Source organism: Scomber japonicus, chromosome 17, assembly GCF_027409825.1.
Source record: "Scomber japonicus isolate fScoJap1 chromosome 17, fScoJap1.pri, whole genome shotgun sequence".
Taxonomy (NCBI): Eukaryota; Metazoa; Chordata; class Actinopteri; order Scombriformes; family Scombridae; genus Scomber; species Scomber japonicus.
The window spans coordinates 21,005,585-21,289,632 of NC_070594.1; the positions used below are offsets into that span (position 1 = coordinate 21,005,585).

Consider the following 284,048-nt stretch of genomic DNA (forward strand, 5'->3'; position numbering starts at 1 on the left):
GATTCAGGCGCTGAGTGATGAATGAATACAAGGCAAAGCGATACCAAATACTGTCTGTAAATACCATCCACGTGCGTTTGATGTCTTTCTCCTAACATGATTCCAATGTGCAGTTACAGTAGCTAAGGAAGCAGAGGAAAACGATACATCAATCTTATTGGCTGCTGAAGCCGGAAGAGGCGGGACAAATCTTTCTTCTTCGTGAGCTGTTATTTATGCCTCCTGTTTGTGTTATTGTATTACAGGAATGTCACACATCTAAGTAACGCTGTCTATAAATAAACTGAGTTTTATCTCCAGTAGCAAAGTTCATGGGTGATTTGCAGTTGTATTAAAATATTGCATTGATAAAAGGTGAAAGTATCCTTCAAGATTTTACATCAAATTTACCCAATGTGTGAAGCATTGGAAATATTTAGGCTAAATATAGACTATATCTGTTTCTTTGCAGGTCAGATAGGGAAACAATATGTCATTTTTTTCATTTTGCTCATTAAACTTTATTTTGGTTAGATGATAAAATGAGTGATGATATAGAGCTTGGTGTGTTTAATGTGATGCTTTGTGTGTTTAATGTGATGTTTAGATGTGAAGTTGTGTTCAGTGGGTTGGATAGAAATATGACCTACATAATTCAGCTGATGCTCATTCTTGGTCAACATCCACATATCCAGATAGACCGGCTCCAAAGCTGCTTTGTTGACCTCAAGCAGTACAGAGCTTTAATCAAAGATGTGAAAAACAACAAAGCTTAGAAGAATTTCAGTATTTTAAAAGGACTCATAACGACTTTGGAGTTCTCTGACTTCTACAAAGTTTTTGTTTGTTTCTTTGTTTGTTTGATGTCTTGATGCATTATTCCAGAGGAGACCATACAAGATGATGTGGAATATTTCTTGTGCAGTTTCTGTCTTGCCACTGCAGCAACATCAGTTTGCAATGCCAGAATGAGGAGGGGAGACCAGGAACTGTTGCAACACTTTTTGCATTTCTCTCAGTTTTATAAATAAAGGTTAGTTTATAGTTTTGCACAGTTAATAATGAGAAGACATTTGCAAACATTTAATTTGAAGGGGTGATAAAAGTAAAGCAGCCTATGAATCAAAATAAAATGGAGAGAATGAATGAATAATAAATAACATTTAAATAATATTTATTTACCTATTTATTTATTTTTTTGCCATGGTAAGCATTTTAAATTGACCTGTCATGAGCCCTGTAAAGTATGCCTATAATCATCTTTGGATAATATTTGGAGATCACAAACAACTGTGCACATTTGGAAAAGTCAGTCAGTATTCTCTGAAGTGTGGTCTTTAATTTGGTAGAGGTATTTCATCATCAAAGGTCAGACGACATACATATGTTGGGTTTTAGTATGCTTCTCCATGCATCTCCCATAGGCTTTCATAGAACTGGCAGCAAAGTCTGGCTTCAAGCAGAGCCTTGACCCTTCCTTCTTACTGTTTCTTGGCTGAGGGAATATCTAAGTAAACATGTGTAGTATAAGTGTCATCCCCAGCCTAGCATGTTTCCGATTGGAGGAATAAGACTTGTTGCAACCATCCCCAACCTCCCCCACTCAGATCCTCTACTTAAGCTTCTCCTGCTTGAAAATCCTACATAAATGCAGTATTAGCAGCAAAATGTACGTAAAGTGTTGCAATAAAAGTGGTGGTTTGGTCCCTCTGACTGATATATCATTATATGTGACATCATTAGATTACTAATACTGAAGCATCAGTGTGTAAGCAGCATGTTACTATTGTAGCTGCTGGGGGTGGGGCTAGTGTCAACTACTTACTGCTAAGCCATGTAATTCCCAACCTTGGAGTCGGGGGTAAGACGTCAAAAGCCAAAAAGGTTGGAAATCACTGTTTCACCTTTAACAATGTGTTGCATTATAAATAATTGTTATATTATCCATTGTGTCAAGTCTTCATCTGGAAAGTAACAAGCGTTCTGATAAATGTAGTGGACTAGAAAGTACAATATTTCCCTCTGAGGTGTAGAGGAGTGGATGTATAAAGTAGCGCCAAATGGAAATACTCGAATAAAGTACAAGTACCTCCAAATTGCAATTGTGTACAGTGCTTGAATAAATAGTTACTTTTCCACCTCTGTCAGTGTGTTTGCTACAGACGGTCACCTGAAGCAGCCATATCCTGACTGTACTCTGTGAAAAGCGATCCAAGCCTCCACCCAGCCGGATCTGATGTGCTGACGTGTCGGCTCCTTCAACCCAGTGCTTATGCTCCGGCTGCGAAATCAAGCCAGGCAACAAAACTGCCAGCATGGCAGCAAAACACTTTTACCGAAAAGGCTTTTTATTACTTTTATTTAATTTTATTTCAACTGCAGCCTTGGAAAAGCGGTTCTCCGACTTTAAAAGATGCGCCGATGAGGAGTGCAGCAGTAAGTTTGTAGGCTTGTAAATATACGAGGTCATTAGGACTGCAAGGATGCTTCTTCCCTACATCCCACACAGCTAGCCATAAACTGCGCCTTATCTCCTGACCTGTTGGCAGTCGATATTTGCAACCCAGATAACCATTTGCCGTTGTTTCCGACGGGGTTTAGGTGTGTAATGACACCGGTCATTAGCTCGGGAGGGTTATACGTTCAGACGCAGCTTGTGTCGGCCGGTTGCCTGGCAGCTCCGGGCCTCTCCGGACGAGTCACGGAAGCTAATGTTAGCAGCTAATTAGCCACCGGCCGGTCAGTTTGGGGGAAAAGGCTCTGTTTGTACCTGAACAAACAATAGGTAACATGAGCTAGCAGATGCCTCGGTTGCTCTATTGTTGAGCCATATTAGCACTAACTCTGGCCGTTAAGTACATTTTTCTTACAGCTAGCGTTACTCGATTAACATTAGCTAAACATATGAGATGACTAGTTTAGAAAAGTATTTGAACTGATAATGAGAATTTAAAGGAGTTTTAAATTAAGGTTGTCTTCTCAGTTTGCATTGCTGGATTTGAACAAACTCATGTCAAGCCTGGGGAGCTGTTGTAGTTTAAGTTATAAACAAACTGTGTCACCAAAGTCAACCCAACAGGCTGATGCAGGTGATAAGAAATAATTAAAACTACGACATAACATCTCTTAAAAACAGTCAGTCAGAGAATAAAATTGTAAACAAAAGTAGAATGGTTTATTTGATCTTACTGTTCTAGCTTATTGGGGAAAATGAGTCAAATATTTTAAGCAAGACGAAAAAACATTTTTGGTTTTACAGTGGCATGCCTTGCAAGACAGATACAAGTGCAGATACAGTTTTTCTTTTTTGTCATCTTCATTAGTTGCATCAGTTTTGCATGTTTTGTAACCCTAGAAAAATGACATTTTGTTACTGTCTGCGTGCTTTAAAAACATCCTTGTCATCAGCAAACAAGAAGGCAGTTTGCCTGTGTCATTCATGAAATGAGCATTTCATGCAAACTACAAACTGAACACAGTTTACCTTCTTAAAAACAATTCTTCACATTTGCTTTCACAGTGCTCTTATGTCGGGGAAAAGCAGTGACAGATTTCAAAGGACCAGACTGTCGGTTCTTGTCATTCAAGACTTCAGAAACTGTCTATGTATACTACAAACTTTCAGGCAGAAGGGCTGACATGTGGGCTGGAAGTGTAAGTATACTTGGGTTAATGTTTAACCAGTACCGGATCTACTATGGCCTGTGTGAGCTATAATTATCTTTTTTTTTTCTTTTTTCTTGTATTTGTCAATAGGTTGGAAATCAATTTGGCTATTTCCCAAAGGACCTTCTTGCAGTCAACCATGTTTATACAGACAAAGAACATGAAATTCCAGCAGAGGTATGAAAATTAGTCACAGATCATTGATCTGCAATGCAATTTCTTAATCACTCAGTTTCTATGCACCAAATAGGGCATGTATATTTTTGTGATTTTTTTTTTCTTTTTCTCACTTTATTTCAGGAAACGGATTTTGTTTGTTTTGACACTGGATTTGATAGGTTTGACAACTATGATGTAGATTCACTGTTGGGCTCCATGGCAGAGGAGAGTGACAGTGAAAATGAGGGAACATCTGAACAAATCCAAGAAGCAGAAGGCACTCAAAATGAAACAAAGCCATCAGATGAAGAGGCAACAGACAGTGAAAAATTAATTGAGCCTTATGATAACTCTGAGGATCTTGACAAAGTCCCAGACAAGCAAAGTGCCTCTTTGCCTCAACCTGATGTGGCAAATGAATCACCTTCTACAAAAGAAGTAGAGCCTGATGTGGCAGCTACACCTGACAGTACTGAGAGGGCTGCAGAAGACAAAGGGAATGAGCAAAAACCAACAGCCGACTCTGTTCTTGAAACTGTCGCTATAAAGAAGAGTGAAACCAAAGATACACTCACAAAACATGAGGCAGAATCTCTGCCCAAAGATGAGTTTGTTTCAAAAAATGAGCCAGTGTCAATTTCTGAAGGAATGCAAATCCCTAAGTTAAAAACGACCTTCGGAACAACTTTTGATGCTGTCACCACTGATGAGGAAACCACCAGGAACGTCACCCCATATGAGGAAGAGGAGGAAAGCGAAAATGTAAAAGATCATCCTGAAGATGACACTGATGTTATAAGAGAAACTCCACTGCTGCCTTTCTTTGAACAAGGAGCCGAAAATCCAGCATCCGATTCCCTCAAAGATCAGAAAGTTCGTCCTACGACACAAGACGATAAACCAAAAACTGCAGAGGAAAAGAACATGTGGACGTCACTTGGAGATGCAGTTTTTTCCGTTGTGACTGGTGGGGAGAGGACAGCTGAAGATTTGAGTTCAGAGGAAGACGAAGATGATGATGAAGATGAGGAGGAAGCTGCTTCAAAATCCCCTCTAAGTCTTGACGTAAAACCACTAACACCAGGGTTACCAAAAGAGCCAGAAAAAATAGATCCAGTTCTTGAAGACCCTCCTAATTCAATGTCTACAGATAGTAAGAAAACACTCGATTCGAAGAAACTCTTGTTTGATCGTGACAATGATAGTGACATAGTAGAGCCAGAAAAAATAGATCCAGTTCTTGAAGATCCTCCGAATTCAATGTCTACAGATAGTAAGAAAACACTCGATTCTAAGAAACTCTTGTTTGATCGTGACAATGATAGTGACATAGTAGCATTCAAACACAAGGAACCTCAGGATGAAACACTGAAACCCACTGATAAGCCGATACACCATCAAACAGAAGCAAGTGATCCAATATCACAGGACGACTCTTACGCTCAAAAATCAGATATCAAAACAACAGATGAACCCGTTGAGGATCAAGATGAGGGAGAGGTCACAGAAGATTCAGAGGTCAGCGATGAAAATGAAAACATCCAGGACAGTAGCATTGCAATTGAGCATACAGTGGACTTAGACGAAAACAAAACAGTGATAGATCAAGAATTAGCCATTAACAAGACCGAAACACATCAGGATCCGTCTACTGATTTAGATATTAGAGATGACGATGACGAGAAGAAAGCAAATGACAGCCTTGAACATCAATATCGTGACCGTTCTATCACAGATTTAGAAAGTAATGACAGTCAACCAGAACTATCTGTTGAGGAACCAAAGATTCACAAGGAACTACCTACAGAGGAGATGGAAGACGAGAAATACGCCGAGGTAGATGAGGAGATGGAAGACGAGAAATACGCCGAGGTAGATGAGGAGATGGAAGACGAGAAATACGCCGAGGTAGATGAGGAGATGCACGAAGAAAAAGAATTACTTGAAGATGAAAATGCACTTTCTTTTTCGCAATCAGATGATGATGCAGATGCAGATGCTGATGAACCCTCACCAGAAGCAGTTGTGCACACCGAGCCAGAGCCAGAGCCAGAGCCAGAATACAGTGATAGCATAATGAGACTGACTCTGCTGCGTGACCACTTCACAGAGGAGAACATGGTGCGCTTCCACAAGATTCTGGGTCTCAAGAATCTCTACAAAGTGGAGGCCATGTTCACCATCCTGGACACAGAGTTACAGGCTACTCGTCTTTCACAACCGGGCACTACACAAGACATCGAGAATGCACTCGAGAGTATCCTGGAATCCTCAGAGAACGCTATCCTGGATGAGATTGAGAAGATGCTGGATAACCGTGATACAAGACACGATGATGAAAACCAAACGGGCACAAGCAGTTTGGACGAGGAAACTGAAATATTGGACGACTTTCAGGAGCTGTCATTCAGCCTACGACAGAAGTATTCAACAGCCAGTGATAGCACACCTATGGCAGTAGAGAAAGTACCAGTCCAAGGTAGGTTTTTATTCCTGTGTTGGGGGCCATCTCACACAAATTTGATTCTCACACAAATGTTTGATGTTTTCTGTAGAGGCAGACTGTGAGTCAATGCCAACATTTTTTAACCACTGATGTGAGTCTTTCACAGACGGAAACTGTATATTGCATCAGCTTATGACTGACTGATGAAAAATATACAGAATTTGATACTGCAGCAAGGCAGATATGCAGCTGTTAGCTGTGCTCTCAGGCCCTGTTCAGACCAGTATCTTGTTACCAGGGTACATCGAGAGTGTTTTCATCCAGCTAAAAGGGATTGCAGTTCACACATGGGCCTGACAACAGAACATTTCTCCAGTGATCAAATTTGATACTTAAATTTCTCCTGCAAACAGTGAATTGCAGTCACTGTTAAAAATGAAAAAGTCCATATTTATTACTAGGCTGTGCTGCCAGAGGATAGAAATAAATATACATAAATATTGTCCTAGTAGGTTGATGTAATCGATGCAGCTGTAGTCAACATTTTTTCAGGCTTTGTGCACACTGCGAACTTAATAAGTGGACTCTGAGTTTGGTAATTAGCATGCTGCTTGAGGTATTTCATCCTGCTGTGTCCTTAGTGAACTTAAGATGACATCTCATCTGCACACAAAATTTAAATGGTCTAATTAACACATTTAATGACCCCCGTTTTTTTCTTCCAAGTCTGCAATTACCAAATAGAAAATCTTTATTTGAAGATATCTTAAGAGATGCATAGATAAAATCTGCCAGATCCATACTGGGCTATACCAGCCGTTAATGTTGTCATAAAATGCTGTGTTTCTGTTATTTACATGAATTGAGAAGTGAGTTGGGCTGCTAACTCACTTTTCAGCGCCACAACAACCACTGAGCTCATTTTACCCAAAATAAATATAATTCTGATTAATTAAACACAGTGAGTTTAAGATTTTAAATTTAGGAAAAAGAAAGCTTGGGTGTCCGATCGAGAATCAGTATCAGCATAGTGCTTCAGTATTGGAACCAGTAAATGGCATGCAGTGTACAGCCCAATCACAGATAACACGTTTAAAGTAAAGAGAGTCACCTCCTACTTAGCAAATACTAGTCTGATGACGAAATGATAGACCACACCTGCCATCATGAGATCAATTATGTTTGATTGTATACCAGCACACCCCTCACACACAGATAAATGGAAGTTTACCAGGAACAAATTCCTCTTTGCCTAGAAATGTGTAAACATACCTGAGAAATCCCTTCCCAGAGTAACGTCTTATTGCTTTTTTCAATCATTTCATTGCAGATGAACATGAATTAAATGTCAAAGAAGACGTGCCCAACACAGTTGAAGAGGAAAAAGTTGTCATCCCTGAGACGGAAACTGATGACAACCTCACAGTCACAGATCTTGAGGAAAAGCAAGCAAAGGTTGAAGAGGAGCCAGTCCTTTTGGAGGAAGTGCACACCGGATCGGATGTTAGTGTGGAGGAGGATGGTGGACACTTCAATAAAAACAAAGACAATCAGCCAAGCTTCACTGCCTCAGAAGAACTGCAAAAGGTTCCTCAAGCCGTTCTGGAAAAACCCTTAGACATGGGCCTTGGTGTCGTGATGGAGCAGTCTCCCTCAGGTTGGTAATCTAGATGACATGAATGATTAATCAGTTTTCTTTTTATGTCCAGGCAATCATTTGTGTCTATAAAATGATATTTCCTTTGCATTTTAACAATGCTCTTTAACTTAGAAGTGAGCTACTCTATTAGCTTCCATTGTGTAGGTATTTATCTCAGTTTTAAACAGTTTTTATGCAGAAATCCTTGCTATTTGTGGAATGACCAGAAAATGTTTTGAGGACACTGCACTTGTACTATGAAAAAATATAGTATATTTTGATCTTGTTTTTCTGGTTTAAGGTTTGTTTTTCATATATACAGGTTAATTCAGTGGTTTCTGGTGCATGAACAAACTGGATTTCAGTGTAAAACTTTGTGTAATCGGCTAAACTTTGTTCCTCCAGAATCTTTGGACTCCAAGGAACCGGTGTCTGAACTTCATGAAGAGGAAGTGGGATTATTCTCAGTTGGAATTGTGTACATGGGCTGCACCGTTTCAATGATCAAGACCAGAGTCGTAGAGTGGACTGTTGTGGTAAGTCTACGAATTGTAATCTATAGTAAACACTAGTTTAGTCTGCAACACGTTTTAGTCCATAAAATCAAAAACCTTGAAAAACAATACATTTTTGTGAACACTGACTCTCTTAATATGTGACTTTAAACATCAGTGGTTCCCAACCACGAGGCTGTGGACACTTACTGAGCTACAGAACATATGCTGCTGCCAGGCCATGAGGAAACAATATGACTTGGCAAAAAGAAAAAAAGCTGAATAATTATACATCTTCACACGCTATGTATGCACTAATGGTAGAGTCTCTCTACACTGCATCTTTCCTCATTGCTCCCTGTCATTCCCACAATAATAGGATACTAATCTTAAGTAGATGAGCATTATTACACATCATGAGTCTGTCACCACCCACTCAGCCTGTGTGCGCTGTGTTCCTATTGTTGCAGCAACCAGCTGACAAAAGAACAAACAAAAACAAAAAGTTTATTTGAAGGAGGCAAGGAAAATAAGGGGCCTAATTGTGTGTTTTATAATATCTTACTCTTTATCTGGGTCATGATAACCCAGCATACAAACCAGCCAACTGTGTGTGTGTGTGTGTGTGTGTGCGCGTGTGTGTGTGTGTGTTTTTGTTACTTCTTTGGGACCTTATGGGGAATAAAGCCCAGTCCTAATGATACAAAATGTAATTTCTGAGTTCCAGGTTAGGAATAGGCAAGTAGTGGTGATAGTCAGGGTAAATCTCCAGGAAATGAATTCCCAGTGCAAAAACTCTGATATATGCTCTGTTTTGGTCTTATGTTTACAATATTATTTTCTTAGTGAAACAGATGATGAACTGCAGGCCTCAGATATGCTTATATTAACAGCGGAAGTCTCACAGGCCTCTAGTTTTGGTCTCATTACATCGTTTTGAACACTTGGCATCGTCCTGCACTCGCATAGTGTCGTTAGCACGCAGATCCAGGTTTCGTATTGGGTGCTCAATATCTGGGAAAACTCGAATAACCGATTTCCCCTGAACGTCGCACGGCCCTCCCCCGTTGTTGTTGATTGTGGATCTGCGGGCTGAAGTTCAACACAGCCGGTGCTGAGCTGGCTGCTAGCACGACCGCCGGGCGCTATTTTGGCATGGAAAAACAGATAAAAGCCGTATGATAACGATACTGTAAATGCCGCCAAAGTCTTACTTATCTTTATTTTTTGTACTAAAAGCCGGTATCCGCGGTGAACCTCCAGCTCTGCCTTTTGACAGCGAATGAGGTCTGACGACTCATCCGTACTGTTAAATAATCGTTAGCTATCCTACAACGTCGCTGCCAAATCCAATTTACAACCTTTTTTCCTGACTGTCTAACGTTGTCCGCGTTTGTATCGACGTGTTTATTTTTCAGATGCGTATGCTTTTAAAACTAGCTGCTAGTATAACCGCGCAGTTTACATTGAGGGAAGCTAACGTAGCAAGCTAACATCTGTCAAACTAGCACTGTGGCTAGTTCCGCTCTTGTTTTTAATCCAGCGTTAAAGACAGGCATGGAGGGGGACACATTAACCCGACCTGTAACGGAACCGGAGCATGTTTACCTGTTTTTTCTAAAGGAGCTGCAACATGTAAGTGAAAACCTGAGTCAGTGTGTGACCGTTGTGTCAAGGGTTCATTAAACTGTCATTACCTGCTGACGTGTTAATAAGCATATGGCTGATAAACCTCCACTACCCCTGAATTTTACTCATCAAACTTGTATCTGGTATCACATGGAGATGATCTGTGTATTTTGTTAGTTGTCTTTGCTGTGTACAATACAGATTGAATGTCCCAAATATAGTATGTCAGGTAAAAGTAGACTTTTAATATGCAACTGACTGGAGAAGAAGAAGAGAACATACTGGATTATTAGCCTTAAGCCTTTGGCGATGTGATTTATTGTTGATTTGAATATAATCCCTGCTTTTCATTAGAGCCACAGAGTGTGTGGTTGTTCTCTCTGGACTGCCACATACTCAGTTCAAAGGTTTCTTTGCGATTGGGTGATATGCAGAGCTCCACTTTGTGTGACCGCATGCATTTTCCCTATTGATAAAATTCACTACTACTTCTGCCCAGTTTGTAGCAACCAACCATTATTTTATCAATGTTTGAACATAAATAAAGCCAGCCTGATTTGCACTTTGTTAGTGTGTGTTGTAGTGTGTTGAAATATGGCAGTGCAACTTCTGCCCGTTTGTGCCCTGAGCTGCTCTTGTGTTTGTTGGAGGTTAACTGAGGTTTCAACACATGTAGTTAAGACTCTGCTTTGTTCTTCAGTAGTTGATTGTATTATTGTATTCTAATGCTTTGATATCTTGATTACTTTTGTTCTAATCACTCATGGGTATGATTTCTTTAGTGTACCTCAGATTTTGAGTATATCAATCAAAGAGTGTAAACAAGAAAAGTTTTGCAGGCTTACTCTAGGTTTGCCGCAGTCTGTCACTATATGCAACACATTTGTTCTTGCTTCCTGTCTCTGATCGTTTCACAATATTATTCACATTCAAAATGCAATCATGGTAGCAAGAGTATTTTCCCTTGCATTTATTACATGGCTTATCATAGGACTCGTATTTTCAAGAAGCATATTCAACTAACCAGTTTCTTCCTATTCCTCCTGATCATATCACTAAACAGCATGGTTGTTTTTATGTGTCTTCAGATGATTTCACTACTGCCAGAAGAGTGGAGGCCAGGGGAAACCTTGTTTGGCTGTCCTTGGCAAGCTGTTGTCATCACTGCTTTTGTGGGAGTAGTGACCTTCACCCTCTTCTTCTGGAGGACCGTGTTGGCTGTAAGTCTTATGATATTGCTGCTTTCATCTCAGCTCAAATGATGTGGCAACACTTGAGGATGTGATTTGATAATATAAAGAAACATTATGCTGATATGATTTGTGTTAGGTTAGATTGTTTAGGTTGCTAGAATTAGTTTTTAACTCTGAATATATACACTGCATTAAAATGTCTTTGTACCTAATTTTTCTCCCTGGATTTAACATATGTTAGATAAACATAATTAATTATGATCTTTCCCTTACTGGATCACTGTTAGAAAAATGTTTATGTACTCCTGACATGAGAGAGCTACATTATTATATGAACTTGCTGATTGTGCTGCATCAGTTAACCTGTGTTGATTAGACATGAAACTGATGTTTCCTCTTTTTTTTTAACCTTTTCAGGTAAAGAAGAGGGAGTACCTTGGTAAGTTTTCACTTATTTTGTCATATTACATATAAAAACTAACAATCTTTTAAACCTCTCTAATTGTTTGTTGTACTTTTCTATTAAGTGGATGAAAAAAGGCTCATAGAGCAAATGGAAGCGCTCAAAAAAGAGAAGAGTGATGCTCTCACCAAAATGGCTGAACTCCAGAAACAGGTAAAGAATGAATGATATTCCACAAACATCAATTGGAGTATATAAAGTATATGTTTTTTTAATTTCTGCAACTTTCTCTATTGTTTTTTCCCCTTCCCTTTTTAAGACTGAAAAACTGAAAGAAAATCAAAAACAATCCGAGGTAACCGTTAGTTCTACAAAGAAAAGGTTACAAGACCTGGAGGTAAGATCTAGGATTTTTTCCTTATGATTAAAACTTTATTTACTGCATACTACATTTATTTTATATTTAGTTATGTATTTTATATACTGTAAGTGTTTTATTTGAAAATGGCTTTTAACAATGGGAAAAGTCAGTTATTTGAATGTTTATTCTACATTTAAATGGACAATTAATTTAGTGTAAAAATAATTCTTATTTAAGACTGTCAGTCAAGTTTCTCCACTTCTTTTTGCAGAGTAAAGTTTTGAAAGCTGAAACACGGAATGAACAAATGACTGAAGAAAAGGACACATATGCAAAACTGCTCAAAGAAGAGCGGGAAAACGCTCTACAAAATGAAACTCGGGTAATTTTAAAAACTGTTTATTCCTTCATGCCAGTCGACTTCGACGATCTTCTCAAATTCATGACGATGTTACACAATTTCTTTAACAGATTGAGAAATTGGAGAAGTCAAACGAGAAGCTGCAGCTCAGCAGGAAAAAGATTCAGGAAGCGCTCTCCAAGGTATAAACACTTTCACATTGGCACAATATTTTGAATGTGGAAAGACTCTGAGAGAATATATGAAGCTTTTGGTTTCAGTGTATCTAATAAACTGTATGTTTTTGCCACAGACTACTGTTCTCTTGGATGAGTCCAAGATTCGTGAAGATGCACGAAATGTTCAGCACAAAAGTCTTGAGAAAGACTACGCAACACTGAAAGAAGAAAACAAAACAGTAAGACAATATGTAGACTTATTTGATAGTTTGGTTACTGAAGTTTGTTAACAGAGGTCTGATATCTGTGCATGTTGTATTTTATAACAATTTATCAGAAGTTTTTTAGGCACTTTTCTGACCTTTCCTATTATTACAGCTTAAGAGTACTATTAAGACCTGGGAGGACAAACACAAGGAGCTGAGTGAACAGATTAAAGTCTATCAAAAGTCTCAGAAAGAGCTGGAGGACTCAGTGGTGCTCAAAGATCACAACGTGGAGGTCAGTCTTTTGTTGTATTTGTGTCATGATTTTTATTATTTATCAGCAGATGATAAAAAAAAAAAAAGTCTTGTATCATATGATTGACTGACTGATGGCACACGACAATGTCTTCTGGCAGGTGCTGTCGGAACTTCTGTCAGACCTCGACGCTTGTGATTTACAAAAAGGCGACAGCAAGGTCAATGGTGAAGTAGCAGCTGGTAAGTCTTACTCTGCTGGGCGCGCAGGTGGACTATAAGCCGCTACTTTGTTCCCATGCTTTGAACCTCGCGGCTTAAACAATGACGCGGCTAATTTATGGATTTTTATGGACTGCTAAAATTGTAAACATTGTCGAAATATCATCGACCACACAGTATTTCAGTGATCACACGATATTTCAACGATGTGTACAACTTTAGCAGTAGCAGCAGAGTAAAAGCCATCAGGTGTTTATTTTAATAAACTCCTGGTGTACTTACAAACTTTTCAATGTATCGATTTACGAGTAAAGACCTTATTTGTACTACTGTAGAAGTTTGCTAACAATCCAGGCATTATTAGTGGGGTCATTTACGAGATACACTGGTGGTCCCATTAGCGCCTGTACTAAGCCATTCGGCTGATGGCTCTAACTCCGCTAGGTCGAAATTACGCCGAACCATCGCTTTAAAGCCTGTGTAAAGTTCCTTTGTTTCAATGTAGGCACCTGCGGGGCTTATAGACATGTGCAGCGCATTTATGTTCAAAATAAATATATTTTTTAAAAATTCAGTGAGTGTGGCTTATATTTAGGTGCGCTTAATAGTCTGGAAATTACGGTATGGGACATTTGGCTAATTATGTAATTAATCATATCTTCTGAAAGAAGAAATTAAATTCAAACTAATCAACCATGCACCACAGTTATTATGTTGTGGTGCATCGACATTGAGTTATGACCTCAGTTCCCTCACACGTGCAGCAATGCCAGAAATAAGTCAGTTTAAAGTTATGTTGTGTTGAATCTTAATTCAACATGTTTAATGGTCTTTTACAGATAAGAAGACTGCCATAAAGAACAGGATCAAACAGATGATGGACGTTTCACGGGTAAGACGACAAAATAACGATTTAAAACGCACTATAATGATGCCTGGAAGACAGATTTGTGCCTCCAGGAATTTATAGTTCTAAAAAGATTTGTAATTTACATTTCCTCTCAGGTCCAGACCACACTCACCGTAGTTGAAGAAGAGCGTGATCGCTTCATGACCAAACTGCTGAATGAAGAAAAGAGTAGAAAGGCACTTGAAGGTATGTTGATCATAAAAAAAAGGTAACTTTTGTTGCCAAATTGCACAATCCAGTGTCAGTTAATTATATCAAATATCTTGTTTTGCAACAGAGCAACACCAGGAGCTTGAACATGCGATTGCAACCATGAAAAGCGAGAAGAGCCACCTTGAAAACCAGTTCCAGATCCTCCAGCAGAAAAATGAAATCATGATTGAAATGTACCAACAAAAGGAGAATGCTTTGCAGCAGTAAGTGACGTTTCCAGCAAATACTCATCCCTTTATTTTTAGTCACTCAAAAAAATTTTGCCACAGTTTCTCAGCATGTCTGAACTTGTATATAGTTCAAAATGATTTTTTTTATCAAAGTTGGAGCAGTATTGGAAGTATTTTGTATAAGTATGTGTTTTCTTGATGTAATGATGCTGTGTGGAATAAAGCTTTATTGTTAAATCCAGTCCAATGTTAAATAGAGACTATGGGTGTGAACCCTGTTCTGCTGTTACTGAAAGGAGTGTGTCTCTGTGGTTTCACAGGAGATTAACCAAGGAGGAGCTGGAGCGTCGCAGCAAAGAGAGCATGTTGTCAGAGGTGGGAGGAAAAGCCGTGGAGGCCGAAGAGCAGGTTAAACTCTTAAGGCATCGCATCAATGAAATGGAGGAGCAAATGAAGAAGACTGAGGAAGTCTATAAAGAACAGGTAGACTCTAGTTAAGCTTTACGTTTTTATTGAGCGAACAGAGAGAAATCTTAACTGGCCCCTGACTTCATTTCTTTTTTTTTTTCTCTTAGATAAAAGAACAGGAAAACAAAACTCACTCAAACTGGGTATGTTGCACAAAGTGTCCGGATTTATTCATAAATGTATGTAGTTAGTATTATATGTGGCGGCATTAAGATACTATTTCTATATGTTTGTCTCCAGGTGAATGCTCGTAATGCAGAGCGAGCTCTGAGTCAAGAGAAACTTGAATCATCCAAGCTCCGTGAGAAGTAAGTGATGGCAAGATGATTGAAAATAGTTGGAACAGTACATCACAAACTGAATCTCTTTTGGGTTTTGCTGTTGGAGCTATTGAATATCACCTTGTGGTAGAAAATTGTTCGGGGCATATTTCACTAATTTCTAACATGTCAAAATGATAAATTGAGAAAATCTTCGGCAGATTAATCACTGAAAATAATCATTCTTTCCGTCTGTCCCTACAGACTGGCTGTACTCACCTCCCAGCTAAACGAGCGCCGCGCTCCTCTCTTCAGACCGAACTCTGGACAGCCTGCAGGTCCTCGCCAAGGTTAGTAGACCACACACCTTCTCTGTTGCTAACTTATTATTTGGATGGTTCTCATTGCTCAGAGCTTTGAGCAGACGAGGCTGTTTTCCAATAAAAATCCTGCATTTATTTTTTCTTTCTTTCTGTTACATGTCAGTGAGCAGATAAATGTTGTGGTTTTTCTTTTCGATGTACTTCACCTTCTCAGAGGAGAGCATTGGATGAGGACCTCTTCATTATACCGACTATTGTGTTTCTTTTCCTTTTTCTTAAAAAATGACTGGTTTGATCCTGACAGGTGATTCGTATGGGCCCTCTCCTGTGAGTGGAGGAGCCCCCTCCCCTCCATTAATGATAGAGGGTCCCAGGCGCCCACCCTCTGCCCCAGTAGGGCGAAGAATTGACCCGTATGGTGAGTCCCAGTGGATTACTTCACCTACTTTGATTCTCGCCTCATCGTCCCTCCACTACAACCTGGTGCTGCTCCTCCCAAACTCCTGACTTTTCTTATTCTTTCCAGCTGTTTCATCTTCAGTTCTTCCTCTTATTTTTTTCCCAGTGTGTCCTACATCTCCTTGGTCCCTCTGCCTTCAACTCCCTCTTTCTTGCTCTTGTTTTGCTGCGTTGAATCATTTAGGAATTTTCTGGAAGGTTTTATTGTGTTATTGTTGAAACATGCTTCACCTCTTGTGTCTTTTAAAGGCCCTGAAAACATGGTGTCGCTCATCAGCTTCTTACGATGAGCGACACATTTTCTATCTGGAACATTCTTATTAAGCAGATTAACTCGATCTTTAAGCAGAAATAATTAATCTTAATTAATAATATTGAAGGATGTTTTTTTCTAACTTTATCTTTGCTTGTTGGTTATTAAATCATACATTGTAACAGTATTTCATTTGAAAGAGTTTTCAGGGGCTTTAAAGTAACCCAGAATTCTTCCTTCATCTGATTGCTGTCCTCATGGATTAGTGATCCCTTGTCTTTGTCATTGTGATATTTGGTTTGCTCTTCCCTTTTTCTTACACCTGTTATCTTTCCAGGAAAGTGTTACAGTGTTTTTGAGTGACTTTTATTATTCATTTATTCAGCATCTTGTTTTCTTCTCCCTTCAGGTCCACGACCTCCATCAGACCCACATGGCCGTTACCCTGACAACAAACACATCCCTGGGATGGGTAAGATGCTACACTCTGTTGTCTCAGGGTTCAGATGCTCTGATCTGATGCTCTCAGATCTGTTTCTAAAGTTGTGCTGTTTGTGGTTTTTTTTTAGACATGATGGGCCCCCGGAGCTCATCACCAGCCAACATGGACGGATCTGTAAGTCTTTTTCTTATCAGACTCTAATACTCAGTCATTTTTATGAGATACCTTCCACATTTCTTTTGTGTCCATGTCCTTACGCCTTACTCCTCACCCTAAAACAGACACAGGCAGTAGATCCACAGATTAAAGCAGAGAGTCAGGCTGAGGCCTCCACTGAGAGTCCAGAGGCAGTGAGTACAGAGTCTGTCCAGGCGAGGTGTGAAGGTGTATGCAAGCACTCCACCCTCACCCTCTCTTAAACAAAGCTGGATTTGGGACAAGATAATATGATTTTGCTTCACTGGGCTGACTAAAGGTTTTGGGCTGTGTGTGTGGTTTCACTTGTTCTCACAGCACTGAAGGAAGCTCTCTTTTCATCATGACTGAATTGCAGCAAATGTGTCTTGGAAAATGTTTGTGTCTTGTTGCAAAGTATGTGTGTCAAAGGTCACAGATGTGTGTGAGCAGTTTGATTTTTCTTCATCCAGAGAATGATGGTGTGTGGTTACTGGTCATGTGATTAAGCCCTGGCTAAATGCACTTTTTGCTGGGAGTAAATTGTGTGGTTTGTGGATCTCTAAACTGCATGACTAAAACTTGAATACGTCTCGAGTCACTTACAGGACCAACCAAAATCCTAGTGACTGCACTTGAGAAAACGGCGCTTAATCATTATCTGTCTTTTTTTCAGGGTCCTGGATCCTTCCTAGCATCTCCCATCAGGGACTCACCTGGCCCCGGACCCCATGAGCCAATGCTCCCTCCTGGACCCCATGGTCGCCTCCCACCACCCGGACCTTACAGACCTCCACGACCCGGCATGTACCATCTGCCACCTGGACCACATGGTCCAAATGTACCACCTCCTCATCACGGGCCTCCACTACCCGCCAATGGTCACCCAGGTATGCCCCTGCCTGGACCAATGGGAGGAGAGTTCGGTCCTCGCCCTGCCAACGGACATGCATTCCACCCCAGGCCAGGCCCTGGACATGTCATTGATCCTCGGGGTCCACCGCCTCCACACTTCCGTCCCCCTCCGCCTCATCAGTTCGGGCCAATGCCGCTGCCACACAGTATGTTTTATCTTTCTGCACATCAGCAGTTTAATGTGTCGCATTTATTAGCAAAGTACACAAGTGTACAAAGAATGTGTCTCTTTGTATGAAGAGACCATCTTTGTATGTCATTTCTAATATATTTCCCTTTTTTTAAATGTCCTCTTTCCTGCAGGTGTTCGTGGGCCCATGGGACCACGTCCACTCATCCCTCCTGACATGCGCTTCCCGGGACCGCGTGACCACCCTAGCGCACCAATGGACCTGCCTCCAGGTGTCCCACCCCATCCTGGACATGGTGTTGCTTATGGTCAGGCTCCACCTGATGCCCTCCACAACTCAGCAGGAGCTCACACTGGCCCCGGGCAGGACCGGCCCCTGAAGCAGGAAGCCTCTCAGGACTCAGCAAGGGCAGGAACGGTCAAGCCTTAAAAACGCCACCAGCTACAGTGGAGGACTTGAACACCCCCATATCCCAAACCCATCACATTAACAAACCAGATCCAGTCCAAACATACATCATGATTATTTTCATATTTCAGTTATAAAATAAAAACTATAATGATGTTTATTAAAAAAAACATGGTCCTTAAATTTAAAGCATCATCAATACTTCTGTCTGAAATTGATATGGTCAAGAGTTGAGAGGGTTGCCACTTTTTAAACAGCTTATCGTGCAATAACAATTCATTATATGCCAGAGGATTTTCATTTGTGTTGATCTTTTAAAAAAAAATATATATAGCAATGATTTTTAAGGAGCGAAATGTTTTTAATGTCATTTCCTGTGGAAATTATTTTAAAAGAAGAGAAAACAAAGGAGGTTTAGCTTTTAGCATTTCAGGATTACCATCTTTTCCTCAAAGCTGTTGCTTTAGAACCAACTGTAAAGCAAATGTGTCATTTGATGGCCAGATGTATAACTTATTTTACTATGTTGGTAGAACTTTTAATAATAAAGAATGTAAAAGCTGTCGGTGTTATGCTATCAAGCGGTTACAGTTCACTTACAGAGGATCTACTTTACACACGTCTTATCTATATAGTTTACAACATGTGGCTTTAGAAAAAAGTAATGCATACATCTGAGCTGTTTCTGAGTCAGAGGCCTTCATTTTAGGACAGTTAAATGAAAACCTTTTCATAATATCTAGTGGTGTATAGGCATTAAGATACCTTTGGTTTTACTTGGCCTGCTTTGTTGTATCTGTCTCTGCCCAAATACAGTGAGGTGAAATTTTGTTTGTGGTGCTTACTGCTTGAAAAATTGCATTAAAAATGCTGAATGGGTGCCCATGTCACTGGATAATCCAAAGACCTCACTATGAGCACTTCTTGGAATTACATTTTCTAATGGAAAAAAAATCCAGTGAAGGCCTGCCACTAAGTGTTTTTATTAATAATGACAGCAACTCTGTTGAAGCAGTACTTCAACACAGTGGTGCTTTGATCTAAATGCTAACAAATGAACTAAAGTACAAAGTGCAGCAGTGGTTAATGGGAATGTCGTTTGTTTTGCAGATATCTATTCTTCTCGTCTTTAATCAAGTAATATAACAAGTTAATGAAAGGTTGATATTAGCAGAAAGCACACATGCTGTTCAGTGATACATTAGATGAAGTCAACAAAATAGCCTCATTTGCAGTTTATTAGAAATGAAAAGCACTGTAAATGTTTGATACAATTCCCCTCAATCTGTCAACACAACTAAAACACTCAACAGTTCTCAGTCTGACCACATCATAGCGCTTCATACATACACACAGTTACTGTATATTCATCAGTTAGTGTATCTTACAGTTAATTTACAGTCCTGAATATTGTGACATTACAAAAATAAAATCTAAAATCAAATATTATAATGTAGATGTTTTAGTGAAGAAGAACATCTGCAGAGTCGAACCGGAAACATATAAAGTTACATGCAGCTTCATTTTAAAAAAGCCCTTTATAACAGGGTGACATGACATTTCAGAATGAGAGCAGTGGGCTTTTCTGAGTAACAACCGAAGACAAAAACAATCCTTGGCTGGTCAGTCCAAGAGCAAAATCCAAAACTAAATGCATCCTTTAGATACTGTCCCATTTAAGTGCTGGTCAAATATAACTGTAGATAAAAAGCATTAAAAATCACTTCCTGGCAGGTGATAAATATCTGTGTAAATCAACAGGAACATTACATTTAAGACAAAAAAAAAACTGATGTAAAATATTTGGGCCATAACCAAAGGCTCACACTGAATACACAATACAGAATACACATCCACAGCATGCAAACCATGCTGCATCCAATTTACTTCCTATGCATTCATCAAACTTGATTTACTTCATTCAGTACATTGTGAAGTTACCACTGACATGTGGGGACTGTCAGAATTATGGGGACCGACACTTGGTCATGAGCTGATTAATTCAAGTCTGAGTATGAGTATCTGCCATTTAAATCAAACATTGCAAAGGCCAACACAACTAACGAAATGACTAAAAATGACCACTCAGGCCTCTTATCAGACACAAACTGTATATGTAACACATAATTGCACCATGTATCATTATGAATGCCACTGCTGAATCCAATACTGAAAACTTTATTATAGAGTCTGGAGTGTGTCACCAGAATAATTAAGACTTTTATTTGGACTCGCTCTTAAAAACACTGTTTCTTACTTGCATTACTAATTCCAATAGTTTGCTACATAGAAAACAACATTAAGAACAGAGGTATTCCTGACTACATTGTGCCCAATTATTATTAGTAGTAGTATTATTATTATTATAAACTGTGATCTAATAGATAGTGAAACAATTCCTGTGGATTTCTTTGTTATTCATTCCCTTTTTTGAGAATGGGAACTATTTATGGACATTGAGAAGATGCTGAAATCCAAGGACTGCCCACTAAGACATTTATGCCTGTGAACAGGTGACTGTACTGTGTGATTGCACTTGATAAAGGGAAATAAAAAGAAGCTGGTCAACACCACCACAGGGAACCTTTAAGTTCAATCAGTCACAAAAAGGAAACTAATGTTAGGCGAACAGTAAACCGTCTGAGACATGGAACATGATAGGCAGACTGATAAGTAGATGGAAAAACAGAAAGTATCACTTAAAAGCCTTTCTAAAATAAATTTGCCTTTCAATTTCGTAATAAGCTGTTAATTATTTAAGCAAGAATAACACAAAATTAATAATTAACTGGCAAATGCATTTATCTAATTACTTTTATTACATTTACATTTTATAATGCATAGTTTAAATGCTAATTTGAATCAGTTTATAATAGCTTTGGTATTCAAACTATTATAACCAAACACTGTAAAAAAGTCTATAATAATAGCACACTCCAGACTCGCTGGATGATAATAGAATTTAGAAATGGATTTTTGGTGGGTTGTTGAGGTGAACTGTATGCCATGACTTCCTCAACAATACCACATTTTTGGCAGTCCATTCACAGAAGTGCAGATATCCATTGACCAAAGTCCAGAGAGTCAAGAATTGAGAGCCGACTCATTTTGTGTCACCTGTGTCTCCCCAAATAAGTGAATTAAGGAAGACTGACAATGAGGTGGTTTCAACATACCACTGGTATGTTCATATGAAAACCCTGTATCTCCAAATGGTTAAAACATAATTTTTGGGGGGAGGGGGTAGGGTCTAAGGGGGGTTCCTGCAACAGAGGAGAATGTGCCTAAAAAGAAACCTAAAGATTTTTTTTTTTTTTTTTAAAGGAAAACTAATTGTGGCAGACTAAGTAGATGTGATAATGTCTGGCTCAGTTCACTTAACTTTCTTGCTCATGGGGGGAAAAAAAACAACTTTACAACTTTGATTTAGTATTGCTGGATGTAATGAGGTGGAACACCACATTTTGTTGGATGTGGATGTATGACATAGATAAAAAGGGGGTGGATTAAGGTTCAAGGCGTGCTCCAACTTAGCTGTCCTTGTGCAATGTTTGATGAAGATGGAGATAAAGTGGTTTCTTTGTTAGAAGCTGCAGTTTCTTCCTCTTGAAGTCTGTGGGCTTCTTGTACCTGAAATTCAAGAAGATACATTATGTGTTTTGTGATCCAGGCACAAAGGAATCCCACAAAATATAGGTACTGTAATGGTCGACTCACAGTTCAATTACGATGGGTCCGGGTTTGATCTCATCCATTTCCATGAAGGCAAAACATTTTGTGCTGGTAAACCTCTTTTTGGGTTTGTAGTGCTTGAATTCAAAGAAGATAGCTGCTCCTGGAAGATTTAAAGAATAGGTTTAACAATATGAATATCATAGGAAAATATAAGAGGGTTATAAGACCCAAGAATTACTTAACCAGGTATTGAATTTCTTTGAAACTAAATTTCCAGCCGGTTCTCTAATTTAAACACTACTACGTCATCACGTTTTCTTTTTCCACATAGAAGAAGAGCTGCTACATATTTTACTAACTGTAGATGACGAAGAGACGACTGTTCTACACCCACATACAAAGAATTACAATACTGAGAGGTGATAAATCTCTCGAAATTACTCCCGAATAACTCTCTTGAAATCTTTAGGAGAGAAATAGGCCTTTATCTTGGCTAAGAGTCTTAACTGAAAATAGGCCTTTATCTTGGCTAAGAGTCTTAACTGAACAAAGCTAGGATTGACAACTGAATTAATCCATTTAGAAAATTTAAGAGCTTTCAAAAATCACACCAAGATTCTTAACAAAAGATCAACTGTAAGAAGTTAAAGGGCCAAGAGTACTATCAGCCATCCAATAGGTCGGGATGTCCAAAAAAAGTAACAATCTTATTTTTTATTAAGATTGAGTGTTAATCCATCCAAGTTTTGATGCGTTTTAAGGAGATCAGCATCAACAGAATGAAAAAGAATATTATGTTTCTGAAGAATGGACCCCAAGGGCAGCATATACAATGACAAGAGGATGGGGCCCAAAATGGTGCCTTGAAGGACCCCACAAGTGGGAACAGAGTCCAAGGTGAACTGAGAAACTCTTGTCGGGTGTGACTGAAATCATTTGAGTGCAGTATGTTTGATGCCTATGCACTGTTATAAATAAAATAAAAAGGAACTATGATCCACAGTGTCAAAGGCAGCAGTCCAGTCTAAAACCACCATAATAGTTCCCTGAATATATATGAGAGAGAGAGAGAGAGAGAGAGAGAGAGAGAGAGAGAGAGAGAGAGAGAGAGAGAGCAGAGAGAGAGAGAGAGAGAGAGAGAGAGAGAGAGAGAGAGAGAGAGAGAGAGAGAGAGAGAGAGAGAGAGAAGAGAGAGGAGAGAGAGAGAGAGAGAGAGAGAGAGAGAGAGAGAGAGAGAGAGAGAGAGAGAGAGAGAGAGAGAGAGAGAGAGAGAGAGAAGATCTTTCCTAAAAGGCTGTTTCAGTACAATGGCATGGTTTAAAACCAGACTGAAACTTTTCACAAATACCAAGGTTATCAAATGTTTGAAGTTTTGGAGAGTGTATTTTTTATTCAGTTACAGACAGACATGTAGCCTAAGAATTGGCCTGAAGTTAGAGAGAACAGAAAGGTCCAGATTATTCCTTTTGAAAATAGTCTGCTCTGCAATAAAAGGATCCAGCTTCTTAAAAGCAGCTGGAACACACCCTGAAATAAAAAGAGGTATTTATCAAACAAGAATACTTGACCCAATAGAATTAAAAATGTATTTAAGTAGACAAGAGGGAAAAAAAGTCTAGGGGGAAATTAATAAACTACAGATGATGAACTAACTGATGATGAGAAGAATTATACAGTCTATAACTGATGGAGGACAGCTGGGCACATAGGAGGACCAGAAGGGGCAAGGGAAGTCGGTGAAGACCTAAGAACAGAAATCTTGCTGATAAAAAGTTTTCACACACTGTTTCACAAGTGTTGGCACAATATGATCCCTATCACAAGGATTTATAAGAGAGTTGAAAGCGGTTTTCTCCAAGTTCCCATTAAGTATAGTGCACACAGCAGACTAAACTTGGCAGCTATATTGTGTGGGCCCAGGTTTTCTGTATGTCACTTTGCAGGAATGTGATTAAACACAACTTCATTCAGGAATACGTACCTTGAGAACACAATACAAACTAGATTTTAAGACACACAGAGTCCACAGGAATTAGGCTAATTGTAACCCTACCTTTGGGTAATTTCTCCACATGCCTTTGGATCTCTATGTCAGTACTGAAGTGAATGTAGGTGTCTTCCTTCCTGGTTGCTACGGGGGTATCCTGCATTGGGTTCACATCTACACCGTTCAAATCTGTAAGAAAAAATAAAAATATCGCCTTATAAGTCATTTGTACAGCTGTAACAAACTCAATGAGGAGGCTGATTGTAAGATTTCATGAACTTCAAAGAGACAGACAATCTAAAGCTCTTAAATAGCTTTTCATTTAAAGAGATTGAGAGAATAAGAGGAACCAAAGTACACAAAATGGTGTGTGTGTGTGTGTGTAATCTGAAACCAGCAGCAGTGAAGATCTTCACCACTTCACTAAACTTGTTTCACTTCAGTCCTGGCAGCAGACATTTCAGACGTGCAGGATGGGATGGCGATCAATACCTTTAACACTAATGGTCATGTAAGGGTCGATGCATTGCCCGGCATCCTTCAACCCAATTTTTTCAATCTTTATTGTAAGCAGTGACATCCCAGGCTCTGAAGGTAACCGTGGCAACAAGGTACCTGTAGAGGACAAAGGTTGCGGTTAGTAGGCTGCCTATCGCAACAAAAAGTAGTGACATCATCAATGGAAAACATTTCAGTAGCATGCCTTTTCTTAGCAGATGAATAAATACATTTCCATTTAAATATTAAAAATGTAACAATTACCATACAAGTTTCTGTTTCACTAGCTAGCAGTTCTTAATATATTCTTTCACAAGAGTTTTTTTCCCCACTAGTCTTATTGAAAAACTCAATCATGGTATTGATATATGGATATTAGTCCAATATTCATTCTCTGATTTGGTCTCCACCAACTCCTGAGGGAAAGATCTGGCTTTTTAGTTACTAAATGCTCCACTATGATCACCAGCTAATCGCTAACTTTGTTTGTCTGTAGTTTGGTGCTTTGGTGGGTTTGTCAGAGCTGAAAAACTAAATAAACACCAAAACAATGAGCTGAAAGAGGCTAAAACAGTCTGTAAAGAAGAGGGAACTGCTGAGTCATCACTACAAGCCACAACTTCCACATAGTCTAATAGCCATTTGATTCATTGTTAATATTAAAAGAGTCAGCAGTACAACTTGGTATCTATCCATCTCCATATATGTAAATCATTTTTGTGATAATTTAGCAAATGTTCTAGAAAGCTGAATCTGTTTATGCATCATAAACAGGAGATCTTCTTGCTCTCTTAGTTTGAGTAAATAAAGGATATACATCTACTATTGTACTGGTCTGTAAAAAACCTCACTGGAGAGGTAGCTGTTCCATGAAAAGAGAATCACAGCTTTACTGACTGCTGTTATGTTTCTGCTTTTCAGGAGGACACATCAAAGAAATTGTCTATGAGAAGATATATTTGGTCTCAATGGAGCTTAAAAGAAAGGGGCTCAATTTTGACAGAAGAGGTAATCAAAAAAAAGGTCTCATGACTATAATCCACAATCTTAAAACAAAAAAGCACCTGATTATACAAATTAAATCTTTTGTGGATTTTTTTTCTATTGTTATACACGTCCTGTATTTCCATTCCAAAAGCTTTTACAAAATAATACACATCTGTCATGCACTGCAGTAGAAGATACTGTTTGCTGATAAAGCCATACCTTGCGAAGCTGCAAATGAAGCAGGCAGGTAGGAATGAGCGATGAAGCCATGCACAGCACCGACAGGAAGAACAAAAAGACACACAGTCAAACAGCTCTCCAAAAACTTGACAACGTGACATAACACCAGGCAAACATCCCAAACAGCTGCTGTGTTTGGTTAACAGTTATCAGCGGGAGTACTGTACCAGGAGCACGTGGGGGGAAAGCTTCTGTTGATCCTACTCCTGCTGCAGCATCCTCCTCCTCCTCCAGCTCCAGGTTCTCCTCTTCACCCGGAGCAAGGATTTTCCTGACAAAAAGAGGGATGGGAGAAAACAGTCATTTAAGGATTTTAAAGGAAGCAATTATATCTTTTTTTTTTTAATGGAAATATTATCTGACACACATTGTTATTCCAAGCAGAGTATTTTTAAAAAGGTCTTCAAACATAACTGGAGGGGATCATTAACATTTATTTTGGAACTGTTGTGGTGCTCGAGGGTGCTAAGAAGGTAACAACGGAGCAAACATGGCATGAAAAGTAATCAAAGGAATTACAACTTGGAATATATAGAAAATGACAGAACATCCAGATGTGCAAAATGACACTAATTAATCAGTTTCTCACAGTATGTTAAAACATGTAGCTGTCTGCTGCCACAAACCCACAGATTTTTTTTTTAACTTCTAGTTGAGATTTCAAAGCCTCTAATGATACCAAATATGTCAAGTTGTAGGAAAATGATGCACAAGAATCTACAGTATAATATTTTCTTTTGATGAATACTGAATATTTGACACATATAAATAAGGCCTATATAATCATCAAGCTTCAGAGAGGAGCTGCAGCAGACTAATGCAGAGTATGATACAGTCAGACATGATATGAGACAGTCAGAGTGAAGGGAGGGTAGCAATATTGTTCAATTCAGACTCAACATAGTAATAACATCAAACACTGAATGTATTTACCTTAACGGCACTGGCTGGACATCATAGGGAAACTCTTTGTTGTAGGTCAGTATATTCTTAATAACTGGTGACAAAAAAGGAGAAAAAAAGAAGTGAATGTAGGAGATTAGGATACCCAGTGATGAGAGGAGTATTAATAAGCAGAGACTTCCTTCCCAGCAGGTAAACTTACTGGTTTCCAGTTTCTTCAGGTCTTCTAACTTGAACTCCTCCTTTGACTGTGTGCACTAAAGCCAATCAGACAAATTCAAATACACACATGTACAGCAGAATTGATATGGACATAGACAATTGTAGTGAAAAAGACAGAAACGAACAAGACAAAAAAATGTGTCAATACTTCCTGGAAGATTTAATGTCTAATGTACCATTATCTTTAGTCTCTATATTGTTTCTGGAAAATTAGAGGCTTTAATGAACAAAGGAAGAATGTATGTGCTACATATTAATTAGAATGTTTTAAAGTGTACATATTCAATGTGGCTAAAACAAAAACATGCTTCTCATATTCATACAAACCTGCAAACTGGCACTTCTCATCTCCAGGCATGTTGCAATCTTCCCAATAGTTTTCTAAAAAATAAAAAAAATAAAAAAAAAACATGTCAGTTTATTAAAGTACTTGTCTTTTCTGTGCAGAGGTTCAAGAGGTGTAAAAAATTACCTTTTGCTCCTCTGTGAAGTCTGATGAATTTGTTGACTGGACTTCTTTTTGCAGTTGTCGTGCTAGACTAAATCAACCAAGAACAACACAGTTAAAAGCTCATGCATCAAACGTATAATACAAGGACGCTGTAGTTAGTATCCCTGCGCCACCTAGTGGTCAAAGAACACAAGATGTCAACTACACATTTTGTATTATTCGTACAAATTGAAAGAAAACATTAATTAGTTGACAAAGCAGATGACATTTAGATTTTGCTTCCTGGAGAATGTGATATTAAAAAAAGGAAGCAGTGTTCACTAAACAGATGAAACCCACCCATAACAATAAGAGGGTGTGGCTGACTATTTCTCAATACTCTAAGGAATATTGGCCCGTTTCTGCACTGCATGACACATAATGGAGCACATTGCAAACAGCTCTGGATGATTTCCCATTTAAGGACTCTCCCTCAACTCAAACTGGTGGTGAATGAAGCTGGGATGCATGCACACATACACACACACCAATACACACCAACACACACACATAGAGCGACTCTGGTCCCTCTGCAACAACTGCCACATCACGTCATGGATGGGTTAGGGTTTATTTACTGCTCTGAGAATAGACTGACAGCTCGGAAGCTAACTTCTTGTAAAGCATCGTGCATGCAAGCCACTGTCTCCTCCTCCGTGGGTTATCTCCCTGCAAATTTAAGGACCGATGGATGGATGAAAAAAGGAGAGGAAAAAGAAGAAGCATGCCGCCCGCCGCGCTGTGCTCAGGATAAAACCAGCTGTGTGGAGAGCCAGGATACACATGTTGAACGCCACTTACATTTGGTACTCATCTATAGCCTCCACTAATTGTCCCCACGAGTCAAAGTCTGTGCCTTTTCTGAAACTGGCGTGCCATTTCTGAACAGTCTTGTTGACATCAGACATGTTGGCAGGGCGGTGACTCGCGGCGGCGCTCTCAGGGCAGCATAGCCGAGGAGGAGACTCATCTACGGGGCTTGAGCAGCAGCAGCGTCGTCAGCCAGGTTGTGTGCTGTCCAGAGGCGCACAGATAGACCGGTGACACCCCGACCAAGCCCTTTCTGCCTGCTCACCCTAAAATCGCATCCGCAATAGAAAGGAAGTCCCGCCCGGAGCTCGGGGTGCGCGTGTTTCAAGATGCAGGGTCGCCCGAGTGAGCGGCAACAAGATATCTGATTATCAGTAAATTAAAACAGTAAAACATGTTCAACTGGTATTTTATCCAAAGGCACAGTTTGCTTTTTCATCATATAGTTTGCAGGTGTAATCACATATGTAACAGAATAGTTTGGTTTATAGGTTTGTGTGGTTTATAATGTGGCCTAAACAATTACAAAACAAGTTTATCAACAGAAAAGTACAGAAATTAAGTCATTTTTTAAGCAGAAATGCCAAATGTTTGTCGGTTATAGCTTCTCATATGTGAGAATTGCTTGCTTTTCACTTTATGTGATAGTAAATTTGGGTTTTGGATTTTTTGCCCAACAAAAGTCAATCTGAAGTCTTTACCATGAAGTTTTGGGAAATAATTCAGATGGGCATGTTTCACTGTTTTGTTTTACATATAGGCCTACCAAAAGATTAATAAACTAATTTAAAATAATTGCCAGATGAATCAATAATGAAAATAATTGGGTGCAGTCTAAATTGTAAATGCAGATTTTTCAACAATCCTTTAACAGTAGGACATATCAGGGAACACTGTGAAAGTAAGATGTAGCCTAAATGTATTTTATTTCATATCATTTTTAAGCACAGACAGTAGTGTAGAACATTTGGTCCCAATTTCTCCCCCAATAATGAATTAATCGTTTTGCCAAATTGAATCAATTTCCAACATCAGCCATCAGACTGCCTAACACTAGCTCCCAGTACCTCCTAGTCCCACTAAAAAAAACTAATGCTGTCCTTACATGTTAACCCCCCCCCCCCCACACACACACACACACACACACACACACACACACACACACACACACACTGTACTGCTGTGTCAATTTGAATTTCTCCAAAGGAGAACCAATAAAGATATATTATCTTATCTTGTCTCATCTCTTCTTAAATGATATTTTTTATACCTATATGTGAAATTTTCATTTTACACCCCGTTTCTCAGATTTTGCTTTCCCTGAAAATGAATAACCTGTAGGCCTAATTTAAATGTTTCCCACTCAGTTTAAGCAGGTTATTTGTTGTGTTTTGAATAGATATCATTAGTATATATTTAAATTTGAACACCACAGAATAAACAAAGAGGTTCAAAAGCCGACTAAGTAAAATATATATGTAGGCTATGTTTATGAGTCATTGTGGTAAGTTTAGGGGCAGTTTATTCCTAATTTTCACAGCACAGGTCCAATAATCCAGTAGCTATAGTATTATTAGTTGGTCATTTTTAAAGGCAACATTGAATGACGACACGTGTGTAACTGTGTGTACGTATAAAACAAACTAAACGGGCTATGGTGTTATGTCGAAGTCTGTTCCCCTGTCAATATGTGTTCCCGTTTCCACACAACCCCAACTACTCGTCTTCTTCTGAGGCACTTTATTTCAACCTAAGCTTCCCTTAACTCCAACCAGCTAAATGTTACCATAACATAACTCCAAAAGCGGATGCGTTGCTACGAGAAACACAATTTGAACATGAGGAGAACCTTATTCGAAGGGGGAACGGACTTCGACACAACACCGGTGTCGTCGTTGCTGTCGGTGTCGCGCTTGACGCTGCTGTACGTTAGCTATGGGACAGAGGCAGCCGCTGTGTTTGAGGTCGTGTTAGCCGCAGACATCATGAAATAAGATGGCTAATGTAACGACGGACTCGCCTGCGGCTGAGGAGGATGAATGTTCTGACTCGGAGGTCTTATGTTTGATGAGAGTCGGAAAAAACTCAGACTGGCTTCTCCTGCCCGAAAACACAGAGGTGCAGTTTGCTAATGTTAGCTAGCCTAGCAGACATAAAGCAGACCTTCTTTTAACCCCCAAAACTTTTTTCACGGTGTATTCAGCTGTCCCACTTCAAATGTGTTCTCCTTTAAAGTTTTACAGTTTGTATCTTAAGGCTCTACGTGTTTTAAACCCCTGATAAAAACGTGTTGTTGTGAACGTTAAACGAGCTAACAGGTTGTTTATGTGTCATGTTGTTTTTGACGGTTCAGATCACCATTGGACGTGGTGTGGATGTAACCTACCAGCTGTTTTCTCCAACTTGTCCCTTGATGATCTCCAGACTGCACTGCACTTTTAAGCAAAGGGAAGATGGCCAGTGGACAGTGACAGACAAGAAGGTAGACAGAGATCTGATTGGGTCCACTATGAATATGCTATCTGCTAATTTGCTATGCTGTATAAACTCATCCAAAACTTATTTATCAGACAAGTAAATCATACCCTGTGCCACATGCCCTGTTCCTGCACATACATACTTACATACACACATATGTCCGTTTCCAACTTTATATGTTACTATATGCTCTCATTTCATTGAAAGGATATAGACAGGGAACAAAGTAAAGGAAAAACTAACTTGAAGTATCTTATTGTTGTGTTGGGCCTCCATTTGCATCCAGAACAGCTTCAGTGTGCCTTAGTATTAAATCTTCAAGTCTCTGAACTCTACTAGAGGGATGAACACCATTCTTCCAAAAGATTCCCTCATTTAGTGTTTTGATGACGAGACACATCAGTCCAAAATCTCTGAGGTGTTTAAAGAGGTTGAGATCTGGTGACTGTAAAGGTCATAGCATATGATTCACATAATTTTCATATTCATGGAAGGGAACAAGTGGACCCTAACCATGTCAACAAAATGGCCCCTACAGCATTACACAGCCACCAGATCCCCTCACTGTAGGGCTCAAGCATTCAGACCTGTACTGTTTTTTTCCTTTAATTTGTACCCTATCTGTACGTTCACAGGTTTTGAAAGTGAATCCAAAAATAATAAATACCTTTTATAGCCACCATTTAAGTGTGAACTAAATGGCATCCCCAAAGCAATAAATCTGCATAAGTGTATTTTCACATTCTTGACATTTCCATCATTGTATTTGAGGTCAGATAAAAACAGATTAGTATCTTAAACTGAGTCAAACACATTTTTTTTTCTAGAGACATGACTTGATATTCTTGGTGTAGGAGTACTACATTCAACTTCAGCTGATAAAGACAGTGTTTCTTTCTTCCTCAGAGTCTCAACGGTGTGTGGGTGAATGGAAACCGCATACCAGCTGAAGAAGCCCACCGGCTAAAGCTTGGAGACTCCATACAACTTGGTGTACCTGTGATTGAAACCAAAGTAGAGTTTGACTACTTGCTGGTAAAACGGCTGCTCAGAGACATTAAACATTGCCTAGCAAAGGGGCACAAAGAGGGTGCCAAAGCATCACAAACACCCAAGAAGTCCAAGAGGAAGTTGTCTGTGGAAGAAGTAGAGCCATCTACCTCAAAGCCGAAGCTGTACCGCTGCTCATCTGCAGACAAGTCCTCCGCGCAGTCCTGCCCCCTATCTCCAGTAAAGCACTACCAGCGGCTCCGTCATACGGCAGAGGAAACTGGTTCCAGCAGACAAATCCAAGAAGTAGACCGATCCTCCGATGGCTCCGGCGTTCTCTGTGACCTGGACAACTTACAGATGTATGTGTGCTATCATTATATCTGAGTCATAGAGTTGAATATCAGTTCTTCTGAATGACTGCAACGAACAATAATCTTCATTTTTGATTAGTTTGCCAAGTACTTTGCTGGTTAATTGATGAAACCCCAAATATTTTTAGTTTGTTATAATAGTTTGTCTTTTATCATATATAAGACAAAAAAGCAGGAAATCTCTTTACATTTTTCATTTGACTAGTAAGCTGAAGCACAGGGATGCGCGCCACGAAGATGGGTTTAATGTCATGATGCAGGCCCATGCCATCTACATGGTAACATCCACATGTGTATAATGCAATATAGACATGGGCTTCAAGTGTTAGCTACAGTATTTCCAGAAAAAAAAAAAGATTAAACCCATTTTTAAAGTTGCAACTCTATTTCTCTAGTCCAAAAAAGATGGAAGCTGGAGGTAATAATTGATTTATACAATACAAGCAAAACATCAACATGATAATATAAAACAACAACAATGGAAACTAATCTTTATCTTTCTGTTTGAGATGTACACACAGTGGGTATGTCACCCTGTAATTTTATTTTGAGTTAACTAAAGTTAGATGTACGGCTATAGATAGATAGATAGATAGATAGATAGATCCTTTATTGTCATTGTCACAAGTACAATGAAATTGTAAAGTGCTCACCAGTCAGTGCATCATTCATAATAAAAAAAGAATGGATAGATAGATGGTTAAAGATACTCTTTTTTTGTTGTTGTTGTAATTAAAATTTATCTGGTGTCCTTTCATTCATGAACCTCTGCAGGTTCAGCCAGAATATTCTGATGCTGAGGGAGCAAGTGGACGACACCCAGAGGCAGGTAGCCTGTTTGGAGGGGGAGCCCCGAAGGACTGACCCACTCAGAGAGGAGCAGGTCAAGGAGCTGCAGGGGCAGCTAGAGACGCTCAGAGCCAAGATGCACAGCATGGAGACGTTAGAGAAATCCTTCAATGAAGCTAAGAGGCATCTGGAGGTGAGAGGCTTTTCAGTAGCTCCTTTCTCACACACACACACACACACACACACACACACACACACACACACACACACACACTCACTCACTCAGTCCTTTCACAAAATACACAGACATTTTGGATGATTCTGTAAGTCAGACTCCGTTCACAGAAAGGTTGTGTAACATTCTCAGATAAGGCTGCATGTGTGAATGATATCAGTAAGTTTCTCTATTCTTTGTTTTGTGGCCAAAAGTCTTTCCAGAGATGATAAAAAGTGCTGCATAACAAGCCATGGAAGTATACATGATCCACACATAAAACATTTTCCTACCTTTTTTGTACTTAAAGGAACAGAAAACACAGCACCAAGAGGAGCTTTTGAAAAAGCAGTTGGAGGAGGCTTTGCAAGAGGTAAGTAGCATAAAATTAGAGTTTATATGTATTGTTAAAGAAACAATAATTAAGGTAACAAGACACTGAATTTATAGTGTAATAAATGTGGTGTGTAAACATTGTGACATTGAGTGTTTGTGTATGCATAAAATTGACTTAAATTTGTGAATCTGTTTTCAACATCCTTAGCAAAAGAAAGTAATCGGCGAACTTGCTCTATCTCGACAAGGCTTCGAAGAGATTCTCTTGGCCAAAAACAAAGAGCTGGAAGTGACAAAGGTGTGAAGTTATATCCACGGACATTTAAGTGTTATCTTTTGCTGAGTTTTGTATGGAACCAGCAGAACTTTCTTCTTTTCTTCTTTTTTTTCATAGGAGGAGAAAGAGAAGGCGAGAGCTCAAAAAGAGGAAGTTGTAACACAAGTAACTGAAGTTCTGGAGAATGAGCTTCAGTGCATCATCTGCTCAGAGCTCTTCATCGAGGTAGGAGGTCTTCCCTTGTTGTCTCATTTTAGGCCTTTTATTACATCATGCATATCTGTCTCTGATGCGCATAAAAAATCAACACCTCTGTATCTGCCATCTTCCCCAGGCGGTCATCCTGAACTGCGCTCACAGCTTCTGCAGTCACTGCATCAAGCAGTGGCGCAAAAAGAAAGACGAGTGTCCGATCTGCCGACAGGCCATCCAGTCTCAGACTCGCTGCCTGGCGCTGGACAACTGCATCGACAGCATGGTGGAGAACTTGAGCCTGGATATGAAGGCGAGGCGTCAGACACTTATCTCTGAGAGGAAAGGTGAGAGGTGCGTTATCAAGAGCGTCATTAGTATCCTTAAGTTAAGACCGTTAGAAAAGTGAGGTTATACAGAAGCTTGATGATATACAGTATATACACACTGTTTGGGTGGTGGGTGATGTAGTTTGAACAACAGGTCAAGCAACCGGCTTTCATCAGAGACTGAAAATGACCTTGTTTGAAGATGCTCTGGTGTCATATGCCCATATTTGGTTGGGCATACTTCAAATACTGTTGTTTGTATGTCTCTTCACATAGAAAGCCAAAGCATGTGCTACAGTATTATGAACTAAAACCTCTGTGATTTTAATATAACTAAAGTAAGGCAGCTCCAATGAAAACATACCCACGTCATCATATCGGTTTGTTCCGCTTTTGTGGAGCCGTGACGCTTAACCTGCGATGGTCAGTGTTTTATGGGAAATGGTGCTCGTCAAAGCTATAAAAAACAGAAATCATATTTGATTTAGTTGCAGTTTCACTTTGACTTTCTATGGTTAAGCTGTGACCAAATTCTCATATTATCATGCTAAAACTTGTTGGACAGTTCTTGTGAAAGAACAAATCAAATTGGGACCATGATGTGTTGAGTTCAGCCTGAGTGCTTAAATACTCAACAACAATATGCTTTTTGAAAATCTTTTCTACTACAGCATTTGAAAAGATGCGTCATACGCGGTCAATATCACACTTGTGTACAAGTTACCACATGGGTGAGTCATATAGCATTAATATCTGACTGACAGTCACATTTATCATATCAAATGTCAGGACAGCCTTGACATGTCTGGGTGAGCTGAGTGACTAATGCTCGTCTCGCCCTTAGCAACAACCACAAGGTGCTCGAGCGGGTTCAGTGAAGCTGCTCAGCGACTCAAGCAGTTTTTAAAATAATTACGTTTTCTAGGATATTAAAGAAGAATTACTTTCAGTGCTTTAAACCATCTTGGCCTTCTCCAAGATTTCGAAAAAGGAGGCGTGCAGGTGGGTTGTTCAGAGTGTGGAGCAGAGTGAAAGTTTTCAACACAAGATGGCAGCACAAAGAGGCTGTTATATTTGTCTTCTCTCTTTGATGCATGATGTTCATTAATGCTGAAATTAAAGCAAAATTTGATTCTATGTCATGAACTATGAATGTTTCATGTGTGGAAGAGATAATTAAAACAAAATCAAATGCAAACACATATCAGATCAAATGCCAGTAAATACAGGTAGGCTTTCAAAGCTTTTATTAAATGTGGCTCTGATTTAGCTGATCTGAAAGTGAGGGAGTTCCCATGTATGATTTCATCTTTCTAACACCTGTGTAGCCAAAGCCTGATTTATCTTCATCCTCTGTGCCAAAGAGCTCAAGTGTTGTCCAACAACGTTTAAAACACATAAATGAACCTCACTGTTGCACTGAGTGACAGTTCTTCTATTTGGGTTTGGATTATTTTTGCACACTTACACCATCCTGCTGCCATAAATACTGACTGGAGCACCAAATGTGTGTTCAGTCACAGTTTAAAGTAGCAATGAAAACAATTTCCTTCTATTTAAGAAATGAGAACTAGACCGCCCAGCCGTTTTAGGAAATTATTTAACCTTTTTTTAGTAGCGAAACTAAAAATATGTGACCTGTATTTTTAAAATCCGACTCATCCTTAAAAGTCAGGTGAACCACTTGGAAGTGGTTCTGTGGGATGATGCGTTTCTGTTTATTTGCCAGCAGCAGCTGACTCTGCAGAGGTGATGGTGATCCACGACGACGACAGCAGCGGGAGCAGCGACAGTGACGGCAGCATGGTGTCCATAGATAGCAGCCTCAGCTACAGCAGCCTCAGCTCTGTGGTGTCCGTGGACACAGACAGTAGCATCCACTTGGACTCCAGTTCTTCCTACAGTGGTTATGGTTACTCTGATGACAGTGTTGATGAGTCTGAAGATTAGTCTTTTTCTACTTCAGGCTGCAATGTGAATCGGACTTATTGGTGTTTGCATTTCCCTGGAATGTTCCGGGGACCTTTAAGATAAGTAAGCAAAGTTTGGTCTCATCATGAGTCCAGGAACAAGAGTGAACTAAGATTTATGTTTTTCTTTTTGTAAAGCTATCAGTTGTCTTATTGTCTTTTATTTTCAATTAAAGGAATAAAGGTTCTTCCTATGCATTATCACAGTTACTCCCTGACTGGGTTTTGAAGCACATGCTGACTTTATGCAATGAGTGATGCATTGCTGTTGCGGTACTTATAAACTACTGAATCTCTTTGAGTATACATAGAAAAATGCCTTGGTTTCACAAAATGAGGTGCAAATTAATCACCTTTTACCGGAGAGACAGAGCAGTGTTTGTTGCTTTAACACCATCACCTCTCTTTACAGTGAGCTGTTTTCCAAGCTGTCAGTCAGCTACAGGTTTCATTTCTACATACAAACAAAACAAAACAATGCAGACTGTTGGGATGGCCAAACTGTGACGAGCCAAGTTTGAGTCCGACGGGCACTTTTGTTTTGTGCCATTACTGTATCTTGCTTGCGTGCAATTGCAACTTCATCACCACACATCAGTAATGGAGCTTTGACCTTCTTTTAGCTCTTACGAAGCTGAGTCATGTGGTGGAAAAAGTGTTTTAAAAAAAAAGATTTACAGTAGAAGGAAACTGAACTGAAACCGCGGTTCTGAGCTACTGTAATTCCTGAAACATCGCTAAACCAAATGAATCACCAATGATGTTGAATGTTGTGTAACCAACACATCATGCCACTGTAGCTCAACGCCATGCCAAACTGATTTTACTTTATTTTTATTTTTGCATGTACACCAAACTAAGCCTGAACTGCTCCTTAAACAAATCAAACACCAGTTGAAAAGTATTCCTACCTCCATGAGTCCCTTCCTCCACCACCCAGCCAATCCTTACAGCCCTTCTTTACATCCATCAAAATGCCCACCTGGGTTACAGACTAGGTTGTTGCTGTCAACCAGTGAGCAGCTCCAGAGAAGCTATAGTGCTTTGCTGAATGGCTGCTGGGTTGAAAAGAGGAAAGAGCATTAATCACTTTTCAGCACTTACTGTTCCTTTCTTACATAAACAATAATGCTTTTACTTCTTCTTCAGTGTGATTAGTAATAATTACACTTTCAGCTAAAGCTAACCTAGCCTATATTGTAATTTTATGTGATGCTCCTGTCTTAGGCCTTTTAAAGGTACCAATAAGTATATAATAAGTGTTGTCCCAAACAAAATTAAGTTTAGTTTTGAAAAGATTTACACGCAAATAGTATCCTTAGCCTTCATACTGTAGTATCTTTTTGAAAAGTAAAGGTTATGAGATAATCAGTCATCTCAACAATATCACAACTTTAAATCTGTGTGGCAACAGTCACTGCTAGAGTGGGTGTAGCATTCAAAAATAGAGATTCATCTTGGAAGGACGACCTTTTTTTTTTTGCTGAATCCTTAAACACAAGCTGCGTTGCCTAGCTACTAATGCAACATCTCCCTGGGCTCTGAAAGCAAATGGAAGTGTGATGTGATGGCACCAACCCCTTTGGTAAGGCAGGAGGTAATGCAGACAGTCTACTGTACATACTGCACATAAACAGTGTTGCTGCTTTGTGTAAAAACCTGCTGCTTAGTTTTCTGTAGGGGGCTCCACCGCATTGTACAATGAGTAATCACCTCTTACAGTCACTTATCCATATGAAATAGCCTCCACTCAGTGATATATCCCAGCCAATATCCTGTTGTACCATCAGTTCATTTGCTGGCAATTCAGGAAGCATTGTGCTGAAATTCTAAGCAGGCTACAGTCTGGATGTTTTTTGGATGTAATTTGGGGATCTATTTTGTTTGAAAAGAGACAAAATTCTGAGACAGTGAAAGTTTAGTTGTTATTTTTACTTTTTTAAGCAGTAATTGATTTCCAGAGGATTTCAATTGACAGTCACAGAGCTAAGCGTCAGTTTTCTAAAAAAAAAAAAAAAAAAAAACCCAATGGAAAAAAATATTGTATTTCTTAATAATTTCTTGGATAAATGTATCATTTCATTTCAAGGAAACTACAGGAGACACTGGGGTCAATTTGAAAAGTGTTACCCAATCTCACTATTACTACAGTTCCTTGTGAGACAGAAGAAGTTTATTTTTTCATATTCTTCTGTCCTGAATGGTGTTTGACAGCTGAATCATGCTGAAACAATGGACATGCCAGCCTGATCAGTTCACCTGTACAGTTGTTGTTTGGTGCAGACGCAGGAATACCCAACACTGTGATTCATGCCTCTGCCCAGAAAGAGTGCACTGCAAAAGCAGCTTCCAGAGCGAGCTCGCCTCCTGTGCTGTGGATGGCTGATGTCACGCCAGTCCATTAAAGCGGGACTACGAGGGAAGCGTGTGTCTGTCAGGCCGCATTACATGAGGACGACAGTGATGGACTGCCCTGGGGGCTACAGTTGGAGCCTCATTCCTCCGTCCAAACCTCCATGCGACTCTTGGAGCAACCTCACGATGTCAGTAACAGCCATCTCTCTCAATTTTCTACTAATTCAGTTGAACTCAATTCAATTTAATGGGCTTTAATGGCATGATAGTTTTGAGAACAATGTTGCCAAAGCATCAAAATATATACAGTACAAAATAATAATATGAGCATTAACATATATATTAGTTATATGTATACAGTATATCTTGTGCATGTATTTGTGTGTGTGCGGTTAGGTAATTCACTGCCCCTCAGGTTGGGACATATTGGGCAGCAATGCTAATGTCTCCTTTATTTTCTGTATTTTTTCATTTTGAAAGGTTATGAAACTGAAATTTAAGAGTTGAACTTGTTAAAATAAATGCTCCTTATTCCATTGAATGTTTTACGTTGTAGGAGGAAGAACGTCTCTGTCTAAACCTCACCAGTCACTAGATATTCTATTTTCTCTTGGTTGCTTTCAGTTCCTGGTCACTGAGCTTGTACTTGGTTAGGATCTGTCTCTGCTTTCTATCTCTGACAATTCATGCTCTCTTTTTAGGCCCAGATAACATTTTAATCTACTTTGGCTTTTAGTTTCTTGTTTCCAATGTTCCAGACAGGTTTCTTTACATGATTTGATTTTCTCTGTTTTGTGTTGATGTGAGACTGGTCACAGTGTCTCTGAGAGGGGGCAGTTAGTTTCACCACCAGCTGACATAGAGGACTCTTTTATGGGCTCAGCTCTTGGGTTTGGAGGACTTTGTAAAAGCGAGTGTTTAGGGGGGCTGGATTTAATGGTTTCTTTGTCATATATGAGAAAAACTAAATATTATTGTATTTTGGACTGTTGGTCAGACTATTTAAGTAATGAATGTATCACCTTGCACTCTCCTGGGTTTTATTGAGCATCCATTTATATCAAATGACCAATTATTTCTTGGATCCATCAGTTATAAAAATGTTTTAGTTGTAGCGTTGGCAAAATATTACATCATTACAGTCAAAAGATAATCTTCCAACTCCATCCTCCCACATCTGATAATGTCTTGTTAGAAAGCTTTTGCACAGGATCTAGACTCTCTGCTGTAGAATGGTGCACAGTGTTTTCCAAATATAAGTGATTTTTTTGTTTATTCTATTAACTGATGTACAGTATGATTTGATTTGAGTGTTATTTAACCATGACACAGATGTCAGATTCAAACGTCATATCCTCTGGGTCAGATAATCATCTCTTATCAACTCAATCTGAAATTGTCCATTTTGTGCTTCATATCTGCAAACTGTTTCACTCTGTGGGCCATCACAGAGAAAAAGCTAAAGCCCAACTCAGAGGTGTATGGAGTCACAAGACAAGGCAAGAGCTGTACAAACTGTAGCATGCACACATTCTCCATATATTCTCTCCTGCTGTAGGTGATGATAAGACGCCCAAATTCTGGACTCCATTCATCATTTTAGTTTGGGGGATTTTCAAGTAAAGCGCAAATGATGATACTGACCAAAGTGTTTTTCCATTCTTCACACTGCATGTGTGGTAAATTATCAAAATGTTGAGGCTATAAGTGATATTTTATTAAGACTATTTTTATCTTATGTAATTCTACTTATCTGTCATCACAAACAAAACACTCTCTCTATTTATCTCATTGTTTCTTTACAGCAGATTTGTTTGGTTGAATGGAATAGTCTTATTTACTGGACTTTTCACCTCTACTTGTGTTATTTAATAACAGTTAGGATTCTCCTAAGCTGGTATTTACATAGATTTGTATCCTCCTACGCTGTAGCTGTGCACCTGGTTTGTGTTGTGTTGTAAGATGGGTGGATTCACTCCAACATGCTCTTATCCAAAAGGCCTGTGATCCGTATCTGTGGTCCATCTGCCAGCTTTATAGAATCCAAATGTTCTTCACAGCGTGATCAAGTGGCAAGCAGCTCCAGCTCAAAGCCTCCTGCAACATTGATGTCACATATACCTAAAAACACAGCTCGTTTTATGTCTAATGGTTATTATTTTCCTTGTGTGAATACTTATTATGCAGTCTAATGTTCATTTTATGGTATCTGTCGTCCCTGCATGAACTAATTAATAGAAACACATTTTAAAGTCAATCACAGTTATTGATAAAGAGAAAAGAACATAATTGTTTATTCCTGTCTTTGCAGTCCCTGGGTGGCAGTTGAGTACAAAAGACTCTGAGTAAAACATACTCAACTAAAACAATATACTGCACTGTAACCCAGCCCTCTAAATTCTATTTTTATTTTTTACATCATAAAAAATTCTTAATATTTTCCACATACACACATATACCATTATACATTATATCATATATATATATATATTATTGGAGCTTCTTTCTCAAAGCCTGTAGGACTATGTGAAAATGGCTCCATATTTCGAAAAACACTGGTGGTGTATGAACGCTCCAGCACTCATGTTGCGTTCCCTTACTGTCGGAAATTTTGTATTCATACTAGTAAAATGTATCAAAAGATGCCACTGACAAGGGAATTCACTTTTTATAAACCCCTTCTGTCCTCCAAAAATCTCTGTCCTCATAGCCTAATATACTGTGGTTATTAAAACATTTATTTTGTTACAACCTTATCCTCGATATACCTTGCTACTGCTGCTGCTGTGAGACTACGGTCAAGACATAAAAGCACCAATTTCCCCTGCCACCAAAAGTAACCTCAGAGCGTTCTGTTACCATAGAGACAGCTGAAGGACAAACCAGCTACTGCAGGTATCACATTATGGCGGATATCGACTTTGCTAAGTTATAGCTAAACGGTACAAAACGAATATTTAAAGTCATTTGGTTTACTATGTCAAACATGAGAACGTTATACAAGTTCAGTATAGTAGGGTCAGGGTAGTTTCAGTTTTAATAACATTACGTCTGTTTGCTGTAACTTAAGAACAGAAAGGGTGTGGTACCATTCCGGGAGTTAACTGGTTTTCACTGTTTATGTCATTCAACTATTATCACGTAAACACACCTTACAATAAGCAAAAATCTAGTTACAAATTATTTTACAAGATTCAGCAGAAGTTGCAGCTGTTAAATTGCCATATTTCTGACTATACAATTATGAGACATTGCTAACATTTATAACTGTCCTGAAATGTTACTCACTTATGTCATTAAACAAACTTCTATCACATAAACCAGTAATAAGCAAAAACCTAGCTACACATACTGAAATGTAACACTTAATGTGTACTTTTAATGTTTCTTCTGTCTTCTGAAGCTGCAGAAGTAGTTTACAAACCCCCCAGCAACAATGTCCAAGTCCCCATACCCTCCAGGAGTACAGCTCAACCCCCCTGAGGACTGCAGGAGAATGAGGAGGGTCATCGCTGACGATCCAGACTGGTGCCTGGCCATAGTGCCTTTTTTATCGAACCTCTGCCTGCAAAGCATTGTGAGAAACTTTGAAGGTATGCTTATGTTTTAAGCAGTTCATTATATATGCTTTGACTCACTCAGAGCACAACGGAGATTTAACAATAAAACATAAATTCTCTTACAGAAAAGCCCTTATTTGAGGAACTCATACCCAGCCAGAAGGACTTTGTGCAGGACAGACTGTCTCCTTCTCTGCCCCTGCGTGTCACAGCCAACCTGATCAGCGACGGCATCTATTGGAAGCGGTGCTGCAAGCAGCGGTGGGACCTTTGTGACGTCTCTCGTTACGGCCACAGCTGGAAGCGAATGTTCTTTGAGAGGCACCTGGAGAACATTATCGAGCTTTTTATTCCTGATGTAACAGATCCAAAGACTGTTGTAGCGATGGTGCCTCTGTGTAAGAACTATGTGAAGAGGCTGCACATCTCCCAACTCTTGCCACCTATCAAGGAGCCCCAGAAAGAAGATGATGAATACGGCTCAGATTTGGCAAGTGACAATGAGTATGACGGACCTTCTGTTGACCACTTTGACTTTAGCATCCTGCTCGACAAGCTGACCAGCCTGGAGGAGCTGCATGTGGTGTACCAGGTCAAACAGTGTGGTATGAACTTTGAATGGAAGATGTTTGAGATGACTGACCGAGATTGTGAGTCCTTCGCCAAGGCCCTTAAGTCCTGTAAGACTTTGAAGGTAAACAGTGAATCCTCCTCAACAGCTCATGGCACGCTGCCCTTTGCAATGCCAGTTACAAAGCAGCATTTACAGAAATGTCGTAGATGTTATGAAACAGGGAAATCATTGTTGGCACAACCAAAGCATTAAAAACATGCTCTATTTACATCAAAGAAAAGACAACTGAGCCTCTGGGTGCAACCTAAATAAGTCACTATTTGACACAACAGTTTTGTGACAGTTTTGAGTTTATTAGCGCATGAGAACATGGCATGTATCTGCTACTGGTTTCTGTACATGATATGACATGAAACTGACATGAAATTATTGGAGTTGATATTTTTCTCTCTTTTATACAACTAATGATGAATTAATCAGTTGATTATTTTTTGATTAATCGTTTATAAAATGTCAGAAAATAATCAAAAAATGCTCACTTTTCAAAAGTTCACGCTTTTGAAAAATTAAAAACAGTTATTTTCAAGGCAAATGTTATTTGACAACTTACATTTGTTTATAATAGTTCGGTTTGTTTGTTTTTCTTGGAAAAAAATAACCACAGAATCTTGCTTATCCTCATAATATGCTGTTTCTCCAGGTACTGAGGCTCCATGAAAGTCAGATTGAGGACAAAAAGTGCCGGCTGCTGGTGAAACACCTCTTGGACCACCCCTCCCTTAGGGAGCTCGACTTTTCTCACAACTTGATAGGTGACAGGGGAGCCAGAGCTGTCGGCAAGCTGCTCACAAGGAGTAAACTGGAGATACTAAACATGTGTGACAACGATATCAGAGACCATGGAGCCAAAGCTATAGCTCACGCCTTGTCCAAGAACTCCACCCTTTTGTCCCTCAACCTGCGTCTTAACCAACTGAGAGACGAGGGGGGTCAGGCTATTGGCAAGGCCTTGCTGAACAACAGCACCCTACTCGACCTGCACCTGGGAGGCAATCAGGTGATGGAGCCCACTGCCTTCGCCCTGTCTAAAACGCTGGTTCAGAACAACACCCTGAAGAGCATCAACCTATCCTGTAACAGTTTGGGTGTGGTGAGTAAGGAGTCTGTGTATATAGTGGGAGAAGGTGTCTCTTTGCTGCTGCAGTGCTCGTTACTCAGCAGAAAACAAACTGCTGGATAGATGAGAAACAGAAAGACAGCGCTGCTATTCTTAGATCCTCACTGCTAGAGGGGCAATAAATACAAAGTTTAACCTGAGGTGTCAGAGGAGAGGCCATGCTGTTACCTACATCAAAAGGGTTTATCCTCTGTACGGTGGCAACGTTAGGACATTTCAGACTCAGCTTGTCAGGCTCAATTTGGTTCAGATTTCATTAGTGTGAGCTCTGCTTTGTTTAACCTCGGTTGCACTTGGGCTCAGTTGGGTAGGATGTTAAAATGCATTTATCTTATCATACCATACATTTACTGTGGAGATCCGGAGAGTCTGGAAGAGTTAGGGATCAAAATAATGAGGTTTCAAATCATTTATATCTGTAACTAATGTCATGCATCCAATTAGAGCTGATTTTCCATCAAACATTTATTGGTTTCAGTTTCTAAAATGTGAATATTTTCTGTTCTTTTTCTGAGTCTTTGATAACAGTAAACTGAATATCTGGGGGATTTGGACTGTTTGGGGAACAAAAGCAGCTAATCAAATATGTCAACTTTGGCTGTGGGAAATTTCAGTGGACATTTTTCCACTTCTTTCTGACATTTTATCGATCAAATTATTAATCAAGAAGATAATGGTTTATTTAAATCTGCAGAAAATTATTCTTAGTTGCAACACCACATCCAGTATGTCAAGATGTATTTCACTTTGAAACAAGTTGTTGGACCAAACCGGTGGACGCTGTTGTCCCTAGAGCCCCTAGACTCCTAGAGTGCCTGGCATGGATAAAAATAGTCCAAACTGAGGAGAAAAAGGAACATTTGAAGCAAATTGGTTTCAAGTTGTCCTCAAAAATAAGTTTGCACATGAAGAGGTTGAACAGTAAATAATACTTGGTTTATATTTAATCAGCACTTTGGAGTTGGATGTTCTTCATTGCCAAAGCGTGCTAGTACCTGTACAGACATAGTACAGTGAAACAAACAGACCAAATAGCTTAAAAGTACAAGGACTTTCAATTATTCATATATATACATGGAAAAAACAGGGAATAATGGAAAGCTGAGTAACTGTTGTGTACCCGCGAGAGGGTAGATGGGAGTTTTCCCCTTCTCATGTGCTCTTCTCTGACTGGAATACACCGCAGAGGATCAAAAATCACCCACATAGCAGAAATGCAACGTGCGATACCATCAATATCTCTGACCTTGGTCTACCCTTCACAAAAATAGAAATGCCTGTTTCAGACATAATAATAAAACACTGGTGACACGCTATAAGCAGCAGACGTGTGGGGGTTTAGACAGCAAAAGTTGCAGAGGTGGTGATTAAAGACTGTCCTTTGACCTTTATTAACAGCATCCTGTGATTCTTTTTAATCATGAACATGCATCAGTGACAAATGGGTTTTTTTGTTCCCCTCTGCATGTGTGTGTGTGTGTGTGTGTGTGCAGGATGGAAGTAAAGCCCTGGAGGAGGCAATGTCTCACAACACCAGTGTGACAGAATGTGATATCCGTCTGACAGAGGCTGACGAGCAGAGCGTTTCCTTCATCAACCAGGTGGTTTGGACCAATCAGAGTTTAGAACTCAAGAAAAAAGCTCAAGAGAGTAAAACAAAGTAGATTGCAGCATCTTCTCTAATACAAACCTGTGTTAATTAGCCATTGATCTTTGCCCCCTTGTATTAATTTAGCTGTGGTTGACAAACACATTGTGTCATCTCTGCATCTTAAACTAAAGTAGTAGTAGCAACAAAATGTGTTCTAAAATGCAAAACATACACCGTAGTCCTTATTAATGTGTGTTTCCATCCAGTAGATCACATTATTTTTTTATGGATTGTCAAAAAATAATTCCTGACAGATATTTTTGTGAGCATTTCAGTTTATTGAGCATATTCTCCATTTGGATACACAGATTTGGTAATTAGTCTATATGTAACATCAAGGCAACGTTGTGGTGGTGTTGAAATACATAAAGACTTCCATTTTCTTAATCTATATCTACTGGTTAATAGTGTAACGCCTTGTCTCGGCAGCAAATAACCAAAACCATCCTTAGTGTAATTAATATTGTCATTTTGCAAAAATCACTTGTCATTCTGTCGACTCATATGATGAGAAGCAAAGCTGTTCTGTAGGTTCATGATGGACAAATACAGCAATACTGATACTCTTTAGATCAGTCACTATCAATAATCACTCAGCCTGCCATTAAACAAATGTGTGTACATTATGTGTGGGTAAATCCAATCTTATATCAGTCAAATCATCCTGACAACATTTCTAGTTCAAAAAAGGTGTCTCAACTATAATTTAAAAAAATATAAAATGGGTTTAAAGGGAGATAAAACTCATTAAAACTAGTAAATGAAAAGCAGCACAAAGATGCTGTTGGCTGCATTGCCTGAATGATTTATACAGACAGCATTTCCCGTCAAAACTTCACTCACTCATTTACATCAGCACATCAAAAATGTCCCTACTCCGGTTACCTTTCAGTGTGTCCGACACAGTAATCTAAGCACAAGATCCACATTAACAGTCATTCTACCCTCTCATCTCTATTTTATTTACAGTACAAATTCTTTCAGCCTCACAGTCTTGAAAATCCACAAAATTATGTTAAATATAAAAAGACGAGCCCCAGAGCATTCTTGAGTGAAAGAGTACATATTATAACAACCTAATCTACTTAATACACATGATAAAGGGTTCAGTGCTTTGCATGACATAAGCCTTGATGCTAACAGTCTATGGAGTTCAAATATCTAGTCATGAGCCTTTCGGTCGTATTTATTAACGTTGTAAATACACCAAATTAGAGTCAGACCCATAAACTAGCCAGGTCAGTACACTGGTAGCTTATTGCTGATGTCGGTGTATATGACGGCTGATAAGTAGCAAGAAATTGCAGTGTAGAAATGCCAAACTAGGTATGAAACTAGACAAATATCAATATTGGTATTAGCCTCAAAAACCCTATATCCCAAACATATTTTTTGTCACTGTTGTTACGTAAACATTGCACTGGTAAACACATTTTCATATTCTTACACTTGTATGAATATCACAGTGAAGCCATCTGAGAGGCTTGTTGGCTAATCATAAATGAAAGTATGTGATGACTTTGATGTGTAACAGTGACTAATATCTCAAATTTGTTCATCCAGCACCTCATGTCAATAGACATTTCAGCACAATTCAATACACATTCTTCTCGTAGCTTCCTGTGGGTTCTACAGTTATCCCCACATGTCAGTACAAAGACACACAAGCCCACTTGATTCCAGTACACACCCACTGATCCAGCAATGACTCTGAATAAAAAAACTGCTTAAAGAAAATTAATTAATGGGGGAATTTCAATCCCTGCGTCTCATTTAGTTTCCCACTATTTGAAAAACTGCAGCTCCATGTTCCTTAAAAAATGTTTTTTAATGTGTAGTGTACCACCATTAAACATTCTTAGACAGATCTCAAAACTTAAAGGTACCCTGTGGAGTTTCTATTTGTATATAGTGTTACTCACCAAACCCCACTGTGTGTATCCGTGATGTCTGACAAACATCTTGAATACATTTCTTCCCTCTTAAACTTTTGCAAAGCTGCCTTTTTTTTTACATTTTGTAAAGCTTGAATTGTTTACATACATGTTTATTTGCTAGCAGTCTTTTTCTTCCCTTTGGTGTATCATTTTTACTGCAGAATAGTGTTAGTTGAATAGTGTGAAAACAAGAACAGGAATGTGTAATGCACCACATACATGCTTATGTGCATGGCTGAGAACAAAAAAAATGGGGGTCCACCCACATAAACACTGCTCTATAGTGTTACTAGTGAGCAAAAACTCCACAGGATACCTTGAAGCGTCATGAACAACAGAACCTCGAGCAGGTTGCACCAGCTGTGCATAAGTACAAACTTGGCCTAGTTATATTGCAAGTGTTTAATAAGAGGAGTTTTATGTATAAATTGAAACTGGGTTGTACCACACAAAGTCGTCCAATGTACATGCACAAAGGATTGTCAGTTAACTATATTGCTTGGTAGGTGCTACAGATTACTAAGGTCTTTGCAAGCTAAACATTCCATAAGATTTAATTGTGCAACCCAATTTAGTAAATCACTAGTATAGATTCACATGTAACTAGTGCAGCCACATCCCGGAGAGGAACTTGAGGATCAGATATAAAACATTTCTCAGTCATATCTGACCTGCTTCTGTATCTTTCCCTCCATTATCTAGAATGAGAACATTAATAGAGTTATGACCGTTTGGTTCAACATCCTGTGGTTGCAAACCCCTCATTTGAAAATGATCCAGTTATTATGCAGCTGATCCTTTGTGAGATGCCTGTATAACTGCCTCCTAAAATGTCGCATGAGTTGGAGTGAAAGGACAGAGGACCGGGAAGGAGGATGTTGTTGGAGGCAGAGTCCTTTCCCTGAATACTATCCTGAGTTTAAGGGGCTTGCATAGATGACCTGTGAGTTGTGAAAACAGGTTCAAACAGTTCCCAGAATGTTTTGTCATTTGATGAATGAAATGTGAAGTTTGCTAGCATCTGTATTTTTTGTCAGGTCTTGCTCCCTTTGACTATTTTCAACTTGTTACTTAGTATTGCTATAGATATAGATAGTCTGCAACTCCAAACTTGATACCACACATGGAATGTAATGAGTATGGCTAATTGGTCACATCATTGCAAAAACAAGTTGTAACAGAAAGCAACACGAAAAATGTCTGACCACAGGCAAGATTATGATATTAAATGAAAAATTCAGTGGTTTTAATGGCAGAAAATGATCCGCCACAATCTGATCTGCCAGTTTATCTTTCACTGCAGGTCTTATGAGATGAAGGCTGGTTTGTAAATTAATTAGTCCATTTTCTTGAATGAGCTCTGTGCTTATTTTCATCCTTTAAGATAGTTTTAAGACTATTCACAAATGTTGACTGAATGTCAGAAATAAAGCATGGTTTGAGTGATGAGTTGTGCCGTGGGGATTAACAGTTAAAATAGGCTGAATTGGTAAATGTTTTGAAGCTACTTCCCACATAATATTTGTCTCAAAAGTTCTAGCATGCCTGTGATTTTTGTTAGAGTTTCTGTAAAACATTTTTTGTTGTGCATGGCTGGGCTGTTACACAAAATTCACCATGACTAAGATAGTGCATGCACTCAGTTGAGAAGACTTTTTTTCCTTTTAGTTCTTTAAAGTAATCCTGTTATATTATTAAATCTGACACTTTCAGTAGTGAATCCAAGCCTCTACCTATTTTCAGCGTCTTTGATGGCCAGGCTGTCTCTCTGATATGTATCAGCAGCAGCGGCCGGCTACACAAGAGCTGCGTTACATTATGAAGACAGGTCATTCAAAAAACATGAATCTTAAAACCCTCTGTGGTTTAAACATTGAAAGAACTGACAATGACCTCATCTTCAGGTAATACAACACCTTGCTCCTATGATAGATTATATACCATGTGCCATTTTGAGTGTAAATTCAACTTGATTTAATGGGAAGAGATGAGATGACTTAAGTAATGGTAGTTTATGCTTGTCAGTAACAGTTGATTGCTAGGCACTTAAATAAAGAGGTAGGCTGAATAAAAATATTGCCAAATATGAACTTAAATCAACCTTTGAGATTTTAAACTACTTGAGTTGACACTAATCTGTAAATAGAACGTTGAGGTTTATTATTATGTAGTTGGGAAATATAAAAAATGTACAGTTTTTCATTAAGAAACCATTTAAAGAAGTGTTGGTGATTCAGTTTGAAGTTCTCGTGTCCTTTAGCCCTCCTGTGCTAAATTATTCATTGACTGTGTTGCTATATTTAGAAAGACGGGAAGTATAATGTCATTGCCACCAAGCCAATTTTGGCAAACTTGATATTTCAACATCTGCATCAGATGTTTATATTTATATTGTGCAATAATATTTCCATTTTTAATGGTGTTCCATGAGCATAATTTTAACCCCCCACATCAAAGCGTTTCACATGCAGATGTTTATAGTTTAGATTAGAAGTTCATGTCACTTCATGAGAGCCCTAGGACAGGTCTTTAACAGTTTAGTCTTGTTATTTATGTTTTGACAAGAGACTAATGTCTTTTATATTCACTCATGTGTTCACCCAACTCACATGACTCACGTGATGTGTAAGTCTGTCATTTCCTCACTGTTTCATTTTTCATTAAGACATGCATTAGTTGTCATATCCCTTTCTGTCTTGGGTTTTTTTTTTGGCTGCCACTGAGTCAAACCCTATTTCAGACTCCGCGTGTGAGAAATAGTTACTCATGTCCCTGCAAATTTACAGTGACTACGATGTATCATTATGGCATGGCATTTACAGTATGATGTGACTCTCCTTGGTATGACTTGGTTATTCAATGCTCGTCTTTACTATACAGTAGATGCTGTAGGACAGTATGTGACATTTGGCAGGATGGTCCTTTAAAGCCACAATGTATTTTAAACAACAGTCTTATCAAGAGCGTCAAGTCTCTTATTCCCTGACTCATAACGTGTACTGTAAAGACTTTCCCGGACATACCGTGTGTGTCTCTCTTATGGGTTACTGAGTTGTAAAAGGGAAGAGCATAATTCTAGCACTTTTGTAAAGACCTTTTCTCAGCCAATTACTGTGTCATTATATTCCTTGCTTAGGTCTGCTGGCTATGCGTCATAGAGACGTCTCTACACAGGATCCATTTCTGTGCAGGGAGCGATGGTCGTGGTTGAGGCAGCCTTCGTTGCGATGTACAATGAGCACTGGGAAGTACAGCGCGTCCTGGTAGGCTGGAGGTTCCTCCTCACTGGTCTGCTGGCCTGACAGACAGCGCGTGCTCTCTGTTGGGCAGGAGGGCTCATTAAGGCTCCCGCTGCTCCTCCACAGGCAGCTCCGCCTGGAGCCGTACAGCCGACCTAGAGAGAAGCGACTGGCGCTGAAGGGGATGCGGGGGCTCCCTGTGTTGCAGATGCTGAGGGCGCTGCGAGAGAAGATGGAGGAGCTGCTGATAGCACGGTGGCATCGTTCACAGTTCTGCCTGTAGCTGCTGTAGCCAGCACATACAGAGTAATTATTACAGCTCCCTGAGAGCTGGGCCAGGTCCATGAGAACTGCCTCTGAATAGCTGGGAACCAGCTGTTGGTTAGAACGGATGTGCCACTCCAGCTCTGTGCTGTCGATTGTGTTGACTCGTGGGATGTGTCGGCAATAAGGCCGCTCCTCAGATGGAGTTACGGGAACATAGTCGAAGCCAAACAGCTTCTCCACGTGGTAGTGGACACAAGCAGTGCGGTACTCTGTCAGCACCCGCAGAGGCCAGGAGAGGGTGAAAGCAGCTGCCACCCAGAAAGTGGTGTTGGATGCATACCAGGGAAGGTGATTAGGATCAGAAAAGACAATCATATATTCCTTAAAGTCTACATTCTTCAGGTGCATCCCCTCACGGGCCTCCATGTAGTCATCCTGGCCTTCATTCTCTGTAAAGAACCTGGCCCGCTGGGTCAGGTAGGAGTTTTCAGACTCCACATTAGCAAAGCTAAAGCACTTAGTGAACCTTACCCTGGTGATAGGGAAGCCCTCCAGGCCCAGCAGGTTCTTCGAGATGTCCTTAACCCCACAGTTCCCATAGTCAAACTCCGCCTCAGCCACATGAGTGTTGACTCTCTCATGGTACACCTGCGTTGTGGTGTAAGCATCCCCATTACGGTAGCGGGTCACCTGCCGTGTCCTCCTGACATAGTGGTAGCTGATGGCCTTCCACCAGATGCAGGGAGTAGCCTGCCGCATGCGCTGGTTGCACTCCGCCACACTATCTACATCTACTTTGTACTGCAGTTCGTTCCTGGTGTAGCAGTGCCAACACTCCACCAGGTACACCACGTAGAGCATGACCAGGAAGGCCAGAGGGATGTAGATGTAGCCATTGGAACAGGGACTGTCGTGGTACATCATAGACTTTCCCTTGTAAGCACTGTCGAAGGAGAGGTGTGTAACCTTGGTCACCTGGCACCAGGCCATAACCCCAATGCAGCTGTACATCAGCAGGGACAGCAGCAGGCATTTCCAGTGGGTTTCCTGACACAGGGCTTTAATCAGGGACTGTTTCTGGGGCCGCTGCTACACAGAGGATGAGAAAACAACAATAAGTCAATAAAATGATAAAGCAGATTTATATTCAATAAACACAGCAGTTGTTGAAAATCATATATATGTATGACCTTTTTAGAAGTAATTGGCTTTTCTATGATTATTAACATAATGATTTATCTGTACAAAATGTAACCTCAAAGCACTTAGGAACATAAAGGTTTATATTAATTACATGTTTTCAATATAAAACTTTTCTGTTAAAACTTTGTATCTATTTTAATTGATGAATATAACTATGACCTAAATATCTGTTAAGGTATAAAGTTAGACTTAAAAAGCAGTGGCTCAAGCATATCAAATATTTAGGGAAAAATTCTGCGTTGTAAGTGCTTTTGCATAGTTTATGCATGAGCTGTGAGCCAATTGCACATGTCTTGGTCTGTGCCTGTTATAATCAAAAAACGCACCCACTCTTATAATCAAGTTCAGGAAAGTGTGTCAGATTCAGGGCAAAAGTACCATGTTCAGTATACAACACATAAAACCTCATCTTAGTGTGGACGATGCCATCATCTACCGGTTTCACTGTGAAAATCACATTCCCTGATTTCTCCAGTGCATTCAGCACCATCCAGCCAGTGCTACTGAAGGAGAAGCTGCAAGCGATGAGGGTAGACACATCCAACATCTCCTGGATTACTGACTACCTGACAGGCAGACCACAGTTTGTCTGACTGGACAGTGCTCTGTCTTAAATGGTGGAGAGTAGTGCAGGAGCTCCACAGGGGAATATGCCATCTCCCTTCTTTTTCACCTTGTATACTTAAGACTTTGAGTACAACTCCAGGTCATGCCACTTGCAGAAGATCTTCGACAACTCTGCAGTATATGGGAGTGTAAGTGATGGGTGGGGAGAGGAGTATGGATCACTGATGGATGATTTTGTGGAGAGATCTGAAAGAAATAAACTGCTTCTGAATATGGCCCAGCCCATGGAAATGGTGATTGACTTCAGAAGGAGGAGGTCAGCTACAGTACACAACCCCTGTGAATGTTGGGAGAAGATGTTGGCGTGGTTGAGGACTACAAATACCTGGGCTTCCACACTGACATGGCCAGACTAAACTGAAAGACCAACATGGAGGCTCAACATAAGAAGAGACAGAGACTGTATTTCCTCCAGAAGCTGAGATCCTTCAACGTGCAGCAAAATGTCGGAAATCTTCCACCAGTCTGTTGTGGCCAGTTGACTGTACTTCTCTTTAGTCTGCTTTGGGAGCAGCACTGGAGCCAGTGACAGACTCAATAAAGTGATTAAGAAGGCGGGCTCCATAATTGGCTGCAAACCAGACACCTTTGAAGTTGTGGTAGAGAGGAGGACACTGAGCAAACTGTTATCCATTATGCATAATCCTGACCGCCCTCTCCAACATGTCGTGGACAGACAGTGGAGCACTTCTCACTTCTCTCTAGCGTAATCTATCTATCTATTTTTCTTTTTTTTCTAGAACGGAATAAAATTAAAAAACAATATGAGGTTACACCCTACATTAATGCCAAGCCAGCTATAAAAAAGCAGTCCTTTGGCTCTGGCAGCATAAAGCTGGTGCTGTCCTTTATCACCTCAGGGCACAGCAAGCCCCAGTGCATGCATCAAGAGCTAGTCACGCCTTTTGGGAATGCTGCCACACAAACCTGGCAGCGATACAAAAGCCTCAGGAAGGATGGATTATAGCAAAATTCATTCAAAAAAAATGTGCATAACAGACCTCACACTAGGCCAGGGCCAACTGTGTTTGAAATAAAACACTTAAGATTGTACTATGGCTGCACAGATTCTGTTGAAGTTTATCCTCTTCATCTATTGTTACACAGGCCAGGCCATAAGTCAGCCCCTGCATACGAGCAACCACAACAACCAGCATCACTGCATTGATGTATTGAATTCAACATGTCAGCTCTATGCTCTTTGAGTCACAGACAAACATAAATAATAGATCTTCTTTCTCCCTTATTATCGTCCCCATCATGGCCATGTGGTCCCCAAGTCCCTTACCAACCTCAATGCTACACCCCATGGGGCAAAAAGGATTAACATTGAAATTCCCTATTGAGATGAGCCCTACTGCAGAAGGAGTATTTACTCATTAGTATCCTGTACACGCTCAACAACTATAATCAATACAACATGACATACTTTGTGGCTCATGTTACACTTTACAGCCTCTGTTTAAGCAGAACGAATAATGATGACTGGAAAATATCCATTTGCATGATAATTGTCAGAGATAGTCTATAATTTGAATATGTTACAAAATCTATGCATGTATGCTGCTGTTCATTAGGAAAAACATTTCAACAGCTTTCACATACAGGGACTTGTGGATTTGTAAAGTATAGCTCACCATCGGTTTTAAAGAATCATTCCTGGGTTTTTTTTTTGTAATAGGGAAGAATGTCATACCAGTAACAGCGAGATTGAAGCAACATATAATTAGATTAATGGAGACTTTAAAGAACGACCAAGTTATTTTATCACAACAAAAGCATTCCAATTAAAAAAGTCTTTGCCTGAGATCATAACGGAACTGTTCATTAGGCCTATGGACAGAAGAAAAGAAAGGAAGTGACTCATTGCATGAACACAGTGGTGTTGACATTTTTGCTACATAGACAAAGACTTTTTTTCTGGCCTAGTTGAATGAAGAGAAAGACCTCAGCTTATTAAGAACATGGGGAATATCTTATGTATTAAGTCCTGCAGAGACGCCCAAAGCTGATAAGAGAGGAGAACACAAAAACTGAGGAAAGCACCAGTGTTTTTGCATTGGCAGCACAAATTTGTTGAGTCAGAAGTGAATAATTTAAAAAATGATTGTAACAGCTGCACTGACCTTATTACAGGAAAAAAAAAATTAAAGTGTGGGTTTAATATGGTCTGCATGGATATAAAGCTATCTATAAAGTGGACCAACATAGATTTTATATAGCACAATGATGGTGTCAGATAAAAAAAGCCCTCTGGGGTTCAGTCAGCTGGAGGCTCAAATATTACTCTTGACATTTGGTTGCAATTGTGTGAACTTGTTTTTTCACAGTGGAGAAGGTGTTGACTAAACACAGAAGAGTTATTTGTACTGCACTGTCTGATCCGCCAGAATGCAAAGTGCACTATAGGCTAAACATGTAGAGAATAAGAAATGACATAATATCATAATGTAAGTTATCTTGTGGTAAAGTATATCTTGAATATTCATTAGTTGTTTCTTTTTGTGGTTGCGGTGAACATCTATGTGTCAGCTGTAGATCTGATAATGACACTTATGACAATATACAGGCTCTAACATCAAATGTCTAAAATAAAAAGCACTACATTTTAAAATGGAAGTTATTGTTTAGAAGAAGAATTTTAAAAATCCACAGTCTGTTAAGAAATACAATTAATATTTTAGAGAACAAATGTTCCAGAAAGAACCTTCAAGACTTCATGAAGCCACTGTGGTGCCTTTAACTAAGTGCCTCTCACACTCATGGACACTTTCTCTTGACATAATAAGACCAGCTAGGTTATATAAAAACCCTCTTGTGTAATGGATATATAACTTGTCCAACATGCTGTTTTGTGGGGGTTGGAAGTTTTAACTGGAGTAAGAAGGAAATCTAGATTGAAAGACTCTTAATGGATGTCATTTCTCCTTGCAGGTCAAATGTACTGTGTGTTTTTTGTTTTATATGTCAGTACAGTCTGGGAACCATGACAGCAACATAGAGTGTCAAACTAATTATCTTGAGATATAGATCCTGCTCATGAGGATTTTACCTGTGAGTAAATGACTGTAGCTATGGAAACGTGAGCAAAACAGCTGTAAAGTCTCTCATAGTAACCGTGACAGCACTCTTTATTTTGCTGAGGACCCGTCTTCCAGGACCCAAAAGAGGTCCATGAACCCCATTTTGTAAACCGCTTGTCTGGAGGGGAGATAAGCAGGAGTGCATATGCGCACGTTCACAGTCTGGAGTGCGCGCTTGGACGCACAGGTTCATGTATACAGCATATGGATCCATTACAAAAGAATTCCCTTTTATTTCCCGAGTGTAATCCCGTGTATATTGGCACTAATCAACCCCAAATCTGCAAAAATCTGATTATTATAGTTTAATTATGGGTACTCCACTGTAATATCAACGAAATATGTCACACTAATTAAAAGCTGAATTTGCCCTCATTGTTTTAGGGTTAGAAAATTGGCCTGTACAGTGAAAACAGTGTCCTCACCTCCTCTCGGGGGCTGTCCGGCTCCTCTTCGGGGACAGTGGTGGTGCTGCTCTCACTGGCCGTTGCAGCCGCCGATGCAGGGGACATGGTGACAACGGTGCAAAAACCGGTGCATGGATCTTCTAATGGGATAGGGGTTTTCCAAGTCAGGGTAAAACGTAAACACGCCGGGAACCCCTGTGGGCATCATCCAGGGAAAAACAGTGCAGCCAAATGGAAACAAGTGAAAAGATGCATCATCCTCAGCATCTTCCAGGTGGGCAGACGTCGCTTGGTATAGCCTGTGGGAATCCGCCGGTCATTGTGCCTCGGAAAAAAACATGCAAGAAATAAGCTGAGACTCCTCCTGCGATGCAATGACTGGATGCTGATGAAGACTGCTGCTGATGCTGCTGCTGCTGCTGCTGCAAGGGATGTAATGTTAGGAAATGGCAAAGGCGACAGTCAGCTGTGTCTGCAGGCAGTGCCCATGGCAGTCAGTGAAGCTGTGAACAGGACAAAGGAGGCAGGCGGCGGCACGTGTGAGCAGCCACCCCGACACCACGATGTAAATAACACACACACACACACACACACACATACACACACACATCCCTGCTCAAGTATCACAACACACAGAGAGGCGGTGCTGCACAGAGGAACCCACCCCCCTGCATCTTATTAGCGCCATGACCTTGTCTGTGTGGCCCAATCATCATAATACTCACTTATAAGGGTGCTGAAAGTAGAAATATACAGTGGTGTCTTAAAGGGTCTGTGCAAAAAATTTCACTTACAGAATATAGGCCAATGCATGAGTTTTTATGCCAATATAGATTAAAAAATAACTATTGCTCACCACAGACAGGTAGGAGTACACTTGTAACAATATTAAGCTTATTATGTTTTACATGGGTTTTTTTCTTCTTCTTTTTTTTTTAGCAGTTGGGTTGATTTGTTGTGTCCAGATAATACACGAGTCAGAATAAACTTTTTAATATTTTAAAGTTAATATTTGTGTATTGTTGCCATGGCGATTGCATTACACATATTATACTGTAAGCACTCAATCAATAGGCTTTAATGAGAAAATAAAGAGAACATGTTGGAGGCTGAATCTTCTTCTTCATGTCAATGTTTGGTTGGAATTAAAAACTACATTGTACAAGTTGTACTATATCAAGTGCTGACGATTTAAAGTGAAAGTATGATTTTCCTTTTGTAATATTTATCTTATAGATGATGGGAATTCAATTGTGTGCTTAATTTAAATATACAATGAAATTCATACAAAGCAAACACTTTGTAATTTACAGTCTGTACTTGTGGAGCATTTTCTGTGCTGCATTCAACTCTGATTTATGTTGCTACAGTATATTCATTTTTTCATTTTACATTTTTCATCTTTCCATTTTGTCTCAGGCAGGATTCTTTATGCCATTATCCTCTTCAAGATTGTAACCCGTCAAATTACAGTGAGATATCTCTAAGATGACAGAATTTGCCTGTACTTCTGATGATATGCTATCAGCTGGAACCAGCTTGTACTTATCTTTTCATGCATCACAAATGAAGTTTATAAAAAAGATCCTGATGGTTTTGAGAGTAAATGTTGAATAGAACTTTCCTGTTTAGACATACAGTTGAATTATTACCTGCACAGTACACCTGATAGTGTACACAAGAAGACCTAAACTCTTGAATTCAAGAGACTGCAATTCAGGATTAGTTTAAATATAGTTAGATTCAATGTTTATCTGAGTTTGCTTCATGTGACTGACTGAAACTAATGTCATTGTCCCATTTGATTTTGTGAGAATATAAAGGAAATGCAGCCCTAATTTTATAGATTAAAATACAACAGAGAATATAAAAGGATTAAGAATGTATAGTATGTTTTATTCTTCCTTTAATTACTTCTTAAACAACACATTTTACAAACACACCCTTTACCTTACAATGCACTCAAGCCCTAGTTTACCAAAGCCCACAGTATGGACATTGGACTGGACTGCTGGCATGAAATCGAATAAGTAAACATAACAGTAGATGAGATGAAAACAGATGGCAGCTCTTGGCAGCGGTAAAAGCTTCTCCATGACAGTCACTATTGTTTTATAGACTGTATTTGAAGAATCTGGCCCCTCTCTCAATGCAGAAAACAGTAGCTGTGTAAGTGAGCCCTCTAAAGGCCAAACCACAACAAGCATTGTCAGCATGGAAAGGAAACAAAAAATAATAACTGGGTTATTCCTGAACTTTTGAGAGGCCAATAATGACGTCTTGAAACCCTGTTTATACGTATAATCATGTACGCAATAGCTAAAGACAAACTCTACTGGAAATATAGATAAATGACGTTATTGAGATACTGGAGCTGCCACATAACTATGCGAAACACCTATGCACATTTTGGAGTTAGGTAATTCTGTAAGTCAAAGTTCAGCTTTACACTGCAGTCAATCACAGACACAAGACCATAAAATATGGGACTAGATTTATGTCAGCCAAGATCTGGTTCTGCAGCTTCTCAGAAAAGGCCTTGAATAACAATGATAACCAGTGACAAGCTGCTACTATGAAGAAGACTACCACTCAGGACATTAACAGTACATGTGCTGGTAGTGTGTAATACAATGAAGGGAAGGGAAGTTTAAGGGAGAAGCAGATTGTTTTGTTATATGGAGGAAGAAATTTACCAGAAGTGTAGACTTGAAAGTTGGACTTGAATCAGATATAAGAAACGAAAATGATAACTTGTGACTTCGCATCAGTCAACAGAGACTTAAAACTTGCTGTGACAAGACTTATAATGTTGATTTGGATTGGCCCCAAAAGGTTTAAAGGTCTGCTGAGTGTTTGCACGTTGTAGCTTGTACCATATTTGTTGACCATTTGTGAATGCATGCTTACAGTTTGGGTTTTGTTTGTCTTTTTTATGCATTTATTTTCATTAAGTATGAAATATGTTCATGTTTATGTCACATTGTGTGAAAGTGGAGTATGAGCACAGGCTGGATTGAGATGCACTTCTGCACTGAAGTTAAAAAATTGTGTAATATTGTGACTGTGGTCGATTACACAACTCACAAAGTTTCAAAAGCCTGCAATTTAAAAACAAAATATACAGAAATGAATGCAAACCATTTATTATCACAGTTATGTTATTGCCACAGAGCAACATGATTGTATTATGAAAGGCAAAAGGTGAAACTCTCATGTCATTATAATATTATTTATGTCAGAAAGAATACATAATAGTTTTGATATGAAGCAGGAACTCTGCAGAGGCTCACAAAACAAATCTGTGGAAGAATCAAGGAATAATTTATGACTTAGTGTAGCACTCCCGGCTAGATGACGCTGTAACTCTTCAACTGATGGATCACATAGCGTTTAATTAGGAGCAAATAGATGATACTGTAGCTCCATGAAAAGTGTGAACTTCCCTTGAACTTCAGAGCAACATAAGGAAACAAAAAAAAGTATCACCATCCTTTCACACTCTGATGATGTCGACTTATTGCACTATAGCCTTAAAATGTGAATACTAAAATAATCTTATGTTAATACATCACAATTTATTTCCCATCATGAAATATTACCTTTTTAACACTTGTATAGTGACCTTTGGAGGAAACAAAGTCGTGAATCAAATAAATATAATGTGATTATCTGTTATTTTTCTAATGATCGTTTCACAGCACAGTGTTTATTTGCATTTCACAGTACAAATAAACACAAACACACCTCTGCACAACCCTGCAGGAAGGTGACTCGTTGTGTGAATGCAAAACTTCATCCTGTCCACTGTGGCCTCTTTGTGTGTTGGTCAAGCAGATACAAAGAGAGCAGAACAGAGGAGAAAAAAAAGAGACAGCAATATAACCTGCCTTTATTATAGAAAAGTATGGATGCAAATTATTTGATACTGAACTGAGTTTTTCTTTTATACAGTCTATGTTTTTTCTCTTACTGGCAAAACTCCTTCAAAATAAAAGCTCCAACCTCAATATCTACAATAACAGGACACATAATAACTCAACTTTACAAAAAATACTGAATGAATAAACATGAAAAACAAAAAAGCCTTGTAATATGCTGGGCCATACTAAAGGTCATTTACACTTAAGAAAGAAAAATAACGACAATGTAACACACACAGTTGTGCACATTTTCGTGTGATGAATGGTTTTGCTTACTCTGGCTTTTAAAAAGCATTCCAAGAGAACAATTAGAAAGAGGTTTTGGGTGTTATAATCACACTTTGTTGTTTCCAGTTTATTGATAGTATGTAATCTGTGAGGAGACGATCGAAAACCTTTTATTTTATATCACTTCCTGTTGGTGTGTGTGTGTGTGTGTGTGTGTGTGTGTGCGCCAGGACTTCCTCATGTTGTGGGGACTTGCCTCCCACTTTAAAGTTAATGTTAGTTTAGTTAAGATTAGGTTAAAGATTAGCGTTAGGTTAGGTCTGCTGGAAATTAATGTAAGTCAATGTAAGGTCCTCTGAAGTGATGGAAACACGACAGTGTGTGCGCGCGCGAGTATGTGTGTGTGTGTATGTGTGTATGTGTGTGTGGTCTCGCACACCGGGGATTCCCCAGCGTGACAAAAACAGCTTAAGCTTTCATATGTCAGCTCTTCCCCTCATCGCCTTTCATTGCTCATACGCTCTCCGCCTGGAGCTCATGCCGTTACCGGATATTTAGACGACGGGCAACCGTTTAGCCTAATTTCGTTTCTTTTAACCCATTTCACAAAGTCTGGAATGTATGTTGGGAAGTTAAACAAACCTATAGTGTTTAAAGACTGAAGGCCCGCCTGTTGCTTTGGGGTAATGTATTCTCGGTTAGTGGTATGAGACGCAGTAGCTCCTTCCTCTGGTTGTACAAAGGAGCGGGGGGTTTCCTCAGGTGTCAGCAGCAGGCTGCCCTCCTCCGGGCACATCACCGAGCACCGAGCGGCGGCAACACCCGCGAGTAGCCTTTAAATCCTCGGGGAAGGAGGGAGGGGGAAACCCAGCCACCATGGCGAGCGACGACTGTACGAAAGATGACTTGCTGGATGATAACCGCACAGACTCGGCCATTGACTCGTATCGCTCCATACAGAAGTCAGAGGAGCCGCAGGAGCCTAGCAGCGACTTCTGCGAGCCGACGGACAAGTTTTCCACCACGGATGAGCGCCTGGATTCAGCCTACGGCTCGTCGTCTATCACAGTGGATAGTCTATCAGAGATAGTGCAAGGCTGCACGCTTTCTAGCGCCCAGGAGGAACAGACAGAGAGCTCTGAGCTCTCTGACCAGGAGAACTTTCTCACAACTATTACTGAAGATGGAGACACGTAGGTTTTGGTTTGTTTTCTCAGCTTATTTAAAAGCAAATCATTTTCTAACTCGTCTGGGTGTTTGCTGAAAGGCCCACAGCTGCTGCACACTTGTGTCTTGCACTAACCTCTTAGTCCTGACTACTGACTCTTGCACTAACTGAATGTTTTGATCAACTTTTTCACCACTAGCCTGTTGTTTGCTCTAATTTAGCATAAATCTTCAATTGAGTAGTCTGTAGTGTCACAGAATGAGAAAAATTGGGGTTAGGGACTTTTTTTCCCTTTTATTAATTCTCATAAATTAATTTAAAAATCCCCCCTTGTGTCTGAGCATTAAATTACCACAGTGCGTCAGCACCCAGGTGATGTTTTCTGTAACACCAGCAGCTCTGGTGATCACATGGCTGCAGCTACTTTAATCATAGATTTAATCTGCTGATTATTTCCTTGATTCATTGTTTGGTCTATACAATACTAATTATATTGAAACATGTGCATCACAAGCTTTCACAGTCCAAGATGTCATTTTCATATGTTTTGGGTTTTTTTCCTAACTAACAGCCCAAAACCCAACCATATTCACATAAAACCCAGAAAAGCAGCAAATATGCACATCAGTCAGTAGCTGACTAATTGAACAATTAATAGGCTATTAACAGCGCCAGTCTGTTTTATATCGGAGGATATGATTAACTGAAAACACCTATAAACAACTGTTCATTGACTGAATCGCACAGTCAACCACTGGTTTTGAAGGGGATTTCAACGCATTGTGATACTGCAGAATTTTTTTCTTTTCTTTTTTTAATGAACTTTGTCCATGTCATGAATGTGGATGGACTCTTGTGAGGCGTAGCTCAATCAGAAAACAGAAGTGAAACAGATAGGCCTGGACTTCCCCATACAACATACAGACAAAGCACATGCTGTGAGGCAGCAGTGTGGCTTGCTTTTGATCCAAGAACTTGTTGATCAGGATAGGACAGTGTAAGCATGTTTTTATTGGATTCACTCGCTGCTTTCTCATTTCTTTTTTCTTTTCCTTAACCCAAGCAGTGGAAGGATTTGCAACTTCTAAAAATGTCAGCCGGTTACCTTTTTGCTACTGTTCACCTCTCAGTTTGCGTAAATGAAACTGCAGCTTTTTGCACACAGTCCAAACACCTCAGCCTCCACCGTCTCTGACAGTCTCTTATCAGCTCATGTTAGTCCTTGTGTGTCCCACTCATTGAGTGTTGCTATGTCATCAGTCTGTTTTGACGTTCATGGAGGCTTTTAAATGACTCCTGAAGCCAGCAATTGATGGAGTCACTGCATTGCAGAAGTGTTATTGTGTCTTTTGACCTCTTTTCATTTCCGTTGCTCATTGTTAGGGCCACATGGTTTCATTCTCACACCCTAACTATAGATACCTGGGAGGGGAAAAAACACCTGAAAGACACGCACTGCGCTGCTTAGATTGAGAGACAACCATGCATGTTTAATTTTCCCCTGTGGGATTTTTTTTTAGGTCTTATTCATTCACGTCTTACTCAAACCAGGAAGTTCCTCTCACACTGATGAAAGATGTTTGATCACAGGGTTGACTGCCTAGTAAGCCATTAGTCTGCAGACATTTAAACCAAGCAATGATCACTTTACTGGTGCAACAACAATAGATTTGACATTATATTACGATCTTTTATTGTGTGATGCATTTTCCATTCACTAAATACCAATGTTAGGATCATTTATTTACTGATACTCTGTTTAGCACAAGTATTTTAAATCAGAAAATGGTCCTTAATCACTTCTTTTTTTCCAATTTATAGGTGTTTTAAATTAGTATTTAATTATTACTACATCAAAGCTGTAACTATTAGTCGAGTAATCAATAAGTCGATCAACAGAAAATTAATTGCCAAATATTTTGATAACTGATAAATCTTTTTTTAGTAATTTTTTTTAAGTAGAAATGTCCAAATTCTCTGATTCCAGTTTCTAAAATGTAAATATTTTTGGTTTATTTATTCTTCTATGATAGTAAAATAAATGTTTAGGTTATGGACTGTTTAGTTGAGACAAAAGAAGACATTTAAGGACATCTTCTTGGGCTTTGGGAAACAGTTATCAACATTTTTCGGCATTTTCAGACATCTTATAGATCCAATGATTGATCAATGAAATAATCGACAGATTAATCAACTTACAGGTTTTTGTTGTCTTGTAGAAACTTTCACTTTGTTGCACTGATTTTAGTTAAAGGCTGCAACTCATGATTTTCATTAGGGATTAATCTACTGATTGTCTTCTTGATTTAATCGATCAGTCATTTGGTATATAAAATATCAGAAAATAGTAGAAACAACACTATTATTTTCATTATTGAGTATTTTCTTGATTAATCACCAAATTCATCACTTTGTCTTTAAAATGCCAGAAAAAAATGCTCTTTATGTTCCCACAGTCTGAGGTGATGTCTTCAGTTGTTTTGTTTCATTTGGCCAAAAGTCCAAAACCCAAAAAGGCATCAAATTCTCACAATATTTTCAGCTTAATTTTCTGTTGATCAACAAATCGCTTAATCGATTAGTCATTGCAGCTTTAAATCTAATGTTAATTGTCAAAATAGTTGCCATGATGAGCTAATCCAGTTAAATAGTGAATCATTTGAGTTTTAGTTATATTTTGTAAAGCACTGCATAGATTCTGTTCACACCTCCTTTCTGATCATTAACCAGAATGTGAGATGTATTACAGCTGATTTCCTTGTAGTATTTCCTTGCATATTATAGAAGAATCCTTATTGTGCAGTTAGTGATTTAAAGGATAGCAAATCTATTTTATTGACTGGCCAGTTAAAGAGTAACATTGCACAATAATTGCAGACGTGTGTTCAATCAATCAGATGTTACACTACTATGAATTTATTGATCTTTAAGTCAAGAGAATTGCAGTGTTGTTCTGAGGGTATATGTAGGTTAAAATCTTAGTCATCATGCTAGACTACATGCTAGACTACAGATAACTCTTAAAAAAAAAACATGATTTGTTGCTGACGTGTACAAAACAGAGATAAATGAAAAGTCTGTGCACTGAGACTTTGTAGGAACGTCTGATCCCACACTGTCTGGGTCTGAATAAAGTCGTGGCCCCCATTTTGGCTGAATGACATTTAATTCATGCACGTATTTGCTCTAAAATAAAAACAACTGTGTGTCATTGCTGATCTTTAACTATGAATAATGAAAGAGAGCAAACCGAGTGCAGTAATAAAAACATCCTCACTCATAACACAATGTGGTAAAATTAGTCAACTCCGTCATACTGCATGACGTTAAAGATTTGATTTGAAACTGTGAAAATCCTCTTTTTAAAATGAGGCCCTGTTGTTCTACGTTACGTTCTAAATTAAGCACTAATGCTTGGTTCCATTTCCTGCTTTTTGCACACATTTGTTTGCTACAACTTCCCACTCAGGGTTTGAGGTTAGTGTGTTTTTGTTTTGTCATTTGCTTTAAGTGTTTCAATTAAACCCCACATGTTTGTATCCTCTGACAGCTGCTAACCCTAACCCCTCCTCATAACGTTGACAGCTTGCCACTCTATCTTTTCTAGAAATTCTTGCATTGCTCAATACCCTTACCACTCAGACTTGCCATTCAGCCCACTGAGTGTTACATTTCTAGGTTGTTTCTTGAGATGAATACTGAGGAAAATTATGAGGCAACATTCTCTTCCTCATGTTGAATTGCATTTTTTTCCCCCTACTACTCAAAAGTGCTGCTTTTGATTGCTCAATATGATATGATGTAGTGCTACATGTTTTTGCAAGCATAATGGACTAAATGTTGATTTTCTTTTTGCCACTCCTGTAGAATCCTGCACTTAGCAATCATCCATGAAGATGAATTTATCACTCAACATTTGATACAGCTATTCCCAAAAGAAGTCCTGGACATCCAAAACAATTTGTACCAGGTAAGAAGTGCATTTCCAGCATTGCTCTTTCAATCACACAAGCATACTACAGCTTCCACGGGAACTTTTCAATCCTAGATGGCTTCCGCAATTATCAGTATCATGATTGTGGAAACGACAGTATTATTTATATCTGTGTACTTCCAGAGAAGTGTTGTTCCTCTTTATTTGCAGTCTGTCCTCTCTCAGGGACGTCACTGTGGGTGGTTCCAGTGTTAGCTCATAAGGGACTTTGAATGGAAACTCCCCTCCTCTACCTCCAGTAGAAATAGAACCACAGGGAGCTGTGGAGTGTATCCTTGTGTGGATGTGGGTGGAGGAATTGTTCCAGTCCTACAAGATGTCAGACCTGGGTCAGGGTAGAAAGCAAAGTTAAGGTAGAGCAAACTGACAGAGCAGTTAAAGGAAACATCAGAAGCTAAGACTCAGCACTTCACACAGTGACTCATTTAGCCCTCCTCTAATGTGCTAATTTCCTCTTAATACTCATTCTAAGACCTCTCACTTTGAGATTTTAACAAGACACTTTAAGGTATTTAAAAGAAAACCTGCCCTAACACATTGAACACTGATTGACAAACAGCCATTGCTGATGCATTTTCAAGACACATTTTTGTAGTTTTTGTTGTATTGCACAGATACACAGAAGTCTTAAACACTCCAAATAGATTGTATTTAAAAAAGAATCCCATAATATGAAAAAGACAGATATCAGACTCTACACCCACAATAACCTTTAACTGATCAGACTGCAGTTAAAACATGTTTGTTGAAAAGAAGCGCATCTTTGTTGGCTGCAAAAGTTTGGTCTTCTCTCTTTATTCATACATTTAACCAACAGCTGAATACAGCAAGTCAAAGCCTGTCGTCTGCAGATTGTTGAGATGCATTCTGGGAAATGCAGGAAATCCCTTACTAAAGTAGAAGAGGCGGGTTGAAGGACAGTGGCAGCACAAAGCAAAACTTAATTGGGGACCTAACAATTATTTTTGATTACTGATGATTAAATAATATATTGACTCTTGTTTTGATGAATCATTTTGGCTGTTAAAAGCGGAGGAGTGTAATGTCTGGTGAAGATATTTAAAATCATGCATATCACATCCTTCTTTATGCTAAGATGTGGTATGTTTTTTGGTGATTCCCCAGAGCCCCTTGCACTTGGCCACCTACCTGAAACTGACAGAAGTAGCGAAGAGTCTAGTGGAAAAAGGAGCCAGTCTGGAGTTGCAGGACCAGAATGGTAACACAGCGCTCCATGTGGCCTGTCAGCAAGGACTAGTGAAGTGTGCCACTGAGATGACCAGAGAGATTTCCCCCAGCAAGCTGGCACCAATCCTGGAAACACAGAACTGGAGAGGTAGGACAAAAAGACTAACTGCTGCAGAGCATTATCAGTCAGGAATTCATTGTTTTTAATTCAACACATTTTTGTGTGTCTGCACCGTTTGTGTGTTTATTTGTCTGTGGGTTGTGCTGAAATTAAACCTCCAAGATTAGGCACCTCAGATTTTTCAGTATGTCCAACTGTACAGAAACCAGGCCTTTTTGGGTGGTTTTAATGTAGTGCACTCTATAAAGTAAATGATTAACAGGATATCTATTGGTCAAACAACGTAGCATTTAAGGAAACATCTGACATGAACTGAATCAGTGAAATTTCATTTCTAGTTTCAACAGTCTGGGAAATTTTAAGGGGATCATAAGCCTATAAGCAGTGGAAAAAGACTGAAGTTTAACATCTTTCAGTTTTTTAAGCCACATTTCTTCAGCTTTGTATAGAACCAGAAGAAACCCTCACACAATATATCAGCCTGGTGTCACAGTTTGAGTTTGTCATTTGAAAAAACACTTGACTCTCACAATGCATCCTTCATTTGCTTTGACATAAAAAATGAGCCTGATGTTCCACATTAAACACAAGGTGTATACTTACAGGTCTTGCCTGTCTTCACTTGGCTGCACTTAACAGGCAACATCAGATGATGAACCTCTTGATGAACAAGGAAGCAGACTTGAATATCCAGGTTAGTCTGCCAAATGACTCTTAAATGACTTTACTGATGGATCAGTAGTAAGGGTTTTTTTGTTGTTGTTTGTTTGTTTTTTTTACAGTTTTGCTTTTATATCATCTAGTTTTATTAGTCAGAATAATATTTTCTTGCACAATGATCCACTAATGCACCAGTATTTACAATCACACTTATCCCTTTCACACTCTACTTTACTGTGCTTGGAGTTATGTTGTTTTCCTGTCTATAAATTTGCTGCACCTGTGCAACACTGATAGTGATATGAGCTGTGCTCAAAGCTTTCTGCAGGATTCATGGGGACATAATTAGATTTGAGATATGATTAGGCTGGACCGCCACTCTAAACGTGCTAAGGATGGAAGGGGAACATGGCAGTCAGTCATGAAACTACCCCAGACATTCTTCTCAGTTTAAATCACTGTCCCAACATATCACTCTGCCCCACATCCGTTTTGTTATGATTATTATTTCCAATGCTTCTACTACTAACATTTGTAAAGCTTACTACATTTCCATGCAAGGTAATGAGTGCAAATGACCTACTTCATGTTATTGTCCCAGGAGTTGATCATGTTCCTTTCCTTTTTCTTTCTTCTGCCCTTCTTCCCAGGAGGGAACCAGCGGCAAAACAGCTCTTCATCTTGCTGTTGAGCTGCATGACGTCACATCAGTGAAGCTGCTTCTCAATGGGGGAGCCAATGTGGATGCTGCCATGTTTAATGGCTGCACGCCCTTGCATCTTGCAGTGGGGAGGCAGGATACCACCATCGCCAACCTCCTATTTCAGTTTGGTGCTGACACAATGCTGCGAAACATGGAGGACGAGACAGCGCTGGATCTGGCTGATGGAAATTATGATGTGAGTTATTGTGACTGACAGTTAGAGGCACACAAGTGTTAAATATTATGATATTATTGTATTGTCTTTGCCAAAATTTGATATATCTTATTCCACTATGCTATCGACCTCCAGTGTTGTCCAAACAACTATTAAAAAAACATCAGTGAGCCACTTTGTACTGAGACATAATCCTTCATTACCATGATTATGGGTAATGTAGTTTATTTTCAAATTTCTCCCACCAGCATCCTACTGCTGTAAATACTCATTAGGGCATTAATACTGACAATTTATATATATATATAAAAATGTGGCAAGCACTACAATTGATAACAAAAAAGGCAGTAAAACATAACCCTCTGTGTCCTTTTCTTTCAGATTTTGGCTCTATTTCCATTTGATGACATTCAAATCTCCGGGAGGTCGGTGGTTGGTATGAACTTTTGAACTGGTTGGTGTAGCTGAATCGCAGGCTGAACAGCGATCTTGGAATTTGTGTAGAGGCTTACTGCAGCTAGAACCTGTGTTTGAAAAGCTGTATTGAGCTGAAGTTTTCATTAATTAGTGCATCTTATCGTAGTAAAATCTGATTTTAATCTGTATTTATATATTATCTCAACAAATATGCGCACCATATACATTTTCCTTCCCTCTGAGAAACAGGAATACTGCTTAAATTGTTTTAAAAATCAATGTTTTTGCCTTTTTTTCTGCATGCATTTGAAGGGGGTTTTACTTCGCAATGAAAGCCACCTCACTGTGAGTGCCAAACTTTCTATCAACATTAAAAATATCTTTAAAACTCTCTTAAAAATCTACCTCTTTGTCATTGCCATTTTCAGTGGCTAGAAATTCAACATTCAAATTATTTTTTTTCACAGTTTAATCTGTAAAAGTGCTTTGATACCTATTGGGTTGTAATGGAAGTAGGATTTTTGTGTTTCTATCTCTAAAAAAAAGGGCTGGCTTTTCATTGCAGCCACAGCAAGGCTTTTTGAGGAATGTAATGAAAAATCATGTACGATGTACTAAATGGAAAATGTAAGCCTAACTGTTTGTTTTCAAAGAGATTTGCAGTCCTAAAAAAGACAAATTGATCATACCCCTGCATTTTGTTAAGTAAACTAAAAGCCAATGTAACAACATAATATCACAAAACACAGCTTAATCTCTTTGATTGATAGGTTTGCTGCTTCATGTTTTCTCTATTTATCTGTTTCCCCCCCTTCATCTGCTGAAAAATGTTACCATTCTTTGGTTGATTTTAATTACACTGGGCTATCTAGTTAATATAAGCAATTATGAGCTTGTATATTTTGTAATAAAATGGAAAAAAACGTACTGCATGTTGTCCTTTCTGGGTACAAGAAGGTCTGTGAAGATTGTGGCTTGTGTTTATTGGCTTAAGTGCTGCGTGAAATATGTACAAACACAAACAGATAATAAAAATTATCTAATTAATATCTGTTCTGTACTGGTGGAGAGCTTCATGAAACACTTTGACCTCAGACATACACACAGAAACAGAAGACACTCGATACATTTTCAATGCCATGTGAGTGAAAGGAGGGGTAATTTGATGAGCCTTTTTTAGCACACATTCAAAAATCTATATATATCTATATTTTTGTTTTTTTGTTTCCATGTAGTGTATGTATATAAATTACTACTTTGATTTGTATGACTGGTCAGAACTTGCAGCTAAGAGGAAATTCATGTAGTAAACCATAATGCGCAGACAAATTTGTGACGAGGCTCTTTCATGAAAACAACCTAGTTCTTTTCTTTGTTTCCTTTTGGCTGCTTTCATGAGGTGTATCTTTTGTTTTCCTGTAAGTGACTTCTTCCTCATGGTTCCTATAGCACAATGACTGTGGAGCAGCTGGAAATTCCACCCTGCTGTATCTCTTGTATAAGCACATAGGTGCAGCGAGACAGGTTGAATAACAAGCTGACGACAGATCCTCAATTCATGTTTGTGTGAGGGTTATTAGTGAGAATATTTCTTACCAGGGATTACTCTTTGTGTAACCCGAGGCAATAAATTCATCTTTCTTCTGGAACGAGGGTTTGACAGTGTGCATGTACAGTATTTTTTGTGACAGCTACTAAACAGACACACACAGTTCTGTGGTCAGCAGTTGGAACACAGAGTTATGAAACTATACCTACTTCTCCTTTAAGTCTATGGCCAGGGAAATTCTGAAACTATTTGTGTTATGCAGGGTATAGATCACCCTGGTGCTGCTATAAAAAAGAGCTGAAGTCAGATAAGCCAGTTCCACTAATAATTGAGCAATCTAGTACTTACCCTAGATTACTGTTATCAAAAATACATCACTTTGACTGTGATACAAGTGTTACAGTTAGTGTCCAGTTTTTGAATTAGATATGTGTTTTAACAAGATTTTTGTTACATTTCATTACTTTTTACATGGAAGACTTTTGACATGTTGCAGTAGGAGAAGCACAAATGTAAACAGGGTGTAAAATTAACTTTTTGTCTTGTGGTCAAATGGTTAGTGGATGTTCAATTTTTGCAAATCACTCAATAGGCTGCAATTACTTTTTTCGGCTGGTGAGAGAAGCAAATTTACCAGCATTTGGCTGGTGGCCAGTGCTAATATTTTTTGCTCTGGATGTAAATACTCAAACTCATGGTGACTGAATTATATTTAGCTGCTTCAGTTTCAATAGCTTCAGTTTTCAAATAACAAACAAATAGGAGCCATTCTTATTGCATAAAGAATACTTTTACTTTTAATATTTAACACACATTTTATTGATACTCATTTCATGTGAGTGTTTTACTTAAAATATTTTTAAATTGCAGTTTTGCAACTTTTTATACATCTTATTCTGTATAAGATGATCATATATTTTGTCTGTACAGACTTGAATCTGAAGGGCAACTGCAGCTGGTTAGGGTTAGTAGAAAAAATGTTAACACATTAAAGTAAATATAGTGATTTGTTTATTTATTATAATGAAACCATGTGGAAAGTTTAGAGGCTAAAAAGGTTGGAAACCACTGGCTGTGTTGTATTTCAAAATTGTAATGAAGAACAGCATTTGAGTAAATGTACTTTTCACTACTGAATGTACTCCAACTCTCTCCCTCTGACAGCCACAGGCAAGCAGTAGCAAGGTGCAGTTACTCCTCCACACCGACAGGGGGTAGTGCGGGCAGGCGGGCATCTGTTCACCGTCTCCGGGCATCCTAGAGAAAGGAGGAGGTGGCCTTTCCTGCTCAAGTGAACACATCGGCTATTGAGGATAAGTTGCCGACATCAGAGCTAAAGGCGGCTAGTCCGAAAGAAGACTATCCCCTAATTATTAAAACCTCTACCTGTCGGACCCGGGTGGCTTCATGCTCTGTTTCAGCGGGGACGTTTGAGTCTGTCGGCGTGTGTGCTGCGCCAGGTGTCGGCCACGGAGTGAGGGGAAAATGCCTTCTTTTTCATGGAGGTAACGTTAGAGACCAGACAGAAGCTAACTGGAAAAATGTGTCATACTTGAAAAATTAAAAAAATACTCATGTGTTGACAAGCTCGGCAGGCTGCGGACTGATATGGCTGCAGTAAAGCTGTGGTCAGTCTGTGTCACAGTTTGTGGGCTAGATCCGGGGGGTGGGGGGGTTTAGTGATTTGGGGGGCCCGGACTAACTCTGTCTTGTTTTATTTTCACCCTTTCTCTAACTAAATGTTGGTACTGGCAGTGGTGGAAGTAGGCAAAACGGTTACTTAAGTAAAACTAGTTTTTAAAAAAAAAAACTGTTTAAATCCAACATTCAACATTTGTCTTAAAAGAGACGTATTATCAGCACAATGTACTTAAATGTACTCAACTTGTTTATAAGGAGCTTTGAATTCTTACATATAGTTTATTCAGGAATAATGTGTCATATTTGATACATTTTGTGAGCAAAATCTGAATCTGCACCATAACCAGTAAAGTATCTGTCAGGTAAATGTAGTGCTGTAATGTTTCCTCATGTAGATGTATAAATTTGCATTTTTGGAAGCGCTTTGTCAGCCCCTTGTGAGTTATTTTGGTCTACAATGAAAAGGTAGAATAGTAACATATTTTAATATTTTTCATATTTAAACATCAAAATAAATCTACAGCGGTTTGAGGCCCTCTTAGTTGGGGGCCCCAGGCAGTGGTCTACATCGCCTAATGGCTAATTCAGTGACCCAATTCAGTGGCAAGCGTTATATTGCCACTGGAGTATTTCAATAGGTGGGACTAAAATGTGGTCAAAATGTTTTGCTTTTTTTAAATGCCAGTTTGTCCAGTTTTGTAGTTTTAAATTCAATTCTTTGGCACTATGTTTGGTAACAAATGCTATCAGAATTTGTAATTTGATAAACTGCAGTGGCAATACGTCTGAAATTGTTTCTCTGATGGGTCACACAATTCACAGCAACTGGGTTTTTCTATTCTGCATTGATGTGTTCACTGTGTTCACTTTACTAGTTTATTCAGACCACTCCAGGATGGCAAATTAACTGTTTAAAATGAACATCTACAAGCTTCTGACAGATTAATGTTCAAACACACCAGCCACTCAATAGTAAATCACTATTTTGTATCTGAAATCTACCAGCCTCTTTCATATTTTACCAACATTTGGCTGTTGACTGGTGCTAACTTCCTTTGCTCAGCATCTAGGGAGTAAAAGTTACATAGCTGTAATGAAGAATTTAACCATTTTATTATTTTTTTAGTGAAAGGAATGTTTCCGTTTCAGTCCATATCATCTGCTGTCACATTTTAACACAGGGCTCTATCAGCCGTTTACAAGAAATCCCTTCTCGCCTCAGGTGAATTTTGGCAGTGCTCTCTACAGCAGTCTGTGGGTTGGCTGCCCGTCCAGTGCAGAGCATTCCTGCATGTAATAAAAGCTGCTTGTTCAGAGCCCAGGTCTTGCTTCAGTGGGCTATTGGCTGGCCAGGGCCACAGCCTAGTCCCACACAAAGAGGCTCTGTGTGAGTCAGGCACACAGGTCCCCTGGCCTCACTCCGAATGGGATACACACATACTGTGCCACGGCAGCAAGGAACACACCTTTTTCCTAGGGAGCTAGAGTTTCACCACAGGTGTGCTTGAATCAAAAGTGTTACCTAAGCTGTCTGTGAAGGTAGGCCATGGAGCTCATCCCATCTCTGCATGGCTTGTTTAACAGGGAGCATCACAGGTTGTTTTTTTATGTGATTACAGCCCATACACCCCACAACTATTATACCTATTGTTAGATGGTGTTTTGCCAGACAAGACAGAACTGCTTCTTAATTAGTCTACTGATTTTGTGTGGCTTTGTCAGGAGTTTTCTAAACTCAGAAGAAATAATGCTGGTGATTTATGGGTCAAGTACTCCAAATGTTATATGAACAATACTTAATCACAGGAGTACCCACTTCTTTAGAGTGTAGTGACATTACTAATAGCAAAATGGCTGTGCAGGGCAACTCTGCTGACAGTTACTTCTGCTTCAAAACCCGTAAGATGACAAAGCACTCTTCTGTTCAAATGATCAGTCCCAGCCCAGTACAGGGAGAGACACTACCTTTGGGTGTCCTGTTAGGGTGCTTTAGAGCTAATAAATGGGTTAGACTAAATTAAAAGTGATTGTGTCCATCCAGTGTGACGAGGAGGGGTATACACTTAAATGGAAGTGACATGCTAAAAGAAACTATATATATATATATATATATATATATCTGTATACATTGTACCGTTGACCCTGTGTAAGCATACATATAACTAATAAAACTGAACTGATTTAGGATTTTTTTTTGTTGTGTTTTGTACTTCTCAATGTGGCCTAATATGCACTTTTCTATTGCCTTGTAGGATTTGGCCTGCACTGGTGTTGCTTCTCTTCCCTTCCGCTGTTGCCGCAGAAGAAGAGTCATCACTGCTGGAAGGCTGGCGCGATGTCTGGCTCTTTCGATTCCTCATCAACATACTGGGATACTCCACCATCATTATCCCTGGCTACCTCCTCATTAGCTACTTCAAGCGCCATAATTACCTAGAAACAGGTTTGGACCTATAAATCTGACAATGTGTGGCCGTTTAAGTAAACAAACTGGTTCCTGGTCACCTTGATCCCAAGTTCATATATTGTTTGTTTTTTCTTTCTCTCAGGTAGTGGGATTTGCTTCCCTCTGATCAAGACGTGCGTGTTTGGCAGTGAGGCCAAGGCGGGTCTTTTGGATGACACGTCGGTTGCACCCAGGAACGAGGGTGATTCAGGTTCATCGATCAGACAGGTTGTCAAGTTGATCTTTTGTGCGGCTGGACTTCAGGTAGGGATCCTCCAAGGAAACTGTCATTTATATACATATAGTTCCGTACCGCTTAAGCTCCATAATACCTGCTTGTTTGGTTTTGTTATTTGCAGAGCATTAGTGAGGGTTGGTTTATGTTTGTGATCCCACCCACAGTTTGGTCTGTACTTAGCTTAATGGGGATGATTAAGAGACACTGGGCCAGTAAATTCATCTATAAAATCAAGCTCTATATTAAAGGCCTATCTCAAAGCTGCAGTACTTAATATTTTATATTAATAATGGACTAAACAACAACAACAATGTATTTCTGCTTACTACAGTTGTTTCTTTTTTTAATACTTAGGTATCATACCTGACATGGGGCGTCTTACAGGAGAGGGTGATGACACGTTCCTATGGAGCAACATCTCCAGAAGAAACGGGCGAGAAATTCAAGGACTCGCAGTTCTTGGTCTTCATGAACCGCATCCTGGCTCTGACCGTGTCAGGCTTGTGGTGCATCATGTTCAAACAACCTCGCCACGGAGCACCCATGTATAAGTACTCCTTTGCTTCACTCTCCAACATCATGAGTAGCTGGTGCCAGTACGAGGCCCTCAAGTACATCAGCTTCCCTACTCAAGTCTTGGCCAAGGCCTCCAAGGTCATACCTGTCATGCTAATGGGCAAGATAATCTCCCGTAAAAGCTATGAGTACTGGGAGTACTTGACGGCCGTGCTCATCTCAGTGGGCGTCAGCATGTTCCTGCTGTCCAGCACAACCAGCAAGCACCCATCCACTGTCACCACCTTCAGTGGGATCATCATCCTTGGCGGCTACATCGTTTTTGACAGCTTCACCTCCAACTGGCAGGACAACCTGTTCAAGTACAAGATGTCATCAGTGCAGATGATGTTCGGTGTCAACTTGTTTTCTTGCCTCTTCACCGTCCTCTCGCTGCTGGAGCAGGGTGCCTTCTTTGACTCGCTGGCCTTCATGACACGTCACTCCGAGTTCGCCTTCCATGCCGTGTTGCTCTCCGTGTGCTCGGCATGTGGCCAGCTCTTCATCTTCTACACCATCAACCAGTTTGGTGCTGCCATCTTTACCATCATAATGACCCTGCGACAGGCCATTGCCATTCTCCTCTCTTGTTTCCTTTACGGTCACGCCATCACTTTAGTGGGTGGCTTTGGCATTGCCACAGTTTTCCTGGCGCTCTTTCTACGGGTGTATGCTCGTAGCCGCATGAAGAAGTCAGGCCGTCGGTCAACACAGCCGCTTGCACAGGTGTAGCACTACAAAGTCGCACCAAACTGGGAACTGAAACCACATTTTCTGTGGTGCTTTATCTATTTGTGTGTATCTATTTTTTTGTTGTTTTGTTTATCTTTAGCATTCTTTTCCATTGTCTTTTATAATTTTTTTTTGTTAGCAATGGTACAGAAAGGGATTCTGCAGTTTTGACACTTACACCAAGTTGCCCCCAAGGGGTCCATGTGATTTGTCAGGTCAGCAGTCACAGAAGTTTTTGAGTGCCTGTAAGATTGTCTATTACACAAGTCCCAATCTACAAGCTGCCACTTAACAGTCTGACAGGTGGTTTATTTTTTATAAATCACCTTTTGTGGCTTGTGCAGCTAATAAAAAGTTACTGTGACACTGAAAAATACTGCTTGTCTGAGCTGTACGGTTACGCATTAATCTTCAAGCTTTTATGATATTGCCCATACTTGACTTTAACCCATATGTTTGAACAAGTCGGTCACCTTTCATATCAACAATTGTTCTATCCAGTGGGTTGTCTCAGATGCCTATCTCACACTCCTCTATGTTGGAGAGAATGGGCCTTTATGTGTCTTAATGTGGGATTTTATCATGCAAAGCTGTAAACATAGCTTGTACATGTGGTGCATACATTACTGTTTAAATTTAAGGTATATTAACATGTTACAGAAGATATCATTTACATTAGTAGGTGGTGAGCAGTTTGTGGAATAAAGAACACACAAATTAAAAACTATAATTTTGCCCCAACATCACCACACCAGATGCTGCTGTGGGTTTTTTTTGGCACCACATTATTTTAAGATACATTTTTTTGTTGTCCCAACACAGATTTTACTTAATGTTTTTAAAATCAGGCTAAAGATCATGTAAATATATCTCTTAAGTCATTGTTTATTTCCAACCAACTTGTTTGTTGTGTACTTTTGTAAAAAGACCCGTGTATTTCACCATTCCATGTGAATGTTTGGCAAAATACTGAATGGATGATGTTGGTAATGCTCATTGCTGTTACAAAGGATGTGGAGATGGACCCAGGGGGGTGTTTGCAGAACAAAATACAAGGGAAATGCAATGTAACTGGTACCTTGTTTTTATCATTCTATTTCTCTGGTTACTGAATTAATAATAAAACCCATTAAATTAACTTAAAACTATGATGTGAAGAGATTTGATTTGACTGTTTCACATTGCTTGTGCAAAGATATTTTCTTCATAGTGTGCTTTGCTTTGTGGGTAAACAATTATAGTGATGACAATAAACCTTATTCTCATAGCACAAATGAAAAAAGGAAAGAGTTGGCAAATGAAACTTTGAATTGCATTCAAAAAAGAAGTATGCAAGTTAAACAGTGCTTGGGAAAGTCTTCATAAGTGTATAAGTTTTTTAAAAAAACAGGACCAAAGACAGGATAGCAGATCTTTGAAGCTGTAATGTCTATTTTAAAAAACAAGTATTTTCATATTTACGTTTTACCCAGCTAATGACACTAGAAAAGTCTAGGAATTGGCAAGACCATCAAATTGCATTTCAGTCCATTTCCCTCTGAACCACAAGTGTCAATTTAAAGGCACTTGATAAAAACTCAGGGGGTCACCAGAGTCATTAGGATTCAGTCTCTGGGAACCATGAATGTATGTGCAAAATGTGCACTTATTCAGTCTGTAGATTTGGAGATTTTGACCTACTCTTGATACTAGATTAAAAAAATCAGGGAAACCTCAAAGTTGGTGTGGTTCATCCCCTGACTGCCATGAATGTCTACTCTCAGTTCTCCAGGAAGGCAGTTGAGATGTGGACCATAGTGATGAAAGGATGCCTGGCCGAATGTTTCTGTTCTGCCTTGAGGGATAATTAAAAGGCCACTAGCAGAAGACCTGATGGTTCTAGATGGTTCATATGCTAAAAGCAGATCTGATCATTACGAGATTTATAAATCAATACAAGGATCTTAAAATCTCTCTAAAATCTGCTCTGAAGCAAACAGGTAGCCAGTGTAGAGACTTCACAATTGGTGTAATGTGTGCTTTCTTTCTAATCCTGGTCAACACACAACTTTTTTAACTAATTGAAATTGAGATATATTCTTTTTAGGGGGCAGAAAATAGATCATTATAATAGTCAGTCCTGCCGGTAAAGGTATGCATTAGTGTATCTGTTGGCTTGAGAGAAAAATGCATTCTTAGTTATGTTTTCAATGTGACGTTCAAAATAAGATCTGAATCTAAGATAACTCCTAGGTTTTTTACCTGCTGACAAAGGTTTAATGCCATTGCTTGCAGTTTCACAATGAGTTTGTGTCTTCAGTACCAGTAACCAAGACTTCAGTTTTTTCCTGATTGAGCTGTAGAAAATTCTCTGCCATCCATAATTTGATATCTTGAATACAGTTCAAAATGGCATCTATTGGTCCTGAGTTACAGTGGCTTGGAAGTGCAAAACAACATTACAAAGTGTGAAACACATTTAAGCTTGAGACAAATGTTCATTTTGGAAAACATTTTTACATATCATACAACAAAAGTACATGAGTAAAACATTTTTTGCTGCGACAATCCAACAGTATGTTTCCTCAACAGACATATATATATCTATGAAATAAACTAGCTGCTACTCTCATGCTGACAACACTGAACGAGTTTTCTTCTTCTCTCAACCCTTTCACAACTCGTTCCTTACTTACTCCACCGCAGCATTACCTGGTGGTGGAATTTATTCAACGGTTAACTCATGAATGAACCAACTGCAATGCAAATTAATCAATTCAATTAACTAAATTGCCCACAAAAAGTTTGTTTTATTTGTGTTCAACATTAATTAACACCACAGTTTATTTTATAGCTTTCAGATTAACATTGATCTATGCTTACACAAAATGCTCTATCAGCATGATAAGATTTCAACCAATAAAAAACAGTGCAAGAAAGTCCAATCAGGCTGTGAAGTCCGCCTAAAAGAATCAAGTGATCTACAGTATCAAAGGCTGCACTGAAGTCATGTAGTACTAATACAGAACATTTTTGACCTGAGGTCATTTACAACCTTGACTAGTGCTGTTGGCCTAAAAATAACTGAATATTAACCAGATTTTTTTTCAAAAATAACGTGGGAGTTTATAAAACCATTTAACTGATTAAGAATGAATTGTAGTACTCAAGCAGCAAACTTATACCACGTATGCAAAAGCTTCTCTGTAAGTCTGATTTTGGCAATGTTGTTTAGGTCGTTCCATAAGCTGATGTTGGAAATGCAGTATTCAAGGGAGTAAAGGGGGCTCAGGTCTACAGCATCACTAGCTATATACAGTTGTATATCATCTGCAAATAAGTTGATGAAATATTAATGAAACAAGTGAACAGGGTTTGTCCTAACGATTTCTATATTGCTACTGATCTTACAACAGCACAGTGCTCTTGTTACTGTGGTACAAGGTTGTCAGCAGTCGAAATACAGATTTTTTGGTTTTAAATGGTTGCAATTTTTTTATTTTTTATTTTCCCCTCTGCCACCTCCTGGTATTTGTTCCCCACTTTTCAGTCTCATCGAGAAATGATAGGATATTTGTCTGAGCTGCTCTTTGAGCTCTAAACTGATTCATAAACCAGACCACTTTTATGATTCACTGTACCATCAAATTGAAGACTGGGTTTGACTGTGATGTTCCAGAAACCATTTCCCCCTGGTTTATCAATCACACAACTTCCTTGTGAGGGGAATTTCCCTGCACCTCTCATTTTAAAATGTCTCAAACCCCATCTGGTTTTGGGGCAATGTGTCACATTGTCTGCATGTTTAGTCCTCTTTTCAATAATGCAAGCAAATGACACAAAACAGGTGTGTTACAGACCTCCAGTTTCGGGCTGTAGCTGAACCAGTCACTTCGGACTCTCGCTTTGACTGCTGGGATGACCCCGGCTCAGTGTTTTTATAGTAACTTTTATTAGATGGGGTGAACATTTGACTGTTTAAACAATGCCCGGCATCACTTGGAGCTTTTCCCGAAACAACCGTGGTCCTCTGCTGACACCTCAAACAGCAGCCAAACAGGAAGAGGAATCATGGCTTCGTCACCTGAACTAAGAGCTGAAAACTAAGAAGATGAAAAATATCCTTTAATTAAATTGTTTTTTGGGATATGAACAAGCAGCCAGCTTGTGTCACATCCGCACACTCATTTACTGTACAAGTGGAACATAAACACAGTTTGACAGACCATGTGTGAATCTCTCCACTCCTTTTCATCTAGGCATAAAGGTTATCATTCTTGTGGGTTCCTGTATTTTACGTTTCATGATAGGTTTTTATTTCTCTTGTGTAAGCCTTTGATCTGCACATCTTGCTTCCTTCCTACTCTGTGTGGGTGTTAATCCTGTTCCTGTCTCTAGTATTTAAGTGCTGTTAAATATAAGAAGTAACACAATGCTTGATGTGTGTAGCAAAATTGTTTCGGATCATGAGTGGCAGTTGTGTTTTTTCTGGCATTTTGTATCATAAATGTCATAGGAACTAAATTACTTGACACACAGGCCTGCGGGATGATGTCGTTGAAGGCGTATAGTGTAATACTGGTCTTCCTTTGTGATACAAAAACCACACTTAACTGTGTTCTACTACTTCTGTGACACTCACCCATAAACACACTATGTAATTTCCTGCCACTATGGGTGTCAATCAAAAGTATAACAAATGACAGTTTGATGTGATTTCTTCTCAATCAAACCTCTACCAAACAGCTGAAAGATCAGTTCAAGTCTCTGTGACTGAACAAGAACTTGAAGAAGAAGATGCTGTGTGTAGAATTTAGTGCCATTTAGCTGATCAGTGTCAGAGGTGGAGCCCTGTTCATTCCTATGAAAGCTGTTCAGTGGTGCCTGACGCCAAAATATGTTCTTCCTCTTCCCCACAGCTTCCACTTGGGCCCATAGAGCAAGCGCACTAGCGACTTCAGCTAGCCGAACCGGCTACTTTCAGTTTAGCCCTCTGGGTAACTTGAATGAGAGTAAAACAATCTAATTGTGTGGGTCCTCTGGACTTTCATATGGGTTGTGATGCTCAAAAAATGTATCCACTGATTTACAGAGCTTTCTTTCACATTGTAAGTCTATGGGCAAAAGTCTTTTTGGGCCCAGTAACATCACGTGATGTTGTAATACACAGTTTGGCCACTAAAGCCAAAGACAGACACTATTCCTGAGGGCTTGCGTGGAGCCTGGCAAGTTGTACCACCATGTTTCTACAATAGCCCAGAATGGACAAACCAAACACTCACTCACCTCATTGCTAGAAGCCACTAAATCCTACACACTGGACATTTAAGCTAAACTTGAGGCGCAAGACATATTACAGAAACTGCAAAGGTCACGAAAAGTGTGACACTGTACGCAATGTAAGACACCACAGCCTACTGAAACACTAGGAACACCTTTCCTCCCACACACACAAATTAATGCTCTCAGAATTTGTGGGTTGAGAGCAGATTCAACACAAGAGAGTCAAATGTTTCCACCGGAAGACTTGTGTTTAAAAAAAAAAAGGTTAAGTCACACCAGTTGAACTTTCAACTTTATGAAGGAAACCTGTACCAACTCTTGATGAACTTAAGTGGGACATTTCCACGAGCTGAAACACACAGATATTGCTACAGAGCCTGACAGCCTGTAAAACCACGCTTCCTGTGTAATCTCTTTCTTTCTTTTTAGCAGCTAAATGGAATTAAAACATTGTTAATGTTCTTGTATATACTTTTCCTATTGTGGGATGTTAAAATATCTTCTGAGAAAAAGGCTTGCCCTGAAATTATGCAGCTGAGTGGAAGCAAATCCAAGATCTTGTGGAAAGCCTGAAAAGAAGGGTGAAGTGTGTTACAACAGCAGATGAATGCCTTTGATTTTGGAATGAGATGTCCAACAATCACATATGGATGTCTGCATATTTACTATAACTGTGCATACTCTGTTTTGTTATATTGGATTCTTAGACTTCTGTACAGTAGGAAACAAGTGATGTAGTCTAACCCTTATGCAAAGTACATCTGCATGCATTATTTTACATTCATTTCCATAAAGTAGTGAACACTTGTACAAATATATTATTGTTCAGTTCTGTTCTGTTTTGTAATGCAAAAGATTTTCTGATGCAATAAATGAAGAAGTTGGGGTCAAGTGAAGGTGTTTAAAGTTGCCAAAACAACAGTCTCACCTGCACCCTGTTTCTGTATGACACAGCAGAAGTTCCCCCACTATCACTTTGACTGCAGCGAGTGTGTGTGCACAAGTGTATTCAGGAGGGACACACACCCACACATCACTGTTTTACTGATGAGAGCAAGCGATCTGCTGCCGCCCCCTCAAAGTTCAGCAAAACACATGACTTCCAGGAAAACGGCAATATACATTTCCCTCAAATAGTTCTGCTGATGATGCCTCATACTTTCAATGAACTTATGAGTATTTTACAATGTAGTTGTACGTGTGTTTTAATGCCATGGTGTTCAAACATCAACTCAGCGACCAAATCTCTTTCCTTTGATCCTCGTTATCCACTTTACTGTGACCTTTTGCTTTAGTCACACATTTCTAGTAAACACTAAACATTTTGTGGAAGTTCAAAATCACTGATAACAGATCATTAGTGCATCAACATTTATACATATTTGCACAACTCCAAATGTCTAATGTTATCCATTTCTTTCATTTGATTTTTGCTAGGCAGCTAGGTGTTTGTTGCATCAACTATCTTGTTACTTAAACCAAAAAATAAACACTTGATTTGACTGGGGAGGTATTGTGATAAAATGTGTTCCTTCTTAACTTATACACATTTTAAGGTTAAATCATCAATATTAGTATTAGAGCTGTGACAATTAGTAACAACAGCAAATTAGTTGACTGCTTCTGATAATTCATTTTGGAGGTAATTTTGAGAAGAAAAAAAAAAAGGCCAAAATATCCAGTTCCAGCTTCTCAAATGTCATTACTTGGTTTAGTCTATTATGGTAAACTAAATATCTTTGGGTTGTGTACAAAAAAAGACAATTTAGGGTTTCACCTTGGACTCTGGGAAACTAACATTTGTCAGTTTTATGGCCAAAATCAGACTATTGCAATTTAATTACATCCCCATTGTATAGGTTATAGAAAAGTCATGGTATACAGTGAATGTACTTTGAGTGTCAACACAAAAGCCTGTTTTGAGTTGATGGTTATGGAATTGGAGTCATTTTAAAACCTCCTGACACTCTTAACTGGGAAACGCTCTGTAACAGTCTGGTCCCACTTCAGGTTTTAAGTGGCATGTCTCCACCTAATGGTGACCTGAGAGAACAGTCTCAGCCAGTATAATGGCTGGATTTCAAGACAAAATGTCAATTCATCATCCCAAATGTTGATCATAGGTCTAAATATATATTTTTCTTTTAAATCCTGCAGAATAGATAAGTCTGCAAACACCTTGTAGTAAAAGTTCTACCTGTAATAAGCCATAGATACAACAGATCATAAGGTATTACATCTTTAATTTTTTGCAAAACAAGACTTGGAATACAGACAAGCCTGGACTCAGGCAAAGGAATCATACAGTCCTCTCTCCATGCAGCGTGCAGTGTTGCACATGAGCAGAACCCACCCAAACCCTCACCAGACCTGATCTGATAATGGAATGTACCATTCCCATGTTCACACATTTACCACTCCAACATTTAAAACTCAGTGCAACAGGGTACTCGTTAAAACAAATGTGCTGCCACCATGAACTTATACAGCAAAAACCAAAACTGCTTTTCTTAAAAAGGGTCTTGCAGAGTAATGCTCTAGACACAAGAGCAACACTGGTCCACCACACAACATGAATGACTATTTGTTTTGCAGTTACTGCAGTTTTAAAGGATGAACAATTGAAAAGTGAGGCTAAAGTGTTAGAAATCTGGGGGTTGGTTTAATCGACTTCCTCCATGCGTGAAGCATCATCTTCACCATCGCCTTCTAGTGGGGGAATCTCATCTGGGACGGATGTAGAGGTGGCCTCATCTGTGGGGACATCATCATCATCGATTCCTGAGAAACAAAAGAGTTTGTTAGTGATCCATTCAAGCAACAGGAATGTCAAAACGACTAATATTGATCGACAATTTTGACTTTGATGTCCTTACCCAGCCCGAGTTTGATCATTCTGTAGATGCGGTTGGAGTGGGTCTGTGGGTCGTCCAGGGAGAAGCCTGAGGACAGCAGGGCGGTCTCAAACAGCAGGATGACAAGGTCTTTGACAGCCTTGTCGTTTTTGTCAGCTTCAGCCTTCTGCCTGAGGGTTTCCACAATGGGGTGGTCAGGGTTGATCTCCAGGTGCTTCTTGGCCATCATGTAGCCCATGGTGGAGTTGTCCCTGAGTGCCTGGGCCTTCATGATTCTCTCCATGTTGGCCGTCCAACCGTAAGTGCTTGTCACAATACAGCAGGGTGATGACACCAGTCTGTTGGACACTGTCACCTGGAGGAAGAGTAAATAAATCACAACTTTAAAAACATCCAGTGGTTGAACAGCAGGTTGATCCATTTTAAAACCCAAGAGGGGTAACTCCAAGTTAATAAAGCATGCAAAACAGTCATGTTAGGAATAATGCTCAAACACACGCATGTCCAAGCCACGTATTGGCTCATAGGTTTGTCAATTCACCACGCTTTTTATATACTAAGACCTTTTATATTAGCACACACAGGTCAGGCCATTAACTGTTTCCTATTTTAATCTTCACATTTTGTCAAACAAATGTTCATATTGAAACCCAGGCATCTGTTAGAATAATATTAAAAAAAAAAAAAAAAAAAATCATGAGTTAGGTTTCCAGTATTCTGGACTTGCAACATCTCCACACAATCTGGACTAGTCAACAGTTTTCAAAACAAGAAGTCATTCAGGGCACACTTGATAAAACAGGAGACCTACGGGGGCACCTCAAGGCTGCATGAACTCACCAGAATACAAGTTAGGACCAACTAGGCACCTGTTACCAAACAAAACACTGTCAACTCAAGTTGTGATTTTTAAGAATAAATCCTGGAGTATGAAGAGAAGTTTGAAGTTAACAGAAAATCAGAAACATTAAGATCACTGACCTTTTCCACTTTCTTGTCCAGGATCTCCTTCATGAGCTTGCAGAGGTTCTCAAACTTTGCCTTGTCCTCCTCCATCTTTTTCTTCTCCTCCTCATCCTCTGGGAGCTCCAGGCCCTCCTTAGTGACAGAGACCAGGCTCTTGCCATCAAACTCCTTCAACTGTTGGACACAGTACTCGTCGATGGGCTCTGTCATGTACAGGACCTCGAAGCCACGCTTGCGGACGCGCTCGACGAAGGCGGAGTTGGCCACCTGGTCTTTGCTCTCACCTAAAGATAAAACGTATTTGTGATTAGTGCGATACAGGCAGGTTCAATACAGTTTACTCTGTTAACAGTGCTGATGCATAAACAATTCATCAACATTAGGATTGAGGGTGATTGCAAAGTCACATTTAGGAGACATACTCACCAGTAATGTAGTAGATGGACTTCTGGTTTTCCTTCATGCGGGTGAGGTACTCTGTGAGGGAAGTAGTCTCATCTCCAGACTGGGAGCTGTGGTAACGCAGCAACTCAGATAGCTTCTTGCGGTTTTGAGAGTCCTCATGGATGCCCAGCTACAGATGATAATGAGCAATATTACATACTCAGCAAAAACACCCTTACACCAGAAGCCTGGATCACAAAGCAAGACCAATTTCCCAGCTAAATGTGGACTTGCCTCATTAAATAGTTTAACTCTTAATGTTGCAATTATTAAAACTCTTCCAAGTGAATAGTTCATATCCACCCCAAGATAATCTTCCTGATACCATAAAAAATGTTGCCCAACATAAATTAAATGTAGCATACTGTGTTTAAGTGATGATTCTGATATTGTGTGAGTACAGAGTCATTGATATTGAACATTTCATTCCCATAACAATCATAAAGCAATACTCAAGTCACTATTGCACTAAGTGGCTAATCTACAGCACATAAGCACTGCAACTAGTGTTGTAAACAATAGATGAACACTTAATACATTAGCATATTTTAATTGTTAAACATACAGTTCAGTTATATTGTGCATTATAAAATGTTTGGCTTATAACTAAAACTATGACTACACCGCCTTAAAAAGCAAGAGGGAACACTAACCACTACATTAAAGAATAAACCTTATGAATCCATGGAGCGGCACTGCAGATGCAAGGAGTGTAATAAGGAAAAGGAGCTTTCATTAAAAAAGAAGAATAAGTCTCTTAAAAAACAAAAAACATTCATAATTGCACATTTCTATCAATTACCTTGATGTTCTTGGAGAACCCTTCATAGAACTTCTTGTAGTTTTCCTTGTCCTCAGCCAGTTCGGCAAAGAGCTCCAGACACTTCTTGACGATGTTCTTGCGGATGACCTTCAGGATCTTGCTCTGCTGCAGCATTTCTCTGGAGATATTGAGGGGCAGATCCTCAGAGTCCACGACACCCCGAACAAAGTCTGATGAACACACACAAGAAAAAGGGTTATTAGAACATTTAAAAAAGGCTTTTAAGAAGAGATGGTTTTCTATATTTTGTAATAAAATCTACTCACTGAGGTACTCTGGGATGAGTTCTTCACAGTTGTCCATGATGAAGACTCTCCTGACGTACAGCTTGATGTTGTTCTTCTTTTTCTTGTTCTCGAAGAGGTCAAAAGGTGCACGACGAGGAATAAAGAGCAGGGCCCGGAACTCAAGCTGGCCCTCCACTGAGAAGTGCTGTGGGGAGGAGAATTCACATTTTACTTGTGCCCATTTTATCCAAGCTGCTGGCTGAAGCATACATACACAAGTTGCATCACAAAGCGTACCTTGACAGCCAGATGATCCTCCCAGTCGTTGGTCAGACTCTTGTAGAACTCGCCGTACTCCTCGTTTGTGATGTCGTCTGGGTTTCTGGTCCAGATGGGCTTGGTCTTGTTCAGCTCCTCCTGGTCGATGTACTTCTCCTTGATCTTCTTTTTCTTCTTCTTGTCCTTGTCTTTGGAGTCCTCCTCGTCGTCTGAGCCTACATCTTCGATCTTTGGCTTGTCCTCAGCCTCCTCTTTCTCCTCTTTCTCTGCCTTTTCCTCCTCTGCCTCGTCATCGCTAATCTCCTTATCACGCTCCTTCTCCACCTATGCATCAAGTGACCCAATTTGAACTTTAGTTTTAATTAGCCAAAACATCAACAACAACTTTTACTGTATTCAAAATAAAGTTACAACACAATGCAGAATGAATGATGAACTCCACTGAGTGAAACTCAATACTTACAAACAGGGTGATGGGATAGCCAATGAACTGAGAGTGCTTCTTGACAATTTCCTTGACCCTCTTCTCCTCGATGTATTCCGTCTGGTCCTCCTTCAGGTGCAGGATGATCTTAGTTCCACGTCCAATGGGCTCTCCTGTGAACACAGTTGCACAACAGTGAGCACATTTTGTTCAAACAAGCTGCCATGTTAGGGGACGAAGCAGGCATTTACTGGTACAGCAGTATTGACTGGCACTAGCATATCAAAGTCCAGAGTAAACTGCATTGACAAATTCTAATATAACCCATTTAACAAATGTTTCAGTCTCAACTTCATTATAAATTATATAAAGACGCTTACCGCTGTCGACCTTGACTGTGAAGGAGCCACCGGCAGAGGACTCCCAGGCATACTGTTCATCATCATTGTGTTTGGTGATGACAACCACCTTCTCGGCAACCAGATAGGCAGAGTAGAAACCCACACCAAACTGACCAATCATGGAGATGTCAGCTCCAGCCTAGAAGGAAAACAATTCTAAACTTCAATATATGGCATTCAAAGTAAAAACTATGATTCTTGTCATTTTGATAGCAAATCTATTATCAGTCTGATAAATGCAACCATTTCCTGTCTTGTAATATACAGCCTACCCTTATTTTACATATGCTGCATACTAGACCATGTACCCATATAGTACCTGCAAAGCCTCCATGAAGGCCTTGGTGCCAGACTTGGCGATGGTACCCAAGTTGTTGATCAGGTCAGCTTTGGTCATGCCAATTCCAGTGTCGATAAGGGTCAGGGTGCGGTCATCTTTGTTGGGGATGATTTCAATTTTCAGATCTTTGCCGCTGTCCAGCTTGGTTGGCTCAGTCAGGCTTTCATAGCGGATTTTGTCCAGCGCCTGTAAAATGTTAAGCACAATTCAACAAAGCTATATAAATAAAAATATTGGGTGACTCGACATGCCATCATGGGCTTAACAACAAGATCTTGCAGACTTACATCAGAGGCATTGGAGATCAACTCCCTGAGGAAGATCTCCTTGTTGGAATAGAAGGTGTTGATAATCAGGGACATCAGCTGAGCGATCTCTGCCTGGAAGGCAAAGGTCTCAGCCTCCTCCTCTTGGTGCATTTCTTCAGGCATCTGCACAGAAGGAAATACAATCATGTAAGGTCTCTGTATTATTATAAAACATATACAAGGAAACTGATTATGTTCAAGTGATGATAAACAAACTGATAGAGATCGTCATATTTGAGAGGCTAAAACAGGCATTTGTTGTTAGGGTGTGTAGCACTCTACTCCTAAACTCTAATCTCATCGGTTTCGGTTGTCAATAAACGATACTATAAATTTGATTATGCCCACAAGCCCATTTCAATATTGGATAGCTGCCATCGTGTTACTACAGATCGGCGGAAGTAGCTGTTAACCAACATGGCGTCTGACCGACAATACAGACAGACAATGGCCTCCGCAAACACGTGCTTAAGGACGGCACCGGACAAAAATAAGGGTTAGAAAGGAGTTATTTGTGATAACTCGTGATTTAAAAAAGAAAAAACACTCTAAATGTAATCGTTAGAAGGTTTATTGATTAATTTGACGGCCGATTTCACGCTAATATAAATACGTAGGTAAAATAATAAGCCAAAACAATGACCTGTCATTTTCCCCTACAGAAAGTCACAGCTTATGGTATTTAATATTAACACTAACGTTGTGTGCGTCGTTACGTAACGGCTGAATGACCGTTAAAGGTTTACGGTGACTGTACGAGAAATCACGACGCGTTTATCAATCGTTGGCTTGATATCTTTTAAGTAAAGACTATTTTTATTATAAGAGGGAAGGGGTTTTATAAATATGAGTACACATCTGATTTGTGCTCTCTGAATGGGGCGTTTAGCTATATAAACAGCCTGGTCATCGTCACCACACCTGCCTTTGTGCAACCCGAGCCCGGCCTCACATCTCTGCAGTGCCGCATTTTGCTACCTTGCTCTACACCATTCAAACAGGCTGCCAAAACACAGAAAGACCCTTCGCCGTCCAAAAGATTAATTATTATGTAACAGATGAATAAGACCGACCGGACAAATAAAGCCATTATGCCAGATTTCACCCAGCATGCAGCACTGATGCTAAGGTTGTCGTCGTGACTCATGAGCTCTCATCGTGGATACATCCACGAACTAGTTCAGGGATGGCTTAGCAAAAAACCATTCAAAAATATTCACAAACCATAATGTCTTCTATTGGAAAGCAAAATGTGTGTGTACATACCTTGTTTATTCCGTTGACTTTCTTGAATCAAATGCAACCAGATATCTGTCCCCTATGCTCTCTGACGCAGGGAAATGGAAAGGGACTTCCTCTTAATAGACCGGAATTTTATACACATGCGTTTCAGTGTGCAGTTGTATCCATCCGCGATGCACCATCCACCACTAAAACTAGTCTGTGAGTAAAACAGCTGATGTTATTTAGGAAAACTGATAACACACAAAATACTCGCTTAAAACCAAAGTGATATTAATGCACAAAGAGGCAGTACAATTAATATCATTATTGATATAAAAAAGGAATTGGATACGTATTAAAGACTTGTGGGTAGGAATAATAATGGTTGGAGTAAAATGTTAATGTAAACCCACGGTAATGTGCAGCCATTGGGGCTGTGAAGAAATACAATATAAATGTGTTTCATGCATACTGTACACGACAAGGGTAATTTGCCAAGGCTCTTCAAAAACATTGCACCAATACAGCAGGTGGTACACCTTGTACCTTGAAAAATACTGCAATAATAGTGAAGTCAATCTGTGGCCAGCGCCTCGTTGCTACCACCTTGTGGCAGGTTAGGATCAGGATAGTTTTATTCACAGACCTTTTTTGTTGACGGGACTAGGCTGTATTGTTACCACCAGCTAATGTCGGGATAGAAATATCCGCATCAATTTAAGGAATATAGCTAAATAAACATCACAAATACGGCGTTTATCTCATGATAAATTAGCGAAGACTTTGGGTCTTATTAATCTGATGGAAGGATATTTCAAACTGGAAGGGTGCGCTTCGTTTCTTCTAGCACTTTCTGTGAAAAAAACCCGCCTAAAGTGACGTCACGCCCGTGTCAGATGCAGCCCTCGCGGCACAGCTGCTGTCAGGGCGAGCTAGTACAACAAAATCTCCATGGTAACCAACCTCTTAAATTCATACTTACATTATATAATAAATAGCGTTAAATACATTGATAGCGCTACATGGACTGATGATGTGATTATTCATTGAATACTCTGCATATATATCAGGGTCTCCATTGGGGCAATAGAACAGTTACAAACAAGAGGTTATAGTCTACTGGTGGCCTGGGAAGGGGGTCCTGACTCTATTTACCCCCAAGTTGTTTGAGTTTACAACTTCCACAAAGCACCAAGAGATAGGCCCTATTTAACATTTAAGCAATCAGCTGGGACACATGATAGCAGTCAAGTGAGAAAAACAGGTTTTTCTTGCTATATTCATCCCCCCTACTCACACTGACAATTAGAAAATCCCTTCATAATGAACTTAAATGATGTGGGCCAAAAATCCACAGTCCCCCTTCTGTGCAAAAATGTTCCTAACAGTTTATTTGACGTTAATATAAAGCTTCAGCTGTCCAAATGAGTCAAACCAAGTAGACATCTTTCAACATTACAGTCTTTTTAGTTCCAAAGTCCCTCTTTTTGTTATCATGCTTCCACTCCAGCTCAGTAGGCTAGCAAAGCACTGTCTGACCAAACACAAAGAGGGAATTTGATGCTAGAAAGACTGTAAATCTGGCAGATATCCACTTGATATGACTAACTCATACTGCTGAAACCTCATATAAGCTTCAGACAAACTTTTAAATAGATTTTTGCACAAAATGAATATGTAATACACTGTGGATTTTGGCCTTCATTGCTTATATTGAAAGCCCAACTGAAGGAGATCTTTTAATAGCCAATACTAACAGGGTTATTTGTTATATATAACGAAGAAAACCTCTCACAATATTCATATGGACACTTGACTGTTGTTAAAACTTCCTAAAATGCACCAACAGAAACTGAAACCACTCACTGTGGTGTTGGGGCTGCACTGCCTCCAACCGCAAGACCATGCAGTGCATAATGAATGCTGGTGCCTCACTCTCCTCCCTCCTGGACATTTACAACACGCCCCCAGCTTGCAAATCCACCAGCAATGTGATCGACCCCACCCATCCCTCATACAGCATCTTCAGTCTCCTGCCATTTGGGACAAGATACCGGAGCCTCTGAGCCGGCTCCACCAGACTCTGCAACAGCTTTTTCCATCAGGCTGTCAAAATGCTGAGCGCTCTCCCCTCTGTAATTTACCCATCCCACCCCCCTACATATCCAACAACACCAGCCATATGCACACACACAAGCCATTTTGTACAGAAAGTACTAATTATACATCCTGTGCATGACATATTACACACATCTTCAGCTCTTATTTCTTTATTTGTCTTATTTGCACTATAGTACTATAATACTATATGTCCTGTACATATAATAGAACTTACAATACAGTTGACTTTGACTTGGACTCTGTCTCCTTCATTAAGGTGGGATTTATTGCTGTGTTAGGGTTAAATCAAAAAATTAATAACATCTATAAATTCAAAGGAACATCTTGTTTGTTTGTTTTTGTGGGGTTTTTTTGTCTGTTCTTGCTATCTTCTCTATTATTACTACTATTATTGTGCATGTATGTATGTGTGTATGAATGTGTTTGTGTGTATTTTATTTTTATTTATAAATTATTTTTAATGAACTGTTAATTTGATTAGCACTATCTGTCTGTATGTGTGTGTGTGTGTGTGTGTGTGTGTGTATACATTTTTTTAATTTATTGCTGTGTTGTTGTATTATACTATATTAGTTTTATTTCAGTGACACTAATACACTGATACCTGAGTGCATGCTGGAACTCATTTAATGATGATGTAGTGATATTGAAGTCCACAGAGAGTCATTTAGTCTGGACTACCCCCCCCCCCCCCATACTTACTGAAAGCACATTTGAAGGCAATCTTTCAATAGTGAGAAAATCCTCTTTCAGTGTTCACATACAATACAGTACACACAATACAATATACTTTATTGTCCCACTTAGGGAAATTTGTCTTGGACTCAGCAACTGCGCCATAAATGCCTTGACAGCCACAATGACAATAAACAGTACATCACCAGCCATACCTTCCAACAACAATTACATAACAGTATTGCACATATTCCATAACATTGCACACAACACATGCATACACCAATGGGAAAAACACATGCTAAAAGTTCGCCATATAAAAAGTACTATAAAATTATTGTACAATCTTCGGCAGCATTGTTTAGGAATTTGATGGAGGTTGGAACAAATTAATTCTTAATCATGGAAGCCTGACTTTTGTTTTAAGACTTGAAAAATGGTGAAGCTGGTCAATTACATAGGTCTATTAGCTGTTTGGAATTTGTTAGTTGTTCCCGGCGCCTGCTCTAAATAAAGGTTTGAAAGTGAAACTGAAACCTTGAAATTGAAGCACTTTTTGGAGGAACTCTTTCAAATCACGCATAACACAATACAATATGAATTTATAGGTATTTTAATTTATGCTTTCATTGTAAGACATGACGCAATAACATATTTTCTAGCTCCGTGCCTGTTTTTTTTGTCCTCGACACATAAAACGAGCACGCTGGTGACATGCTACGTAAAGCGTTTGCGTCACTGTTTTCGAAGGCCTGTGACGTGACTAGCCAGCGTGCTAATCCAACAGTCGGACCGTTAGGCCGATTTTCCTAATTTATCAACTCTTGATAGCTGTTTTTATCCATTTAAACGCCACCTGAATCGGGGTACGTATATACGGACACATTCCCATTTATTCTGAACTCCTATCTAGCCTCTGAAGTGAGTTCCAGCTGTAGCTAGTGTTAGCTTAGCTTAATTTAGCTGTGCCGGGTACGGTAGCGCGCATTATGCTAGCTTTAGCTAACCAGGCAAATAGTTGTTGTTTTGGTAACGGTGATTAGTGTGAAGAAAATTAGCGACAACCTAATATAATACGACATAACAAAGTAACAGTACACCAATTTGATTACAATAAGGCAGTGAATTTTATCCCAATAAGCGAAGCTAACTTAAATTAGCATTACAGCTTGTTAGCAAAAGTCACAAATCGATATCATGGCGATGTTTTCAGCTGCCCTCTTTACGACAAGTGGGTGACACTTGCATGTGTTCCAATGTCATTTTAAAGTTATACTATACGAAACACTTAAATAAACTGTGATTGAGTCACATCTTGAATAAATAGACAGCTAATGTGTGTCACTGTTTCTCAATCAGGTCGGTCAGACTCGGACCCAGGATGTCATTCCCACCTCATTTAAACCGGCCACTGTTGCCTCCTCCTGGGATGCCCCCTCAGTTTGCTGGCTTCCCCACAGGTAAGCACACAGGCTTTCATTATTTTAGTGTTGGACATGTTGCTTTTCTAACATCAGTGGTGAAAGGTAACTAAGAAATCGAGTATTTCCATTTGATTACTTCATACTACCACTCACTCAATGGATGATGGAATAAGCTGTTAAATTACAATGCATTGTTAAAGATGAAACAGTGGTTTCCAACCAGCCAACCTTGTCACGTTTCATTTTAATAAATGTTCAAACGGTCCAATATTTAACCAAAAATCCAAGAATAGAAGACAGTTCCAAAAACTGAAAACAGATATGTGTAACAGAACTTTGTTTTTTCTTCTTTCCTCTCTCAATGATCAGCCGACATCTGGCGACCCTCTGGAGGGGCCCTACAATTAGGTCGGAAACCACTGAACTAAACTGTATATAAAGTAGTTGAAACTAGCTCCACCTCCAGCAGCTACAACAGCAACATGCTGCTTAGACATTGATGCTTCAATATTAAAAATATAATGATGTCATATAAAGTATCAGTCACCAGGATGAAATGTGTATCTTTTTACATTAATACTCAAACTACATTTTTCTGCTAATACTTGTGTTCTTTTACTTAAGTTGGATTTTTCATGCAGGACTTTTACGCTAAAACCTCTTCCAGCGCTGATTAGCCCCTAGGTTTTTATGTTTGCAGAATCAAATCATGAGCAATCTATATTGTTGGAAGAACAATCCATATGTATTATCCATCTACTTTCAAGCTGTTTAATGGCAGACTGTATTTTTCCTTTGGCTGTTACAGGAACTCCAATGATCCCAGTTCACATGGGTATCATGACTCCTACGCCCACAGTAATGGTGTCTTCGCTGCCAGTGCTTAGTAAGCCTGCAATGCCGAGGAAGGACATTGTTGCTGTGCGAGCCAAAGACAATGATGACAGTGGCCCCACCACCACAGTGTTTGTGGGGAACATTTCAGAGAAAGCTTCAGACATGCTGATCAGACAGCTGCTGGCGGTAAGAGACAGAGGAAGATTATACCATGGTTATATAAATATAATATACTACAAATCACTCAGTTTGGTAGAATGTGTTGTCAAGATCATGTGTTCTAGTGCACTGGATTTCTCTAAAATCACAGAGTTGATTCAGTCTTTTTTCAAGTAGTCAAATCCACAACCATTGCATTTGATTTCTAATAGATGCTTATGGATCCTTTGAGCAATATCAATCAAATAACAGTTATCCTAATTGTGAATTCTGCACTGTGCCTTTATAATAAATCCATTTCCACTAGACCTGAACTCTTTTCCATTTTGTTCTTGATGTAGAAATGTGGAATTGTCCTAAGCTGGAAGAGAGTCCAGGGAGCCTCTGGCAAGCTTCAAGGTAAATCACATCCATCCATGATTACTGAAGCTGATCAGCTGTTTCACTGTAGCAATGACTGTATTTTTACTACAGAAGATAAACCAGCTATAGTGTGTGTATATATATATATATATAATTTAGTTACTGTCAGCTGTCACCTTGACTGCCCCTCAAGCTGCATGCCTAGCCTCTGCTAAGCTTTACAGGGGCAAATAGTTTTTTGTAGTAAGAGAAGAAAATATTTATTAACTTGCCTTTTATATTTATTTCCATATTTGTCTGTTGGCAGCCTTTGGGTTTTGCGAGTACAAGGAACCAGAGTCCACATTGCGAGCCTTGAGGCTGCTTCACGAACTGCAGATTGGAGAAAAAAATCTGCTGGTGAAGGTGGATGCCAAGACGAAAGCACAACTCGACGAGTGGAAGGCTAAGAAGAGGACTGAAAATGGGGTATGAATCTGTTTTGGGGAATAACTGGCTGTTTATAAGTTTGCTAAGTGTGTCTATCAGCCTCTGTCCATTCCAACCTCACAGATAAGCTGTGACTTTTTTCCCCCCTCTTTTTTGGCAGAAAGGGAAGGCTGAAGATGGAGGAGGAGATGATGAGGAAGAAGTTCTCGACGAGGAAACTCAGAAGAAGGATCAGATTATCAAAGGTGCCATCGATGGATTAATGCGGGAATATGCTGCAGAGCTCAATGCGCCTTCACAGGACGAGGATTCCCAGCGACGAAAGAGAAAAAAGGATAAAAAAGAAGAGGTATACCAACCTTCATTAATTCTTGTCCAACTTGCTCCATCTTCCATTGCCTTGTTTCAACCTGAGATTGACTTTTCCTTCCTTTCTTCATAGGATGACATAAACACTATTGATATAGAAGAAGACAAGAGAGACCTGATTTCCAGAGAGATTAGTAAATTTCGTGACACTCACAAGGTAAAGTGGCTTCTTTTATCTCCTTATTGACATTACAGGTTTTGGACAGCAGCTGCTCACATAGTTCACTCCTATAGCTTGCACATTTAGCAGTAACTGACACATTTACCAAGCTTTGCTCGATCTCAATAACATGCATACTGAGCTACAAATTGGCAGTCCTTAAAAATTTACACCACCAAACATTTTAATTCGCCCCATATTATATGAAATGTTTCATATTCAGTGTTCAAACACCACAAACAGGCAGACAGCTGTTATTTTTGTCACCTTTTCTCAGGCCTGATTTGACACCTGTGACCACTGTAGTGAAACTATCTAGGTGTGACCATTATAGATCCATTCTTCATTCATCACACAAAAATGCATGGAGACAATGTAAAGTTACTTAAAAAGCTAATCTATTCATTAAACCCCACCATTATGATAGTGATCATATGGTGACTAAAGCAAGATGAATCTCAGAGCTTTGGAAAAAGTTGCGAGGATAGGATGTAAGTATCAGCCTTCATTTACTTAATACATATACTGGGCGCCCCCCTCTTGAGGACTTGCATAGGGGCAACTGCACTGCACTTTGGTGCATGTTAGGCCGGGCTTACAATGATCTTTACTCAACCAACAAGTCGACACTACTAATGTCCTTCCTAACATTATGATCCTTAATTTGTGATGTTACTGACACTGCCCGGAAACACCAGAGAGTCAGTGAACCTGTGCGAGTCCTCCATAAATGATGGTCTGTCTTAATGGTGTTCATGTTGAAGCACAGAGACTCTTGTCAATAACCACTGCAATAATCTTGGCTGTAGCCTCTATTATGCTAATGCGGGGGGGCGCCCTCTCCACAGCAGCACACTGATCTGAAGACTGGCAAGGTACGTGCTCTCTGTATGTATTGTTGTGAGTTTCCCTCTTCCATCTCTCACTTTCCACCAGTCTAAAGACTCTTCTCTGCCTCATTTTCCCCCATTTAAACAAGAGTTAGTCAGTGAGTCTGTGTGTGTATATATATTTTTTAAGACTACACACAATTAAACTCTAGATCAAGTCCTGCAATCACTTCAAAGGTTTAACCAAAAAGTAGAAAGAGAAGTATAAATTCTTATAATATTATTTGTTGTAAAAAAAAAAAAAAAGTACTTTTTTTAAAGTAATAATTACTATTATTCTGAAAATTATACCAAAATAAGTGCTTTACAAAAAATCCAACCAACCATATAGAAATCAGAATAAATAATTTTGTGCTCAGATCAGTGCAGTCGGTATATGTTTAACAAGCCCTGGCAGATATTGTACAGAGGTAAGTGAAATAAACTGAAATTTTAAAAAGCTAAATTTTACACCTGTCATGAAGTCAATAAATCAGATTGGCTCTTAAGTCAAGGTGTCTACATTTAAAAAAAAAAAAAAATGTAACCATAGGCAAAATATCTAACATCTCTTGTCTCTCATGTCACAAGTTTCCTTCTTGAGTTGCATTACATTCAAGGCTTTTAACTTGTGGCCTGTTTTCAGGCTGAAGATCAGCTGACGGTTTGTACCAACTTATGATTGTATTGACACAAATTTCATGTGATTTACATTCATTAGAGTAAACCTGTCAGTTTAACGTAGTGGCCATTGCTCATTGTGAGAGCACAAAGACCTCTAAACAGATTTGAGCAGTGTTTCATTTCACTGTATTCAGTCCTCTCATTCCTAGTCAGGAATGAGAGGACTGAATTGTTTTAACTATAAATGTTGCCAAAATGCCCTCAAAGCCTTGTGTGTAATGCCCATAAAGGCAGAGTTGTGGTGCGTGTGTCTTGAGTAATGAGTCGTGAAGAACTGCTGAAGACTTCTGCAGGGGTAAGACCGCTTCTACAATTTCATTTATCTGTGCAGAAATGTAACTGATGTTCATTATGCTCATTTCTTGTTGTAGCACTTTACCGAATGCCATTGTACTCATTCAAGTAAAGGTTATTGTTGATGATGATGATAATGATGATGATGATTATGATGATGATGCTTAAGCAAGACAGAATCCCATAACGATTTTCCCTTGTATACCGTGTGACCTGCTTTCCTCCCAGGCCTAACTTAAAAGGCTTGTAGGGGCAGCGAAGGGCTGAGTCCATAGTTCAACACCTGTAAGTCACAAACAACTAGTTCAACAAAAGACTGACGCCTGTTTTTCTGTTTTTGTTTTCCTTGTACTGAGAGGAGGACTCTTAAAGAGAGAAAAAGCATTGTCTTTTGCAGCGCCTTTTTCTCGTTATGAATGCCTCAAGTTGAACATGCTTCACAGATCTTTTTGACCATTAAAGTGGTTTCCAGCTCCCTCCTCAATAAGCTTTAGCTTTACTGCAAGTGTGACGCAAAACACTTAGGTGAATGATGAGGCTGTCTCTCTGCGAGGGAGAGCCTTTTTAATGTTTCCAGGTCTTCTTAGTTTGAGTTTTAGGACTTTAGCGTTTCTTACAAGCTTTGCACTGACTAGCAGAAGGCATGTTACCATATAAAAGCTCTTAGTCTATCCTCCAAAAATCTGGAAACCACTTGATCTGTGCACAGTAGCAAATTGACTGCAAAGACTCACTTTGCTTCTCGACCACGTGAGGCGATCGGCTGAACCCCGTCTGTGTTTTGCTCTGCAGAAACTGGAAGAGGAGAAGGACAAACGGGAGAAAGAGCGGCTGGAATTTGAGCGGGAAAGGCGGGAGCGGGAAAAAGAGCGGGAGCGGGAAAGAGAGCGGCGGGACCGCGAGAGGGAGAAGGAACGGGAGAGGGAACGGGAAAGGGAAAGGGAACGAGAGCGAGAGAGAGACCGCGACAAAGACCGCGACCGCCGGACCAGAGACAGAGACCGAGACAGAGACTGGGACAGGGACAGAAGCCGGGACAGGAGCCCCGAGCGCAGCCGATCCAGGTAAGAAAGAAAAAGACATAAGAGTTGAGAGATAAATACTTTCATGTTACAACAAACTGATTTTCAAAGGACAGCTCTTCAATGCGGGACTGTAAAAAATAAAAACGTGACACACAATCAAGAACCGACTTAATTTTTCACAACATGGTATGCTGAGCTCTCCCTGGTGATTAAAGCCCCAACACATCCATCCTGTCAACCTCGTCGTCTGATTCTAACATTATTTCATCAGTCCATCTGCCTCACAAGGTTAGACGGGAATAGACAGATGATTCATCCAATCACCTGCCAAGTATTTTTTTGTGTATGCCTTTTTCCCGAACAGTTCTCAAGGACGACTTCTCAGATGGTTCTGTGTAACAAATCATCTGGTGCGTCAGGTTAATACAGACCACACTTGTGTGTACGATTTTAAAACTTGGCATGTATTGTGTATTTGTTCCAAATCAGATTAATATGTAATGTATTCCTTACTTTTCTCTTTTTCTTTTTTTATTGAAGGGAGGTGAGTCGAGATCGTGACAGAGAAAAGAAGCGAGACCAAGAGGACGAAGAGGAGGCGTATGAACGCAGGAAACTAGAGAGGAAACTCCGAGACAAAGAAGCAGCCTATCAGGAGGTAGGAAAGACAGTGGAAAGGTTACCTGCAGGGTTACAGACTGGTGTGTGTGGGTGTGGGTGTGGGTGTGGGTGGGTGGACAGTGTCCGGCTCACTATATGAAGGATCATAGCTTCTAAATTCTAAATGACTAAATTATGAGAATAACGATCATAAAAATGTAAATGTATACCTCCTAAAAGAGGAGGGTAGCAGTAAGAAATACATTAGGTTATTTTTTTTACACCAGGCTGATATATTGTGGCCTTCATCAGTGGTTGGAGTTTGCTCACTAAGAGATTTTCTTTGTTCAAAAAAAGAAATCTATCATTTTCCTGGGTCTGTTATTTCTTTTCTATACATCATGTGTAAATAATTGTCTTACCTTGATGGGTGATATAAGATACATTCGCTGACCTTGAACTCTTTTGATTACAGCGCCTAAAAAACTGGGAGCTCAGGGAGAGGAAGAAAGCACGGGATTATGCCAAAGAGGGTGAGAGGGAAGACGAACGCCGGCGAGAGATGGTGAGAGGACTTGATGGACCATTGATGTTTAAAGAGACTTGAGTTGACAAACTTTTAAAACCACCAATTTCAGTGACTCTACTAGAGTGTATGTGAGCTGCAAGTTGAACTAGGATGTAGTAGTCCTTGACGGGCACTTCACCTGTAAATGTTCCTCTTACTGCGATGATGTCATGAATACATTTAGTCAGAAATTTGTGAGCAGCAAGCGATTTTTCATCCTGAAGAAATGAATGCCTCTGTCTTCAGGTAAAAGAGGGCAAACGGCTGAAAGAGTTTCTTGAAGATTATGATGATGACAGAGATGACCCCAAGTACTACAGGTAAGCAGAATAAATAAATATGCTCCAGCGCTGTCATTAATAAAGTTAAGCGGACTGTCAGTGAAAAATAAACAAACTTTTTAACAGCTTGAATTAACAGAAGTGTTATGTTTGTTGTATCAATTAAATTCAGCATTATTTCATTGCTCTGAGTGATGTATCCTAACCATGTGGCAGCTGTGAGAAGAAGACAAGAGTAAAATGCTGTGTGACCCAGATCTGACTTGTAACAGCAGATGCAATACTGCAGCTACTGCCATTGTTCTGAAGGCTGTTATTTTCCAATGTGACCTCTAGGGGCAGTGCGCTGCAGAAGCGTCTCAGAGACCGAGAGAAGGAGATGGAGGCGGACGAGCGTGACAGGAAGAGAGAGAAGGAGGAGCTGGAGGAGATCAGACAGAGGCTGTTAGACGAGGGACACCCAGACCCAGACGCAGAGCTGCGCAGGGTGCGTTTGTCAAGCAGAGTGTGTGTGTGTGTGTGTGTGTGTGTGTGTGTGTGTGTGTTTGCCAGCATCTGTTTGTAGTATGTGAGCATGCTATGTGTTGTCTTTGTGAAGGTCACTTTAGCATCTGATTCTCTCTGCATCAGTGGTGTCCACATTTCATTGTCTGTTGACCTTCTTTTCTGTGCATCACCGTGACTGCGTGTTAATCATCCACATATTTGCCTCTTATTGGTCCAGATGGAGGAGGAAGAGGCGGAGCGTCTGAGACAACCTCCCATCATCCAAGAGCCAGAGCCCGAGGAGGAACGGGCGCGCCACAGGAGTTCACGAGATCACCGGGACCGCCGAGGAGAACAGGAAAGAGCAGAACCCCGCCACCGCCACGCCCCCTCAGACGACGAGGTGGAGGAAGGCGAGGATGAAGACTTCGACAACGACGAAGATAACCCAAACGCAAAACCGTGCCTCAAGCCCACAATGCGGCCCATCACAGCAGCGCCGTCCGTGTCGTCGGCCAGCGGCAACGTATCCCCCAACACGCCCGGAAACGAGTCGCCAGTCGGCATCATCATCCCCCACGAGAACTCGCCACCTGAAGCACTGCCTCAGGAGGAGAACCGGCCCAAGATCGGCCTCAGCCTCAAACTGGGTGAGTCAGGGAGAGAAGCGTTGCACTCAAGTAGCCGAGAGCCATAAAAAAACTCCTGTGATCATCGTTTTTAGATCCATTACGGTTTTCTTCCTCATATCAAGATTTTGCTGACGGTGAGAGTTTGAGGCCCAATGCCACAATAACTGTAAATGTTTTAGATGTTGGTCACTCATTTATAAGACGCCTTTTTTTTCTTATCTTCAGCAACCATACACTTGGGTGGTAACTAGAATTAAAGCAACCCACGCAGCGTCATCCTAAACTATGTCTCAGTGCATCTGCTGCCTCACTCGGTCACAAGCAGACTACAGATTTATTTCAGTTGATTTAAAGTCCACAAACCATCCTTTATGATTTTGTTCTGTCACGTAGAATCCAAAATGTATCTCTCAAATTTTCCTCCGTTTTACACTAACAAAGAGCAGCAATAACCTCGTTTACTGGTTGGACAATAGATCGGAGTATATTTAAAAATACATTTGATCAGAACATCACAGATTTATAATGCAGTTTTCTCCCATGCTAGTCCAAATTTCAAATGTGGCAGCCCATAAACATACATGAAAAATAAATGATCATCACAAAATACCTGCAACATATTACATATTAAAGACTCCTCAAATCTTACTGTAATTGTATCTGAGGGTGAATCATTCATTTAAAGATTCAAGGACAGTTTACTCATCTTTCATTAAAATTGACCTTCATATGAAAAAGGGAATGAAGACAGTGACCGTTCTAGTTGGATATAGTTAATGTTAGATGTAGTGCAGGCACACAGATCCAAGCCACAGCCCCATAAATCCATTAACTTCCTGTCCTCTCCAGGTGCCACAGGAAGCCCCAGTCAACCCAATGTAGGCAAGAGGAAGAAGCTGCCCGTGGACAGCGTCTTCAACAAGTTTGATGACGAGGAGGCGGACGAGCAGCCACGCAAGAGGAAGCTGGTGCCCCTGGATTACGACGACGACAAGAGCCCGGGAGTGGACGGGGCCGTGCTCAGTAACATAAAGGGAGCCAACAGCGAGGAGAAACGCAAACACATCAAGAGCCTGATAGAGAAGATTCCCACAGCGAAACCAGATCTGTTCTCCTACCCGCTGGACTGGTCTATGGTGGACACGGTGAGGAGAGGAGGAAGTAGATGTTGTCTTTTACAACACTGACCTTTTGAGAGTAGTTGCAGCAGGGTGACATGGTTGGATAGAAAATATTTGCATAGAAGAATACAGTAAAGTGATTAATTCACTTCTGTCAGAAACTGTAGCATGACTCACTGCTAAAACACATCTTATATCTCTTCTCTCGTAGACGTTAATGGAACGACGCGTCCGTCCCTGGATCAATAAAAAGATCATTGAGTACATCGGAGAGGAAGAGCCGACGTTAGTGGACTTTGTCTGCTCCAAGGTATTGATCATGTGACGTCCACACATTTGCCTGCAATCATACTCTGAGAGGAAGTAAAACGTGAATTGTTTCTTATGTTTTTGTCTTTGTGTTCTCAGGTGATGGCTCACGGTACACCACAGGGTATTTTGGATGATGTTGCTATGGTGAGTAATGTAATAGATTAATAAGCTGTCTTAATGTTTTATTTTCTAAGCTGACGATTTCATCTAATTCAAATAAGGACAATATCAAATAAACTGGAAGATTGGTCAGTTAGTTGATAAACAAAAAATGATTTGCTCATTCCGGCCTCACTAATGCTGATCTTCCTTTTTATTTATTAGTAAGTTGAATATCTTCAGGTTTTGAACTGATGCTCTGATAAAATAAGCTATTTGAATTTCACTTTTGGAAAATTACAGTTCTAGATTGTGTTGATGTAGATGCACATTTAATGACTTTATCAGGCTATAACAAAGTGAAGAATGCCTACACACTGAATAGATGATCAACTCAAAACACTGTAATTGTACTAAATAAAGCTCTTTCTTTTTCTCCTCCTCAGGTTCTTGATGAAGAAGCTGAAGTCTTTATAGTGAAGATGTGGAGGTTGCTCATTTACGAAACAGAGGCCAAGAAGATTGGACTGGTGAAATAAGCAAAACAACCACTAAAATGAAGATCAACCGTTTTTTTTTTGTTTTTTTTTCATATTGTGTACAATAGTGTAGTGTAATTATGTCACCCCAAACAAAGCGACTTGTAAACGCTCATTCTTACATTTGCACCAGTTGTTCAGGTCATTTCTGTTGTTCTCTCAACATACTCAGGCCACATTCACCTCCCCTCTCTGTCAGGTGCTGACTGTGTCTGTGTGCTTTAGTGTATATGCAGTACGTCACTATTTGACTAAGATGAAATAATTCTGACGGGACGCTGCTGACAGACACCCAGGACCATTACTGTGTTACAAGATAAGGTCTCTCTGTCTTCTACTTTTACTTCTGTACATGCAAACTTGTTTTTTTTTGTTGTGGGAATTCAGTTTACCAGTTTCATGAACATTTCTTTCAAATCTTTAAGGGAGATTGAAGTTTGTTTGTCCCCCCCCCCCCCCAAATCTGGACCCTAGTTTCCTTTCCATTTTCATTTTGTGTTTGTAAGTGACAAACAGGGACAAAATGTGTTTGGAATTGGACCAGTACTGCGTGAGATTGCTTCAGCCAGCAGCCTAATGTCTGACAATGAAAGTAAACACAGGAACCAGCTGACTGTTAGCAGCATTGCAGCTAACTTGGCTATGGTACTGCATCCAGAGAAGTTTGCAAGTGTCCAAATTACAGAGATAAAATGAGTAGATCCAAACTGAACTAACGCTGGACGATAAAGACTTCCATACTGTAATTCCTCAGTCGCATGTTGAAATCACTTTTTTTTTTCTTACCGTGTTGAGCTGAGTTTTTGATCTAGCCGGCCATGCTCTTTTTCTTCCAGTTGGTTTTGTGGAGATAGAACAGTCTCCACAATGACAATGTTGATAAACGCTGTAAATCCACTTGCAGTATTTACACAGCTGGGATTACTCTCATCCGTGGACATTTGTAGGCTTTCAGTATCCGGCAGCAACAGGTCCCACTCTGTAGAAAAGATTTTCCTCTTTTCCGTTACTTTACACCACAATGCTGCTGTGTTTACTGTCATTGTCAGACTTACAATAACTTGAGCCTGTCAGTGGCAAAAACGAGCACTTTTTAGTAGACAAACTTTGAAGGATGTCAGTACTGGACCTGTTCCAAGAATTTGACCCCAAATCACAAGAAAGCAGAAGCCAGGTTGAAACATACAGGAATTCCCCTTTTTTAAAAAGGTGTGAAAATGTAAGTTGGTTAACTGGACAGAGATTTTAGAAAATGCAGAACTACAACCAGGATGTGATTTTTTTTTTTTTACAGTTACTTATTCAGGGTTTTGGACACAACTCAAGTTAACAGATTCTCCATTTTTTTTCTGATCACATTCCTGATAAACGTGTTGGCATGTTCTCATCATCAGGCCATCTCATAATGCACCTTGTGGTCATTTGAAACGTGTCGACTGACAAAACCCACAGAATATCTCGGGTGGCGACATCCCTGCAGCTATAAAAAGCACACACACGTCATAACCACTATATAGGAAAATGAGCTGAGAACAGTGGGGGAAATAAAGATTTGCAGCTGTGAAGATGCTCTCCATTTGTTTTGTATTGGTGAAACATTTGAATAAAATTGATTTTTATACATCTTTGTGAACCAGCATTTGATTTCCTCCCAATTCAGTGTTATTAGATTTAATTGCAGTCATAATCTGGGTTGAATAATGTGTGAATTTGACAATGTATGACTGTTTTCAATAGGTTGGAAATTATTTAAATGTATGTTGGCTTATGAAAATCTAAAAAGGTTCACAAATTTTAAAATCAGCCTTAAAAGAACAGTAAATTACCCAAATGAACACTGAAACAGGTTTTGCTTGCTGTAACAATTGTTACCTCTTGTTTGTGTGGACAATTAAGATCGCTTCACAAAGTACTCAGAATGTAAGTGATGAGACAAAATTCTCAACTTCTGAAGCCTCATATGCTTCAGATGAACTTTTAAATGTCTTAGTCAAATTAAGTGTATATATTCCACAGTTAGTCTTTTATAAAACAGTCTCTCTTTGTAACTTCATGGACAGTACTTTCCTATTAGGAAACTATAGAGGAAGGATGGATAAAAAACAAGGGGGTTTTAGATTTTGTTTCCCCACTTAGACTGAAAGCATACCATCTTTTAATGGCCAGTATGAACAGGCATGATTACACTGCAAAACATTTAATTAAATAAAAAAAAAAAAAAACTATTCTTTGACCTGTCTTACTAGGTAATCACTTCTCACTAATTCCACAAGTGTTGTTTGTTTAATATCAGCTGACAAAGACGCATTGAGATCAAAACTTCCAGAACTTTATTGATGCCATGTGAGCTGAACAAGCGCAAATCTTGCCAATAAAAACCCTTAAACTGGAAGAGAAACAGCACATAAAGTCACCACTGACTGGTGTTTAAACAGACGAGCCTACGCACGTTTCCCCTTTAAATCACTCACATCCAGCCAGAGATGAAGTGCCATGGATACTGAAGACACTGGGCTCTTAAGCAAGAGGTAAGTGAAGGCCACTGCTTGTAAACAGCTGCTGATGTTTTAGCGTTATGTATTCAAATTGGGGTACTTAAAAATAGAAACTATATTGATGTGTAATTTGTAATTTAAGCTTCCTGGAAGAAGACAGCTTTTTGTTGGACTGTCTTCTCAGACAAACCGGGACGTTTGCCAATGAACTATTGACGTCAGTTAATGTTTGCAATGTGAAAGTTATCATCTGTTGGACTGACTGCGGCCAGATCTGTCCACATTTTCTCCTGTGATGTTGTTCCCCCACCAGCATTCCCCCCGAGGACCGGCTAGTCCTCCGCTTTGGCCTCCATCTCCTCGGCGTCGTCGTCTCCGTCCACCTCTGCGTTCTCCCTCTCTAGCCTCTCCAGCTGCCGGGCAAGCTCTGTCTCATCCGTGTCTGTCACCACCTTGGGCTGGAGGGGGAAGAGTTTATGGGTTAATTATGTGTACTCATTTCATCGCTGCTGTAAACTACGACTACGAGTGTTAGGACCAATTCTGGAGGAAGAAATGTAATCTGAGACCAAATCAAGAAATATGTTTTTGATATAACATTAATTATTATGAGAAAAGCTCATGGTTTAATGGATAAGGTGCCAACACTGTGAGAAATAGTGTTATACTTGGAGAAAAGGATGTTTTATACACCGTACCCTGAACCTCATTGATGCCATCTATCAGTTCTCTCAGATTTATGATAGGTGACAGTTTTAGGACCCATCATTGTATCCTCTATGAGAAAGTGGGGAGGACATCACTCACCACTCGAAGGCAACAACACCGTCTTTTTTATTTATAAAGCCATCCTTAATAAGCTACAAGTTAGACACATTTTTATCCTGAGAACATTTTAAGATTGTGTTGGATGATATTTTATGTAATCAATGCTTCGGTTTTCCTTAATATGTCCGTTTTGTTTCTGTTTAATGAACTTTATTACTGTCTTTTTCTTTGTTTTTCTGTATTGTGTAAGTGATTTGTCTTGTGTTTATGTTGTTTTGGTTTAAGATTGTTGGTTTTACACTTTTGTTATATGACTTGTTCTGGTTGTGTATTTGCAGGGCACCATTCTTAATGAGATTAACTGATTTTCTCCTGAGTAAATAAAGATCATCTATCAAAAGGTTATATCTGAAGAATATAACATGATTCTCTTGTGTAACATCTTAAGAGATAAAACTTAATACTGCAAGAATATGTCTTTCCCTTCATGTTGTTATCTCAATACTGTTACTGTTTTCTCACTATTTTTGGATGAGAAACTTTATACTCCGTGTAGCAAAGTGACCTTTTATTTTATTTGATGTACATCTCAGTGGTATTCACCAGCAACTAGAGAATTCACTTCAGAGCAGCTTTCTGAATATGAAACAACTGTATATGAACATCTGTAAAGCTCGTTTCATCTATTAGTTGCCAACTATTGCATAAATAACAGACTATTTTGATCATCCATTCAGTCATTTGTAAAGTAGGTAAAAAAGGGCAAATTCTCTGAGTCCAGTTTTTAGAATGTGAATATCTCCTGGTTTCTTTTGTCTTCTACAACTGAATATGTTTGGCTTGTGAACTTGCAGGCACAAAACGAGACATTGAGGATGTCGTCCTGGGCCTGAGGGAACCTCCCCCATCGATATAATTCAGTTTTATAAACCAAATTTATAAACCAAACTAATTGATTAGTTGAGAAAATAATCATCAGATGAATTGATAATGAAAATTAGTCGCAGCCCTAAACCTGAAGACATAACTATTACATTCTTTTCCTTGAGTGAACTTCTCACTGTACACACTAACACTACTGATCTCACTACAGATTTTGCATGACATTATACATTTCAATAATCTGTATGTGAAAAATGAACGCACAAACATATTAATTACATTTTCACTTCACTTCCGGGGCTGCACAAAGAAACTAAAGTAGCTCACCTCCATCTGGATGTTAAAGACGCCCCTCTTCTCCTCGATCTTCTCCTTGATAGCAGCCATGGCCTGGTTGAGGACAGACAGACCCTCGGTACGCTCCAGAGTGGTCGTTGTCATCACGTAGCGTGGAGGAGCGATCAGGTTGATCTGCAGAGGACACAAACACATCAGCTTTTATTTACAGCTGCTACAGAAATCAAGCTTTCTCAAGTGTTTACTAAATCAGAGACTAGTTTTAATACCACATAACATTCAATTTAACGGCTTTTCCACTGTCTTAACAGTCAAAGAATGACAGCAAAGCAGAAGGGACAATAAGGCCTATAATTATTTATGAAGTACTTGAATTTATTGTCAGCACTTCCCAGCTGTATAGAACTATTATTCCTGGTAATATAATGAATCAATTAACATGATCTGGACTGGGACAAGTAGCAGAAAACTGATGTTTGGACTAACCAATTATAAAAGAATTCATTCAAGTTTTTTTCTATTTGACACTATTGATGCTTTCATACACATCCATTGTGAGTGGATGAGCTTCATAGCTGCTGTATTTAGCAGCAGTGATAGGACTGATGATGTAGACTGAAACAGGATTAAACAGCTTCCTGCAGCAAAATCCACTGTGGCACCAGCCTCATTAGTAGTTTATAGATGTACAACATCTCCTGACAACCGGCACTCACAGGTCAGCATCTAAATGCTTCACTTTGAAATTAGAGAATGGGCGGTCCTTCATATTGGGGTGGTCACATGTAGTTCACTATGGAGGAAAATGGGGGAGGGGCAGAGCATCATTTACAGTAAGGTATGTCCTTGACAAAATATAAGGGGTGTAGGTTTGCTGTTCAAGCAGCTACCGTCCATTTTAGAATCCCCCAGACTTCAGTAAGCGGAGGTCACTGATTGTCTGATATCTTAAGACCCACAACCACATATTCAAAAAATCTGACTAAAATATTTAAGATATTAATATGAAATGTGTAACTTTTAAAATACCTTTTAAAGGCTTTTTTGCAGAACAAATACTTTCAAGATTTCTCAAGACAAGCAGAAACCCTAGAAATGTACATTACTTACACAAAAACAGACACAACAAAAGCAGAACAGTGGACCTAAATTTCAAATAAAATAAAAATGAGGATAATGTTACCTTGATGGGCATGGCCTCTGTAGAGCAGCCGAGTCCGGCCCTCAGAGCTTCCTTCACTGCATCAATCCCCTCATACCCGTAGCATGCCACTTCAATGTCTGCAGGTGGGACGGGAAGAGGATGAGTGGGAATTGTAGTTTTGAACGCATGTAGTCCAGCAGTTGTGTGATCATGATACAGTTAAAATAAATACTGTTACAAATCACAGTGAAGCCTCACCTGCTCTGATCTTGACAGCCTGTGGAGTGAGTCGCCTGTTGATGTTATCGATCAGCACGTTCCTCTCTTCTTCTGTTAAGTCCAGGCCATCCAGAATGGCGGGGTCTCTGCAGGAGGGGAAGGGGGGGGGGGGGGGGGGGGTTGTTCATTAACATTTCATCTCTTCAGATAAAATATCTGTTGCCTATGTTCTTTGGCTCTCTCTCTGACACGCGCTACATGAAAGAAGCACTTACGATACAGCCTGTTTGAAGACATCATAAGCTCCGTATCCTGGCCGCTTGTACTTCTCATCAAAGACCCAGGCGGTGCGCTGGTACAAGCTCTCTAGCTGCTCGTCTTTACTGTAGTCCAGCACCTCTGCCACGTGCCGCAGGATGCTGTACACCTGCACACATACACACACACACCAACACAAACCAATCAGCCCAGTACAAACACTGATGCAAAGCTCAGATACATGGTAATAGACATAGGCTGCTGCAGCAAAAGAGGATTGTAGTTTTTTTTGTTTCTGTCAAATTATTTTCCATAATACAATATTTACAGGCTTTCACAAAAAAACAAAAACTATAAAAACATCTGGACACACTTTGACTTACAGTTTTAGATTTGGTGAATTTATCTTCACACTTGATGGCCTCCTCTGGTGAAACTCTTCTTTTTGATAAATCAATATATCCTGGACAGAAAGACAGGAAGACAATACAGTTAGACCATTTAAAGAAAGGATTCTCTCTCAGAGGACAGAATTTGAAATCCAGTGGACAACGTTGCAGACGGCTTTAAAGTGATGTGCGAGTGGCTTCTAACAAGATTGAGGCTGAGATGATTAACTAGCTCCTCACTATACAGTTAATTATTCAATTCCTACTAAAATGGTCAGTTTAATTGCTTGCTTTTCTTGCATTTCTTTATTATTACCAACAATAAAACCCCATAACAATACTCATTGTTTTGGTCAAACTAAACAGTTTCAAGACATTTTAGAGTAAATTATTATTGCGCATATCTAAAAAAAAAAAAAGATTATTATGTATGATAATGTCATTACTATCAGCCCTAAACAATATAATGACTTCACACTTTTATGCTATATTAGAAAAAATGGCATTCTAACTAATGGTTGATAACTTCAAAAAGGTAAGGGATGAATTTTGCTGCCTATCATGAAAAGATCTATTTCATCAGTATATTCATGAAAGTTTCACTTTTTACTGTGGCTAGATCATAATGTCTATACCACCAGCACGTTGACATTGGCAGCTCTGCCCTGTGTAAAACTACAGATACGGGCTAACGTCCCATACCCACTACTCTTCATCTCTATCGGTTAGTTCACGTCAGCCTGAGCCTACCTTTCTCTTTGTCTACTCGGATGACGACCACACACTCGTTGCGGCCTATGCGGATGAGCTTGTTGATGGAGCGGATACGTCGACGTGACAACTCGCTGAGGAGGATCATGCCCTCGATGTTGTTGTACTCCAGGAGGCTGACGTAGGCGCCCATCTCGGCGATGGACCTCACGTTCACCATCACAACATCCTCCACCTCCGGAAACCGGTGCTGGTAGAATCGACAGCTGAGACCCGGCATCGCTGTGAGGACACAAACAAAGAGAAACACCTTAAGTAGGAGTAGTCAAGTTTAATTTCTTCTGTGGTTCTCAAGCTTTGTAAAGTCAGCAATAACAACACTGGTGATGTCAGCAGGGGTTACACCTTATCTAGAGCTTGAAAACTACAATAATAACACTCCCAATGTATACGTGATGGATTACAGGTCAATTAAAGAGAAAAAAACTCACACTTAAAAGAAAAATTACATTTCCTTTTCTGTTCTCAATCTTTTACAAATGAATGGCGTAAGAATCTTTCCAATTAGAATAACCTTAAAGAGAAGATGTGTTTAACTCCTTACACTTTATATCCACAGTGATGAGGGGTCACTAGTAGACATTCATTTTAATTATTTAACAGCTAAAAAGCTTGTAAACCACTGAATCCAGAGACAACCCCTGGAGCTGCTCCATAGATAGAGAACAATGAACCAACTGCTGGGACACAATGACAGCAGCTATGGTGACTTTACTGAGATACAGGCAGCTTTTCATGCCCATTGAGTCCTGAACTAAAAGAAACCTTGTTTGGATGTGACATGTTTAGGGCTGCAAATAATGATTATTTTTGTTATTATATATTTATATCTGGTGATTATTTTTTCAATTAATGGCTTCATTTATAAAATCATCAGAAAACAGAGAAGAACTCTCGCAATATGCTACAATAAAACCTGAAGAGCAGCAAAATATTGTATTCGAAACGCCACAAACACCAAATGATTGGCATTATTGCTGAAAACAGATTCACTTAAATGTCACCACATCCCATCATCATTAAATGACTTCCAGCATACAGCAAGGTATCATTTTATTAGGCTCACTTAGCTAAAACTAATACCGTCTAATACAACAACACAGCTATATATCCAACCTTAATGAAGGTAACAGAGTCTAGTTTCTGTTGATTCATATTTATTAGAATTTTAATAAGTTATATGTTATTAAAGGACATGTTCACAATTTTTCAGTCTGTCTTAAAACAGCAGTCAGGTGTCCATATGAACAATAAAAAGGTTTTCTTCACTATAATCATTCTTCCTGTTTATACTTTCAATGTAAGTGATGAGGGCCAAAAATCCATTTTGTGCAAAAACACATTTATAAGTTGACATGAAGCTTATATGAATCTTCAGCAGTCGGAGTTAGTCATATCAGGTGGATATCTGCCACATATACAGTCTCTTTTGTGTTTCTCTCTCGCTTTGGAAGTATAATAACAAAAAAGGGACTTTTTAAAGAGACTGTAATGATCTACTTGACTTGACTCATTTGGACAGGTGAAGCTTCATATTAACTTAAGATCAATTTTAAATATATATTTGCACAGAGGGACGCTTGTGGATTTTGGCCCCCATCACTTACAATTTAAGTACATTATGAACGGACCTTCCAGAGACATTACAGCAATAAAAACCTATTTCTACGTTCATTTAGGGACCTGACTGTTATTGTGGGACAGACTTGAAAAATTGCAAACCTGCCCTTTAGGTTATTGAGAGACGTTACCAATATGCAGCCTAATCTCACCGATATAAAAGGGGTGGAAAATGTTGTTTTTTTTAAAATGCTTTAAATATTAACTTAAAATATATTGCTAATTGAGTCTCTGGTTTGTTAAGCACTATAAAAAGGAGTCAAATCATCTGACTCAGCCTAGAAATGGATGCCACAGTACCAGCAGGGAGATGACGTTGTATTATGTGAAGTTGTAGCTTTATTTCTCATTTTTAGCAGTGAATGGATGATGCAATGTAGACAAATGAGAAGATGTACAAATTAGGGGCAAAAACAGACGTCAACAAAAATGAACGATAAGCCATTTAAATCAATTACAACATAAATACAAATACCTCAACAAATACAACAACACATGGAGTTTAATTAAAAGATAAAACAGTGACTTTGATACCGTTAGCTTCCCCAGCTAATAACCCGGCTCCCAGCTCACATGCGGCACATGCACTGCTACAGAGGCTAGCTCGTTAGCCGCTCCCGGGCTAAATATCCCCTGTACTGAATAAAAATAAAACTCACCTGTGTCATATGGTTACAGAACAGTACACGCGGATTTTATGCGCTGGAAGTGCTTAAATTCCGGTTGTTTTCTTTGGGGGGTCTTTTTTAATGAAGTGAAGACCTCAGGCCCCGCTGGCTGCTAATTTTTCGACCCGGAAAAAGATCGTCACTACCCGCGCATGCGCAGAGCGGCGGTGGATCCCCGGTCACATGACCAGTAAGGCCAGCTGATCATCACGCAGAGAGACAGAGAAGATCACGAAACATCGGCTCTCTCTACGCTGCTAATCCTGCACGAAGAACAACGTTTATCTATATTATATGCACATTAGAGTCAAATATAACGTTTTAAGTATTTATTTGAGTTAACAGAAGATCGTTATCATCGACCAAACGGCAATAAGATGTCTGGAAAAGACAGGATCGACGTTTTCCCCTCCAGAATGTAAGCAGCTTGTTTGGTAGCCAGGTGCTAAAACCTTGTAGCTTCTTAGCCAGCTATTAAAATTATGTTTTGCTGGCTTATTGTCTCTCAGATTGACGATTTCTTCCTCTAAATATGCATATGTCACATTGTCAGCTCTGTACTGTGATCTAAAGCTAATTTTAGTTTATATCAGTGCCAGGTTGCTGTTTAAAAGAGGAAGAGTCCTTCTGTTGTCATGTGATGCTTTCTAAGATGATCCAAGTGTGAGCTGTCAGTCTGGCATTGTGTCTGAAACGTACTGAAAGTATAACATTTGACTTTGACATTGTGTAACTTCAGTATTTAATGATTAGTGAAGTTCAGAAACCTTTGTGTGTGACAGAGACGTTTTAATACTAGACATTGGTTGTTTTTGACTTGTACATGGATATAGTTGCATCCAGCTGATAAACCAAGCCTCTGGTTGCATATATCACTTCCAAACAGGAGTAAAAGTATCCCAGGAGGTACTTATGCAGTTGTCAAAGGGCACATGAAAAGATTGTGGAGTATCTGAGTTATCAATAGTATGGAAAATCTGATTTGATAATATACATACACACAATTCCTTGTAGTCATCACTTCTTTCAAAGGGTCAAGATGAAGAGGTGCTACAGACCTTATTGGCTTATTATTGGCAGGATTACCACAAAAATAGAGCAAGACCACTCGAGTTTTTCTCACACACATACATAATCGCTATTTGAATCAGGTGTACTTATAATGTAGTTGACAGTTTGAAATAAAGCAATTGAAACTGTGTGTGTGTGTTTGTTTTGTTTTGCAGGGCTCAGACCATCATGAAGGCTCGGCTGAAAGGAGCGGAGACCGGCCGCAACCTGCTCAAGAAGAAATCTGACGCCCTCTCCATGCGATTCCGTCAAATCCTTCGCAAAATTATTGAAGTCAGTTGAAGTTTTTGTCATATAATAAAAACCATGTAATCTTCAGAGAAGTTCCCATTCAACTTTATGGTCATTTTAGAGGATGTAGTTTGTGTTTCTGCTCAATTGCATTGCGTCATAGTGAAAGGTGTTTCTAATATTTATTCTACCCTCATTAATAGATAAGAAGATCTATTAGAAACACCTCTCAGTACAATGCAATACAATTCAACAAAACTACAAACTGCAGTTTAAAAGTGAATAAAAACGGATCATTATAACATTCATGGAGGTGGTATTTATTGCATTTATTGTATTGAACTGCATTAGTCTGGGTTTGATGTATCTAATAAACTGGTAACTGAGTGTATTTTTACATCAGTCTGAATAGTTTCCTTTGTTTCTTTAGACTAAGACTAATATGGGAGAGGTGATGCGAGAAGCGGCTTTCTCTTTGGCTGAAGCTAAATTCGCAGCTGGAGACTTCAGGTAATAATCAGTGCAAGGTTATCTTATGTGGCACAGTCTAGATGCCTCTGCAATTCCTCTGTAATGTGTAATTCTGTCCGCAGCACGACTGTAATCCAGAATGTCAACAAAGCCCAAGTGAAGGTCAGAGCCAAGAGAGATAACGTGGCAGGTCAGCTTCAAAAATGCCCATCTTCTCACTTTTATCATCAATGTCATCACCGTCAAAGTTCTTACATGTGCAATGTTTTGCTCTCCCAGGTGTCACCCTTCCAGTTTTTGAACACTACCAAGAAGGCGGAGACAGTAAGTAATAAATAATCATTAAAAAATGACTTTTTGTGACTGGTTAATAGTGGAGAGTTCTCACCTTCTTTGTGTTTGTCAGGTTATGAGCTGACTGGTCTGGCCAGAGGAGGAGAGCAGCTCTCCAGGTTGAAGAGGAACTATGGTAGAGCTGTGGAGCTGCTGGTGGAGTTGGCCTCCTTACAGGTAGGGGGTGCTGTTCTAGATACATCAAGGTTAAAGGATTCATTCTTAGTCATTTCTGGGTCATTTCTTTGGTGGAAAAATATGACTGATTGAAAAAGGTTGATGCTAAATTGGATCAGTCAGAGAGATGATTTGCAAAACCTTTGCAAGATTTGCACGTGTCCCTAACCCTGACCATGGCCTGAGGTAAATGGTGTATTGGATGGAGGGCTGAATGGATGGAGGGCTGAATGGATAAACTTTCATAAGTGCAGTTAGGGTTAGGTTTAAATTTAAAGTTAGGGTTGGATTAAGATTAGTGTACAAATCTCATGAGTTTTGTAAATCGTCCCTCTAGCCCATCCAACCTAGCACTAGTCTTGGCCTAACCCAACCCCAGCCCTAACCATAATGCACTCATAAGACTTGGTCCCACTGACTGATCCAACCTCGTGTTTATTGATTAAAAATGTGTTTTTTTTCTGTCTGCAGACATCTTTTGTCACTCTGGATGAAGCCATCAAGATTACCAACCGGCGTGTGAATGCTATTGAGCATGGTAAAATCACATTTTATATCAAATTGTAGCTTTTTTTTCTTTCAATAATTTATACGAAGAAGTATCATTGTAGCTCATCTGATTTTTTTGTGCACCTTTCAGTGATCATCCCCCGGATTGATCGCACCCTCACCTACATCATCACAGAGCTGGATGAGAGAGAACGAGAGGAGTTCTATAGGTAAAGCAAGTCTAATAAATCCCAATTTTCAAATAAAATGTTTCTGTGATTAGGAATGCAACAGTATCTTAACTACCTAATCTCCTTTTCTATATATTTTCCTCTTCCTCCAGGCTGAAGAAAATCCAAGAGAAGAAGAAGCAACTCAGGGAAAGGACAGAGCTTGAGATCGCCGCCCGCTTGGCTAAGCTGGGTCCAATCGCAGAGCCCGCCAATATGCTGACAGAGGAGACGGATGAAGACCTGCTGTTCGAGTGATGTGCACCTCCGGCACCCTTCAACCTATTTATTTTGTGCCTCTCAGGCCATGTCTGTGTCCTCTCATGCAAGTGATGGAAGTTGTTTTTTGTGTACTTGTCTGTGATGATTTGTATTATCGTCTTTTGGTGCTGGAAGGTACTGGCGTGTCTCCAGATTTGTCACTGTACAAAACCAGAGTGTCACCGCACTTGGCTGTTCCCAACAAGGGAGTAAAAATAATCTAAATAATCTAAAGAGAATATAATGTATGTTAACACATGGGTTTCTGCGAGTTAAATTTAAAGACGCATTCCGTGTGATTGAGTTGTATATATTTCAGTTTCTTCACCACATTTAGAGCCATGTGCATGCTGTAAAGCTTAAGGAAGTTGTAGATTTCAAAGAGTGTCTGTGTCGCTGCTGACCTCATATCTTGAGGTTGTTGTTACCTCATTTGAGGATGTTTACCATTGCACCAGAACACCCTAATGTGACCCTGCTGTAAAATGTGGTGTGTGAGTCAACAAAGCCCAACAATTCATCCCAATTAAAGTATTCTCAATATTCAAACATTACCTTGATGTTGTTGCTAAAGTTTGCTACAAGGCAGAAGCTTTTCAGTTCTGTACATGGGGGGGGGGGGGGGGGGGGGTGTTTAAGGTGGGTGAGGAATGGGGGCCATTTTGCACCAGAATGTGATATTTAACACATTATTTTTAGTTTAGTATTTGCAAGGGTTGAATTAGTGCATTTTAGTGCATGTAAGAATACACACTTTGCTACCATACATCAGTGCATACATCCAGCATTCATTCACATGTGTATCTGATTTTTATTAACACTCTTTTCCAGAATTGTGCTTATGGTTTAAATACTCATCAATGAAGGATTTTTTTTAGTTACATGAAATGATAACATAGTGTCTTGTTCATATAGTACTGGTAAAAAAAAAACCCACTCAATCTTCACAATACTTTGCAGCATGATATAGCTAGTAATGATAACCAGCCAGAGACAAAACCTTTTATTTGAGGTCTGTCATCACAGCGTAAAAGAGACAAAACAAAATAATACTGAGACTGGTGCGGTCCAGGTTTTTCTTCTGTATTTCTGAAAGGAAGACATCACACTTTTAAGCAAGTGCTTCTCGTGACATTTACACTCCCAGCTGAGCGTACCGTTTTTCACATCACACGCACAAAATGTAACGATAAAATATTTGGATCCTTTCTGTCTAGAAAATATGTATTTACAATTTTAAATAAGTTAAGAATAGGATAGAAGAGTTTCTATTTGTTCGATAAATTTGCGTAAACCTGTCAGATCGACGAGAACTTTCAGAAAACAAAGAAGAAAAAAAAATAAAATCACTCACAAAGACAGACACACCAACAAAAAGTGTAAGAAATGTGAGTCCATCCCTGCAACGTGTGGTAATGTTCACCTCCTCTACAAACGAGGAGAATGTGCAAGCCCAGTGACAATTTACCACTGTCTTTCCTTTTGATTCAACCGTGCCCCTGGGAACATTCACTTTTGCTCTTTTGTTTCTCTCCTCCTGCCCTGAGGCTCCCTCCAGTGAGATCCTGTGACCTCTAGCACAGCCAGGAGGTGGGCACCCACTGTGGCTCAGTGTCCAGCTTTTCTATCAGCCTGCGCAGCTCATGGAAAGCCTGGCTTGGATCCGTGTTCACAATGGTTGCATCGAAGAAGTGGCCGAAATTCTGCTCCATCTCCCGGGCCTTTTCAATGACCTCCTTCAGCTCTTCCGGCTGCGCACAGAAAACAGGAAATCAGTTTAAGAAGCACAGGGGTGGGTGGCGGGGGTGCTTAATTTTGCAAAAAGATGTCATATTTTTCATGCAAACCGTCATCATTTACAACAACATTTAACTTTTTAAGAGTGAACTCAACGATGCAGTGGGTACCTTTGGTGTTTTTCCCTCTGAGGCCAGCAGGGTGCGTAGTCGTTCCTGAGAAGGAGGAGCGATGAAGATGACATAGGGCTTGAGGTTGGACGATCTTAGCACCCGCAACGACTGAGAGGAGGATGAATAGAGACATTCAAGTACATGAAATGAGAGGGAAAACCAAGACAAAGAAAAAGCAGGTTTAAGATTAGACAAAAAAAACAAAACACCACTGTGCTTTAAGTTTACTCACTCTAAAACACAAAGACAGCTATTTGAGATTTATGTTCAAGACGTGACAAAGAGTCAATATGTTCTGGCTTCAAGGGTTAAAATCGAGACAAAGAGATAAAGGGTTAGGGTTTGGGCTTTGTAATCAGACAAATTAGACACATGAAATGCTGAGAACTGTCCCACAGCTTCCTACCCTGGTGTGCAGGCAGAGCAAACAGATGCGTCCGGAGTTGATGATGTGTCGGACCGAGTCGGTGCTGGTGCCGTACAGGTTCTTCTCATACTCCCCAGACTCAATGAACTTCCCCGCTGACATGTCGCTTTCGAAGCCGGGTCGACTCACGAAATTGTACTCACGCCCGTTCCGCTCATGTATCCTTGGGTTTCTGGTTGTGTCTGAGTCATGAAAGGAGTTAAAAAAAATAAAAGGTTGGATTTGACTTTTGCAAAACAAAAACCTGAAGCTAAACTGGCGCTGAAAGTCTGTAAATTTGAGCTTTTTGCGTAGTGTTGCTTAATGTCAAATGATTTTAATATTAGTTGGTCTCACATTTGAAATCTTGAAATCAGCTGTTGATGAATACAGTATTTGACATAACCGCATCCCCGAGCCATGACAACTTGTGGACTTACGTGGAACAGCGACGGCGAACTTTTCCGGTTCAATGGACAGAAGCCTCCGACGCAACTCATCGTGCCCGCTGTTTGTGGGACCAATCAGAGCGATGGGGCGTTTACGATTGGCAGGCTGGTGATAAAGGGACATCTCCTCATAGGTCAGGATGTCATCAAGGTCTGAAGAGAGAGTTTAGGAGGGGTTAACGTTCTGCTGAAAGATCCCTGACCAACATATAAAATCTCTTCTAACTCTCAGGTTGCCGCTCTGATAAACTCTGACCTTTGACCTCTCTGCAGAGGTTGGAAAGAGATGACAGGATACGGAGATCAATAACAATCTACAGTATTACATTGTTATTCCCTATATGTTTTGCAGTGCAAAATTTTTCCTGCGTCATATCATAAACAAACAAAAACACACAATCACAGCATTCTCTATCAGTGTTTGTGTGTGTTTCTTTGTGTGAAAAAATAACACCACGTTTCTACAAGCCATTTAGGCTCCTGCTGGGCACCTGTTGGTCCATTCTCTGATCCTGTCTGTGAAGACGGGACTAATCTGACCTGTGACACATGAGTTTGGACAAGCTGCTGTGAGAACGACAACATATGTCAGTGTCAACATGACTCCAGCTAATGTGTGGCGTTAATACGACAGTGTGTGGACACTTGGAAGCGGCCCAACACACAGGCAGTATCTCACTGGTGAAAAATGAGCAGCGACAGTAAGACACATTTTGTGGGTTAAGTGCGCAGCTTCTCAACAGACAGGCAACGCACTTTTCAAACTGTTAATCTGCTGTTGAGAGACAGGGAGAAAAAAAAGGAAAAGTAGAGTCTTACCAGTAGTTTTGCTAAAGGTAGAGACACTTTTCTTCCTCTGTTTCTTGCCTTTCTTTGCAGACCAAAGCTTCCCTGGAGAGATGACAAGTAAAAAAAAACACTTTAAAAGGGGGATTATCATTTAATTTGGTTACAACCATCTAGACACCGCCAATTCTATTTTTATGTTTATCAGAGTTGACGCAAAATGTCGGAGTTTGAAAGTCACATCTCTGATTTGTGACCTGACTGGGTGTGTTTCAATGTTATCCTCTTACCTTGGGGCTCTCGACTCCTGTCTGTTATAGTTTTTTTCAAGGTCTCTCTCTGTTGCTGGAAACTTTTTCCTGAGAGAGAAAACCCCAAACAGACTGATCAGTTATCCAACACTGTAAATATAAAAGCTCATATATACTGTGTTTTCTGTTACAAAAGCACATATTCATTTCCAATTCAAATTTTAATGAATGTTAACATTTTGGTTGGTGTTCAATACACACACACTGCTGTCTGGACAGGACCACTATGTACAAGCTGAAAATAGCAAACTAATACATTTCCAAACTTTAATCTTTTCTAAACGCAAAATCATTTATTCAAGACTTTCCAGACATGTGGAGGAACTATGTCAAGCTTTCCATTTCCAGAGCCTAACCTCATCTTCTTTTGGCCTGGGTCAAAGAGTAATCGCAAATAATTCTTAGGTGTTTGTTTTAATCTGCTCAACATGCCAGATGGGTGGTGTTTCCCAACAAGACGGCTCAGGTAATGGCAGGGTACTTAAAAGTCACACTTACCAGTACTTTCCTAAACATTATATCCTTCCAGTTATATCTGGCCCTTATGAAGCGATAAATTACTTATTGATATTCATACTCTGATCTGTCTGATCCCTACCTGGAACGAGTCCAGCCAATGGTTGGTTGTCCTCGTCTCCGTCCCTGTAGGCCTGCCACCAGCTGGGGTCGTCCTGGCTGATGACGTGGAGGATGTCTCCCTTCTGGAAGGACAGGCCCAGCTCCCGACACGGAACGAAGGGGTCATCAGATGGGTCATAGTCAAAGTAAGCTCTTACATGCATCTGAGGACAGACAGGGTTTACAACGTCAAGGTTGGCATTGCATGCATTACAGACAGACGATCTCTCACACACACACGCACCCACATCATTAGAGACTTACCACAGTCTGTCTGTGCGGGGCAGGTTTAATCTGAGAGCTTGGGATGAGGAGGAAGGTAAGCGTGCCATGCATTTGTTGCTGAAGGAGAAGATGAGACGCAATGAATTAAAGATGACAGGGACAGCATTTCCAGAACACAAAATTATTTAAGGAGCTAATTCGGTTAACAATGTTTTATTGATCTGCAGTTTGATAAGGACAATCTCTTAAATATATAATGATGTACAGTGACTTTAAAGCTTTTGTCTTTACCCTTAATTCCATGTTTGCAAGAATTTCTGTTCACACTGACTATTACACTTTTTAAACAATCTTTCAGTACTTTATACATTCAATTTAAATTAAGAATTTTAACAGTGACATATGTTGCGTTACAGTGCATTCAGTTTCCAAGGCATCAAACTGAGACAATTTGCCATGATTTACAGTAAACATTCCTCTAAAAAGCCACTGGATGTTACTGAACACCACTTTGACACCTCCTGGTTCTCACCAGTAAATCGTGGACTTCATTGACGTGTTTCCCACGAACAGGAATGCTGTTGATTTCCAGGATCTCATCTCCCTCACTGAGGAGGCCGCTCCGCTCTGCCGCCCCGCCTTTCACCACACGGCTCACCACCACACTGTCCATGTCATTACGTACTGTCGCACCCTGAAGGCCACACATGCACATTCTTATAAATGACTGGAAATAACAAACCGGGGAATCGATACGTAAATAAACTCGAAGTAGAAGACAAAGTATTTTCCAAGATTACACAGAACACAGAGATGAAGGGTGGAAGCAACAGCTAGAATAAACAGAGACATGTCACACATAGTGAACATCATTGTGCTATTAACAGTTTCTAATGAGGGGCCTGGAGTTCATATTGACTGGTTTGGAGATACACTGACAGGTCAAGGTGATAAATGTGAGAGGTGGAGGAAACATGGTGACGGCTGGGAGTAAAAACCTATTCCAACACCTTACACACAAGAACACAATATTCATGGACACTAATGATCCATATACTGTATGTCTGCCAGGTCCATTTGTCTTCATGCTTTGTTGTTTTTTTAAATGTGGTAATTTTTCAGATTCACTGTACTGTTATATCCAACATAGTGTAGAATTACACAATGTTCCTCCTCTCATTGTACAACTGGTAGCTTTTGTACATTGAAAAAAACAGAGCAATTTAAAGGTGCAGTGTGAAGAATTTAGTGGCATCTACCAGAGCGGACTTGGCATAAATAGAATATAATATTCATATTCTAATCAGCGTATAATTACCTGAAACTAAGAATCGTTGTGTTTTTGCTACCTTAGAATAAGCCCTTTATATCTATAGAGGGAGCAGGTTGTCCCCCATGCATGCTGCCATGTTGCACCGCCATGTTACTACCATAGCCCAGAATGGACAAACCACACACTGGCTCTAGAGAGGGACTTTCACATTTTTCATGAGCTTCACAGGCACCATAACCTCACCGCCAGATGCCACTAAATCCTATACCCTGCACCTTTAAATGACCTACACTGTGAGGAAACCTATGGATGCGGTAATGCCAGCAGGTGTGAGTGGTTAAAAAAAGACTCATCTCACCAGCGGAGTGTCGCGGGTCTTCTCCAGGCGCACCAGTTTAACCGTCTCTCCGAGATACTGGGTCACGTTTTCCTCTTCCATTTCGTGTACTGCCACACTGTCATGGACCTGCATGAGTGCCTGCCACATAAACGCACACACACACACCAAAAAGAACGTGGACACACATACAAACAAACATACGTGTACATACACAATTTTTACAAACACGTAACAGACGGAAACACAGACATAGAGGAAATACGTAGGAGGCGGTGTGAGGATAAGAAAACAAATGGTTTGCATACATGCTATTGTTTAGAACTAGTATTGATTAACAAAAAATGATTATAGCATGGTTTACAACATGACACACATTTATTAAGTGGTTTGCACTGATCGATGTAAACTGATGGACAATAAGATACCAAAAGAGTTTCCACACCTACTCTCTTTAACGTGCACCCGATCTCTTTAATGACCCCAGTCAGCAAACCCACCTCTAAGCCAGATATAATACACAGATTGGTCCTTCACTTCATTTAATGTGACAGGCGCTCCGTACCCCACAATTAATAACAGTCGGTCCAAATTAGTTTCTCTATCCTGCAGCAGAGGGGACCTGAGAGAGCGGAGGCTGGGCTAAGCTTTGGCGGACATACAATCCTTCTTAATCTCCCCCTGCATTTAGGAGTCAAGATCCTCTGCCATCAATCATCAAACACCTTCGGCTTCACCGCTTGTGAGGAAACGGTGTCTTAGAAAACCAGAAAAGGCAGAAAGTAGACCTGAGGGGGCTCTACCCCTCTCACGCATGTACCTGTCTCCATTAGTTTTGGGTGAGAGGTTGTTTATTAACACAGACTATGGGGTGACTCGGCTCCTCTGCAGGGAGCCTGCATAATCTGTTCCACTTTCTGTGCCACAAGGCAAGCTCACATCACATCACACCGCCTCCGCTGGCTATACGGATCCGACTCAGTGGACGGGTTAACGGGCCAGTGGATGACTGGTAGTTCACACGGTCACATGGGTCAAACATCAGACCCCTGGCACCCCATTGTCAGGACCCTCAACCGTAAAATCACACCAGAGTCACCCCACCTGAGGTCTTTTCTCACCTTTCTGCCTTGCTAATGGACGATGACAGTCTGATAATGTGGCTACTTTTTTTCCACTACAGAAGAATTACTGAAGCTGACAAATATAGAGCATCAGCAGCTGAGGCCATGCGCTCAATTTAACCAAAACCCGAGTCTTGACACCACTGCATATCGAGACTTTTTATAATGCACCTCTCCTTAAACAGCTGTTGAGGTGAACTGCCTGTATCTGAGACGTCTAATCCTTTCCTTAAAGATGGAAACACGTGGCACACCAAAGATGAACATCTTAATTGTCCATTTAGTCAGCTGTGGCAACAGCAGCAGTAATTTACCGTAAGATCATTACTAAACAGGTCACAGCCAAAGTTAAAATGGTTTCAGGACAGATATTTTACCTTTTTGTTAATGCTTTAGAAAACACACTCTGATAATGTAATAGTCTGCATAGTCCTTTAATTTGTCTGCTCACTTTAGCTACTAGTCCCTTAAGAGAAGCCTGGAACAGACGTTTTTTATTGCTGAGAGAGATTCATGGTGTTTGTCTGATGTCATTACCGTTTTTGTCAGTAAACCTAAAACCCACCTTCAACCCACCATCTTTTTTTTCTCTTAAATTAATTTTAAATAAATTGACGAGCACTCAAAGAAGGCACCAATCATGTTTCTTCATTACCGAGAGGGCTGACCCACGCTACAACCTAATTTAAAAACACCACCTACATTAATCTTTTGAACAAAACATGCACTAGCTGACCTTGAAAAAAGGGACCTTTTTCACATTCTGACTAACAACTAATAACAACAGACAGAATGAATGTTTCATTTAAGATTTAATCTGTAAAGCAAGCGTCGGGCCCTTGAGTGTCCTTGAACCAAATAATAAATCCCAGCCAGCTCAAGGGACGCCAACGTGATCTTACAACTTCTTTAATGAAGTGCTGGCTCTGTATCTTTCATTCTTTCCTGATGTACAGTATACAGTATACAGTATCACGTTGGAGCAATGGGTCATTTAGTCTGAATTTTAACTAAGTGCAGGGTACAGGGTGAAAAAGTGAGACCTTCATCTGTCTTTGAGCTGTTAGGTCCCATTTTTCCCTCTCATAGTTAAAAATTGTTCTATACTTAACCCTGACCTCTGACCTCCCAGTGGAAGGTGCAGGAGAAACAATTACCCTATTGGAATTAATAAAGTATAACATTAATTGCATTTCCACCATTCCAATTATCCACATATTAACTAAATAAATGAGTTGGCCTGTAAGGCTCTGTGCGCTGACTGAGGCCCGCTGGTGTTAATCATATTGCAGGTTGAAGGGAGATATGAAAAGTCACAGCTGGCAAGCTGACACCTGACCTGGAGATGAGGATTGGTGAGCAGAGCCTTGAGCTCCAAACCCTCCTTCTGCTGGTTAGACTGAAGAATCTTCTGCACCTGAACGGAAATACAGACACAAACACAACTGTATGAAAACTGAACTATAAGCAAAGTAAACTTGGAACTGATTAAGACTTTAATACCAATTTTACATCTTCTCTGGTAATTCTCTACATAATAAGAATTATATTGGATTAAAAAGCTTGAATGTTTTCACTTCAGTTTCATGTTTTTAAGACTAATGTCAATAAATCTCGAGTCAAGTTAAGACTGAAATAATTCAGCTAATTTAACTGTGACTATATATTTTTTGATCAGGCAAAACTTTGACAGAATAGATAAATAGACTTTATCAAACCCAAAAGGAAAATGTGTATATTATATATTCTATCAATCATGTTACTGGCTTTCTTCATTAACAGGCCAACTGTATGAAAGAAGAGAATTAGGGGGTCACACATGCACAAACAAAGTATTTCAGTCTCCTCTGCTAAGTCACAGCAGGATTTCACATTCCTGACAGAAAGGTGCTCCATAATCGCCTGGCTGAAAAGCAACTGGTTGTTACACTTGGAAAAACAACACAATCCAAAATTCATTTTCTTTCTTCTTTCTGTGTGTTTCACTAAATTTAACAAGCGTACACTTGGAAAGCTTCTATATGAACAACAGCATATTACACTCCACTCTGCTCCATTGTTACTTCGCTCTCTCCTCCTCCTCCCTGATATACGGTTCCTATTTTAATCATTTGGTTTCTGTGTTGTCGCTTGGTGGGAAGACGCTATTGTCTGCGGCTTGGCTTATTTTATTCTTGTGTGACAGTAGTCATTTTACTGTTTCTCTGTCTTTCTGCCTCTCCCTCTTCTTCTTCGTTTCCTGTTTAGAACTCAGAGTTCCTCCTTTACACTAATCGAAGCTCTCACTAACAAGGTGACACACTTTCCCCTCCTCCTTCTCCTCCCCTCTCCTCCCCTCTCTCCCTCCCCACCCACAGCAGCGCAGCGCCTGGGCCCACACTGCTGCTGTAAGCTGCTGGAGTTTCTTTTTCTGGCCGCCCAGATCCTGGCCTCCTTCCTGCGGTGTGCTGCGTTGCTCAGCCAGCACCGCGGGCTGTTGGGAGATTAGTTTACCCGTGGGCCAATCTGAGTGTCACACAGCACAGCCACTTAGTTTAGACACACTGCAGCTCAAAACGTTGCGCGTTGTTAAGCTCTTCGGGAGCCGAGCCTGGTGGGCGATTGCACACACTGATTCACTGTCCGCAGGAAGACAACGTGCTGTGCTGTGCTGTGCTGTGCTGTGTCGTGTGTGTGTGTGTGTGTGTGTGAGGCGAAACGGATCATCTCACACAGCCCCTCTATCTTCAAACCACTCCTGTCAAGACTGGAATAACAATTCTGGTAGTAGCACTGCTGCTGGGTGCCCTCTGAATGAACTCTCTGCAGCTCATAGCAGCCTGTTTCATCTACACAAGTTTGACTCTTACACATCTAGCCATCAGCTAAAAATCATACTGCACCAGTGTGATTGCTCTGAAAAGCCTGTATTACATTATTTCATGTTACACCTATCAGGAGTTGACACTAATCCTAATGAAGTGGGTGTGGGTGTAGCCAGTCATAGATATATAGAGCTTTTAGCTAATTTGTAGCAAACCATATCACAATTTCTGTTTTTCTGCGAGGACCGGGCTCTGTGTGACAGGCTGCGTTTGAGCACTCAGCTTCCACATGCTCAACTCTGCTGGAACACAAGTCAATTACTGTCGCTTTGCTTCGGTGGAGGCCAGCTGGCTTGTGTCGTGTCGACGAGAAAGTCAGGTGTGTTTGAGTCCCACCGACTCACGCGCGAACACTCAGACGGTTTCCTGCTGTCTGTCACTCTCAGGATGCAGGGTGAACGCAGAAGTCAAATCAAAAAAGACTGTAATGATTTATACTAACCATATAACCACTTGAATACCAAACATTACTTCAGTACTTTACATTTCATGCCTTCATTGTCCCTTTTGTCATCTTATCCTCTCCTGCCGCTCAACCTGCTATTTTAATTGCGCCTCTTTTCCACACAAACTAGCTTCTTTCAACTATTTTTACAGCTCACTCAATTTTCATGCATGGCCCCGATCCCACAAATCCCCTCATTTTTGTTTTCACTCACCTTGTTAATTAATCAGACTGGCATGGCTGTCTTTTGGGCAGCTTTGGCAAATTAATCATCACCTTAAGCCAAGATTTCTCATGCTCCACTGAGTTCACTCAGTTGCTCTACTCACATAAGAGCATGCCTGTAAATATAAGCTAACAAGGTCCAAACCACAAATTGGCGAGTAGAGTCTGTGCACCTTTATGCACAAGCTGCCTCCTCTGTGGAGACTGCTGCTAAAGTAGTCTCATGAGGTACAGAATTGAAATGGTGGCTATTCTCACTGATTCAGTTTCTCCTGGAGCTGTGGATACTTGCATTTAAAAGATCCAACAGAAGAAACTAACCACTGATGCAATACTAACAGCGGGATTACTTCTGTAACTTCTTACTGCAGCAAACTCACACTGTTCCCACGTAATGTTTGTGTCCAGTTTTAACAAGTGTAAAAAGAAAGAAAACAGCAGCTGCAAAATGACCATGGTGTGTACCTCCTGGCAGAGGTCCTGTGCTTGTACTGTGAGAGGTGAGGAGGTGTTGCTTCTGTTCATATTCTGGGACACAGCGTTGTAGATGTTGTAGGCATTCTTGAAGTCCTCCTTGGCAAGAAGCTGCAGTACCAGCTCAACATCCAGCTGGCTCTGGGTGTCAGTCAGGCTGTGCTGCACACACTTCAGAGCCTGCAGGAACTCCTCCAGTTCTGGGGAAAGAGGCAGCGACAGTGAGGGAGACAGCACAGAGAAACTCAGGAGTTTTTAACTTCTTTCTGATGTGGATTTTTTCTTATTTTGTTTACCTCTTGCGAAATAGCTTGTGGATGTCGTTCAGCAGCCAAATCTCCCATATCTTTAAGTCAAAAAGTTCCCACCAGCACATTCTACCTACATTTGACCTATTAATGCCAGATGCTGGTCAGAGATGGAGTCACAATGAGTGGGAGCTGGCACTGTTAAATTCATCTGAATCCATATATTACAGATTTCCATATTATGATGCAGGAATAGTCAAAGTACTAAATGTTATTGATGCACACTTAGAAAACAGGGTTCAGTTTTTGTTACTGTAAGTATTATTGTGTTGCTATTACTTCTTAGTTTCATATAGAGGATTGATGACTTGTTTTGTTGCAGTTCCAGTTTCCAGTGTGCAGGACTCTATTTTAGGGGACATTTTTCCTGACTTTTCTTCTCTAGTCAGCGATGCAGAGAAACCAAACTGTGGTCTCTGCAATAGAGGACTAGAATTTCACTCCTGCGTGCGAGAGTCTTTGTTTTTATTCGTGTCAGACTTTCACTTCACTTCAAGGGATTCTGTGGTGTTTAAAGTGGAGATTTATCCTGGCAGACAGTGTGGATATTTCCTTGTAATTTTATGGATTTCTTTACTTTATTTGGTCTTTTTGTGAACATTAATGCAACGACTGACCCCGTAAAGTAATATGTATTATTAACTAGATTGAGAAGAGCAGATTTAATTATTGGAATTCTACAATGCGATAATAATATTAACTGCGCACCAATCTAACAGAAATGCACACTTTCTTTCCTTCAGAGTCAGGTTGGATAAAGACCCCTTCATCTGACCACCAACGTCTAACTATTACAATCAATGTGCTGCTAAGAAAGGTGAATGATTTTAATGTTTTTTGATGTACTTAAAACTCAATAGTAATCATATACATTAAAATGTACTATTTGAATGCTCTACTCAAGGAAATTACTCCTGTAGGTCCGCCTTGAACCGTGACAAATGTTTTAAAGTAATCTTTCTGCTTTTTGATCCAGAAAATTGCAAGGGCATCTTACACTGATAAACAACTGTGACTCCTGTTCCCATGAGACACTGACGCAATAAAACTGTGAGATTCAAATAAGTCACTGAATAAATCCACCAACAACCAAATTCAACAAATATTTACAAGTCAACTTAAAATATTGTATTTGTTCATGGACACTAGATCAAATCTTCTGTGAACAAATTAATGAAAGATTTTGTTTATTTTTCTGTGATCACTCGTGGGTTTTTTTTTGTGCTCTTCAGTCAACAGTTGGGAAATGGTGGACAACCACTAAAACACATCACCCTCCTCCGCTGCCGCCCTCTGCTCCGCCCCCTCTATACTCATTGTTTTCACTCCTTTTGTTTTTCACTGAGTTTTTGTCCAACCTCACAACTCCCCCTTTCTTTTCTGAGCTCTGCATTGCTCCTTTCCTTTGTAACCTTCTTTCCTCCTTCCACCCTCAACGACCCCCGTAAAGACCCCTAAACCCTCACTGCTCTCCTCATCGCAACTCACCGGCTACATGAACCTGGGCGGACACCTCTTTCTTGGCTTTTTCCTTCCCCTCGAAGGTGGGATTGTCGATGCCCACTTTGGGGTTCTGTGACAGCTTCTTGAGTCTCAGCGAAGCGTTGGGGTCGATGTCGTGCTTCGCCCTGTTGTCTTCCTCTCTCTTCTTCCTCAGCTCCTCCTGGTAGTGCTGGATCCTCTCCATTTGTGTACTGCAGTTTGGAGATTTGACAAGGCCACCCTCCTCCCCTGGACAGTCCACCGCCCTCTCCCTGTGGCTCTTCATCTGACCAGAGGGCTCTTGTACAAAACCGTTCATATGGGATGTGATCATCTCTGCTGGACCAGCTCAAACCAACCCAGCGTTTACTGAGGTCTGCTTGGGTGTTATGAGTAGCTGGTGCTGGGACAGCTCAGATCAGGGGCCATATCATGCCAGCAGAGGATGTACTTTCTGTAAGCTGTCATCCTGAAATAATAAAAGAAAAAAGAGTGTTAAAATTGAATTTTTCTTGTTCATTGTTACTCATGAAACACCTCATACACACTGACAACTTCAGGTGTTAGTTCAGTTTAATCGAACACTGGAGGAGTTACCCGGCTCGTTTGGGCAGGTGTGAACACAGCACTTGGGTGTGGACCAAAAGTGAGACCTAGTTGAAGAGGCAGTTTCAGTCCAGGTACAAGTGAACTGTGGTACAGTTAGTTTGTGGTATGAGTAACATAGATCCAACCTCAACTGCTGGAAACTTTGTACAATTTTTGGATTAAACCAGCTCCTGTAGCCAGCGGCACTGTGTATTATATGTGTGTGCTCATTATGTTCTCCATTCTCCTTTTCAGCTGACTTAGGGCGGCAAGTCTTCTGCATAATGAGTGATGACACTGTGACCGTGGTTTTGGGGTGGGGGTGGGGGGCGGCATCTCACCACAGTTTAATTCATTTATGGAAAACGTAACACACTGTCCTCTAGACGTTGCCTTAAGGTGTGTTCAAATGCTGCCATTCTGCTCGTACATTTTGGTCTGGTATAGAGCCCAAATGAAGAAATACCAATTCTACCAATCGTCCATTTTGGATAGTTAACAAGAAAGAAACAGTGACAATTTCCACATGACTTTTGTTGATACATTATAGTTATTTTGAAATTTGGGAAATATTTTGTTGCAATTTGGGGAAAATGCAACAAAATAGTGACTCATCCACTGATTCAGACCAAAGCAAAAATGCCCTTAAATGACAGTGCTAACAATACTGGAGTCTAGAGCTGTGGTTTCCAATACATTTGTACTTTGTGTTATATTTTACAGATGATAAACTCGGAGCCATTTTTTACTTTTTTTTTTAAAATACCTTCATAATTATTACAGCTTTAGACTCTCTAATGCCAATATTGATTTAAATGAAATATAAACATTAATGTATATGTGCATTTCTTTTTCTTCCAGCTGGTTGTGTGTGGATCAGGGCCAACATTTGCTCCTTCCTCCTCTCATCAATCACACTGCTAATCTAAACTCCTCACATGGAAAGCTCTCTGCTCTTAGCTCCCTGAAATCCCTCCAGTTCAGCCTGGTCCAGCCCTCTACACCTGTCCCGTCCTCATGAACAAGATCAATTGAAACATCCGTCTGTAGCCTACGATTTTCTAAATACAGACGTTTCATTTGAATGTGATGCCTTGACACACGACTAATACAGCTATTACTACCTGATCTGCTATTACTGTGATTGCTGTGGATTACGATCTATTCTAAGGACGCTACCCGCATTAATCTGGATTAGCAAATGTGGTTGTATGACGGAGATGTTCACAGAAATCATTAAGCAAGAACAGTTACCGTGTGAGCGTGAAAGTGTTTCTGCACAGGCCAGAATCGAGGGTACATGTCTCGAAAGCTATTGGTGTGTCTTCATCTTATACATAATGACATTAGCTTGTGTTTAATCACCATGCAGTATCTTAAACAGGCCTCTCTCTCCAGTCTGCTATGGCTTAAATACACGGCAGGTTTAACACATAACTGTATGCATCTTGCCAGGAATCAGATTTGAAAAACTTGTGAAACACGTGAACTACCCTCATTACCGATTAACGGTTAAAGACAACTTTATGTGCGCATAGGCAAAAACCATCATGTACCATGTGGATAAGAGCAGGTTTGGAGGCACTTTTGAGGCTTGTGTCATATAGAAAGTCATACACTTATGTCATCTTCCACCACTTAGCAGCCCTCCCCCTCTTCTACCTACTTCCCACAGCTAATTACGTTTGGCAGGTCTATCCCCCCACCGGCTCTTGGTCCAATCTCCCAAACCCCTCCCCTACGGAAGTGTTTAGCTCCGTTTAGAGTGGCGGGTGACAAACAGCAGAGACTGCCAGCGGGCCATCTGTTCCTGTGGGCTTAATTAAGCCCAGGATCTCATGCTCTACTCTAGCTCAGTGACCACAGCAGCACTGGGAGGGACTCTGGGACAAGGACACCTGTGTGAAAGAATGAGGATAAATGCATTTGCACACCTAGATGTAACAAGCAACAACATATATAAAATCTGGTGTCTGTGGGATACATTAAGGTCCGCGGTGAGATCACAGAGGGAGTGAAATATTTATGCTAACTTGACTATTAGCTAATCATATTGGTGTGATGTGATTATACGGTGACATTGAAGCTCATATCGGCCCATCAGTCCATTAACTGTATAGCAGGTGCCAGCAATTAGGGACACTGACACCATGACACCATGGGACAGTGTTTTTTTTAGAATTTTTTATTGGGGATCAGGGAACCAGCATGGTGGAAACATATGCTTTGTATATTTCTTTTAATTATTTTAAAAATAAAAATGATTTATAACACTGTTACCCAGGCAGATGTCATTTTTCTCAATAATAAGTTAAGGATAGTAGCTTAGTTTAATACTCATTTGGCTAAAAAAGAAAAAAAAACAGAGTTGTACTTGATTAGTTATCCACACATGATTAACAGCAGCTTGCTTCCTTTATGGCGGACAACAAATCTGTTATAGTCAAATGGACTAAAGTGTGGAATTAAAAAAGTGTTATCACACATTAAAATGTAACTTATTTATTAGACATTAATTTCAGCCCCATGCTTTGATCTATTAGCATCGCACAATCATGCTTTTAAAGCCCCTGCTGGTGTGTAATCAGTATTATGTGTAATAAGATTATATTCACTGGGATTTACACCGGCCTTGTATTTAATTTGTTATCTACAGCAGATTTGTGAAAAATGTTTTTGAAGTTTTGATGGGAACTATGAAAGTCAAAACTTCAGCTTTCATCAGGGGGGCCAAATATTTTTGCTGGAAGGCCGGATTTGGCACACAGGCCTCTATTTACCTATGACTGCTGTACGGAGGGCAAAATAATTGACTGAGGAGGGTATGAGATGAGATGGCCCAGGAACACAGGTACAAAGTATCCATTAAATCCCATTAAACTCTTAAAGTGGATAAACTATGACCTCCAGTTAGTATTTGCAAATGAAAAGCAGTTGCTTAAATATATGACACAACAAAACTCAACTGCCAGAAATTTGCCATACCACTTATAACATAGTGTGTCTTCCTTTAACGTCTCTGGTCAAATTAGACAATTGATGCAATGTTGCAAATCAATGCACAGGATTGTTTTATGCTCATATTTGACTTTTATATGATTTCTGAATCAATGTGTGGGAGTTTCTTGATTTGTTGATTTTTATATGTGCTCGATTCGCCTTAAACAAACATTTCCATCTGGTTATTTTATTTATTAACAGTTTCTCAATTGATGAGTGCCATGCACTGTGCCTGCCTGTCCCTGATTAACTTACTGTATATCAGTGCTACTCATTCTGAAGTAGACAGACCAGGGGATGGAAAGAGTACCACAATATCCTCCATTAGCAATACTGTTGAGTCACATATGTAAAAACAGTGAGGTCATGTTTATCACATACAGTATACCTGTTGAAGACTACTCTAGCTCAGGTTAAATTTACTGCAGTTCACTGGACACAGGCATGCTCACAACTCTGTGATGCCTATTAGAATAGTGACCTTTCCTTTAGGGAAGTCTTTTCTTTCAGTCATGTCTTTACAAGTCATATCCTTACAAGTCGAGTCACGATTTATCATAATCTTCTCTGTATGTAACCTGTAAAGTTACCCTGCAACCAAATGAACATCTACTCAGTGAATTGCAGATTTCGCAATATTCACATAAAAGTACTTGTCTAATGCCATTCAGTTACACCTCATGTAGTGACTAACACTAACCCTTAATCCACCTCTGCCAGGATTTGTTTTCATAACAGCCACGTTGGTCACTTAAATGTTGTGTACACTGAGTTTCTGCGGGTTCATCCTCCACCACCACATCCATGACTATTATTAGCTAACTTCCATGCACACACTCACAGGGTGGAAATAGAAATAGTGTCATTCATTCGTCATACTTTTGTGGTTTAACAATTGGCTGTTGCTGGCGTGGCTAGAGGTTAGTTAAGGTAGCTAAGACCTATTTCATGATGCGACCACTTTAACGGTTTAGCTATTATTATGAAATTTTAATTGTTCGTTGTGTTAAACTTTACAAACAACTAAGCAACGCTGTAGCATATTCATTCACGGTGGCAACTGTAGAATTGGAGCAAATACTCTTACTCATTTTTATGTATTTACTAGACATTAACGTAGCAATAGCAAGCAAATTAGCTTATTAGCCTGGTACCGCTAACAGCGAGTCAACTGCGTAGCTTAACGGTGATAAGTGTTAGCTGTCCCGTAACACACTGCGAGTAACTTACTCACCACTTTAAAGATGGCTTGTGTAGTTATGGCCAAGAATCACGTTTTCCTTTATAATCCAGCGCTCATGAAGTGTGGGTTTTATTCACATAAAGGGGTCATAACACAGCAAAAGCTCTCCCCCGGTCTTCACGGGACCGCGTCCAGCCCCTGCAGTGAGTTTTGTCCAGGCACAGACGGGACACTTGTGGCCATTGCTGTGAAACTGCGCCTGGTGTTTTGAGTCGTCTCCCTGGCAACAGTACGACTCTTCAGCGCCCCCTCTCTGCGGGACGTGTAATGACCGCGTTTCACAGGCTGCAGCCAGGAATCCAAAGGTGATTATCAGAGGTCAATGAAGCACACATCTTTTCCATAAGTAAAAGAAGCAGCACAACACTCACGCATATACATTTTTCAGTTATCAGGCTACTATTCAAGTTGAAGAACACAAGTATTAGCAGCAAAATTAAAGTTAAAGTATTGTAGTAAAAGTAGAGTAAAAGTTCAAAACCACTGGTTTCATCTTTAACAATGTGCAGTAGCCTATTTTAAAAACTTGGTATATTATCCATTGTGTCGAATCTTCATCTGAAAAGTAATGTAGTGGTGTATAAAGAATAATATTTCCATGTGAAATGTGGTGGAGTGGAAATATAACCTAGTATGAACCTAGTATGTTTTACTCAAGTAAAACACAAGTGTGTTGAAACTAAGCTTAAGTCCAGTACTTGAGTCAATGTACACCACTGAAAGTAATTATTCAGAAATCCAAATATTACACTGTGTTAGGCCTATATTTGACTATAATTATTGATACATTAATGTGGAGGCATCACTTTAATGTTACAGTAAAGGTGGAGCTTCAAATACTTCCTATACTGATGGGTAGCTTTGACTATAATAATGCATCTTCATTTGTTTGTTAATTATATTTTGTATTAATAATATGAAAGCTAAAAGCTGTCCGATAAACGCAGTACAGGAAAAAGTGAAATAATTGCCATTAAAGTATAAAGTAGCACAAAATGGAATTACTCGATTAGTATAAGTTGATCAAAATTGTACTAAGTGCAGTGCAGTGCATGGTTCATCTACACAGGTATATTCACTTACAATGCTTGATTAAATCATCTCTTGGTGTGTGAACAGACTGACATCTCCCTCAGATTCTTTGTCAATTGTATTGCACCTGAGCATGAAATGAAAACATTCAAAAGCGCAAGTACCTCAAAATTCTTCTTATGGCATTTCTGCTAATGTACTTACTGTAACTCTCCACAGACTCACAAACCTACAGCCAGATCCTTCAACTGGTGAATATACAGCACCTGTAATTTATACTGTATCTCCAAAATTAACTGTCCCTCAAAGATTTCAGCCAGCAAAATGAGGGATGGGACCATTAAATTCTTATTTTTTATGAAGACAGTCAGTAATCACTAATCATTCTGTTATCTAGTTATACTCCGAATTACGTAAATAAATTATGGGGAAACAAACAGACTCTTAGTAAATCTCTTGTTGCTCTGACATTTTGTCTGCCTATAAATAAAAGACACACAAATTGCACTTAAGGATACGAAAAACACTGATGGTAAATTCTACATTCATCCTCACACTGATCCTTTTATATTCACCACACTATATGCACATTCACATAGATGAATTTAACTAAGTTCTTGTCACAGCATTATTAATCATCACTAGCTAATGGGATCTACTGTCATTTCACCTTGCAGAGCAGAACAGAAACTGTCTAATCTCATGCAGCCTCAGAAATATCTTCACCAAAGCCTGAAGCTGCCTTTTTCCTGCTGTATTTTCTATTAGGTTAATCCTTTCTGACACCTCTGCGCTTAACCTCTTTTCCTCATTAGGCTCTCTCCTGCCAGTTCTTAAATACTTATGTTCTTGGAAAGAGAGAGAGAGAGAGACAGGAAAGGATCTTTTACCTTGGAGCGAGTCATTGCAATGAAGCAGTTTCTTATTTGTCTAATCTATGGAAAAGTTTTTGCTCCGTATAAATATTTTGTCTCTGAAAAACTTCATGGTAATGCAGATACATACATTCACATGTGGGGGACAGTATCAACTGAGTAGAGGCCATTATTCATTCACTCAGATTTCATGCACTTCTCTAAGCTCTCAACTTTTAGTGCCAAAGAAGAAATTCACTTTTATTTCTTTAGATATATTTTATTAAAAAAGGAAACCCAACAAGAACTTTTTTTTTACATAATGATCAAGGATTTTTATTATCTTAGTCTCTTTCATCAGTTTCATATCATTACAGAAAATGTTATAGTACAGCGTTGTTCAATGTCTCCTCATTGCTTAATAATTTCCTTAGGAGTGCTGGTCACATATATCTGTACAATATGGTTCTTATTTTTTCTGTACATTTTTTGTGAAGTTGGTTAAAAAGGCTGTCAGCACTTAAAGAAGCTGTTTCTTTTCTTTCTTTTTTTTTCTTAAATAGTTGATCAAATAAAAGATTATTTTTCCCAGGTTCAGCTCGCCCCTGGTTGGGGGGTGGGGGGGTTTTGGAGCAGAGTTTACACCTGGTCACCGTGAATATAAGGAAGCTTCAGGGTCTGGGCAGACTGGGGTGCACCCCCCCCCACCCCTCCCCTCCCCTCCCTCTCCCCCTCCCGACATCACCTCCTTCCCCTGCCCAGGCATTTGGCACTGCGCACATAAACAAGACTCACAAGATAAACAACAAGCAAAGCTCTTTGTGAAGCCATTATGATGCATACTAATGAGAGAAAAACAGAAGTGTCACCTAGATGGGCGCTCAAAAGAGGAAGCGGCCTTGATGGGCCTCCTCTTCCTCTTCGCCGAGCACCATGGGAAATCTGGAGTCTTCCTCAATGTTTTCTTCATTTTCAAAAAACAGATTATTTTTTTTCCACTAAAGATGAGAAAATAATAATTTTCTTTTTTTGTCCTGGCAGGCACCTACAGCTGTCTATTAAAATGCTACTGCTATAGATAAGGTCTAGCATTGAACACACAAAGCAATTGCAATGAAAGGAACAAAGTTGCCTTAATATAATAATGATAATAAGAAGAATAATGATAATAATAATAAGAATAATCATAATAATATATTACAGAATAAATCTCTTTTTATAATTAGATTTTTTTCATTAAAAGTTATATTTTCTTTGTTTGAAATACTATAATCTTTTTAAATTAATTTTTTCATATGTATCTAGGTTGTGATCAAGATGTTGACTATACCTCAACGTTATCCAAATCAATAAAAACTAGCTGTGCCGTTGCATATTACAGAATAGTCAATGATATGTGGACATGCACCGTGAACCACCCATTCCAACCCTCGCTATATGACGCCGACTCTCCGTCCCTCTGTGATGACATCATAGCCGGCCGATGACCATGACGTCAACCACCTCGCCCTTGTGCAGCTCCACGTATTGCTCTGTTTTGGGAGGTAGCATCAGGAGCCCGTTAGCACTGCGCATACTCATCAGCCTGCTGCTCACCTGGTTCCCTGCAGTGAGGAGGGGGGGACAGAGGGGGCAAAATACTTGAAATCAGAGTTCTAAACCATGAGAAAGGGAATTTTTGTGTGTGTGTGTGTGTGTATGTTACATTCTATAATAATAAAACCCAAACTTAAATTCTATGAGTTTTGCAGATAATTTAAATTTTCAAACTGGCCAATACTGAAAGAAGCCAACTGCTCTAATCAGGATTCTTCTGTAATGAATCCTGTGATGGAGCCAGTGTATTGTCTATATATAGTACCAATAACAATCAATGTCATTATTTCTACTCTAGCCTTGAAACTGGTCAGTGTTTTAATCCATTGTGCCTGACTACATAACAATATACCTGATTAAATAAGCTTTCCTGGTTAAAGCTAACTTTGATGTGGCCAGAAAATGCATTGCATATATAGTGGAAAATGTGAGATATTGCTTAGATGAAGTAACTATACTGCAGTGGATGTGTTTGAAGTATTTTATGGACTGGATGTGAAAATGAGTATTATATTGTACTGGTATTGAGTGTGTTACCTGTGCTCTGTGCCCACGGCAGAGGCTCCTGGTGATGCCATGTCAGGATGCAGCGGTGGTATTCAGGGCGAGGGTCCAACTTCACATCGCAAGACAACTGTAGGAAAACCATAGAAAATAAACTCTAATGGCAATGCAATGTAAGATGGATGTCATGTCTCTATATCAAGAAAATTCATAGGGTAAAAAAATATACTGAACTGGCTTTCAGATCATTTTCTCGAAAATTTTCTGGAACTCATTTTATTGTCCCGTTTGGCAAAACCCACCATTCTGGCTCCAACGGAGGCTTAAATAACAGGAAGATTCTCAGTAGAGTGCAGACCATTGCGAAATTGACTGCAGACTAGTCAAGCTTTGCACTCAGTAATATTTAATGTCCATTTAGCATGTTTCCTCATGGATTGATTTTCTGCCAAACTGGGAAAGTCCTTTATATGAAAGTTTCCTGCAGCAGAGTTATTACAGAAAAAAAACTCTCCTTATGGCTAGCATCACAAATCTGGACCATCACCAAAATATAATTAACTTTGGGTATAAGGCTATCAGCCAAACATATCTGTACTTTATCTGTATCTGTACCACTTTACAAAAAGCTAAATGGAAGCAGTGGAAAGCTCCTTCTAGCTTTGTTGCCAAATGTGGACGTTCTTCCAGAATACCATCCAGGATACCATTTGACCTGGGTCTGATGCCATCTGCTGAGGGAAATTATCTGGCTACATCTGTGCTTTCAGGCCATCAGTCCCACCACTAAGTGGCAGTAATGCATTGGAGTCGATTTCTAACTGCTTTATTACTGCAAATGATGTAGCGTAGCCCTCTGGATAGCACCCATGATGGCAAGAGACCAGACCTCTTACTTGATGATGCTAGTTGGGGACACAAGCTGCATCTGCTGGATTTGTATGATATTGTAATGTTATTTTCTTGCTCAACATTTATGAATATTCATAACCAGGGAGCAGGCCTTCAGGTCAGTGTGGGTTGGGATTGGTTTGTCTGCCAAGTCAGAGCAAAAAATGGTGGTCATAAATATGTATCAAGGGGATGATGAAAATAGTATTAAATCATGAGTTAAGATGCAATGGACTGCAATGATGCACACTGAAACTTAAGTACAAACGTAATATTTCCAGGATTCATAAAGTATGATGCATCTAAGTTCTTTGAACTGAAAAGGAGGTGATCTGAATTTCATTTTCTGAACTTATAATGAGATAAAGGCCCTTTTTTCGGTCATGATGGAGACCGACATACTTACTCACTGAGAAATAGTTTTCCTACGGGGGTAATAAAGTATTTCTTCATAAGGCATGATGTTTCTACCTTTTTTTTACTCTTATGAGGCACAGACAAATCTGTTGCGACCACAATGACATCAACATCACGTGTTCAACCTGAAAAGTTGTCAAAAAACAGCCTTAGTGGAGAACATATGTCTGATCATAAACACTCTTTGTGACCACCAGTATTTCAAGACATGATGAACTTTGACTTTGTGTGTCTTGGACAGAAAGTGAGGATGCCCTGGTTAGCCCTGTGGGGGCCTACCCTCGCTTTGATGATGGTGGGCCTAGGGTCCAAAATGCCCTGCATCTTCCTCAAGGCAGGGATGACAAAAAGATTACAGGTGACAACAGCGGACACGGGATTTCCTAGGACGGAGGGGCAGAGAGAGGACAGCAGGAAGAGAGAGAAGAGGAGAGAACAATATATGAGAAACGTCTCTTCAGAACGAGCGGTGTGAATCACTCTTTCTCTCAACTTCACACACTACCTGGGAGGGCAAAGATAAGTTTGCGAGCACCGTCAGTGTCCAAGGTGGCAAATGTTGTTGGGAGACTGAAAGAGAAAAAAAGAACATGTTTATTTTTAATTTAACCATTATAATAATTCATTTATTTATTCTTTAGTGTCTAACATCTTGTTTTAGTTTTCCTATTTCCTGTTATTTGCCTATTTTATGTTTCATTGCTTTAAACACTGCACATTTACACTGGATTACTTTTCTAACCCTAACCCTGTACTCATTCTTCTTTAATTGTCTATAAAAGCACTTGATAACTGTGTTGTGAGAAGTTGCATTATAATAAAGTGGACTAAATTTCTTACCCTGGTTTCATGAAAACACGGCCAAAATGGATCTGAGCATGTAGATCAATATCCAGCACCTGTTTAAGGTAGTCCTGAAAGAGACAATACACAGAAAGTTACTAACTCGAACAGAATACTGGGCAACAATTATGGAAAATCTGCCAAATAGTAATGTCTTAAAGTATGTTTTCATTTGTGTGGATATTTGCAATGCATCGTTTACATCAAATAAAAGAAAATGTGCTGCTTTGAGATTAAATACTGGGTAATGTTACTAGTAACCTATAGTGAAAGAATCACCAATATATTTTACCCATCTATAAGAACATCTTTTAAAAGTGTATGTCACTTTTTTTAATCATCATTTCCTGTTAAATAAAGCTGTCATTCCTCCTCTATGCCACCGGGTGTCAGTGAAGCACAATGTGGTGACAGGACATGTGGACTTTTTGTTACCTTCTCTCCCATGGACACTCCTCCTGAGGTGATGATGACATCAGCACGGCTGATGCCTTCATTCAGAGCGTTGAGAAGGTCATCGGGGCTGTGGGGCACAAGCAAACACACACATGATGTTGATTACAAACTCACAGGAGAGGAAATAATGGAAAGAAAGGGAAATGGAGCATAGAGAGTGTAGTAAGATTGAGTAACAACATTATCTTGGAGCAGTATCAAGACTGGAAATGTTTATGGTTAAAGAATTATTAGAGAATAGATGTGAAGGTGTACTTGTCTCCCACGATGCCAAGATTGATAGTAGGGTAGCCGTGCTCCTGGATAGTAGCCAGCAGGGTGGAGCGATTGCTGTCCCTGATCTTCCCAGGATGGAGGTCATCTTCTGGGTTCAGCAGCTACCGCCACACATGAGATGAAATGAAGTATTAGAACTACTCTTTATACATTCAATAGCTGTCCTTTTTGATGATGATGATGGGTTAAGACCCTTATCTACAAAAATCCTTATTTAACTGTCACATTATTGTTGTATTTATCATGCTGTTTGTACCAATTGGGTCACTTCTAAAAAGAAAACTGGATATGGTGATTGCTAGTAATTGTATTCTGTTTGTAAATTCAGTATTGAACAATACGTCACTGTAACTGCCAGTAAAGACAACACAGCCTGAAATTTCAGATTAGGATCACCCATTTGGTGTTTCAATTGCTTTCAGAACAACTTGCTCAGTGAATTATTTGGAAGTGTTGATATAAGAATACACTAACTGCAGTATGAAGCTATAATCAGAAATCAGTGGATCCCACAGCAACGTTAATGTCTTCTAATATTTCATTCATACATTACAATTTGACCTTTTCTGTTTCTTTGATGATGTGATCTCATGATGAAGAAAACACCAACAAGCACCACTCATTATTAATTACTTGGTTAATTACTACAATTATTTAAGGAAAGTGACATCACAAATTAACATACATCTAATCTAGCAGGTTTATAATGATTTTTTGGGCATGAAGTACATTCGTTACTGTATTACTTGGTTGGTTGTAAACACCAGCTCTGCTCATATATTTCTACGTCATTGTCTTAAGAAAAATGCAGCATTAGTACTGGTGAGCATACCAGAAACCTAAATAGTCACATTAACATTGCTGCACGTGCAAAGTGCTTAAAAATTAGAAGACAAAGGAACCATAACTAATCCTCCATTTAACCAGAGTTGCTTGAAGGAGTTGAGGTGAGGGCAATATGCTACTTCATAGATTTGGAATGTGGCCACAGAGTAGCTGATACACGTTATTTAAATCTAAACAGTGCTGAGAACAGGGTGTTATCTGTGTCTAAAGCCTGCTGAGGATCTCCATGAAGGTTACACACACCATGAAATTTAAACTGTACATCGGTCACACAGAAAATGCACAAATTTGATTCCATTGTTTAAAAAAGGAACCACCTGGTCACAGATAAACACGTTCTGCACAACTGAGAGCACACATGAAACAGCTGAAAGCACATTCTTCTCTAAATGCTGTTCTGGTGTCTGCAGTCGAAGCAAACAATGTTGATTGTGCATAAATATGAATGAGGTGTGCTATCAGAAGAGTTGGCACACAGCAGCTAAGGTTGAACTGTTTTGGCAAATACGGATACAATGGTGCGCTTTTATCTGACAAAGTGGTTTGAGTAGGAGGTATCATTCTGCAAATAAAAATAACACTTTAGATTAAAAAACATTTTTATTTGTCCTTTACCTCATTTCCTGTAGACATGACAGCTACCACAGGGAATTTCTGGACCTCCACCTCTGTGACTCCAACGGTGGCAAGGAGGCCGATCTCAGAGGGGCCCATGTGGGTGCCTTTGGCCAGCACACACTCCCCACGCTTGATGTCATGACCGATAGGCCTGCAACGGGACGGCAAAGATGAGTCACATGAGCCTTAGGTGCAGTGCAATGAGATCTTAACGAAGACCTCAATCTGCAGCACAGATAAATAGCCTAGTAGTATTTGTTTTCCTTTAGTCAAATAGTACTGTAGTGGCAAATATAATACCACATATGATCAAGCTAATATGACCAAGCTATGAATTGCTAATCATCATTAAAGAGCAAACAGCTGCCGGTATTAAAATAAACTGTATTTCCAGTGAACACACTATCTTTCATCAGTTATATACTGATTACAATGAGAAAAGCCTAAAGCTTACAGAGGTGTGCAAACATATACTGTAAATAATATACTTAATAGAATTGTGATTGCATCCTCACTTTAAAGGTCCTGTCTATTATATTTACAGTATTTGATAGCACTGTGTAGTAGTAAAACAGATGTGAGCTGTTAACAGTCACAAACATAATATCACACTAACCTGATGTCCTGCCCTGGGCGAGCCTGTACTAGGATTCGTACCTCCAGCTCCTCTGTGCCCTGAAAACAAAAACAAAATGTCAGATTCATCACAGTGAACAAGTAATATTTTTCATCAGGCTTGACAGACTATACCAGACCTGGGTACAGAACTGGGTAAAAAAAAGAAGCTTTACAGTAACATAGTGCTCCTCTGCCTGGAAACCTTCTGCAAATAGCAAAATGTTGATGACTCTTGATTAGTCTTATTAAGTTATTGTATTGGACTATACTTATGTTTACAGCTATCACGTTGTTTTAAGATTCCATTTGCTTGATTGTATTAAAAATCTTATTCATTATTTTATTTTGGGTTATCTGGTTGTTTCTGAGTAACTCACAGATGAAGATTCCTGTCTTCATCAGGGCACTTTTGTAGTTAAATTAAGGTACAAAAAAATAAAATAGACATGTGTTTATGCTCATTATGAAATTGGTATAACTTGTACCTATATGTATAGTAGATACATTTACCCTTCATGAATAAATGCAGTTCGGGAGGCGTTGACCACAACCCTGACTATGAACATTCTCAGACTTACGTCTTCAGACTCGCGGAGGAGCTCGGTGTCTTCCACCTGAACTACAGCGTCAGCCCCGCAGGGTATAGGGGCACCCGTCGTCACCCTCATCACCTGGCCAGGCATCACTGTGTGGGTGGGCTGCACAGAGCACACAAAAGATAAATACAAAATACATGTCTCAAATTAAATTACAATGAAAGCATGATAGACTTTTAATCTTTAAAAAAATGTGCATTGCCTTTGTAAAGTAAATGTAAACGATAAACTGCGCGCTACTGAAATAAGTCTGAAAAACACTGACACAGCATGTAAAAAAAAAAAAAAGATGCACGTATTGAGCTTGAAAGCAAGTACGTGTTTGCATGTGTGCTGATTTTGTTCAAGATGAGAGGTTGAAGTACTCAATAAATCTCTGTAGCCTACTCTTGTCTCCGAGGTCTAATCTGTTTTATAGTTTGGCAGCACGTTGACTTTCTAGCCCTTCTTAGGAGGTGAAGGACTTTTCATCACTTTCTAAGGGAACACACTAGTCTGCAATTACAGCTGGTCAAGGCATGAGGTGAAGGACAAAAGTGTTTCATTTTCATATACAGGTAGTGAGAATGACTATGTGTGTGCGTGTGTGGGGGTGTTTTTGTGAGAAAGAGAGAGGATGTGTGTGTGTGTGGTGTCAACGTGGGTGCGGACCTGCTCTCCAGCTTGGGACTCTCCGATGATGAAGCGGTCGCCTGGGCCGTCAGCCGCTAAAATAAAAGAAAGATTTAATAGCATCATACACGTGTGCAGCTGAGACGCTGAGTGTATGTGTGTGTGTGTGTAGGAGTTTGTCATTTAGTTGAGTCATTTGATTTCAGCGACAGGGAGGGAAGGATAGAGGGGGAAACTCTGACGTTGGATGTTCCTTAATTAAACATCTCAAAAACAGACACACAGGGTATTTTAAAACTAGCAGTCCTCATATATTAAATCTTTCGTCATACAGTCCAATGCTCTTCTGTAATGATAAACCATGAGGGCAACAACAACAAAAAAAAAATCATGCCCTCCACCCTTTGGTGCACAGGTACCACTCCTTTCAGTATTACTACAGCCGATGAGGGCCAATGAGCAAACAGAAACTTGGGACAGACCTTTATAATTTTCACACACACCCTGAAATAAACCCTTAAACAATACGTGTTTCTGAGTTAAAAAGTTGTTTTTCCTTTTCCTCCATTACGGAGAGTTTTATCTCCAACCTTTTGATCCAGCCACCAAGCAGTTTGAAGCATTCACAAGGGCCTCCGCTTCATTACTTTGTGTTTTTGACATTTACAACTATTGCAGATGCTCCTTTTCTTTAGATACTTCATGCCTTCAGGTGAAGCTGTCTATAGAGGGGAACCCAGTGACCTATGCACTCTTTGGCACCATCAGGCCTTCAGCTATAAATACACTGCTTCCCTGATATCATTTAGCAGCTTAACCAGGGTTAGTATATTCAGCTTTTGGGATTTTTTTTCAACCTCCTGTGACAGGAGAAGATGAATGATGCAGGTTGGTAAAAGAGCAAATACCTGCACTGACTCTGGATAAAGCAGTAGGTTATCAGCTCCTTCCACACCCACAGTCTAGGCACATGTATACCTCAGCAGGCACCAGGCCCTCAGGAAAGATGCATAAAATCCAGAGAGACCTGTGGTGTTCTGCTCCTCCTACTCCATCAACAAGAGCCAAAAACAGATGTTACATAGAGGAGTTTTTCAGCTGCCTGGAGCCAACAAGCTGCCATCCTGTTCTGCAGGTTAACAGGGCCCTTACTGCTCCCCAGGACCCCCAGCCATTGACACTACTTTAAGAAGTTTGCACAGCCATAGGGATGAAAATCTTTGACATCCATGCCTCTAAACAAAGGTTACCCTCAGCGGATTGAGAGCAATCTCTTCCTTGTGATGTCCACAGGTGCTGGCTGCACCAGCTGTTCTTGAGTTCAAACTTAGCCTTATTACAATAAGTATATACTGAGTGGGGATTCACACTTGCACTACAGATGTTTCCTCGCAACCAATTTACAAATGCTTAGGTGTTTACCAGCTGGGATAATTTCTTAAGTTTTAATAGTTCAACCCAATTAAGTAAATCACTAATTTAAAACTAGCTAGTAGTAGATTTGTGACCCCCGTCCTGGCATCTATGGAGGAGAGGCACCTTTACTTCATGTCCCACAGAGCAGAGCCTTAATCTTCCTTCAGTTTGCAGAAGAAGTCTTCCGCTGCTCCTAAGGCAGTTCTCCACTGACCCAGTGTCCTGTTCTTCTCTAACTAGGACAGTCAGGTCATTTATGTAAGAAGAAAGACATACTGGCCCGGTTAGTCCTTCAGCTACATCAATGCTCTGCGGTGTCCTCTTAAGAAAACTCAGCACTGGTTCTATGGATGAGGTACACTACACTGTACTGAAGGAGGCAAGCTCAAGTAGAATGAACTCCCACTCTGCTCCATGAGTGTTCGTCCAGATAAAGGACCTAAAAAAGGCAATAAATATTGTCTTTTCCTTTTTTTGGTGTAAACTATTTTACGGCGTGAAACGGACATCCCTGGTAGATTCTCTGCCTAACCTGGATGCCTGTTTAAAGTATTTCAATTCTTTGTCTTTAAGTCCTAAATTTTAATTTCCTTCTACACTTTACATCTCATGTATATATTATTCTCACAATACTGCCTGAAGGACAGAGCTAGAGAGAGAAGAAGAAGAAGGAGAGGAGAGAGAGAAAGGGAAACATATCTTACATCATCTGACATAAGCTACGGTACTTACCTCTCACAGCATAACCATCCTTGACAGAAGCAGGGAAGGGTGGCAGGTTGTCTTTGGCATAAACGTCCTGAGCCAGGACTCGACCCATCCCATCTGTTGGAAAAGAAGAAGAAGAAGAAGAACATGGGTATGAGGAGAGAAGAATAAGCTGGGCAGGGAGCAGAGTGACAGCTGGAGAGAGAAAGAGAGACAGAGGCAGAAAGCGTGAGAGAGACAGTGCAACCGAATCAGATGAAGATACAGAGAGACATGTGCGCCGGAGGTGTGTATGTACAGTATGTGTGCATGTTTTAGAGAGAGACGGAGTGTGACACAGCGCATCAGGATCTCTCTACATGAGTCACCACCTGGCCAGCACACATGGACACACATATACGCACACAGACAGATGCTCCTATATTTCTATTTCAGCTTTACTGATTCATGTACAACAATAACACAAGTGTTCCTATCCAAATTTCTTAACCGCTTCCAACGTCCAGACAACTAAAAAAAAAAAAACACTCAGGAAACATTTGTGGAGGAAGAACAGAGACTCTGCACAAGAAGAGACAATAGCTCAGAGAGAGTGAGCGAAGGAAAGAAAGACAGAAAAAGACAGAGGGAGAGTGGGTGGAAGAGAAAAATCCAGGCACTAAAATACCTTAAGCTGCTGTGTGGGTATATATAGCATTTCTCTGAGCCTTTATGCTATGATCATGTGGGTGTTAATATGAAGATCTAAGCTTTGATATCAATGAGTTGAAGGGGGGAGGGGGGGTGCATGTGCACACACGGACACCCACACGCATGCATACACACATCAGCTTACAAGATGACAGTCATAATGAGCTTGTGTAAATAATGCATCTCAATCGCGGGAGAAGGCTTATGTCCAACCCTGATATCTTTTTTTAAGTCAACAGCATTTCATCTTATATAGTCTTCTTGTGTACTTTTCACAAACGCTACTCCTTCCAAGCTGCCATTTAAAAGTGCTTGTTAAAAGTAAAACACGTGCCGACTCAAGAGCAAAAATAGAACTGAGATGATGTCTTGCTGCAGGAGGAAAGTGTGTGTTTGATTAGATGCATCGCTTGTACAGTATGGGTCCTGCTTTAAAAGGGGTTACATAATGGTCATTAAAGCATGGGACAGGATGACACCCATCCAAATAAGTTGCTCTAAAAAAACAACATTATGTAAACCGTGAAATTTTTTTTTGGATGTTCTTTCCTTTGTAACTGTACAGATCTTGAGTATAATGTCTTTTCATCCTTCTTTTGAAAATGTCTCCCAATAGAGAATGCTCAAGTTTGCAAGATGCATAGTTGACATTTGGGCAAAGTGCACATCAGTGGTCACCCCAGCACTTTTCTCTGCATAGACCCATTGAGGTACATTTACATGTATCTTTGGAAAACCATAATTCCAGTCTAAAGATGAGTGCAGCCACACATACATAAATGTATGCAAGCAGGTGCACCTCTACACATCTATACGCTCACAGACAGATAACTGGGAATTTTGACCTTTTGGAGTAGAGTGCAGTTCTTAAATATTTAGCATTTACTGTAACTGTCAAGAGTGTGCTATTTTTAAAATGCTTAAGCTCGAAAATCAAGAAATACAAGAGTGATGTAACATTCAAAGTGCATAAATATACTGTACTTGTTTTACACCATTATGATAGAAAATGAACAATATGTATCCACACTTGTGCTATGCAAAAGTATAGCATATATACATACACAGGCACCCATCAACACACTATGACATGGTGCACACACACACATATGCAGACCCCTCTTAATCCAGCGGGGGAGCAACTCCAGCTGTTGTCTGCCTAAATATTTAATCTCTAAAATCCCCTCTCCCTCTCTTCTTGACCCCACTGTCCTCCTCCCAGCTGTGCCCCTGCAAATCCTGCAACCCACTTCCCTCTCCAAGAACATGAAACACCACTTAACACCTGGAGAAAAAAAAAGGAAAAAAAAGACTGTTCCTTCTGCCGCCATTGATCTAGAAGTCATGTGCACCGCAGGCCATTATTGCCCCCCAGTCCTCGCTACTCCCTGTCTTCAGTGATGAATTAAAGAGTGTGTGTTTTCCCCTCTGGCCCTCAGCCGGGCTTTGTGTCACCCTCCTCTGGCACTGAGGCCACTTTGCCAGAAGGCTGACTAGACCCTCAGGTGCTGAGCTTACTGCTGTGTGTATGTTTATGTCTGTTTAGACATGCAAATACAAAATACATCTAACACATCTAAAACAACACAACAAATTAAACACACATTTTACTACATGGAGCTGAAATTATTAGAAAATCAAAAGCCAACAAAGATTTACCAGCAACTTAAACATGTGGCTGAAAATTGAATGTGAATCATTATTATTTTCTATTTCATCCTTTCAACCTGCATTAATTGATTTCTTTGGCCACTTGGGGGCAGCAGAAACAAGCTATAAACACAACACTGACATATTATCATCTTTTATGTTACTATGGCAAACTTTCACATCCAGCACATATGGAGCAACATTAGAATTCATTTAGATCCATGCTTCTGTCAACCTACTGAATTTAAGTACAAAAATTACAGTCTATTTTTATTTAGTCCTGGTTTGCAACTCCTGACCTGTGATGAATAATAATAAGGTGTGTAAATGTGTAATGTTCTTTAAAGGTTTTATTTCTGTGGGTTTTCTGCAAATAACTCCACAGTGATAAAGGCATAAATGTTTTTAAAAAAAATTGGTGCATACAGATGTGTGTGTTGTGTGCACACAAAAGCTCAGGGTGGTTGAAGCGGGACATGTGGATTGTCAGGAAATGTTTTTTTGTTGTATCTGTATGTATCTGCAGGGGGCTGTGTGTGTGTGTGTGTGTGTGTGTGTGTGTGTGTGTGTGTGTGTGTGTGTGCATTTGACTGCCTGTGTGACTGACACTGTGGCCTGCAGACAGACTGCTGATTCAGTGAGGTGTCCAACTGTGGACAGAGAGTGTTTAAATGCTGTCATGTGAACTTAGTGTCCATATGCTCCTACATCAATCTGAAAGGTGTGACACCTCAATATCCCAGCATGCTCGGGAGCTGATACCAGCAGAGGTGCACAAGATCTGCAGTGTATGCGAGTTTAAACGGGGGTTACACATTGGTCCTGCTCACCTCTGTAGTTGATGATCTCAGTGCCCAGGACGGCGGTCATCTCCAGCACAGTGATGAAGGCCTTGTCCATGGAGGTGAGGGGGAAGGGGGACATGCGGTGCCTCCGGGCCACCTTGGTAATGTCCACTGCACTGTGACCTGAGGAGAAGTGTAACATCACATATGGCACCAAAAATCAAATAATATCACAAAACAGGAACAGTGAGTATAATATTCTTGGGTAATTATGCCGTGTACAAAATCACATAATCAGTCGCTCATTCAATATTTTCTACATAATAAACACTTGGCAAAAGCAGATACCAATATTAATACTATCGACACAAGATTTTTATATGGAGAGAGAATTGTCAGCAAGACAAGGCATCTTACTCCTTTAGTGCACAAACTATGTAACACTGACACTGTTTACAAACTATCTGACAGATATCTATAATTTTTTATGAATTGATATATATATATATCATCTTAAACAAAATATACTGTAGTTTACTTTCATCAAAGGTGTTGCAGTATGTAAGTGAACATGCTTTGGACACTGGATTTCTTTTCCTTGTTAGTGAAGTTTAAAGACACTGTATAGTACATATACATATGTCTAACATATTTGGACACTCAGATAAAATCACATCATTTAAAGGAGTTTGACAAAGTCACAATTAAAGCTTTTAATTTCTAAATTTTTAAAACTGTTTATTTTTTTAAAAGGAGGTAGCCCAGGCCACTCACCTTTTGAAATAAAAAAAAAATCATTTGAGTTCTTTATTCAGAGATTTTTAAAGAGTGTGTGGATTGCGGAGAGTGTGGGAGATGATGGAGAAGAGAGAGACAACTCTGCTGGGATTCAATCCCGAGTGAAGGCATGAATGTTGTTCGAGAGGAAGAGAAGTGAACCACTCAACTACCTCTAGAGACAAACCAGTATTTTAAGAATTTTCTTTTGGGCCAAAGAGTGACCAAAAACCTAAAAAAATCCAATAAGAAATTCAGATTGAGTTCCTTGGGTTTGGATCCTGCAGACTCTAAAACACAGGATACAATATGCAAAAATCTAAAAAATGCAATTTCATATAAATAAATGTATGTAATCTAATGTGTTTCTGCACCAATATCACCAAGGCAACTGGATTAACGTGATTTTTTTGGTGCATGTATATCTATATGTGCAATTCAACCACCATGAGGAGGGATTGGCAAGAAATAGCCCTGTTTGTTTGCAGAAGCTGTGAAACCAGCTGGATGATAGAGGTGCTTGATAGCAGCCATGTTGGTCTAATAATACTTCTCTAATAATTCCAAAGGTAAAAGGAACAAAGCAAGGTGTAACTAATGTGTAATCTGCTCTCTCTCTCTCTCTCTCTCTCTCTCTCTCCCTCTCTCTCCTTCTGCCTCACTCTCCCTCTGCCTCTCTGCCTCTCTGCCTCACAGCGAAGAATAGGCGCTGTGCTTTGATTTTCCCTTGACCCAATTTCTCTCCTTTAAACATACACTTACGCTTCCACAGCATATTCTGATGCTTAACATGAGGCTTAACAACCTCTGGCAAAACACCACATACACACACACACACACACACACACACAGACATGCAAACATAACGCAGCAGCCACACACTGACAAACACACAAATCATGCCCGCATTGTCACATCACATGCGCATTTTTAAAATCAGTTTATGTGTGTTGGAGGGTGTACTTGGCAACATATAGATATGACACGTAGAAAAAGAGAGAGTGCATCTGAATTGGAAACTTAGTACTCACTTGATCTTAGGATATTTTCTTTGCTGCTGCATCGTGACTGCACCTAGAGATGGAGAGAGCGATTGGGGGGGGAAAAAAAGACGAAGGGCAGGAAGAAAGAGAGAGCAGAGGTAGTGGTAATTTGAGATAAACCGGGCTGCTCTTTTGACATGCTTGAGATGAGAAGCTGTTTATACAACAGTCAGAAGCAAGAGTAGTGTCACACTACACTGTGCACTTTGTCCTGCTGTTGGGGAGATGGCTGCATCTCCTGCATTGCCATTATCATCACTTACTGTGCACTACATCATCATATCACAGGTGATATTCACACTGATAAATGCACTGACACTATTAGACTAAAGCACTAAAAGGATAAAGATATATATGTATACGGACAAAGGCAACAACATACAGAGTGACAATATCGTATCACAAGGTCATAACAGATGTATTTACTGTGCTACGGTGTAACATCAAATGTAGTGGAGAATGTAGTGTCGAGTATAGATAGTGGCTGTTCAGATGTGGTGCAGGACGGTAAGATTTCACTGGAAATCGCTGATGCTGCGTGGTAGCTGCACTAGCGCTCAACTACTTGTAATCTAAAGCAAGGTGGGGAGGAGAGCAGAGTAGGTTCAAACTCGGCTGAGCTTCCCAAAACCATCTTGAGGCTACAGCTTCGTCCTGTTGGCCATGGTGAGCGAGTAGGAAAACAGATTCAATACAGGAGCTCTACCTGTGATGATATAACTTCTGTATATTTACATTTATATAATATGAGAACATAAATCCCTTGAATCGCAAAATTAAGACCACATTTTCCATAAATCTTATTTCTACCAGTCAAAAAGACGACATTGATACTCCATATTCCTGGAGATGATAAACATGCTGAGACATTGTTCAACATCTGCACTTGTGACAAATTTGCTGTCCCAGTACCAAATTACATACAAATAATTGTGTAGTATATCGTTTTTTCCAGTAGTAAGACATTAATGTAGTTCATTAACTATGAAATGATGCAATACACAAGCAAAGTGATGCTGACCAAACTTGAGAACACCACTCCAATTAACCGTAACAAAATAAGTATGTTTTTATGTTAAAAAATATCTCTCTCTATATGTATTTTTTTTTACAAAAGGTCCAGTCGCTACCTTCTTCTTGAGCTTTCAACCATGTCAGTCTTCATCAGCTGAAAATCTTTTTAACTGCGAGCCCAGCTATTATGATTTTATCCATAGCACTTTCTTCCTGAAAGCTTAAGGAAAAATCAGACTTTGAGTCAGGAATGTTGGTCAAGTAACTATTTCCAAGGTCAAGAAATGGCTGACAACATGTTTAACTTTAAGCCAAAACAGACAGGAAGTCCTAAAACTTCTATGGATTAAGTCATAACTGAGGATGTGTCAATGGATCCAGCTGACTTTCCATCATGTGATGAAGACCACGTGACAGGCTCTGGAAAAAGCTAGTATTTGATTTAGGATTGTGCTGTCAACTAAATAGCTGTCTACTATTTTCAGTTTAAGAATGAGCTCCACTTTTTTTTCCTTTTTTTTGTTTTAACACTTTCCACTGGTGAGCTGCTCATCCATTTCCTTTGTGCAACCTGTTGTGGGCCGATTGCATTCTTGAACAACGCACTCATAAAAACAATCAAGCCGATGTTGTGCGCATACTGACTTCCTAAGTATACTAACTGTGGATATTTCACTCTTTCAGTGTGAGCAGAAAACATATTGAAAATCTGCTGAGAATCAGTCTGTAGTATAGAACTGGGACACAGCTAAGGTTTAAGTTTCATTAAATTGATAGAACAGCACCCTCTTTTTCCCCCCACTGAAATCCAATCAGTTTACACATAATTTAAAGTGCAGTGAACACAATTAGTTGCTCATAAAGGTGAGAACAAAAAGTGTCTATACAGTGGGGTAGCAACTAGTGTTAAATGAACATACCATCGGTCTCCTTTTTCATCTCACCACAGCTGTTAGAAGCTGCCAACCTCCTGATGATCATGCTGTGATCATGATTTTACAGATGATCAGATGTTACGACAACACACAGCACTTTTTAAAATCCTTGTAAGATGCTGTGTTACAGTATGATCATGTTTTTGGGAAGCTCAGCCTTTAAGTGAATAATTAAATAAGTGAAGGAGAATCACAAACTGCAGTTTACAAGTCTACAAGTTTGACATGGAGTTATAATGTCAGTACACACCAAAAGAGGCCAGCTTAGATAAACTAGGTGCAGTGAGTGTATATTATTATTATTATAATAATATATACAGTTTGCAAAAATTCAGGTCAATTTGAACTTACTGTCTATTCATGTAAAAAGGTAAGTATCGGCCAATTGTCAGTTGAGTATTATTTTGATGTCTGTCTACCTGTCAGTCTTTATTTTTGGGGTGTGTTTAGCTCTCCTTTTGCCTTTTCACCTTCTTGCTGGCCTGACCTTCATTCAGATTTGTTGACTGACATAAGTAATTGCCTGGTTATCTGTCAGTCATGTTCACCACTTTCACTCTCTTCCTTTGTTGCTACATCTCAAAATACCTCTGTATCCTGGAGTCATCTGCAATTGACTTGAATCTTTATCACATAAGTTGGGTGTGGGCAGTGTGTGGTGTATGGAGAACCAAAACACCCATGGTGAAGGTGAAGGTCTCTCTACCCACCCACCCACCCAACCCTTTCTCTCTCCTCCCCTCCCTCACCGCCATCGTAACTGGGCTACTGCGACACCACTGGGCACCAAACAGCCAAGGTGAGAGGGTGGGAGATGGGAGGTGGGGCAGGGTGGGTGAGATGGTGGAGAAGGAGGAGGAGGAGGAGGAGGAGAAGGAGGAGGAGGAGGAGAAGGAGGAGGAGGAGAAGGGATGGATAGGCAGAGAAGATAGAAAAAGACAGGTAGGTCGACAGACAGGGAGAAGGATGGGTGGAAGGATGATGATCAGCATGGCGTGGTCCCACAGCCCGGAAAAAAAGGAAATAAACAAAAACAGGAAGCACGGACTAGACAGACTTCACTAAACTACAGAGCCGAGACATAGCAGAAAGGAGGGAAAACAGGAAGAAAAAGAACAAAAACAATAAAGACCACTAGAGCGGCCTGATGGCATCTACTTAACAGACATCCAGCACACCAGACAGAGCTACTGAAAGCAGAGCATGTTAACCGGAGAGACAGAGACAGAGATAGACAGACAGATGGAGAAAGAGTAAGAGAGACAGACAGAGAAAAGGAACAAGAGACAGAAAAAGAGTGCGTGGGAGAAACGGCAGGAAGGAAGAAACCTAAAAGACCGAACAGAGAAATAGCGAGACAAAGAGTGTGACGAGAGTGGACGACAGACAGATTGAGAGAACAAGAAAGAGACCAGTGGCAGTAACAGGGCAACAGACAAATAGAGAGACATACAGAGAAAGAGAGTGAGCGAGCGCTAAAGAGATAGCTAGGCAAGCCAGGAGGAAGGGGGAAGGGGGTGTGGGGAGGGGGAAAGGAGGGGGAGGGGGGGGGGGGACAGAGCGTGGCGTTTGTTTTGCGCGCTCCTCGGAGGAGGGTGAGGGAAGGGCAGAGGGGTGGGTGGGGGCGGGATAGTTACTCGAGAGCTGAAGGTCCTCCTGCGATCATCTTTAAGCCCCTCCAACCTACACTGGAGCTAGTGGAGATAAAGCATCGAATCACAGGCATCAGTGCATCTGTCCCGGCAACCACAACACTACAGACAGACAGACAGACAGACAGACAAGACAGACAAGACAGACGGACGGACAAACAGACAGACAGACAGGCATCCACTACAACAAGCAACCCTAGCAGGACAAGGGAGAGGAGCAGCAAGGAGGGGAACTGAGAACAACAGGAAGAAAAAGAGAGAAACAGAAAGAGTCGTGGGCTTTCAGGTGGCATAATTGCATCCCATGGCAGTCATACTGGAGGTCCTTAGCTTCAACGGTGATGATAAACAGCTAATAGCACTTTGATATAAACTTTCTTAAACTAGTGTAATTCATTTGCAAAGGTTCATTTTTATGCTCAATTAATTTATACCTTGCACTATAGTCGTAACTTTGCAGAGTTGTTTACATTTTCGTCTCCTGCCTCGGGCTCCTGGTTTGATTGTTTTTAATGTGTTTTGTGGGTTTATGTTTATCTGTATAGATTTTTTTAAATGTGTTTTTAATGTGTTCCTGTTATTTTTAATGGCTGCCACAAAACAAATTTCCCCTGAAGGGACAACAAAGTGAAGCGATAATTGTCATTTTGAGATAATGTCATCTTGTTAGCTAACTGGTCAGTGAATTATCAGTGATGGTAATGTTTTTTTACATGGGCTGGTCATTTAACTATTCAATTCATATTCCCATTTAGCTGAGCATAGCTTTATAATTAATTGAATCTGCTCCTAAACCAGATGGTACAACTATGGATGCATTATGACAAGTGGATACTAGACTCGAGACCAGTTTCCTTTCATGACGTCCAGTCCACTGAATAGAACACGCTGATTTTATATTGACATGATGTCAAATGGAAAATTATGAGCATGTACTAAACCTTTTAATGGTTTAAACACTCTGAAGACAAGAGCAATAATTTACCTTGTTTGCAGGTCAAGGTGTCCTGACTTCTTGGTTTGGGCACTAGCTAAGTAATTCATTATGATAGACATAACGGCTATACTGTATGTAACATATAGCCATTATATAATAATGGTAAAAGTAGCTGTTTGTTAAACCGAGTTTATCCATCTCAAGATAATGTTACAGTTCTTTGAATTTGAGCTAAAATGTGAAGATTAACCTACTGTTTTCACTCACTTTCATTTATAACATTACTGAATTGGTTTTTTTTTAACTAACCTAGACCTGCATCTATTTACCAGTGTAGTGTCATCTCTTCATCTAGCTCAGTTGCTCTTTGCACAGCCTACTTCCTGTGGACCTCCATGATGGTGCCAGCTGCAGTTGCTAGGAGATTTGTGCCACAACTGCACAGCCCTCATATAGAGAGAGCGAGAGGTACGATATAAAAAATAAAAAAAAAAGACAGAAAAAAAGACAAAGGTGGGGATTAAGGGAGCTAAATACAGCTACAGCAAGACACAGATCAAACTTGCAGACATTGAAAAGCACATATGAAAACTAACGATCGACAGCTAGGACATTTTCGTACAAGGTGTGCCTTGGTTAAAAAAAGAACTACAGAAGACATCTAAAAAATGTTTTTAAATGACATGATAAACGCAAAACAATTACGTCAGAATCTCACTAACTAGAAAATCTATCTAGCTAGTCTCTTTAAACACAAAGACAAACCCCAAGAATCACACGTTTTCTACTTCCTAATTCCAAGTTTCACATGCTCCTTCATAGTTATGTATCATTAGTCTGTCCTGCTGCAAGGGTTAATGCAGTAATATACAATCACTATTAAGTAAGACACAGCTGAAAACCTTGATGCAGTGTGGAGTGATGACACTAGGACTGACACGGGTGGAAAACAAGACCTATGTATGGCAAAAAATAGCTCAGTAGAAAAGATCATACCATCAGAGAGCCATGGGGGAGACAGTTTGCATATGGAGATGAAAACAGTGTAAAAGCTATGGAGGTGGGAGTGTGTGTGTGTGTGTGTGTGTGTGGAGGGGGGGTTGTTAGGAAAGGAGGAGAATATGTGAAGAATGAGTGCAGAAGCAGAATGTGATGTTGGACGTAAAATGAGGGAGGAGAGGAAGGGGGGGAGGGGGGGGGCAAAAAAGCAGACTGTCAAACACTCTCACACTCATTTCTAATCTACCCTGCAGTCCCCCTGTTACTGGTGAGAGACCGACCAAGTGACAGAAGAGAATGGACTCAAATGAGGGATGTCAACACGCACACATCATACGCACCACCACAAAGAGAGCAGTTTTGAACATTTTAGAAACTCCCTTAGTAAGCAAAAATTGATTATATAAAATCACTGAAAGACAGTTTTGACATATCTGTGATTTGGGATTGACAGCACTCGACCCCTTTGTGATCTTTAACGGCGTGTTGCAGTGTACTGGAAATGCAGACACACAAAGTAGCGGCCTCCTTTGCCAGAAACACTAATCACTCTGCACGCCAACCCTGTCGTCGCCGCGGAAACAGCCTGACGATGGGTTGTCATGGAGATCTGCCAGGAAGATCAATGGCTAGGGAGCGGGGTGGCGGTGATGGAGGTGGCTACGCACGCAGAATAGTGAGCGTGGCCAGGTCAGCGAGACACGTGGCCTAAAGGCAGCAAGCCACCCGGGGAAATCGATGAGGCCAATAGCCAGCCGGCTGAGGAGGCGCTCCAGGAAATGATGGGATGCAACCACCGCGGTGCTGCGCTCAGCACAAAACAAAAGGAGCTGTCAGACAAATTATGCAAAAAAGGGGAAGATTTATCCGTCCGCTGTGAGCAGTGGAGGGCTGTGACAGGGCAGGGAGGCTCGTTTCAGTCGCTTTCAACCACCTTGCCCCGCGGGACGGGGCAAGAGATGGAGAGAGATGGAGCAGAGGACAAAACGCTGGAGCGATAGCGACAGAGTGGTAGAGGGCAGGACAAAGTGCTACTGTGGCAATCCACAGCCAAGTCCTCCTCTCAGGGGAGTGGAGGCACGAGCCTTAGGAGGGGGGGGGGGGCAGTGGGAAAGAAAAAGAGTGACACTGCAGCGAGTAGGGAGTGTGTGTTTTGTCGAAAGGCTTCTGCTCTCCACTGACTGATAGGTTTTTCTTGGGCTCATCTGTTAATCATCACACACACACACACATACACACGTTCACACGCTCAAATGCAGACCAGGCACATACAGACATACATACGTACAGCACAGATATGCTCACACCCTCTGCAGAAACAAAACACTACACACACTAGCCACAAATCACATCCAACGACCAAATGGGTGATGAATGAAAGAGAATGAGTGCTGGTGGAGATCTCGAGAAAGAGAGGCAATGGGAGGAATGTTGCTGACCACTAAAGGTGCTGATACACAGGGCATCTTCAACTCTGAAGGGGTTATAGAAAAGCAAAAGAAATTGCTGCTTTGATTGATGGAATTTTATAGCCAGGAAACATGTTAAATTGCCATGTGTATCACCAGACCACCTCTAAACCTAAATCTAAATAGCCTACGCAATACACACCTCCCCTATATGGGGAAGAATGTGATGTGTGTTTGTGTTGGATATCTGGCCTTCTTTCTAGAATAGGATGTCCCAATCGCACTTTAAAACCAGGTTTAAATTGTTTCTATGAGGCTGCTAATGCTACACTTAACAATATTACCGTGCTTTGGTCCTGGAGTATCAGCAGTAACCTACAGCACTATATGTTATAGCAGGGGGCTGCCCAGTGCAATGTTGCCCTTAAATGGTGAGATCCTCTCCCTTAGCTGCCTTCCTGTCTGTGTACCTGTGTGTTAGTGCGTGTCACTAGTGTGGTCAGGTGCTATGTGGGATGCCGGTGGCCTGCATGCCGGTAAATAAGAGGTTGATAGAAGGTTAGCGGGTTTACCTGGTCCAAGGTAGAGTACCTTGACTTGAGCGTGATGACCTCATCCAGGTGAGCCCTGAATTCTCTCCGTGAGGCCTGGGGGAAGCCACAGGATAGTCACTCACCTTCATACCACACACGCACACACGCACATACACACACACACATACACACACACACACACACACACACACACACACACACACACACACACACACACACACACACACACGGGCAGGCAACAGGCATGCACCCCCACTGATGGTTTTATCAGCACAATATATCAGTGAGCGGTGCTTTTAAATCACAGTAGCACACATTCTCTGCCTACTCTGAACACAAACCAAACCAAAAGCGTATGCACACACACACATACACACACATCTCATGACTAAGCCAGTACTAACCTGACAAACATTCTGCTATCAGATCAAATAAAATTGAAAAATAAAAACAAGATGTGGCAGACAAGTCACTAGAAAACATCCACCAACAACACAACAGAACCAAAGATGGATGAAGAACAAAACCAGTTCAGCACAGCGCTGCTACCGTGATCATATCTCTCAAAATTGTGTGTGTGTGTGTGTGTGTATGTGTGCGTGTGTGTGTGTACATGTGCCATTAGAGGTTAAGTAGTGAACCTATGTGAGTGCTTGACCCCTGGTCCTACCCAAGGCTTCTTTCTGGTTACATTAGACCAGCTGGAGTGGAAGGAACAGAAAAGAGCACTAAAGTGACCTGACCTGTTTACTGCATTTAGAGCATATATGTTGACTTTTGGGAAGAGGCAATAGTTTGAATATTCGTCATATTTGATATTATTTAGAATTATTATCATTTTATCATTAGAGTAAAGCAGATAAAGTTAATTTCTCTCATAACATTTGTGATGGATGAGAATTACAGCTGACACTAGACCATTTTTTGAATCTGATACCAATATTGATATTTTACAATTAAAAAAAAGAAAAAAAGATAACCATATATGAGTTGGTACTTGTTTTTTTAAAGTAAACACATCTGAGGATGTGGATCCCTTAAATTTTGCCATTAAAGAATTGACACCAAACTACTAGGTGGCACATTTTACAACTGAAAAATACATTTAAACAGCTAAGTCTAAATATATCGACAGTCCATCCAAACATATGGATACAAATACAGCAAGAATATTTTAGTAGTAGTAGTAGTTAGTAGTAAATAGTAGTAAGTAAAATATGACACAAAGAATTACAAATGCAGCATAAAATGCATAATATGAAGAACAAAAATATAATAATAATAAACTATACTAAACTACACTTGAATGAGAAACCAAATGAACATTAAATAAACTTCTAAATTATGACACCTTACACATATTTCTGACATGTCTGTAATAAAATGTATTGGTACTTGTTGGCCAGCACTGAAACCTGGATTTTAATAATTGTATAATATAACCCATAAAATACTGTGTATATAACTTTAAAAAACAACTTTATCAATATGGATATATCTGTGATAGGCCAATCAGTCGAGATCTAATATCCCAATATGCCAAGCTAAAAAATGGTTTACCAGTAACTGGTTTACAATTATGTGATATATTTTGAACTTACATTGCAACTCTGCTACCATTATAAAGGATTACAATAACTTTTGAGAAAAGAGATGATTGCATGTACTTTTGGGGGGGCAGATTTTCTATTTAGAAAAAGTTACATAACAACATGTTTAATGGAAATGAAATTAAACAGACTGTTGTCTACTACCACCTTTGAGATTTAATTTTCTTAAATTCTGACTTAAAACTCTTTTCCAGATTTCATTACAGTACAATGACAGATAATCAATGGATTCTAATATCACGTTGGACAAGTGTCAACACTGTTCCACACCCTTTCAGTGAGGCCATGGCTTCATCACTTACAGATCAGAGTCATTAGGCTCTGACCAGAGTTACAAGCACAAGAGAGGCTTACAGCACATTCACTGGGTCTTCTCTCTCTCAAGCTACCGTGTGTGTATGTGTGTTTGTGTATGTGTGTGTGTGTGTGTGTGTGTGAGTGAGGCCTTTTTAAAAAGGAACTGAGGTGTGTGCACAGAGGGAGAGAAACACGTTTTGTTTGTGCAAGCAATATCACTTTCATTCAAATACATAATTCAAGCATCTTTCAACTTCAGTTCTGAGGTTGAAACGCAGTTGAGAAATATGCCAAGTGATGGAGGTTTGTTTATTTTGGTGGGTGTGTGAGTGTGGAAACAAGGCAAGGGTTAGATACAGTATGTGTACCAGAAAGAGGGCAACAGGACATTCTATTAAAAGACAAAACTTGAGTAAAAACATAACAAGACCACATCCACACATAAACATAGAGGAATAACAAAGGATTGTGGATAGTGTGTAGAAAACCACAAAGAGACAGCAGGAGTGTAGCAGGTTGGACAGTACACACACAGGAGGGCAAGGATGGGCAGTTTAGGTGGGGAGCAATCATGCCAGGCAGGAAGTAAGAGGTGCGGTTGGAGAGGAAGGGGAGTAGAAACCGATGCCATGACGATGCCATGATGATGGCCGTAATGATGCATTAGAACACATGCAAGAATACCTCAGCAATGCTTAGGGTGGATGAACAGGAGGGGAGCCGCGCCTGGTGCCGCGAGAGAGAGGAGGGGAGAAGAGAAGAGGGTTAACAGAGCCAAAGCCGGGTTGAGCGGGGGACAGAGGCACACAGAGACTGACGGGGAGGAGCAGACAGCGCCCTCTGTCTTTCAGGAGGACATCTGCATGACAGTTCTCTGTGTGACTGTCTCAGATGGGCCAAGGCAGCCAAGGGCATGACGGACAGGACAGGACAGGACAGGATAGGACAGTACAGGACAGTACAGTACAGGACAGGATAGGTCAGGACAGCAGGTAGGAGTTGCATGGGGTTTCACCCCCCACCAGAGGGACAGGAGAACAGGTTTTATAGGAAACATCACACCTTTTCGAACATCATGTCAAATTTTCATCATGTCAAACGCAGCTTAAATTTGAATGTGTCGACTTGTTTGCGGAGTGTGTGTGTTTATGTTCAACTAACTTGACAGCTAAAGAGAACCCACATATCTTCTGTTTGTATCCACACATCAAAGCCTTTCGTGCTCTGGGAAGACAGTTATAGAAAATCAGCATAGCTTATAATGGGAGGGGTATATCCCCTGCTGAGCGCTTTTACTGAGATCTGAATGACTAGTTGCAATGCCACTATACAGCTCCAGTCTTGTATATGTACTTATCCTAATCCAGGATGTAAGTACTCCTTGTAAGCTGAAACATCGGAGTCTGGAGGACATATGCACCATGTGCTGTGCTCTTGGTTGTACATGGCAAAAAATGAAGCTATGAACAAATTCATTTTACTTCTGGCTCATATTATTTGTCTGAATAAACCAGGACAGAGCATTTTTACTTAAAGTATAGATATGACATATTAATATATGATTCACACACCATCACCGAAGAGCTGCAATACAATAGAAAATCTACACCACTCCAGATATGACGTCATTCATGAAACCTGTATTTAACAAAAATACACAAACAATATTAAAAATGCTTTTAAAAAGCCCAACGAGTCCAGATCAATTGTAACTGATAAAACATACAAACCTCACTGAATACACTGCAACGAGGCTTGTAATCAATGCAGGCATCAATCACTGATCCAAAATGTCTCATATCATTTCTTCTAGAAGATATGTTAAATGAAATAAACCTAGAATCACATGGGAAATAATAAAAAATAACAACTAAAGAAGCCAGGAAAAAGCAGTGTAGTTCACTTCTAGCATTTCTCAAAGTATCACTTAATACTGCTCTACTGGGGTCACTTGTGATTAGAGCACTTTCATTCAAGCTGTGGTAAGGCTATTTTAATAACAATCCATCCACCAAGGCACCTGGATTTTTTTTTAATTCCCTCCACTAATTAAGTTGGAAGGACTTTATTGTTTTCTTTTCTTTTTTTGTGTGTTAAGGAGGCATTTCAGGCAATTACTGGTGGAAAATACAGATGGATTTGTGTAGATTATTATGGACAGATAGCCCTTGGATCATATTTTTGGGCGGTTTATTACATCTGAAGAGAGTCTGACACTCAGCTGCAAAAATATTTCTTTCTTGTGTTTTTAAAAAAAATCAAAATGTCAAAAAGAAAAAACGACACACAAACGCAGCCACCATCTGTAAGGCTTTCTGCTGGTCCATGATACATCCTTGGAAAATCCATTGAAAAACATTACATCTATTCCTTACAAACAGCTGGCATGAAAGCAAGCTCACTATGAATTATTACTAAAGTCATTAGATGATTCCCACCCTTTCCTTATGACACACTAACATTTTAGATTATATACTAAATTGCCTTTTTAAAGTGGGCCTGTCAAGGACATGAGCATCCCATCCCTCCTAATTGAAATGCTGTAGATTCACAGTAGTTGCCCTCATCAAGCTCACTGCTCAGATAATAGATACTGGCAGGAAACCACAAGAGGTTACAAATTGCAACTCAGGAGTGAGCTGTGCAAGGATCTCTTAAATAGTGCAGCAGCAAGGTAGCACTCTTGTTAAGAGAAAGCTCTATTCAACAACATGGACTAAGCACTTTTGTACTTTCTACTTCCGCTACACTATGAAGACATTTAGTTTAGTAAGAGATAGATAGATAGATAGATATTACATTATTTCTGGGCACTGATTTCCTGATTGTAGATTGAGGAAACTCCCAAGTGCACTTTTAAAGCCACTAGGAGCAGAATTTTACATGATTATAACAACCTGTGTGTGAAAATGAATTAGTTCGTTTAGATTCCTATGCAGTTAACTCCAACTGCTAACCAACGGCTTGAAATTATTTATGTTAAATTGAAGTTCATTTGGAAAGACCCAAGGCGCTTAATATATGTTTTGCGTGCAAAGTCAGCATGAAAATGTTGAGTTATTACAGTAAGGTCAGCAATTGCAAACAAAAATAGCTGAATTTTCCTTTAACTGGCACTAAGAAGGGAACTATATTGAAATATTTTCTTGTGTTTATCTTATAAGTCTTTAGACATATAAAACAACTCATGAATATCTGTTATAAGATTACAGTTTCCTTTGTATAAAAACTGAATAATAGATTCAGTTTGATCAGTCTAAACATCTTTGAATGATATCATACTGTACAGATATCATACCGTCATCCAGGATTCTGATGAGTTGCTGTCTTTACTTGTCAAATTAAACTTGTGCGCTGCCAGTGCATTAAATTGATTTCAAAGTTTTGTGCTTACGCTTTTAAAATAGTGAGTTATTGAAAAAGAAAACTTGTTCTCAAACGGCCCTCGACTGGCAGGTGAGGAAGAATCCACACTGAAGAAGCCAAAACAGCCGCTGACCAGAAGCATGTGCTGCATGCTTTATCGTCCGGCCCCGGTTATTCATCACTGCCCTCCCATGGCCATCCACGCGCATTAGAAATTAATGAGCTACTGAGTGAGTTGCCAGTGTGGCAGAGAGTGAGAGCTAACACAGCTGATTTGACAGGCCTATGTTATGCTGCTCACCAGTCTCCCCCGCTTCTCATCAGCAGCCCACATGGTGAATGAGCACACTGAGTACAGCTGGTCAGACAGTCTCATCCATTTCTCTTGCTGCCTTTCATTTCCTGTCTGTCTTTACCCCCCCCCCCCCCCCACCTCCTCTCTTTGTGTCTGACTGTTGGACTCTCTTTTTCTGTCTTGCTATTCAAAGCTCTCATGTACTCTTTCCATTCTCTTTCCGTCGGCCTCAGGGCAAACTGCTCAGAGTCAGTGGGCGTGAGTAACCCAAGACAAATATATCGCATACAATGCACGCAAACTTCACACATCCAGTTGCAAGTTCATCCTGCATGTGTGATGAGCTAAACACACATTTATTAACACTCTAGGACTGCATATATTAACTTGTCGATATTTATTAACCTTTCAAAATAATATAAATTCCAACAAATACACATGGAGGCACAGGCACTCTGCACACATGAACAGGCACACTGGACTCAGTTGAAGTGATTTGGATTTAAAGCCTAAAGCATTTTGAATTTTGTACAGAGACATAAGAGCTCTTTCTTTCTAGTTTTAGCTACTTCCATCTGGTCTCTGCAACAATATATCACACATATATCCACGTGCATCCTGTCTCCAACTCAGCCATCCTGAGCATCTGACATTTAACTTGATGGAATCACTCTTCACAGCTAGATTATTATCAAAACCGCCTTTTTCATCCACTCACTTAAAGCTGATGTCTCTCTTGTTAACTGTGAGTAGGATATAAATGCTTCAGCCTGACATACATGTTTCCCCTTAGGCCTCGTAAAGATTGGACAAAGCAGATTTTAGAAAAAGAAAAACAGGGGTATTTTTTTTCTTTTATACAAGTGAAAAACCTGCTAGCTCAGAATATTTCAACTTGATTCATGTTTTTTTCTCAAATAAAGTTAAATTCTGTCAGCAATTGTAGTGTAGTCCCCTGAGTTCTTCTGTTTCAACATGCAGATGCAAAACAAGCTGATTTCTACTTGAAACAGGTTGAAGTGTCCTTACTGCACTAGAAGATTAGTTGCTTTTAAAAGAGTAGTTTCTGGGAAATATGCTAATTTTCTTTCTTGTCAAGAGTAAGATAAGAAGATTAATACCATACTCATGTCTTTACAGTTAACATGAAGCAATACCACCAGCAGCTGATTAGCTTAGCTTAGCACAAAGGCGATAAAAGAGAGAAAACAGCTAGACTGGCTGTGTCCAAAAGTAACAGTGCCAGGACCTCTAAAGCTGTAGTGTAAAATGCCCCCCTGGTTGTAAGGAGAGTTATGTGACAGTTTCTTGAGACTTCTTGTTCTCCTTGAAGTCACCAGACAGCTAGTGAAGACTCCAGGAAGTCACCACACTCTGCCAAGAAATAGTCCTTTGCATAACTCTACAGCGCAAGAGACATTTAACATATTATTTAGTGAGGTTTCCTTTTATTTAAATTCTTCTTTCATAAGGACAATGTACATTGATCAGCATTTCTGTAAATTTGCCAGTGTTGGCAGATTTTACTACCTTTGTACAGAACCAGGATCTTCCCCCTGTTCCAGTCTTTGTGCTAAGCTAAGCTAAATGGCTGCTGTAGATAGCTCCAAATTTACTGTATAGACATGGAGGTGGCATCAGTCCCCAGTCTCCTTTTTGGCAAGTGAATAAGCGTTCATGTTTTCCAAAATGTCAAAGTATTCCTTTGAGAAAATAAAAATGTCACGACTCAGTTATAAAATGAATTACAATGAGAAGTAAATGTTTGCAGTATACTTGGTACATCCTTACTGTCTTCTAAAAATTTGACTGTCCTAACATGAGCCATAAACATTTTTGGTGTCTCTGCAAAGCACCAGAGACAAACAACTAGCACAAACAGACATAAAAACGGACATAAAATGGCACTAAAAGGCATTTCACAGATCTATTCTAAACACAACACGGGAGTCTTCAAATTTAATCGCTGTTCGTGACATTTAGCTATCAGTGGACTCGTTCTCCACGGCTACATCTATATCCCGCCACTTCTTCATGTCAGCTGTTTAAAGCCATCACGGACTTTTGAAGGTGATGGTTCCACATTTCTTCATCGCGCTTATTTCCATTTACAGTAGCATTGCGGCTAAACTGCTATGCTGGTGACTGGAGGGGAGCACATGATATCTCCAGGGACAAGAAATAGCAGCAAAGGTGGTGGGGGTGTCTTATTTCTCTCTTGTATGAATTGTAAGGTGCTCTGGATAAAAGCAGCTGCTAAATGAGGAAGATCACAGAGAAGGGAAATGTGGATGGAGTGGCTTCTGTTTCTGAGAAGGTGAAAGACTGACAGCATGGCTTGCATAAATGCTGACATACCTCTGAGATTGCCATATTGGCTCACATCCCTCTTCCTCTATGTCTTTATGTAACCATGTGCATTATCTCTTTTAACACTGCAGAAACATCACAGCCATCACATCAGTCACATGAGCTCCTTCATCTTGCTCCCCTTCATCATCCTGCAGCCCCCCTGCTAGTTTAAGCTGGTCAACAGTCCCATCACTAAATTACTCGCCGCCACCCCCAATTCACCCTCCTTCCCCTCTAAACTCATCCATGGCCTGACAGCACCACCTCCTTCAGGCATCATCATCCTCATCAGCAGCAGCAGCACTTGCACACACACACATTAATATGTATACAAGAGCACAAATTATATTTAAAACACACACACACACACACACACACACACACACACACACACACACACACACACACACAGTGCATGCAATGCATCCACCCCCATGCCCACTCAGCTAATAACAAAAAAATCCTTCACTTATTAAAAAGAAGGCACACAAATTACTTCTACACACACACACACACTCACACACACATACATAAGCGCGCACACACACACACACACACACACACACACGCACGCACACACACACACACACACACACACACACACACACCAACAAACATCCCTCAACACTGAAAACCTGTAAACATTCTCTCAGATATGCAGGAGGAAAGACATTACTTACCATCTTCTGCCTGGAGTCGGAACAGAATGAGCTCCCCAGCACATGCACACAAGAACACACACACACACACACACACACACACACACACACACACACACACACACACACAGGCACACACAGGCACACACAGGCACACACACACACACACACACACACACACACACACACAGGCACACACAGGCACACACACGCACACTCACTTTACACACTCACTAACTGGGAGAGGGTGAGCTAGGAGGGGTGAGTGAGAGAGTAAGAGAGTGAGATAAGAAGGGGAGGCTGGAGTGAGAAGGACGCACAGGAGAGCGAAAGAGCAGCGAGGAAATGCAACAGCCAAACAGACAATAAGGAGGAGGAGAACGAGGAGGAGGAGGAGGAGGAGGAGGGTATATCTGCACATACTGTGCTGTGCTGCGCTAAATCATATACGCATGACTGAGGTCCGTGTGCGTGCGTGTCTGTGTGAGTATGTGTGTGTGTGCATTTCCCATGAGCGCATCCGTTAGCACATAAGGGAAATGACGGATGTGACTCTTTCTGCATCCCAACCCTCACTTTTTCACGCTGCTTTTCTTCTCACTCTGCCTCTCTTTCTTTCGTTTCCGCACTGATTTGAGATGGTTGAGTCATGGGGGAGGGGGAAGGGGGGCCTAGGCTGAAGCTGATATGAGGTGAGCTGTTGGACTCACCCTCGGGAATGGCCAGATGGATACAGATAGACAAACAAACAGACAGAGTGACAGACTGTGCAGCATGGGCCTATAGCTAACCAAACTGTCCTCCGTTTACTCTGTGCGTTATCTTCCCCACCTCCCACTCTCTTTCAGTCCCTTGTCCTCTCTAACTCATTAGCTCTCTGTCCCTTACTTTCTCTCTTTCTCTACCTCCCACTCTTTTCCTTCTCTTTTTCTTACCCTTCCTTTCTCACTCACTCCATCTCATAAATCCTCTACACCTCCAGCGGGCCAGGAGACGAGGAATCACTTTTATGAGCCTTGCTGCACTGGAGGAGGACAATAACACATATCTAGTACTACTGCTGCCACACACACACACACAAGCGGTCAATACTGTCAGGTAAAACCAAACGTGAATAATTTCAGCACAGACACAAAGGCATATAACAGGTCCTATCTATCGTTTCCGTTGGGGAATAAACCTTTAAGGAATGATGACACATGCTGTAAAACAGCAGTGGATCCTCACTCGGTGCCAAGCCTCCATGTCCTCACTTGAATGGACCAACAAAACCATCCGGTCACACACTCACTCACTGCAGGGCACGTAAAGTAAATACAGCTCAATGTCATGCATAAAAGAGAAAGGATGGAGTGTAAAAATGTGAAATAATCTTTGTCTCTCTCAGGCTCTGCAGCATCGATGGTATTTTCAAAAAGTACTGTCAATCATGAGCCACAAAACACACAAAGGAGGAGATAAGTTTCTGTGTGCTCATCTTAAATTCTAAGCTGAATTTAAGACGTGTATGAGCCGTTTTGGGTGATGTTACAACTACAGTAGTTTTGATGCCAGTCATGGTAAGATTCAACCTTAAGTTGTAGAAGATGATGTGGAAACCATAAAACTTTTGAAAGGATATTCCTAGATTTCGGGTTTCCCACTGAAGAAAAAGAAGTTTTGACCATAAACTGTCAGGCTTTTGCAAAGTGTGTCAACCAAAACCACATACTTGTGACCAATCAGGTGACACCTGTAACATCCAAGAGAATCTGATTTCAACAACATAGCGGATGACAATCACAAAGGTCATCCGTAGACAGTCCAACATCTCTCCCTTTAAAAACAAACGTTCCCTCCACAGACCCTTAATTAGGTGCCTCTTGTAACATCAGTCAGACATCTGTGCTGAGTGAGACCATTATTGTAGCTGTATTCAACTGTCTGGGTCAAATGTGCTTTATGGCCAATTGCATTACTTTGTCACTTGTATATATGTGCATGAATGTATGCATGGATTTGTTGAATGTTATATGAAGATGTTACATGATGACTTAGTGCAGTGTGTGAGCTGTCTGAATTCAAAATTTTCCATAGGTGATCAAATAGTTTGAGATCTGGTGACTGTAAAGGTCACAGCATATGATTCATACTTGTCACGTCATTCAGAGACCCCTCCTGCTCTGTGCAGATCCATCTTCTCTCATCTTGGCTCTTCACTCATTCATGCAGGTTTGTCTTTATAAAAGTTTGGGCACACCTTCCCATTTACTTGAATGAGAAAGTATGCCAAACTTTTGATTGGTTCTGTATGTGAAGGACAAAATAACACAAAATCCAACAAAAAACAAGTATTGATTGTATGTGTCAACACGCACGCAAGCAGGCACACACACACACACACACACACACACACAGTAGTGACATTCAAAAATGTGCCAACGGGAAGAGTAGCAGGACAAGAGTTACTGTATATGCTTTCCCATACAAACAAACAAACAAACATACACACACATGAACACACACATCAGTCCCCAGCAGAGGTCCTTGACACAGCAAGATAACAGACCCCTGCACCCAGCGGATATTAACGCTGCCACTCCAGCAGAACATACCCCGCTTCATCCTCACAGCTCCAAACAGGGCCAAGGGGACAGCAGGGGGCACAACACAAACACATACACACAATTTCTTCTTGCATCTAAACAGATATGGACAGTATGAAGTCACGTCTCCTGTAGTGTTCTGGGTTACAGGGAGGAGAAGCTGCTGTACAGGCTGCAGATCAATTATCTGTCACACTACAGCTGGCAGATTTGATATTGGAACGGTGCTCCCACATACAGCCAAGACATAAATCATTCATCTCCCTCTGTCCGATCAGTTCACTGTGTCAATGATCTTCTGTCACTACTCATTTGCAAGTGACGATTCTGTGATACGTGTACAGACCAGGCTCAGACTAGGCCCAGGCCAAACAGCATGTGCAGTTTTTTTACGCTTGTTTCGCACACCACGACTATCACATTTGTTTTGACTGCTGTCAGAATTCTGCAAAGGACAGATTACGAAGACTGTCCAACAGCCAGAAAGTCTGTGTGAATGTTGAACAAGCACTGTTTCTTGCCATTAAGCATTGTGAGAGTAGATGAAACAAATGCAGAATAGAACCAAAGTAAACATGAACTGAAACTGTGTGACTGTACCCCATGCTATACTTTAAACACTAGGTGGGTATGGTTCACAACATTAACATTATTAGTTGATGAAGTGATTAAATGGCAACTATTTTGATAATCAACTGTATTAGTTGAACAAAATGGCATAAGCTCATGGCAGTGTCTACAAAGTGAATATAAATAAATTAAAAAAATCTGTTTTTCTTTTGTTTTATATGCTTAATGTTTTGGACTGTTGGTTTGATTAAAAAAAGCAATTTGAAGACATCCTCTCAGGCTCTGGGAATATGTGTATTTCACATATTTTTGTATTTTATGGACTCAAACAGTCATTTGTCATTTAGATTAATTGACAATGAAAATAATCCCTAGGTACAGTCCTAATTCAGATGGTGTCAGATAAGACAGCATGCTAAATTTACTACAATAGAAGTCTAAATTTACAAGTAAACAACACTTTTTTATGTAGAAAACAGCCCACCTCATACTGAAAGCAGGTTTAAAAAAGGTCTTATTTATTTGCCAGCAGTACATATTACAGGTTTGGTATACACATGTAAATATTTATGCATGAGCTTGCCTGCTTGTGCCTGTGTGCATCTTAAAATGCTCTTGTTTTGGCTTGCGGCTGTGACCAGAATGGCAATATGTCCACAGTGAAGGTCATGGACATGGCGTGGGCTGAATTGCACCACTGTATAGTGACTCCTTTTTCACATTCCAGTGGAGAAAGATGAGCTGATTTCCATAAGCCTTGGCCTTAACTCCAAAGCCATACATAAAGCCATTAATCAAAAACCTGCTATAGGACCTGTGCAAAGTGAGCCTGTGTCCTCTAGGTGTACAGCCGGCACCCGAAGGAGTAGTGCAAAGGTACCATGAGAGAGTGAGAGCATTGAATAATTTAATCAAAATAAATGTCGATATCAGTTAAGTTGATGGGAAGTTTGGAACACTTTACAATAAACAGAGCATAAATAATGTATTCACTCCCAAATGCATCAAGGTGTGTAAGCTCTCACTGATTAAACATTAGCAGACGGACTTAAAAAGCCTTATTATTTCGGGTCTTAAATTAAATTAAAAATAAGGTAAAACTTTATTTGCATGCTCTATTGACTAATTGTCTGAAAATAATACTAATAACCCAAAATGTATTTTCACTTGGTGATACATTTTCACCCCAAATAAATGACTGTTTTAGCTTTTATCATAAACAGCAGGATTTGTTGGAGCCTTTATCAAGAAAATAATACCATAACATCTGTAAAAACTCATGCAATAATGTAAGAGTCACCTAAATATTCTTCATCTAAAAACCGACTTGCAGGATTTATGGTCAGTGACAAAACCTGAATGACTTATCAATACATTAAAGTCTGTAAAAGCAGAAGATTAGTTACAGTCAAGAAACGTTTAGCATGTGGCATTCTGAAAGAGTGACAATTTAACTCAGGCCTTGTTGATAAATTATTTTGAATGATCAAATGTAACAGTTACATTTGAATATCTGACAACCTGGGTGTAATTGCTCATATAAAGTGCCACCAGTAATGACTCTTTAAACTTGTTTGCTGATCCTGTAATATTCATTTACATTATAAATCAACAACGCATGCTAGAAAATGAATGAGAAAGTCATACATTTTATATCTGAATACTATTTTTGCTGGGAAAACAGAAAGTTATGTTTTTGTGGTTATGTCCAAGCGTACCAGGAAACATTAAAAAATTCTAACCAAAAGAGAATATGAACAAGACACACAATCCTAACACACACACACACACACACACACACACACACACACACACACACACAACCATCCTCTGAGTCAAAGCCCCATCTCCCATATGCTTCATTAATCCAAACTCACCATTACATAACTGTACTAAATGCTCACAAGAGTGGAAGGGTACAACTAGCCTCCCTGTATTTTGTATTTGTGTACGTGTGTGTGTGTGTACGTGTGTGTGTGTACGTGCACACGTAAAAGACAATGTGACTGTGAGAAAGAAAATTGGGTTACATGAATGGTTGTAGAGATGCTCAGTTTGTAATCCTTTTGTATGTGCTTGCATTTAGTGGGTTGTGAGCTGTGTGTGTGGTGCACATCAGAGTGAGACGGACACTTTCTTTCTCCCTTAAGGATGGTTTTGTTTGTCCAAATTTACTATATGCCTGTGTGTGTGTGTGTGTGTGTGTGTGTGTGTGTGTGTGTGTGTGTGTGTGTGTGTATTCCTAGTTGTTGCTTTGCAGACAGACAGGTTTGGACATCCGTTTTGTGTGTACGCTCTTTGGTCTGGAGGCACACACTCAGGCTTTATGCTTACAGTAACAGCAAAACACACTGCTGAGCTTCTTTGACACATGCATGTACAAACACAATATTTCTGCTTTGGCTTTTGTACAAAATACATAAGCAAATGTATAAACAGACTTCTTGCACATGTAATTGCTCTGTCACTTTTGATTCAATGCATGCTATCCATCTGAAAACACACACACACACACACACACACAAACACACACACACACACACACGGTCCCATAACTTGATAAATGTTTCTTGAGCTGAAAGTGCTGATACACAACCTGTGTGTGTATTTATGCATGTTTCTATTTGGCAGATGAACGTTTCTCTGCTTATGCTTTGCTCTGTGAGCCGTGGTGTTGGGCCTGCTTATACGGGAGCTGCAGCAGCAGCAGCAGCAGCAGCAGCAGCTCTGGCGGTGACAAGATTAAGACCTACTCCATACCTTCTCCTCTGAAAGCCACCACGAAGCGCTGCCAACAAGACCCGGCTAACAAACTAACACAGCAGACAGTGGCACATGAAATGCATCAGTGAACAGAACCATTCTGGCTCTGGCTCCGGGGACAATGTGTACATACTGTCGGCAGCCGCTTGCAACGTGGGAATTTCAAAGAACATATGGCAGCTTGTCGCTGGGAAACAGCCTGTGTCACAATCTACACAATCTAAGAGCTATACCTAGAAAAGCCATTAACTGTCTGTTATCTGCCACGCACAAAGACACACATGTCCAGACACACACGTCATACACAAACACTGACTAATGTGGTTGGCATGTGATCGTGACAGGCTGGTGATGCTTAAACTGGGTCACTGACAAAGGAAGGCTCCAGTGGAGGGACAGGTGTATGTGTATTTGTATGTTGGACTAATGAAGTGTGTGTGCGTGTGTGTGTGTGTGGAGGGGGTGATTGGAGAGGACTACCTCACTGCATCAGTAGAGCCAGCAGCAGCACTGGGACAACAGCAACAGCATTAAAGCTCCCTACTGTCCAATTATTTACAGCTCCACACTCTGTAGCTCAGCTGAGGTCAAAAAAACCTCAGTTAAGTCTAAGGCTTTCTAACCATGATGAGCTGCGTTCACTGCAAGGTGGGGCACAGAGCTCGGAGCAGAGGCAAATTGTAGCAAATGTTTACATAAACTATTTGGGACAGGTAGTGTAGCAGCAAGCAAAATACACTAGCAAACACCATTTATTAATCATGAATGTCTACAGAGCACAAAAGAAGGCGAAGGACATTGTTGGGATGTGGAGGAACCTGAACTTTAAGAAGGGTTTAGATTTGAGAGGGCTTTGAGGACTTTCTTTTTATCCTGTCTGTCTATCACGCGTCACTTTCAAGGCATGTCCCATACAGCTGTCATCTAATTGGCTGTACATTAAAAGGTCAACGTCAAACAAGGTCATAAATGGAATGAGTGAACTTTGTGTAAAATCTGAGCAGCACGCTAAACCCAAAGTGCTGCGGGGAGGTTTCCAGTTATTGCTCTCTTTATGGGGAAGCAACACACAAATGGATTGTGTCACTGATCATGTGTAAAGAGTCAAAAAACATCATATTTCAACACATCTGGTTTCATTCAAGCAAAAGTGAAAGTGAAATATCAGCACCAGTTCTATCAAGATCTCGAAGAGAAATAATATTGATATTTTGAAAAATGCTGCAGTATGTAAATTTTTCTAGAATACTAAAGAAAAAACAGCATCAGTTAAGAAAGAGACAAATCTTGTGGAACAAGGTGTGCAGGATCACATAAAAAGGGGGCTGGTACAGAAGATTCTCATGCTGTTATGTCTTTTATTTATAGGATTGATCTTCTCTTCTTCTCTAGATCTGTACTGAATACTTCCACATGTAGTCAAATGATATATTTAAATAAAACATTGCTAGCAGACTTTTTTAACATTTGTTGCCAGGTTTCACCAACTCTCTGGTGCTGACCTCTCACCACTTTACAACCACCCAAACACTCCTGAGCAGGGAGAGAGAGAAAGACCTATTGATGCTGGCTGCTTGAGAGAGAGAGAGAGAGAGAGAGAGAGAGAGAGAGAGAGAGAGAGAGAGAGAGAGAGAGAGAGAGAGAGAGAGAGAGAGAGAGAGAGAGAGAGAGGGAGAGGGAGAGACAGAGAGAGAGAGAGAGAGAGAGAGCTCGTTTGGCTGCCTCCTCTGTCGCATGACCCGCCTATGCACCCAACCCTCCACCAACATCCCATCCCTCTGTTCCCATGGCAACCCACTCATCTATTCCCATGGCACCTGCCTGCTGTCCGGAAGACACATGGAGACGCGACACTGACAGATGAGGTGAAAGAGAGCAAGAGAGAGACAGAGAGAGAAAGGGAGACAGAGAGAGAGAGAGAGAGAGAGAGAGAGAGAGAGAGAGAGAGAGAGAGAGAGAGAGAGAGAGAGAGAGAGAGAGTGTTGATGCTATTTGGCATTTTAAAAACCTGCAGGAAAAACAGTTAAAACAGGAGGATACTTGGACATTTCATATTACAGTTTGGTTTGGGTTTTTTGCATTGAGAATTTAATTATGTGATTCAATTAAACAAAAAACAAGTTTGCAATCCAAACAGCACTAAGAGACAAGGCAATTTTGGGTAAAAGAGGGACACAGTTCTGTAAAATGTTGAAGTATCCCATTGGAGTGAGGACACACAGAGCTCGCTGTGGGTGTATGTCGGAAACTTCGCAATGTGCTGGATTAAACCTGGGGAATAACACTGTAAGCACACCCATCCAAGCGTAAGAAACACAACCTGCTGTCTCCATAAACACACACACACACACACGCACACCAGCAACAGCGGTTTTAAACATTAAAACAAATTTTACACACAAACGAACACAAAACACACACTTTGCCAAGTTAAGACACTGAGAGAGCGAACCGGTCAGGACAGTGTGTGTGTATGTGTGTGTGTGTGGGTGTGTGTCTGTGTCTGTGAGCATGTAGGGATATAGTGTTCTGAAAATGTATCCGAGATGAAGATTGCTCAGTTTCATCTTTCCTTTTGCACTTAAAAGACTTCTCATCTCTGTTGGCTTAAAAGTTAAGTTCTTCCACTCTTTCATCTATTCTGATGAAGACTGTGTGATACAGTTAAAAGCTCTGGAGAAGGCTAGTATGAGGACCTTGAGTTGGGACTCTTACAGCATGCAATTTTTCCTAGGTCAAGAGTAAATTTTAATGCCTAACTTTTAAGTCAACATGGAAGAGGAGTTGTGAATCAGGCTGAACTGAGCAAACTCTGAGCCAGTTCTAACGACTAATGAAGATCATGTGATACTATTGAAAGATCAAGAAAAGGATAACAGTTTAAAGTAAGCGCTAGGTGTTAATAATGCCAACAAATAGTCCTTTCACAAGGATATAAGTACAACAGTGATGAATCTGTGTTTGTGTGCATGTGTGCGTGTGTGTGTGTATATGTGTTTACTTACTTTAGGTGTGGGACAGGAAGCGGTGGAGAGGCGGGATGTGGCCTGGGCGCGGGGCGACTCCGAGGGAGTGGTGCTGAGAGAGGCTGTATCCCTGGGCAACACCTGCACACCCCGCGAGATAATGGAGTCTGGGATCTGAGATCACACACACACGCGCACACACACACACAAGCGTGCGCAGACACACGCATATAAGCGCCATACACAACATATGCAGGCACACACACACACATACTGATAATGATAATCCTGGAAGACACTTACATACAGTATCACTACAAACCTAGACACACACACACACACACACACAACAACCAGCCCAGAGGACAAATATTCCAACATCTCAGATATGTTGTTGTATGTCAACTAAAACACTCACAGGGTTGATGCAGATGAACAGCAGATGACTTCTAAAATATGACATGACGGCGACAAATAATGTTGAGATATCGGGGTGGCGGAGTCTTACCAACATCCATCTGTGTGGACAATGAGGTGGGATGTTACCCTGACAACAGAGCCATAAAGCAGGGTCCAGGCTGCAGACAGGGCAGGATAGGATGATGGGTATGGAGAGATACTTGATGTTACAAGTGACTGCACACACATACACACACACACACACAACACACAAATGTATGCAGAGTCACACGTGTGATACACATACATGAGAGGGTTATGTTAAAGGATAGATTCACTCTTTTTCAAATCGAAATGATGGTGATGATGATGATGATGATGATGACGATGTCTCTGAATTGAGACATTAGAAGTAATAGAATGTTTGACTATGCACTTCCTGCTTTTAGACAGGAGATTTATCATAGATTTTGAAGGTGTACATGACTTCCCAGAGTAGTTTTCATCCACATTTATAATTTTTTTATTAAGGTACGGGTTGAACAACATTAAATCTATCATTTAAAATGTGTTACCTGTAGCATTCTTTAAGCCCTCATATGTTATGATCAAAATAATTACGTAGTCTCCTGGCTGCCTGGATCCGTAGCAATTCAGCTGGTGTGCTTTGAATCATAATTGCTTTAAAGACTGGTGACATATCTAACAAAACTATGCTTCATATGTTTATACATTAGCTAATTTCATTTTGTTATGATCAGACATCCAATCTACAGTACTTCCTGTAGCTACTTATCTTTTCTCTGTTTTTCTTTTGTTGTCTTTTTGTCCTCACTTCACTGACATTCACTGCATTGTCTTTATACATTATGACAGCACCTACTTCCAGTTTGGAGTAGTAAAGCAGTCCGGCTTTCTCGCAGTATACAGTACAGTACATCTCAGTATGGAGGTGTATATTATATATGCTGCAAATCTTAATCTCTGTAAATGATTTGATAATGGCTCATTGATGTTAAAATGCTACACATAGCACCTTACACAAACTTGCATAAATGTAATGTGTGAACATGTAAACATGACAAACGGCTTGAAATGGATGAAAACTGATCTAAGAAGACCCTTCCCCTCTCCTCATCTCTGTCCTGGTACCTTGGCGGCGATGGATGCAGCGGTGATGTGGGAGGAGGAGCTGTCCTCGGTGGATGCCACGCCGCTGTCCTTCTTCTCTTCATCCTCCTCCTCGCACTGCACGCCCTTGTCCTCCGTCTGGCGGCGTGGCGAACTGTTGGGAGGCGGCGAAAGGGGCGGAGGTGGCGACGGCAGGTCCTCCAGCTCGTCTGCCGCCTCCTTTACCTTCACCACTGCGTCCCGGAGGAGGTCGATGGCGTGCGGCAGCGCTGGCAGGATGAACTGGAAGCATTCCTGGAAGAGAGAAAGGGGAGGAAGTAAGGAAAGAGCATCAGTGACAGATGTCTCACAGTCTGTTATCAAGAGGAAGAAAAAAGCTCTTTGCTCTGGAGGCGAGCTACGAAGACACATTTTGTCCTTTAAATGAGGGACTTATTTCATTCCCCACTGAACAAAAACGTAGAAAAGTAGAGTAGAACTGTAAAAAGTGTATTTCTTTTCAAAAGAAAACTTCAACAGAATGGTGATGACTGCAGTGGAAATGTATATTATCCTACATTTGGAGGAAAATATGTGATTACATTAAGAGGAAACAGAATTTACATCAAAATAAAATGGAATCTGATCATAAAACACAGAAACATCCTTAATATTATTCAACTACGCAGATAACATTAGGAATAAATGTCGGTCTCTAATATAAGCTGGTTTTAGATGAAGGCCTGACTCTTGACAGCACAGCCACCAGGAATACTGTCATCTGCTGTCAATAGAGTCATGTGCGTGATTCAATGCAACAACGGCCGTACGTGACCCTGGTTGCAGCAGTAAAATTAAAAATAAAAAACACTCTAAGTGGTGGAAGAGAACAGCAGAGATTTCCTCCTCTACCTCAACAGATCACAGCGCCTCCCTCTGGCCACATTTGTACTAGCTTGTGTTCCTTCCTTCCTCCTTCCATCTCCGTTTTCCTCTCTGTGTGTCAGTGTGCCTGTGGGCTCCTCTGCTATGCTAAATGCTCCATTCTCCTTACTCCTGAGACAAGAGCTAATCTGTGAAATTATTTATCTTCCTGTGTATTTTAAGCATTGAAAGGATACATTATTAATCGGCCACACGCTTTAGAGCATCTACGCTGGCTGCAAGCGGGGCTTTCAGAGCAACCTCTCCCACTGTACGTCTCATTTTACAATCTGGATTAGATTGTGACGATATTAACCTTGATTTAATTTAAATGCAGTGGATCCACACACACGTACACACACATACACACACACACACACACTAGGATGCACACATGCCTGAAATAGCATCCTCCATCACTGCGTATGAAAAAAAAGGACACGGACTGATCGGATTGGTGTGATGAAACAGGAGGTATGGGTTAATCTGAGTACTGGACCACAAGCCCCCCAATCATTCACCCGTTACCCCCACCCACTCTCACACATACTCCTCTCAAACCCCTCACCAAACAGTAGACTGTTTACACCTCCTTCTGGTGTGTTTGAAGCCACCATCTGAGCATTTTTGGAAGACATGGAAAGGAGGTCCAGGTGGGTTGGGGTGAATTGGAGAGAGATTTGTCAAAAAAAGAAGAAATAAAGAGGAGTGTCAAGAGCCTTGTGACATTCCCCCTTTTCCCGTTTTGTTCTTTCATTGTGTGCTGGGCAAATTTTTAGGTGGTTCTTTTCACCCCCTTGTTCTTCTCCTCTGTTTTGTCCTGGAGGAGAGTAACTGTCAAGAACACTAAAAAGCAGAATCCCTGGATATACTGCCAGCGGATGAGAAACACAAGCGGGAGACAGGGATGGAAGAGGAGGGGAAGGCATTGCTGCTCTGAAGGGGCGGCGGTGGTCGTGAGGGGATGGCGAGAGAGAGAGAGAGAGAGAGAGAGAGAGAGAAATACAGAGAGGATGAGATCTCGAAAGATTCAGAGAGATAGTGGTAGAGAGACAGAGGTTCAGTGAGAGAGCTAAAAGAGACTACAAGAAAGACTGAGACAGAAAGAGTGAAGAAGAAAAGAAGAGAAAAGAGATAAAAACAAATAGACAGTAAGACGGACAATAACAGAAATGAAGTCTTATATCCAAAACTTTTAAGCTAAGTGGATTTTTAAAAAATATTGACATTGTTGTCCTCCAGGCTGGGTATATGTATGTTCACAACTGGAAAAAAAGCAGCAATAGGAGAGCAGTGGTTCCCTAACCTAGCAGTCATCACAAAATTCATCTAAAGGGTTGCAAGTTGATTACAGGAAAAAACATGTCTCTGCTACACAAAATTCAGATTTCTTTTTCAGACTTGAATCTAATCTTCTGCACTTGTTCTTACGGTTTACTGAATACCCTTCTAGCACTAAAAATGATTGATATAAAACAAGGCAAGCAAAAGTTGCAGCTGGTAGAGGTATGGAATGAGAAAACACATTCATTTGTTTTGAGGTTACAAGGTTGGAAACCTTCGACCTGGAGCAGTGATAACTTTAGTACAAAAATCTGTATCCTGTGTCTGTGAGCGTGACAGGGGAGTGATGAGGAAAGATGCTGCATAGACGAGTTCACCAAGTTCAAAGTGTTCACTGCACAAATATATAAAGTCATATACCATACTACTTGTAAAGTACACTATACAATAAAATATATATAATTGTTATTATGCTTTTTTTCATATTTCTTCCCTGGTAGCAAAGGTTTTGTGGTTAGGTATTGGGAACCACTGTCGAACATTATCACTGTGCCATTAGAAACATGTCTTTAAAATAAAGGACTGCAATTTTGAGTGAGTAGAGATGAGATATGGTGGGCAGTGATACACTCCACTGTACTGTGCATTTACTGTTTGTCTTTAAATGAGGGTAAAGTACATTGTCCATGCCACAGTAACATTAATTCAAGCATCCCTGTACAGGGGTTAGACAGGCTAAATGTATGTATTCAGCAAAGGAAATATGATAAAAGATTAGACTTCACCAAGAATCAACAGGGTGAAATTGCAATCAGAGACAAGAAAAGTCATTGCAGTGTGCATATTTGTTATCACAGTAGGTATAAATGTCTTCACATCACTGCAGGAGGAAGCTGCAGTCACAAAAGTTGAAATGCGTAGTGATGAAGTCACCAAATGCCATCAGCTGACCAACAGGCTGAATATCATTCAAACACACTTACTCTCTCATTACCTTGTATCTTAAGTTAAAGGTGGAAACAATAGGCATGTTTTTTAAATGTATTTTTGAGCACTTAAAAAATTCACCAGTCAAAAATTGTGCTTGTTGCTTATTGAGTATGACAAAAGAAAGTCTAAACGTACAAGGATTCAGTGTTTCCTCCTAATATGTATCCATAAAATCATTTACAAAACCCTAAAACAAAATCATGACATTGTTAGATCAGTTTTCATCCGTTTTCATTATATATCCATGATACAATTAATACAATGACGTGATTGAATTCATCAGTATTTATCTGCAGTGTGTATGAGGCCAAAGAGACTAAATGAGTGGCTAAAAGATGCACAGCAGACACTCTGACATAAGGGGCAGTGTCTGGCTGGCTCAGCTGGACTTCCCCGTTATCTTTATGACAGGAGATCATTATAATAAAAGCTTGCAATGGGCTGCTTGTGCCGTTAACTTTAACTGGGGGTTGATGAGGGAGACACTAATAAGGCAGCAGATGGGGGAGAGGTGGTGTAATTGATTAAAAGAAATACTAAAATCGATCAGGAGAAGCGGGCGCGCAACGAGACAGAGACAGATGTGCAGGTCAGCACGGCAGAGAGGGAGACAGATGGAGGGGGAGAAAGAGACAGTAGTGGGTGGACACATGCACACGCACACAAGCGCACACACACACACACATATATTTACATACAGGTTTACATTAACATGCAAACACATGCTAACATACACATGAACAAAGGTATACATGAAAACACGAGCCTGCAGATGTACTGTGCAGCTATGCCTTTGTACATACAGCTATGTCAATTAATCAATTAAATGAATTCACACAGGGACACACACAAAGGCTACACCTTCAAATCCACACACATACTACACATAACAGGTAAGGACTTCATGTAGACATATAGGTCTCGCTGGATGTTCGGGGAAGAGTGAAAAGTAAGGATGACCTTTAGAAGTCATGTTATTAGTACAATGCTAAGCTAATAGCAAGCTAATCCGTAGTTGCAGCATCCAAGAGAGGGTCACAGGTTACCATGTGCCTTACAGTATTTTTGCTTGTATAGAGAAATGTAGTGTAGGTAAAATATTGTTATTAAAATTGAATTTTTCGGGATCTGAAATTGACATAAAAAATATCCTTCACTTCACATAATCTCACTAGTCAGTTGAATCAGTCTCCACATAAAGGACCAGTTCACAATGTTTCAAGTCTGTCCAAATGAACACTGATTTTTCTTGCTGTAATCATTCCTCCAGTTCATACTGACCGTTGGAAGATCTCCTTATAATGCACTCACTATGCCAGTGACGAGGACAAAATATACAGCCCTTCCTCTGTGCAAAAATGTATTTAAAAGTTTATTTGAAGATAATATTAGCCTCCGGCCGTCCAAATGTGCTAAGTCAAGTCAATATCTTTCAAGGTTACTGTCTTTTTAGTGCCGGATTCCTTCAGGAATTTTTATTATAAAGACTGTAACTGTGGAAGATATCCACTTTATTTGACTAAGTCAGGAACCTGAAGCCTAATATTATCTTCAAATAAACTTAAATGAGGACTGTGGATTGTGTCCCCCCATCATTTACATTCTAAAAGCATTTGAAGGGGATCTTCTCATGGTCAGTATGAACAGGAAGTGTGATTACAGTGAACTAAATCTTTTTCAATGTTCATTTGGGCACCTGCCTGCTGTTTTAAGACAGATATGAAAAACTGTGAACCACTGTACGTTTGCATTGCAGCAACTAAATTAAACCCATTGTATCCCCACCATCCACAGAGGGAAGCTGATGTGGTGCAATACACTTGTTAGCAGCTCTTAAAAACATCCTACTGTACCTGGGAGCCTTTCTTGCTTCCTGGTAAGTTAATGATGAGTGTCTTCCCTCGGATACCACACACAGGTCTGTGACACACAAACAGATAAGGCAGATTTGAATGAATACAAAGGCAGAAGGTGCAGAAAGAGTGTGACAAGTCAGTGTAAGCCTGAGTGTGTGTTTCTGACCTGGAAAGCATGCCTAACGGTGTGACGTTGAGGGATCCCATCAGCATTGCCAGAGACATCCCTGGAGCCTCACGCTCTATCACCTCCTTAGTGGCCTGGAGAGGAGAGAGGAGAAGGAGAGGGAGAGAGGAGTGGGGCGGGAGGGTTGGGGGGGGGGCATTAGTGTGATCATAGTGTAACTAACCGTGTGTTCACCTTAAGTATCTTTGGAGTGGTTTAATCAACTGTTGGAGCGTTTACGCTTTGAGTTCAGTTAGTACGGGAAGGTGAGAGTCATGCCATTTGAACTCAAAATGTTGGTGCTGTTTCCTCTTCCATTATAGGTGAGAGTGTAATCAAATTCAAAAGGAATTCAAACAAAAAGATGAATGTAAACATGGACAGCAGTTTAAAATCTAGCCTGACAAATGGACACAAAAATCCATCATGAGTAAAGATACAAGGACTGGAATCTGCCCTATGTTGCCTTAACACTCCAGCTGTTTTCCAAAAAGATATTTCTCAAGCAGAATGCCATATGCATGTGTTTTGGAGTCCTTTCATTATACCACATGTAATGAAATGACAGCAATTTACAGTAGCAGCTGAAAATGAAGTAAAGTTGTTAAAACATACATTTGACAGTTACATTGTAAACATCAGCATCGCAAAGTGAGTAACACAAATTTTACATAAAGGAACAAAAGTAAAAGTGTTTTGAATGTTGTATCACTGTGCCTGAGCATGCAGAACAAATACATTTAAAGTTGCATGGAGGAAAAAAAGACTTAAGGCTATTAGTTAAAATAATTCATTTCATGGACTTTTTTAGTACATGGAAACTGATGGATTTCTCCACGTTCACTTTCACCATAAAGTCTGTGTGAAGGAAAATCAGAGATTTCTTTTAAACATGTTACAAAATAGTTGTTGAAAAAGTGAAAATATTGTGAACTACGTAGTAGGGGAGAACGGGGTTGGTAGTCACACTTTTTACTTTCCTTTGAATTCCTCATAAACCATAAACTGAATAAATTCCCTTTTAATTTGTAATGAAAGCCTAAAGTGTCAGGTAGGAATAGAGTGGGCCGTCAATATGTCTTGTGCACTTGTTATCACACACTATGGGGTTGGTTGTCCCTGTGTTATTTTAATGGGGAAAAATAAAAAATGTATACAGTATAAATATTTAAAATGTTTAGTTTAATTGAAATACAACAACCTAACACATCCCCTGCACCAAGAGAATATAAACAGGAAAAATCATTCCATTAAGTGCCTTTTTTGTCCTTATATATATTCTTAATTACATTACATAACACCATATATGCATATACCAACATGTGACAACCAACCCCGAAGAGAATGTGACAAATATCCCCAACTGGGATTTTTTGCTACCAGCAAAACTACCAACCACATGTTTTGGCGTAGCTAAGAAAAAAAACCTACCTAACTATCGCTCTCTCTTCATACTTTTTTTTGGTAATGATTGCTTTATTATAAACTCATTGTGTAAAAGCCCAGAAGAAAAACACTGAAGAGTTGGATATTTACATTTTCACATGAAAAACACTAAACGTCCTCTCAACTCAATGTCAAGCAGTTTACTCCAAAAATGACCTCTGAAGTAACATCTCACCTAAATTCTGAAACATTCAGTACCAAAACTTTTTTAACAGCGCCCTCTAGGGCCCGGGATCTGATGAATGTGACAACCAACCCGTGTGACAACCAACCCCGTTCTCCCCTACTCAATTGTGGATTTAGAGCATTGAACAGTTTTTCACCATTTCTGTGTTCAGGATTTTTTGGGCAGGCTGAAATGGAGGCTCGATGATATAGAGGGGTTACTACATGGCCGACAAGGCAATTGCCCCGAGGGTGAAGGCCGCAATGAAGCTGCCAAGGACTTCCCGGCAGAGAAGTGAGTAATGTTAAATGCACCGAACTCCATTGAAAAGAAAAGACAATTTAACCCAACAGTGATTGGCGAAGGTTCACTTGTTAACTAATCATTTAAGCAACATTTTTACTGAAACAAGTCAACATTTATCACAAAATATGTACATTACTTAAAAAAAGGCCTATTTTAAATTGTGTATTTTTAAACAGGAGTTTAGTATCAGTGTTGTTAACTCAGTGGAAATGCCCCCAGCATTTCAGAGCAGAGGATGCTGCACATTTTTCCCCAATTTTGAAACATAATTTTATATACTTGGTGATTTTTTTAATCATTCAAATTTGACTGGGTGATTAATTACACATTTTTCTGTCAGAACACATATATTATTGCTTTACACTGACTTTAACTTCCATTTGACCGGGTGCCATCTTGTCAAAAGGAAAAAATCCATGCTTTTAACCAAAGCTCTAACCCAACAACAACATTTGGTCAAGTGCTTTGTGAAATAAAATCCCAGATGCCATGTAGATGATCAGGAAATGCTGATGAATGCCCACACTTCTCCAACAACCCCCTGAATGCATGACTTGAATCAAAACATCAGGACTGCCCTTCAGATATTGATTTACAATCCCTCTTACACAATCCATGTCTCAACTGTTTGAAGGCTGGAAAATCCTTATCTGACCTGTCTCCTCCCAATCTACATCCCCCCCATTAGCAATCGAGATTGATTTAATCTTTGAAATCAATATGGGAATATTGTCTTTTTCATGGCCAGCCTGGCTAATTAACATTTTAATGATGAATAAGTCCTACAGCTCGGGATTTAACAGGTGTTCATCATAGTTTGTGCGCAATATGTGCCTGCTTGATTTAGACAGTCAAGTAGGATTATATTACATTCAAATCAGCGGGGAGGCGTTTGATTTCTAGAGGTTGCTGCTTTGCAAATGTCGTTATCTTTGCATGGATGTGTGCAAAAAATACATATGTTTGAGTGTGTATACGTTTTTGGGTCTGCAGTTGATGCGGCACGTTCCTGACAGATAGATGGCGGAGAAGATAGTGCCTTCTCCTCCAGCTGTGTGTGTTGGGTGCCCTTGAGTTGAGTGACACTTCAAACGCACCATTAAGGAGGGAGAGGGGAGAGAAAAGACTTCAAAGGAGAAGAGCCACTGATGAGCACCGTGGGCTTGGACTCAGGAGAGATATAGGGAGAGAGAGAGAGAGAGAGAGAGAGAGAGAGAGAGAGAGAGAGAGAGAGAGAGAGAGAGAAGAGAGAGCGATGGAGGGAGCGAAGAGAGAGACGAGGAGAAAGGGAAGAGTGTGGGAGGGACTGAGGAGGGGTGAGAGAGAAAGAAGAGGGAAGAGTGTGGGAGGGACTGAGGAGGGGTGAGAGAGAAAGAAGAGGGAAGGAGGAAGAGAGAGGGAGGGGTGAGGCTGGATTCATACTTCATCATACATCATGTAAAGTCACTGATTGGGAGAAAAGGAGATGGGTTTGTTTGATTCAGCAGTTCTTTGTGACATGCACCCAGATGGAGTGTACAAGATATATGATTTGAGCATACATCTTCTAATTACAGGAACAAATGGGTGAGATTTTGTCTTAATTACATGTGTATGATGAGAGTGGGAGGATTTATCACAAGGGCAGGAGAAGGACTTTAAGACTATGAGGGTGCGTGTGGAAATCTGACCAAATGATATCTATTACAAGCCTCCTCTAGCTTTTTTTGTCCACAAAAATCCTGCATGCATGTAAAAAGAAAAGGAGTGTGCTTTTCATGTCTCAGGTCAGAAATTGTTTGAAGTTGACAATTTTGTCCTGGAGCAGACACGTCCTATACTTCCTCCATGCTTCCTGCTCCATAGGCTCCTCCCTCACCAACAATCAATCTACTTGCCTGAGGAGAGCAATTAATTCAAGGATGCATCTATTGGGTGGAAACTAGCAGATTAACCTCCAACCCCTTACTATAGGTTTACATGAGATGGAACTTTAATGTCAAACTATGATATAAACTAAGATATTATTTTTGTGTATATATTCTCAAAATTGTATTGATCAATCTCATTGCACCTGGTCAAAGGTGATTACTGATGTGTATAAATAGAAAATAAAAAGAGGAATGTGTCTGAAAACAACCGTGTGTGTGTATATATAATTTACAGTTCAAAAACTGGCTACTACTGGCTCTTATACTGGCCCTTTATGCCTCTGTCTAAAAAAGCCCATTTTAGCTCCTGTTTCTTCATGGTCCCCCTTCTGATGAGAACACTCAGGATTTTGCATCTTTTTCTCATACTTCACTCAAAATGGAAACTTGTCAAATACATCTATATATGTTCACGCCTGAATCCCATCCGAAATGTGCATGTGGACAATGTGAACAATGACGGAGGCTATTTTTGGGTATGTGTGAACAAAATGAAGCAGGCTAAAGCCTTGATTTTTGACTTGTAGGGAGCATTTAACATGTGCTCACCTCAAGTTCCAGTGTTTAACATAGCCATTTGACATCCAAAGTATAGAAATAAGAGAAAAACACAAAAAGCTTTTCCACCACTGGTATACTGCAGTCCATCAAACCCATCTACACCTCAACATAAAGTATGTGCTGCAAACTTTCAGAAAATAGTACTGCCATAAAATGTCTCTTAAGGCAAAAGGTAAGAGGAAGAGACATGAGGAGAGGGAGATGTTTGTGGGAAAGGAGTGAAATATGTCACAAGGTGTTCAATAACACCAGTGTAACATTTAAACGTCTATCAACCAGTCTCCATGCAGCATTAAAAGAGATCCAGTAAAACTAATTCATGGATGCCAATTTAAAATAGTAGAGATATGTACTGTACTACTGTTTAAACAGTTAAAAATGTAAGGACATATTGGTTAAAGAAACATTAATATTCCCAATTAATGCAATTACAAAAGTAGATGACACAAAGAGCTATTTGATTGGAGTATTGGCACTAAAGTGTCCCATTATAATCTGAACCAGAATACAGTCGTATGTGTCTCGTACACCCTTCAAACACACAGAGACACAGAGAGATATCTTTGTCTCCGGCACACAGGGTTGAATCAGATAGCAGGTATTATCAGTGACTACAGTGTGTACGTGTCTCCCTTCTTCCAAGAAGGTTGTTGCTGTCTACCATGATTGATGAGGACCAATGATACCACTGAGAACCACTACTCAGCCTCTGCCAAACTGTGTCTGTGTGTGTGTGTGTGTGTGTGTGTGTATCTGTGTGTGGGGTTGATTGAGTATGTGTAACAGGAGGAGTACAGCAGTGTAAATCCAAAAAAGATTAGTAAAGTTATTTGGTTAATGATGGCAAGTGAATACAGGCAGACAAGAGATTTAAAAAACAAGAGAGGGACTGAATGTGTAATCTTGCATGGATACACAGCAGTGTTTTGCCATCACAGTACAGTATACTGTGTGTATGAATGCAAGTACCTATGCACTTGTGTATGGTTTATATGAATCCTGCAGTGTAAATGAGCATTTGACTCTGCTCATGTTAATGTATAGTACCCTAGTGTTTCTCCAAGTACTTGCTGCACAAACAAGGAGTCATCATAAATAAAGTTAGGTTAATTATAGTACAAATACCGAAGGCATGTTAAAAATGTCACATAGAATTGTGTGTGCAACCCCAATAACCAGAGGTTGTCACTGTGGAAACACTCAACTAATATAATTCAAATAGAATTGTATTAATTAGCACAGTTAATCAGTGCAAACTATGGAGATATGTCAAAACAATAAAGTAAGTAGGAAAAGCAGGAAATCTAATATTCTGTGTATACTTTTAAAAACCAGTATGGACTTTTCTATCAATAGTCAGTGATGGAAACACTCAACACACCCATACTGACACCTGCCACCCATTATCTCTGAATTGCTTGCAACAAGATCCCATATTTTTTCTTTAGTGAGTCAATAAGGATTTAACTCCTGCCTCTTTATTTCCCATGTGACTGTGGGGCTAATTACACTCTGTGTTAATCAGTGCTGCTACACACATGTGTAAGCAAATGCGTGTCAGCAAAAAAAAAAGAAAAGGGGTTCTCTGAATAAAAGCACAAGCAGCAACAGGAGAGATCTGTCTTTCAGCAGCCTTTCCCTCTGCAGCTTATACAAGTGAAGTCATCATACTTCTATTGTAGTGACATAATATAATTTCCCTTAATATGATCACTTAGCCATAACAGTGTCCAGATTTTACCTCAAGCTGTTCTCCTCTATTCTTATGTAACATTCTTCTATCTCTATTTTAATACTCTTAAAGATTAATTTTATAATTTGCAAACTTCTGAGATACTGCAAACTTAAAATGTGACATAGGAGCATTTTCATGACCGGGACATCAGAAAAGTAAATCTTAAAAACCGATGAGCACTGGATAAGGTGTTGATGTTGGTCACTATTTCATCTTTTCATTCAAAACTGAAGCTAAGAAAAGCACTGGGTAATCTTCTTCATATACGGGAGCAAAATATATTATAAAAATGTCTATTAACACATTGTTGTTCATGATGTATTCAACAAAACATGTACGCCTCAACCTCCTTCATCAGAAAAAAGGTCTGCCCCAAGTGATTGTCAAAAATAATGTATACCACTGGGGGACATTTAACCATTTAGCTGCATCTAGCCAGATTTTGTAAAGTAGCAAATGAAACAAATGTGTAAAAAAAACTGAAAAAAAACCAAGCACACAAAAGGTGCCTTTTAAATTGTCAGATAGATCCACGATTGGACATATTCTAATGAAAAACATCGTAGCCCACCTCTGGCGTGACGTCTCTCGGGGCGAAGCCGGTGCCTCCGGTGGTTAGAATGAGGTTAAGTTCCTTTTCATCACACCAATCCACCAGAGTCTCCTGTTGATCCATAAACGCACACAGTTAGCTATAATTAAGGAAATTACAGGCAGGACCACATAGTTAGATGGTTAGATAGAGATGATCTGGTATAGGTATGTAAAAAAACGGCATACCTTGATTTCGTCAATCTCATCTGGCACTATCTTGTAGGCCGCGATCATACCTCCCAACCTGACGCAGGAAGACAGTCATTAGATCAGAGATACACTTGTCAATGTATTAGATTTCATTGATATGAGCCCTGCAAAGAATTCCGCTTTTTTCTTCTACCCCTTCAGAGGTCAACTAAGGATCTGTGGATGTTGTCAGGACAGGAGTTAGTGTCTTGCTTAATGATGCTCCAGCAGCAATAGAGAAGCTACACCCAGGTTGACCAGTGCAGGGATGGTGTCTATCTTCTCTATATAAACCATCCTGCTGCCACAAGTGGAATGTCTAAGTGTATCAGCAGGAGCAAGGTGCACTTCATGACATTATCAGCTCATCTCTGTCTTTCTCTGCTAGTATTTCCTGTTGCAGTAATAAACATCTCTACCTAAAAAACAGACAGATCCCAAATATGTACCCAAAAAGCTCACGAGTGTGCCGTTTGTCTAACTGAAACATCCTTTGTCCTTCAGCATCTGGCCTCACAATTGGCAAAAACTTCTACAGCAACTTGTCATCTAAGAAAAGGTAATCCTGTGAGTACACAGATGGAGGAAACACAGCAGGGACTTGGAGGATACAGTAAAACTGTGAAAGAAATAAAACAAAAAAAAGAAGCCAGAAAGTGAGAGAGAGACATAGGAATATAGCAGAGAAAAGGAGGAAAGAGAGAATGCCCTTGAACATCTCCTCCTGAAAGGATTTTCCACAGGACAGCCCACTGGAGAGGGAGCTCTGACAAGGACAGAGCTGCTGCTGCTGATGCTGATGCTGCTGCAGCTGCAACCGAGCAGAGAGCCACGGCGACCTCCTGTGGCCGTACTGAGTATCACACCCCAAAAACAACAACCCCAGGCTCAAGGTGAAGGCGCTGCACAGACACCCCTTATGTAACCCTTTTCTCTTTTTTTTCCCAAGGAGTGCTATTTTTGGGAGACTACTGCATCATGTTTCCCCTCCGCGCCAGCCACTTAAACGCCATGATACCCTCTCTCAGACAAATACCCATAAACTCCGAGAACATTATTCAGATCATTCAGATGCTTTACCCGCACGGAGGCTCGGGAACTCTTCACACGCTGGGTTACAAAGAGTGAATCCTGCGCCCTGGAAATATCATTCACCAAATCTATCAGCTCTGCTCAGTTTTTATAGTGTGCAACCGAGAAAGCCGAGAGACACGCTAAAGCAAGACAACAGCAAAATACTGCAGCAAGCATGAACGGAAACGAGGCATGAAACTCAGAGGGAAGCTGTCTGGCTCTGACAAAAGAGGCAAGGAAGTCAGGAAGCATCATTTAAGGAGGACTTTTTCATAAAACACTGCACATGTAGGGCTACTCGGAGCATCCACTGACTTGTGCACCCACACACGCACACACACACACACACACACACACACACACACACACACACACACACTCCTGCTGACATTCCTGTGATAGCACAAGTGATTTACTTCTCTTGATGTGCTTGGAAGGGAGGAGGGTTTTGGCATCTCTCTCTTTCTGCATGTGTGTGTATGTGTGTGTGTGTATGTGTGTGTTCATGCATGTGCATTCGTGCGATTATGTGTTTGTGTATGTGTCTGTGTTACACCTCGGGAGAGTAAAGGAGCTGTCAGGACAAATCACCTCTCTCCCTCTCCTGGGGTTTTTATGCCTCTCTGTTTCAGCCCAAATGAAAATATGCTCAACACAAATAACTAGGGTTCCTTCCCACCGTTTCCTAGGCAACCCCTCCTGTCTGAAGCCTCTAGTTGCTGTGTTGTTCATCGTGAGAGAGCGTGTGAGAGTTTGTGTGTGCCAGTGAATGTTTGTGTTTCTGTTTTTTTTGTAACTATCGGGGATGCCATTTCTGTGTTCTGTGTGTGTGTGTGTGGGGGGGGGGGGACAATATGTTATTGACTGGACTTTTTTTTTTTGAGTGTGTGCACGTTTTGTTGTGTGGGGAGCATCTTAAAGATTTAATGTGATTTGTGCATGTATGTTAAGCATATTGATGTCTAAATATGTCTACACACACTGTGTCTATGTGAACAGACGTGTGTGGTGTGTGTGTGTGTGTGTGTGTGCATTGCTACATAGAAAACATTTGCAGTATTTATATATATATATGAATGTATAAATACATTAAGAATGTTGCTGTCACTACTACATAGCTACATCCATGAAAACAGTGACAGAGAGATGACATGGATGAGATCAACACATGCTGATGTTACTGCATATATGTATATATATATATATATGACTGCACACATTAGATTGAGACACAAAAATCACAATGGGGAAAGTCCAAACACAAAAGTATGAAAGAGAGAAAGTGCAAAACAAATGTTCATGTGTCTGGAGTCTCACTTGTGGCCATCTCAAAGCAACTTGTGCCAGGATCATCAGGGCATCAAATTTACATACAGTAAAGTAAGTACAATGTACTGGGAACAGGGATGTCTTTGCTGAGGTGTAGAAGAAAATTAAAACTTTCACCGCCTGCTGAGAGACGGTTTGAAGATGCTGTCCAAGAGGCTACTATGCAGATAATGAGTTACTTGGCTACAATGTCAAGAAGTATGTTATGGAAGAGCCGTAAGAACACTGACTGCCAAGCATGGTGATGGTGATGACCTGGATGTACCTGGTGCATTGCAGAAAGTGGACTAAGTAATAAACAGAGAATACTGTTTGCTTATTTATACTTGACTTGAATGTTTAGCTTTCACAAGTTTCTCTGTTTAACACATGTACTGTACCCACAAGCATGATTTGTGACATCAAAACTAATAAAGAAGCCAGTCGTGGTCCAGTATGCAACTAACCTGAGAATGAACTTCTTATTGAAGTTAAATTTGAATGACCACTATTTACATTTTCATAAATTCTGGATTTTCAAGAGAGAGAAGAAACACATTTTTTAACATTTTCTTATGAGATAATTGAACTTTTTAGAAGAAAAATCATAAGATAGAAGTTATTATTCAAATATGAGTTTAAAAAAGTATCTTGAATCATGGCCATCCCAAAGAAGTGACCTCCATTTTGTTGAAAATATGTGGTTTTTCCTGCAAGAATAAATCCATGTAAGAAAACCAAGAATTTGAATTCTAACAATGCAGCGATGAACCAAAATCATCTAATTGAGGTGAAAAGGGTAAAGAGACATGCTACTAAATACTACCTGTGCTGTATGTATAATTTCAATCCCTTAGATTTTGCTAGTTTTGCAAAAAACACACAATACATTTTGTGAATGTTTTTTTTTTGTAATAAATAAAGTATACACACACTTTCCGTGTTTCAATTGTCCCAACAAAACAGCTGTAGAAATAATTATAATCCTACATATCCCTTCCTAGTACAATTTTTAATGCAACTTAATGTATAGGTGGCATTTGTGTATTTAGATATGTGGAGATAGTGGCTATAGATATGTGGAGATAGTGTGCCAGGATGAATTTGGGTGTCCTTTGAACTGAGGGATGCCTATTAGAGAGGAAAGGGTCTGCATCTCTAACACCCATCTATGTCTCATTCTACTGTGGGGGGGGGGTTATGACATATAAAGCTCTTCTTCAAACTGCAGGCCAGAGGTATAGTAAGACTGGTATAAAGGCTTTTTGCTCGAGGTGTGGACAAATCCTGATGTGGGCGGAGGAAGGAATGGAAGGGGGAGAAGTGAGGCAAGTGGAGAGAGATGGAAGGGATGGAGGTGAGGGGGAGAGAGCACGGCAGTAGTTTTGGCCTGAAAGCCTGGACGCCACGGCCAATTCTTTCTATGAATAAAAGACGAGCAGAGAAGGGGATAAAGAGAGAAAGACAGAACGACACAGAGAGAGAGAAAGAGAGAGAGAGAGAGGCGCAGAGTGAAAAGAGCGAGAAAAAGGAGGGATGGACTGTCATGGGCACACTTAACAAGAGGGAAGAAAAGTGTGCATGTGTGCATGTGAGCCGGCTGCAAATCTCAGTGGTTGTGGGACACTTCCAGGATGAGACCCATCTGCCAGGGTGATTTCATTAATAATACAAGCTCTTTGTACAGGGCACTCAATCTCACTCTCTCTCTCTTTCTTTCTTTCTTTCTTTCTCTTGCTTTCTAACACATACATACACACACACACATATACACCATCCAGGGAGGAGGGAGGAGAGCCTTGGCCATCTCCTCGCTCCCAGTAGTAGCATGGAGTTGAACCCATTACAGCTGAGTTGTTGGTCCGTCCATATGTAGGAAAGCTCTCAAGGGGTCACCTCTCAACATGTTAGCTGATAGAGGGAAGGATGGAGGGATGGAGGAGGAGTGGACAAACCCACCTCTTCAAACCCCTACCGTGATGAGAGCTCTGAGTGCTCAGCGAGGGGTTCCACTCCCATGATTCCACTCACAGGCACTAAACAACACACACACACACACACACACACACACACACACACACACACACACACACACACACACACACACACACACACACACACACACACGCTATAAAATATTCCACCAGACCACTCCACCCCACAAGCTTTCTATTTATTTACAGCATAAATGTCACCATGGTTCAGATCTGGCATCTCTGACAGCCTTCTCCTTCTCCCATTTCATTTTCATTTTTCCCCCTCTACACCACATATGCCACATATCAAACACACTTCATATATTTAAACAACTAAGTTACCATCAGTGGCACAAACAAGCAGTGCTCATGTGTATTTCAATTACTTTCAGTGTAAACTAAACCACTGTTCAGCTTTGTCTCAGGTACAACCTCAGAATAATCTAGACTTTATTGACACACCAACCAATAATGATCATCTCACACCTACAGTTATTTATAGAAATGTGATATTCTAAAGCTTGTGTATTTGTTGTCTGTTCATTCAAAAATGATAATTCTAGGTATTCAGTTGAGAATTACAAATAAATATTTAACACAGACTCTATAAATTCAAATGAATCAACTTTAACCTCTTAATAATAAATTATCTTTAATTTCATGCATTTATGTGTCCATTCCTGTTTTCGTCATGGCCCGTGAAGCAGTGGGGGCTCGTCTGTTTCGGATCCCCGGCTGTGCTGTGTAATCTGGTTTAAACACAGATTTGATCTCTTACACGTGCTAACTAGTCACATGTTTAGGTCTTTGTTTTTTTGGGAATGTGTTGTTTGCGGTAGGCGGCTTAACAGATATTGACATTTGAACATATCTGATGTTAAGGAAGTGACATTGTCAAGTTCGTCGACCCTGTCGCAAGACAAGATTATATTTGACCAATTCTGTCATTGCATGTTTTTGAAAAGGCCAAGTTTCAAATTCAAACGCACTTTATTGGCATGACATGTCACACTAATATTGCCAAAGCATCAGAGTCAATGAAACAAAATAGCATTAACATAACATTAAGATTGACATACTGTATATCAATTATATACTTTATATTCAATGCATGTATGTATGTCTAGGTTGTTCACTGTCACCCAGGTTGTGGCATGTTTTGTGCCATTTTATAGTTGAAATTCTTATTTTATTAAATGTTGCACATTGTGGGATGCTTTTTTAAATGTACCTTGCATGGCAGATACAGTAAAGTTTAGGGTGAGGTTAGGCACCTTGAACACTTGGTTAAGGTGAGAAAAGTAATGGTTAATTTCAGGTCCATGACAGGAGGTGAACTCCAGTCTCATGTGTGAAAGTCAGATGTGCTACACAGCCATCGACCACCCAGACCTCCTCACACTTACTTTCTGTCTCAATGGGTAAAAGTCACATCACTTCTTGCATTACTGAATGTTAGAGTTGGACTTTAACAGCCTGGTGTAGAATCATTCAATACAGACAAGCTTACTAGTGATAAGTAGCCTCTGTTACTTCCTGGTTAGAACTGAAAAATATCAGCAAAGTGGTGTCATTTTCCAAGTGCATTTTTTATTATAAAGAATTAAATCATAATAATATTTTAGAATAAGATTGAGATAAAATACCACACCAATGTCCCATGAATAACTTTTACACACTACTTTAGCAGTAGCAGCAGCTGTAGCAGTAGTAGTAGAAGCAGATAAGGTAGAAGTAGCAGTAATAATAGAGATAATATGTTATAGTACTAGCAGAGGTTGTGTTGTTGATAGTATGATTATTTTAAAGAAAGTTCATCCACATTAAATGATTTATAGTTATTCTAGTCTTTTTAAAATGTGACTAAAATAATAATAAATAAAATAATAATAATAAAATGTGACTATGATAAAGATATTTTATGTATTGTTTTGCCTTGATTAAACTGAAAACAGTGGAGTGAGGAAAAGGAAAGAGAATGACATTTAACAAAGGCCCCAAGATGGACACGAAATGGAGATGTTGTGCCTAAATAATCAGTGTCTTAAACCTCTACAGGCTACCAAGATGCAGATCCCTGTAGCGCTTATTGGTGCTGGATCTCTAGCAATAAAGGTTTGTGTGTGTGTGTGTATGTGTATGTCTTTGTCCCCTGACTGTCTCCTGACTGTGAAATTGGGCCTACTGTCACCCATCTGATTGACTTGTATCTATTCTTAGCCATGACAATTTGTAAAATTGACAAAGGTTGTTACAACACAAGTCGCTGGAGGGCAGGGACACAGAGCTGGCTCAACTGCCCAGGAGGGAGGCTCACTCAACCTTCAACATGTAAACACACACACAAATACACACATACACACACACACACCCTTGACATACAAACACATATGCATCCAAACATGAGTACTTGCTTATACAACAAGGGTAAAGGTGCATATTAAAAAACTAAGACACACAGACACACGGACACACACTTGTACACATCTGCTTCATCTGTGTGTCCTTGAATCTTCTGCATCATTTGTTTGACCCCCTTCTGTTGCTCCTTCTCTTTTTTGCCACATATCATTTTTCTCCCTCTGACACACCTCAGGATGCTCCTGAATGCCAAACTGGGCAGCCTGATTGATTGCGTGTGCCACCTTGCATGTGTGTTTGTGTGCCTGAGAGACGCTGTGATTATAGTTTATGTTGTGTCCTGCTGTGGCCCCATACTCCCTCCCTCACTCCCTCCCTCCCTCCCTCTCTCGCTCTTTTCCTCTCTGTGTGTCTGTCTATGTGTCTCTGTCACAGCAGCAGTGGCACATTGAGGGCACAGCGTTCCGGCTGGTCAACCTGATGGAGTCGCTGACTCGTGGTGTGGCGTGGATTAACATGGCACGGAGGATCTCAGGCCAGAGGAGGTCAGCCAGAGCCCATCTGCATCAGCTAGCATCATTGGAACACAGTAGAGCAGACAGGGACGCCAACACTCACTGCATGTCCCAGTGTTCAATTTTAATGTTGAACAGCACCCTGTTTAATCCAAACTCAACCCTATCACTTTCTGGGCACATAACAACTATGTCTTTCAGTAGAGTGGACATCACACACATCCTGACTACAGAGCCTCTAACTCTGCATTTACAATGAGCAACACCATTAAAAATAACTTCAAGTCCATTCATTTCCCATAGAGTTCAGCAACAAGGAAGCCTAGCCAATGCACAGAACATCAACAAGCTTGTGATAAATGGACTGTCAACAGCCAATCACACGTTACTAGTGCAGTGCTTGTACAAAATGCGCCTGTTGGGAACAGGCCGATCACTTGGCCTCCAGCTGCTACCTCAACACGTACAAAAATTCATACAGTTGATACGAGGTGTGAACGAGTATATACACCAACAACATGACAGAAACTAACATTCTATTATACAGTGGTGATACAAATAATAGGTGTGAAGTACACTTATAGTAAATACATGTTCTTTTCTAATCTTATGTAAAAGGGCTCCATTTCAAAATAAAATAATGTGCATCCAAAAGTAAAGTCAATTGATCATATTGGGTTCTTAGATTGTTCCAATTTTTTGTGCCTTCAGTTCAGATTTGTGCTTTATCTATAGAGGCACAATTGCCACTGTCTTGGATATGAGACAAACTGGTTTTGAATTGCCCATGGAAGTATTTGCTCTCTTATATGCTTGTAGGAGAGTGGAGTGGCCTCATCTATGGCCTCGCTCTAACATACAAGAGTTAGTTGGCAGATCCCCAAAGCTCCGCCCTGCTTCTGCACAGAGTAGAGCGTCTCACTGATTAAGTTCATCAATATTAAACATACCGTGTGTCCAAATTGCACAAGATTTGACAAGGCACTTCCCCTTTTCACCAGCAATGCATCCACCAAGTGTGGAGTGAGCTGGATGAATGATTCAAGAGATACACCAAGGACAAACATACATACAGACAGACAGAGATTCCTTCTTGTAGTAGTTTTGGGTGTAAAAGTGTATGATTAGTAGATTCTAGTAATTGAAAACAGCAGTGAACAGTGAATTTTTGTAGTAGCATCATTAAAGAGTGATTTAACACCTGGTTGTTGCCTGCTATTGTACCTGTTACCACACCCCACAATGATGTCATGGGCTCCTGGGCTACACCTGTACTGTATCACTGCAGCAAGGTAAGATGTTAAACCATTAGGGATTTGCATGAGCCCATTTTTTCAGGGTCGACTAGTAGGTGGGTATAACCGGTGACTAATCGAATATTCGTTGCATCATTTTTATCCAGCTCTTGCTAGAAAAAGCATCCCTTCATTCATATAAAACCGTATTCAAATGAATTATTAGTTTGTTCATATCTTTGGAATTAAAGAGTACTATCTACTTGCAAATGGATGATCATGTATTGTGTGATCAGTCAAATAAGGGCATCCCAACATCAACAAAGCTGCTCACAGTATAAGCACAATGTAATCTCAGCAGTGTTAGCTCAGCACAGAAAGTGAGACCCCTAACCTTGCCAATGACTTGTTTGACCTTGTATTTTAAACAGGGTCTCATAAAAAACGTAGCTCTGTATAAAAGCAATCAAAAAGAAACACATACATGGATTAAAACATGTTGACATGTGCATGAAAAGATAGAAAAAACATTTCAAGTTTTCTTTCTCTTTAGTAAATACTGTACAAGGGTGCAGTGGATCTTTAATCACTCTCTCTCTGTCTAGCATGACGCACACAACTCTCCTCACACTCCCTCTCTGTGTCACAGACACACACACACACACACACACACACATGTGACACATACATTACACACCAGCCTCAAAATAAACATACCGTAAAGGACATGATGACAAGCATGGATCAATCTAGGGTCCCACAGCAGGGGACTGGTGACACTCCAGTGATATGGACTGGTGTGACATTGTGACGGGGTGGCAGGGCCGCTCCGGCAAATCAATGGATGTATTGAGAATGACTCGGATACCAAGAGGAGTGTGTCTGAGGCTGTGTGTTGGGGGTCACAGTTTGTAGTGTTTGAGTCACAGGATGAGGTGGCATTTCAAAAGGCAATGTGTGATCAGTGATACAAAAAGACTGTAACTGATCAGAGAAAATGTGACTTAAGCTCTACTTATAAATCTTAGTGTCATAAAATCTGACATAATATCTATTTTCTGCTGTGGACTGCTATATTTGGACTATAGACACCATATGGCCAAATTTATGTGGACACATGCCCTCTTAAGTTTTTAGTTCCCATTGAGGAGGTTTTTAATGCTATGATGAACAATGATATTTTAGGCAATAGAGCCTTCACAATTTGTGGTAACGGTCTAAGAAAGACCCTTTACTGTTTCAATATGACAATGCTCTTGTACACAAAGCCAATGTCCATACACAAATGGTTTACTGAGTCTGGTGTGACTTGAGAGCCCTGATCTCAGCCCCGCTCAGCAGCTTTGGGGCTGAAGACTTTGTGGCTGAATGGGAACAAATCCCTGACAGCCGGGTCCCAAAATTAAAATGAGGTATTTGGCAGTTACATTTGGGTGTAATGTTTGGCTTTCCACATAGTTTTGGGCGTGCATTGTCTCTTATTACATAGGTGGATGCTTTGTTTTACACAAGGAGTTTTTAGTGAATAGCTTGTGATTTTTTAAATATAATTGTGGCTGCTTTTTTGTCTTTAAGTTAGGAAGAATTTAAATAAGTGTCATTTATTGTCACATCTATGTTCTTATGACGCTTTTATGAAGCTAACAGAAAACCACCTGACCACCACCTGAATGTCCTCCACTAGAAATAGGCCAAATGAGCATTGAGGAGTCGTTTTAGATCTGCTCAAATGACTTTTAAAAGCATCATTTTAAAGCATTTAGTGCAATTAAATTAATTTCAAGATTTATTCTGTTTGGATTTTGCATGTGACTGGTGGAGATGATTGTTTTCCTGTATGTTTGTCATGCTCTTTTGTCACTGATCGCACCCTCGTTACTCGAAACAACTGCCGATTTCACCTCCTTCAGCTTCTTTGAGCAAATAATGACTTACTGCAGCTACCAAGAGTCATCCTCAAACCAAAGTGTGCTGCAGCTCTTTTGTTGTTGCCATGCATGCTGGGAATTTCTCTCCATAGGGCGACACTGAGCCCCGACATGTTGTGTTGAAGAGATATTTTTAGTTTCTTAGTTACACTCTTGCACAAAAAGGCTTCCTCGCACAAACTCACAGACACATACGCATGCAGAGAGACTGTGTGCATCTTTTTATGCTGTAGATTTAAGGGAAGTCAAAGGACTGCGCAATGGGTAAAAAAAACAACAAAAAAACATGTGTGTGTGAACACAGATTTTCTTTGTCATTTCTGTCCGTGGGCTGAATAGTCTTGAAAAGGCAAGTACTTACAGAGAGGGATCATGGACGAGATCTTTGAGGTTGACGCCACTACGGTCCTCCGCAAGGTTTCGAAAACAGCTGTCACTCACTGGATACACAGAGACAGAGAGAAGCAAAAGAAAATTAAATTAGTATATATGATAAATTATAGTACAAGCATGAGCTATCTGAAATTAAATACATGAGGAATATCATCACAAATAGCTTTTGTTTCATTATAGGCATTGTCCAGGAATTCTCTGTAACAGATGCAAGCGCTTACATGGCATATGATATCCAAAAACTGAAATTACTTTTACTTCCGAAGAAAATGCTTTTCAAGGGCAGTGAGTAAGAATGACTTTCGTTCTAATCGTTGAATTTCCTTTCAGCACAAACCTTTTGTCCTCTTTTTTAAAAATGGTGTCATGATAGCCATGTCTGATTATTCAGGGTGGGAAACTGCAGCTGTCTACAAATGAAGAAATCGAATAAATACAGGAAACTACAAGAAACACATCCAAGAGGCTCCAAATCAAGCACACACTGAAATGAAGCTACGCTAATTTGGCCACAGTTTTGCTTTTTACATTTTGATGCATTGATTCTCACCTATGAATTTCCAAAAAAAAGGCCATAATAAGATGAATTTGAGCAAATAGGGCTTGCCCACTGAGCCTGCTATTAGGTAGATACCTCTGTATTACAGATCTTGTCTGCTGTTTCATCATTGCTACATTGACTGCAGCCTTGTGTTTCCCCCCGCATTACAATACCACTCAATGGTTTGGATATACTTTCTCATTCCAATGAATGGTAAGGTGTGCTCAAATCTTTTGACCAGTACCGTATGCTGATAATCAAATATGATCACAATGTGAATAAAGCAGACACGACATCCCAACCCTCCCACTCTCACTGAGCACACATTCTGATCCCGCTGAGCCGACATGAAGACACACCTTCATCGTCTCCAACCTTATAAAATCACAGTGGCCCCTCGACTGCAGAGCAGGTGCGAGCCACATGAGTCATCATGGTGATCACAGACAGATAGAGTGATGGATAGAGTAGGATAGGGAGAAAGATGAAGACATGGAGAGAGGGAAATTGAAAATAAAAAAGCGAGAGAAGAAATAAAGAGACAGACGAGGGGCCAAATGTGAACCGTCCAAAACAGATGCAGAATGATGCACAGCAGGGTGATGGTGGTGGTGCAGAGAACTTGTTTCAAAAAACTTGATGCACTAGTTGTAGACAAGACTGAAAATGTCATGATGGCACTCCAATAAAGAGCCATGATCCATGAATGAGAGGAGGGGCAGAGGCAAAGTGTGAGTGGACGGGTGAAGCAAGAGTGGTGTAAAAAATCGAATCGTGGTGGTAATGGGGGAGAGAAGTATAGAAAAGGGAATATGCAAGACAGCTGGAGATAGAGCTGAGGGAAAATGGTGGATAGAAAGGATGAAAAGTATGAAAAATAGAGAGAAGGAAGGGATTTTTTAAAGAGTGAAGAAAGGGGAAGGGTGATGAGGAGAAAAGGAGTGCCGTAGGGGCAGCAATGTGGAGACAGAGGTAAACAGAGGGTGCAGGACGTTGCTCTGGGCTCTGGCAAATAAATGGGAGAGTGCTGACATTTGCACACCGAGCCAGCTCAGAAAGAGAGAAAGAGAGGGAGAAACAAGAGACAGAAGACTGCACGAGGAGGGAAGTGGGGGTGGTGGGGGGTGGTGGAGGGGGCGAGATATAGCGAGAAAAAAGGTTGAGGGAGGAGAGAAAAAGGGGAGCAAGCACTTGGAATACATACTATCCCTGGCTTTAGAGGGGCACTGCTGCATAAGTGCATGTGTGTGTGTTTGTGTGTATGTGTGCGTGAAGAGGGAACTTCCTTCAAGACTGCAGTATTCCTTACAGACACACACACTCACACACACACACAGAGCCCTCCTCAGTCTTTCTCTCCCAGCTACCCCTTGATCTAAAAATAGCCGTTCCACTCTCCTACAAGAGGCAGCAACCATTCTGAACCAATCAACACGCTCTGTCAAAGGCATCGGTACCCACCACCCCTCGATGTGTGTGAGTGTGTGCGCACACATGTGTGTGTGTGCATGTGTGCAACAAGGGGAACTCCTGACTAAAGGCAATAAAAATTGCCCCTCCCCGCTGCACCGGTTCATAGAAATGGTGTAAAGGCGATCCCTTCTAGAAAACAATAGCATGGAAAAGAAACAGAAAGAGTGAGAGGGAGAACAGGCGGGGGAAAAAAGAGGGAGAGAAAGAGTGAGAGTGGAAGAGAGAGAGAGAGATCTGGCTGCAGTTGAAACAAGCTTCAAAGGAATATTAATGTGATCCTGTGCAAGAGCTGAAGACAGGGGAAGAGAAGGGGGAAGAGGGAGGGAGGGTGAAGGAAGAGTGAGAGGGGAGGGGGAGAAAGGTGCGCAAGAATTCATGATGCTGCTCCCTCCTGCCTCTCAAGCTCCGCCTATGCACCTTTGTCCAGGTAAATCTGCAGCTTAGCTATCATCGCATGCACATAAACACCGCTGCACCTTGCATCATTTCTGTTGTCTGTCCCAAAACCCGCAAGGTATGAGCAACCTGGGATTTAATCATCAGAGCAGATGTTGACTCAGCTTCCTAACCCTGGGTGGACCAATGAGATCACCCAGCAGCAGACGAGTGACGCTCTACTCCCAGGTCATGGTGAATATAGCACACAGACCATATGAAGATGCAATGCAATGACCCTATGTCACTCTGGAGGGCGCTATTCCCCACAGGACACAGCAAGCTAAAGGTCAATGCTTCTGCATGGCTTAACAACCACTTGGTGACAGACAGCAAAGGCCAGACAGACTGTTGTCAGAGCTCATTCAGACGCCAGACTACACGTACAGATCATGCTGCTATTCTATGGGCTTTCATTTGAAGACAAACAGAAGCTTAGGTCTTGTCATTGCAACTTCATATTTAAGGCCGTTTTTCATCATCTAGCATTCCTGATATCAAGTGCAGCCAAGAATTGCACTTATAGCTGCATACTCTTGCTCCAGTCAGCTTCATGTTGTGTATTACAAAGCTACTAAAAATAGTAATAAGGATTAACTAGTAAAATGATAACCACAGCTATGAAAGTGAAATTAAGAAACTATGTGAATTATAACAGTAAATTAACAGAAGTCTGCATTTTGAGGATTGACTGTATATGATGTACGTGATCTCATACAGATTGCATGCATTTTTCAATTTAAAAAAAATCTATTTTGCGATGCCTATGCCTGTATTGACTCCTATCATCTCATATTTGCCTCCACCTGTGAGTGTGTTGGAGTGCAGAAGCCTGGATGTCCCCAGGCTACAGCAGTGGGAGGAGAGCAGGAGGCCTGTGCTTCAGAAGCATTACGCAGGGCAGCACCACACACACACACGGGATCTAGATGTGCACACCCTAACACAAACACGGGCTCACACACCCTCTTAAGGGGTTAATCAATGCGCCGTAACAGAGCAGGGGAGATCAGGACACAGGGGAAGACATCAAGAGACCAAAGAGAGGCGAACTGATCAGGGAGGGAAAAATAAAAGTCAATATAGAACAAAAAAATGAATGGAAAAAAAAACACACGAGTCTTGTACAGAAAACAAGTGCAACATAGATCTAATATGTAAACCACAGTGTGTTACTAGTGGCCAAGTCTGCCAAATTACTTCTAAACTAAATGACACCACAGTTTATCTTCTCAGTATAAAAAAAACCCTGATAACTGCATCTGCATTTGATACGTCGCCAAATGAATATCTCGATATCAGGCAAATTTGTTGTTTAGCCTACAGTTCAGGAAAGTTAAAAACATAGGTAATTAATTTTTCGTCCATCTGTGTGTCCACAATGGTCAACAATGATTGACTGTGTCCACAAAGGTCGTTGCAGCTCGGGTCAAAGTCCAACAAATGTATACTGTCGGGGCACCCCTGAAAGCGCAGCACTGTTGCAACATACACAATAATGGAGGAAGCACACTCAAAAGCCATTTTTCCACAATAATGTGAATATGTGTACAAGACACAAAGTACAGATTGGGACATCATTATGTTTGCAGGGCTGTGGTCATAAACAGAAATACTGGACATTTAGGAAATTTTGAAATGATAATAATGGCACTAGATAACACAAGCAATGAGGGACTCATCAAGTCATTACAATTCATCTTGTGTGAAACATTAATGTCTGGGACAAATTTCATGGCAGTCTGTCTAATCATTGCCAATACTTTACTCTCAATCACAGTGGTAAAGTGACTGACCAAGGGAGTGTCATACCCACCCGTAAAATCCTACCACTAGCATGACTAAAAAAATGACGATGAGAGCTGCAGAAAAAAAACAGTTGTGGCAAATGGCATTATCTCAAATAGAAACAGAGATCAAAAATGAGATGAGATTTCTTCACAAAAGAGTTTTCCTTCCTCTTCCTTTAGTTAGGATTGAATAAACAAACTAATACATCTATAGGTAGTATTAGCTAGGTTAGTTAACAAGTGTCTCATTCTGTGACACAGGTGGTTAGTTAAGAAGTCATCAATACCAGACTGTCAGTAGGAAATAGGTTAAAATATAAAAAGCACAACAACTTTTCTTTTTTCTGCATTTTATGTCCTCCAAAAAAAGCTAGCAACCAATTACTAGCACAAGATTTCCTCGAAGCCATGCCTTCAGGCATTACAGTACCATCATAACCAAAGAAACTAATAACACATTTCTAGAACTGCTACAAAATGGGCCATGCTATTGTTTTGTCAGTTGTGGTTTCCAAGGTCAAAAATGTATTTTAAATGAGAAAATGTGATAGTCAGTTCCAAGAAGTGGTGTGAATGAGTCTGTTAGCAAAATGATATAGTTGCTCAAAAGAGTAAAACAGCTAACCAAACCAAACAACCTTAACTCTTAAATAAGGGTAAGGTTAACAATGTACTTTTATAGTCATATAAGTTGTTGCATGGTATTCAAACAGGTCAGGTTAGTTGCACACAGGTACACACAGTCTGTCTATCAAGCAGGGTAGCTAATCTCTGTCTATGGTAAAAGAAGCAACGTTAGCAAGCAGGTTAGCTATCCATTTCTGATAGCAGACTATGCACAGTCAGTAACTAGCAGAGGAAATTCATAAACTGCTATATGTTCCACTCAACCATTTCCAGGACATAAAGCAGTCAACACTCATTATCTCCCTGGGATCCCAGGCTAATGGGGATTTCCCTTATAGCAGATCCACAGACACACACACACACACACACCCACTCACACTGAACACACAGCTCACATGCGCTCTTTTCAAGTATATGAGCACACCTATGCACACACACACATGCACGCACAGCCTTGCCATGGATCAGCAATTCACAACTTACTCTACAAATCACCGTACAAGACAGAGTGCCTTGATTTGCTTGTGCCAAAGTCTGCTTCCAGTTCAATTATGACAGTGCTTATCTGCCATTATGGTACTATACCCTGCTGCTCTTAAAAGAGAAATACAGAAATCTGCCTGTCTTAAGTGTTTTTTGATATTATGTGAAGTTCTATTCAATAAAGTACAGTTCAGTTCACTATAAACTTCATCTAGGCACTTATATATTTCAACATGCACAATTTGTTTTGTCCAAAAAGGGATCAATGCATTATTTAATATGCAGGGAAATTGGCAAATCCAGCAGTGGAGGGATGGCAGCTATTGCATTGCCTTCTTCATCTGAACAACCCACTTGGCATCTCTATTGTTTCCTGTTCTTTATCTGCTAACAGCAGTGCCAATGGCCCTCCAGCCCTGGAGAAGCTACTATGGAGGTCAAACACTGGATTGGGCTGACATCTGCTGGTAGGAGGGACAACACCTCTGCACACCAATAAGCCTCAACCAAAGTGATATCACTGCCTGTCTTCTATTTTACTGGCTTGTTCTGTGTCAAATGGAAACACTGGGCCCCAGGCCTCGGATTAAATGGGCTTAATGATGAATAGAGGTATGGATCCGCCTCCAGATTGTAATGGGGTGGGGTAGACATCTGACTAGGGGGCTTTCGGTACTACAACCCCCTCCTAGCCAGGAGAGGGAGAGGACCAGTTGTGCACAAATACCAGCATCTTCATTCCATGGCAGGGTAAATTTCCAAATTAATAAAGGCTTCACGGTGCTGGGTAAAATATAGTAACAGCAATAACAGCAGATAACCTAATCTAATATAAGACCACTGTATCTTAGCAACCTTGTTAATTCTGAGAGGAGCAGTGGGGTAAGCAGCAGAAGCACCGCATCCATCATCAAAGACACACCCAGCAGCAACACACACACACACACACACACACACACACACACACACACACACACACACACTCCAATTACTCACAAACTCTCATGCACATGCTATCTTACCATTAGCCACTATCTCAATCACACTGTGATGCAGATGAATGCATACACATGTGCAGGGCTACACACTCAGGCACATACACACAGATCCTCAGGCTTACTGTAAGCAGCCGGGAGAATGGAGGGGGTGTGGAGCGGAACAATGGGATCCTAATCGTTGGGCTGCATTTCAAAGCCTCTCCCCTCTACAACACTGTTTCTAGATAAGATTTCAAAATGCTATTTATATCCGCGGGGAAAGGAGCCAACCAGCGGCTTGATTTTCATTTATTTGAAGTCAAATCTAAATTGGGGTGGAGTTACATAATGCAAGGAGTGCGACACTCCACCTGCTACTGCCAAGTCAGCCATTGAAGAACACTACGGAGGGAAACAGCCCAAAAAAAGATGCACTGGGCCCACACTATTACTGCAGCTAATAATTACTCTATCGGCTTAATAATCATTGCTTACTACGCCAAAGGAGCCCGGCTCATCCGTGTGGGTACAGCAGTGGGCCGATCCGCATCTCAAATCCAAACCTACTCCAGCGTAACCAGGCCAAAATCCAGCATCCATGCTGAGCCAAGGACAAAACAACACAGCACAACATGGCCCAGTCCCCCCCCCCCCCCCCCCCCCACGCACCAGATGTGCAGGGTAGCAAGACAGAGAGGGAGAGACAGCTCTGTTCTCCACAGCTGTGTCCCAGGCAGGGCCCATCCCTGGCCCTGGCTCCCCCATCTCTCTCCCATCCCTGTTTCCCTGGAGAGGAGAGGCAGCTCCATCCCAGCCTGAGTAAAGAGGGGGGAGGTGAGGTGCAAGGGTGGACATGTGGAGTTGAGGTAGGGTGAGCTGGAGCCTAACCCTGTCAGGATTAAGAGACCAATTCACACTAGATGAGAGAGAGGGGGAGAGAGGGGAGCATCGGTGGGAATCTGAACGCAAAGAGGGAGGGGAAGGGGAAGAAGGGCAGGGTAGGAAGGAGGGAGTATTAAGGTAGAAAGAGAGGGGAGAGAAAATGAGGAGAATAGATAGATGCAGGGGAATTAATAAAAACACATGAGATGGGGGCAGGCAAATGAGAGTGAAAGTAAGGAAAAGTAACCGAAAGAGAGGGGAGGGAAGATGAAGGAGACAAGGGAAGGCCCAAACAAATATGCAGGCCAGAGAGAGTTCAACCACACACGGTGTCCCTCCACAGATATATTGAACCATGTAGGTACTTTGGTAGCAACGGTTTCAACTTCTCAACAATCATAAAATGATGTGTCTGTTAACAGTGCAGACACCCACATGGGTAATAGTTGGAGGGAAATTCATAATTTGAGAGCAAAGTGTGAATGATCACAGATAGTTGCGCAAAATGTATGAAAGAACCTTTAAGACCCCATTTACACATGCAATCTTTATCTGGATAGCCTATCTGGATAATGATATCTGATCATGAGCTTCCATTTACACCTGCTATTAATAAGCCTTTTCATTATCTCCATTCTGCTCGCATTGTGATTGGATCTAATAGGTGGGCATAGTTATCATTTACAGGCAATGTCAAGCAATGCTGTTGTATGGGCTAAAAAAAAAATCTGTATGGTTGCTGTTTTCTGGACAGCGTGAGACAGCAGGATGAGGTAGAGTTCGGTGACCTTATAACTTGCGGGGCAGAATTGTTTTATCAAGAATGTAACTGCACTGTACAGATTGCGTTCATGCCTGGCTGACCACCTCCAGATGTGGCTTTGCTGATCCAGTTACATAACATTACATTCTAATTGCAATGCACCCTGTCTGCATTTACTGGTATTCACATGTGTTTTTCTTTATCCAGATAAGATATCCAGATCCAGATGTTAACACCAGGTGTATGGTCTCTGAGACTTACAGGCTTTAATATGCTTTGGCATGTCTATTTGGGATATGTACATATAAAGTGTGTGCGAGGGTGATGAATGCTAAAATGTTGATTAATGGATTAATCAATCAACAGAAAACTGATTGACAATTATTTTGACAATTAGTGAATCATGGTAGTCATTTAACAAGCACAACAACAGCCTATTCTTTTGGCCACTGAGAAACTCTGCCGGAGAAGTTTAATAGGTTTAATGGCCTTGTTCAAGGGCACCTGATTGGTTGTAATGACAAACACATTTCCTTGTTTTACATCATTACAAATGGACTATTGTTAGGTTTCAGGCTGATGCAAAACAAGACATTTTTCACAATGTTGTGACATATTATTCACCAAATATTGATTTATATAAAAGTAATTCATAGATTAATTGATGATGAAAATAATCAATATTTGCAGTCCTATGTGTGTTGTAAGTAATCGAAAGAGTGAGATAGATTATGCTGACCCTGAGTTTTCACCCCAGCTCAGGAGTCCTACTGCCACTGTCACTCTCCACTGGCTGGAATAAATAAAACATGAGAGAGCCTGAACCCCAATACGGGCATACTTAGTCAGCATCTTGGTTCAGAAACCAGTAATACATACACCCATCGCAATTAACAAGCAATCACTAACAATCAGAGCACAAGGCACCAATCTTAGTAGTGTAAGTATGGTTTTCACCTGCTCATTGCAGGTCCAATAACTATCCACAGACTGCTTTTAAGGGATCTACCCCAGTCAACCCACTCTAAGTCACTTTCTCACACTCTGCATAGCACTCACCTGAACCTCTCTTTATCATCCAAATATCAGTGAAAAGCCAGAGACTGCAGCACCCTACCGCCTGCAGCTCTCCACAAAGGCTTCTCGTATTGATGTTTTATTAACACGGCCATAAATATTGAAAAGACACTTACTAATGAAGCCACGGAGAAAAGTTCCAGAGACAATTTACAGTGTGGGGGAATACAGGGACCTTGTATATGGCACCTTACACCCCTTTTTCTACCTTCCTTCTCCTTCCTCTCATTTCCCACGCCATTGCTGGAATGCCCCTGCAGCTCCAACATCCCCACCCACATGCACTTTCCCTTCAACAGCCCCCCATATTCTTCCCCTTCTGTGTTGTTCTTGTTGTAAGAAATCGATGGATTGGAGGGGCTTGACGATCTGCCACACCCCTTGCGAATATTAATCATACATCACAGGCTCTGAGCATAATGAGGCTTGTTTCTAACGACAACAGAAGTGATGAATGTGTCTGTGGCTTCGAATGGCATTATCATATAGCCAGGCAGGAGTAATGTATATTTGTGTGTGCATGTTGTATGTAAAGGTTGGGCGGGTGTGTGGCTGTGGGTGGATGAGGTATCACAGCTTTTCCCCCATGTAGCATGACATTTTGATGGCAGAGGGCCCACGGCAAGCCAGCTCTCCGTGGCATTTCAAACAGCTGTTTACACACACACACACACGCGCACACACACACACCCCTATGCACAAGCGCAAAAATGTGCACTTCTGTGTTTTCTGAGCACATGAGTGCATGCACTGGTATATGCAATGCATGAGTGCAGCCATTCATCTGGTTACTATAAAAGCCATAGTAGATGCCATTTCAAGTATCTGTGAGTGTAAGATGGAAAAAAAAAAAAAAGAAGGAGCATTTGACTAATAGTACACATTAGGTACGAGGTGGTGATACTGAGAAACTGTGACACTGTTTACAAGGGTGGCAAATTGGTTATGATGATGCTGCAGTGATTTTACTACAGATTCATGTGAGCCACCAGGGTAAAGATGTCAGATATGAGAATAAGGATCAGTTCACACACAATGCAAAAGTTAAAAAGTTTGGATTTTATTTGACCAGTTTTGAGATGTATATCTGAGATTTCTCCCCCAACACTGATACAGTGGATGTTTTTTTAAATTAGGCCTATTGATATGATAATGCATGATGTCGGGCGTTCTTTCTGCATTTAGGACAACAAAATCAGCTACATCATTTTTTGAGTACAGACTCTGGATTTTAGAGGGCACAACCCCAAAAAACAGCCTAAACTTTCAGAATTAATGTAAAGTAGCTTCAGCTGCTTTAATGCACCAGTGGTCATGTTGATGCTTTTTTACCAAGGAAAGTGGTGGTCAACACAAGCTATCGCTTAATAATTATTTCCTCTATAAAAAAGGAGGGTATTTCCCCAACTAGGAACAGGCCCCAAAATTAAACTGGCTATTGGAACCCAACCCTAAGAAAAAGTATCCTACTGTAGTTATAATCCACAGAAGATGCTTTTTGATAGGCTGCACTTCTTTGGTAGAGAGTAGTTCAAGTGAAAACTGAAAGATGTTGCTGTTGAATTTAATTTTCTAAACTGTAAGCATCCCAAAATAAATACCACTTAACTCCATTGGTATTGGTCTAGGTGTAGAAATAGCAAAGACAAATATCTCCAAACTTTTGCATGCATGTTGACATACAGTCAAAACTTTGGACATACTTCTTCAAGGGGATGAGAAGGTATGTTTGAACTTCTGACTGATACTGTGGTGGGGTTTTTTGTAATTCTGCAGCCCACAAACATAATGTAAAAGGCAATGTGGCTAATATCATGATAGGCAGACAAAGATAAATGAATTCACACCTAACTGCCATAGTCTTTCCTTTTATTTCCAACTTAGCTCCGTGTGTTATCTATGGCTGCTCCATTAGTGAGCCAGGTACCATTCTCTTGTTAGAAGCCAAAATGAGCTAGAGAGCAGCTCTATTGATTTCAATAGAAATGTGCTTACACTGTCATCAATATAGCCATACATTTCTGATACCTCCCGTTAGAAGCTTCCCTCCACTCCCCCCGTCTGCCTCCACATCCCTTCGTCTCTCTCCCCCTCCTCCTCCTCCTCCTCCTTCATCCTTCGAAGCTGCTGATGCAGGAAAACCCAGGGCTGCACCAGTGCAACCACGGCTTAGCTACACATTCCAGTTTGCATCCTTGAATGAGCTGTGTGAATCCACAAGGAAAACTCAGCTCATTTATTTCACTTCACTCAATATGACCAAAGATAGACGGGTTGGGGCTGAAATGGATAGCTATTGGCTAACATTAGCGATGGGGCTCTTTATCTGTTGGCTTTTAGGGTTTGTAGTGAAACGTATGTGCCGAGGCCTAATCAGATCAGGTATTGATTGATCTTCATAGAGGAAGCTTAATGTTCTCTCTGCTCCTCTGTGATCTCTCACTCAAGGGAAAGAGGAGAGGGAGGATCACAGGTGGAGGGAAAGGTAGGGAGAGGTCAACTGTTATGGTGTAGCTGCAGTCACTTTAAGGGGGTCAAGGTTAGACTGGCAGATGGCCATCCAGAATCAATGGCAGGTTTTTGATCAAAGCTGAGGGTCACACTCATGCTGACCAGGGGAATCGTTTGATGGACAAGGTAAATGCACATCCACATCCCCAACCCTGATTGGGACAAACAAGTCTCGAGAGATGCAGCTGTCAAGTCGATTTCTGGGGCGGGAGACATGACCATATTGTAAGTGACACATTGTTCACTAAGTGGAAAGTTAATCTAAACTGCATCTCCACAGGGTCCCCATGTGGCGAAGATGGCAGCCTCATCATCGTCTGGTCCACCGGCTGCCCTCCCCATGACCAGCCCCCGCTCACTGTCCACAAATCCCATTTCATGCCAGCCACGCTTCTGAAAAGGCAAAACAAAAGCCCGATCAGCACAGCTGCGGCTTTAGCACATTGTGCCGACAATCATCGTGAAATCAGTGGAACAAAGAAAAGCGGAACTCTGCAGCACCCAAAACTATGCAGCGGTGCATCAGGCAGCATTAAGCTAAGGGTACGTCTGACTGCGGCTTCTTAGAGAAGCTTCTGTTTCCTGAAGGTCAATAATTACATCTCCAACAACACCTCCATCAAGCACAAAGAGCAATTTCATGTCAAGTGAACACATTTTTTTCTGTCAAAAAATGACTTGCCTCAGTGTCCCAAGTATTATCCCGTCATAAACAGTTACACTAGAGACACTTCCATCAAGGAATTTACCATTTATGAAAAATGTTAAATTACCCTTAGATTTGACTGAAAAGGGACAACTCTTTTAGCTTTTAAGGAATCAAAAAAGCAACAAAGTACTGGGAAAACTAAACCTTACTTTATAAAAAACATACATAAAAATTACAACTTTGTTAAAATGACAAAAACTTCACAGAAATAACGAGGTTAGGGTGGTCAAAGGATCAAAGCAAGATGGCAGAGGTTTCATATGACTAGGATTGGACGTAACTAATCAGCTGGTTGCCAAACAGCTGATGAATGAGTCAATGATTGTTAAGCATGAATCAAGCAGCTGGGGCTAATCAGCTAATGCAAGCTCAACTTCAGAGCTCTGCCCGAACTGACACTGCGCGCTCCATTACTTTAAAGCAAAACTTATACTCGCCAAATCCACATAGCCCCGAGTGTCTGCACTGTTACGCATGACAAATTCTGTCATCTGTCCACATCCATAACATAAGGGTCTGACTGATCATATGAATGCATCTGCCTCTACAGACACCTGATGCAGTGGAAACAGAACGGCTGTCTGTTTCATAATATGTCAGGGTCTTGAGAAGTCTTGGGAAAGAAAAGTATGTATGTCCCTTTTCTGCTGTAACAGTTAAATCAATTTAGCTAATTCTGATTGGTTGATCCACACAAAATGAGTCTATTTTTGAAGCAAAAATGCACTTTTTGGACTGTAGGTTAAACAAAACCTGAAGACCTGAAGTTACCTGAAGACCCTATCTTAGGCTCTAGAAAACTGTGATTGGTATTTTCATTGTTAATGGACCAAAAAATTCATAGATCCATTTAAAAATGAATGAACAGAGTAACAAAAATCATTCTTAGTGAAAACTGCACCGCGCATACACTCCAGTGCATCCGGCGGGATCTCCTAAAATGACGCAAACATGCAGTGTAGTCTCTTGCAGGAAGTATACTGCTGTGCTGTTCCACAGTCATATTGTCTGAAGTGCATCCTTTGTTGAGAGTCGCAAACACACAGAGGAAATGAACTCCGATGGATTAAAGTTACAATCAGAGCGTTCCACACATTGCCAATGTTTGTTGATGTGTTTGTTAATGTGTGAGTGGGTGGGTGAAATACATGTGTGTATTCGTGTGCATATGGGTGTGTGTGCATGAACCATTCGACTCCCCTTATTTCCCAGGATGCAGAGTTTCACATGCCCACACACAAGCACGCACACACACACACACACACACACACACACACACACACACACACACAGGGAGTGCCCCGGGCCCGGCTGTACTAATGAAGCAGCCTGTAAGCAGCTACCTTCATTACATTCAATCCTCTGGACAGTGTCAGCAATTACATTGCAGCTTCCCACTGTCAGAGCTCACACACATACAGCCGTCCACACAGACAAACAGATAGACAGACAGACAGACACAGACACAGGCACACACACTCAAAGAGACATTTGTTTTTAGGCTCAACTATGTAAAACCCCCCAAACCCCTCACCTCAACAGGCTCAAGCCCACCACCACACCAGCAGAGCCTCTGTGACATCTCTCTCTCTCTCCTAGCCTCACTGTGTGAAGCTGCCTGGGGAAGCTGCCTAATAGAGTGCTCCAATTGCCATATTTCACACATCTCATCACTTATCCCACTGAGACACGCATACATGTATATGTCAGTGCAGGGGCAACCGAGAGGGAAGCCCCTGGAGGAGTCAGAGCATCCAGGGACCTTTCCAGGAATTGTTTTGACTGTGATGCTTCAAATCAAACTTGTGGCCTCTTATCATTAGGCAGATATGTATGGAGATAAATGAATGAAAAATCAAGAGACTCAAGATTTTCTAATATATGTGATGATACGTAAAAAAAACAATCCAAATGTATCTTGTCCAAAAATAGTGACAATGCATTATTATGATTTGCTAGAGTGTGAGTTAACGTCTTTGGATAGCTGTTGTGTCTGACCAACAGTCCAAAAGTTCACATAACTATCATATATAGCAAAGAAAAACAGCAAACCCACACAAAAGAGCAGCTGGAACCAGCAAAATTCTGTAAGAAATGACTAAAACCTTCAATCAATTATCAAATAGCTGCCAATTCATTTTCCTGTCAGTCAAGCAATTAATTAGTCAGCTAATTGTGTCCACCTGGCTTGAATAAATCTTATGTACAGTACATATCTTTTCAATGTGATCTAAAATTTTCTTTTTAAATACTAAAACAAAGTGACATTTGGATGTGGAGTTTTGACTAGACCTGCAAATAATTATTTTCATTATCATTTAGCCTGTTGATTATTTTCTCAAATAATCAGTAAGTGATTTTGTCTATAAAATCTTCAGATTCTTGTTTTGTCTGACCACCAGTCTAAAAATTACTATTGTTAAAGAAATTGTTTGATTATCAAATTGGTTTCTGAATCATTCTATGTGAATGGATTAATGCTTTCAGGTCTTGTCTGGAGTCTTTTCCTCCACAAAGCAATGTTGCATTTAAGTGCTGTTGGCTTACTCAGACACATGGCTTTTCAGTGCATTCATGTTCAATTTCCAAGTGGGTCACTAGTAGAGACTTATTTCTCTCCATAAATCTCCTGCCACAATGAGAGAAGATGGAATAAGAAAGAACAGGTGGGGCAATGAAGCAGAACAGAGGAAATTGAGTGAGAAACTCCCTGACTCACTCTATCAAATGTATACAGTCATGCGCCGAGATTGGAAAACCACCAGTCATGCTTATTGTGAGACCATAAATGATGCAAAAGGGCAACAAAGCTGTCAAATTATGCCTTGTCATGTCAATCAATCTGGTTGTTGCGTGTATATGTTCAGAGCATTTGTGGCTGTGATGTGTGTGTGTGTGTGTGTGTGTGTGTGTATGTGTGTGAATGTGTAGGCGGGTGTCTATTAACATTTGATTCCCAGGTGCCATGATCTGAAAGGGTTTTGTGGTAGAAATGGGAAAGGCATGATGCTGAATAATGGAAGAAGAGAATGGGAGAACACCTTGACCACACACACACACACGCCCTAACACACACACATGCACATACACACACGCGCCGGGCTGAGGTCGGGCCATCAAACACACCTTGTTAGGGAGAAGCTGGCCTCCTCCATTATTCACACGTACTGTACATGCTCCCCTTGTGCTGCTCGCTCCCTCGCTTTGCCGGGGAGATGGAGTGAGCTGAGCGCAGACAGACAGCAAAAGGTAAAGAAGTAAGAAAGGTGGACCGAGAAAGAAAGAAAGAGAGGCGAGGAGACAGGGACAAAAATAGCGGGCGAGAAAAAGGGAGATGGTATGAGATAAAATGTGATATATGAGCGGGAAAGGGAGAGTGAGTGTGTTATATTTATCTCTGAAGTCCCAAGTCTTGTAACACTCATCAAACTTGATTTCAATTATCATTGATATGGAATTGATTAGTGAAACTGATGTAAATATAAATGTGTGAGCAAGCCAATGACTGATATAATTACTGTCAATTATGAATGCAACGTTTGCGCTCGTTCCATAGCAACTGTAAACACTGCGGGGAAAAGCCATTTCAAATCAGAGCCATCATACACAGTTGATTTTGGACACTTTTGCACACTCCACTCGCCGCTCAGTGTGCCACCTTCGCATTCACTGGTTCAAAAATAGAAACACTTCTCCCCAATTCAGACGACGATGGTGGTTCCCGGAAGCGTGTGTCACACGCATCAATCAACTCGTCGCACTTCGACATGGCTGGGCTCGTGGCCTCGGGAAGGGAGGGGAGGGAGGAAGAGAGGGAGGGGGGTTTGAACAAGTGACAAGCCAATGGACACCCTGGCAGTGTGTCAAGAAGCAGCAGAAGGGCCGTTGCCAAGGGTGACAGCCAGAAGTCACACGGCGCTACACCTCTTACCAGCGGTGCTTTTCCATCTTCATGGTACAGACACTCGTCTTTGTTCTTATGAATGGCTCCAATGGCACCACATTATGTGCTGCTGAGTGATGCTCCCTCACCTTAAGCTTTTCTATTGGCTGGTATTTGCATGTGTGAATGAAAATTAAAGATGTTGTATTTTGCAGTCATTCACACCTTCCTGGCAAAAAAAAATCAAAGTGTATTGTGTAAATAATTTGCTTGTCATAACTTCACGCTGACTTGCTGTGTTTCTTCCATCTCTTGTGTTTCATCCTGACCCCTCTTCAAACTACACCCTGCTTTCTGTCTCTGTTTGGCAAACAGCAACAAAATGTCGAAATACTGAAAACCTGAGTGATGTTGACATAAATGAAGTGCCCTGTCTCTTCTTGAAGTAAGGCAAATTTAATAGCTCCTGCACTACATGGAAGATCTGAGAGATATTACTCCTCACAGTCCCCCTCTCATCAGCTCCTTAATCCTGTCACTGCTGATGGTCCATGAAGAGAGGAAAGTGTTTTCTTTAATCGGTAGGTCATCTGAATGGTTTCAATCATTTTAAAACTGCATTCTGTCAGCTATATTACATGTACATATTACATGCAACAACTCATTGACTTGTTGATGCATTTAGTTAAATTTTAGGAAAAGAATCAGCCTTTAAGCTCAACTAAAGCTTTATTTCCAAATCAAGATTTCTCAAGTGATTGAGAGGATTTTCTCAGGATTCACTGCCAGAACCACAGTATTCCACATGATTACAACTTTTACACATTGGTGGACTGCTCCTTTAATTTTTCTGATAATCACTTTGTTTTGAAGTTTCCTGTGAACCAAACAACACATCCTAACATTGACTTCAAACTCCCCAGGGAAATTATTGGCCTTTTTTTTTGTTACATGTGAGTGATCAGACAGACCAAGAAAAAAGAAAATCCAATCCCAAGAGCCTCTGAAGATCTGATGATCAAACCATGCCTTGGAGTACTTTAACAACAGAGTAAATTCAACAAAATCTCTAATGAAGTAAGTATGATGAAAGATAAAACAGTCTGTGTGTATATGTGGATCTAATCAGGAAGCATGCATTAATAAAACAGGTGGACGACAGTAAGGACACATGGACAGGGAATAAGCAATATGTTTACTGTCAGGATGTCAGCATTGCACACAAATGATGTGGCCAGCATAAGTACATTTGTAAGACAAATTTCTCATCAGCTTTTCAAAAAAATTTGAATGTCAGATTTTAGCGTAAACTGAAAGTAAAGCCAGGCTACAATGGTACCAGGTGGTAAAAGAGACCCGAGGCTAAAGACTGTTTTATCACATTTGGGGGGAAAAATAATCGATTGTCTGTTTACATCTAAAAAAAAGAGATTTATGCATCCAATTCAATCCAACTGAAATGTTTTATCTCCACGGTAACAGTCATCATTTCTGTAAAAGGAGACAAAGAAGTCAAAAAAATGATGATATACTGATATTACAGCATAAGCAACCAACCACCCAATCAGGTAAAGCAATTCAAATATGTACATTTGTATTCTTGTAATTTCTGTTATGTTTCAGCATTCAAATTAGGCTGCTTTCACGCTTCATAATGGTATGGTTAAAAGAGGTACTGTAACACTGCACTGCTGAGACTGTTAGCATTGTTAGCCTCTGCTCTCAACAAGGAGCTCCCTGTGACATCACCACTCAGTCATCACGTGATAGATGCCAGATACAGTCGAGCTGACCTCCTCTCCTGAGTGAAACATGAGAGAGGTATACATTTCAGACACCTATTAGATGACGACTGATAAAGACGTGAGGCGGTACGGCAGCAGGCTGATGAATCAATGACTTTTTCCAACACCCCCACCCCCCCTTTTCTCTCTTTTTCTTCCCACTCACTCGTCCTTCCTGCATCCTTCGCTCCCTCCGTCCCCCCAGCCCTAATTAACACCTCAAGCCAGGACACAGGATCCAGCGGCAGCAGACCAGGAGAGTGACTCATCAGTTAAAACCCACCGATGTATCTTTTATCTCGATCTCTATCGCCATCACTCAGCGGCTTCTCTCCTCGCACAGGTTATCGCGAGGGACCGACCCAAGCAAAGGAGGGGGGACCCAATCACTGTCGCTCCAGAGTAGTGAGAAAAAAAAGAAGAAGAAAACAACAGGAAAAAAACAAGGTTGCTGGGTGTTTGAGCTCATTGAATTGCACCAGGTTAAACTGCAAATTAATATGTATCCATTTTGTGGAAACTGAAAATAATCATTTAATAATTTGACATTAGATGGAAAATATACACTGAAAATCTGTGTTAAAGCTGTTGAAGGAAGAGATTTTTTTTTTTTAATGTGTGACCAAAAAAAAATCCACCCCATCTAATGGCCGGATTATACCTTTCTGTACAGGTGTTGCTATGGATGATGTAATTCAGTGATTTGTAGTTCAGTGTTCAGATTGAACTAACTGTTGTAGCACAGTCTTAACACTAGGCAAGTGTTGTGCATTGCAATTTCTTATTTACTTTATATTAAATAACATTAACAATAGTCAAGGTTTTGCACAAAATGCCAATGTGGCCAACATTACTGAAAAGCAGAAGATTCCCATTTTTCATAAAACTAGCAACAGAAACATATAAGAAGTCACAGCACAGCCAGAGCAGACCACTCACAGTTATCGCTGGGTCTATGTATATTTTTGAGTTGGTGCCTTTAAAGCTACTATATGTAGAATTAGCCTACATAAAAAAAAACTACTTGTACAAGCGCTAACTGCCTGTGTCATCAATGTAGTTACTGGATGATGGTTCAGACCATAAGTAATTAACCCTAACCCTTTCCCTTGAACTTAATAAAGCTAATATTAACTCTTTGTTTTAGGTGAGTTGAAGGGTAAATGATATGATATGATAAATGATCGCTATATGGCAAAGCTCATGAACAAACAGGACATTGCCAGTTTCTGCAAGGTGACTGTGTGACTGAGCAATAAATGGAAGACATTATCACTTCAAACAGTTATCAGCTAATGCTAACCAACACAGGCGGTAAGTATGCAGTATAATTATGCTAATCACAGACAGCTAAAAGAATAAAAGGACACCCGCAGCAGCAGACATGTTTGGGAAGTCCCTTAAACAATGTTAAATTTCCAGCAACTTAACATGCATTAAAAGCTTTATATTAGATTTGACAATTAGCTTTATATGCACAGGAGAAATACAGTAGGACTCCTCTTGCTAAAGCCTCACTGGGAATTGTTTTAGGGAGGCGAAATCTATGGTCCCTTAACAACAGACGTACCATATTTTCTAAAATTAAAAGATGGTAGTCAATTAAAAGCCCGGTTTCTGATAATGGTCAGAGGTGTGGTTGAAACAAACAAATAAAGGCCTGCCCCAAATACAGGCCTGTGAAAAACAAGGGTCTATAAACCCCTGGTGCCTGTTATGTGAAGTGCATGCCAGTTACAGCTAGGGTAGGTAATGTACTGAACTGTAGTATTTTTTTAATATTTGTTGAAATTCTCTGTATATCCTCACTCTGACAATAAAAAGAAATAAATCCAGTATCTGTGGGTTGTGTAGTTGTATTGTCTGTCACAAAAGCGTCTGATCATTCCATTCAGCCCTATTAGACACGCTAACTGTACCTACCCATCTACCAGTGTGCAATCATTGCATATGACTAGGCCTGTCATCGACTTATCATACAATAACGTAATTATCAACATCATTGTGTTTTTATGGAAGCTTAGTGCCCACTGTCCAATCCCACCCCCCGCCCCCCTTACATTACTATGCTATTATATTATCATTAAATCAGTGGTATAAAATGTCTTCAAATGACAATAATATTGGTTATCGCGATTATTTCTGAGACAATATATCGTCCAATGAAAGCAGTTATCATGATAGACCTACGTGTGACTTGAGTCTTTCACAGGGGTGACGGACAGTTTGGAGGACAGGTGAGCAGTGGGATACAGATGGATAGCATGAATTGCATAAGGAGAGAAAAAAAAGATGAGAATATCAACAGAAAGCAGAATGAAAAGCAATGTGTGATCATCGGACTACTGCCTGTAATGCGGGAGAAAATGAACAGCGCAATCTAATCAACAACGCCAGAAACTTTTGATGGAAGTGTACAGGGCCCCCAGAAGTGAAATGCGATATCCCTTGAATTCAAGCGAAATTGTGACACTCATTACTTTTGTGGCGGACTTCAAACAGGTGAGAGGCGGTCCTATTTACCGTTAACTGTTTACTAAAGGTTGTTATGCCTTGTGTGTGTGTGTGAATTAGGGCTGAACGATATGGACAAAATTTCTTATCTCGATATTCATGCCAGATATCACGATATCGATACGATATGACGATATGGAGGATGATTTATGTTTTGGCACAAAATTAGATTCTGCACTGCCACCGGCCGCATTATCTTCCGCACTCATGTCTCTTTTCTTCCGTTTCGATTTCCCCGCTGTGAATGTCCTGTGTGTGTGGCTGTGTGGGTCTCAGACTCCGTCTCCCTCACTCCAACCCTCCTATTGGTTGGCTTCAGCTGTCGATCAACAGCAAGCATGAAATAAGCTTTGTGGTTGGCTGGCCGTAGTGGTGCGTTCAAGGGCAATCTTAAAAGTAATGTTTATGGAGACTGCTCGAGCTGTACAAGCAGGGCGAGCGCGGCAGAAATATATCGTTTATATCGTTGCTTTTCCGTTATTAATGTCTTGAATGTTCATATCCCGATATAGATACGATAACGATATATCGTTCAGCCCTAGTGTGAATGATTGCATTAACTGTTGTGTTGTGTGCGTATATGAAACACACGTATATTCCTGCCTTCATCTGGTGGGAGGAGCTTATGACAAAGAGGGGCAGGGAGAGACCTGTAGCTTTAAGCGTAAAAAGTGGATGTGACTTATTTGAGTATACGTAAAGTCCTCTAGCTGACAATCACAGAGGGGGCAGGGGGATGGACGAGACACAATATTGTTTAAATATGAGGATAACAGTACATATTTGAATAATGATGTCGGCAGTGACTTTCAGTGAGCATGGGTGACCAGTAACCAGAGTAACCTGACTAAGCCAGCAAGCATATATCCATGAGGGTGCTATATAAAATATGAGCGATAAAAGGCCTCTCTCTAATACAAGCCTGCTTCCAACAAAGGCCTGGTACCCTCAGCAGTTGAGATAAATAAAGGCCCCTCTTAGGCCACTATTAAAGGAAATACTGTAATAGCTTTTGGGATATATTTGACCTGTCACGACCCAGGATGATTTACATCATATAAGCCTAAGTGGTAGGACATAGCTTCTTCACCAACCCGTCAAACACTTACTGGAAGGTGTTACTACTCATTTCAGAATAGTTTCTCCTATTTTTCACCACTATAAAAATAGAAAACAATGGCTCCAACCCCTGCATTTCCCATGCCTGTTTTTCTGTCAAAACAAGATAAGTGCTGACACTAAAAAGCACCAGCAATTCTTTTTTTGCTTACTCCCAAAAATATCGAACGGAATTGTCCTCTTTTTTTTTCTTTTTTTGGCTATGCTAGCCTCCTGTGATTATCACCTCAACTGAATGACAGACTGTAACACTGCTTTGGGCCAGGAGGGAGTGGGAACCGAACAACTCTCCTACACCTACCCATCCAGTCTGGGAATAGCTTTCCAGGCAGCCCCGATGGAGCTCTTCTCTGGAGAGTTGACAAGAGCCTACGAGAGCGGAGGAGACTCTGCTCCTTGTCCGCCAAATACTGTCTGCCTCTTGTTCTAACTTGCATCCCAATTAAAGACTATTTACAGTAAGGGAGGATTATTTCCATGGGCTATGAAAGCAGAGAGAGAAATAGAGTGTGAGAGAGAGAGAGAGAGAGGGGTGTGTGCAAAAGGGGGAGGAGTATATGCTTCTCCCCCAACAATGCACACTCCACTCCCCACTACTCTGCACTGAAAATAATTCCTTTGCAGTGAAGACTTAATTCTCATTCTGTGTTCGTGTCCCTGATCCCGTATTGTCTATTCTGGTCATGTGGTCCGCCTGCCTTTCTGCTGTCCACTGTGACAGCTGTGTGCGTGTGTGTGTATGTGTGATGCACAGAGAGAGAGAGAGAGAGAGAGAGAGTGGTGGTGGTGGTGGTGGTGGTGGGGGGGACAAGAGAAAGAAGGGTCAGCCTGTGTTTTAACTACTGCTACAGTATGAGCCCCACCCATACGAAGGATAAATCCCTGTCTGATCACATGCAAACAAAGGGCGCCGATATTTCCAGCGTCTAAATAAATGCACACAAATAACCCAGGTTCTATTCTCCAACAATGCTACTACTTCCTTTTTATAGCCCATAAAATAACAATATTATTACCACACTGATTTTGGAGCCAGTTGGAAACCAAAGTCAAGGTTAATGCAGGTGACAAAATACAAAATATCCACAAAGACTTGGCTTACAGATGATCTAAAAATACAGGAAATGGATGGAACAAGTGAATGCCAAATTTGTTTTCTTTTTCCCTGTTTAGCTTTTCTGTTCCAAGTATATCCCTCTCATACTAGCATATTGTTGAACAGATGCCCACATATCATTGCAAGGGAACACCCCAGTAGCAGCTTAGAGATGATTCAACCATAGTCAGACACAGAGAGTTGGGTCAAAGTAGGAAAACGGAGGAATAAAATCATGCTAGTGGGTAGACGCACGCCTGGGGCTCACCAATTCCCATTCAAACCACGTATCTTCATATCACCAGTGAACCGAATGTTAACATCTATTTTGTGGTTTTTGTTATCCAGTCATAATGTCAGCTATGTCAGAATATTACGTTTGGCTGTCTCAGCGTTGACAGAGTGGAAAATAGGGAAGAATAATAACGTTGTGATGCTAATGGGAACACAGACGAACCAGTGGTCATGAGGGAGTTAGCGGTGACTTCACAAATATGCAAGTGGGTTGAGTGGTCATCAAGCGCTTGATTTAGGCTCCAGTCATTTCAATAGTTTTTTAACAAGAAAGTCCTATCTGATCTTTCATTCTACATCTTTTTTACGTCTTGTCCCTAAGTGTGTAAAACACTTGTCAAAATAGCCTCCATTTGATGTCCATTTCAGGGACAGCTTTGTAGTTTGAAGGTGTATTTTTGTCATTCCCTGTAGACACCTGGCCCAGTGAAATTACCAATGCTACAGTTGAGTTTAGGTGCAGACAGATTTTCAGGTATCTTTGTGGGTTTTTTTTCTCAATTTCGAATCACAATTTCCTCTTTACCATAGTACTCATCCCTACTAACTGCACTGTTAGCCTGTAGACAGCTATGTGCTACATACAGTACACGTTAAACATATACTGAATCTTTTTCTTTCTTATATTACTTTTTTATCTTTATTTTATTTATATTTTATGAGTCACATAGTTTTAATTTGAGTATTTTACATGTATCACAGTGTGCATTCGTCTCCCAATCTATGTTTACCATCCTGTTCATTTGTCAATCACTTTCAAAGCACTCTGAATTGCATGTACATGTATGAAAGATGCTATATAAATAAAGTTTGATTGATTGATTGACATGTTGCCACCAACTCTTCTTCTTTACAACACAATGATAAGCTACCCAGGAGAGGATAATGTGAATAGAGGTCACGCTCAGGCTGGATCAACCTACATCACAACATGGAAAAATATACAATATAGCATGTTGATATGTCTACTTGTTGTTCAATGCAATTAGAGTCCACTGCTATGTGCTACAAAACATAAACTTTTTTCCTTATATCTAAAACAAGAACTTCAGCAACTGGTTTTCTTTGTTCTTAATTAGTTGGAAACTATATGATCAACATATGATTTTGCTTAAAGTCAGCAAACAATAATACTGAATTATCACCCATACCTTGTTGATACTATCCTCACATGCAGGTACCACAACCAGTGCACTGGAGTCACTAGTTAGGCATAAATATGCTAGGTTTTAATGCAGCCATGGAAAAACATGACACACACATACACACACACACACACACACACACACACACACACACACACACACACACACACACACACACACACTAAAAAACAGTGCTAGTGAGGTGAAGGTATTCTGGGAAATGTAGTCAAACGTGGACAAAGCAGGTTGGGGAAAATGGGGACACCAAAATAGCACATTACGCGACAGTGACAAAAATATCTTGCAGTAGTAAATGTCAGTCTGGTGATGCTGGAACGCTGCAGAGTATCAGTGACTGGAGATTTCCTTTAATTGTAAAACACTTGTCTTGCATAGCAGACAGCAGATTGAGTCATTCAGAAAGAGACGCTGAGAGCAGATTGCTCCATAACCTGGCAGCCACCCATGCCATTCGGTGACAGATGACGGTGTCACATAGTTTTGGTCAAGGTGCTCTGGCATGCTACGGCCACCTCTCGCTGACTTGACTCCTGTTTCTTTAGCGAGCCTCTTTAGCGCCTGAGCTGTTAAGGTGAGCTTGGGACACACTCCAGATATTAAATTATGTGGAAAAGCAGATTAAATAGTTATTATCCCATCTGCAGCCAGACAAGTACACACCAGCAGGCACACATACATGTAAGCAAACTCAGACAAGCAAAGAACATGTGATTTACACCAAAGTGATCTATAATTCTCAACACGTTTGCTATGGGTCTGCGTAGTTATGTTACAGCTCAATATGTATTCATTATCGGTCGTTATCAACATGTGTGGTGTACCTCTCCCACAAACTCTCTGCCCACTTTCCAGCACAGTCCCTCCTCTTTTTAACAAGCCAATGAAATGCAGACCACATACGATTAAGAAACGACCATCACCCCAACAATATGAAAGCTTCCACCCATTCTGTAGAGCGTCACAGAATTAGTTCTACTTAACAGAGGGATTGAGAGAGCGATCTAAATGTGGTTGTTTTGGGAAGCCTGCCTGCCGTCGATTCATGTCTTTCTGATAGACATGTAAGTTTGGAGAGCCGCCCACACGTCCCTGAGCCTCTCTCAGTTGTTACAACCGAGGGAGATAGAAAAAGAGCACGAAAAAAAATAGAAGAGAGAGACACAGAGAGAAAGAGAGAGAGAGAGAGGGGTGGGGGTTAGAGATGGAGACACAGAGTAAGAGAGGAAAGGGAAAAATGTGCGCTGTCTGTCGCAGAGTGGAGCTTCCCTGCCCTGGCTAGTCGTTGGAATATCGGTGCTGAGTGTGTGTCCACGTCTCTTTGAGGACAGGGCTGGAGTTAACACACAAACACACACACACACACACACAAGCAGCCAACATTAATAGGTCTTTCTATGGACTGTGAATCAAGCCACACATCCAACAGCATTCATGGCACATGCATGGAGCACTGTCATATAATATCGTATGGTCCCACACATACACACTGGTTTTATACAGATTAAAAGCCACTGAATGCTCACTCTCGCACACGCTTGCTCTCTCTCTCTCTCATGGCCAGCATCTCTCTCTCTCTCTCTCTCTCTCTCTCACTCTCTCTCACTCTCTCTCTCTCTCTCTCTCTCTCTCTCACTCTGTGTGTGTGTGTGATCATGGGAGGTATGCATACAGTAGCTATATTTGGGGCTGGGGGGATTTGCTAAGCTGTTTTTTCCAGCCAGAGCTCAGAATTAGTACAAAGACAAAGAGCGAAGCAGAGTCACATGCATATGCACATACTGCACATGCAAAGGACACACACACCCATACACAGTACATGCATGTGCACACTCATAGCTGGTGTGAATCCAACATGTGGTATAACCCAACCTGGTTCATATGTGGGTAGAGGGTTTCTGAGAAAAGTCTAGCAGTAAATGTCCAAATTAAGACGTGAAACACTTTCCATGTCTTTTCAAGCCAATACAGATGTTTCTAAATTCATACTATACATCATAGCCAGGCTAGCAAACTAGCATCTCTACACAAAAGTAAATAAATATGTCATGAAAACATTATTTATCTTAGGTGTGTTTATATGGGCGCAACCTTGAGGCCAACTCTTCATTTACGACTGTATCACTCCGCATACGCAAATACACACGCATTAAGAAACGCAGGCACGCATATTTAGTAGAAGTGTGTGAGTGTGGAGCTGAGTGCCCAGACCCTGAGGCGTGCCCAGGGAGAGAGACATGGGACAATTAAAGCTCATGCAGAACGGGAGGGGGGGGGGGGGGGGGACACAAACAAAAAATGACAGATAGCAACTGGGCACTCGTGCATCAAAATACACACAGGCACGCACACACACAGGTAGTCACGAAAAAAATCACACACATCACTGTAGGCTGAGCACAGCATGAGAAGCTTTCATCCACTCCTAACAATGCTCATATTTTCAGTGTGACATCTTTGACAAGTGACAGCCTGTTCACCCCAATTATCCTGTTTCAAGTTTCGTACCTCCTCCTCCTCACAAATAAAGCCAACCCCTTATCCAAATATTTCCACGAAATACATACATTATTTCACACACACACACACACACACACACACACACACACACACACACACACACACACACATTCACTTGGGCACGTCAGCTTCACCTCCCCTGCACTACACTGCACTACTGTGTCCAGGGTCTAAACAGAGATGTCCCCTGGGCTCTGTCACCTGTTAGAAGGATGGGGGGCTAAGTGATGGAGGAGGGTGAGCCAAGGTTTCATCTCCTCCCTAGTGACTGAATGCAGGAGTGGACAGCTGACCTTTGACCCGCGCAGGAAGGAAGATTGAGCACTGCTCCAGACTCCATTAGCATTCTGCTCACATAGGCCCCATACCACAGCAGACTAACGGCATGAACACTGTGGATGGTTCATGCGTTATAGGAGAGATCCAGTCAACCTGAATATTTGGAGCTTCGCTTCCTCGTGGCAGCACGGCAGGGGAGTTTGTGCTCTCAAAATACATCATCTCACATAAATTCCCCCCAATGAGCGAACCACACAGCGGCGGTCTTTGCAGCCACAAGTAATCCTACCATGATTAGATTCCTGAAAGGCGAAAGGGTCAGGTAAAACATGGCAACTTAATGCCACCGTACACTGTTTTGTCCCCGATTTTTCCCCCCACCTCACTCCTTTGATGCTTTGTTTCCCTGACAGTGCAAGCCCTCCTACTCCATATACACACACAAATACATCAAAAAGACAAATAAGCCTGTCGGTTGTGTCTCTCGCGTCTCAACATCGGCATATGTATGCGGGAATTGTCAACACTGCACAGCAAGATCAAACTGGCAATCTGTCACCATGCTGGGGATACAGTTGGGGATTCAAGTGACTGATGACACATAGAGAAATTAACTCCCTCTGATGTGGCGTGGTCATTGATGTAGTATTTGAAAATAAAGGCTAAGGTATACTATGACCTCCAGCTACATGAGGAAAAAACAACATAAAAACAGATCTCCTTAAAACGCCAAATCCTTATCAGGTCTTTCTCAAATTCCATCTTACACAGTTATATCAGACCCCCCGCCCCCCCCCCAAAAAAATGAAGTTTAACTAAAAAGATGTCTAAAGCGACTTGAGATGGGTTTGTCCTCCTCTACATCCCTGGGTGTATCTATCTGATGCAGTATTTACCGTGGTAAGGTCAGTACTGCACTGATTTGTGAGTGACGCTGGATTTCAGCACCACGGACAGCGCTCTGCCTCACTCTCAAGCGCGAAGAGAGGAGGAGGAGGAAGGATGGAAAAAAGGAAGAAAGGAAGGGAAGGAAAGAGGGAAGGAAGGAAGGAGGGTGGTTGTGGTGCTGTTGATGGTGGGGGTTTCCCTGGCAGATTTCAGGAGAGGGTCTACACAGTCATTCCTCCATCGCTACACATCGCCTATCACATCCTCCTTGCCGGATTTCCATACGGAGGAATACCATTATGTGTGAGATCACGGCTTTCATATATTGATCGACCGAGGCTCACACAGGATGGACAGAGAGAAGGAAGAGAGAGGTGGAGGGAGAGAGAGGGAGAGAGAGAGAGGGGGGGGGGGGTATTCCTCTGGACAGCCTTTATCATGCATCCACCCCACCACCATCACCCCCCGCCTCCCCCCCAAAAAAATCTGTTTAATCTACTTTCCGATCATGACAACAACCGCTGGAGTCGCCTCGCGTGATGGTTGGCGATCAGAAACATGACAAAGCAATAGACTACATACACACACACACACACACACACACACACACACACACACACACACACACACACACACACACACACATAAAGGAAAAGAAATGAAGGCCGGCGGCGACCAGATCTAACACCATCCGCAGCCTCATAGCCGCACATTTCATCCAAGAAGCACATAACGTTTCCAACACTGGTAAGAAGTGAGAGACGCGCCGTCATCGTGTTGCATTTAGAGGAATGTCAGGGAGATTTAGCCCGTGTGTTCAGCCCCACCAAACCGAGCCGGAGCCCTTATCATGTGTCATGTAAACTCCTCGGTCGGCGCTGTCTGTCATTCACAAAATAAACCACACAGACTATCATCCGACGTTTACACGCATTGTCACATTTTTTTTTCTCAGATTATCCACTGCTCTTAATGGGCCAAGGATGCGCTCATCATCATCACCATCATCATCATCATCATCATCACCACCACCATCATCAGCATCAGCACCACATCCACATCCACCTTCAGCAACTGTCGTGAGCAACACTTCAAAAATCGCTGTGGTCAGCTGGGTGTCAATAATGCAATCTATAGCCTGAGCATCTTTAAGCAGAGACACAACACACGGTCAGCTGTAGCCTCATTTTCAGCTCTGACAAGCAGATAGGGGCATGAATTATTCAATACACATAAACTGAGCTCTTCTTCAGCAGGGAAAAACGGCTCGGCAAGAAATCTACACGAGCGGACACAAACCAATGCAGAGCCACACATTAAGCCCTTTCACCGCATAAGCACTGGATGTAATGTAGCATGTACATTAATGCATACCGGTAATAGAGACAGATGGAAAGAGAGAGAGTGAGAGAAAGAGAGAAAAAAAGCAAGGCTTTAAATCAGCGTCGCCTTCAAGAGGCTGCAAATACCAGCGAGAGACACCGAGAGCCGCCGCCGCAAAAACCAGCCGACATGTATGAAGATCCGGGCTGACAGCCGGCGGAAATGAATTCATGGAAATATGAGCGAAATATGAAAGAGCCGATGGGCATTTCTGCGTTTACCTGTCAAGACTCCGACCCGGATTTGGTGGTCGTGGTTCGTTAAAATCATCCCGTCTGACGCCATGTTCAGCAGCGCTGTCGCCCGCACCGAGAACTCACGGCAGGGCCCAGAGCCGATCGCATCGAACTTAGTGGGGAGAGGGAGGGGAGGAGGAGGAAGAGGAGGAGGAGGAGGAAGAGGAGGAGGAAGAGATGGAGGAGGGTTGGAATACAGCAGAAAAAAAAGAGGAAAGAAAAAAACTGCCAGACGAGATGAGTTGAGAGCCGAGCAATCATTCGGACACCTACAGATAAGCGGACAGGATGCGGGGGCCGTTTCAACCGCACACATCACTCAGCTGGCCGCCTGCCACGGTAGTAGTGTGGATCCCAGATTAATTCTTATGGAGACCACTATTGATTTCCTGTGAAGGCTTTTAGGGGAGACAGACTAGCAGTGCGTCTGCAGACGCCACTTGGTTCTCTCATGTCATACATTTGATGCCATTTATGGAAGAATTTTTACATCCCTGCTTAAAGTCCTCAAATTTGACCCCTAACCTGAAACAGTAGGCTTTTCAACTCTGAAAAGCATCATCTTGGGGGTCCCATAAGCGCCCTTCCCCTCCCCTCCCCCCACCCACCAATCTCTCCACCATGAGTTGCACCCCTACTTTTAAAGATTAAAGGGGCTCCTCTAAGAGTCAGCGACAGCACCCCAGAGATGTGTCGGCTACGTCTCAATGCAGAGGCTTAAGAGAAGATCACAGTCTGACCTGTAAAAATGCAACTACATCCCCGGGCAAAAAAGCACCGCTGCTATTTATAGACTGGCTGCACGCTTTCATGGTGTATAATTTCCCTTGTTTATTCTCACGGAATAAAAAAAAGAAGCCCATCCTCCAGCTTCTGAATCTATCAATATACATAATTCATTAACACACATACATGAGCACAGTAACCGTGGCAAGAAATGGGGCAACTCTTCCAGTTTGACTGGCTCGCTTCAATAGCGTTGCCATGTCTGTGTCCAATGACCCAACCAAAGGAACTGACACAATTTCCACACTTTATTTAGTAGCCAATTCCCTTATCCATTGTGTTACAGATAGTAATGAGAGGTGTATGTCTGCCAAGGACATGAAATAGACCTTCAAAGCTTATCTGATGTCTTAACCTAAGTTGAATTTTGACTCAAGGAATTGGACAATCATTCCAGACTGAAAAATTTATGACTGATGCATTTTAGGAACACAGAGAGAGACAAAGCTATGGACCATTAGCTGCCATGCACATTGTGGTCTGGGTATTCACAACTTATCCTAACCAAGCTCCTTGAAATACTTGCCCTGCTTGTTCTTGTAAATGCTAATTCTACTTCAAGTTTTCTCCTGTGCTTTTACACTACACACACTAGTCACCTTTGTATGTTTAACAGTCTTTTAACTGCATGAAGTCATACACATACATTGAAAGGAACTTGTTTCAGACCTAATTTTATTGATGTTTACATACCGAACAAAATGCAACATAGTCCCTATCATAAAGATCATTCACATTCACATTTAGTAACTTGCCTCACAAATAATCTAATCATAGCCTATAGGTACAACACTGCATATGGAAACATTATACACATACTAGGAACGCTTGCACAAACACCCATGGGTCTTACAGAAACTGGCATAATTAAACATAGTCTAACATTTGAGAAATAGCTTCATTTGCTTTCATAGCAGGAGCTAGATGTGAGGATAGATACCAATCGCATGTTTGTGTGTCAACTGCAGTCCATGCGATAATTAGCTTAGCTTAGCATAAAGACTTGAAGCAGGCGGAAACAGTTGGCCTGGCTCTGTTGTTTGCCAAAAACCCACAAACGGTAATTTTTTACATTACTGTTTGTGTATGAATTAAACAGATGAGATATACTGTGTTAATTTGTGAGCTGTAGAGGTGGTACTAGGTGTAGTAATTTAGAGCTAACTGTTTCCTTCTGCTTCCAGTCTTTATGCTAAGCTAAGCTAATTGCCTCCCAACTGCGAGCCATATGAGAGTGGCATCAATCTTCACATCTAACTCTCTATAAGAAAGCAAATATTCCTTTATGTCAATAATTAGATAAATTGGTATAGTCTACATAAATATTATTCTTAAAAGTTATTCCAGGCTCGCCAAGTTTGTAGAAATGTCTATGCACTACTACTTAGATTGTATGTTATATTTATGTCTATAGAAGATAACTAATTTGCTGGTCTACAACATGTGAGGAATGGAGGATGCCATGCTGCAGGGAGCTCCCTGTAGCATGGCATCACTACAGCGTCCACATCTGTCAGCCTGTCAGTGACAGAGAGAGCCAAGTGCTAAACAGGCCTTGTTAATGGTGAGAACCAGCATGCACTTATAGTACACACACACACACACACACACACACACACACACACACACACACACACACACACACACACACACACACACACACACACACACACACACACACACACACTCCCTCCATGGGCCAGGGCTGGCAAGCTTTCCTGGAAGGCTGGAATTCCCTTGTTGGTGTAGAGTGGGAGAGCTGGGGCGGAGATAGCAGAGGAGAGATGTATGGAGTGAAGGAGGGAGGGGAGGCATCGGGCTGAAGACACTGGGGACCCCATCTGGTGTGTAGAGTGTTTATGTAGTGCACAAGTGCGTATTATAATGACGGTGTAATTACCTCACCATCGGTCGAGCTGCTCGCTGTTCATGGATAGGTGATGAGGAGGCAAGGGCCATCGCTCTCCCCTTTTCCCTCACCATCCATCACAATAATAAGGGGAGCCCCAGCAGACGGAGGGAGCTGTAAACGTATGCTTCCCCATCTTTGTGGTGAGCCCGGGGAGGCCCCTCTTTTTCCCCCAAGGCTCCAGATGCAGGAGAGGGGAGTTTAAGAGGGGGGTTGCAGAGGACAGTAGCTTGCTCTGGCTGTTAGTGTTATGCAACATTAGAGGTGCTTAAGCGCTATCTCTAGGCTGCTGGGACATGAGGCAGGGGAGGAATCTCCCAAAAAGCTATATGGTAACCAGGCCAGTCATACTCCATATCATTGCAAACACACTACACAGAGCAGAACACAAGATATTTTTGGAGGCTGTTTTATTACTTCTGTGTCATGACTTTCCCTCCAAGTATCTGGACTTGTGAAGAGGCTGCATATCCATCCGTTTGCATAAAGCATGCAGGACATAGACGCCAAAGAGCCATAAAGCTTTACATCCGCCCCAATGAGCACTGATTCCTAAAAAGAAAACACCAGGCTAAAGCTGTTAAATGCATGATAAAGCATGCAGCTGCAGGTTTTACACAGTTCCACAAAGTTAAACACCTCTTTATTCCGCTAACTTCGTACCTCACCATTTTATATGGATCAGATAGTTCATTGAATATTAAAATGCGCTTGACATGCATTTAATTAGCCAACAATATATCAATTTTGTCTATTTCTGTCATCTACAGTGCGGTGTCAATGATTTGAGCAGACAATTAGACTCCTTTAACCAATCATATGTTGTCTTGGAGAGGTGCCCTGCTGATGATGGCAGGCTGCTCTTTAATTAAAATAAGAGGGGGGGAGGGGGGAGGCAAAACAAGACAGGGAAACTTACCCTAGGGCTTATTCAACATTATCCCATGATGCTTTCTTCAGAATACCTGACTAAATCTGGCCTCAGCTAAAGAGGAGAAGTCAGTGAGGGAAGGGAAAAAAACAATTATCCATCTGCGAATGAGCAGCAGACACTTAATTCAGGACTGCTAGGGACAAAGCCCCTTGTTTAGAGACAGTAATTAGGTAAAAACATGGCGATGAGGTTGGGAAGAGTTAGAGGCGGGGTGGAGTATACCTCTGGTCATCCAAGGAAAGAGAAAAATGAAGGGATAGAGATGAACAGAGAGTTGACAAGAAGGGAAAGAATGAGAGAGCAGACATGAGAAGGAAGGGAGAGTGTGTGTGTATGTGTGTGTTAGGCAGCATTCTGATGAGTGCAGGATCTCTGCCGACTCCCACCACCATTACAGCAGCGCAGAACATCGCCCCAGGGCTTTGGAATCAAACCCATTACATCTGATACTGGATTTCTCTCTGCTCAGAATTAATGCAATGTGGACTCGCCTTCTCTAAAGCTGGCCAGTGTCGCATAGCATCGCTGCGCAAAGAGCTGCACCACAAGGAAAAGAGGACAGGGGAGGAGGAGAGCGAGGGCCTGAGAGTCGGAGAGGGATACTGGAGAGGGAGGCTCGCTGCAGCCGCAGGGGTCATTTCATATTTCAATTTTTTTTATTATTATATTGAAACAAGGGCTGGCTGTCTCTAATAACTCGCAGGATATATGGGACTGTGTACACATAAAGGGCCTACGTATATGTTTATACAGGGGCCTTGTAGTCCATTTGCATAATTAACAGACTGGCATTTGAAAAGCAGAATGTCAGCACAAACAACCTTGGACACCAAACTACCCCGGGTAATTTTTTTCAGCCGTGTAATTGGCTCCTAATGCAGAGGAGTTAAACATAGAGATTTTCTGCCCTTAAAGCAAAAAAAATCTCGTCTTGTTAATGGGCTCAGCACTCCCGGATTCCTGCCGGTGATTATCAGTCAGCTTGGACTTTTGGAAGTTTGGGAAAGGACCTCTGCTAAATTATGGATCTAAAAAAAAAAGTCCTTTAAAATGGTCAAATGACTACAAATGACTTTCTTCTGCATGTATATGTGTCATATCATGCTTTCAAACTTCACTAAGACTACTTATTGGTTTGAAACAAGTGTGGAAATAAAGTGTTTTTGCGGATTTGTGCAATTTTTCTGGCAAGCCTGACCCTTATTTTGTCTGAGCTGCTCTGTAGTAGAGGGAAGGTAACACATCCATCCATCTCTGCCTCTCTGCCTATTCGTAGTGACATGTCTGATGTAATGTTTGTGTAAGCGACCATACTCTCTGTGGCTACATATCCAGCTTTGCACATAATGTCGACGCCACGTCCTGAACATATCCTGATCGACTGCTACATGCAATCTCAAGCAAATTGGAAGAATATAGGATCAAACTTTTAGCGAGGTAGCACTACAGCTGATACACAGCCTGAGGGTTTTGTTTGATTTGTGCAGCACTAGAAACATTCTTCTGATTTGCCTGATTTAGGTCTATTCAGAGAATGTGCGTGTCCATCCGAAGTTCAAACCTAATTCCTTAACTTTCTAATGGGACTCAACCAGCATATTGCTTTGCCAATTTATCTGACCAGTGCTGATTTTTTAAAATTATACATTGGTCTCCAGCCAGTTATGTTGTTTTCTGCCAAAATGTGGATGGAGATTCCACCAATCATCAAATCGAGAAAAGGTCTGGAGTATGATATTGCGTTAAAAGATATAAAAGATATGAAAAGGTTTAATTAATGAGTGAAAGTCCCACTTCATTTGACTCGTTTAAAGTGTGATTTATGAATGAGTAGGAAGAGTTAAGAAATGCGTGAAAAAATGTGACAATTTGACAAAATATTATGAAAAGTATAGACATTTCTATGATATTGTGTTATGTACATACATAAAGAGCTGCTAAAATATGTTTAAAAAAATATATTTGGTCATGTTGCGTGTTTTTGTTGATGGGGTGTTTACAAGGTTTTTCCACCCTGACAAGAAACACTGAATAAATTATAACTGTTTGGCATGAAAATGGTCAAATGTTGTCATATGAACAAAATAGCAGCCAGTGGATACTTTACACATAGTAAAAACTGTAAAATCTGTTGAACCTTTGTTTCATATGAGTGTAGTGTGTGTAACAACAGCGTTATTTTGTTGAAATTAGAAAAGGCCTGGTTCTTCTTTCTCAAACAGAGCCATTTCAAGCTCAATTAAGGTTTAGCACATAAAGAACTCTATCTCCTCGAGTACTGGAGGTGCACTGTTGATGCGTTTTTGCCTTCAGATGCACAGAAATGTACCAAACACTTGTGGCTGTCTCTTGTCATCAAATCTGACATGCAAGTCAGGAAGCGTGAACCAAAAAAAAAAAAAAAAAGATAGAAGAAAAAATACCCACTGGCACCTGTCCTTCCAAGCACTTGCCAGGGAAGAATTGAAGTCCGGGATTTGCCGGACGCCACGCTGCCTTTGGGATGTAATCTCACATCCACACACCTATTAACCTCCACCAGCAGAGAAGTTGGAATGACGTTCAAGCTCCAGTGGGTCCAGTGCAGGATAATGACTGTGGTGAGTTCAGGTAATGTGGTTAGCGCGCTGTTGGGGCCAAGCTGTCAGCTCCGTGGCAGTGTGTGTGAGTGTGAGTGTGTGTGCGTGTGCGTGAGTGGAGAGGGGCGTGCTGACAGGGCCTGGGAGCAGAGTAAGCGGCACGGGATCAGTGGCATTGCCTGACTGAATCGGACATCTTCCTGCAGTAAGCTCTCTTACTGAAGCCTCTCCTGAATCACACATATGAATGCACACTCGCGCATGCACACATTTACACATACATGATGTGTGTAAATGTGCAACCACAAGCATGCATGCACCCACTCACACTCTCATATCTGTGAATTAGATACTGCACCTCTTATCATTTCTCTCTTTCTACTTTCTCCTCTTGTAACCCTCCCTTTCCTCCTTCTCTTCCTCCATCCTCCAAGTGAAGGTGCTGCAGGGAGGGGAAGATGTCCATGACCAACGTTACATGACTTATTACTCATCCAGGCCTTTGGTGGACCTCAGAGCCTCATCGACGCCTGCGGCAGAAGCATGGAGCTTTGAACCCACACTCTCCTTGTTCTGCCAGTTAGCCTGTCAATCAGCCAGCTGGCTAGGCGGCCTGTCACTCACTGAAGCATCCATGCAGTTATCCCTCTCTCAGGCCCAGGTACCCCCAACCTTTCATCCCTCTGCTGCTCCTACAACTACACCACCACTGGGGCCTCAGGGTGCGCTCTTCATGCAGCTCCTCTCCTCCTCCTGTCCGGCTCGCATGCGGACCCTAGGCCGTCACCCCCGGTGCCCCCCCTGCATGGTCTCCCATTTCACCGCAGGAGCCCTGACTCACACCCAGGCCAGTCGGAAAAATGAGCCAGCCATGCAGAAGAGAGATAAGATGAAGGGAGGGGAGGCACGCAACCAATAAAAACACATCATTCAAAGGGAGGCGATAAAGAGGGAAAACTGGAGTTGAAGGAAGATGTGGGGCAGTATGAGAGGTGAGAGGGAAAGTGTTTAATCCATTTAATATACCTAACAATCTGTTCTATTTCAGAGCACATACATGCAGATGCAAAATAAGCAACAGCAATTTAACTTTGGGAATGATAAGTTGCAATCACGTGTTGGTGGAGTGATGCTTTTGTCAACATCTAAGTCACAGATTACACATTTATCCTGTCATTTATGGAAATCAAATGCAGTATTCGTAATGCTTTTTAAATCTGGGTGAGGTGTAGGATATTGAGAAGTGAAGATTTGACTTAACAGCTGGAATTTTTTAAAACATTTAATCCTAAAAGGGTCAACTTGCACAACATGCATGCATAAAGGGTGTCCAGATTATGAATGAATGCATGGACGTTGACTTGATTTTGATTTGAAGTCCAAAATCGAATAATTTTGAGCCCATGATTTGAAGATTTAGTTATTTTTGGATATGACAAGAAAGAGCAAAGGCAAGAATAATTAGTAGCCTCGCTCATCCTTTGCTTTCTAAACCCTGAACCCTACTCAGTCTGGCCCAATTTGTGTTGGTGTGTCGTCACAGGGCCAGGGGATTTAAGCTAAGCCATATCAGCAGCTGAAAAGGACTCCTTGGAGAAAATACACTGGCCTGGATGTAGCAAATATATTGCTGTAATGCGTTCGGGGCCAGAGATCAACAATGGAGCCAGCTGAGGCAGAAGCAGAGAGCTTTGCCTCTGGTAGAGTACTCCTCAAGGACCCAGGATGCACATGTTGTAGTTTAGCGCAGACATGTTATATTCTCAACAAGTACATGCTCCATTCAACCTTGAGCTGCATCGAAGGCTGGAGCAAAACGTCGGCTGCTAAGATCTAAAGTGTGTCTATTATAAGCAGCAATTTTGAACCTGAATCTGCAAAGTGCAAGTCCACTCAGTCATGAAGAGAGACCACAGGGACGGGTCACAGCATCCCTCCTGATCCGGTCTCCTCCTCTCACGCAAATATATCAAACGGCGCAGCACACACTGACATATGAACACACAACAAACATACACACTGAAAAATATGCATGAGTGCACACAGAGACACATTTTGACACATTTGACAGAATGACATGAGAAAATAGTGAGAAAATATACAGTTTTGGTTCATGGGTCCACAGTAAGTGCAGAAATCACACAGCAAATTCATACTAATTATACTAAATGAGTCCCAATATGGAGGATGGGACCTCAAAATGGGCCGCAAAATAAGCCTGAATGGTCATGAGATGATTTTCAAGTTAGTTTTATTTTTCATTTTATGTGAAATACAGTTTTGCATCTTCAGGTCTGTATAGAATATTAAAATGAAAATTCTCAATTTGCATTCAGTCCAAGTCACATGGTCTCCACCGTAAAAAAAAAAGAAGTAGTACATCCTCCTCTTTTTCACACACAAGCCACAATCTAAACTCTGACCTCTACACGACACTGCGTTATTGGATAATGACGCCACTGACGTGTGCCACAGTGGTGTTGCTGCCACGCTGTGACAAATGGAGAGGATCGTGACAAATATGTTAAGGAGAGGAGAGGCTCATTTAGAGCACAGGGTACCATGTTGGAAGATGTATGGGTCCAGCACGCAGTGCAGCCTTAAGAACAGCCTGACCTCCCAAGGACACACATAGTTAAGAATCCTTAACTTACACCAGGCAGGCTGGCTTGCGGGGACACCAGATATTAAAAGGGGGGGGGGGGGGACAGGCAGCAGCGACACAGAGTCACCCCCTGGCTAGAACGCCTAATATCCTGCGGTGCAAGCTTTTATCTGGCAGACCTTAGTGGCCCACCTGAGAGTAGAGCCAGCTGGGGAGCAGAGTGTTAAGCTGTTGGCTGTCGCTGTGTCATGTCTGTGTGTTAACAGGAGGCCCAGGCTCTACTGCTGCTGCTGCTGCTGTATCTGAGGGCTTCTGTGAGATGCGTGTTGCAGTTTGATGAGTGTTTCTTGCTGCAGTGCGAGAAAGAGAGAGAGTGAAAGAGAGAGAGAGAGAGAGAGAGAGAGAGAGAGAGAGAGAGAGAGAGAGAGAGAGAGAGAGAGAGAGAGAGAAAGATAGAGGTAGAGAATCCCTCCCCATCAGAGCTTCACATTTCCTGCTATTGCCAGCACAGTTGCATATGCACATATTTACATGCAGGCACATGCACAAAAACACACACACACTCTTAAACGTAGACACGCATGCAAGAGCACACTGGCACATGAATACACAAACAGTGCACGCACGCAGTGAGAAAGGAAGTGCTTCAGTGACCCAGCACAGCGAGATAAGGCTGCTCTGCAATTCAGAAATATGCAACCTGCATGTTAACAACCCCTGGAGCGCAGCCTCCCCGGGGCGCTCTGCCTCCTCTCTCAGCCTCCCCACCTCCCTGCTCTCCGTGTACCCATCCTCTCCACCGGCTTTGTAGACCTCTCCTCCACCCATCCCTCTATCCCACACCACTAACTCGCCTCACCTGACTGCAAACAGACAGAGAGAGAGAGAGTGAGAGAGAGAGTGAGAGAGAGAGAGAGAGAGAGAGAGAGAGAGAGAGAAGAGTGGAAAATGGAGGATGGATGAGGCGGAGGGGAAAGAGAAATGGAAGGAGACAGAGGGAGATATGTGTGTGACTGCAGAGGGGAACAGAGTGTGTTTCTCTGTTGGTCTGCAAGCATGTGCAGAGTCCCAGTGAGCTGCTGCAGAGCAGGGGCAAGTGGGCTCGGGGGGGTGGCGGGGGGTGCAAAGGGGAGGGCAAACACAACATATGGAGGGCTAATGATGTTCTATTTGGAGAGATTCTTAAATAAAAGGTTAGATGAGGCCAAATATGAGGGGGGATGCGAGAGGGTGGGGGGTTAGGGGAAAAATGGAGCGATCAAAGTGGCCAGAGAGGGATGATGTGGTTGAGAGAGAATGTGAAAGAAGAGAAGAGGGAGAGAGGAAGAGACAAAAAAATATAAGCATAAACAGATAGAAGGAGAAAAAGAGAGAAAGAAAGCAGAGATCCATTCTCAGTAGTGGTGAGAGATTGGCAGGTTTCCGCACTGGAGATGCTATTGAGAGTGACACGTCCACGCGACACAGCTGTAACACATTGGCTTTGATACTAATATCAGTCTTTTTAGTGGGAGGTTGATGAAATTTGCATTTAGATTGAAATGACTTGGGGACGGCCAGGAGACCACAGAGAGGGCCGCAGAAAGGAAGAGAGAGAGGTAAGGGGGAGAAGGGCGGGGGTGTGTCGCTGTTTCGCTCACAGTTATGGGACGCCTGCTTTCAACCCCCAAAAACAAAAAAAAAGCAGACTCACGCCGATAGATCTGCTCCTCACACCCTCCGTGTGCCAACTCACTCTTGCTGAGTAATACAAATGTAACGTATTCTCTGCAGATTCAAAGTTGTCCTATTCTGAGCAGTGTTTAAAGAGTCCTCACCTGACCGGGTCAAGGATGCAGGAGGGGAGGGGAGGGGAGGGGGGGGCTCTGCACAGCAACCACCTCCTTCCTCTGTTCTCCAACCGCACATGCCTGACATTTGCATCGTCCAGAGACAGGGAAGCCACAAGGAAGGAGGAGGTGGGTAGCGTGCTCAATTTGTGTCTTAATCACATTAAAACGGCCCTGTGCAATTTTCTAAACGATTTAACGAGGGCTGTGTCGACTGAGACGGATCACGCACTGTGTCCTAATATTGAGCCCCCGCTCGCCTAATGGAAGAGCGAGCAAAACGCTTTATTTCTCCTCACACAATATTGGCACTGTATTGTTTAGCTAATGTTATCACAGCATTCAATAATGTTCTTCTTGAGGCAGTGAAAATATTTTGTGTATCTGTCACAGTCATTTGATTTTAGTTCAGCTTCTTTTACTGGGATGATTTTATTAAATGACACAATGTGAGGTCAGTATGGACAGTTTACACTTTCAGAGCCACCACACAAAAAATCATGTTTAACTGTCTGGTTTGAAAAAATATATATAATAAATGATGAGATTATCATGAGTATCTACAGGGACATAATAGCTAGATTTTATTTTACTTAAAATCCCAGAAACCAATCAGCTTCTTGCTATGAAAGAAGGGCTCCTGATGAATGAACAAAGATGTAACAGTTTGGTGATTTCACATGGAAGATTTCTGTATTTGTGTTTTTGTCTGAGCAGGTCTGGCTGCTTTTAAGTGGACAGGGTTCAGTTGGGAAACATGATGTCACATATTTTCATGCACCAATTAGGATTTATTCTCAGTGTGATTACAGATTAATTAAGATTTGATTGAGTGTTACATACCTCAAGTAATACCTATAGATGTTTTTGTTCCTGATTTTAAATTAGATTTTTGTTTGGGTCAAATTTGACTCATTTCGATTATTATATATGGTTTTAATAGTCCAATATTCAAAAATGCTGTTGCATCCTTCACTTATCTTATGTTCTCCTGTTGTAGTGTGATTGTTAAAGTATTTTCTTTATTAACAAACCCTAAGAAAAAAACACTCTCCCTGTTCTTTGAAACACATGAGATATACAGTACATGGATGCACAATACGTTTGTGGTTAAAAGTTTGGTATAGGGACTAATTATAAAGTAATACTTGAGCGGGATCAAAAATGACCCGCTTTATACTGTGAAGGGTCAGAATATGAACAGTAGTTGAAACCAGTGTTTGAAGGGCTTTAACAGTAGTTTAATATATCAGTATTATTGTTCTCAGGATAATAATATACCACAATTATACCTAATATGTTGTTAAATCAAGTCAATATCATGTGGGGTGAATCTGTGGGATTTCCATCTCTAAAGACTATTGAGCTCAAATGTAATAATATTTGAGTTACTGAAGTTTTTTTTGATTATCCTTTGCCCCCTTTTTAACAAAAAAACAGTGACAGTAGAGATACAGACAGGAAACATGGGGTAGCATAAGGAAGTACATTACTATTACATGGTATCTGTCTTTACCACTCGGCCACAGGATGCTTGTAATGAAGTCATAATTTTTTCCCAGTGGATCTCTAATTATTTATTCTTCTGTATGCACATTAAAGCCTATGCTGTCACAAGTATGACAACTGATCACATGGACACTGTGACAAATGTCTCAACCATTGCTCTCTACATTTGATAGGTGCGTCTACCTCAATTTCCTTGGTGCTGTGTTTTTTCATCATATGTCTCCCAGAGTTAAATATTTTGACAAGCAGCTGAAAATCTACAAACAGTAAGTGATCATCAATCTCAAAGGCTCCTTTGCACACACACACACACACACACACACACACACACACACACACACACACACACACACACACACACACACACAGAGAGAGAGAGTATGGTGCCAGCATCAGGTTGACAACAGCCTTTTCCAGAGGACAAGAGCACCACCTTGTGTTAATACATTATAAAAGGCACCACGAGACATCACACTCAGCCAGTGCATCCGATACAGATGGTTTAGGACAACCGACTAGATGACTCTTTATTGTAACAATTACGTGGAAATGAATTGTCTGTCAGTATCTTGTTACATATCTATAAACCACAAATCACAAAAGCTGCATCTGAACAAAAATGTCCTCTTAGGAAAGTAATTGAATCTCTTATTGAATTGATTTAAGTATTCTTTACAGCAAATACGAAAATTTGCCCTATGGGGTGAAGCATTTTACTAAAAGTTTCAACAAAAATAAAAGTAGATTTCTTTCCGTTTTAAGAAAAGCAAGACATTTAGATTCAGTTTTAAATGAATAACTTTAAATGTATATATCCTGCAGTGCAATTCAGAAGGTCGATATGGAGCAGAGCGCAAAGTGACTATGCGGCACTTCTAAGTATATCAATAGGATGAGGTCAATAATTGTAAGGGGAGTCTACACTATTATTAAACAATCAAGCAGAGGACAAACAATCTGCATCCAGGAATTACGACCGGAACTTGTGCTCATGTTACAAAAACCACAAGTGTGGTTCACTATGAACCAATAGGAGGATCAATGTTTATTAAGTGGCATCCCACTGAAATAATGATGCTGGTGGATTTCTCCAACCACTAGCTATTACGTTATGTTAATGTGTGCAGAGGAGATGGTGATATGCATTAAGTGGGAGATGGGATTGCATTAAGTGTTAATAGCAATTTACAATGTGGCATCCCCTCGGAGGATTTATAATCTTCTGTGTAAAACAATTTAATCCTTTCTGTCAATATAATCCTGCTGATATTATTAAAATAGCCATGATGACATGTTGATATTACTATTTTGCCTCAGAGCTAGTTATTTTAATTTACCTGGTGGGAGGGAATGGGCCTCTGTATGTGTGTGTGTGTGTGTAGAGAGAGAGAGAGAGAGAGAGATAGAAAGAGGAAAATGAGTGCTCGGAGAGATGATGGGGAATGCAAAAGACATTTTAGTGATGAACAGACCCCAGGGGGAAAATAGCTCTGAACTACCTGGGTACTTACATTAGAAGTTAGGGAATCAAACAGATATCACACACACACACACACACACACACACACACACACACACACACACATACACACACACATGCACGGACAGGCACTCAATATATATATTCACATCGCAGCTTCCAAAAAGGAAAGATACTTTGCTCACTTCTTATGTGAACAGAGAAAACCGCTCTATCCTTAAACAATTCTCCATATTTAAACAGTGAGTGATACCCTGCTCTTGTTTAAAAAGAGGCTGAACAAGACGTATTATAGTCAGAGTAGGACACCACTCTGCAGACTGCCTCAGTCTTGTAATTCATTAAAGGCAATGATGGTTTTTCAAAAAAAAGTGTGTGAGAGAGAGGGAAAGTAGGACATGATTTAATGTCTTAAGGGAGTTTTTAAGCCACTCTTAAAGGCTTAGCCCTCCCCCATCACACCTAAATAATGGGCTGCCATTTGTCCAAAGTCATAGGCTAATGGTCAAATCACCATATGAATGGAGCCGCTGTGGTTTGCGCCTTAGCTGTGTAACATTTTTATCATCGCCCCAGTATGAGGATCACTGCATGGGTTAATAGGGGATGGAGGCAGTCTAATGTTCAAGTGCCACCGGTGGCCAGCAGGTGTCAGTGTAGCCCTCAACCCTGGCTGCAACGGCCTGTGATGGGGATTGAACCTGGAGTGGAGTACAGAGGGGAGCGGCCTGCAGTGGACTGGCCAGCCAGAGCCGCACTGCATCAAACACAAGGTGGGTAAATTGCTATTAATAAGCAAGAGCAGCCTCGGCTGGGCAGTGTGACATGGCTTGGTCCTGGATTTATGGACCCTCTGGCCTGCGAGCATCTTATAACTCATTCTGTGTAACTCATTTTTAACCATCAGCAAGTGTCGGATGCTTGGGACATAAATTTGTTCGACAAGCTGTGGCAAGTGAGCGAAACTGTCAGTGTGTATGTGTGTGTGTGTGCGTGTGTGTGCAAGTGAAAGAAAGAAAGGCCTACGTGGACTTAAAAGTCATAAAACGCCTCCCACCTCACTCTTAAGCCACGTGGAACTAGTGCAGATATACAGCGCACACAAGGTCAAGCAAGGGGAGAAAGATGATGACACTTTGGGTTCATCCACCTGATTTGAGTTCCCAACTCTTCTAACAGCTTGTATTATACTACACATGCGAAAATTTAACTGCCTTCTGTGGACTTTGTCCTTTGCTGCCAGTGGCTGCACACAGAGGATTTTTTTTACCCTCATCAGAAAGTTAATGATAAAGCATCCATACTTGTTTTATTCACAGTTAAAGCTACTACAATCTACTTCTAGTTTTGTTTCCGTTTTCTGCTCAGACAGTGGCATCTGGATATTAGGCCTGCAGCTATAATTTATTTTCATTCTCTCTAATCATTGTTTGATTCATAACATCACAGAAAATAGCGAAAAGTGTCCATCACAAGTTCACCGAGCTTGAGGCGACGTCTTCAAATTGCTCATTTTGTCTGACCAAACTTACAGATATTCAGTTTACTGATTATGTCAGTTTGCTTGAATACATATTTAAATGATTAATCAATTATCAGCATTCTTGTCGATGAACATTTCTGTTGATCTTCTAATCAATTAACCGACTATTTGTTTCAGCTTTAGGGGGGGGGGTCTACGTCATAAAGAAAATCAAGCACATGGTTTTAAGAAGCACACCAGCTGGCTCCTGCAGATGATCCTAACCATGATCAGTAAATAATAACATTTTTACTATAACTTTAATCACTCCAGCAGATATGCGCAATGCAGGGTATTAAATGCTCATGCAAATGTCTTATAAATACATCATAACCAGAATATGCAACAGCTGGCGACTGCATGTAAACCAGTGACAACAAAATGCCGCTGTCAAACACTGATTCACACATCCATGCATTCACCATGGCAACAAGTTTCTTCCCATCCTGCGAACAAACATATGGGTGTTTTGTGCTCATGCATGAGTCCTTGTATTGTGTGCCTTTACTGTACAAGCGTTTGGAAGTAAGTGAGGTTGTGCCTTCTGTCATTCTGGACTGTGTTAACCGGCTTCCATGAAAGCTTACTGTGCACACGGAGCAAGAAGAGCAGATTGAGAGAAGAACCTCTGCACAGGAACCCAAATAAGCACCTACACTAAAATGAGCAGTCATTCGGGAGCAATGGGAACAATGGCCAGATGGAGTAAAAAAAAAAAAAAAAAAAAAAAAAACAGAGATAAAGGGAGCACAAAGAGATTGGAGATCGTTCATGTAAAAGCTTGACGTGGCGAGAAACAGAGAAGAGACATTGAGTGCAAATATTGTCTGGAGGTAGAAAGACAGAGGGGAGGCAGGGAAGGAAGGAGCAATTAGCGAGAGATAAAAAGCATGGCAGGGAGGGTAAGACAACCTCCTATTACTCCAATTAATCCAATAAAAAAATAAAAAAAAGGAGGAAGAAGAACTTAGCGCACCAGAATAGCAGATCCATTTCCCTGACAACAGCAAGTGTTTTAGGGTCATGAGTGGGCAGCCGGAGAGCAGGGCTCCTGCCAGGCTGAGCAGAAAACAGCATGCTGGCATTTCAGCCGGGCGGAGGGGAGCACATGCCCTGTCAGTGGGCACATTAACACTAATTCAACATGACTTGTTGATATATTTCCATGGCGGTAATGATGTTAATGGCAGTATTTTAATGCCCGTGTGCATGGAAATCAGAGAGAATATTAATGCCGCCGGCCACTGATCGTGCCGAGGGTGGAGCACATTAATATGTATTGAGTAGGCCCGTGTGCATATGTGTACGGGGTGAGTGTGAAGTGAGTAATACCACTCCAGTTTAATGTTTACTCGTCTGGCGCTACATTAAACAAGGCTTTTCAATGAAATAGTCATCACTTATCTAGCTGTTGGTGTGTAAAGTGGACTTAAAGCGGGCCGTAGTGACTGCAGATAAATTGTAGGTTACGACCTGTTGATAACAGTCTGGGCTCTGTAGAGGTGAACCTGTGATGCCAGCAGTGGAAACAAATGGACCAATGGAGGTTGTGGAGTGTTTACACTGAAACTCTGCTGCCACAAAGTCCTTTACTGACCCATATAATGTGTTTACTTGGCAAAGAGAGGGTGGGGTAAATGTCCACTATGGAGGTATGATCTGTGCCACTAATTAACCCCGAAAACTATAGCAGCTCTCTGATTCCTGCCACGGTCCCGCACTTTTGAACGCACTCGTCAAAATTGGATGTAAGCGAGGATTGTGATAAATAATACCCGTTCTAAGCCGTGATCACTAATCCACAAACCTGCCGGTGATTGTTTCCACTCATGTCTGAGTTTCTCTGCCTGACAGTGTAAAAGCAATGCATTTCAGTCCCAGAGCTGCAACTTCATTAACCTTTTCTGCAGCAATTGTTTCAAGATGTGTACGATTATGTTCGCGTCCAAACACTCTCAATCAAAATATAGTTTTCTCCATTAAACAAGTTGTGAGTTATCCCACAAATAATCAGCTCCATTTGTGATCAGATTACCCTGATATTTTGGTCTGGTGGCTGTAATGGATTAGACCTGCATGTGATAGCAAAGTGGAAACGATTGCTGCCCCTCCGATCTACTTCATCCAGCATGCTTGGCGGCTGTATTGTTTGAAAAATAGCAAGAGGGGAGGCTGCTGTGAAATCCCTCCCTGCAGGAGCTCTTTAAGCTGTTCACTGCATTCATAGCTGCAGCAGTCTCAGTGATGGGAGTGTAGCTCTCACTCTTCTCCCCAAACGTCAACATTGAACTATTTTGTGTTGTTGACATTTGGGGCCTTGTTGTTGTTTTGACACCCCATTATTGAGTTTCTACCCCTTCAGTAAGCACTGTGACTGCTGTCAGATATCATGCTAGACACCAGGGTGCTCTGCACAAACTGTGCCATGCAGCACCAAACACATACTACACTTTCCCTGCAGTTTTAGAAATGTGGATACATTATATTAGCATTTATCTACATTCAGAGAGTTGCTTGATTAGGTTGTTTTATATTAAAGTAGCGGTTTCCAACCTTTTTTATTTGCACCTTTTATAGACAAGCACTTCCTGCTTATGCCCTCTGATCACATGTCTTTGAGTAATGTTTAGTTCAACAGAAGCATGATGTCACCTTCTCAGATTAATTTCAATACGTTTTAGAGTCATGAAGAAGTGACTAAATTGATTTATTCAGCATTTCACCAGAAAAAGTTAAGATTTAAAAGAAGCTTTCCTCTTTTCTCCTATCTTGCTAATCATCTTGTGACCCATCAGATTTATCTCATGACCCTGCAGAGGGAACTGGCCCTCAGGTTGGGACCCACTGTCTTATAGGGAAATTAGGTTTGTAGTTGTTTATCATCATTATAGTCATTACTGAGATCTGGGAACATGGAATATCACTTAATAGAAGCCAAACTGGGCCAGAGAGAAGCAGTCAGAAAAGCAGACAGGTTTTAAAGGCACTGGTTAATGTATGATCCAAACTGTCTGTTGTAAACATCAGTTACACTTTACAAACTGACATCCTTGTTCAACATAGACCTACTGCACTTACTGTTGTTGGTAGGGTTACAGATTTCCTGTTAATGCCAGTTGAACATTTACTCATGTACTGTACACAAGTACACATTATGAGAAATTTCTTTTTACTTTTAGGGAAATATTGTCCTTTTTCCTCTATTACATGTAGTTCACATTTATACCTAAATATTGATTTTACATACAAAAGATGTAATCAACTTATAAAATATGATGTATTATTATAGATTAAAGGCCCTGCATACCCACACAGGTGTCAGGTGTGTGGCTGATTAAACTCATTCAGTTTGGAGTTGTGTAAAGCTGTGCTGGGATTCACATTAGGTCACCAGTGATTAAGATGTTCCTGTTTCCCCAAAACAGATGTATTAAATTAAAAAAAAATGTTTTATCTTCGTTGCACAAGTTAATAACTTGTGTGCACAAATTATTATCCTGTGTGCATAAGATTTAAAAATATATATATTTTAGGACCTTGGTGGCTGAGCTGATGGGGATATTCTGCATAATGAGCACTTTTACTCTACTTATAATACTTATATTTCAGCTTTTGTTAGCCATACTTATGTACTTTTACTAAATTGGAATTTTAATGCCAGGCTTTAAATGGTACGTTGTTCCCATACCTCAGCAATTACTTTGGTGAGCACAATCTTATTATAATGCATATTAATACTGAGACTAAGCAAAATAAGAGGCAAGTTACTTTAAACCTCTGCATGGTATCATGTGGGATTTCACTGCTTTGGTTTCTATCCAGTGGTACTTAATTATGTAACACTACATACTCTTCCAATAGTACAATACAATCATTTCAAGCACCTAATCAGAAATCATTGTGCCAATCCAGTGTCTGCAGCCAGATGGAGATTACAGGATCTGGAAGCTAGGCTCCGAAACGGCACTGAGGACGCAACAGAGAGCCAGAACATGTTGTGGTCTGTGCGTTAGCTGAGGAGGAAGAGGGGATGCTCCGGCCTTGAGAGGGTTTATAGCCAAGCGTGTGGATAAAAGCCAGGCAAAAGAGACACGCTCACAGGTGGGACATGTAAAACAGGCTGGACTCCACCACCGAGGATGCAGCCTAATAACATCAGCAGCGTCTTTACCCACAAGCCCTTTTCATTCCAGGTGTGTGTCAGCTTCCGCGACAGAGCCGCGGCTTGACGCACACAATTGCTTTTTGCCAAGTGAAGCAGCAAAATCCCCAGGCCCTGCTGACACGTAATGACAAATGTGTGAACACTGGCTGCGAAACCGGCTGTGATTTCTAAAACATCGTCTGAAATAATGGTGGGAGAGGGAGTCGAGAACGCCAGAGAGTGCAAATTACAGCAAAGGCAATGGGCTGGAAAAAAGAACAGCCTTGTTGATGACAACACTGTGGGCTTTTGTGACAGAGGCCCTCACTTTAGTATCCATCTCTCAACTTATTCCATAAAACACATCGTCAGCTCTAAGGGGAAATGGGCCGCTGAATGGCAATACACCATAACAATTCTTGACCGAGATCTGAGGAGATACGTCTTGTAAGTGCGCCTCGTAAATGTGTAAAAAGAGTGTGGGCGGGTGGTGGTGGTGATTGTTCACTCCCAACAATCTGATGTGGCACTTGACTGCAATTGATGTAAATATTATCTCAAGGTTAACTGCGAGCTGTTTGTGTGGAGTGTAAGTATTCTGCCCAGCGGAGCCTCTCTAAACTTCCTGCTTTTGTGCCATATGTTTTCTACTCACACTAAATAAAAAATGAATTCCTGATGAGTTTAAGTTGCTCTCCGGCATTTTTCACAAAACTAATGGGCCAGGAGTGAATTATTGATGAGTGTTGATCAAGGAGAGAGCAGAAAATAGGTTACCTATAAGCTCACACTCAAACACAGTGACATGCCTGAATATTTCATCAAAAGGGGTAAATAGGCATGTGATATGATGATAATATTCCTATGCTTTCCTCCTAATCGCTAATTTGAGAAATAAAATGAACTCCGGCTTTGCTATTGACTTGAGTTCTCTTAATTCATTCATCTGCGAAGCCTCGCTCAGCAGCGCTCTTATCTCTTCCTCCTTTAACTTGTGCCTCCCTCGCTCTCGTTTCCCCACCCGTTAGCTGTGGGGCAGCAGCAGCGCAAGAGTGATGCGAGTGACCTTGGCCTGGTTCTGCAGGCTCCAGAGGACAGCCGTGTCTCACAGCGATCCGTTCCTTCCCACCAATCCCGATTAGCAGCCGGGCAGCAGGCAATGGACGGGAGCTAAGTGTCGCAGTGCAGAGGGCCGTCGAAGGAGCTGAAGTCGGATCTGTGGCCCAGAAGAGGTGTGAGGAGAGGAGGGAGCGGTTGGGGAGGGAGCAGGGTTGGGACGGGGGGGGGGGGGGGGGGCAACAGCCTGTGGGGTGGAGTGCGTGTGCATGTGCATGTGAGGAGGATTCTGTAGGGCGAGGATAATAGAGGGATAGTTCAACAGTGGGTCAAGGAGGACAAAGAGTCAGAAGTGATCTCAGTGGGGAAGGAGATGAGACGGCATAAAGGCCTGGGAGGAGGCCACAATCTGGGCTGAGCGGCTGAATGTTTTTCTGCCCTTCAGTGCCGTCACTGCACGCTGGGACGACACACAAATAGAGCCAGATGAGGAAGCACCATCTTCCTAACTAACCGTGCTGTGGTTTCTCTTAACATTTCTGGATCATTTAGTTTCTCTCCACATGCTAAAGATTGAAGAAAAGTTGAAACAAAAGTTCATACAAAGAAGCTCTAAAGCCTGCTGTCACACAGAGGGATGAGACACGAAATCCGTTCAAATGTCCAGTCTCTCATCAAGAGCGTCCATGGTGTTGCACTCGGTTGCACACACGAAAAAGCGGCACAAACGATTGAGTGAGGGGTAAAAAAAAAAAAGAGTTTAAAAATTCAACTCCTGGTGTCTTTCTCACTTGCTCGTGCCTAGTCAGTCGCTGCGTGAAGTGGACGTGCTTGACGGATTGTCGGTTTCTTCAGAAAGCTACAAAAATTGTCAGATGCAGCACCCCCAATTTTCAAGAGCAATATTAAACAATCCCATCACTTCGGCTGGAGCGTTTTGACCCCTTACGCCTTTTTGTTTGGAAAGAAACTGACAAGCAAGACGTTCCTTTTCATGCAATTTGTAGTTAAAGTGCACATTTCAAATCGTTAGACTAAGAATTATAGTTATCAAGTTGTGTAGAAAAGAAAAGATAAAGAGAGACACAAACTTATCAAATACATAAGGTTGTGTCCTTCACAGAGTTCACCCTGCCTCAGTGCACAATGCATCAGCAATTTGCAAATTGGTGTGTTGTATGTAACCAACATGTGGATCGCAGGGTTTTTTTTGTAGCGGTTATTTAATGATGTGACATTTAATCATGCCAATAAATTAAATTTAGACAAATGTAAAACTATTTACTAAATACTGATTATGATACAGTGTTTAATAATGACCTAAGGGATTGGTGCTATGAGCTATTTAAGACATGGATATGTGTATTTTTATTAACCAGATCTCCATTAGAAAAATCTGAGCTGGCAAAGGGTGTTTCTATACTAAATTATGGGTATAGCATTGAAAAAGGTTTATAGATCATTAACAACACTGTGTTATTTGTTGAGTTTTTAAAAATCTTACTTAAGAGTTTGTTTTCTCTCTTAGTTTTCCTCCTGCCTCAGGGGCTAACGTTATTTTTTGTCCTCTCTCACCCATGTGCAACCTTGCACTGCAACACACACATACATACAGCGCATACTTAATGTACACATGCACAGAGAGAGCAGATGGGCTCACATTATGACAGCCACCTTTCCTGTGTCCTTGGGTCCTTCCTCATTCATACCTCCCTCCTCCCCCCCACCGCTTCCACTTTCCTGTAATTCTGCTCTCTGCTGTAACTCTTTCCTCTTGATTCAAATCAATTTTCAGGTCGCTTCACTTGCAAGACACACGACAAGGTTTGCCCCTGCAGAAGCACTGGAAGTTTTCTATCTCTCTCCCTGCCTTCCTCCAAACCCCCACCCGTCCATTTCGTTCTCCCTCCTTCCAACTCTCCCTCCCATTATATGCTTCTCTTACATGAGGCCCGGGCAATCGACCCCAGTGATAATCCAGTCTTTCATATTGGCAGATTAATATTGACTCAGAGCCCTGGCGCTGATGCTCGACCCATCCTCCAGGTGCTGGAGCATGCAGAGTATGAGGGATGGTGCTTAATATACATTCTGCTGGTGCCTCTCGCCCCAGAAGAGCTGCATGAGAAACACTGTTAAAAGTGAGGAAGTGATTGTGGTTTGCCAGCTTTTCAGCTACACTGCATGCACGCAGCCACACACTTTATAATAAGACATACTCCTTGAGACACATGTATTCTGATATGTATGCATGTGCACACAGCTGGACATGCTTGTGTTTCAAATCCTTGGGTGATATTGAGGCCAGAGAAAAAAATACAAGGAATGACTAATAAAGGATATGCCACAAGGTTTATTTAAATGTTCTTTATCCATTTGTGCAGCAGACCAAAATATGTGCAAGCTGCCTCCACTTTCAAGTGGAGAAACCGTGATGAACACACACTGAGACAGTCAGTTTCATGGTGATTAATGAAGATTTGATGAGGCCGAATCAATGACGTTCATTAAATAGAAATCAGTGAGAGACATGAAATCGAACGCTCCCCAACACAAGATAAAAATAACACGTGAATATGGAATAAATGAAGAGTAAATGGAGTCCACATCAGGGTGACATTTGAATCCATAGCCATAGATTTATTGAGTAACTCGCTAATGTAAATGTTCTGATAAGCAAGAGGAACAATGCCGTGTGGAGATTAACTGTTGGTGAATCTTTTAAAAGGGTAAGCTCATGACAATGTTTTTTTTAATTCTCCAACGTGACGCACAACGAGGCAGAACGGCCTATTTCTTTTTCTAACAGACAAGGAACTGTTAAATTAACAAAAAGCTGACAGGTCTCTAAGATTCAAACTGCAGAACATACATAGTTTAATGACAAAAGTGGTCACAAAAGATTCAAAATTCAGAGGTATTCTGTGGAACAACAAGTTATTGATTCCCTGCAAAAAAGAATAGTTGGATTCTAAGCTGGTGACCATCCATTGTTTCACCTGAAATGTCTGAACGATTTCTGAAAGATGGTATCAGTTGTCTCCGTTAAGTCAGATTAATTCCATGAGTTAGCTGGAAACTGTTAATTCCAGCTGACTTTTGAATGTTTCTGGCTAACTAGTCCAACAAAAGCTTCTTTGATATGCTTTTGATGTTTCTAACACAATAACATCATAACAACTGATAAAGACTGAAGCTAAAAGTCTGAGTACTATTATGGTACAAGGAAAATTTGTTTTCTTATTTCTATCTAAAATAACATTGATAACATGCTTACAATAACTTACAGCATCCCTGAACATGCAACACATATATTGAATACTTTATATTTTAGTGTGCTCCACCGGCTGGCTGGAATTTGCATGTTCTCCCCCTGCCTTGATGGGTTCTCTCCAGCTACTCCTGCTTCCTCCCACAGATCAAACACATGCCAGTTAGGTTAATTGATGACTTTATATTGCCCGTAGGTGTGAATGTGAATGGTTACCTGTCTCTTTACTATAAGTTAGCCCTGTGATTGAGGCCTGATTTGGCTAAATGGAAAGCTCTCAACAGTCCTGCTATGTGTAGTTACCATGTCTAAGCTATGTTTGGATAACCACTAGGTATAGGAGGAGTTTAGTGACCCTCAGAAATAACCAGTATGTCAATTATTAATAAAACCAGCTTAACAGACCTCATAAAGGATTTTTAAAAGGGTAAGGTCCATGTTTCAGGTATTTTAGTTGGTATTAAATGTTTTGTATTTTGCCCTGAAGTAACGAATGAGCTAGTATTGAAAATGTCACAGCACCCGTCTAATTAGTAACCAATGTGCAGCAATTACACCCTTTACCCTCTACCTGACCCTCCATCAACAACCCGATAAGCAAACACATGTAAGGAAAAGTACAACCCGGCAATCACATTTGCACTCTTGTCCTTGAAATTGATCACATACAACCTGAAGCGCAGAACGATATAAATCTGACAGCGACGTGACCATAAAACACAACCAGGGTTCAGTGTTAACAACCTCCTGGTCATTACACCTCTGCCACTCTCAAATCATAACAACAATAACAACATGACGGAGTAAACGAGGAGGCTCTGGCAGTGATGTGTGACTAATGTTTGCACTGTGTTATTTTACCAATGAACATACTGTACAGTCCAAGCTCAAGTTTGTAGCCGTTAGGAGTGTATCCAATGAGTGGGCAACGCTTGAGGATTTTTGCAGTGGATAATGCTAACGGTCATGTTGACACTATGATTGTCCATGGCTGCATCAGGACATTTTGTGTCCAAGACTTCAATTCATTATTTGAAATGTTGACACTCATCTGCAGAGATGATTCATGGCTGAAAGAAAAATTGTTTTTTGCTTTGACAGGAGAGATGCGATCAGGAACGGGAGACAACCAAAACAAAATGTTTGTCCGTGTTTGAGAAATGGCTGACAACCGAGGAGCAGTCAAGTTGACAAAGCGCTTCTCATCCTCGCTGACTTTTTGCCTTGGTGCACAGTTTGACTTTTAGCTCAAGTTCGAGCGCTGCAGTGCGTCATGAAATTATGAGCTCGTCCCCACACAGTTCCATCTGTGTTTGGAGTAGATTTTAAGCACCGAGCGTCTAGGTTCATGCCATTTATCATTTTAACTGAGCAATGAACCATTAGAGTTTGTTTTAGTGCAGCTTAAGAACAGCTGAGGTGGAATTAGGAGTCACATAAAGCGAAAGAAAAACCCCTTTGAGCTGAAACTAAATGAAACAGTTACCACACAACATTTGCACCATAATTCGGCCCTTGTGTTATCTGTCAACATAAATGGCTATTTTACGTCTATGATTTTGGCTCAGGCAATAAAACCCAAGAATTTAAACTATCTAATTTAATGGAGGCGTTTAACAGAAATGCACTATTTCTGAATATAAAGCAAACTTTAGCCAAATTAAAAGGCCTGTTTTACTATCTCCTATTAAATCCTGTCAGATGCAACCTAACACACCAAAAATCTAAAAGCTTTTGTCTCTGTGCCCCAGATAACTACATCTCCTGCTTTCTTGTCTGACCACAGACTAAACCTGATGGCTGTTTTTTCTTTTGAGTGTGTAACACTGAAATCTGAACTTTGCATGGCACTGCAGCACTCAGGGATCGTTTTTGTTCAACGTTCAGGCTTGACAGAGAGCATACTTAGTGTAATGATCCATTGGCTGTGTGTGTCTAATGAAGAAATAGATTATATGTGGCTGCCACTTCATTGGCTTGTTAATGAGCATATTTGTTTGCATGTACTATGTGGGAACCTACGTGTGTACGTGTGTGTTGAATATATAGCAGGGGAACGTGCAATATAGCCAGCCTGGAGAGTAGGGGTTAATGAGCCAATCATAGTCCATCAGGGAAGCTATCAAGTGCCTACATGCATCCACTGGTCATTCACTCTGTCTGGCTCTCACTTTTACTCTTCTCTCAAAAAAACCCTTTTTTTGAGAGGAAGAGAAGGGATGTATGGCTGGAAAGTTCCAGCCATACATCCCTTCTCTTCCTCTCTTGAACAGCCTCCCTCCTTCGCTGCGTCTTTCACACTCCCCACAGATTAGTGTTAACGAGGATATTAGCCAAGGCTGTAAACACAGTCCCTTTCTCCGATCCATTTGGCAGCGAGGAGGTGAAGGGAGGGTGGGTTTCACTTTTTGCTCTCTTTTCTAACCCCCTTGGATGCTGAGGTGAGCACTAGTAGAGAGTAATAGGATGTGTGTGAATCTGGTTGTGTGTGAGGGGGTGGCGTACTGGAGGAGACAAAGGCCAAAGAGACAGTGCCACCGGGAGGGGTCGGATCACGCTGGCACCGGTTCACATTAGGAGTCATGTATTTTCAGCTGTTTGACCGGAGGATGGAAAAAAAAAACCTTTTTAACAGAGCAAGCACTGAAGCATCAGGACAAAATACTCAGGATTGTTGCCTGTGAGGAGACCTACTCCCTGGCTATTCAACGTGTTTTCTACATCCAAACTACTGCTCGAGGAATCGACAATTTCCATCTGTGCAGAGCTATACATTCCCACCGTGGCGGCTCGAGTGGTTTAACAAGTAACTCGGGCTCACCTTTGTACTCCCCCCTCCCAAAAAAAAAACCACATACACGCTTATGCTCTACACAAATGGGATGTGGAGTGTTGATGTAGCGTAAACCCTGTGGGGAGGTCGTTTTGATAGAGGGGTTTATGTCCCTCCCAAAGGGCCTGGAGCAGTGCTCACAAAACGGCCACAAATCAATACTGCACACATCTGTCAGGGTGTGATTAAATTCTCTCATTCCCTTGACATCACCCTCCATGCACACAAACATATATGAATGAACACACACATACACTTGGCAGGTGGGCAGATGAAGAAAAAAAAAAGAAATGTGAGAAAGAGTTCAAGGCCTGGGAAAAGGTTAGTATGAAGTGTTTAGTTTACCCCAAGGTACAAAAGTCTAGACTGACCTCAAAAGCACAAATCCACATCGAAACAGAAACTTATGGGTCATTTTCTCCTGTAAAGACTGTGGTGTAGGGCTTCAAGTGACACATTGACATTTGCCCTCAGGGTGCGTGCAATTTGACTACAATTTTAAGGCTATAGTGGCAAAGAGACAAAGACTGACCTAAATAGATGAATGCATGCACTGCTCTTTTTTGGACACAATGGGCTGCCGCAGCTGAGGTACCTTAGGACATGACGGAAAGAAATTCATCAAAAAGCAATCATCAGTACTAGGTGGTGACTGATCTAGCGTGGCATCCATTCATTATGTAAATCTTGCAACCTAGCTTTCTTTATCATCAAAGACCCTCATTCTGAAAAATTAGCCACTCTCTGTCTGTGGAAAAACAACAGAACACTAAAACTGGACTGTTGCTATGGAAACTATGTGGGAGAAACCATTTTAGGGAGAGCGGGCGGCAGGGGTGTGTGCACGTGTGTGTACTGTCAGGCGGGTGCATGAGGAGAGACGGCGTTAGCAATCAACAGGTGTACTGCCAACAGTAATATCTGGGCCTCCAAATGGAATGGTAAATTAGATTTAGGATGCCAATACATTCAGAACAGGACTGAGATTGAGTATTAAAGTGAAGGTGATGTGCTTATTGTCACTGCCACAGATGGACCTCATTATTAGGAGATTAGTCCACGGCTGCACAAAAAATAATCCGATTCATTGATATCTATGAACACAGCAGAGCTCCAAAGGAGGCAGCAGCTCACACTGTCATTTACAGCAAGTGTGGAATTCCTATTGAGGTGAAATAAAGCAAAAATGATACAGCAGAGTATGAATATTGCAGGATATGAAGAATACCCCCACCCCCCAGCATCACACTTACTTCCTTTATCCAACTGCAGCTAACATGGACTTGATAAAAGATTCAAAGGAGAGAGAAAGAGACTACCTTCAAGGGCACATCAAACCCTGAACGATCATTTACATTCATGAATCAATAATCCTTGTCGGATGAAAGGGGGAGATAAAGGGTTGTCTCATCTTTGGGGTCATTTCTGTGTTGAGGGACCTAATTTTCATTACCCAGGATGAAATGCACTAAAGCGCAGGAAACCTCCATTCTCCCAAGCATCGGTCATCTCTGATGGTGCCCCACCTTTTCATTTTGGAATTTATGAGGGCTTTTTATTCCCCCTCCTTAGCTATAACTTAGCAAGATTTGACAGCAAACAATGTTCTTTATGCCGGCATTTGGGATGGCTGTGTCTGGAATATGAAATGTGATCTGTTGCTCTGGCCCGTGTTCACAATCTGTCAAGAAAGCGTTAAACACATCTACATCGTACAGGTCTTTCTCTGTTCTTTTGTTTAATGTAGGATGGGAACTGCCTTGAATTACAAGAGAAAAAATGTGTTGACAAGGAGTAAAGCTGAGTGTTATAAAGTGGGGGCAGGGGTTTTGAAGGTAAGTATTTTTTTCATAGACAATGTTAGGTAACTGGCAGATTTTAGCCTGGTTCTAGACCTCTGAATTGACCCTCACATATTTGATTTGCTGTGATTCAAAAAGGTCTGATCTATTGATCTATTGTTCACATTGGTCAGAGAAAAAGTCAACCGATCAATAGTGCTGGTAGGTTTGGGGTTAAGTTAACCCGGTCTCAACCTCTAAATATGTTAAATGTTTTTGGGGGTGGGGGTGGGGGGAGGTATTAGTTATTGCACACCTTACAGGATTCAAGAGTTTAGGACATTACAGGAGGTGAGTGAAAATAAGCAACTTACATTTTACTATCCTTCCAAAATATGAAGCTGTTGACTGACATTATGTGTAGTGTATTACTTTACCAACTGCGATTACTGGGTTGATTCCCCTTGATTATTATTTTTCCAGCAAATAAAGACATATCAATTCACAACCAAAATATCTGGTTCTTTAATTATAGAGTCAAAGGTACAAGTCTGTGTATTACTAAGGAGAATTGGGACATAGGCTTTTAGTGATTATGTGTTACTTTTTATACTGTTATAAGGTCGGATATATATGTTAAACAGGGTCAAAGGCCCAAAACTTGAGGTGAATATATGTAAAAATGCTGCCTGAAAGTCAAAATCCGAGACTGCAGCCGCTCTGAATGCAGATGGTTTACACATGCCCACAAACAGTCATATGTTCCATAGCCTTTGCTACTTAGGTTAGGCTTATTCCATCCGTTGTTTTCACTGTCAACTCGCACATTAGCAGCACTATATAAAAGCTGACATTCTGAGTAAAGAACTAGAAAAAGTAGTGAAATCCTGCAAGTGTTTGTTCAAGTAGCCTCTGAGGGGCAGCCACTTGGAGCTAACTAATCATAACAGAGTGGGTTCATCGGGAGGAGGGTTTCACGTAAAAATGGACTTTCAAACAGAGCTGGAAATAAATAAGTTATAAATAAGTTTTTTTTAAATGTAAATCATGCAAAGAAGTTCAGGTAGAGGCCCAGAATAAAATACAGATCCAGAATAAATATGCCCCCTTTAAGAAACCTCCAGTTAAACCTTAAGTTTGCAGCACATCCCACTAATGGAGAGTTGAAGTTTAAGATTACACTTTGCAGAAAATTAATTCACTGAGCTATTAAAATTGGTTCACTTTCACATAGTGCGTCAATAGGGCGTTTGATTTATTCAGCAACTACAGTGTGATGTTTTGTTTCAATAGGCGACACTGAAGCTTTCTAAATTTTCTACAGCTCTGATTCATGGGAGTCGGCATTGCAACGGCTGCTGAGGGTGAGGGGTATAACTGTATTTCGAGCCACTCTTTATACCAAACTGTCAGAAGAAGCGTGACTTCTCAGAAATGAAGCTGTAATCCTTAGAAACAATGGTTAACCTAATATTAAATTATCCTGGAGCATCTTTCAGTATTATATTGAGGGTTATTGAGTTTCTTTTAAATAGAATTCTTTTAAATGCTAATTTATGGTTGGGAAACATACACCTGGGACATGTGCCTCCTCTCATTCTGTAATTCTATATTTGTATACGTGCACTGCACACCAGGACACAAACCTCCGGGTTTCTGTCTCAATTCACCACTGTGTGATAAATCATTGTGATGTGAAATTACTTACAAGAATCTACAGATTTCATTGTAATATTCTTCCTGATTTATGTTCCATAAAGCAGCATCATGAGCCTAATCCAGCAGCCATCTGGGAGCCCGGTTGGTTGTGACAGGATAAGGAGGAGGGGGAGGCACCATTTGGGAGAGAAATGGAAAAGTGAGGTGTACTTCAGATGATTGGGTGAGAAAGACAATGAAGAGGACGGGTGTGCATGTGTTTGTGTGTATGTAGGGGCTTCGGATGAGCGATAGATTGGGCGTCGTGCTCTGTCACCTGCTCAGGCCCCACAACAATGTCATCATAAGCCAGCGCCTGAGCACCTGTCACACACAATAGATGGAAGGCAGCCGAGTGGAAATACCTGTGTGTATACCTGAGAAGTGAACATTGCAGCCTTTCAGTTGCTGATAAGTGTGGGAGTTAACAGCTCACTCACAGCTTTTTCTCAGGCAGCTGGAGCCTCCTCCCTTCTCGGACACCTCCACACGGGGGGATACATGCAGCAAGTTCACCTCTGTCTTTTAAGCAGTCATGAGAAAAGACTGAAATCTTTAAGTTAGGTTAAAGTAGCTAAGTAGAAATACTTCAATGCAAGTAAAAGTTATTGTATTCATACTTTTGCTCAATTGAGGGTACAAAACATTTTTTAGCAAAAAATACTCAAGTAATTTTGTAGAACGTTTTGAAGTATAGCTCCCTTCACAGTGTTAAATAATTGATGCCTCAACATGTACTGTAATCAGCAGTTTAATTCTGCAGCTGGTCCAGATGGGGTCAAACTTGAAGCCCCTGATAAACTACTTTGTTACTATGAGGAATGGAGTCCTGAATGAACACAATATTATCAGCCAAACTTAAAAGACATCTCATGAGAGATTTTTGTGCTTTTCTCACTGCTTTTAAGTGAGTAGCGCTTTGATGGAAAAAGGTGATACCACATATTACACATCAAAATTAAAATTGCAGTTGATGGGATTTATTTATGTTGCCTAGGAGATGCCGCTGTCAGTAGAATCTGAGCTCCACAGTTATGATGAAGTAATTTTTACTTTGTATATAATACTTAAAGGACCGATATGCACGACTTAGGCAGTTCTATTCAAAGAAATGTAATGTGTATGTATTAAGTACTACATATAAATATGTTTATACGTGTATAATCACCTGAAAGTAAGAATTGTATTTTTGGTCCCTGAGTATGAGTCCTTTATATCTACATTGGTAGCAGGTCCTCCTCATGGAGGCCCACATGTTGCATCTCCATGTCTCTACCAGAAGCATGAGAAACACAAGCTCTAGAGTGGATCTTTTCGTGAGTTTAATGGCCACCTTAGGTTCTTCCACGTGCTTAGAGGAACCTCACCAGATGCCACTAAAGGTACACACTGGTCCTTTAATGTAACCCCCTCCCACAGTTGTTTATTATTATTTATTTATTCATTATTATAATTATTTCATCCATAAAGTGTTTTTCCATTGACTTCCACGCTGTATCTAAAATGTCAAGTCAAGTCAAATTTATAAAGCACATTTAAAAACAACCTCAGTTGAACCAAAGTGCTGCACAGTTATTAAAATACAATATAATCACGCAAATATAAAAAAAAGAAAGTGCTTTTTTACGCTCAGGTTTTTGGGTGCTTTACTTAACTACCCACTACGGCTGCGGACTATTTCTCTTTTGAACAGTAGTAGAATAAAGTGTTCAACTCAATGTAGGCCACTTAAGCACTGAACTTGAGGAAAAGTACTTGTATAGTTCCATTGGCTCCATAATTGTGCTTGTGTCAGATTCATCTGACCAAACCTGTCTGTTACTGTTCCTCGTTTTCTATTTGCGTGGTGGGTTTTTTGCCTTTTGAGGGCAGTTTTGTATGATCTGGTTCTGCACTACACCCAGAATGTGTCCTAGTCAGCACAGTGCTCAGTGATCAGTGTGATCTCACAGAGGATATTATGGCTTTCAGCCTGAGCGTAGAGCTCCTGGTTGGATATCTTTGTTGAGCCAGAACACACAGCAAGCGTTTCTTAGGGATCTGTTGTGGAAAGAGTCTAGCTTTTTCATATCAGCTTTGACAACTCTCCAATTCTCAGATCCGTGCAGAAAAACAAATTGCAAATTTCTAACTGCAGGAAAGCACTTGAAAACACTACTATTGTGAGGCAATTGATGTTCAAATCTGAATGTAACATTGAAACAAGAGCCTAACAATGTCAAATGATGCTCATACTAAGCTGTTACTTTGATTTACTACAAAAGTTACAGCCCATTTGAATCTGTATACATTTAGGTTACATTCCCAGAGTCATTTTGCAATGCTTTACATTTTGTACCATTTCTATTTTTTCTTTTTTTATGAAGTTAACTGCTGTCTCAGCTACAAAGATGCCCCAAATACAAAAATATGGATGTGACAAGCTTGCAAGGCAACATGTTTTTGAGGGATTATTTCCTGGTGAATACTTCCATCTCTTCCTGTACCTGAATTTCAGGTGAGTAGCAGTATAAGGAGCTCAAGATGAAATGTATAGAGATATAACACACTCTGCATAGACACTTACTAAGTCAAATGAAGGTTTCCTGTTTAATTAATTAACCCATTTTTTTAAACTTGTTTTCATACTTTTAAAGAATATAAGGCAGCCTACACCTGACTATGTGGAAACACAAGCACAGATATAGTGAGTTAGGTTTACTAGAAGTCCTTAATCACAAATAAAGTCTACCATGGTGTAGATGGCAGGACAAATGGGGTAGGGAAGAGTATGTCAAGAGTGTGTTTGAGGTGAACAGAGTGAAGAGTACAGTGCTGGAAATTGAAGGTCTGATGATTAATGTTGAATTAGGTGTTGGGTGTCAGATGGAAGAGAAAGATGAATTCTGGACTGAATTGGATGAAATGGTAGAAAGTGCACCCTAGAAGAAGAGAGAGAGGTGATTGGAGCAGATTTCAATGGGTATGTTGGTGAAGGGACCAGAGGTGATGAGGAGGTGATAGGCAGGTATGGTGTCAAGGAGAAGAATGTGGAAAAGCAGATTGCGAGAAGGGTGGAAATGGTTGTGGTGATTACGTATTCCAAGAAGAGCGAGGAGTACAGGGTGAAAAATAAGAGTTGAGGAAGATGCACACAGATGGACTACTATAGGAGGAGGTGCAATCTAAAATAGACTGTAGATTGCGAGGAGAACGTAGCTAGGTACATTGCATGGCAACGAGGGTCAAATGGTGGAAGTTGAGCTGGATAGCTGCCTAACTACTGTATAAGTGGTGAGGGAGTCGGCTAGGAGGGCACTTGGTGTATCATTTGGGCAGAGGACGGAAGAAAAGGAGGCTTGGCGATGGAATGTGGAAGTACAGTATACAGAGGAAGAAGAAGTGGGATAGCCAGCGAGATAAAGAACGTAGACAGGAGTACAAAGAAATGTGGCTTAAGGCAAAGAGAGGTGACAAAGCACAAGTAGAAGGTGTATGATGAGTTGTGTGAGAGGTTCTAAGGAAGGAGAAAAGGATCGAGATGGGAAAGATGTACAGCAGGTTAGGGTGATGAAGGATAGAGATGGAAATGTGTTGACTAGCGAGGAGAGTGTTGATAAGGTGGAAGAACTACTCTGAGGGGCTGATGAACAAAGAAAACGAGAGGGAGAGAACGCTGGATGATGTGGGGACAGTGAATCAGGAAGTACAGAAGGATGTAATGAGGGCAGCTTTGGCGGTTGGTCCAGATGATACACTTGTGGAGGCATGGAGATGTTCAGGAGAGATAGCAGTGGTGTTCTTAACTGGAATATTTAACACAATACTGGAAAGTGAGAGGATGCCTGAGGAAGATGGAAGAAAGGTCCCGGTGCCAATATTCAAGTATAATGTTTATGTGCAGAGCTGTAGCGACTAAAGAGGTATAAAGTTTATCAGCCACAGCATGAAGTTTGTAATGGAAAGCTAGGTTAAGAGGAGAGGTGATGATTACTGAGCAGCAGTATGTTTTCATGCCAGGAAAGAGCACTACAGATGCGATGTTGCTTTAAGAATGTTGATGCAGAAGTATAGAGAGAGTCAGAAGGAGTTGTATTGTGTCTTCGGGAATCAAGAGAAAGCATCTGACAGGGTGACGAGAGAAGTGTTGCGGTATTGTATGTGAAAGTCGGAAGTGGCAGAGAAGTATGTAAGAGTGTTGCAGGATATGTATGAGGGCAGTGTGACAGCAGAGGTGTGCGGTTGGAGTGACGGATGAATTCAAGGAGGAAGTGGGATTACATCAAGGATCAGCTCTGAGCCCTTTCTTGTTTGCAATGGTGATGGACAGGTTGATGGACGAGACCAGGCAGGAGTCTCCGTGGACTGTGATGTTTGCGGATGACATAGAGATCTGAGCTTGGAGAGATGGAGGTATGCACTGGAGGAATGAAAGTTAGTATGAGCAAGATGGACTACAGGTGTGTGAATGGGAGGGAAGACAGCAAAGAGGTGAGGATGCGAGGAGTAGATGTGGTGAAGGTGGATGAGCTTAAATACTTGAGGTCAACTGTTCAAAGTAAAGGAGTGTGTGGAACAGAGGTGGAGAGAGTGGGAAGAAGTGTCAGGAGTGATCTGTGATAGAAGGGTACCAGCAAGAGCAAAAGGGAAGGTTTACAAGAGGGCAGAGGGACCACATATATTGTTTGGTGGCACATATTGGAGGTGGTGGCAGTGACAAAAAGACAGGAGGTGGAAGAACTAAAGATTTTTGTTGGGAGTGACAGGGATGAACAGGATTAGGAATGAGTATAAGAGATACAGCTCAAGACAGTTTGGAGACAACGTGAGAGAGTCAAGATTGAAATGGTTTGGACATGTGTGAACGAGAAATGTTGGTTATATTGGGAGAAGGATGCTGAGAATGGAGTTACCAGGCAAGAGGAAAAGAGGAAGGCCAAAGAGGAGATTAATGGATATGGTGAGGAAAGACATGCAGATGGTTGGCGTAATAGGGGAAGATGCATAAGATAGGAAGAGATGGAAACTGATGATCTGTTGTGGCGACCCTTCATGGAAGCAGCAGACAGAAGGAGAAGAAAAAAACATGAGTAAGAAGAATCGCAAATACAGTCTCAATGAACTTCATAAAACCCACAATGTGCCACAATAAGTAAAAATTACCCTAAAACAACAACAAAAAGAGAAACCTCTAATGTATGCAGAAGGGGAATCAAGACAAATGGTAGAAACATAAAAAAACACAATGTCATACAGGGATTGAATTTGGGTAACATGTCCATAATTCACAGCTTGAAACATGACTATAAATGTTGTCAAAATTCTTCATATTTCAGTCAGGACACCCTCATCAATTTTTGAAACAATAACATACATTTGTTTGGCCGTGTGGCTGTGCTCCTGTGATATAAGTCTGCACAAGCATGACACAGACTTTCCTCTGAGCATCTGAATTCTCTGGCAGAGATCCACAACAGGTAAATGAATATAAGCTCCTATTGAATAGACGCACATGCTGAATTCACATAAATCATACTACTAATGCAGGAGGAGGCTGAGGAGACTGCTGAGAGGGAAGCACTGGCTGAGGCAGAAAGGCTGGAGTGCTGAGCAGTGGAGTATGAATGGAGATTGGGTGCAAAATGTTTCACTGAACATCGATAATAAAATGTTTATGTTGATCTAGTTTTAGTTAGACCCTGGTCACATATAATTGGAAGGTGTATGAAAGATGTGACTAGAACTACTGGACCACTTGGCTCTAGAGATGGTTGCAATATAATAAAAAAAGTACCTTCCAGGCCAGAAGTGGCAGCTGCAAGAAAATGCAATTTAACATTGATCATTCAGGAAAATCCATTACCTGACCTCTACTGTTTACATCATTGTTGTGTTTATTGTGTCTACGAGTTCCAAGCAGTGAGTGATGTTTCCTTTTCAGATTGCTTCATCTGAATGTCGCCTGAAGCGATAAAAACAATCCTGTATTTCACAATAAAAAACCAACAGTATGTAACACTTTATCTGACCTGTAGTATACAGAACAGAGGGTCTGCACTGTTGACTTGGAGTGGGGGAAATAAATTGTATCTGTATTTGTGCTCTAAGAGTTTCCTGTGCTCAAAATCAAACAGTTCTGGACTCCAAATATGACTAGGTTTAAAAGGAGATTGGCAGTAGCAACTCTTCATTAGAGAAATCAGACTTCCAACCCACAAAGACAACACACACACACACACACACACACACACACACACACATACATACAACTTAAGAAGAACACACAAGAAATGTGTTTTAAAACCCATTAATTCAAATCAACTTTCTTTTTCAGGGTGTTTTTGGTTGACAGCAGAGATTCAGTCTATGGGTAAAGATATAACATATATGTATAACAGAGGTGATCTATATAAGGTAATGGTTCACAGTTCTTACTTACCTTTTGGTTGTCCTTAAATTTTCCAGGTGGTTAACATTGTCTTTTTCCAATTTCAGTAAAGTTATAATGTTCAAAAGTAGTTTTTTAATTGTTTTAAGTTTGGGCCTGAATAAATTGAGATCTCAGTAATAAAAAGTACAAATGAAATAATGTTGGATCCTCCTTAGTAAGGGTCCTTTAGTTTATACCTACCACCCTCCTCTGAATGGCATGGCATCCAAAAATCCACATCCAGAAAAGAAAGGCATCCACAAGCAGCGTTGGGCATCTCTGGATGGAGCTGCTCCTCACTGGCTGAAGTTTCTCTCAATAAAAACAACAAACAGCCTGCACACAAGTATGAAGAACAGTCACTAAATGTCAACATCAAATCTTTTATCTATTCATTTACACAAGACTATTTTCCTTTAAATAAATGATCTCAAATGCAACCAAAATGCAACAGTACAGATTGGACAAAGTTAACTAAATGTATTTGACTTTGACTCAAAACACATTAGCAGCATATGTCCTGTAGTTTAGCAGTTACAGCAGCAGAAATGCTACAATGTAAACCTCTAGGCCACATTAGCCACCAGCGCCTAGCAGCTAATTAGCTAATTTCAATAGCAATACTCACTTGATGTAGTAAATCATATCCTGTCTGGTTTTGGTAACATAACTTCAATATGGAATTAACATTTTAACTCTTGTCATGAAACACGAATGGTAAATGGCTAACTCAGCAGGATATTCCGATTTATAGAGACAAACGCCATCAACTTTATCTCAATGATAACTTCTCTGTACTTCTCAAATAATCTGCAGGTAAGAGTTTATCACTCTCTTCATGGCCACATATTCACTTAACGTTCATTATTCATAGTTTCAACATAAGCTTTTAGTTTCAACACCTCACTGTATGGTATATTATGCCTTTGCAGGATAACAAACATTTAAAAGCTTGAAGTCTTGGGAGGATTTAGCAGTACTCGGTTTCCCCTATGGGTTTCCCGTGATGATGCATTTAAAGACCGTTTCTGGGGTAGGGAAATCTACTACTGCTCGACCCATGAAACATTTAGGGAACCTATGTAATTAGGACGGCAAAATAAGATGGGTTACAACATACAAGGAAAAAGCATGTTTTTCATTTTTCATTTTTCCTATTATCTTATTATCTTGTTAAACCTCTGATTTATCCTGAGACCATAATAACTTGCTGAAAACAATTAATGAAATAGTACTTCTGTAGCATGTAGTGGCTGTCGGTGGCATTGCACTGTAATATACTTTTCATATTGGAGTCAGACTTGGCTGTGGTATATGCTACTTGATTATGACAGGCAATATATGCATGACCTATATGAACATCTTAACCAAAGACAGAAGATTTCAAAATTAGAGGTCCAGTTGACTCTAAAGAATAAAGCTGAGACACCTGGCCATTACATATTCTTCTTTTTCTAAGGATACTTTTGTAAATTGTCTCTGAAATTAGCAAGACTTTCCACTGCCTTATCCCTCCCACTGGTGTACAGATTATTTTGCAGCAGACCTTCATTTATCATCATCACTATGAACCTGAGGGACCTCCACCCCCCAAGCTGTGTCTTGTGCATCTTTCTCAAACCACCCTGCACTGGTTACTCACCGTGTACCTGAAATACTAACAATACTGCCACCTCTGCAATCCTCTGTGACAAAAACTCTCTGACAGCCTACCCCCAGTCCATTTCTTACTTCACCTTTTGGTGTGAAATCAACTTCCCAAGCGCCTAATTGCTCTGAGATAAATGAACTTTTCATCAGCCTCCCGACCATGTCTGACAGACCTCACCAATCAACTGTCGTAAGCCATCATTAACAGTGAGATGGAGGAGCCACTGGAGAGTCTCAAAACATTGTATTGTGCTGGCCAATAACCTCTGCTTTTACCACTGTTCTGCCACCATCCATACACGCATAAAAAACATTCAAACATGTGCTGTCCCAATGTTATATATGTACAGTATATGTACTGCACTACAGTCTACACTCTTAACACAACTAACTAAACAGAGGAAAAAATAAAGGGACAATATTGAATGTAATATTAATGTAATATTCATAACCATGGTGATTAACTGTGATGATAACTGAAGGTTTAAAATAGGGAATAGGCTATAACTCTGCTCTGTTAAAGTGTGTTACAGATTTGATTTAAAGGTGCCAAATGGATCATTTTCACAAATCAATTTATGAATACCATAAACATATATATATATATATATATATATCCTGTCACATCAGTGCTATCGTTAGTGTTAGTGTTTATGAGAGTTAAACTGCTATTCTGTCACAATTGTGCTCAAGATGGGACAAAGAGGTGAGATCACACCACTCACAGTTTAATTAATTATAATGTAAAAGCTGAGAGATGAAAGCAACATTGTGCATCAAACAACTAATTGCAGTCAAATGAAATACTGTATAACCAAACTGGTAAAATTCCAGCTTTTGTTTTTTTCACTGGGAATTCACATTGCTTACTTAATGACAAACTTAAAAAAGAGAAATTCACCACAGAAATGGCAGTTAATCATCAGTTAATAATCTCCAAAGTGGTTTACAACCAAAGCAAACACCTCAGAAAGGGAAGTTAGACCAGGTGAGCTGAATCTCTCTGACAACTTGACTTCACCTGCCAGGCTGCTGCAAGAAAAACCTACAGTCGTCACATCTGTCCATCCTTGTCTCTGCAAAAAAGATGTTGGTACTGTCTCCTCTCCCCAGTATTTTTCTCCAAGTTGAAATTGATTTTTTCCATCCCTAACTGACTTTCATCTCTGCCACTGCCAGACTCCTCTATTTCCCTTTGCTGTGAAAACCCACCAATACTGGTGGAACACAGTGTCAAATACATTGTGACATCCAATAACCATGTCCATACATAGTGGTATTACTCTATGTTTTTATACCACAGTCCCTCTACACATAAATTAATGTTCAAATGTCATAAATACCACCATTAATGTAGATATTTTCCCTTATTTTTCTTATTTTGATGAGACCTTTGCTCGGGTGGAAATTGGGTGGAGCTATACTAGGAAGTCATCAATCTATATGCACCAACTACAATGGTAAAGACAACCGATATAGCAAAGCCAATGAAGTGGGACACAGTCTTACAATCCAGAGAAGAGGTCTAATCAGGTACAATAGGTGATTATACCTGTGTGCCAGGTATTAGGGGCCTTTAAAGTATGACATAGCGTTATGGCATCCTCCTTTCCTCAAGCTTTTTGAAGTTCAGGAAGCCTGAACAAAAAAAGACATGATCAACTTCAGTTTTTAAAGATGTCAGAATTGCCAGGAAGGTCCTCTCTATGGATTTAAGGTTGCTCTCTGGCTTGTACTCCGCTTATCTCTCTATAAGATATGGTCAGACAAAGTCAAATACCTTCACCGTATAAAAGAAAGAGAAGAGAAATCGGAATTGAAAAAAAAGAATGCAATAGCTTGAGAGGGGAAATGCTGATGATTTAAGTGGAGTTAAAAACGCAAGAACTGGAGAGACCGGTAGATTAATGCAGCAATAGGAAGATGATGTGTTTCATATCAACCCCTGCAGCTTAGTATTAATAATAGATATTCTTGGAAATAACTTTTCATTAAAACTTTCATAACCCCAAGCATTTTAGTTCAGGCTAAATGTAATACCTGACACCTGTGTGGGAAGCTATAATCAGGCAGATAACCGGTAATACCACAACATATACAGTGACCTTCAAGATGATCAATGACTCATACCGATGCTATAATTGCTCTCAGAACAATGATTTACATCCATTTTCTTGGCAACAACCACTGGGTTAAACTTAGGGAAATATGTTGTTCATGATTAAAGCCACCAGTGTGCCTGAGAGGAAGTGCTTATCAGATAATTATAATAATAAAAGTTATGTGTGTATAGCACTTCTAAAAACACAAGACAGAGATAAAAGATTGACATACATGGCAGAAACCCATGAAAGAGACATAAGATACAAATCTTAAATACATAAAATGAGTACAGAAAGAAATATAACAGAGGTCGTTAAAAAATGAGTTTTGAGAAGCGATTTAAAAGAAGATATGAAATGGCAAATAGTGTCTTCTCCGTGACTGCTATTTTGAGATGTGGGGCTGCATTTGACAACTTGGGTGTGTATGAAAACTTTTGTACCTTTCCAACAAAAAAAGAAGCAAACAAACCAAACCAAACACGCCCCCTTCATGCAGTAATTGGCCAGGTTTTGGCTATTTGTATAATCCACGGTGTCTCTCCTCTTCTTCTAATGGCAGACTTCAAGTGTTTCCACTTCCAAGAAACCCTTTCACCTTTAGATGTGTTTTTCTACACTTCATACAAACTATTCCACTTCAAGCTTGCCCTATTCTGAAAGAAAACCAATGTTGACTGCTGGTATGTGAGCATCAGTCCCCGGCGTCAAAGTTAGACCTTTGTGGCAGTATGACAACAACATGCTCTTTCAGCCTTTCCATCAGGGACATGTAAGGAATCATTCATTCAACCATAAGAGTTTTTTTATTCATGAGTTAACCTAGTAGAGCCCAGCCGATTGTTCCTTACACGGAAGGTGAGTCCCCATAAAGTGATTAATACATGAACACGTGTGTTGTCCTAGGTCACTTTTGGGGACACTAAATAGACTTTACATTCATTTCCTGGAGGCTTACATTAACCCTAACCACAACTACTACTTTCCTAACCATAACCATAATTTTAACCTAACCTTAATCACTGATGAAAAAAATCACCATTTTACCAGTTGGGGACATAGCTTTGTCCCCAATTGGACAAGCCGTCCTCAATTAACTGAGTTAGGATATGTCTGAATTTTTCCTCAAAAGTTGCCTACTATGAAACACAAACACGCACACACACACACACACACACACACACACACACATGCGTGCACACCTCAACCCATACCCCCAGCAGACGGACTCCCATGTGTCCCCAGGCCTGAGGAACCAGCAGACAGCCGGCCTCTCTGTGCCTCTGTGAAGTCAGCACTTTAGTGTCACATCAAATAATTGGATACCCATTTGTCAGCAGAATACACATGTACCTCCGCACTCAGCAGATCCCAGCAAGAGTGAGGAGGAGGTGAGGGCATGGAGGGAGTATTATTAAAACTTTCCATGTGAAGGAGGATTTAGACAAATTATTGTAATCATTGTATGATTTGCCAAACAGGAAGATATTATCATCATAGAAGATTTATTTTCATTGTTATAACAAACTCACTTTTCTCAAGTTTCAAAAAACTCTATTGAAACACCAGAAGGTTATTTTTAATAAAAGACTCCTGCGGTGCTGTCAAAATCATTCAGGGACATTCGAGATACTCGACACTGACACTGGTCTAGTTTCAGTGGACGCAGCATCTAGGCAGCAGTTAAAACCTTGGTGCAATAAATCATTATTTTGCCTTTTCCCTCAGGGACAAAAAAAATCCAATATTGAAAACCTGGAAATTTAAATGACTCAGTGACACCTTAAGGCTAAAGGGAGAAATGTAGTTTAATGTGTAGTAGATACTCTTAAGAGGACAAACCCAACACGTGACACATGGAGAAATTCTCTGTCTTCAAGTATATTTGCATTCATCTGATTACTGTGAAAAACCAAAGGAAGGTAATTTCTTGATTAAAGCATTCACATTGTTCACAGTAATCTGATATCCCTAATAACCCACACTTACATAATTTATTTGATAATCAGGTTTGTCTGGTGGCCTGCGGGGAACAACTTTGCACCTCAAAATAAGAGAAAGAAAATGGGAGGACTAAATTGGTGTTTACTGTATTGCATGTTGCTGAATATATTTATAATTCTGCAACACCTCTAGCCATGTCACTGTTTGTGTATAGGAACACAACTTGCATCTAATTTGCTCTGGGACCTCTCTGGTGAATGTGCCAAATTTAATGTGTGAAATCTACAGTGAATTGGGAGATTAATGACTATTGAACCATGTAAATTGTGTTATTTGTATGTTGGCTGGTTATAACTGAATTATTAGTAAATTTTCCAAAGGGCTTTCTATTGCTTTGTGCTTCCTTTAGCTCTCCCTGGTGACTTTACTGAAGCCAGCCTGTAGCAGCCATTAAAAGAACAGCAGCTTAAAGCATTTCTGGATCAGTTCAAGACTCAGCACACAGCACTTTAAACACTGGGCCAGAGTTCAAATTCTCTGGCCCAGTGTGTTAAAGTGCAACCAATGACCTCACATAGATGGATATGTGGAAAAATAGGCGACTGCATGGAAGAAACTGACCTTGTACTTGTCCCAGTCCCTGCAACTCTGCAAGAATTGCAAATGGATCGTGTGAAACAAAAGATTAGGAGTAACAATTTCACTATTCTTGCAGGGCTGTCAGGTTTGTGAATTGAGATTAACTTACTTAAATGGGGAGTTTTACCATCCCATTAACAAGAGTAACACCTTTTCTGTATTCTAGCATTTTATCATTTCACCAGTAGTTGTAATTCTGTCTGGACTAGCACTCACCCATCTAAATTGCAACCTATCTTCAGGCAGCAGAAACACACAGTAAAATATAATAACTCTGCAGACCAGAGATATGGACGTTACCTCTGTTCCATAAACATAGTTTATTAAATGTTTACCAAGTCAATCACATGCAAGAAGCTCAATTTGTCCGTGGCTCACTTAATAAAAACTGCTCTCTTCTTTTCACCTGTGATAATCTTAAACTCATAAACATATTTCAGATTCAGGATTCTCCAAACATACAACCACTGTTAGGTTCAGCACGGTGGTACTAAGATAATATGCTTATATTCAGTCATTCAGTCGCACACTTTTGTATAGAGGGAAATATGTTGGCAGCTTTATTAGATGGCCAACATACAAACGTGTTAATGTATCTTGTATACAAGTACAACTGAGGCTGAGAAAGTGCAGCTTACACTCTTTATTTTTGCCTCACTAGTAGATAAGTTCAAAATATTTTTCATCCATCCAACAACTTTGTTTAAGTGGTCTGTAATGAGCGTTTCAACCTCATGGGATCACTAACATGGCAATAAACGTTAATTGAATTCTATTTTTCTGCTACCGTTGCTTTGGTTAATACATTTTATTGTCTGCTTACTTTTGTTCACCTGAAACTGGATGTATGTGCTGTATTGTGTGTCAGTTTGTGCTGGTGTGTGTGGGAGTGAACTTTTGGCACACATATGGATCTGATCATTGATCACTGAATTCCCTACATATCAGTCAAAGCTTTTTCTATGTCTAGTCTATGTTAGATGTGCAAATAAAGCAAAAATAACACGCTCCCTACTGAACTGAAATCCCAGCTAGATTTGGGAGTGTAGATGAACTACTGGAGAATTCAAACACTGTACTGTGTGATTAGCATTATATTTCAATCATCATTTTTTCATGTGCACAGAAAAACATTGAAATATGGTAATGGAGACTTTATTTGGAACTAAATAGTTGCCCTTTGGCGAAATTGCATAAATATTGACTATGCAACCGAATTCACTTTTACTCAAGTATTGCTTTCGCTCATAAATATTGTACTTGATATATTTCTCAGCAGAGAGAGATTTTAAGAATGTATCATTTATTATAAAATAGAAGTTTTCTTAAATATGATTTGCTATCTTATTACAGAAAACATTTATTTGTATTTTTCATCTAGACATGATACATAATGGGAACACAAGCTAGTGCAACATTAATGTTATATATTTTTTTATTTTGATGCATATCATTATAATGAATGAAGACACCAACTGTGCATTTCAGAGGAAACAGTTTTAAACATGATGTTGCCATATGGAAACAAATATATGTTATTAGTTAAAGAAAAAGCCAAATGAACATATAATGTTGATGAAAAATGCAGCTTTGACTAACAGCAGAATGTCTTTGCTGTGTTTGAAATTTATATCTGATTGATTGTGTTTCTGCTAGACTGTAAGGGAATAGTCTTCTTGTGAATGTGGTGAGACAGGTAAATGGAGAAAAATGGAAAAGAAATGTGAATGCGTACGCTTTTCCAACATAAATCTCATAAACCCCGAGCAGAAATATGGTTTTGTTACTAATGTCAGGAAAGCACAGAGAGGCAGAGGGAAGAGGAAGCCCATTCACTTTAGATTATGTGGAGAAAAAAACAGGGATGAATGCCACTGGATATTAAACTGTGCAGGTAAAACTTACAATGAAAGATAATACATCAGATTGTCAGGAAATTTCCACTGACAAACTGAAAGTATTGGTATGAGAGATCTTTCTCAGCCTTAGACCAAAGTGACTGCAGTGTCATGCTGCACTTGTTCTGCCGAGGCCTTTTGTGGCCTGAGAATTTGGACAGACTGACAAAAGGACACAATGAGAAATCCCTAGGTCGGATGACAGGACATCCGTGTTGTCAGAGGACAATCCCTGGATTTGGAACTTCCTCAGCCGATGCAGTACGTTTCAAAAAGAAAAGGGGAAGTCTGGTATTTTTCCAGCCGGCAGAAAGATCGAGGTTTCTCGTTTTTTTCCCTTACATTTTGCTTTTTTTCACTGAGATTCAGTCCAGTGTTAGTTGACTGAGCCAGATAAATCTCTTATTTCCATTGCTCCACCTGGTGAGATAACTATTTTTAGAGCCACTCTCCATACACAAAATATTTTTCATGTAAATTTGACTTATTGTAGATGCAAATGAATGATCAACAAAATCTGTTTGAGATGCTAAACAGATTTTTTTGGACTTGGCTCTACAAGGTCAAAGTAATATCTTGCTGGATGTTTGGGGACAATCATAGCAGTCTGATCTCTTTCTTGTATGCATACCCAAAAGGTCAGTAGCTGTGGTTAGAAATTCATGAGACTATCAAGCTTTTTTGTTGGTCAAGACATCCCATTTACACCTAGCTGATATGTGTTAGGTGACCTGCTCTTGCCAGAGGGCCTCCTTGAACCTTGAGTGTGCTGGATAGCTATATTACATAGAGTGAAAAAGCTAGAAATCTGTGGAATGAATCATAGCTTGTGTTAGGTTCATTCAAAGTTTAAAAAGATATATTAGTCCACTTTGGAAATATATGCACAACATCAATTTTTTTAGTCATTATAAAATGATGTTTAGTGTTGCGTAATACCACATTATGCTTTAATTTAGCAATATTTGACTGGTGTATATATCATGCAGATATTCTAAAATTCTCTATGCTCTGTACTTTTTGGAAATGCAATAAAAGTTTGATTATAGGAAATGGCTTTTTTTCTAATTAGAGCACCCTCTGCCATCATGTGCTTGTGTTTCATTCATACTATAATTGCAGTTAATAATGTGTAAGTATACACCAGTCATACTAATAAATAGCTCCATATTTGTCACCACAGCTGTCCCAAAGCAAAAGAAACTCATACACAGTAGTATTTTTGACATTTACATTTAGGTGTTGTGTTCACAAGTCAAAAGTACATCCTTTTTTCTGCTCTCACAAATAAAAACAAACCTCGATCCCATTCAACACATTGTGTCAACACAGGTGATGCAAAGCTTTTCACATGAGCACAAAAGTGTAATTTATGCTCATGCGTGATCACCTTTGTATCACTTAATTTGAGATCCGTACCGGTAAAGCCCAATGAAACAAAAATTAATTCCGTGATGAAATATAAATGTTCATTAACCAGTTATTAATCATGTAGCACTAATGGCAGCTGGATAAAAGACCTGCATGCTGCTGTGTGCCGGCTCAGTCTCCCGCCCTTGCCGCTTTGTCTGCAAGTCTCCCGGGATTCCAGGGAACTCATCTATCTGTAAAGAGCGAGAACAAGGTTTTTGATTTTATTTTTGGCGTGTATAAATTATTCAGAGTGCATCCCTCTACATTTATCTCCAATGGAGTTTGGCTGTTCGTGTCGGTGTCGAATTCTCTCCATCTAACTTACTCCATCTGTCTTTCCCTTGCTCTCTCGTGCTGTCTCACCACCCCCACTCCCTTCTCTCTCTCTCTCTCTCTTTCTCTCTCTCTCTCTCTCTGTCACACACACACACACACACACACACACACACACACACACACACACACACACACACACACACAGATAAGATCTGTCTTTACCTCATCTCAGAGGGGCCTTGGCAGGCACTCTCAGGAATATTGATCATGACACCCTTGTGTGGCAGCCCTTCTGTGCAGCTGCTACACACAGCAGCGAGACCAGGAACACTTTGGGGCAGCTAGACCGGGATTTTAGTTCCATGTTCTGAGCAAGGCAGGAAAAGCCTTTACATGGAGGTACCAACATACTCTCAGGGGTTTGGATTAGTCGTGGAGACTCCGAATATTGTCACTGCATTATTAATCTAGAAGAAGGCTTACTTTCTGTCTTGTCCTACCCCACAGGCTAGACAAACCACTCCTGGCTGCCTCAGAGCTGGAAAAAACCTGTCAGAGAGTGAATACGGATCTACCTCACTGTACTAGCTACTGAGGTGCCTTTGAGCTAGAAATTTGACACCAAATTGCAACACCAAGTGAAGCTCCTCAGTGGCCAAATGTGGAGCACTGTAGATGCACTGGGCAGTTCCCAGGAGGGAATCTTTATAGGAGTCAGATTCTGAAGTAGAACAGTGCTACAAAAGACCAAGTATGCAAAAGAACATGCCTGCTCAGCAAAAGCATTCCCTGGATGAATAAAGGCCCAAGCAAGTTCATCCTGTGACAATCTGAAGACACAGTCCTGCACATTACTCCTTTGCATATCATTATTCAAAGTGATGTGTCAAACAGCCAGGTTACAGTATGTTTATGTTGATCTGCAAAAGCCAAAGAGAAGCTAGTCCTGCTTTTGAAGAAGCACAGAACAAGCAGAAAACTGCACACACTCATGGTAGTTTCAATTCCTTAAACCTCACTGACATTCTGGTGGGTTAGTCTTTAAATGCCCTTGCTGTGCAGCTAAACATTGCTATAAACTATGCAGAACTTATTTTAAATTCTAGTGAAGATCTGAAAGATACCAAATATGTCAGGCTGAATTTTGGAGAAATGTGTGTTAAATGATTCAAAAACATCAAAAATACTCTATTTGATGGAAATGGTGCAGCCATTAAAATCATAGAGTCTTGGATTTTAAGAGTTCTCTCAAGGCAAACATCAAATAGCAGCAAGATGGTTCTGGCAACCTCAAAGCTACTAAAGGGAAAACTGTATTTTAAGAGGTTAAAGTGTTAGTTCACTAAAATTACGACAGGAACATACAGTATTTTCACACTTACTGTACTATTAGTGGTATCCAGCCAGTCATGGACCTGACTGCTAACTGTTTTCTTAAGGTGTGTCCAGACAAGACGCGAGTAGAATATTATAGTATATGCAAGGCCAATGCAGAAAATGTCATTAAAGATGTGAGCAAAAGGGGGGTAAACGCAGATTCACCTGGGGCGCCACAAATCGAGGTGGAGATGCATATGTGCAAGTTGAAAATGTCTCATTTAGAGCGAAAAATATGCGCTTTTCCCGAGGCTTTATAAATCCACCTCATCAACATGCAGGGACACGAGGAAAAAGGAAAGAGGCTAGAGGAAAACAATAGAGAGAATTGGAGCTCCTGTTGAGTTTTGAGAATGGTAAGAATATGAGCAGAGCTGTCACACAAACACAGGCACGCTCCTCAAACAGTCTGTGCACATGTTGCTAGCTAGCTTACAGCAAATGTCTGTACAGTCAATATATTAGCTGTTTGGGACAAATAAACACAAACTACGCAAACAGTCCAGCAAATTTGTGTCTGAATTAGCTCGTCTGAACAATCCTTAAACCTGCATTAGTGGATTTTTTGCCACTTGGGGGCAGTGTAAACAATATCTGAACACAATACCTTTTAAATTTGATATGGCAAAGTTTGCAAACAGTCGCTTATTTATACATTCAAATTGTCTGGTCATTTATTTTGAGTTGTGTTTCTGACCACCTAATGAATGTAAGTTCTATTAACTCCTGAGGGAAATATTTGGCTCTTTAGCTGGTATCGCCAGAAGTTGATATTTCTGTGTCGCTAATCCCAATTTCCAATGTAATCCTAGTGCATCTGCTTGGGAAAACATGGACGCCTGCAGCAAACTGTTTGTGTGGCAAGTCTCTGAACTTCACAAGCATCTACTGAGGATCAATTACCACAGCTGATATCTATTTAAAGGATACACATCATACTAACACCACATAAAGTAAAAACTGATGAAAAGGTAACTCTGCACCGTTTACTTTTTGCAATGCCATATTGCCGTGACATCAGGGGTGTTTCTGTTGATATACTTGGGTGAAATGGACCTTGCTGAAGTTTCCAACTTGGAATTCTGAATGATCGCTCAATTGCACTTTTCTATGTTGGAGCAGGTAGTGTACAGTACAGCTTTTAGAGCTTTTTCTCTGAAAATATAGACTACTACAGCAATCATTTCAGCTGAGAGTGAACCAAAACAGTTGTGGGCTGGACAGCTAAACCATGAGCTGAAACTGGCTACAAAGCTCTGTAAAACTGAGAGGAGTTACACTGTTGGGTGATAATTCTTATCTCCATCAATATGATGACAGATTGTTATTATAAAAAGTATTGATTATAGCTTTCAATATCCATGTCTTCATCAGAATGAACCAGAAAGAAAACTGTGTAGTTTATGGATTATCAATAGTAATGAGGACATTATTTCTGGAACAATACATTGATGTTGAATTTTTTACATCATCAGAACAGCATCAAACCATTATATAAGGATGGATGCAAAAGAAAGAAAGAAAGAAACCCCCACAAGTATCTGATTGGCTAAATACCACAAGAGCTATGTGAGAAAAACATAATTTTGCATAATTTTGGGTAAACCGACTCTTTGAAGAGCAAAAAGGTGTTTGCAGTGTGCAGTTTGTTACACTCTCACTCATTACTGATCCTCCGCTGCATGCGCCTTTGGCTGGGTGACATTAGAATTATGTCATATTGCATGAAAACTGACAGCGTTAGAATCAGCCTCTCAGTGAGTAACCTGTGATTAGCCGGGGAGCTTGTTTGCTTTGGGGTACTGTGGATATGTTATGGATGTTAAGTAAATTGGCAAACATCTGGGATGATATGAATAACCTGAATTTTCCACTAAACTTGGGAAATGAAAACTCCCTCCCACTGTGCGGCTGATGAACAGCGTGCTCAGGCAGCCTAATAAATACTTGCTCATAATTTCAACCCGCTCTCATGCTGAGAGAGGGCGACAGGGGCGGCTGGCAGGGTCTCACCATTTTCAATGGGGGCATGAGAATAAAAACACCATGAACACCATCTGTAAGTGTTAGGTTAATTTAATGTCTATGTAGTCAAATCACAACACAAACTCATACTGCAGTTAAAAAAGTAATAGTGTTGAATGCTTAATTAATTGATAGAACATTTTGTTTTTAACATTTTGATTAATGAAGACAGACACAGCTGAAATACAATTTGACCCCGACTTAAGTGTGTCAATAGTGAAATTGCATCACTTCCACCCATATTACACCACAGTGAGAATAAATCGGATAGTTGTAAGACGCTGTATGGCCTTTCAGCTGTTTCCACAAAGGGAGCAAACACACCCATCGATCTTTAAAGCGTTGTGACCAAGGCTAGTGTGAAATACAAGCCCACAATCCACAAGTATAACAATAGTCAACTTGGAGGGATCAGGCGGGCAATTTCCAGGCCATCAAAGCAGAAAACCCCCACAAATGTGTGCAAGAGCTCAGTCATGTGTTAACATGTGCACCTGCATGCTTCCCAGCAGATGTATCTGTCCTTACACATGTATACACTAACAAACACAGATGCACATTCTGCAGCCAACAGCCTTCACAATACCCAAGATGACAGTGGTTAGGATCACAGTGAAGCAGGTAAGTGTGAGGTCAAGGGTGAGGTCATTATCATCACAGGAAAACTGGAGCTTGAGGTAGTAATCTAACAGCATGTCTAATCGAAGCTTCAGACTCCATGACCTCACCCATCTGTATGGGGGGAAAAAAAAACTCCACTTTGAATTATAAAACCTTCACTGGGCCAATCTTCAAAAGCCAGAGCTATACACTCATGTCATTCAGGAGAACATACCTGACAAACTCACTCGAGAAACATGGAGTGACTGGAGACAAGACAAAAGATTGTGCTTAGAAAGGAAACAAAACAGGTTCATATATCAGTTTTTTTGTTATCTGCCAGAATCAAAGAGGTGCATCCTGTAAACAGCTAAAAGCACTCTCCTTTAATCCCCTCCAAAAAAGAGAAACAAAACTAAATGATGGAGAAAATATCCTCTGTAGAATTACTCTGATGACTAACATGGATGGGAACATTAGAGCTTATTCTTAATAAGTCTTATAGGTAATACCTTTCATCCAAGGCCCCTTAAAAATCTGCTTCCTTTAATATTAACTGGATAATTGGGGGGTGATGTCAGATACATGTGCCTGAATGAACATATGATTAAACTATGTATAATCAAACTGACATTGAAACCCCCTTTTTTTCTTTTTTTGGGGGGGAATTCAGGCCAGTTAAGATTTTTGGGGTCTATTAAAAAAGCCTGGCAGTGAATTTATCATAGCTGGAGAAATTAATGAATAAGTCTTCGGCTGGTTGGGTGCCAGCTGGCAAAAGTGGCTAATTTTCTATTGAAATGCCACAAGCGCAGTCCATCACTTCCTTGGTGTTAATGGAAGACGTTTCTTTAGAGCACTTCAGTTATCGTGCTCCATGCTGTGCAATTAGGAATGTGCTACTCTGCATTATTCGTTTGAGACAGAGACAAATTTACAGTGGATGCGATGAGAGGCGGCCAAAATAAGCACAGGCAAGCAGGAATGGACACAAGAGCCATGGCTGTTGCAGGGACTATAGTTGGCATCTTTTTAGCTATAGCAGAGTAGCTGCTGGCAATGCAGTTTATTGGGGTGTTGGTCCATCAATTGGGTCTAGACTGATATATCCCAACAACTATTAGATGGATGCCCTGACATTTTGTTTAGATGTTCATTTTCTCCAGAAGATGAATCCTCATGACATTGATGATCCCATGACTTTTCCTCTAGCACCACCATGATGGTTGACATTTGTGGTTTTGAGTTGAAGCATTTAGACAACTATGTCATGGAGCGCAATAAAATTTGGTACAGACATCTACGTCCCCCACAGGATGAATTGTAATGGGTGATCCCTTACTTTGAGTGATGGAAGATGGAAAAGTGGCTGAGGGTATGCCAATGTTGTTCTAGTGGTTAATGCAGATTCTGAGTAGTGTCACTGTCAATTTGTGGTATGCCATTGCCAATCTACTGGCTTGTGGCATGTCACTGCCATATCTCACTGTCATATATGACTTCCCACCAGAATACACTGATTCTTGTTGAGATATATCACTCGATCCCAGCGATACTGCTTACTTTTTCATCTAGCAGCATAAACTAAGGTTGGATGGTGAATATGGTAAACATTACACCTGCCAAATATCAGCATGTTAACACTGTCATCTGTAGCTTGATGATGTTAGGATTTAGCTCACATCACTTCTGTGTCTAAATACAGCCTCAGACAGCTGCTAGTATAACTGTTAGTCTTGTTGCTACACAATGGGCTTTTCTAAGCACCAAGCCACCCTGGCACCAATCCAGTCTGATGGCCCAAGTGCAGGGGTCAAATGGACTTGAAGGAGGCCTTTCAACTCTACTGATTTACTCCTCACAGACATGACAGAATTTCCCTTGCCCCAGCTCTGCCAACGGTGACACGCACTCAAGACTAGGGCTATAATCTGACATCACGAGGAATTTATATATAACCTGTGCAATACAGTAAATTGCACAGACGCTTTTGCTTGTGCATGATCATCAGGTTTTGAGGGGAAAAAGGTTAAAGGGAGGAGTGGGCAAATGGAGGAGAGGACAGACAGGTGGAAGGTAGGAGGGAAGGAGAAAGGAAAGAGATGGATGTAGAGATGAAAGCCAGATGGACAGATAGAACGAGGGCCAGCTCTTCTCTCAGCGTATGTCCAGACACAAGAGAACCTTATGTCCTTTAGCTGCTGCTGAGGCTGTCACAAAATGATACCATAATTACAGAGCAGGGACCAGAGGAAGACAGCCATTGCCTACTTCCACAGTGGGAAAATCAGCAAGCATGGGACAATTATAAGTCCAGCTCGACATGTGAATTTAACTGCTTCTGTCTTTACATCCAATCTCCTCTAGATCTTCAGCCTGTTTTCCTTAAGATAACAGGCATTTTTCTCTCATGCCCTGAAGATAGCTGATATTTCCTCTCATATGCACATCCACGGATGATGAAGTAATCCCTTTTCCTGCTGGAGGCTGCCCAATATGTTATGGCAGAAAGATTTAATCACCAGTCTATAGACATGCCAAAGCCTCTGGAGCCAATCAGAAAAAATTATATTTCTGTCATTGTCGTTGCTCTGCTCTTAGGTAAAAAGCTCTCAACAACACATAATGCTTTTTTCTGCTAAAGAATGATAACATCTCCAAAGCCTTTATTGGTGCACCTACTGTGATTAGTGTTTGGCACTGTGCATGAATGGTTGATGTACTGCAGCCCTAGGCGATTATTATCCCCACCACATTCATCTCACCAAGACCATTGATTTGCAATTAGTCCAGGGGTGATGTTACACACTCAGGTCTCTCTCTTACAACCAGGTACAGTATCTTTTGTGTGCTGCGCTCAGCTATTGTTGTTGAGTCCCACTGTGTCGCCCCAGGCTCTAAGTCAGCGTGGATAAAGTATTCAGCCAGTGTGGTGTTGTCAACTTCCACCGTGCCGCCCTGATCCTCTGAATTGCTGTGTGTATAAGTATGCAGGCGGAGTGGCGGTGTGTGTCTCCTCAGTCTCCCGCTCCTCCCCCTTCCTGAGGTACGCAGGCGGTTTTATCAAACCCTGACTGGGAAGACAGATGGCTCTGAATAGGGGAGCCTAATGTAAAAGTGTGTGGAGTATGGCGGAGGGGGAGATAAGCAGCAGCCGGCCATTTCTCTCTGGCAGTGTTGGGGTACAGGGCCTTAAATCACCTGTTATCTCCTGCAGCCTCAGCCAGACGCTAATGGTCATCACAGCGGGCTGAACCCCGCAGGCAGCAGCAGGGGGAGGTGGGGTGGGGGCCGAAGCTGTGGACTCTCCGCTGCTGCTGCAGCAGGCTTCACACGAACATGCCGAGTGATAGTTGATGTTTCAACAGGAACATTCATCTTTGTGCTGTACAGTAGAGCGGATATCCCATCGACACA

General features: G+C 40.7%; 13 protein-coding genes across 21 annotated transcripts; 7 read left to right on the forward strand and 6 right to left on the reverse strand.

Moving 5' to 3' along the window:
- The first annotated feature begins 2,184 nt into the window (after positions 1–2,184).
- mia3 (MIA SH3 domain ER export factor 3) lies at positions 2,185–19,184 on the forward strand. Its single transcript, XM_053336783.1, has 28 exons — positions 2,185–2,415; positions 3,500–3,633; positions 3,736–3,822; positions 3,946–5,640; positions 5,713–6,283; positions 7,581–7,907; positions 8,295–8,425; positions 11,101–11,232; positions 11,623–11,644; positions 11,733–11,821; positions 11,928–12,005; positions 12,241–12,351; positions 12,441–12,512; positions 12,623–12,727; positions 12,867–12,989; positions 13,111–13,192; positions 14,011–14,063; positions 14,177–14,267; positions 14,359–14,497; positions 14,785–14,947; positions 15,040–15,075; positions 15,173–15,240; positions 15,457–15,542; positions 15,820–15,933; positions 16,637–16,699; positions 16,797–16,843; positions 17,520–17,904; positions 18,062–19,184. Exons 1-28 carry the CDS (start codon positions 2,295–2,297, stop codon positions 18,316–18,318), a joined length of 5,382 nt encoding a protein of 1,793 aa, XP_053192758.1. The 5' UTR covers positions 2,185–2,294; the 3' UTR covers positions 18,319–19,184.
- Positions 19,185–21,535: 2,351 nt separating this feature from the next.
- Positions 21,536–28,347, reverse strand: aida (axin interactor, dorsalization associated). Of its 2 annotated transcripts, XM_053337038.1 has the most exons (10): positions 28,101–28,347; positions 27,282–27,348; positions 27,137–27,190; positions 26,790–26,844; positions 26,618–26,681; positions 25,852–25,955; positions 24,452–24,574; positions 24,026–24,148; positions 22,015–22,132; positions 21,536–21,927 (listed from the first exon to the last, which is right to left on the reverse strand). In XM_053337038.1, exons 1-10 carry the CDS (start codon positions 28,205–28,207, stop codon positions 21,828–21,830), a joined length of 915 nt encoding a protein of 304 aa, XP_053193013.1. In that variant the 5' UTR covers positions 28,208–28,347; the 3' UTR covers positions 21,536–21,827. The 2 variants fall into 2 exon arrangements, with proteins under 2 accessions (XP_053193013.1, XP_053193014.1); XM_053337039.1 differs by lacking the exon at positions 24,452–24,574.
- Positions 28,348–30,006: 1,659 nt separating this feature from the next.
- On the forward strand, positions 30,007–36,252 carry rnf8 (ring finger protein 8, E3 ubiquitin protein ligase). 2 transcript variants are annotated; one of them, XM_053336892.1, is made up of 9 exons: positions 30,007–30,227; positions 30,463–30,591; positions 31,494–31,939; positions 32,726–32,933; positions 33,265–33,327; positions 33,499–33,588; positions 33,685–33,792; positions 33,902–34,106; positions 35,821–36,252. In XM_053336892.1, the coding sequence occupies exons 1-9, from the start codon at positions 30,105–30,107 to the stop codon at positions 36,036–36,038; spliced, it is 1,590 nt and encodes a 529-aa protein (XP_053192867.1). In that variant the 5' UTR covers positions 30,007–30,104; the 3' UTR covers positions 36,039–36,252. The 2 variants fall into 2 exon arrangements, with proteins under 2 accessions (XP_053192867.1, XP_053192868.1); XM_053336893.1 differs by having other exon boundaries at positions 33,902–34,113; positions 35,821–35,956.
- A 5,597-nt stretch (positions 36,253–41,849) lies between these two features.
- tcte1 (t-complex-associated-testis-expressed 1) lies at positions 41,850–45,388 on the forward strand. Its single transcript, XM_053336715.1, has 4 exons — positions 41,850–42,006; positions 42,099–42,667; positions 43,248–43,697; positions 45,218–45,388. The coding sequence occupies exons 1-4, from the start codon at positions 41,850–41,852 to the stop codon at positions 45,386–45,388; spliced, it is 1,347 nt and encodes a 448-aa protein (XP_053192690.1).
- Positions 45,389–50,464: 5,076 nt separating this feature from the next.
- On the reverse strand, positions 50,465–56,243 carry tmem151ba (transmembrane protein 151Ba). The gene is made up of 2 exons (XM_053337160.1): positions 56,157–56,243; positions 50,465–51,907 (listed from the first exon to the last, which is right to left on the reverse strand). Exons 1-2 carry the CDS (start codon positions 56,241–56,243, stop codon positions 50,465–50,467), a joined length of 1,530 nt encoding a protein of 509 aa, XP_053193135.1.
- Positions 56,244–60,597: 4,354 nt separating this feature from the next.
- On the forward strand, positions 60,598–69,758 carry nfkbie (nuclear factor of kappa light polypeptide gene enhancer in B-cells inhibitor, epsilon). The gene is made up of 6 exons (XM_053337222.1): positions 60,598–61,482; positions 65,325–65,427; positions 66,577–66,787; positions 67,366–67,454; positions 68,071–68,319; positions 68,680–69,758. The coding sequence occupies exons 1-6, from the start codon at positions 61,166–61,168 to the stop codon at positions 68,746–68,748; spliced, it is 1,038 nt and encodes a 345-aa protein (XP_053193197.1). The 5' UTR covers positions 60,598–61,165; the 3' UTR covers positions 68,749–69,758.
- Positions 69,759–71,582: 1,824 nt separating this feature from the next.
- slc35b2 (solute carrier family 35 member B2) lies at positions 71,583–77,015 on the forward strand. The gene is made up of 4 exons (XM_053336816.1): positions 71,583–71,769; positions 74,158–74,348; positions 74,455–74,615; positions 74,944–77,015. Exons 1-4 carry the CDS (start codon positions 71,750–71,752, stop codon positions 75,874–75,876), a joined length of 1,305 nt encoding a protein of 434 aa, XP_053192791.1. The 5' UTR covers positions 71,583–71,749; the 3' UTR covers positions 75,877–77,015.
- A 6,349-nt stretch (positions 77,016–83,364) lies between these two features.
- hsp90ab1 (heat shock protein 90, alpha (cytosolic), class B member 1) lies at positions 83,365–89,575 on the reverse strand. Its single transcript, XM_053337538.1, has 12 exons — positions 89,472–89,575; positions 88,185–88,328; positions 87,877–88,083; positions 87,537–87,696; positions 87,196–87,329; positions 86,751–87,056; positions 86,493–86,658; positions 86,206–86,396; positions 85,386–85,533; positions 84,975–85,243; positions 84,015–84,348; positions 83,365–83,919 (listed from the first exon to the last, which is right to left on the reverse strand). Exons 2-12 carry the CDS (start codon positions 88,326–88,328, stop codon positions 83,801–83,803), a joined length of 2,178 nt encoding a protein of 725 aa, XP_053193513.1. The 5' UTR covers positions 89,472–89,575; the 3' UTR covers positions 83,365–83,800.
- Positions 89,576–92,962: 3,387 nt separating this feature from the next.
- rbm25b (RNA binding motif protein 25b) lies at positions 92,963–105,100 on the forward strand. Of its 4 annotated transcripts, XM_053336573.1 has the most exons (19): positions 92,963–93,091; positions 93,585–93,685; positions 94,019–94,057; positions 94,458–94,672; positions 94,987–95,044; positions 95,316–95,476; positions 95,598–95,786; positions 95,880–95,963; positions 96,818–96,841; positions 98,606–98,877; positions 99,379–99,496; positions 99,914–100,003; positions 100,253–100,326; positions 100,624–100,774; positions 101,012–101,423; positions 102,255–102,550; positions 102,738–102,836; positions 102,935–102,982; positions 103,384–105,100. In XM_053336573.1, exons 2-19 carry the CDS (start codon positions 93,607–93,609, stop codon positions 103,474–103,476), a joined length of 2,502 nt encoding a protein of 833 aa, XP_053192548.1. In that variant the 5' UTR covers positions 92,963–93,091; positions 93,585–93,606; the 3' UTR covers positions 103,477–105,100. The 4 variants fall into 4 exon arrangements, with proteins under 4 accessions (XP_053192548.1, XP_053192549.1, XP_053192550.1 ...); XM_053336574.1 differs by lacking the exon at positions 96,818–96,841; XM_053336575.1 differs by lacking the exon at positions 94,019–94,057.
- Positions 105,101–105,783: 683 nt separating this feature from the next.
- eif2s1b (eukaryotic translation initiation factor 2, subunit 1 alpha b) lies at positions 105,784–113,121 on the reverse strand. The gene is made up of 8 exons (XM_053336441.1): positions 112,979–113,121; positions 110,679–110,921; positions 109,923–110,002; positions 109,557–109,708; positions 109,321–109,427; positions 109,102–109,199; positions 107,949–108,092; positions 105,784–106,429 (listed from the first exon to the last, which is right to left on the reverse strand). Exons 2-8 carry the CDS (start codon positions 110,917–110,919, stop codon positions 106,304–106,306), a joined length of 948 nt encoding a protein of 315 aa, XP_053192416.1. The 5' UTR covers positions 110,920–110,921; positions 112,979–113,121; the 3' UTR covers positions 105,784–106,303.
- Positions 113,122–113,201: 80 nt separating this feature from the next.
- Positions 113,202–116,793, forward strand: atp6v1d (ATPase H+ transporting V1 subunit D). The gene is made up of 9 exons (XM_053336442.1): positions 113,202–113,405; positions 114,214–114,331; positions 114,720–114,799; positions 114,883–114,950; positions 115,040–115,084; positions 115,167–115,270; positions 115,742–115,808; positions 115,911–115,989; positions 116,103–116,793. The coding sequence occupies exons 1-9, from the start codon at positions 113,365–113,367 to the stop codon at positions 116,245–116,247; spliced, it is 747 nt and encodes a 248-aa protein (XP_053192417.1). The 5' UTR covers positions 113,202–113,364; the 3' UTR covers positions 116,248–116,793.
- Positions 116,794–117,181: 388 nt separating this feature from the next.
- pals1b (protein associated with LIN7 1, MAGUK p55 family member b) lies at positions 117,182–134,483 on the reverse strand. 2 transcript variants are annotated; one of them, XM_053336437.1, is made up of 14 exons: positions 134,310–134,483; positions 129,494–129,956; positions 127,689–127,897; positions 125,029–125,106; positions 122,587–122,694; positions 121,488–121,649; positions 120,995–121,072; positions 120,711–120,894; positions 120,092–120,160; positions 119,835–119,906; positions 119,007–119,168; positions 118,567–118,769; positions 118,158–118,268; positions 117,182–118,001 (listed from the first exon to the last, which is right to left on the reverse strand). In XM_053336437.1, exons 2-14 carry the CDS (start codon positions 129,819–129,821, stop codon positions 117,825–117,827), a joined length of 1,941 nt encoding a protein of 646 aa, XP_053192412.1. In that variant the 5' UTR covers positions 129,822–129,956; positions 134,310–134,483; the 3' UTR covers positions 117,182–117,824. The 2 variants fall into 2 exon arrangements, with proteins under 2 accessions (XP_053192412.1, XP_053192411.1); XM_053336436.1 differs by having other exon boundaries at positions 122,587–122,706.
- A 3,115-nt stretch (positions 134,484–137,598) lies between these two features.
- Positions 137,599–230,414, reverse strand: gphnb (gephyrin b). Of its 3 annotated transcripts, XM_053336438.1 has the most exons (24): positions 230,348–230,411; positions 200,904–200,982; positions 190,143–190,200; positions 189,934–190,026; positions 183,239–183,333; positions 183,070–183,136; positions 178,061–178,333; positions 176,545–176,683; positions 166,391–166,423; positions 163,678–163,697; positions 151,535–151,577; positions 149,772–149,909; positions 146,626–146,718; positions 144,517–144,572; positions 143,848–143,967; positions 143,268–143,326; positions 142,649–142,802; positions 141,167–141,288; positions 140,891–140,978; positions 140,453–140,526; positions 140,118–140,182; positions 139,892–139,995; positions 138,338–138,434; positions 137,599–137,808 (listed from the first exon to the last, which is right to left on the reverse strand). In XM_053336438.1, exons 1-24 carry the CDS (start codon positions 230,409–230,411, stop codon positions 137,675–137,677), a joined length of 2,268 nt encoding a protein of 755 aa, XP_053192413.1. In that variant the 3' UTR covers positions 137,599–137,674. The 3 variants fall into 3 exon arrangements, with proteins under 3 accessions (XP_053192413.1, XP_053192415.1, XP_053192414.1); XM_053336440.1 differs by lacking the exons at positions 163,678–163,697; positions 166,391–166,423 and having other exon boundaries at positions 176,549–176,683; positions 230,348–230,414; XM_053336439.1 differs by lacking the exons at positions 163,678–163,697; positions 166,391–166,423; positions 189,934–190,026 and having other exon boundaries at positions 176,549–176,683.
- Positions 230,415–284,048: the final 53,634 nt, after the last annotated feature.

Coding starts and splice junctions, on each gene's coding strand:
- mia3 (XM_053336783.1), top strand. CDS start 2,295: ATGGCAGCAAAACACTTTTACCGAAAAGGCTTTTTATTACTTTTATTT. Junction 2,416..3,499: donor CGCCGATGAGGAGTGCAGCA/GTAAGTTTGTAG, acceptor TTGCTTTCACAG/TGCTCTTATGTCGGGGAAAA. Junction 12,006..12,240: donor AAAGGTTACAAGACCTGGAG/GTAAGATCTAGG, acceptor TTCTTTTTGCAG/AGTAAAGTTTTGAAAGCTGA.
- aida (XM_053337038.1), bottom strand. CDS start 28,207: ATGTCTGATGTCAACAAGACTGTTCAGAAATGGCACGCCAGTTTCAGA. Junction 26,682..26,789: donor CCTGAAGAAACTGGAAACCA/GTAAGTTTACCT, acceptor TTTTGTCACCAG/TTATTAAGAATATACTGACC. Junction 24,149..24,451: donor CATGACCATTAGTGTTAAAG/GTATTGATCGCC, acceptor TTTTTCTTACAG/ATTTGAACGGTGTAGATGTG.
- rnf8 (XM_053336892.1), top strand. CDS start 30,105: ATGGCTAATGTAACGACGGACTCGCCTGCGGCTGAGGAGGATGAATGT. Junction 33,793..33,901: donor GCTCAGAGCTCTTCATCGAG/GTAGGAGGTCTT, acceptor CATCTTCCCCAG/GCGGTCATCCTGAACTGCGC. Junction 34,107..35,820: donor ACTTATCTCTGAGAGGAAAG/GTGAGAGGTGCG, acceptor ATTTGCCAGCAG/CAGCTGACTCTGCAGAGGTG.
- tcte1 (XM_053336715.1), top strand. CDS start 41,850: ATGTCCAAGTCCCCATACCCTCCAGGAGTACAGCTCAACCCCCCTGAG. Junction 42,668..43,247: donor AGTCCTGTAAGACTTTGAAG/GTAAACAGTGAA, acceptor CTGTTTCTCCAG/GTACTGAGGCTCCATGAAAG. Junction 43,698..45,217: donor CCTGTAACAGTTTGGGTGTG/GTGAGTAAGGAG, acceptor GTGTGTGTGCAG/GATGGAAGTAAAGCCCTGGA.
- tmem151ba (XM_053337160.1), bottom strand. CDS start 56,243: ATGTCCCCTGCATCGGCGGCTGCAACGGCCAGTGAGAGCAGCACCACC. Junction 51,908..56,156: donor CGGACAGCCCCCGAGAGGAG/GTGAGGACACTG, acceptor TCCTCTGTGTAG/CAGCGGCCCCAGAAACAGTC.
- nfkbie (XM_053337222.1), top strand. CDS start 61,166: ATGGCGAGCGACGACTGTACGAAAGATGACTTGCTGGATGATAACCGC. Junction 66,788..67,365: donor GGAAACACAGAACTGGAGAG/GTAGGACAAAAA, acceptor GTATACTTACAG/GTCTTGCCTGTCTTCACTTG. Junction 67,455..68,070: donor AAGCAGACTTGAATATCCAG/GTTAGTCTGCCA, acceptor CCTTCTTCCCAG/GAGGGAACCAGCGGCAAAAC.
- slc35b2 (XM_053336816.1), top strand. CDS start 71,750: ATGCCTTCTTTTTCATGGAG. Junction 71,770..74,157: donor ATGCCTTCTTTTTCATGGAG/GTAACGTTAGAG, acceptor ATTGCCTTGTAG/GATTTGGCCTGCACTGGTGT. Junction 74,349..74,454: donor CCATAATTACCTAGAAACAG/GTTTGGACCTAT, acceptor TCTTTCTCTCAG/GTAGTGGGATTTGCTTCCCT.
- hsp90ab1 (XM_053337538.1), bottom strand. CDS start 88,328: ATGCCTGAAGAAATGCACCAAGAGGAGGAGGCTGAGACCTTTGCCTTC. Junction 87,057..87,195: donor GCTATCCCATCACCCTGTTT/GTAAGTATTGAG, acceptor CTTGATGCATAG/GTGGAGAAGGAGCGTGATAA. Junction 84,349..84,974: donor TGGACAAGAAAGTGGAAAAG/GTCAGTGATCTT, acceptor CTCTTCCTCCAG/GTGACAGTGTCCAACAGACT.
- rbm25b (XM_053336573.1), top strand. CDS start 93,607: ATGTCATTCCCACCTCATTTAAACCGGCCACTGTTGCCTCCTCCTGGG. Junction 96,842..98,605: donor CTGATCTGAAGACTGGCAAG/GTACGTGCTCTC, acceptor TTTGCTCTGCAG/AAACTGGAAGAGGAGAAGGA. Junction 100,327..100,623: donor GATGACCCCAAGTACTACAG/GTAAGCAGAATA, acceptor TGTGACCTCTAG/GGGCAGTGCGCTGCAGAAGC.
- eif2s1b (XM_053336441.1), bottom strand. CDS start 110,919: ATGCCGGGTCTCAGCTGTCGATTCTACCAGCACCGGTTTCCGGAGGTG. Junction 109,428..109,556: donor GTCTTCAAACAGGCTGTATC/GTAAGTGCTTCT, acceptor CCCCTCCTGCAG/AGACCCCGCCATTCTGGATG. Junction 108,093..109,101: donor CAGAGGCCATGCCCATCAAG/GTAACATTATCC, acceptor TGTCCTCTGCAG/ATCAACCTGATCGCTCCTCC.
- atp6v1d (XM_053336442.1), top strand. CDS start 113,365: ATGTCTGGAAAAGACAGGATCGACGTTTTCCCCTCCAGAAT. Junction 115,085..115,166: donor CTACCAAGAAGGCGGAGACA/GTAAGTAATAAA, acceptor TGTGTTTGTCAG/GTTATGAGCTGACTGGTCTG. Junction 115,809..115,910: donor TGTGAATGCTATTGAGCATG/GTAAAATCACAT, acceptor TGCACCTTTCAG/TGATCATCCCCCGGATTGAT.
- pals1b (XM_053336436.1), bottom strand. CDS start 129,821: ATGATCACATCCCATATGAACGGTTTTGTACAAGAGCCCTCTGGTCAG. Junction 125,107..127,688: donor CACAGGACCTCTGCCAGGAG/GTACACACCATG, acceptor ATTTCCGTTCAG/GTGCAGAAGATTCTTCAGTC. Junction 120,895..120,994: donor CCCCGCACAGACAGACTGTG/GTAAGTCTCTAA, acceptor GTCTGTCCTCAG/ATGCATGTAAGAGCTTACTT.
- gphnb (XM_053336438.1), bottom strand. CDS start 230,411: ATGGCGTCAGACGGGATGATTTTAACGAACCACGACCACCAAATCCGG. Junction 190,201..200,903: donor CTCGTCCATGATCCCTCTCT/GTAAGTACTTGC, acceptor TTCCTGCGTCAG/GTTGGGAGGTATGATCGCGG. Junction 183,137..183,238: donor CCGTTAGGCATGCTTTCCAG/GTCAGAAACACA, acceptor TGTGTGTCACAG/ACCTGTGTGTGGTATCCGAG.